General features: G+C 42.1%; 7 protein-coding genes across 14 annotated transcripts; 4 read left to right on the top strand and 3 right to left on the bottom strand.

Moving 5' to 3' along the window:
* Positions 1-7,598: 7,598 nt before the first annotated feature.
* TUBD1 (tubulin delta 1) lies at positions 7,599-12,901 on the bottom strand. Its single transcript, XM_062507114.1, has 9 exons — positions 12,730-12,901; positions 12,289-12,436; positions 11,893-12,109; positions 11,133-11,364; positions 10,302-10,466; positions 9,523-9,654; positions 8,837-9,020; positions 8,564-8,747; positions 7,599-7,705 (listed from the first exon to the last, which is right to left on the bottom strand). The coding sequence occupies exons 1-8, from the start codon at positions 12,899-12,901 to the stop codon at positions 8,645-8,647; spliced, it is 1,353 nt and encodes a 450-aa protein (XP_062363098.1). The 3' UTR covers positions 7,599-7,705; positions 8,564-8,644.
* A 1,129-nt stretch (positions 12,902-14,030) lies between these two features.
* On the top strand, positions 14,031-28,967 carry RPS6KB1 (ribosomal protein S6 kinase B1). 7 transcript variants are annotated; one of them, XM_062507228.1, is made up of 15 exons: positions 14,031-14,180; positions 17,342-17,391; positions 17,994-18,114; positions 18,450-18,518; positions 18,948-19,095; positions 19,724-19,781; positions 20,106-20,206; positions 21,076-21,166; positions 21,364-21,454; positions 21,786-21,893; positions 22,184-22,246; positions 22,971-23,048; positions 24,372-24,479; positions 25,017-25,129; positions 25,629-28,967. In XM_062507228.1, exons 1-15 carry the CDS (start codon positions 14,109-14,111, stop codon positions 25,864-25,866), a joined length of 1,509 nt encoding a protein of 502 aa, XP_062363212.1. In that variant the 5' UTR covers positions 14,031-14,108; the 3' UTR covers positions 25,867-28,967. The 7 variants fall into 7 exon arrangements, 5 of the variants coding, with proteins under 5 accessions (XP_062363212.1, XP_062363213.1, XP_062363215.1 ...); XM_062507230.1 differs by lacking the exon at positions 14,031-14,180 and adding an exon at positions 14,237-17,148; XM_062507229.1 differs by lacking the exon at positions 18,450-18,518.
* A 1,607-nt stretch (positions 28,968-30,574) lies between these two features.
* Positions 30,575-38,730, bottom strand: RNFT1 (ring finger protein, transmembrane 1). Its single transcript, XM_062507233.1, has 9 exons — positions 38,688-38,730; positions 36,628-37,028; positions 36,228-36,304; positions 35,554-35,654; positions 34,778-34,931; positions 32,977-33,135; positions 32,140-32,205; positions 31,714-31,815; positions 30,575-31,535 (listed from the first exon to the last, which is right to left on the bottom strand). The coding sequence occupies exons 1-9, from the start codon at positions 38,690-38,692 to the stop codon at positions 31,401-31,403; spliced, it is 1,200 nt and encodes a 399-aa protein (XP_062363217.1). The 5' UTR covers positions 38,693-38,730; the 3' UTR covers positions 30,575-31,400.
* Positions 38,731-64,565: 25,835 nt separating this feature from the next.
* On the top strand, positions 64,566-114,076 carry MED13 (mediator complex subunit 13). Its single transcript, XM_062507205.1, has 30 exons — positions 64,566-64,669; positions 66,553-66,787; positions 76,101-76,269; positions 88,408-88,553; positions 89,544-89,741; positions 90,607-90,801; positions 91,650-91,812; positions 92,126-92,236; positions 94,183-94,866; positions 97,373-97,589; positions 98,397-98,481; positions 98,801-98,922; positions 100,108-100,198; positions 100,373-100,587; positions 100,970-101,166; positions 102,343-103,259; positions 104,640-104,807; positions 105,877-106,100; positions 106,654-106,843; positions 107,323-107,788; positions 108,417-108,636; positions 109,199-109,390; positions 109,519-109,742; positions 110,191-110,333; positions 110,486-110,644; positions 110,732-110,917; positions 111,089-111,237; positions 111,458-111,631; positions 112,671-112,771; positions 113,357-114,076. Exons 1-30 carry the CDS (start codon positions 64,604-64,606, stop codon positions 113,487-113,489), a joined length of 6,540 nt encoding a protein of 2,179 aa, XP_062363189.1. The 5' UTR covers positions 64,566-64,603; the 3' UTR covers positions 113,490-114,076.
* A 4,181-nt stretch (positions 114,077-118,257) lies between these two features.
* Positions 118,258-133,066, top strand: INTS2 (integrator complex subunit 2). Its single transcript, XM_062507206.1, has 24 exons — positions 118,258-118,571; positions 119,212-119,350; positions 119,967-120,069; positions 120,239-120,352; positions 120,678-120,808; positions 120,895-121,068; positions 121,530-121,756; positions 122,263-122,388; positions 122,946-123,017; positions 123,119-123,233; positions 123,817-123,885; positions 124,040-124,174; positions 124,590-124,766; positions 124,992-125,100; positions 125,817-125,921; positions 126,386-126,550; positions 126,712-126,913; positions 127,416-127,541; positions 128,121-128,310; positions 129,235-129,492; positions 130,474-130,581; positions 131,158-131,263; positions 131,427-131,603; positions 131,812-133,066. The coding sequence occupies exons 1-24, from the start codon at positions 118,279-118,281 to the stop codon at positions 131,979-131,981; spliced, it is 3,591 nt and encodes a 1,196-aa protein (XP_062363190.1). The 5' UTR covers positions 118,258-118,278; the 3' UTR covers positions 131,982-133,066.
* A 556-nt stretch (positions 133,067-133,622) lies between these two features.
* Positions 133,623-225,619, top strand: BRIP1 (BRCA1 interacting helicase 1). 2 transcript variants are annotated; one of them, XM_062506950.1, is made up of 25 exons: positions 133,623-133,719; positions 134,765-134,892; positions 135,470-135,581; positions 135,965-136,159; positions 136,411-136,538; positions 137,034-137,168; positions 142,143-142,433; positions 142,876-143,097; positions 143,390-143,589; positions 146,437-146,569; positions 147,118-147,269; positions 147,353-147,524; positions 147,638-147,775; positions 148,130-148,291; positions 165,160-165,319; positions 165,666-165,787; positions 175,693-175,805; positions 177,228-177,310; positions 178,537-178,818; positions 179,527-180,315; positions 182,557-182,630; positions 183,111-183,189; positions 184,655-184,870; positions 185,499-185,656; positions 225,527-225,619. In XM_062506950.1, exons 2-25 carry the CDS (start codon positions 134,782-134,784, stop codon positions 225,617-225,619), a joined length of 4,320 nt encoding a protein of 1,439 aa, XP_062362934.1. In that variant the 5' UTR covers positions 133,623-133,719; positions 134,765-134,781. The 2 variants fall into 2 exon arrangements, with proteins under 2 accessions (XP_062362934.1, XP_062362935.1); XM_062506951.1 differs by lacking the exons at positions 182,557-182,630; positions 183,111-183,189; positions 184,655-184,870; positions 185,499-185,656; positions 225,527-225,619 and having other exon boundaries at positions 137,031-137,168; positions 178,537-178,845; positions 179,527-181,161.
* A 13,685-nt stretch (positions 225,620-239,304) lies between these two features.
* On the bottom strand, positions 239,305-269,209 carry TBX4 (T-box transcription factor 4). Its single transcript, XM_062507130.1, has 8 exons — positions 269,027-269,209; positions 268,195-268,289; positions 256,478-256,597; positions 254,678-254,825; positions 244,366-244,518; positions 241,731-241,819; positions 241,154-241,395; positions 239,305-239,927 (listed from the first exon to the last, which is right to left on the bottom strand). The coding sequence occupies exons 1-8, from the start codon at positions 269,180-269,182 to the stop codon at positions 239,305-239,307; spliced, it is 1,626 nt and encodes a 541-aa protein (XP_062363114.1). The 5' UTR covers positions 269,183-269,209.
* Between the last annotated feature and the right edge of the window lie 305 nt (positions 269,210-269,514).

Below are 269,514 nucleotides of genomic sequence, written 5' to 3'. Positions count from 1 at the left end.
GCCAGCGTCGTGCCATGCCATGGCTGTACCATCCTGTCGGATAGCTTATCAGACTGATGTTGACTGTTGGATCTCATGGCAACAACAGTCGGTAGGCTGTCTGACATTTTGGTATCTCTCATCTGAACGTTCCTCATCCATCCCCAGCTGTTTCCATTGAGCATCAGCAGCTCCTCAGTGTCTGTGCTTGGGCTGGGAATGAGCTCCGAGTGCCGGGTCCTGCAGAGCAAAGCCCTGGTAAAGCTTTCCCTGGGCGGGGCTGAGGTTTGTTCCAGTTCTCTTGGCTTCCCAGGGATCTTCAGGCAGTGCTGGGAATGGCTGGGGAGGATTTGCATGGAGTGCTCCAACATAAAATTCCAATATCTGGAAGCTGCAGCGCAGGAGTTTAAAGCACAGAGGCCATTCAGCTGCTCCTGGTGGTTTTTAAAAGGTGAACAGTATTTACTGAATCTTACCAGATTTTGGCCTGAATATGGCCTTTGTCACAATAATGTCACAAAGAACTTGTTCTGGTACAATTCCAAACCCCACAGCTGTGTTTGCAGCTTCACCTTTTCAATGTACAAACCCTCAGTGCTGCACTTTGTAAGAGATCACCTCGGAGTTCCATTTTCCCTCAGGACTCTGGATCAGTGACAGCCTTTGGCTGCTCTCCCCACTTCTAGTGGCAGCTTTTTGGTCTCCTAATCTGTCACCTGAGGGACACAGGTATTTATTAACCTCTCACACTTCTGGGAGGGGACACCATTGTTGCCATGCTGGGGTCCCTGTGTGCTCTCAGGTTGGAATCAGGACACTGCAACAAGAAGAGAAAAAAACCCCTTTTCCTAGAGCCTGAGCCAATAAACTGACCCTTTCTAAATGCTTTAGAGATCTCCTTAAAATTCTTCCTCTTGCCTGCTGGGAAACCACAAGGGAAACTGAGAACTTTCTCCCACTTTTGGTTCAATATGTTTACATATCTTTAGTGTGAAGTATATATTGTTCTTCAGCTTGTGTTTCCATGTGTCCATTCCAATAAGCGCTGCTGTTATTTTGAAGCTTTCTAACACTATTTAAAGAAGTAAGGGATCATTCTGCTTCTACCTGAGAGATAAAACTTGGCGAAAAGTAAAAAAAAACAATAGAAAAGTGGCACAAACCTGATGAGATTTGCAATGGATAGTTTTATGTTTGCTTAAATAAACAAAGAAATAACGTTTCCCAGTGTTTATTTCAGCTGGATTGTTTCCATTCTCTGCACTGAATCTCTTGGTAACACTGTGACATTTTCTGTCCCAAACATTCTCCAGTGTGAGCACAGAAGATAATTCAGCAGTTGCATTTTGTGCCTTCAGCATTTGACCTGAAAACATGGATTTTGCTCCCCTAACCCAAAGTTTCCTTTTACTGCACATATCTTCATTACACATTGGAAGCAGTCGGTCAGTTCAGCATGTTAGGGACAAATCCAAAGGCAGCTCTTGCAAGAGGAACAATCTTGGCACAAATCCCTATTTTTAGCTGCTGTTTTTTGCAGTTAGACACTAAAGTATATATTTTATTTTTCTTTCCGGGAATGACTGAAAATCACACAGAAATAACAGTCCTGTAAAGAACAGCTAGTGACTAATGTGACAGATTTTTTTTTTTTTTAAGTCTCATTATCTGTGAAACGAGGTCAGGTAGGGCTGCAGCTCCTCCCCTGGGCTCTCTCCCTTTTTTCCTGCCTGCCCTGAGCATTGTGCCTCCCCACACCTCTGAGGGAGGTGGCAGTGCCCCAGCAGGCAGGAACTGTTGGTGTCAGCAGAGCTCAGGTCACAGCGAGCCAGGTCAGGTCAGCCCATCCAGTTCCTCAGAACCATCACAAGAGGCAAAGCTGCTGCTCCCTGTCCCTCCATGCTGTGTTTCTGTTCAGAGTTCTTCCAGCTCTCTGTTCCTGCTAAAAGATTCTTGTCACTAACACTTGACAGTGGCTTAATGCTATTCCAGAAAGTCCTTCCCCTGCTGTGCTTTTTGGGCTTCATTATTGAATTTGTAAGAATCAGCCTCCCTCTTGCTGCAGGAACTGCTAAGTGCAAGCAAAACACTCTGGATTTTCCGTGATTATCGAGCAGAAAGAGAAATGTTAGTGAACAGAATTGATGGCAGGTGTAAAGGAAAGGGGTTGGGTGTGTTCTTTGGAGGTAAAGAAATCGGTTTTCTTTGAAGCACATGGTTAAAAAATACTTTGTAATCAGCAAAGGCTGGATGTAGTTCTAGAGAAGGTAATTGGAATGACTCTTCTGAGATTTAAAATTCTGCTCTTTTTTTGCTGTAAATTTGGTTGGGGTTTTGGAGTAGAAGGAAAATCAGTAAGAAAACGGAGTATTTCACCCAGGTCTCTCCAGACTGCAGCAGCTGGTGGAGTGTGGGAGTGGGAGGGAATCCTGACCCTGCTGGGCCGGTGAGGAATCAGTGCTGGGTCACTGTAACTCGGGAGAGGGGAGTGGAGCAATCCCTCCCTGGGGAACATCTCTGGTGCGTTCACACAGGAGGTAAATATTTACATACGCTCTTGCAAAGTCATTTTTAGAAGGATTATACTGAAAAACTGAACTAGTTGTGACTTTGTTAATTCAAGTGCCTAATTGGAGGGCATGAAATGCTGGCATGAATTTCTTTATTCACTTCACCTGTGAACATTGCTGCGGCAGTGCTGGCAGAGGGAGAGGCTGAACCACCCGGACCAGCTGTCACAAGAAGGAAAGGAGCTCAAACACAAATTCAGTGCTGTTATGTCACCTCCCAGCAAACAGGGAGAGCCCTGCAATCAGCGACCACTTGGAATGTGTTAAGAATTTAGGAATCAAAGTGGCATTTTGGTTAAAAAAAGGTGACTATTACCACGTTTGAATGACAAGCGAAGAGGCTGTTGAGACCACTCAGCCCGTTCAGTGCTGGTGGTGAAACAAAGGTACAAATGTGAACCTGTGGAATGAGCCCAGCTTGGGTTTAGTTTGCTTTAGCACCGCCCTTTGCTGTGATGAGGAGGTTTTATTAATTTATTATTATTTTTATTATTATCATCCCTGGACTGAGTCAAAGAGCAGCGACTCCATTGGCATCAAAGCAAAGGTCACCTCTAGAGCTCGGGGAGTGTGGCATGTGCCGTGTTCCAGGGCACTCGCTCCAGGTCTCGGCTCGGGTGTTGCCGGAGCTGCCCGGGGTTGCCCCAGCAGTGGCAATGAGGAAACTTGCGGCTCTTTCCTGCTGCGGCCGGGGGAGAGGAGGTGGCAGCTCGGGTATTGTTCCTGCTCTGATCAACGCCACAGCCGGCTCCTGCAAACGGCTCTTCTGGGGCTCCAGAATGGGCTGGTGACTCTGGTAATTGTGCTGTCACCTGTAAGAAATTCTTAAGAGAAAGTGCATTTCCTAAAGCTTGTTGTACCCACAGGAAATGACCTTGTGGTGCCTCCTGGCTTCTGTGGTGTCAGGGAAGAACCTGGCAGTTCTCTTGCAGGAGCTGCCGCCGATTTAAACATCAACACCTTGGTGCAAAGCTCATACTTGGAGGGATTGTGGCTCTCCTCAGAAAGGTTATTAGGATCTTTCCATCCTTGGAAGGAAAACACAAGTTTCTGTGCTCAGCATTTCTCTGTCTCAGAAGACACATGTTCAGATTTACTACATGGTGCAAATCTCACCGTGGTCACAAAACTCCCCGGGCTGGTTGGAGACCTCGCTGCTCTCGGTGCCTGGTTTGCCGCAGCTGTTTTCTGGAGAGCTCTTAACGTTTAGGATATTTTCATAACAAGACATTTCATTTCTCAGATTCCTGGATTTGTAGGTCCCTCCTCAGCCCAGCTGACCTCTTGTTACACAGGCAGTGCATTCCTGGGTGTTGTGTAAGGCTCGAGGTGGGGAGCAGCAAGGAAGAAACTTTCGAGATGCCTGAAGCCGGTATTTACTTGACTCACCACTAATGGGTGCCAAAAACATTTCCAAAGCAATATTTTACTACTGCAAGCGGTGATTTTAATTCAGTTGTCTCCTTTAACTTCTGTACAAAGTGTCTGTCCCACCTGTGTGTGTGGCAAAGCCCAGTGCAGCCCTGGAGCACCAGAGCCTCGTGGCTGCCCAGGAGGAGCCAGGTGTTTGTGGGGGAAATGAGGCAATCTCTGGCAACACATTCCAGTTGGGACTGAGAGATCCTTCCAATTCAGGGAAGAATGAAGAGGTTTAAGTGTTGTTCGGCAGAGCCTGAGAGCCCTTGGTGGAAACTGTCACTGCTGTCCCTCCCTCGGGCCTTGGAGCCCTCTCTCCCCTTGGTGTGGAGCAGTTTTTGGCCAAGTTCAAGCCTGTTCTCTGCAGTTTTGTTCAGCTTGAACAGGACCCCACGTGCTGAGGTTTCCTTCCTCATGTTGCTGAAGAGTGAGCTCTCCTTTCCCAGCACACATCAGGTCTGTGTCTGTTTTTTTAATGTGAAAATACTGGGTTTGAGGGGAAGCCTGACTAAATTTTTATAGAGGAAAATAATGTGAAACCTTGAGGTAGTAGCTGGTGGGGGGGAATGGAAGCTTTCTTCTTGGGAGCAGAGTATTTAATTGGATTTTTGGTCTTTCATTACCAAATTTATGGTTTTGACTTTCATCAGCTGCATTTGGTTTCTTCACCAAAATTCAGCCTATAAAGGAAAGATTCACAACTTCAAATCATTCCACAAACACAACTGCTGACTTGAGTGACTCCTAGTCAGCCAACGCAGGCTGGAGTTGCCCAAAGGGGGCTGGGGAGGAAACTTCCCAGTGTTCTCTTTGCCAGCAGCAGCAGGCACTTCTCCATGGAAAGATGGATCCTGGAGCTCAGGATTGTTCCAGGCCATCTGGAAAGCAGGAGCTGTGCATTAGTGTCCAGCTCTCCCCACCCTCACTGAGACTCCCTGAGATGCCCTTTCCAGCCAGTCCAGGCAGGATTTGATTCCACCTTGAGCCTGTGGCATTGAGGCCATTTCCCACTTGGCCCCGTGGGCTCTGTTCTCCTGACGTGCTCCTGTAAATGATCCATTACATCTTGGACACTGCTGGGCACAAGTTCAAATTCAGTCCTGCCATCTGCCCACAATTACACCATTCTCAGGCAACTGAAGTGTACTTTTGTGAGCCTTAAATAAACATGACATTGTCCATGTAACCAAATATGTACAATAATAATTTTTGCAGAATGCATCCATTGCAAATCCAACACGGGGCTCGTTTCTCCTCACATACAATCAGTGGAACAAAAGCTCAAGCAATATTTTCCTGTATTTTTTTTTGTTTGTTAACCAGTGTCTCATTTTAGTTTCTCCACTTAGTGCTTTTACTTTTAAAACAGGAATTTTTGGCCTAGAGAACACCCTCAAGTTTACTAATTTTTCTGTTTTATGGTGTAGTATTTAGGATTTTTAAGATTGGTTTTAAGACAAGGTTTCTAGCACCTAATCCACACAGATAAGTGTGACTCTCTTAGGAGCCACTGTTTGATATCTCTCAGGCTCGTATGAACATTAGGTTAAAATTTCTATTCCTTCCATGATCGTTATCATGGAGCACACCTACTCTAAAAATTACCTTTACTTCCTAACGAGCAGCTTCTCCGGGTCCGTTCCCACCTTTTCCCTGTGGCTGGCAGCAATCTTTCTTTCCTGGGAAGTTACGGGGGGTTGTGCTGCTGCAGGGCGGGGGCTGAGTCCAGCCCCAGCCGGGCAGGGGAAGCGGCCGGCTCCGCAGGGACAGGATTCCCACAGTGCGGGCTCAGAAGGGAGCATTGTGAGCCCCGGCTGGGCTGAAAGGGCCGGAAAGGCTCCGTGCTTCCAAGGCAGGATGATCGGCTCCACTTCCAGGCTGTTAAAAGCTGCCCGAGTGTCCGGGCTGTGCCTCTGGAGCGTGGGCAGAAGCTGGAGGAGCAGGAAGCTCCGGGGGAATTTGGAAAAGCTCTGTCTGGGCTGCCCTTGAGAAAAGGCAGCAGCTCAGTTCCTTTGGGAAGGCTTTTTTTTTTTTTTTTTTTTTTGTGCTATATCGGATCCATGAATCAATTTCCTGATTCCTCTTGTGCCGTTTTTAAAGTGGTGTCCAGCAAAAAGCAGATTTCTTTAAAGTACACTCGGTCCTATTTCCTTCTGGATGTTTGGGCTCGCATTTAGTAATATTTATCCATACTAAATTTATTAGCAAATGCAGAAAGAAGTGAATTAATTATTCACTCAAGGCCTTTTTGTACCTTGGTGTTTCTCAGTAGTGTTTCAACTGGTGTTTTGAATATAATTTTCTCTTTTCATGTATTAAACCCTGGTTGTTGTGGGAACCACAGATTTTTTTCTTACATATTTTCATCCTTCCTGTGCTGGTAGTGAGTCTAACCTTAAAAATACCACTATCTACTTATGCACAAATAAACGAATTGTATCTGTAATTATACTGCCAAGCACATTTCAGGTTATTAAAGGTTATTTTTGATTTTGGTGGGTTTGTTTTATTTTGCTTTGTTTGTGGCTTTTTTTTGGGGGGTAGGGTTTTTTTTTGGAGGGGCTTTTTTTTGTGGTCAAATAAATGTTCTCCTATTCATGAAATGTCTGCTATAGTTGGAGTTTTTGAATCAACTTCCAAGTGAGCTGCACCTGTCCCTTCCAACAAACAATAGTGAGATTTGGAGCATTGTTCCTGGGTTTATGGACATCCTGTGGGGACTTTGCCTACAACAAGCAAGGTCAAGGCCACTGATTCTGCTGTTCCTGTCTCTGAGCCACTGGCTTGTGCTGACCTTTGATCTACCTCTTTAATTGTAATTGTTAATGCAATAAAGGCCTTCTTCAAGGCTCTACTTACATAATTAATTTTATCAATTACATAGAGAATTACTCCCCCCCGTTTTACTGCAACTGGAGGTGATGACTATTTGAGAGTGGCTGTTAACTTCCTGTCACTTTGACCCTCTCTGCATCCTGGGGAAAAAATAAAGGAACCCCATCATAGATCAAAAAAATGAAGGCTCCGTTTGGGAAAGGGTGTGAGAATTTCAGGACTGAAAAACATTCACAGGAAGAAGCTTAGAGATGCCTGAAACAATTCCTGTCAGCCCCTGCTGCAGAACAGTAAGGAATTATAGCAGCTAAAATTCCTATTTTTGCTTTGGGGTTAGACATCTTACCTGTGTGCTGCATTTCCTGACGTGGCACAAATTCTGTCAGCAAACAAACAAAAAAGACCAAATAGCTGGAAGTGCCATAAATAAATAATAAATGTGGGTCTATAACATTCACAGGTGCACTGAGCACCTGCTGTGTTTGCTTCATGCTCAGAATTATGAATACAGAGAGATAACATGAGGTTATTGCTGCAGTAAAGTCAGTTGTTGCTACAGCACTACAATGACCCATTTCTCTCTTCCTTGTTTCTCAGGGACCTTACCTGTCCTTAGCCTTCTGAAAAACTCTTTTACCTGCTCTGTGAAATGAGGAGGGAAAGGATTCCTGGGACTTGGCCATTTCTTCATGGAGTTAGCTATTCTCGTTTCCAATACTGGAAATTCTTTTTGGGATTTGTTGAAAGCAGCAGGGAAAATTATTTCTGTGTTGCTGAACATCCTGTGCCTTTTGGAGGAGGGAGAAGCTCACCATGGTCTCCTTTCCTGACCCTTTGTTCTTGCAAACTCCAATTGCCTGTGCTGTTTGTCTTAACTTCTTGTGCAATCTTTCCTGCAGTGTCTTCTGTGAAAATAGCCAAATTAGACCACAGCTGAAAGTGGCAGAAACACAGCAGAAAATCCCTTCTGAGAAAATCCCCTCTGACCAGAGCAGGCCCCAGCTCTGAGCTGCCATCTTTGGAATGAAATGGCACTAAAACCTGAAGGTGCACTGTAAAATTTGTCCATTTGTCAAGGGAAAAGTCCTTGAGACTGATTTAATTCTCTTAATTCTTGGCCTGTGGGATTATTTCTGTGGGAGAACATTGTGACATGGGGGGGGGGGGGAATGGCAAAAATTCCCAAAGCTCTCCCTCCCATTGATGAAAAGCTAACAGAGGCAGAAGAGAGCTAAGTGTCACAAGGTAACCCTTAATTCTACTTAATTCTAACTATTTTATTTCATTTTAATTCAGTGGGTGCCTTCCCAAATCGTTCCATCCCTTCTCCTGCCAGGAAGGAGCTGCAGCTTCCCAGGGCACCACCTTGTGGTTGTGGTAAATTCGTGCAAAAAAGAGCCAAGTCCTTAAACTGACTTTGGAAATTATAAAAGGTACTGTATTTATTACATCAAATGATAAGTTCTTACATTTGCAGTCTACTAGCCATCCTCATCACAAATATGTTTAAATACTTAGCAAATTAATTAACTTATAACTTGGAGAAAAACAGGAGTTGGAGTTTTGCTCAGTGAAATGGTCAGAAAAGGATATAGCTACAGTATATAGCAAATGTATTGAAAAATAGGTGTTTATTACATATATTAAATATTAATAATATGAATATATAAATATATTCAGTTCTTGCTATTCAAACACATACACCCACACACACACTCTGCTCCTAAGACTGAAAAATAATTCCAGTACAATACTTTACATACTTCAGGAAGTTGATGGAAGGGTTTCCAGCTTGGTTCTTTCAGAAAAATCTCTATTTCAGACAATTTTAACAAAGAAATAAATCACAGATTGGTGTAACTGGAGATAACTTGTTCCAGGGTTGTGAAGCAGTCCAGGAAATCTTCCTCTTGGATTCCAAACTTTGTGTACTGGTGAAGGTAAGCTCTGTGTGTTGAAGAATGGGTCAGACATTAAAAATCAGTGAAGATATTGGCAATTATTAGTGAAGCACCAGCACAATTACTTTCACTTACTTGGAAGCAAACATATTCCAAGCTTTTCCTACGATGCTGTCAAGGGGTTTCAGCAGGAACTGGCTGTTGCTGACCAAAGAAGCAGACTTTTCATACTTGTTAAATGCTCTGGGTGTTTTCCATGCATTAAAAGCATCCTGAGGGTTCAGCCACGATGTGTATAATGAGGGCTCTTGGAAACTTCCTGCAGCAGAAACAGGACAGCCCTTTGGACAAAAGCCAGACTTGATCCCTGTGTGGCCTAATCAATACTGTCAGATCAGTTCAGGCCTGGCAAAATGTCTGCAGAGTGGGCAGCCTGTTGAAAATACAACTTTTAAACAGATTCCTTAGATTAGCTAGAAGTTAATCCACACTGGTGTGGATACTTCAGCTGCTAGCAATGCTCATCACTCCAGAAACAACTAAGTGTGTTTTCAGACATTATAGCCAAGAATTCCAGATATACAAACTTGAGTCTCTTCCTCCTTCCCTCAAGTGCTTCAGGAAACTCAGAAGTAAAATACAACAGCCCTAAGCAATTAAACAAATTGGCCTCGGACAGCAAAATGTTTCTAGAGGGAATATCAACCTTAGGAGTCAAATGTGTGGTCTTGGGATGTTTCCACTTGCACCAGATCTGGTTGCAAAGACAGCAGTGAGCTGTGAACCCAGCCTCCCTGAGGTGCTGTGCTCCTCTCTCTTACCCAGGTCTACACTCTGCACATCTTTTCCTCTCAGGATAACCAGGTTGGCAATGGATGTGTTGAAGTGCAGGGCTTTGTTTGTGGAGGGGATGGAGGAGCCTGGGTGTGGTGGTCGTACTTGCCAATCAATACCTTTGGGATTTGGGAAGAAGAGATAGAAAAGCAAGTTAATGTTTTGTGAAGATGCAGATGGGAACTACAGCGTGCCCCAAACGAGACCACGCTGGAGGCTGTAGCTGCTGCACAAGAGTGAAGCAGCAATCACACAACTCCCAGAGAAAACCACTGCTAATCCAGCAGCATTTGCCTGGCAGTCACTCTGCCAGAGAAAATGGATACCTGTTTCTATACTTAGCAAGCCTCCAGTCCATTCCTTGCATAACTGGGAGCTGTAACTGAATTCTCCATGCAAATTACATGGGAGAGCTGAGCCTAATTTTTATGGGTAGGTGTAAAAAAAGAAAAAGAAAAGCTCACATCCAAGGAATGTTGCAAATGAGTTATGTAAATTAAGTGCACAGCCACAGACTGTCAGTTTGGTTTGTGTATTTTCAATAGTTGCCATTAACTGAGATGTCTGGAAGCAGAGCAGGAGCAATCTGGGAGCTGCTGTGGCAGCTGAGGGAATGGTGAAAGGAGCAGCTGGTTCTGCGGGGGGAAATTCCTGCTGAGGGCAGCAGCTCCTTTCTGAACTGTGAGCTCCACAAAACATCCAGCTTTATTCCATGTGCACAAATGAATGTTTAAAGAGTGAGGGTGAGTGACTGGTGTTGATTTACCTTCCTCCATCTGAGCATTGGCGATGAGCATCTGCCTGAGGTGTTTGATGAGGCCAGGCCAGCTGAAGGTGCTGTAGGGCAGGGAGTTCTCAGGCATTTGGGGGATGTTCCGAAGGCCCAGCATCCTGAACTCGGGGTGTGGCACCAATGTCTCCATCAAATCTCCTGAAAGGAGACATCAACGGCTGCTCATGTTTGACAAAGATACTGCACAAGGCAGCTAAAATGGGAGAAGAGTGAGGAATGTTCAGAGATTTAGCAAATCCAAAGCCATGCACACTTGCTGTGTTCTATACAGGGTGTTAGTAGCTTTTATTTTACAGTTTAGATCAGAATCTCAAGGATTTTCTCTGCACTCCAGACAGATGTGGAAGTTTAATTTTACAAGCAATGTGGGCAACTTTCTCTAATTTTTTTCAAGGTAAAAATGTCAGTCTGCTGCACGTTGCTACCCCCTTGTCTGCTCACCTCTTCTACCTGAGCAAAACTCAAAACTCTGTCTCAGTTGATACAAACTTCTAACCCAAAGTGAAATGTGAAACTCAGCCCAAAATTACTGTCCTATGCAAATTTCCTCTGAAATGTAAACAGGTTGAGGGGTGTCTGTGATCACTCGAAAAAGGAGAAACAGGGTTCTTTTGGTAAAGAATGAAACCAGAATTCGGGGGGGATCTATTTTTCACTGCTACAACATCAGGATTGAACGTCTACATTGGTCTTTTCCTGTCTTAAAAACTGGGATGTACCCAAATACTTGAGCAAGGAGACTGAAGAACTTCAATTCCCAGCTGAAGTGACTGCAGCAAGGTGTGTGGATGTTGGGTTTGGTACCTAATGGGTTTCTGCTGTAGCCTGAGCCCTCTCCTGTGGTGTGAGTGGGCTGGAAAACGCTGCCCAGCTGGTGAGCAATGACTTGATTGACATCCCTGAAGGAAATCTGTTTGATATTCATCAGCTGGGCACAGATCTTGTGGATGACATCATTTTCATGGACAAGAAGGGCATCTGATGAGTGGTACAGATGTGACAGAGTCAAAACTGAGTTGTAATTTTGAACAATGACCTGGAAGCAAACAAAAAAACCACACACAAAGAAGAGTCAAACAACTTAATCTCTCTTTAGTTTATAATCCTCTGGCTCCTGCTGTTTCCTCAGTTATGATTTAGGAAGTGATTCATTTGTTTTTCCAGAGTGCAAAATGAGGTCAGGAGCTCAGAGCCCTTTCATGGAAAGAGGGCAAGACCTGTGAAAATCAGGCTATACACCTCTCTCTACACAAACCTGCTGGAACCAGAGCTGCCTGGGAACTGATCATAATGCTGAGATAAGAGCCTATCACGAATTTCTACTTAGATAACAGAGCTGCTTGTGAATCTGCATCACTTCAGCACTTAAATCACCGAAAAGATTTTTTTGGTGAAAATTCCTTAGCTGTGGTACTGAGTGACTTGAACTTTTTCAGTGTAAAATGAACCCATTTTCTAGTTTATATCTGTTGTGGGTATTTTGTTTTAAAAGCAACCAGTGATTATAAACTCGTAAATTCTATATAAACTATTACTATCCATTAAAAGGCAATATGACATTCACCTCCCCCGTGCCATAGGGCCAGACCACGTGGTTCAGTATGAATGAGGCTGGAAAAGCATCTCTCAAACACTGGGTCACAAATGCTCCCAGGCCTGATCCTGTGCCCCCAGCCATGCTCATGATTGTGAAGAATCCCCCGAGTCGGTCACACTTCTCTGCTTCTTTCTGCACCAGATTCATGATTGCTTCTTTGTGCCTGGGCCCATGAACAGAGTAACTGTGGGGTAACACAAAGCAGCAAGACTGGGCATCAAAATAAAAGCAGAAAGGTGAAGTTATTAATAAAGCAAATTTTACTTTAACTCCCACCGCTGCTGTATTACCACTCCTAGGGAGTCTGAGCAGCTCATCAGCCTCCAGAATTCCCTCAGGGGAGCTTGAGGCAGCTGTTCCTACCCGTTGGCCCAGTTGTTCCCAGATCCTTGCTTCTGGCAGAAGTGTGAGTGGCTGCTGTATTTCCAGTGGCCAGACCTGGCAGCCATGGATAAGGTCTGGCTGATCACTTTGGGCTCCATGTCAACAAGCACAGCCCGGGCAACAGGTACTGCACAGGAAGGAAAACAAAATTGGGGAAGACCTGCTAATTATTTGGTGAGATGGATGGATTTGGACAGGTAAAACATCCCAAAGTTATTCCTCCCACCCACTTCAGCCAAACAGTTAATGGGACAACACAGAGAGGACCTGGTCATGCCCTGATTTCTGCTGAAACATTTATTGTGCCAAAACCAAATCTGAACTCCAGAGAGCACAGATCTTTAATGAAATAAACCCTTTGATGTTTCTGTGTGCTGATATCAGACCCTGAGAGGGGAAAAACGCCTTTTAAGGTTGTACCTCCAGATTCCTGCTCGCAGAAGAACCTTTCCTTGCAGGAATCTTGGTAGGATTTGTTCTCCTTCTTGGAACACAGCCCATGGGTGCCACGGATGTCATTGCAGAGAGCACTGAACACCTCGTGCCCAATCTGGTTCCCACACTGCCCAAGCTGCAGTGTGACAATTGACATCCTTGTTCTCTTGGTATTTAAGCCTGAAAAAGAAAATTATTTGTTTTCTCACTTTTGCTTGGTAAAACAGATAGAAACAAGTAGTTATAACTCGAGTTGCAAGACTAGGATGCAAAATTGGAAATTTCAAGCCAGTTCAAAAACGGAGCTATTTTCCAGCTGTGAACTGAACTAGGCCTGATGCCAGAGCCTGCTGAGGTGACAAAAGGAGAATTCCCTGGAGAATTCCCCTTGTTTCCACCACATAGAGCAAAGTGTTTGATGCCATCCTGGTACATGTTTTGACATTCTTCCCCACTCAGCATTGACAGCAGCTCTGCTTTCTCACTTTTCTGTTCTTTCACAGAAACAAGGTCATTTTATTTTAAACTCTCTTGGTTATTCTGGGCTGCTGTTCCTCATTCCCATCGCATCCCGGCTGTGCCGCAGCACTCCTGTACCAGCCCGGCTGCGATCGCTGCCCGTGCCTGGAACGAGCTCTGCCACTCCCGGGCCCGATTCCAGCGCTGCCGCCGGCCCGCCTTGGGCCGAGCCGGGTGTCGCTAGGACACCGAGAAGCTCCTCACGCAAGAAATAAATAAATATGTGAATTACTGTCAGCAAAGGCTCACGTCCTAAGGGTATGATACCGACCCTCCCACGTCCGATTCTCTCTGCGGTGAGCCCCATTCGGGTCCCCGCGGCCACAGAACCCCCCCTCAGGGCCGCTCTCCCCCTCAGGGAACACCGCCATGTTCCCGGCGCTGCCTGCCCTCACTGCGGAGCCCCGTCCCCGAGCCTTTCTCCTCAGCAGCCCGTGCGGGGATGCCGATCTCGGTCCGGGTCCCGGTTCCGCCCCTCAGGGCTCACCTCATCCCCACCTTCCCCGCGCCGGCTCCGGCCGCGCCTTCGAACCGCGCGCCTCGCGCACGCGCAGAGCGCGCTCCGGGCAGCGGCCGTGGCGCTCCCGCCCGCGCGGCTTCACCGCGGCCTGTGCGCAGGCGCCGCGCCGGCACCGGGGGGCGGGCGCGCGGCCCGCTCACCGCGCAGGCTCGGCGGGGCCGGGACGCGCGCTGCGCGTGCGCGGCGGGCGCGGGTGGGGCGGGGGCGCAGGCGCGCTGCGGCCGCGCAGCCGGTAATGGCGGCCGCGGCGGCGCTGCGGGGCGCGGGCCCATGAGGCGTCGCAGGCCCCGGGCACCCGGCGGAGCCAGCGAGGGGCGGCGGCGCCATGGCGGGAGTGTTCGATATCGACCTGGACCAGCCCGAGGACGCGGGCTCAGACGAGGAGCTGGAGGAGGGGGTGAGAGCGGCGGCCGGGCCGGGGAGAGAGCGGGGGAGGCCGCGGGGCCTGAGGGAGGGGAGGGCGCGGGAGGCGCCGCGGGGCCGGGCGGGTCCGCGCTGAGGCGGCGGCGGGAGCGCGGCGAGTTCGCCGCTGTAGCCGGGCAGAGCCCGAGCCGCCCGCGCTGCCCCGCTGCGTCCGCACCCGGAGCGGGCTGGGGCTGGGGGCAGCGCCGGAGCTCTTCACCGCGGAACTTCGGCGTTGGGATCCCGGCACAAGCGCCGCAGCGCGGTGATTTTTTGGTTATTATTTACTGTCACACGGCCGAACGTCAGGGCAGAAATGCCGATCTTTCTGGAGCCGTGTAAAGTCGCTGCTCTCGCGCCAAAATTAAAAGAAGAGGTTTAAAACGCTGCGCTAGGCGGGTCAGCGGCTGTTTGCATCTCGTGATTTCGTGAGCAGCGCACTTGATAATGTGTAGTTTGCAGCTCGTGATGTTCGTCTAGATCTTGTCAAAGCTCTGTTTTTTTTTTTTTTTGTATCATCTCTGTTTGTTTTTCCAGATTTTCTGTTGCTTTTTGATATTGTTTTGAATATTAACTCTTCGCTGTTACTCAAACTGCCACTGTATTTATTTTCTGCTCTTTAAATGCTAATGACAGTCTTGGAGCCTTTGAGATCACGGAATCGTGGAATGATTTGGGTTGAAATGGATCTTAAAGATCATCTCAAGCCATGAGCAGGCAGGGTTACCTTCCACTGTCCCAGGTTGCTCCAAGCCCTGTCCTTGGACACTTCCAAGGGATGGGGCAACCGCAGCTTCTCTGGGCACCCCTTGCCACGGTCTCCCCACCCTCCCAGGGCAGAATTTCCCCCCAGTATCTAATCTATATATCTGTTCTTGTAAAAAGTCCCGTCCGTGTTTGGTGTAGATTCTCCTCCAGGTACTTCCCTTCAGGAGATAAGCAGATATTCTGTTACCCACACTCCGACACTCCATGTAACCTGTAGAGACATTATTTTACAGCTGAAGGCTTCTCAACCTGCAGGAAAAGCTTTGTCTGTCACCTCAATAATCAATACAACACTTGGCTTTGGAAAACCTCTCTTGCATCACGCTGTTAATGCTGCCAAGAACAGGTTCTGAGCAAGGTGGCGAGAAAGTTGAGTTTGTTCTCTTGTGTTCCTGTAATTCAGTCTCAGGGAACAATCAAACCATTGTGGATTTTAAACCCTTGCCATGACTGACGTTTTTATGGAGGTTGGTTGGTCTCAGGTGCCTTTTGGCAAACAGGTAAAGGAGGGTGAGAATGGGCTTGTGATTAAAACAACCCAACAGCAGGAATTGTAAGAGCAAGGAAGGAGGGGAACATCGGGAGTGTCTAAGGGGAACAACATTCCAGTGGAAGTTATCTCCACAGGGTGTATGTCCTGCAAGGATGCAGCCAGAGCAGTGGACATCAAGGAATAAGCAGGGGGGACACACTGGGCTGTGTTGTCAAATTTCTGGTATTGGTCCCTGGTATCTCCCAGAAGCTCTTGAGTCCAGGAGGAGCCGAGATGTCTCAGTTGTGGGTTTGAGTAGGCACAGCCATCCTGGAAAATCTGAAGCATTGTTTACAAGGAGTTTCTTCCAAAGCCATGTGATCGCTTGCACTAATTATTATGGTGAAAAAAGCTTCAGCCTTAATTTAGGTATATTTGTAATAAATTAAACAATGTATGGACTGAAGGGCTGGTGGCTTCCCAGTGCCTTTCTTGGTGTTGTGAAAAGAGTAGAAACCCTGAAAAAAAACCAGAATGGTATCTGAAGTGAATTTTGGTTAAATTAATACTGAGAATGCAAACCAAAGTTCACAGGAGCAAGAGCAGCACAAGTAAACTTTGCCAGAACCATTGGGTAACAGGAGGAGTTGCTCTGGGAACTGAGGGGTGTTTATTCTCTGGGTTGAATTTTTTAAAATTCATTTGTTGGCATCTAAGAGTTGGGGTCAAGGGCAGCTTTAGTGGCCTTTATTGTGAAACATGTCAATAAGCTGGATTTCTCTAATAAATGTCACCATGAGGACAGGAGCTGGCAGCTCTCTGAGCTGGAAACAAACCTGATCTTTTAGACTCCTTAATTGCCTGTGGTGTTAGTAGGTGGATCCAAAAGTTAAATTCCCCTTTCGATCACCAAAATAAACCAGCCTTTGTAAACTTTAACTTTGAAATGGTCTGGAAACTGTTGAAAGTTTGAGTTTTCTTTGGATAGTGTTTTCACTTGGGTAATATTTTAAAATGCACTCCTTGGCCTGGGCTGACTTTTGCAGATCTCAGTAGGTTTTCTTTTTCTTCTGCTTCTCTGAATTTCACGGGTCACTCAATATATTTATATTCAGCCTGTAAGTTCCAGGCTGTTTACCACCAACTCACAGTTGTTATTTTGTGTCCATATTCTTAAAAATAACAACGTGGCAGTAAAGTCTGAAGCCCACTAGCTTGCCCATGACTTTCTATTTGTCTTAATTCCAGCTGTCTGCTGCCTTTGCATTTCTTTTGCCACACACAGCCACAGTTAGAGGAAAGGGATCAGGTTAAAAATTCTTTGAGGAAAATATCTCTTCAGAATTAAACCACACTGCTTAATGGTGATTGGTTCTGATGCTGAAGTGCAGGAACTCCTTCACTCCTGATTACTGGTCACAAAATGTGTTTATCATCAGAGTAAAGCTGAATTCTTGCATCACAACTGGGATTTGACTAAACCAATATAAAATAATGAAACCTTCTCAGTAGATTGTTTTTTCGAGTGCAGAAGAGTCCCTGGTCATCTGTTCACATAATCTTTATTATTGGTCTAATTTGCATAGTACTCCAATAGGACTCGAAAATTTCTGTGTAAAAGGAATTTTAAAGAAAATTGCAGTACCTTAACATTTTTCAGGTTCTCTCGGGGGTGTGAAATTGTGCCTCTGATATTCAAGTGATTGAGTAACAATGCAGCCAGGTAAGTGGTTCCCTGTGTCACTGCTTGAGATCAAGCAAATCTTCATCTTCTGATAATTTTTTATTCCTGACCTATTTAATTATATAGAGGTTTAGTATTTTCAAACTTAGAAAGTTGTAAACCACATCAATGCACTTATTTTTAATGCTTACATTTTTCTAATTCATCTTTCTTCTACACTTTTCATCCCCAGGGTCAATTAAGTGAGAGCATGGACCATGGAGGAGTTGGGCAATATGACCTGTAAGTTGCTGCTAGAAAATATTCTGTATCATTCATGCTAACCACTTATAACTTCTAATTTTGTTACATTGTTAAGATAAATAGAAAATTTTGTCATTCTGATTCCATTTTGAGTCGTTTTTAGATGTTTCACTATTTCCTTACATTAAAATTTGTCAATTGTATCTTGGAATAAAATAATAATAATAATAAAAAGAATTCTGGTGAAAGCTGCTGTTTGTCTTTTGATCCTTGTTTCTCCTAACAAATCCCTTGCCTTTGAATAATATTTGTAATATGAATATAATCATATAAAGAAGTAATCTGAGTCAGTTTGAGATTTTCATCTTCTAAACTTAATTCTGATGTAATGCAGAGGTGTATTGTGCATTAAATTGAAGGGGTTTGAAGGAAATCTTGATACTGTAAATCCCCAAAATATGCAGGTAACCTTGTCAGTGGAAGTTGCAGCTTTGCAAATAATAAACAAAAATTCCTAATGCTGGGAGCTCTCCAGCTCTCGCAGGCTGTCACTATTAGGTCAGACACACACTTCCAGGGAGGCAATGTTTTCATTTGCTCAGTACCAGGTAGACTCACAGCCTTGTTCTGCTTTTCTGCAGTGGGATGGAACATTGTGAAAAATTTGAGATTTCAGAGACCAGTGTGAACAGAGGTCCTGAGAAGATCCGCCCGGAGTGCTTTGAGTTGCTGCGTGTGCTGGGCAAAGGCGGCTATGGCAAGGTCAGGAACCCTCCAGCACTGAATCCTGCACACCCTCCCTGCTCCCTTGCTTTGCTCTGATTTCCCCCTCTTTGAAAAGTCCATTCTGCCTGAGGTAGAGTGGGGTAGAACCAACCCCAGCTGCCAGGCTTGGCACCGAGGTCCCTGGCAGAGCCTCGCCCGCTGGAAGCAGCAGGGAATGTCCCAAACTCGTTCTGCGTTCAATCTCTGCCTCTTGCTTGTACTTTGTGGGTGATCTCCTCTCTGTGTCTCTCTCTCTTGCACAATTTGCTCTGTAGCTTGTGGCAGTTAATGCAGCTGAAATGTGTGATTGCCATTGTGTTGGTGTTCTTTAGGTGTTTCAAGTACGAAAAGTAACCGGAGCAAACACCGGGAAAATATTTGCCATGAAAGTTCTTAAAAAGGTAACCTGAATTTCACTGCTCTCTGAATCTAAAAAAAAAAAAAGTAAATCTATCCCTTCACTTACCTTTTAAATTCACCTAATGATTTAATATACCTTAAAATAAGTTCTAGGATATATGCAGTTTTTACTCAGATACAGTTGGAATTAAAATTGCACTTCAGATTTTTCTGTCTGGGTAGTTCTCAGCAGCTCATTTAAATAGCTCGGGAAGTCCTTTCCAACCTAAATTATTGTGTGATTCTGTGACATAAAGACATACATTTCTGCAAGAAACCTTTTATGTAGGTGTTGTGGTGAAATGTTTTTTTCTAATGCTGTTGTTAACTCATATGTAGCACTGTAGTTTAATAAACTCAGAATTGAGCTCAGTGTGAAAGCCTTGCCTTGTTTAGCATGTTCTGTGCTCACATATCCCTGTTTTTTGCAGGCAATGATTGTAAGGAATGCCAAGGATACAGCTCACACGAAAGCAGAGAGGAATATACTGGAGGAAGTGAAACATCCCTTCATTGTAGACTTAATTTATGCCTTTCAGACTGGTGGAAAACTCTACCTCATCCTTGAGTATCTCAGTGGTCAGTATATGACATTCTTTTACCTCCTTCTTGGGGTCTTACACAATCAAGAATTTGGGCTTCTTACCCTACAAGTAAAAGACCAATTAATGATGGCTTGTTGTCATAAACTGAAACAGGTTTGTATCAAAAAAAATCCATAGAAGAACATGAATAAACTTTCTAATTCCATACAAGAAGGAGGAATGAAACATCAAATAATTGTTTTTCATAACACTACAGGAGAGAAGGGGTTTTAAGACTTACCCTGCCTCTAGATTTGTCATTTTTGTGTGTTCTCTGCAATCCTACAGAGCTACCTGAGGGTTTAGTCCTTGCAGGTTCTTTTTGACATGAGAAAGTGTTATCTTTATTTCATGGTTAGGGAAACAGACACAGATTAGAAGCAATTTTTTCAAGCTGTAACAAAAAAGCAGGGACAGAAGTGCTCTTGGTTTTTAAATACTGATTTCTTCAGGTTGCTGAAATCCAGAGGGTAACAGAATAGTGGCTCAGTCATTTTTCTGTGAAACAGCCTTTTGTACAGCATGCAAAAATACCTGTTGCTTACAGTTTTCCTAGAAAATAGACTTTTGACTGACTTAAAATGATACTTTATTTGAGTACCATCTATTTTTTCTCATGACAGGAGGAGAACTATTTATGCAGTTAGAGAGAGAAGGGATATTTATGGAAGACACAGCTTGGTAAGTGAAGCTATTTTTGTAAATTAATAGTTTGGGTTTTTTTCCAAGTGCTTAAACTATATTTAACTACTCATTCATTTTAGAGTGTAGTTAAAGAGCAGTTCAGAGGGTCTGGGGAGGGTGTACATGTCCTGCATTCACCAGTTCTGAGCTGTCCTCACCAGTTTGTGCTGGTGCAACTCCAGTCTTACAACAGAGGAGGGTCCACTGCTGGCTGCTCAGTGAGGCTCTGTCCATAGGGCTCACAGTTTGGGGGTTGAAAACTGAAAGACTTGCTTAAGATGCTCTGCATGATTGAATATGTCTGGTTTTGTTCCCTTTCAGCTTCTACTTGGCAGAAATCTCAATGGCACTGGGGCACTTGCATCAAAAAGGAATCATCTACCGGGATCTGAAGCCAGAAAATATCATGCTTAATCATCAAGGTAGAACTCTAGTCATGAGTCAAGCCAGTCCTTTGAAAACAATTCTCCCAAAGGTCACAACACCTCAGTTTTAGGTGAATCTCCTTAGGGCAGTGGCAGGGTTGTTACCACTCCTGGGATAAGTGAAGAGCTGCCAGAGCTCACTGCACTCAGACACAGCTTCCTTGGTTTAATAGGCCACAGCAAGCTCAAGTTCCATGGACCCAGGCTTGCTTTGAGTGGTTGATTTCTGCACCTCTGGGTTTTATTTCTTTTGCTGGATCACTGTGAAGTAGAACCTGTGATATTTTAGTCAGTGGGGATGACTGAGGGTAGGAAAGGCAGTTTGGGTAGGATGCCAGATCATCTGTGGCTGAAATGACTTAGCCAGGAGCTGAGACTTCCCACTGAGAGCAGTTTCAGTTCCTGATTGCACTGTTCCAGTGACTGTGACACTGATCAGTCTGGCAATCTGTACCACCCAGAATTCTCATGTTTTCTTAAACAACTTATTTACTTAGTCTGAGTCTTCGTACTGAATTATTCAGAGTGCTTTACAGTTTGTTGAAGATCATTCTGTGAATTTTGAAGCAGGCAGTAAAATTCAGTAACCTACTTTTTTAGCTAATGATGCTGTACAGTCTTTATGTTTAAATACATTTGTCTGTATTTGAATAAGTTTTGGTAGTTTGTCAAGTGGCAGCACTTGGTTTTCTCTGTCAGTGTGATTACCTTGTTCTATTTTATGGCTGCAATACTTTGTCAGACCATATGTGGAAGTAATTCAGAGTAATTACATATCCGTGTTAGAAACTCCTAATTTTTCTCAATGTTACTTCTACAAATGGCAGAATTCTGACAAGTCTTAAATTTGATCTATTTAATTTCAGGTCATGTAAAACTGACTGACTTCGGGTTATGTAAAGAATCCATTCATGATGGAACAGTCACACACACATTCTGTGGAACAATTGAATACATGTGAGCTGCATGATGAAATACAAAAGTATTGCTATGCTCTGGGGGTAATGGCTGTGTTTTGCCTTTTTTAACTGGTGGTTCATGTGTTCAGTCACTTAGGACAACTTGATAAATGGGGTTTTGTTTGAAAACTAGCAGCCACAATTAATACTAAGCTCATTAAAACACTTTCATATTTTTGATTTTTCTGCTTATAGGGCCCCTGAAATCTTGATGAGGAGTGGGCATAACCGTGCTGTGGACTGGTGGAGTTTGGGGGCATTAATGTATGACATGCTGACTGGAGCAGTAGGTGCACAGTTATAATTGCATGTATTTCCCTTTGTAGCTTTTCTGCTTCCCTGTACCCTAACTCAACTGCATGTATAAAGAAATATATTGTACATATATATATATATATATATATATATACACACACACTGCAAATAAGAAAGAACCAAAATACAACTCTCAAGTTTGACTAGAGACATGAGTTGCTTTTATCCAAACAGTGCCTATTTGCAGTGCTTTATAAATTACTATTTTACCTGCTTTATAAATGACTGAAGTGAGTTCTCTATACACAAATTAAAGTTCTGAACAAGTCCTGTTTTTCCTCCTGTTTCAATCCTGTTTCCAGCCTCCTTTCACTGGGGAGAACAGAAAGAAAACAATTGACAAGATTCTCAAGTGTAAACTCAACTTGCCTCCCTACCTCACACAAGAAGCCAGAGATCTGCTTAAAAAGGTAGAATTTTAATGACTGTCAGTACTCCACATGTATGTAGAAAATAAAAATATAATGATACCACTGTGGCTGTTCAGTTCAAGCTTGGTTTATTACTGATGAAGTCACTTTTTTGCTGAGTGGTACAGAAAGTGATTTCCCTTGAAAATACAACTGTTTTCAACTGAATGCAGATTTTTCTGGTTGTTCTTTATTCATTCTACACCACTGAAGTGATGATTCATGGCAAAACTAGTCTGGTTATAACAGCATACCTAATTCTGCTTTTTTGTTTGTTATTTCTCATCAAGCTGCTAAAAAGAAATGCTGCCTCACGTCTGGGAGCTGGTCCTGGAGATGCTGGAGAAGTTCAGGTAACTTGAACTTAACTTGAGACTTCTTAAATTACCTCATTGAAAATAAAACAGCTACCTCAGGGAAGGAGAGTGTCTGTCTTGAGGGGTAATGAACACAAAGGCAGCTACATGTGAGAGCTCATCAAAACCTGAAGTCTTGAAAACTTAACAAAAGCAGCTGTCTACCTGTATGATACTTTGAGATTTGGAAAATAATTTCTATTCTTTAGCTCTGTCTTGCAGATCTTTTCTAGTCGTTGCACAGTGGTAATTGTGCAGCCCTGGAAGGGTGAGGATATTCTAGAAATCTGATCAAAAACTTGCCAACCTTGTATTAGTGCAGCTCCTTGAAGGGCAAAGTGTGGCATTCCAGCTTGACTTTGTTTTTGTGGTGATATTGATAAGTATTAGAGAGTCCTCCATATTTCACAGTTCTGATAATTTGTATTAATGCAGTGTTTTGTCATGGTCCAACTTCTGAAGTGGAGAATGCAGAGGTATTTTGCATTTAAACTGGCATTTCTAACACTTCCAAGGGTACTGTCTGACTTGGAGGTATGATCTCAATTCTCAGCTCTTCCAGCTACTCCGAGGTAGTGCTGCAGAATATTCTACACTAAACCAAATGTGGTTTTGGAAAGGAACGCCCCAGAGAAAGGGTGTGGACAGAAGATGTTAATGGTGAAACTCTGGGCTTTGTGCCCTGGAGGCAGGTGCTGACTGTGCTGTTGTGCCCCTGCAGGCTCACGCCTTCTTCAGACACATCAACTGGGATGAGCTGCTGGCACGCAAGGTGGAACCTCCTTTTAAACCCTTATTGGTATGTACTGGGAATACTGGGAGAGAGATATTCCTTGTGTGCCTCTAGCAAAGCTCTTAATAAAACTTAGAAACGTTCACTTTACAAACTGGAGTGCCACTGATTCCTGGTACTTGAGTTCTAGCAGCTCAGGGCACAGATTCACTCTCAATTAAAGCTGGCAGATCTGATCTAGCACCTGATCTGCTTCAGTCTGAATTCCTCCTGCTTCTGACCCATAGGTTAAACAGATCTGCAAGTGCAGTTCACTCTGAGATCAGCTTCTAAACCCTCTACAGTAAGTCAGTACTTAGTTTCAACTAGATAGAGTTGCTAAGCAAAAGTAAATGGAATCACTTAATTAAGCACTTTGTGTTTGCTTATTAATCTTTACAATGCATCTTGTGCATTATAAGCAGTAGTTAGTTACCTCAAACCAGTGATGTGATGAACAAGTTTTAGTATTTTTATTATTCTTCCCTCTGGGAACAATCAGTTCCAGCAGCTGTGGGTATTGCCACCTCTGTAATTCCCAGCTACTAAAATTCTCACTTAAAACTGGCTTAAGCATCACTAATGTCAAGCATTCTACAGCATGGGGACTCCAGACCTTTTTCCCCTCACCCTTTGGAATGAGATTCAGAAAGACACAAGACTGGTATTTCCAAATACTTATCTGAAAGTGGTTTTGGGTTTTTCTGTTAGTAGCAATTTTATGGAAGTTTCGTGTATAAACCAGATGGTTTTTCAGCTTGTGCTTCCATGGTTACATGGAGGCTTGCACAAATGAGTACCTGCTGCCTTTCCAGTGACACATGGGAATAAAGAAGGGATTTTGGAATTACTGTTGTTCTTTGAGCAAATGAAACAATATTTCTCATAATCACTCATTCCAAAGTTGTCCTCTGTCCCTCAGACTATAAATGCTTCTGTATCTGCAAAAATGGGACAAAACTATCTGGAGAGGCCTCCAAAAACTAAATAGTTGCAACTGTTCTATACTGGTTGTGGCAAGGGCTAAACTTGCAAGAAACTGGCATTGTATTTCTAAAAGTTTTTGTTTGTAATTTGAGAATTACTTTTTTTAAGGCATCTTTTTAATTTGTGTTCCTTTTTGATCCATAATTTTTGCCCCTCCTCCTTGCCTTTATTTCTCAGTGTCAGTGCCCATAGTGACCTCCCACTGGCAGCGACAGGATTCCGACACCACTCCAGGGTTTTCCTCCAGCAGAGCTCTGCCAAAAACCCATGGAATGAACTCCATCCAGAGGCTGCACTGCTCACCGCTGAGCCATTTGGTTGATATCTGTAATATAAACCCTTAATCATTTTGTTTTTGCAAAGCAATCTGAAGAGGATGTGAGCCAGTTTGATTCAAAGTTTACACGTCAGACACCTGTTGATAGCCCAGATGACTCAACTCTCAGTGAAAGTGCCAACCAGGTCTTTCTGGTGAGTGAGCCAGGGACAAGTGAGGAGTGCCTGTGGAAAGGGAGGTTTGCTGCTGAAAATGGGGGAATTTCAGCTAAATTCACTCTGTGGACTCCCTAACACCTTGAAGCAAACTCTCATAACTAAACCCAAATCCTGTAACAGGTTTGCAATGTTTAAAGGCTTTGAAAAAATACTTTGGTTATTGCTGACGTTTTCTTTATGCAGCAGCCAGCAAACAGTGCTGCCCTTGTGGAATGTCAGCATTCTGACTGGGAGTTGCACTGTGAACCCTGCACACAGCATGGCCAGTCTGTAGAGCAAAATGAATTAAATGGAGTGTGCCTGTGGGAATCTGTGATCTCAGGAGAAATAGCTGGGGTGTGGCAACTCCCTCAAGTCCCACTGTTTGCTTCAAGGAGTGAGTAAGGGTTCATCTGTCTACATTGACTCTTCTTTTTCTAATTTTCCTACAATAGTCACGTTTTCCTAAGTGCACAAGTGATCCTGAATGCAGACCTTGCCTGTGAGTTGCAGTGCCTCTTTCCTGTTTTGCAGGGTTTCACGTATGTGGCTCCATCTGTACTTGAAAGCGTAAAAGAGAAATTTTCTTTTGAACCAAAAATTCGATCACCTCGCAGATTCATAGGTAGCCCTAGGACACCAGTCAGGTACTTAATGTTTTTTTGTTTTTTTTTTTCTTTTTTTCTTTTTTGGAATTTTGACAAGAAGTTGAAGCACTAGAAATAAAAAGCAGCCTTGTTTCTGAGTAAGCCCAGTGCTTCCATTAGAAGTGATTCTATGTTCTGATGTTATTAAAGACAAATATGTGGTGTTGGGTAGCACATGAGGTTTTCTAATTTGTTTTCAGTGCTGATCCAGCCTCAGAGTGGTGACCTTGATACAGTTAAAATTGTTTCAGAACATCCTAAGCACTACAGAATTGTGTTAGTACAGAAAAACCCTTCTGCAATCACCTTGAAATGAGAGAATTTTACAAGAAACTGTGGTAGAAGCCAGACAGGGAAATTTCTCAAACTCCTGGAAGTGGAAGGAAGAATTAGAATTGCTTCTCCATAGGCACTGGAGTGCAGTTTCCTGCAGAGTAAGGGATGTACCTTGGTGCTGTGTATGTCTCCATCTCTGATTTTTGTATTTCTTGTTTTAAAGCCCTGTCAAGTTTTCCCCTGGGGAATTCTGGGCAAGAGGTGCTTCTGCCAGCGCATCCAACCCCCAGCCACCTGTGGAATACCCGATGGAGACCAGTGGAATAGAACAAATGGATGTGACAGTCTGTGGAGAGGCTTCAGCACCACTTCCAATCCGGCAACCAAACTCTGGGCCCTACAAAAAACAGGCTTTTCCCATGATTTCCAAACGACCGGAGCACTTGCGCATGAATCTATGACAACACCATTTCTGTAAGCCTTGGGAGGTGGAAAACCAAGAACGGACATGAGCCCCCTTGAAGTTGAAGTTGGAGGGCTTGTTTGGTTTACTTTTAAAAAGTGACAATATCAAAGAATCGGTCATTGCACGGAGAGACTTGGAAAGCAAAGAAAAATGGATTTTTTTTTTCCTGTCAATCAATGGTGCATAAAAAAAAAAGAAACAAAAAAACTTTAGCAAATGGTATTGCAGAACTCTAGGCACATCATCTTACTGATTCCAGTGACATCTTCTCACCTTATCAAGGATCTTTCAGCTTGAGAGCTCGAAACTGACAGTATTAAGGGGCAGGATGTTGCTTCAGAATCACTGGTGTAGTCTGAATGTGTCGAGGAGGGTTGGCCCTTTCACTAGGCAGAGTTTGGAATGCCTGCAGGCTTGCAGCTGAGGGGTAATTAGCATGCAAGCTTCTGTTAAAGCAGTTTCCTACAATGGGGTGGAATCAAAGAGGAAAGCTAAACTTAATTGGTGTTTCACATTCAAAACATAATGAGTTTTTTTATATATATATATATAAATATATTTTTCAGATAGATTTTTTGATTCAGCTCATTATGGAAAGTATCCCAAAATGAAAAAGGCAAACTTAATTGGTTGCTGTGAAGAAAGTTCAAGGCTCTAGTTCTGATTCTCCTCCTCATGAACCAACCAATCAATAAATGAATCACTCACTGACCAGCCTGGCAGTGTGGGGTGGGGGAGAACTGTTTCCCTGCTTCCCCAGCTAAAATCCCTGTTTGTTCCTGCAAAGACAAATGGATCTAATCAAACAGCAGTGCTGCTATGTTCTAGGCTTAACTGGAAGCCATGGGCTCACACACGTCCTGCTTATTTCATGCCTGTCCTCAGCAGACATTTCACTGGGAAACATCACTTTTGTACACGCTGGTCCTCAGCTGGGCAGCTCAGATTCTTACCCACAGAGAGAGCAACAGTGAGCAGAACACAAGGTCAGTAGAAATCTCTAGGAAGTACCACAGGCAACACAGACAAATCCTCCAGAGTATAAGGTAATAAATATTTTTGTAACCAGTGGGTAAGAATTTGAGGGGTTTTTTAATTATTATTATTAATAATGAAATTTTGCTTATGGTAGTTCCCTGCCATTATACATTTCTAAATTTATCAACATTTTTTTTCTATGCTGGGGCAATAAATTTGCTGATTGTATGAGAAAAGTGTTCAATGGCCTTTCAGTGAATGTCTTCCACAGTGGGTCAGAACTTTAGCAAAACTTTAATTTAGCAAACACGTTCTTAAGGACACTATTTATGTTTTTAAAACTGTCACGATCTGTACAACTGACTTACAGGTACAAAGAATAAAATAAAGGTAAAACTTTACCTTACTTTAAATACTTCCTGCCTTAAAGAGAAAGCATTTCCATGAACATAGCTGGTGAAAGGGTTAATATCTGCAGAGCTTTACCCTAGAGTTAGAGTGTGGATGGTGTGTGCGTGTGTGTGGAGATGATCATGCAGCTGCATACAACTCCTGTCACTTTTTGCCTGCCACACGTTGCATTATCTTTTAGTCAAACTGTGCAAAGTCTACTTCTGGTGTTTCACAACAGTAGGGATTTTTTTATTCTAGATTCTGCTTACTCTGTGGATACTGAATCTTTTTGAGCCATAGGATCCAAGCCATAAAACTCTCTGTGAGCATTGAATCCGATCCCAGTGCTCTTTGCTAAAATTAGCAAGGCACAGAAGGATTCAGCGATACCTTGATGCTAGCAAAGAACCAACACAAAAACATGGTTACGACTGAGAAAAATTTGGTGGTTTTTTTTTTTCTTTTACTTCCTGATAAGTCTTTTGTTGAAAAAAAAAATATATATATATTTCTTTTAAGTTTTAGTAGGAAAATCAAGTTACCTTACAGTGACAAACTGGAAGATTGCCATTGTTCAGTTGGTGACGTGACCACGGGTGATTTGGTGGAACCAAAATCCAGGTGCTCAGGAGTGTTTGCACTGGGCCCGTCTGCAAACACACAGCACCTGGACTTTGCTAACATTAACTGAGCATAAAGGAACTTGGTTAAAAATAATAACAACAAGAAGTTCTAGAGGCAGATCTCTCTTGGTCCTAGTTACAGCTAACAGTTGCTTTTTGCTTGGCTGGATAGACTTGTCCAGTGGAATTGGTTTAATGGCTGGCAAGAATGGCAAGAGTTGTTTGTCTGAGTTCACTATCAATTGCAAACCCAAGCCATGGGTTTTCCAAGGAAATTCCATGTACTGTCAATGTTTCAGCCCGCAGATTGTAAAATGAATTCCCTACCATAACTGTGAAACTTTCAGAGTGTGACTCAGACAGCAAGCACACACTATGCAATATGGTTTATCCTGTATTTATTTGTAAAAATATCAGACATAGATCCTCTATATATATATATATATATAAAATAGTGTCAAAATTACTAGTTGTGAACTAAGGGGAGTGGAGTTCTAGCTCCTGTCTGGCTATTTCAGATAAGTGCAGAATGCATTGAATATTGGAGAGCTTAACAAGTGCTTTCTTTTGTTCATTTAAAAATGTCTTAAATTTTTCATTAGAGTATAGAATCTTATTTTTTTTATTTTGTACAAGCTGCGCTTTTTTAATTATAATCACTGAAAAATTCACTATAATTTGATTTTATAGGATTTTTGTAGCATTACAAAAATATAGTAAAACTGAGGTTAATACCTGTTGTGGCTAACCATATAAAAGTATTAAATCTTAAACTTGAACAAAAGTCATATTTTTTTTTACTAGATGTTAAATAGGGAAATACTTTGTTCTGCAGGTCACTACCAGAAAAGGTTTCTAGGTCAGCTGTTTTACCAGCAGTTTTTCTTTTTCCCATTTGATGCAGAAACTATTCTGGTATAAGATATTCAGAATTCCATAATTTTTCTCTGTGGGAGTGATGCATACGTTTGACGCCATTCGTGTACTAAATTGTAATTTTGGGAATGCTGGAATAATTCCTACCAAGACTGTCTTAATTGTGCCATCTGACATTTGAATGTCATCCTGGTATTAGCTCATAATAAAAGATAAAAATCAACGACTCAATTGTTCTTTTGAATATCCTTTTTTTTTTTTTTTTGGCCCTGCTGTTTAAAAGCTGGACTCCTGGAGAACATTGAATATTTGAGTTCATTCTTAAGTGTACAGTTGAAGTTTATTCTGGGTCTGTTCTCTTTTCAGTATTGACTCCCAGCCTGCTCTCAGTGTTAATCAAAAAGTGCATCAAACATTGAGGAGGCTGTTCTGGTTTTAGGGCAGATGGTTGGGGTTTGGTTGGTTTATTTAAATTCTCTCTCTACAGCAGGCTCGTTGCTGTTTCATTTTCCCAGTTCAGAGGGAAATCCTTTATCTAAAGGATAAATAATTAAGAACATGGCAAATTGAATATTTTTCCTGCAGATCCTTGTGTGCAGGTCCCATAAATGAACTTCTCCAGTTGTTCTCTTCTGGACTAAATCCATCTGTAGCTGTCTGCAGGAACACCCTTGAGCTGCCTTAGCAGAAACAAAGGTAATCACAGTCCTGGCTTTCATCTCTCACTTTACTGCAACTAAATATCCTCAAGAGCTAAATAAGGTGGATGTGAATAGCAACTAAATGCAAATTTAAACATATGTTAATCCAAATGACCTATTTGATTTTATTTTAGGAAGGAGGTAGGCCCCAAGTATAACAGGAAATGTAAATCATTGTCTTTCCTGAGAGCTCTGATGGGAAATGGAGGAGGAATTTCCTCAGAACTTAAAGACCCAAGAGAGGTTCCTTCTGGTACTTTCTGGTTCTTGGGCTTTTAGAAAGTGGCTGGTGATTGTCATTTGTCACCTTGTGTGTCCCTGCAGACTCAGCTGCTGGTGTCTGTGTGTTCATGGATCAGGGAGGATGGCACTCCTGGATGTCAGGTACTCACTTTTTCCCTCTCTGTAACTAAGATGAGAATGACTCGTTTAATTTTTGAAGTGTAAATCTAAACCAGTTAACCAAAATCTCTTTTTTACTCTTTTTTTTTTTTTAATACAACATGTTTGTTAATATTACTGGGTTTGGATAGAAAAATCAACAGGAAGACAGAAAGAAGAGAAATTGTTCTCTGATCCCTGCTTTTGACCACCTCCACACTTACCCAGTTGTTACTACAGTGTTGTAGACAAAGACCAAAGGATCAGGCTGGATTTAAAGCACTAATGCTTTGTTGTGCTCCATAAAATCATCTTGGTGAGCTTTACAGGCCACATATAATGATATTTCTTACCTTGAATCTTCCATCTCAATAGATTTTTAGTCTGATACTGGATTCTGCCCTTGGAGCTGTACTTTTAGGGTATTCAAGTAAGTGTTTCACTTTTTAATTGTTATTCCTAAATTTACAAGTTCTCTAAATGTCTTCAGGCAAGGCAAGCTCAAGTTAATGGTAACTAAATGTAACTTTCCTGTAACAGAATCATTTGAGTGATGTTTTCAGTCTTACCTGAACAGCAAGGTGAAAGAAAGAAAACCAGTGAAGAACCTGAGGTTACACAGAAGTAAGTGCTACAAATAACATAAAACTAATGAGTAAATTGTAACATTTAAAGGGTTTTTGTTTTCTTCAACAAGAAAAATATACCTGGCAGTGAGCAGTTAATGTGCTTACATATGAGTTAATACCAAAACAATAGGAAATCTTTCTTTATTCAACATGCACCAACCAAATAGATTCAAATACATTTATTCTCTACGATTTTTATGCAAACTACAAATTGCAAATAGAGTATAAAATATTCTCCCCTCTAAGAAAATCTGGCTCCTGTTATGACAAAAATATAGTATTAAAGATTTCTTTTTAAAATACCAGCTTTATAAAATGCTAAGTAAAAACCTAGTATCAGTGGTTGGTTTAAAGCCAAAAGATTAAGCCAAGGACCCATTAGAAGCCTACAAGAACCTAAAAGGGAACTGTCTTATTCTTGTGCTTATCTACAGGTGCAGTGAGAAACAGTTGCTGTTCCAGGTGCATTAATAAGCTCATTTCTCTCATTTACTGGGCAAGCATTAAAGATCTTTAATGCCAAGAGTGACAAGCAGCTCTTAATTCTCACTGCAGTCCAGAGTATAAAATTTGCTCATAATCTTAATAAAATCAGTAGGTTGACCTTTTGGCTTGAGTCATGTTAGAAGGATAAATACAGTTTAGTACAGTCTGGAACCCTATTCAACTTTTAAAATAAAATGTTGAATTAAGAAGTAATGCAGCACATTTCAAGGATTTGACTGTTTCCTATGAGAATCACAAGAGAAGCAATGCTGGCTTTTCATTCTGAAAACTACAGTTTTCTCTACTTAAAAAAGGTCAAGTTGCCATTTTCTGCACTGTTTTAAATACATGGTGTCTGGAATTTGGAAACTCCTTCCTTGTGCCACCTACAGTTGAATCTGCAGTAAACTGAAAAACCTTAGTGTGAACAAACATACTGGAACCCAAGTTGTTTGACAAGCTTTAGAAAATCTGGAGATGCATAGATGTGGCTCCATCCTTCCACTTGTTAACATGGTCTGAAATAACAGTTCTGCAGAGTGGACAGGTTTTTTCTCTATTAAACCATAAAGAGATGCATTCTTCACAAAATGTGTGCTGGAATGAAAAGAATGACAACTTAGAGCTTCTAAGCTCTTCCATTTATATTTTTTGTACAGTCTGATTTCTAAAAATAATCATCAAACATACACTCATCTAATTTTATGTTGTGTTGTGTAACAGTAGCTTGAAATATTCTTTAATTAAAAAAAAAAATTGGGATTATGTGTATTACCTGACAGATCAGCAGAATAGGCTTCTGAAATTCAGCTTGGCAAATGGAACAAATATCATCAGATTCAGAGCACTGTCTCTTGCTGGCTGGCACCCCATAGTGCTGTAAAACAAAGGATTTGCAGCAAATATTAAAGCAGAAGCAGGACAAAAAAGATTATTTCACATCCTTTTATCTGAAGGGATGTGCAGACTTTTTTTTTTTTTTTTTTTTTTTTTGGTGGGTGATTTTGTTGTTGTTCAGGTGACAACACTATCACTCAGTCAAGAAACTCAGTGAAATGGGAGAATGAGAATACAGGGGTCAATTTAAAAATGTGCTTGTTCATTGCTAAACCAATAAAAAGGAATAGGAATGTGGAATTTCTTGAAGGATTTTCATGTAAATTAGGGTTATGGTTTTGTCAGAAGAGAATTCAGTACTCACTGGGCGTGTAAAAAATATCCGTAAGACCTGCCTGAAGTTTCTCCATTGTCCAAAAAAGCTCAAAAGCTGAAATGGGAAAGAAAACTTGAATTATGCTTAGTATTTTTTCACTGTGAACTAAAATGCTCCCAAGCTTTTGATTCCAACACTCACTGCTGCTTGCATGTTAGAAGCCACATAAGCACAGCAATAGTTCACACTTGACCCTATTTTATATGTTTGAAATGTAACCAGATGAAGAATTTAGGCTGAAGTTTTTTCCTAGTGGGGGGGGTCTGGTTTTTAAGAGTGTTGAGGTTCTGAAATGAAGCACTGGAGTACAAATATTTCAGCATTATTATTATACTTGCAATGGTCTTTAGTCCTGGAATTAAGGTACCAGAGCATGAAGAAGTGTTGGTCATGTTTAAAGCCAAAGTGGTTACATTTGGGGCTGATGAGCTCTTTGGAGAAGCAGAGAGCCAGCAGGAAAATGTTTAACTTGTTTAGCATTACACAGGATACTCCAGCAGAGAAAATTTAGTTTCCTGGAAAATGGTGACTCTTTTAACTGTTAATTTTATTTTTATCTTTGCAAGTTTTGTCTGATGTGATGGGACCTGTGGCAGCTGTGTCCTTTGCTTTTCAATCCCAGTCCACTGCTAGATAATGAGAATTTTGAGTCATGAGACAGTTTTCCTGGAAGGCTGCATCAGTAAAACTGAAGCAACTGGGCAGTGATTTCAGAAGGGAACTTCCAGAAATGTGTTGTGTCTGTGACTCTCCAGTGATCATTCCTGCAGAACAATCACTTGAAAACTTGATATAAAACTTGAGAAGAGTATAAAGCTTGCATACCTTGAGGATGAGGTAGAGAAGGCCCAGCAGAATGCCAAGGGTCCATCCCAGTGCAGTGTCCAGCTCCCCATGGGCCATGAGGTGACGGAACCAAACTGGTATGGGGACAAACATACGGTAATACTGGCAGAGTTCTTCTAACAGCATGTACCAGTAGCCCTAAGCAAGACATGCAAAGGAATAGCTCAAGATTTAAAACTCCAAGGATTTGCAAAATACACAGAAAAGATGCATTGTTATTCTTTGGGGTAGCTTCTTCTCGTAATGAAACACTTAAATGTGAAGCACAGGAAAAAAAAAAGATCAGAGGATGAGTTCACCACAAGTGTGCAAGTAACAGGAGCAGAATTGACTGTTGGAAAATCAAATTATAGGTTGAATTGGGATGGCTTGGCAGATGCCTACCTATTTAACAAGGCAGTCAGACTTAATTTCATAAGCATTAAAAAAAGTAAAAGTTACATGAAAAAGGAGAATAACACAGATTTGGTCACACAGATCAGCTTGTCATGAGCCACAGTCGTGTCCCGCACTCGGAGTTAAAAAGTGAGAATAAGGCACATTCTTTTAATAACATACAATTAATAATAACTTACAAACTCTTTTCCTGTAAATGGTTATGTGTCTGTCTAAAAAACTTGTTTATTATCCTCTGATAATCAACTTCTTTAAGGATGGGGTGATTTAAAAACTGGGGGGGCCGGAGAGAAGCAAAAGGGGAACTGGACTCAACAGGTAACCAGAGTTCAGTAACACCCAAAAAATTAATGAATAACGAAACACAAGTGTCCTGTACAGAACACTGTGTGTCTACATGTAAATTCATAAATAATTAGCTTAACTTTTAAGGAAATAAAATAAGTTTTTCTTAAAACTGTATTTATAACTCTCTCTCTAATGTACACTGGATGATGCCACAATTTGCCACTATTGACCAGATTCCTTCTTTAATTTGGCCATAGTTGGTATAATGGAATTTGTAATAACTGTTTTGCATGTTATATCACTAGCTGTAGAAAAAAAATAGAGATCTTGATTATAAGTCAGTATTTAAAGATGCCAGTTGTACCTCAGAACTACTTGTTCTGGTACATTATAAGAGATAAAAATGTCCCAAAACATCCTGTTCAAATGTTACCACATCAAATTGTACTTGCTAATTTATTTCTTCTGAACCAGCACTAATAATTGGAATTTTAAGATAAAATGTAATTGGTTTTGCCTGCCTCACCTCAGGAAGCAGATAAAAATAAATATACCACTAGTGAGTGTAAGCTTCTGAGAAAATTATTAAACTTCACTCATTTGAGAAATTAAGCTATGAATCAAATTCCTTGATCTGACACAAATATTCCTTAGGTTTATGACCAACAAAGAAAATTCTGGATTATTTTTGAAGGGACAGAAAAAAACAGCATGTGCAGATCTTAAAATCTTGACAGTTCTTGCTGAGCATGTGCAAAATTTGCTGTGCTCCAGCTGCTCCAGGCCAACTGCCCATTACACATTCCTACAGAGCAGAAAAGAAAAGGTTTGTTTCAACCCCCCACTTGGAGACAGAAATAAACCCATTTATCCAGTGATATAATACAAGCAATTGTTTCTGATGAAACTGAAAACCTTTTTCAGCACCAAGCAGAGAAGAACATGAAATCCACAGGGTTTTCTTGCCCAGGGTGTAGTGGTGGATTATATACAGACATTTAATTAAAAGATTTTTCTCTGGGTAGAATTTAATAATTAGTTACTTTTACCATAAGAGAATCTTCACAAGGATCAAAACTACAGCTTGTTTCCTTACCTTGGATTTAAAGGACATGATAAAAGAAGGCATCAGGAGAATAAAGCACTTCAAGCCCATGAAGAGGAATTTCAGAATAAAGTCTGTGACTCCCACAATCCAAAGCACTTCCCAAAAGTTCCTAAAATCCACAGTGGGGCTTAAGAAGATTAAGCTACAAAAAGAAGTATCAGAAGTTACTGGAGCACCCTATTTAGAGGAAACTGTAACCTGAAATTATCACAGCAGGTTTAATTAAAAAAGGAAACCTGGTTTACACCAAGGGAGAACATCTGCTAAGAAAATGAACTGCTCTTTGTAAATGGATCACTGAGGATCTCTGACACCTTTTCCATCTTGGAACCTTCTCTGCTCTATCTTCATCACAGCCCCCATCTTCCAGAGCTCAGTTTGCTGTCTCAGTTTGGCATTTAGCCTTTGATTTCCAGCCAAGGCTGCAGCTACAGAATGGTCGGGGGGGGGGGAAAATCAAATGGAGTCATGAACTCCACAGAGCCCCAGGATGCCACATTTGGTATTCCCAAGGGTCAGAGCTGGGAATCAAAGCCAGGAATGTTCTCTGTGGTACAGTAGTGCCATTAAATGGAGAATGGAGTCTAGAAAATACCAACATACTGTTTTTAAGGACAGCACCTGTTAAATTTGGCAGAAGGGGAGGAATGGAGATTAAAGTGAAAGAGAAACCAATGCCACAATTGAAGAAAAAACAGCAGATTAAGTGTCCCCAGTTAATGTCCGAGTCCTTTATGGTGAGGTGGAGCTGTTTCTCTCCTTACCTGTGATACAGGGACTGAGAGTGGAAGGTGTAATACAGGAGGAGAGATGATCCACTTAGGTAGAGTAGTAACCAAGTGCACTGCAACTTGGAGCACCGTTCCTGCAAGGGGATTGTAAAGACACTGCAGTCCTTGCCTCAGAATCACTGCTGAAAGCCATCCCAAACACCAGGTCTATTGCCCCTGAGCAGTTACCACCAGAGGACTTTATCTTAAGGGGTTTAGTCCCCATAAAATAGGAGAACTCAATGGAAAGGTAAAGCAGTGATTTTAGTATTTTCAACCTGCCAATTTCTAAGTGTACCAAGTTTTTTTTAAAGACAACTAAAACCCTGCCTACTCTGCAGAAAGAACAGGTTTCCCTTTGGGAGTGAACACAGAGCTGAAAATTTAAACTGTCAACTGCTATTTCATCCCATAAATATAGTTAAGAAGTTAATTCATAATTTACAAAAAAAGTGATTTCAATAGTCAAAGTCAAGAGGGGAATTTTTCAAACCTTGTTATCTGAGAAGCTCCCCTGTACAGAAGCATTAAGACTTTACTTCCATCTCGATACCTAATATTATTAAGTAAATAAAACACCAACTCTATTCACACTTCTTTCGAAAACTGATTAACTTGTTTAAGTCTTGATTAACTTAAATAATTTTGTTGCATAGGGTGATACTTACTCTGAGAAAAACCTGATTTACTATGCTTTTGTTTGCATATGCATAAGTTGTTAGCAGCCCAATTCCAAGAGAAATGCCTATTAGGAAAATAGGTTCAGTTATAAACATGAAAAGGAAAAAAAAAAAATCACTGAACTGGGTTAAAAAGCAGCCACTTCTAATATGTCTTTATAATTAGAATTAACAGCCCAGACTCTCAAGCCAGGATAATTAAGCACATTGTACATATGCCAGCAAAGGAAACAGAAGCCACTGAAATGTAGTTTAGTAAATCTCTCTTTCTGATAATAAAGCAAATAAAAATAAAGCTAAAAATAAATTGAATTACATTTCAGGCACGGTTATTAGAATACTTCTCGGTAGGGGGAGGGGAGGAGGGTGTGATTTTGTTGTACTGTACCCGTTAGGTGCTGCATGAGGAGTTTGACACACAGGATCAGGAGGTAGGGCAGGCTCTTGTGCAGCCACTGCAGGAGGTACCGCAGCTCCGACAGCGAGCTGCCTCCCTGCTCCTCCGGGTCCGGAGCGGCATCCTCGGGCCCTCCGGCCTCCCCATGGGCGTGCCCACGGCAGCGGCTCTGGGAGCCCGGCCTGGAGGCCCGGGAGGTCGCGTTTTCCCTGGATTCCCCCGAGCTGGAGCTCAGCTGGATGCGCACATCGCCGCTGCTGGGGTGGCAGGAGCTCTGTCCCGACAGCCTGGGCTCGGAGGAGTCATCGCCGCTGCCCTGGATGCTGTGCAGGGGGGCACGGTCAGCTTGCATGGCGTGGTTTGTTCCTGGAGTTTTTTCTGATTTGTGTCTCCTGGAGTGGGATATAAACAGGAACAGTTCGAGAAAGAGATAAAAAGTTCAGCAACATTAAAACCTAACAGGTTGTAGTGAGTGATTGCATGAAGGCAGGATTCTCTGAGATCCTGCCTGAGTTTGTTCACACCCCGTCTCCACAGCACAACCTCCTGTGTCCCATATTAAAATGATTTCCCTCCCTCCATATGCAGATTTCCCAGCCTTCAGTGACCTGGCTGCCTTAGGAACAGCTAAAAGTGCGAATCAGAACAGCAAAAGCTGCTGGACAGGAGACCAGACCAGGAGAGATCTTGTAAGTGCTGCATAATTTCACCAAAACAGCAACAGCAGTGGGCCAGAAAAGGAGCAAACACTGATGGGAAGGAAACAGGGAGTATATTTCCATGCATCCATTAATTGGTGAGCACTGGTTCAGACATGTCCAGTAAAAAAGCCAGTGCATGCTCAAAACTGAGAGCCATTATGAGATTAATGAGATTATCCTGTCTGGGGAAGGGAGCAGAACCAGGTTAGGCCATTTTCTAAGAAGCATTTAAAAGAGTGAAAAATGAAACGCAGCCAAATGAGGCCTGATTTATCTTTCCTTTGGCATCTTTTGGTTGTCTTCTGGGCAGTTTTTCACTTCGCACTGAGACTTTACTCGGATCAAATAGGGTTAAATCAACTTCTTTGGACTGGTGTGACATCAGAGTAATGATTTTGGAGAATGCCTGGAATTGACACAATACTTGTCACTATGGAGTAATATTGAAACACTGAGAATTTTAACATAATCCTACTGTTCAAACACAGATTCCCCTTTGAAATTATTTTTTTCACAGCTAGGTTCACTGGGGATACAAAAACAAAGCAAATTTGGTTTTCCATAGTGAGAAGTTCTGGATGCTTTTACACAAACCTCAAATTTTTTAGCCTTTATAAAGAAGGTAACATTAAAGACTAGAACCACTTTAACACATGAATATGAGAACTTAGTAATATTTACAAAAGCTGCTCCTACTACTACTACTACTACTGTTTTTTTTTTTTTTGTCGGCCAAAGATGACATCATACTTCAAAACAACCAAAATTCTCGTTCTGTATTTTTTTTTTTTTTTTTGCAGACGAATAAAACCGATGAAGTGGGGATGGAACTGACTTGCTTGAACAGCGTTACTGAGACGGGAAGGAGTAAGAAAGGCACCTCATTTGCACTGCAGTTGCTGTTTTGGGGCCGCGTTCTGCAAGAACTGACAGCTCGGTGTTTAAAGAGCCGGAGCTGAAGAATCGCAGCTTCCCCTGGCACTGCGCCGAGCAAACTTTCAAATCACCGAGTTATTAAATGGGATTTCAGAGGCTACTCCCACACGCACCCAGATTTTATTCTTCCCCCCCCCCCCCCCCCCTCAAATATTAGCCAAAATAATACTCTTGAGAAAGGCCCCTTCGAACATTGCCCGTCTCTCCCGGGGCCGCTGCTGCCCCCGAGACCCCCGGGAGGGTTTGAACGTCAGGAGGGTCCGTCCCGGGACCCCCTCGGTTGGGTTTGCACCGCCGGGAAACCCGCAACGAGAAGGAAAGGGTGACCCCGGAGCCGCGTCCCCGTGTCCCCATGGCTGCCCCGCGCTGTGAGGGGCGCTGAGGGCGGCCCCTTTCCCGCTCCCTCCCCGGTACCTCATGGGGCGCCCGGCGCCTCCCGCCCGCCGCCCGCCGCCATCGCCGGGGCCCAGGGGGTGGGAGAGGGAGCGGCGGGGGGAGGAAGAGGAGGAGCCGTGAGGGGAGGAGGAGGAGGAAGAGGAGCGAGAAGGAGGAAGGCTCTGAGCTGGGCGTTGCTCTGGCAACATCGCGGCCTTCGCCCCGCCATGGCCCGTGAGGGCCGGGGGGGGGGTGGCGGGCGTGCCTCCCCTCAGCCACAACCCCGCCAAAACCAGAGGGGAGATTCCCTGTTGCTTTTTATTGAAGGGCTCAATTAAAATTAATCTGAGAAGGCAATAATAAGGAAGGAAATGAAGGGATATATATTTAAAAATGTAGGTGTACTGCGGTATCGTTACTTGTCGGTGGCGATTAAGGGAGTCCTGCTGTCTGGAAATTGGCTTTGCCTCCCAGGAAACCTGAGGAAAGCGCTGCCCTAGTTAATGCTGCTGTAGCTCTTGGGAGAGGCTTGGAATGAAATAGATACAGGTTTTTCTTTTGAAATATGCTCTTGAATAAATTAGTTTGCGTCCAGAAATGGCATCTGTTTTTCCTGGCTCAGATATTTTTCTAGAAGTGTTTAGGTATGCAGCTCACATGGAAAGCGGGGCTAATATCTGAGCAGATTTGAAAATCGGTGCTGTGTTGTTTTGGGTTAGAACACAAATGCTGGTTTAATTCCAAAGTTTGAATACAGCAATGCTGTGGGGTCAGTAAGCCCTGGAGAGGAAAAGGATGGGCCCTTAGATGTAGGTCTTATGAAGTGAAAAAGTAAGTGTTTGGAAGAGTTAAGTGGCCTGATGTTCACTGACACCATCTAACAACAAACCTCTCTTATTTTCAAGGAAGTAGCTGAAAACACTGGCTGCATCTCTGTGTCTCTTGGAGGTAGGTTTTGAGGAGGCAATTTGGTCTAGTTTTATGATGTTTTTGGGAACTGTGCCTAGAATTTCCTGACTGGAAAGTTCAGGTCACTTATTCTCTGCGTTTTGCTTGGGCTGTTGTTGAGGGGTTGGAAGAAACCTGGGCTGGTTATTACAGATACACTTAAGTATTAAACATACCCACAGGTCTCCTGTTCCTATAAGCCCTCTGAACTCAGAAAATCTTTCTCATTTGTGTAATTTGTCTGTCTAATTAGCCCAATACTACTCAGTAGCAGCACCAATGCAGATTTCAGATCCCTCGCAGGAGGCACTCAAAGAATTTCATGGCCACGTCCCCATCATTTCAAGGATAACACAAACCTGTTGTGTTTAGTTTCTGCTGTGCCATATTGTTCATTCTCCCACTCTTTGCTCAGTCAGTCACTCGCATAGTGTTTGGATTATGAAGGACAATGTGAAAAAAAAAATCTTAATTTGCTTCTCAAATCAGGGAAAGCAATTATAAATCTTTTATTTTTAAATAGTGTTTTATGATTGGAAATTATGCATGCCTTCTGTACATTGCTTGGAAGGGTATAAATATAAAAGATTTGTTCAGCTGTTTCTTTTTTGTAATTATAAAACGCATTAAAGTACAAATGTAGATTTAAATCCACGTTGTTCTCAAACTGTTTCTCATTGCCACATGCACTGAAAATATGAAATTAATTCGTAGCAGTTTATTAATCAATGGTGTTTGCTCATGCAGGTCACTTGCTGATTTATCTCCAATTCACAGCTCATTAGAAGGTGTGTAACTCTTCAGAGATGTTGTTATTTAACAGGTATGTTTTCCTAGTGCCATTAATGACCCTCTGGATTTAGTAGCTCCTGACACAAGAGAGATTTGGGAGATTATTCACAGAAGATTGGAAGTCTTTTCCCATGGGCATTGGACACATTGTGTCATGGAATACCTGGTGATAAATTTACCAATCTGTATTTGCCTTCTACTCCCAGGATGCCAATCAATTTCATAGAGTGCCCAGGCACATTTTCAGGAGTTTATACACTCAGAACTATCCCAGACTTTCTCATCCCCCTAGGAACAGGGGGTACCTCCTTAATTAGTGCAACCAGCCCTTTCCATCAGTGTGTACCTGCTTTTCCTGGGGTTGTTCAGTGCATGACAACATTGGAACAAACTCTGATCCTTGTGGAATTCTGCCTGGGATGCCCTGGCTGCTCAGTATATACCAGTTACTCTGTCCTAGAAGTTGCTGAGAGCTTTTTTTATAGGCAGAAATATTAGAAGAATGTATTTTGTATCCTGATGGAGCTGTGCAGAAACCTCAGCAGTTTAAGGGGTTACAATCTTCACCTTTTGTATCACCTTTTTTTTTTTTTCATCAGAAAGAACTGATGCTTTAAAATGAGGTGTGCAGCATCATCTGTGGTGGAATTTAAAGGAGCTGATCTCAGATACAGGGAAAGCAATTTTAGTTAATGATATGATAAAAAAATGGGCTTTTGGGTAAGAGTCTGTAGAATAGCAGAATGTCCTGAATATTCAAAGGCTTTATTGGTTTGTCTTCATTTTACCCAAAATGCTGCTTGAGTATAGAAGACTTCTGCAAAATTAAGAGGGTTTAGTTTAAACTGTTTGAAGGATTTGAAAGTCCTGCCAAGAAACTCATATAACCTTTAGAATTCAAATGTTTCCTGAGCTTTGAGTGCTCCATCTTTTAAAAACTGTCTCCTGCATCTCTACAAACGCTGACTTCAGTCTGTATTTCGAGCTCAAGAAAACAGCTCCTGTGCTTCTGTATCTGAGACAGTGAAGAATAGACCCCAGTTCTGGGCTCTATTCATTCTCTAAACATCCCTGAGGTGGTGGCTGAGTTTCACTGCTGAACTCTGATCCTCTAAGCTTTGTCAAGGAGACTCGCAAGGAATTCGAAGCAGATATTTTTGTAGTGCAATGACATCACCCCGTTCCCTGAGGTTTCCAGAAATCTTACGAGCCCCTTGTACAGCAGCCTGTTCATTCCTGTGAAGTCATTCTGAACTGAGAGTAATTCCACTGCAGTACTGTCCTGTAATTGTTCCAGAGAGCTGAATTAGATCCCGGAGTCTTTAGGCAAAGATAAAGCCTTGAATGAGAATCAAGCGGAGCCACAAAGGGCAGCTGTAGTTTTTGCTCTCTGCACGGGAGGGTGCTCAGCCTCTGTCTTTATCTGCAGCAAGGAGCGATTCCCGTGGTCGTCAGAACCAAACTGAGAAGCTGTTTCCTGAGCTGGGCTTTTCTTGTAGTGGCACTGGGGCATCTGTTAAATCCAGTGACTCATAAATTATTCAGCTGCTCAAGAATTTCGGGAGGTGTGTGTTAATTGCTGCTGTTAGACCATTACCCAGGTATTTAGGTCAGAAGATGTAATAATCATGACGTTGGTATTCCCCGATGGGTGTCCTTAAAGGTGCCAGAATTTTCAATAGGACCTTTGAAGTTTCTCAGAATTAGGGTTTTTTTCCCATCTAATTTGCTTATCTGAACGTGTGAATCCCCACGTGAATCGTTCGATTGAACAGTGAATTCTCATGTGTGTAAACATGAGTGGATTTACCAGGAAGGAGTAGATGAGTTTGTTAATTTATATTCCATTTGTAGTACCTGCTAGTAGTTATAGCCTTAATTATTCTGTATTTTTCTTGTTAAATCGTAGCAGATCCTGAGTTGGAAGGGACCCACTGGGATCATCAAAGTCCCACTCCTGGCCCTGCACAGGACAGCCCTAGCAATCCCACCATGTGTGTGATATACAGCAATATGTTTTATGTTCCAAACCCAAATTAATCTTCTAACATAACTCATTAAATGGGATTTCACTTTCTGTTTACCTTTTTAGGGATCAATGAGGGGTCTTGGATGTTGTTGTCTGGCCAGGCTTTAGTAAAGTGAGTTTTCTGTCTGAAAACAATTTGTCAAACCTATGTGTTGTACAATATTCCAGCTCTCTGGATGCACATCCGATTTAGTCACTGAGGAAAGACAGTTTTGTTTTTAAAAAGCAGATGTCTGGAAAAGGAAATATCTCCTTTCAGACCTTTTGGAATAAATACAAACCCAGAAATGTAGTAGGCAAAATCTTGTTTGCTGTGGTGAAGGGGATTCATCCCCTTAACGTCAGCACATAAATATTTGCTTTATTTCAGTCAATATTTACCTCACAGGTCAATAAAACTTGTTTTGCACTTCACAGAGTTAATATTTACTTGCTGGTTTTAGCTTGGTGATGATATTTAAAATTCTCTTAAGGATATGGGGGGGCTTTTCTGCTTCTTTTCTAACAAAAGATTTTGTTTTAATAGAGGTGTGTTAGTTTATTAGGAAGTGTTATCCACGAGTCACACCATGTTTGTCATGTAATAAGATTATCAAGATTATGCCTATAACATTTTACAAGTATGGAAAGGACTTTTTTTTTTTTTTTTTTTTTTTTTGCTTGAAAGGGTCAAGTGGCTACAAGTCTTACCAAATTTAAAAGCAATTGCTTGTGTCTGTAAAATTAGGCTGTAAAACTTAGGACACAGACACTAATTCAGAAGGTTAAATTGAGTTAAAGTACTCCTTACTCTCAAAATTTTTTTTAAACAATCTCTAACTTAACAATTTTTTCAGTTAATTCAAAGCACAGTGGCCAGGCTTGTATGGTTTAGGAGGAAACGCAGAGATGAATTTTTAGATCCTTATACTTGACAAGACCACATTTGCAAACGCACAAGTTCATTTCCACGGAAGAACTCCTCCCCTCTGCATTTCATATTTATATCACAGCTGGCTGTGTGTTATTTCCAGAGGTTGAGGTTTATTAGAAGTTGATCCATGGCTTTCAACCTGCTGCAGCCTTTGTCTGCAGCCTGTGGGTGAGGGCCAGGCCCAGCTCCTGTGTGTGCTGCAAGGAGATAACGGGGTGCTTGTGAAGGCACGGCTGTTATCTCAGTGCCGTGTGCCCTGCTCCTGCCTGCTTGTACTTAACCCCCGTCCTCAGCTGCTTGTTTACATTTCTGTCACAAAACAAAACCAAACATCTCCAGTCCTGTCCCTCGGAATGGTGATTTTGGGATTGATGCGATTAGAGATCAGGGTGAAGTTTTTTTAATTGAAGTCTTCAGATGAATTAAAATCCCTGAACTAAATCACAGCACACCCATATCCTTCAAACTGTCAAACAAAACATCTGTTTATGATAATGATTATCTTAATTGAAGAGTTCTAGCTCATGCCATGCTTTTCTTCATTAATAGAAAGAATTAATGAAAGAATACTTAGAAAAGTACTTAACTATTTAACTAAGAACTACTTCTGCAGTGAAACACTGCTGAAGGAATGTTGGAATTCATCTCAGACTCCTATATAAACTTCCTCCCGGTGAACTTAACCAAATTAACCATTTTTCAGCCTCCAATGCTGAAGTAAAAATGTGCTTCCTTCAATCTGGCTTGCTTGCAGACAGAGTCTGACACACTGGATTTGGTACAGCTGCAGAATTAACATTCAAAACTCCCATGCTGCACGGTTTCCCCATGTGTTACATAAAAATGCTGTGCAGTTCCTCTCTCCAAGGCTCCTCCCTCAGGGTTTTAGCTGCCTGTTTGCTTCCCATTTGGTTACTATTTTAATTTATACACAATCCAATTTTACACACTTAGCCAAATCACTATTAATTGTGAGATAAATATGGTTAATTGATAATTCTGCCCAATATTGACTTAACATTCAAGGTGGAACAGCTTCAGAACATATTTTGAAGGTATGTTGTGTTTCAGGTGATGGGAGGAAATGTGAGTTTCTTTGAGCTGTAGAGCTGTGATGGTTTGGATGCTGTTGAGTTTCAACATCCACAGTTTGAGATCCATCTCTACCTTGTTTAATTCTTCAGGGTAGAGAATGGTTTAGATTCCATTCCCAAATTTTCAGGATTTTTTCATCCAGAGACTGAATTTCATTCAGGAATATTTTTGGGAAAGTAGCTCATTTGATTTAGGGAGTAGATGGATTTTAAAGTCCCGTGGTAGGTAAATGCCATCAGGAATACCTCCTCCTCCATAGCTTTTCATGGCAGAAGTAGTTTTGTTGGTTTTGTATTCTAAATAAATATTTCTTTATTTTACAAATTGCGTTTTTTAGTCCCACCAACTAAATTATTTTTACTTTTATCAGTTTTTCAGCCCAGACTTGGACATCACTCCTTCCCTCTTTATCCTAATGGTCCTTCCCCTGCAGGAAAATCTCAGCTTTGATTCCCATGGAGTCAGCAGTGAAGGATAGATTGGGAGCAGTGTGAAATTCTTGCTGGTGCTGCTGCATCTCCTGACAGGAGAGCAGAGCCACAGAGGAAACAGCATCAACATTCTTCATAAAGCAGAGAAAATAGGTGCAGGCAAATACTTTAAATTGAACTATAATGAAATTATTGTTTATGGCTCAGCTTCTCCCTTCCATCCAGAACCTGTCATTTAGGTGATAGGGCCAGCAGGTGCAAACATAATTGAATTCAAGGAAATAAATAAGGAGGGAGGCTGGGGATTGTTTGCTAAAAAGAAGACATCTAGTTTACTAATTAGGAGGATTTATAGGATGCTGTGCTTAAAAATAGATGATTATTGATAGTTGATCTTAATCATGAGTGTTACTTTGTAGTTTGAGTTTCTTTCAGCAACAACCAGGAACAACACCCCCTCTGCTCTGGACAATGTTGTTTGCAGCTGGAAACTTTCTGAAAGGCTGCACAGAAACAGTGTTGTCAATTTAGAGAGGAGATAGCAAAAAAAAAAAATTGTTACATCTGTCTTTGAATTAGTTACACAGAGGAAAGAAGTTGGAATTGTTTTTAATTATAAGAGCATAAAAAGTTATGGGACTGTAGGAAGCTAAAATGGAAAGAGCTTTTGATATTCTCATCTAAAGGTGTTTTAATGGAACTCAGAGGTAGATATTAAACTACATATTTGTCAGTGGATGCTGCTGAAGTGCAAGTTAAATATTATTACATTTAATTTATTTTAAATGCAGTAGTGCTGATAACACTGGCACTTAGGTCAATATCATTTCTCATTAAAGTTCTTTTAACTCTCACAGCTTTATCAGTTACCAGCGAGCTCATCATGGCAGCCAGGTATGAATTACACATTTCCCATGCCATTATCTAATTCATTTCTCCATCCTGCACTTCAATAATTTGAATCTGGAGTATATCAGGAAAACAGAGTTGTTTTCTTCTCTGTGGAGAACTCAAGCAGAACTATTCCTCACAAAGAGTAACAAACAGCCAGGCTGAATTACCATGGACGATGTTGCAGCTGAGGTTGTAAATATTATTTTGAGAGACTTACATTTCCTTCTGAAAGGAAAGAGCATTAAGGAATATTTTAAAATATAGAAAGGGAATAATAGGAAAAAAAACAAACAACAAAACCAGTAAGATAAATTTGACTCACCAGCCTTTTTGCCATTTCATGTCTAACATTAATTTTTGAGATATATCAGTTACATCAAGCTGAGGTCAGTTTAGTTTTATGTGCCTGGTAAAATGGAGTGGATTTACAAGGATCTGGCCCATTCTCTTCTGTCACCTCATATTTCTGTTTCTGTACATTCTTTTAAAAAAGTTTGGAGAAAGAGAAATGAAAGTTTCTAAGTAAATATTTTAACATTCAATTGCTCTATAGAGCTTCTGTATTGTATATTCCTCCAAGTAATTCATCGTGATAAAATGCAATGCTGAAGTAAAAGAGTTAATTAAAATTTAGATTGGAAATTGAAATACCAAATGAATCTAATCTGAGAGTTATGATTTCAGGTTTTCTTATGCCCAGCAACAAATAAATGAATATCCAAGGGGTGGGACAGCCATGGACTCAGGGTTGGGGCAAACACTGAGCAGGAGCCCTGGAATAAGAGGATCTTTAATACAGAAATCTGCACTTTGCTTTTGGCAGGGCTGTTCTGAGAAGGGGTTTGTAATGCCCCAGGAGACTGGATTTTTCTGGATTTGGGAGGAGCCAGTAGGTCTAGAGGTGTGTGGATGTATTTGCTATTCCTCAATTGCCTCAGGAAGTGCAGAACTTTGCTCCTACAACTTCCCTCTGGGTGTAGACTGATGTGTCTCATGGAGAATCCAGTTTAGTGTAAAAATTAGTTCAGTTTGCTTCTGATTTAATTGCAAAATCACTCAGACCCAGTGTGTTTTCTCTGTGAGTAATCCAAATTTAGATTTCACTGTTGGTGCTACCTGGTTTTTTTGTGTGTTTGTGTTCAGTGCAGCTGAAAGTTATTATGTAAAATGGGTAAATTGGAGTCTTTAAAGGAGCTGCCAACTTGCATTTGCCTGAGTTACTTCAGCAGTGGAGAGGAGAGGAAGAATTCCAGACACGTCATCCTGATTTCACAAGTCTGCAGAGATCTCCAGAGTGGACTTACCCATCTGTGTGAGGTAGTAAATAGCTCTGTGCTTTTGTTCCTCACAAGTGCCTGCATATGTGTGCTCCAGCCATGTAATCCATGTAATCCACGGATCCTCCTCTGTCTAGACAAACTGGCCATCCCCTTGCTGGGCACAGCAGAGTCCTCAAGCCTGGCAGAAATGGGCAGTTGCACTCAGAATCACCCTGAACCCCCTGGGTGCAGTGCAGGTGCAGGACTTCCTCTCTGACCTTCCCTCCAAACAGAAAAATTGGCATCTGAACGTTCCTCCTTCCCTCTTCAGGGACAATACTTAACTCATGATTCAAGTGTTCCTCCCTAAAACTGACGTTTTTCTGTGTTCACTCACCCTGAAGTGACAAAAGATAGCAAGGAGAGGAAAATGGAAAGGGAGGCTTTACTTGCCCTAACTTTGACTTCCAAAACAATGCTGGAGAAAGCCACCCCTTTGTCTGGCTTTCCAAAGCAAGGCACCAGCGTGGCCAGCTGGGGACAATCCCTGTCATGGATGTTGTTCACAGCTCCCTGTTCTGACAGTGTTTGAGCCTTGTTGTTCAGTTCTGTCCATGGCAGGGTGGGAGAGAATTTCCCCTGCTCCAGAGTCCCTGTGGCATCTCCTCAGCACACACAAATTCACCTTTCAGCTGGGTCCTACAAATCAAAGCTTCCTCATGGAGCAAAACCACATTCCCTTCATTGTTGTTGCACACTCTGTACCCGTGAAGGGTCCTTCTGGACTCAGTTCTAAACGGATAATTGTACTATTTAAATATTAAACATCAAAGGTTTTCTTTTTAATTGTTAAACCAATATTAAAGTGGGACAAAGCTGATTTACAGTTTATGGCAGTGAAATCCAGAGTCACTGGCATTGCAGCTGATGTCCTGTTCCAGCAATATTGGCACTGCCAGGAGGCAGAGAAATGGAGATTTTAATCAAAAAACTTTATTTGAGATCCACTTCAGTTAAATTGTAAGTTAATCTTGCCTTGTGAACTTCCAGGCTGTTAAAAAGGGCAAATAGCTGCAATGTCCTCTGAAACAATTCAAACCCTGTTTTTCATCAGGAGATGATTCCACTGCCCTGGAATTGAAAGTTGGGTGTCTTTTCCTCACAGATTGTTATTTAATCACTATATATTAGCTCTCATTGCCCTTTTGATATATTTAGGCTCATAAACTTCTCATTGACTAGATTGAATTTACCACGATGTTGTTACTTTTTATGAACAGAATGAATCAATAGCAGATCTGTTGGTTTGCACTCAGTTGTTTATTTTAAGGGATGTTTAAACTTTACTGAGAGAAAATGGAAGGGCTGATGCCCAGTCCTCCTCTTTAATACTCATTATTTGGTACCACTCTGAATACAGCCTGCCTCAACCAGCAAGTGCTGCACACATTCTCCAGAGACCCAGAGCCAATAATAATTCCTAACATTCTCTGAAATGTAAAATATTTTGCAGTATTCCCAATTTATGGCATTTAATACTTGCAAATTACTTTATGGTTATAATAGAAAGCTTCTGTTTCATTACAAGTGAATATTCCAGAATAAGACTTTCTTTTCCACTGAAAATAGTAACTCTGCCTTGAAAATATCTGTCTGATATCTCCATATATATATATATGTATGTATGTATATGAGGAAATAGTAATTTATTTTCGTGTACTCCTCATATGATCTGTACAAACCAGTTGACTTCATCTATGAATTTGAAGCACAGTATTAAGAAATATCACTGGGTTCATTTTATCATTGAATTTTAAGGATAGGGTGTCTTGTTTTTTTTTCTTCCCCCCCCCCGTTTGTTTAATAATAATATAAACCATTTATTAATCAAGTTCCACATAGAAAAGTGCAAAACTATGCCTAGTGGATCTAAAAACTTACATCAGTGTAATCAGGTGACAACAGCCCAGACTTTTTGCTTGCTGGAGGGATTTATTTGGATTCACTCTTGCCTCTGTGGGCTCCCTCTCTCGTTATTTATTCATCTTTATTATTGTATTAAGTGGTTAATTAAATCTGGTCAGGTTAACCTTTGTTGATGATTAGAAGTAGGCATCTCAGCCACTGGAAAGCAAATCATTTTGGGTGGAACATCTTGTTCTTGTTTGAATAATTATCTTTGTTTACATTCACACAGCGTTAATCACTTGAACCCGACATTTCTGAGGAAAGGGGGGGAGTGCCCAGAGTAGGTTTTCAAATGTACAGAAATTATAAAGGAGGTACATTTCCCTTCCTTCTCCTCCATGAGCAAAATAGGGAAACAGTTTGAAATAATAATCCAGAATTCAAAGTACTCACAAAGAGCTGTGATTTGTTGTTAAATAACTTTTAAAAGCCAAACCTCCAGGCTGACCAGCTGAACTGAGTTCTGTTTCCTCTGTGAGAGTTCTTCAGCAGTAGCATTCCAATATTTTCCTGGTGGAGTATTTGTCATTCTTTTCCAATTATTACTGGTATTATTTTATAACGCTGTCTTTGTTCTGTGGTCTGTTCTTTTTTGAGTGCTAGTGAAAGCCTCTTGTCATTTTCCTTGTCTTTCCTTTTGGTTTGATATTTTCTGCCAACTCCTCTGCCCTAAAGCCTTTTTTCCCCCTTTTTCTCCATGTAATGGTATCTTGCTTCCATCAAACCATTGCCTTTATTGCTCATGGAGGAATGAATTTATCCCAGACAAATTCTCCAGATGTTGTGGCTTCTGTCATCAAGGTGGGAAAGACCAGGAGAGATGGTAAAGTGACCTCCTGGCAGAATTTCTGATTCTTCTTTGGGAAGAGCTCAACAGCTCAGTCAAAAGATGTTCATTCTGGAGATTATTTCATTTTGATCACTGAATATTGTTTATCAAGTGTTGCTTCTCAGGAACAAAATTGTGGGGATCATAGGGGATCTGTAAGCTCAGCATGGTCCAGGAAGTGGGGTAGTAGGAAATTAGAGAAGAAATAGAGTAAAACCACAAAAGATTTCTTGGTACCACTAAAAACCCATCATGTAGCTGTGTGAATACTCTGCCTGAAAAATGAGATGTTAAAACAGCAAAAGCTGTAGAGAAGGGCAAAAAATGCAATCAAAGATCTGGCAGATGTGAGGAACATGAACTGTATTCCCACGTTCCTTGTACAAAAGGCCTCCAAGTCATTTAAGGATGGAACTTTCTTTCATGCAATTCCTTTTCTGATTAAAATGGTTTTCTATAAGTGATTTTATGATACATATAAATATTATGGTTATCAATCTTTACAGTTAAAAAAGGCTCTTTTCTTTGGCAGGAGGAAGGCCTTACATGCAAATTCAGATTCCTGATGCATTCCCACTAACTCTGCCCTTCTGTTCTGGCAGAATTAGGAAAAACTGTAGGTTTTGTATTTTCTTTTATTTGTTTCTTTATGTATCATGTGCTCTCTGACTCTCACTTATTTCTTATTTCGTTATCTTTCCTGTTCTTTTGCTTTTTTTTTTTTTGTGGCTACATTGTGGCTGCATTTTTTCTTTTATTTGTTTACATTGCCTTGAACTTTCTCCTAAATCCTTCTTTTCTTCTTAGCCAGAGTTTAATAAACACATTGAAGCATCATTTTTCTCTCCTTCCATTTCCACTTCCCTTCCTCTTCTACTTCCATATCTTTTCCCCTTTCCCTCTTAATATTATTATTTTCTCCTCAGAATTTGTTGATGTTTTTCTTTCCCATGAACTTTCCTGTTCTTTTTTTTGGTATTTTGTACTTCACCTCAGGGGAGACTCACCAAGGATTTGATCCTTTTTTCTTTCATAGTGCAAAACTGGAGAGAAACCACCTTAAAAATGTGTGGGGCAAACTCTGTCCTAACTGTCCTGTGGCATTGGATGACTGGGAGCAAATAAATTCCTGTTTAGCAAATTTAACTTCTCCTAAAAATTCAGGCTCCATCCTTCCAGCTGGAAACTGGATCATATAATGTGTTATTACAAGCTGTTAAAATTTGAGACCGAGGAGGGGGAATAGGCTGAAGTTATTCCATGGATTGTTCTGTTCTTTGTGGGAGGCTGTTAAAATAAAGCAACAGTATAAAAGATGAATTATATACAATTTAATGTAAAGCTGTTGGAAGCCATTAGAATATTTCTTGCTTGATGGTCTAACGTTTGTGTACTTTTACAAAGTTTTACATTTTTTGGTTCTTTCTGAACATTATGAAAATTGTACTGAGAGGAGTAAATTCATCTGCATAAAATTGACTGCAAAGAGCAATTAGTCCTTCATTAATATGCAAATTTGGTCCAGTGCAGATTCATCTATATATGAGGCTTAAATATGCAAGTCAGTCTTGCTGTGCGAGAAGCCCAGATGCTTTTATTTACTTTGAAATTGAGGGATTTGGTTAATGATGTTGTTGACAGGAAAACTTGAATAAATTTGATGATCACCATCTTTCATATTAGACGAGGCCCATGGAAAAAAAATTACCAAGTAAAATACCAATTTTATTTGGTAATTTCCTATTACCAATCTTGTAATAAAATGTAAGATAGAAAGTAATAGAGTTAGATTTCCTAATGTAGTTATCCTGGGACTTAAACTGTTCCCCAAAGATGGAGCCATTTTTCTTAAACTTTGTTTTTCCAGAGGGTAAAGACATCTCCATAAGCTGTATGAATAACACACTGCCTGGAGATTTAATATTGGAAAGTTGGTTCTGTGACTTGCTTCAGCTGGTGAGAGGATATAAGCCTGGGAATGAAAAAGCAGGAGCTTTGGAAATGGTTCTTTGTCATCTTCCATGAATTATCTGTGGGATCTTTGCAAGAATTAGTCTTGAGGCCTTTGCCCTGAACCTGTGGAACCACCCTGGAATCTGTCTGAACACACAGCCAATTCTATCTGGATCACCTAAGCTCCTTAATAAACGTTTTCCTAAGTGTCTTTCAACCTTTACAGCCCTTGGTAATTATACTTTCTTCCTGCTGGCACCCACCATAGCAGGGTTTATTCCTCATCAATAAATCCAAGCTGTGGTGTGTCTTGCCTCTCTCCTCCTCTTTTCCTGCCCCGCAGCTCCTTTGGCACGTTCAGGATTCCCCTGGTTTTGTTCAGCATCCATCACTCAGCCAGGTATGCAAACAGTTCCTTTGCCTTCTCAGTCTTGATTCACCTGCAAGATCCCACAACTTGTTCCTCCTCCTGTTTCTTCCTTTTTCTTTCTCTGCAATTAATTCAGGCCTAAATTTAGCTTTGGCTTAAGCAAAACTGGTCTTTGACTTCAATCATGTCCTGGACCAAACCTGGTCTTCTGTCTTGCCTGAGTGAAGCATTGGCACTTCCAAAATAACAGAGGAATGTGGTTTAAATGGACTGAGCTGTGTGGTAATTTATAAAGCTCTAGTTGTAACTACCTGAGGACAAGTTAATAGATGAGACCATTTGATTCCTCTGACTTTCTGGCACAGCTGTTGGGGATATAAATCCTCACAACAGTTGGTTTCCAAATCCTTAATGTGCTGCACTAAGCAAAAAGTTTCTACAACCATGTTGAGGAGAGGAAAAAATTCTATGAGACATCAAAATTGTTCATGTGGTCTTGCAGGTGAATCCAAAAGCAGGAAAATAAAGATGGAACTGAGTATTTGGGAGATCAGAGATCTGGTAGTCTTGTAAAGGCTCTGGTTATCCTACAAGGGAATCTGGTTTTTTTTTACCATCAGAGTGAGGCACTGACAGTGTCAGAAGGGAGTTTTTTTGCAGTACTTAATCATTTAGGAGGTGATACATTGATCTAAAGGTGAAACCTTAAAACCACACCATCTGCTGAGACTTAAATAGCCTTTGCCTTCGAGAACACAGAATTATTGGGCAGTTTCTCATATTTTTCAGCATCATCCACAGCAATCTTGGCTTTCTGATCTAGCTCCCAAAAGGGGGCAAATATTAATTTTGAAGTGTATAAACAACAGGCATCTCAACACAACCTGAGGTTGTCTCCTATCAACTATGTAATCTTTATATTCTAGATTAATAAACACTTCAGCTTTGGAGTTTGTTAGTCCAAAATATATTTATTGCCTCATAAATTCAAACCCCCTCCAGTTACCATCTAATTAAACTGCAGCGCTGTGCATGCTATCTTTGGGGATGTATTAATAATGGAATTATCTTGTGAAACAGTAATTACATACTTTGTGCATTCTTTGCCACACTCTTTCTTCAGTGTCTGTGTGATGAGTGGGGCACACAGTGCTCCATTGTTTGGAGCTCCTCCAAACTCTCTGTGTATCCAAAGATAAGCAGATTTTTTTTCCCCCCTCTTAGCAGAAGAGGGAGAAAAGTTGGTGCATTTTTTGTACTCAGGAAGGACCAATACCACCAGACTAGGAACAGTTATGAAACATGATTGTGCAAGTGATTGTAGCTCGTGTTTTCTCCTAACTCTTTGAGGAGATTACTCTCAGGAGTAAAACCTCCTTGCAGGATATGTTTTGTTCTTACTGCAGCTGCCAAAAGCTGAAGACAACCACTTTATTTGCAGGAGAATGTTCATTTATGGGACTTCACTGGTGACATAGGTTTGAAAACAGGAAAATAGGCTTAAAACCTTCCTCAGGAGAGAGATTTACTCCCAGTTTTCTCCAGTGGTAAGTGTACTTGCTGTATTCTAATTTATAAATGTATTGACTCTGTGCTTTGGCTTTATTAGGTTGTCCCCCATCTTCTACTCTGGATAACTTGTGTTGTCAAGAATTCTTTTGCTCATTTTTCCTCACGGAATTAGGTGTCTGAAGCCTGCCGGGTGTTCCCTTCCCTGCATGGAAAGAGGCACAGGAGGCAGCACCTTTGGCACAGAACTTCCCTGGAGGTTGAAGTGCCTTATCTCTAGTTCAAGTACATCTGTTGAGCAACAGTGGGAGCGTGTGATTCTTGTTGACACAGGCTCTGCTCTACCTGGCAGGAGGGGGGTTTATTCTCTCTTGTACTTCCAGCAGTTTGTGGGTTTAGGATCCATATGTTGTGGTTTTTTGCCTTTTATTTGTTCACTGCAATTGCTGGGGCTGTGCGGTGTGTGCAGGGACAGGAAAGGCACTTCCCACCAGTTTCCTCCCTGAATCTTTCAGATCTTTCCAGCACAAGTTTTGCCTTCTCCCTGGTTTTCTGCTCCACAAGTTCTGAAGTCTGATGCCAAATGAAATATAAATAGTGGTCACTCACTTCATACAAAGGGGTTTGATTGAACTTCCAGCTCCACTCCTATATTGTGATTGCAACTTAATGTTTTACTTGCATTTTGAAGTCATTCAGGGACCACGTTTTCAAGCCTTCCAGATTTGGACTTGTTTTGATATCACTGCAAAATCCTGCAAGAATTCTGCCAACAGCAAGGCCAATGTGTTTGAAAGCAGATGGCATTTCCAGTGCCTAAAGCCTGGTCAGGTGTGAGTATCTCAGGGGTAAGAGTGACTCAAACTTGTAGCTTTGATTTCAAATAAGACACTATTTGCTTTATCCAGTAATTTTCATCTGCCAGCACTCACAGTGATTTAAATCAGACTGTTTTCATGGATGAGTGTTATTCTTTGGAAATAAAGAATGCCTGACAAGCTTCTGTAGTTTCATGAATAGATTTTTGTAAACCACAAAATGAAATGTAATTATTGTATGAGATATGTTTTACAGAATCCCAAATGGCATTATCAGCCCAATGTCTAGGAATTCACCTTCTGAGACTGAGCTTCTTGTGCTTGGTGTCTTACTAAAAATGGTGTCTAGTAGCACTTGGCCACAGTGTAGAGTTCACCAGTTTCTGTTGTCATGAATAACAAACATCTGCAAAGAATAATTGTATTTATGACATATTCCAATATTATTATTATTACAGCTCAGGATTAATTACTAGTTTGTCAAAACCTGCTGATCTCAAAACTTTTGGTTGTCTAATATTTCTTGTGGCTGTTGATGAAAAGATGGTCTGTGTGTCCCCAGAATGGTTCCAGGTTGTGTCTTGACTGTTCTGTGACTCTTTTTTTTTTTGTCCCTGGTATCTAAACTATTCAAACTAGACACCTTTCTGATGTGTTTTTCCTGATGTGAACAAATTCACTGCAGAATATTTGCAGAGCAAAAGATGTTTGTTGCCAAGCAATTATATGAGATGGAATATACAGAAGGGTAATATTTGAGTCTGATTTTTTTGTTTTGTTTTGTTACAGGCATGAATCTGAAGATTAATTCTGGGAAATTAGGGAAGGAAAGGGACAGGGTTTTTATTCCTTAATTTTTTTCCTTGTCTTCTGTATTTTGCAGTGATTGCTTTGAGTCTGTAAGGTCATCATGGTTGAAGGTATGAAGATGAGGACATCAGAGCCTTTGTCCACCTCTGACAATTACTCTGGAGACAAGCACAGCTCAGAAGACAAATGTTACAAACTACCTGTAAGTTCTGGTTCACAAAACAGATGAGAATCCAGAGATACTTCTGAACTTGGAAATGAAAATTATTCTCAAGGTAATGGCTGAGCTCATTATCTGCTGTTCTAAATGTAAAGTAAGGGGTGCAATGCCCATATATTCTATCTATAACAGCTGACATGTTTTCTGCATTCCTGTGTTTGCCTAAGAAGTCATGGATAATCAATTTGATGTGCAAAATATACTGCATGGGTGAATTCTGATACATATCACTTGCCATGGCTGTGCTGTTATGAGAGGCAAAAACTTTCAGGAAGGAAAGAGCAAGGAAAATCTGCCTGATAATTTTCTCATCAGTTTTTCTCCAGGGACATATCTGTAGGTGGATTCTATAGACAGTGTTTGGGTTTTTTTCCTCCCCCTTGAGTGGCTGGTTCTGTGTATGTCAGTTATTTTCTCTTGCTTTATTAGAAATCAAAGCTACCTTATCACTTCAGGATGAATATATCTATATTTATATCTCTATATCTATCTCCTGTAATCCTAACTAGGAAAAACTAACCTGGAACATTTAATTTTCAGCCTTTGTTATTATTTAAATATAATTTTTAAAATATTTTTTTAATTCCCTACATGTATTACAAATAATTTCCCATCTGATTGGGAAGCAGAATAGGCAGGAACCAGCAGCAGACAGATGTTATTATAAAAGATGTTCTGTTTGTTGTAATGAGGCTTATGGTCTTAATAAATTCTTAAAATGTTTTTAACACAACCAAATTAAGTAAGTTTGAAATCTGGTTTTCAAGTTTTAACCCTATCAGATCACTTTTTGCCTTATTTTTGAGGACAACCCCCCCAAATTTTTCTTAGTTTTAAAGACTTTCTCACGAAATAGAGTATCTCCAGTTCCAGCAAAGAAGAAAGGGAAATTTGTATGGATAAAAAGCATGAATGACAATCCTGATCATGTGGAAAAAGTCAATCTGTGAGCTTAGACATAGTTTCACATTAGTCTCCTCCTTTCTTGGAAATCCATATTTTCACCAGAATATGCAGCAGCATTACATAGCCTGTCAAAATTTGCTCATAATATTTAATGTCCTTCTGCTGGAAAGAAACAGCTGGATATTTTGTGTCATGATGTGACCAATCCACCTCTGTTGTTGTCATTTTAATTGCTGGGGCTGTATTTTTAAGTCCTCCACAGAAGGTCTTTGTAGTGACAAGCAAACGGTTCACGCTTCGTAAGCAAACATAAAGAATGCTGCTGCTAATTGGAGAGGGACTAATGCAGTTATGATTCCATCAACATTTAAGTTACATTGGGAAAGGACACTTTTTTTTTTTTTTTTTTGATTGTGGTTGTGTTGCCACAGAAATTTTTTTTCCAGGGGAAGGTTTTGGAACAGAACAGATTAATCCTGGAATTACAGGAATGGGAGAGATGGAAGTGAAATTGTTCTAAGCTACATCTACAGTATAGAAATCAGCCTTTGATTACTCTTTCTTTGAAATTGTAGTTGCTGGCTTGTGAAATGGTTTGTCTGTGAAAATGGGAAGAATGGACAGCCTCAAAAAACTCCCTTTTTTGCTGCTCTGAAGAACTACAGCCAGTGTTTCATGTGGAAGAGGACTCCTCAAAAATCACCAGTTCCCAAAGGAAGGAGGTTCTTGTGCAGTAATTTAGGTCTTTTGGGTGTTTTCCCCTTGATATTCTGCCTGTTGTGCCTACAGACCACCCAATTTCTGAAAGTCTGCTGGGCTTTGGTTCTTTCCTGAATTACGCTTCCATGGAATATTTGGCTGTGGATTAACAGTTTTACAAGTTCTTTTCTAAATTCTTTCCCCTTCATGCTGATTTAATTTATTTTTTCTACTAACATCTCTCTTCTCAGGTGGAGCCTCATCTTGAGTAGCTTTGGGAGGGTCAAAGGTGCTTCCTTTTCCAATTCACTGCCTGGATTTTAGAAGATACCATATTTTAGCACCTAAACAAGGAAATCAGCTATTTCCATGGGAAGAATCACAGAAATGACAGGGCTTCCCCCCAAAACACTGCCTGTGTAATTGCTGAAGACATTCCAAGCCACTCTAACGAAGTGCTGTCTGCCAGTCATTATGTTCTCCTTGGAGGACCATCTGTTGCACTTCAGATATGTAAAGGTCCCTATCATTTATTGCTCCAAACAAATCCAGGCCTTTGTCTGATGTGTTGGAGCTCCTGAACTGATTCTGAAGGTGGTTTCAGTCACAAAGGACAGGATATTCCCTTTGGTTGTAGTCCTTCAGCTCCAATTTCAGAGCACAAATATACTGATTAAACCATTATCTGAATATTTTCAAATGAATTGTGAACAACAACAACAGAAAATATCTGAAAGATGTTTTCATTCAGCCAGGAGAACATTGGAAGATTTTTGCTTCTGGTGAACAAATCTTTCCATTGTAGTGGTATCCAGATTCGATATATGCTGAGATTAGAATGAAAATTACCTTATTTTGACAAAATTCTTTATTTAGCTTATTTTTATCTGAAACTAGTGATTCAAAGCAATAGTGGAAAATAGAGTCAGCAGCTTGAAATGCTCAAACCTTCCTTAGCACATGTCCTTTATAGGGATGTAATACTTGGTTGTACAGTCATTATTTATAGGTTAATTAGGATCCTTTCCATGAGTAAAGTGAGCAAGATCAGGCATTAAAATATGCTGGTTTTTGTTTTTCCTGCTGCAGATCTGAAAGAGCTGTACAGTCAGATTGGAGAACATGAACATTGTCTTTTCACAGCAGAAAAGTTCTGTTCAGAGATTTCCAGCTAGAGAAATCCATAACAATTTCTGTCTGATTAGGGAGTGGTCCTATCTTTTCCCCTTTCTTTTCTTTCCCTTCTCCTTCCTGCACAGCAGCTAATGTTCTGGTCAGAAGTAATAATATGTTAGATCTTGAATGTCAGTAGCCCCAGAGATCCTGACAAGACTATTCATGTGCATTCATACGTCTTAACCAAAGCTGACACTAAAGAGAGCAAGAATTCTCATATTCCTCTTTTTATTTCCGTGCATTAAACTCAAATCTTCTCTTGGAGACCTCTGCTAGAAATGACACATTCACCATTTGAAAAAGGCATTTCAGCAAGGTCCAAACAAAGCAGCTGGACATCAGTGTGGCTCAGGGCAGAGGCTCCTGGGAAAGCTCACAGTGCAAAGCTGAACTCTGGTTTACACCTTACAAATGTTGTGAGATAAATACCAATGGGTAATAACCATTCTAAATTTCAAATAAAAATTAAGTGATTTTTTTTAACTATAAGACATGTTCTTGTAGGGATATTCGGATTCTGGTAACTTGAGGTTGTTTTCTGAAACATACACTGAGTGAATATTCTGCTCTACTTTTTATTCTGCATGTATTTTACACACACTTGTAGGATGGTGTATAGCATGTTTAGGTAATTTTGCAGGGATCTGATTAAGTTGTTAGAACCAGGTAGGCAATTTTGCCAGCAATGATATTTTTAATCTTCTTTTTTAAAATGGTTTGGAAGTAGTTACTAAGGCAGACTAGGTGAGAGCTCTGGGCAGCTCGCCATTTTTAGGTAGTTTAATTTGTTAAAAATTATCTTTCTTCCCACCCAAATCCCCTTGAAACCATTTGGAGAGGAGAACTGTTGAACAGTTGCCAGTAATAAGTCCTGCTGAGACCTCTGTATCCTCCTGACAGAAATGTTGGTGCCAACTGGAGACTGACTGGCACGAGTTTGAACTCTACACTGCTTGATATATTTACTTCACATGCACCAATTACAATAATTACCACCTCTGTAGCTGAAGTTTAAGCACTCGGTCTGCACTCCATACCTCAGGATGTTGGCAGTATGTTCAATCCTATAATCTCAATTTTTTTGGAATAATTAAGTAGAAAATAAATACTTCAAAAAAATTAGGAGAGAGTCTGAATGGAAGTCAGAGGCTAAATAATAGAGTTGTTTGTCATGTTGCTATTGTTAAGCTGCATTTATTTCTGTTTAGTCTTTATTTCTAAAAGGCAGCATCTTCTTTTGCCTGCAGAGCTTCACCAGGAGATGCTGTAATCCACTGACTTATTTTCAGCAGTGGAGTATCTCTTGATGTGAATGAAAAAGCAACATGAACTCCTACTTTGTTTAGATGTTTTAAAAATATATTCCTTTCTAAATAAATGCTTTTGACTAGAAGGGGAAATCACCCATCCCTTGCTCCTTTTGGCTGGATGTTTCTATGTGAAATTGTAGGGATTTTAGTACCAGGACTGGCTTTAACTGCCCAGTTCCTGACAATTCCACTGCTTTAAATCTGATGCAATGGGGACTGTCTCTCCCCCACCCCTGTTGTCTTTCCAAGAGACTGGTTAATTTTTAAATTGGATCAGCAACATTAAAAAAAAAAAATTATAAAGGAAAAAAAAAAAACTGGTAAAGTTTCTATTACACAAAGATAAACCTTAGACTGAGCACAAACTGTCTTGCCTGTAGCTTTCCTAATATGATTGCACTGCACAGAGTAGATACTAAAATTTATATTAAAATTTCTTTCTGCGGGTTCCCTCTAGGGAGAGGAAGAGGGAAGGAAAGAGCTTCATGTGACAGATGCTAATTATGCAGCTTAATGCACTTCTGGAAGTTGCAGAGATGAGAACTCTATAAGAACCTATCTACAAAACAAAGCACATTTTCAACAGCATTTTTCCCTCAATTCTCTTTTAATCTGCCTCCTCTCTATTTTCCAGGAGGCTTTGTTTCCAAAGAGTACAAAGGGCAAGGAGTGTCTCAGGTGCAGAATTCACCAGCCACGGATGGGATTGCTCTCCATTGTGTCCTGCTGTTCTGAGGTGCTGTACATGCAATTGGGAAAGCTTCAGGGTTCCGAGTCAGGAAGAGTTTGAGTTCAAAATTCCCTAGTTGATATGTTGGTTTTCTTTCCTCTTTTGTGGATATTTTATCCGTTTCCTTATACTGTGTTTAGGTTTACTGGACAAATGATGTTCTGCATTTGTGCTGGGATCCTCTAGAAGGATTTCTTGTGATGAATGTGTCAGGACTGATGAACCAGATCCCAAAATGCATTCTATAGAGAAATGAGCTGAGACATGTGAGCTGAGTTCCTCAAAACTGGGAGGTGCATGCACACCAAACCCAGTGTTAGACACTAATCCTCCCTTCCAGACTCTGACTTGTGCTTTCTGAGGGAAAAGAAATGGGAAAAAATTGTGTTATCCTGAAATCAATTCAGACTTGCGAAAACCACAGTCCTGGATATCTAAATCTACCAAATCTCTTTTACCAAGTGATTATTTTTCCTTTTAGTGATAAATCCATACCAGCTCTTGTGTACTTAATGCCAGATCCTGTTCTCCCTGATTTCCTTCATATCCTTGGATTTCTCAGTGGGGAGGAGTGACTTGAGAACCTCTCCCGCCTGGACTTCGAGGGGCTCGGGCTGGTCCCGGGCACCCAGGAATGCTCCTGGCAGCCCTCGGCTGCAGCCAGTGCAGGGAAAACCATCTGCTTCCCTTGGAAAAGGGTTTGCTTCCCCCCGGAGCCCTCCCCCCGCACCCCGGCTCCGGCCCCAGCTGCCGTGTTTCGATGAGCACTGAGGGAATGAATCTCCTGCGTTTAAAAATACTCTGCTTCTATTTAGATGAAAAGAAGAATCTTGCTTGCCTACACTGGCATACAAAAATAGGCTCAGTGTGAGTAAATCTTCAAAGTTTCTCTTGGTGAATATATCTAGCCTCACTTCTTCTTTTTTTTTAACTTATATGATAAGTTTATTTATAGAGTGTCCTTCTTTCCTCCTACTCTATCAAGACATTTGCAGAAGGTTGTTGCTCGTCTTGTTCAGGAGTCCTGAAATAATTTGCAGGGCCTTTGAAACATCATCGTGTTGCATAGTTGCGATCAACGTGCTGCTGTTGCATGAACATATCATATTTTAATGTGAATGTCAGGTTAGCTGAGACATTCAGGGCTTTCTTTCACTTTAGGTGCTTTACACTGGTTTGTGTTTTCACTTGAACACTGCAGTAAAAATTCTGTATATAGTAATTTAAAATTTTCCCTTCTACATACAAGGCATTGCCTAGAAAATTAATGTGTAATATGAGAGGATTAGTAAGATGCATACACTTTCCAAACATCTCTTAAAAATAGCTTTCACTGTCACTGTAGCATCTTAATTCTGAATAATGTCACAGTCCTTCTGCAAATCTGTGTATGTAGTAACAGAGAAGCCACCTACTTCATCCTCTTGAACTGCACAATATGGATCTGGGCATGGAAAAAACTGGGTTTTGGAGTAGGGCTCTGCTTTGGCAGAGAGGCTGTGGGACTAGTGTGAGCATTAACGCCCGCATTAAATATTAAAGTCGGCTTTCACAATACTTGCCTATCTGTTCAGAAAGGCTCCGAGATCCTGAGCTTGGAATTTGCTCCGCGGTGCAAAGGGCCTGCAGAAACCTAGGGAATCCTCTGCCAAGAGGTGAAAGCTGTGGAAGGGGAGCCAAGGCGAGTGTTCCTGTGCTGGGGGACACTCTGTGCCCGGACTTTGGTCCCGGGCTGACCGGAGGTGCCCTGGGGTGGGCGCAGAATCCCAAGATATCCACAAGGACCATTGAGTCCAACGCTTATGGCCCACGTAGGGATGGATGGGAGCCCCGGCAAGGGCAAGGAAAGGGTGAGCCCGTGTGTAAATATCTAAACGGGGTGCCAAAAGATGCGCCAGGCTCTGCTCCACGCTGCCGACCACCAGAACACGGCACAACTTGCAGGAACTGATGGCAGGCAAGTTCTACCTGGACACGAGCAAGAACTTGTCCTGGCACATTACCTAGAGAGCTTACGGAGCCTCCCTCACGGCACTATCCCAGCCGTGATCCTGTGCCCCGGGCTGTCCCATCGCGGTCTTTCTCCCCTGCCCCATCCCGCCATCCCGGGGGCGGGACTCGAACCCGCGGCCCCGCCGCCGCGCGCGGCCGCTAGATGGCGCCCCCCCCCAACGAGCAAGGCGGGGGCTCCGCAGCGCCCCGGACGCCCCTGGCGGCCGCGCGCGCCGCCGCACCCGCCTTCCCCCAGCGGCGCCGGCGGCCATGGCGGTGCGCGCCCACGTGACGGCGCGGCGGCCAATAGGAGCGCGGCAGGGGGGCCCCGACCGCCGTCCCTGTGGCCGCCATTAAAGAAAAAGGGTCTCGGAATTACCCGGGAGCCGGATCCGCTCCCGCTCCGGCCATGGGGGACCCGCGCTGAGGCTCCCGCCGCCACAGGATGCCGCGGCCGGGCAGCCGCCGACAGAAGCACCGCTGAGGGGAGGCGACGCGCCGGCGGGGGCTTCGCGGCACCGACTCCGCCAGCGGCAGCAGCAGCGGCCGCCGCGTCCCTGTGTGTCGGCGGCGCCGGGAATTGCGGGGTTCCGACCCCTTCGGGCTGAGCAGAGCCCGCGGCTCGGCCGCCGCCTCCCCGCCCTGCCCAGGAGCCTCGGGGAGGGGGCTCTCCGCCCACCGCCCCCGCGGGGACCCGCACCTGAGGAGAGCGAGCGGTCTCGGGGCTCCCCCGCCCCCCCAGGACAGACCGCTCCGGCCGAAGACGATCGTTTTTTCTTATATCTCCCCCCCCCCTCTCCTTTTTTTTTTTTTTCTTGTTTTGCTTTTTTTGTTGTTTTTTTGGGGGGTGTTTTTTTTTTTTTTTATTTTATTTTTAAAAGCCCGGCCTCGCAGCTGAGCTGGTCCCTCGCCGCCCCCCCGAGCCCAGGGGTCTGGCGGGGGTCGCTTCCCCCTCCCCGCGGTGACTCGGCGGGGTCCGGGCTCCCCTGAAGAGACTTCGCGGGGTCCCCCGGCCCCCGAGGACAGCCGGGGGGCACCAGGCTCCCCGAAGACACTCTGCGATTTACCGCGTCCTCCTCCCCCGAAAAGGCTGGGGATCGGCCTCCCGGAGACTCCTCCATCCTTCCCCGAAGAGACTTCGAGGGTCACCCGCAATTTCCTCCTTCCACCCCTCTCCCCCTCCCTCCTTTCCCCACGGAAGGAATTTTTACCCAACGGAGGATATTTTGGTTTCGCCCTCGCTGCGAAGAGTATTTCGTTTTGGGGAGGGGAGGTTTCCACACGGGAATTTAATCCCCCGCTGGGCTGCTAAGGAGACTTTTTGCGGCCTTTCTCTCTCAAGGAATACCTTCCCCCCTCCCCTGCCCCCGCAGATGTTTTTTTGGGGTACAACCCCAGGAAATTTTTCTTGCTCTGCCTTTACGAATTCTTCAGACTGGCCTTGCTTCTGGCCCCTGAAGTTTGTTTTTATGATTTTAATTTTTAATTTATTTGGAATATTTTTGGAGCAGGGGAGAAGAATCTAACCCCCCCCACACCCTGTTGCCCTCGGACTCCGAAGAGACGAGCCTGGATTTTTCTCTCTCCCACGGCCAATCCTTCCCAGTCATTCCACAATTTACCCCTTTCTCATCTGATGACTAAAGGAACAGGAGGAAGAGGAGGGGGGGTTCTGGATTAATTGCCCCCGCTGGATTATTTATTTTTTCCTGCTTCTCTTGCTTGGCATCTGAGAAGAGAGGAAGGAGGGATGTCAACTGATTTTTACCCCTAGCCCCCTGGATTTATTACCCCATTTTTATTCTCTTGTTGGATCAATTACCCCTTCACCTTACCTCCTCTCCCTCCCCTTCTTATGCGAACGAGAAGACAAGAGGAACAGGGAGGATTTTGATCTTAATCTCCCGTCGTTGGATTACTTACCACCTCCCTCTTTCTGTTCTCCCCTTCCACGGCGGCTTTACACCCCCGATTGAGCTCCAGAAGACGAGAAAACGTTCTGAGTTCCTCTTTAATTTTTAATTTTTTTTAAAGAAATATATTTTTACCCCCCCCCCCCCCCATACCTCTCTGTCTCTCCTCGCGGGTTATTCCCCCTACCACTATTGCGTGTGCGTGTGTCTGTAAATCCCTTATTTAATTGTATTATTATTTGTGCGTGTGCAGAGCCCCCCTCCCCCTTTCCCTCTCGCTGTCTGTCTCTCCCTCTCCCTCTCTCTCTCTCTCTCTCTCTCTCTCTCTGTCTGTCTCTTTCTTTCTTGTCGGAGGCTGTGGGATAATGGCGTGTGGGTTGTGGCTGTGAGGATGAGTTCCTGCTTCGTGCCGAACGGGGCCAGCCTGGAGGATTGCCATTCCAACCTCTTCTGCCTGGTGAGTGTCGGCCCCCGGCGCACACACGCCCGGGGCCACCGAGGGAAGGGCTGGGAGCTCTGGGGGAGGGGGAAGGGGCAGTGGAAGCAAAGCAGCCATTTTTAGCAGAGCTTCTGCTGGATGAGCCCTCGGAGTAGGCCCTGCCTGGAGCAGCCAACTCTCCCATGCCCCTCTGGTTCCCCTCCATCGCTGTCTGTCTCGCCTCGCCCCTCCCTCCGCTTTCTTCCTGGGTAGTAGCCTCCCCGCAACTCGCCTTTTCCTTCCCTTTCCGTGCCTTCCAACTTTTCCTCCTTTCTCCCCTTATCCCTGCCTCTGAGCGTGGTATTTCTCGCGGGGGAAGGGAGCTGCTGCTGCTGCTTCCAGCCCCACATCTCGGGGAACTTTCTCTTTTCCCTCCCCACTCGTGACATCCCAGGCAAATCCGAGGCGAAATCTCCCTTCTTCCTTGCTTTTAAACGGGTGCCTTTCCCTGCTTGTTGTTATTCTGGAAGGCTGCTTTTGGTGATGCCCTCCTTGCCTTGTGTTTTGATGTGCACCATTTTGTAGTCTTTTTTTTTTTTTTTAACCCAAGTATCAAATCGTTCACATTGTTGAATTTTGGTAGCTCCAAAAGTAAATTCGATATAACTGGACTGTGATGCAATTTTTTGGTGTTTGTGCTTAGCTGTTTCATCAGCTTTTAATGCAAATGAGCTAATCTTAGCTGCCTGCCTGATATTTGTGATTCTAGAGATTGTTACAACAATCCTGTGCCAAGCTGTGGCACTCATATTTTTGGATGGAGGAGAATCTGGACGGCCTGACTGTGTCTGCAGCGTGCATCAGGCCTGCAGCTCCAGATTAACAGTGCAATTTTAAATCTGAAACTCTTTCTAAAGTAGCAACTGTTGCAGACAACCTTTCATCTAAATTGCTCTCCTGCTGAAGGTAGGGAGGCTGCCATGTTAGGTTTAAATGTTGCAGTAATCTTTTGTGTGTTGTCAGATTGGGAAGACAAAAAATAGTAACTTCTTAGCAAATGCCGGCCTGCCTTGCTCTGCCTTCCGAAAGAGAGCCCAAGGCAATGCCTCCCCTACCTGCCTTAAGGTGCCTGTGCTCGAGTGAAGTGCTAAAACTTGGTGTTGTGGTGTAGATAATCCAGGAATTGTCTGCTTCCCATTACACAGTGTAGTAAGTCTTTCCATGTGTAAAGTCAAATTATTTTTTGCCTAGGAAGGGGTTTAGTGGATCATTATCAACGTGGTTGCAGGTCTCACATATAATTGAATGATTAAATGAGGATTTAAATTCTTGAAGTGTGGTGTGAGGAATGAAAAGTATGATAACTCTTGGTAAAATCACTGAACACTGGGAGGCTTCCTGGGGGAGAGACAGAGAATTTTTTACAGTGGAGAAACTTGTGAAATTTTCCCAAGTGGTAGATGGCTGGAAGAATGTGTGATTTACTGTATCACCTATTTCCATGGAGTAATCTTGGATGGAAAAGGCAGTGTATGTATAAGTAAGCAAAAAGAGAGACGTTATTTGCTAAGGCAAGTGTTTAGGAGATTGGACAGTTGCAGTCTGTGAATAATAATAATAACACTACTCACTCGTCTTTCACTCCTTTACTTCAAATCAAATCTGATTTTTCTCTGTGTAACCAGAAAGCTGCAGTGAAAACGAGCAGCTCTTGCTTTACTGCAGTTATTTAATGAGCTATTAAACCAGGATGCCTGATTGCTCCCAGTTTATCTCCTAAGGCGCTCAAAACTTCCCAACGCGGTTCCCCTTGAATCCTGGGGGATCAATCCAATCCTCCCTTTCTCCCCGTGCCACCACCTTGCAGCAGGATGTGCTTGCCGGAGATGCCAACAACCCGAGTGTCCTTTTCTCTCCTCCAGGCTGATCTAACCGGGATTAAATGGAAGCGCTACGTGTGGCAGGGCCCAACATCTGCCCCCATTCTGTTCCCGGTCACGGAGGAGGATCCCATCCTGAGCAGCTTCAGCCGCTGCCTCAAGGCCGACGTGCTCAGCGTGTGGCGCCGCGACCAGAGGCCCGGGCGCAGGGAGCTCTGGATATTCTGGTGGGGGGATGACCCCAACTTTGCTGACCTGATCCATCACGATCTCTCAGGTAGGAGCTTGGTCACACCTTCCTTTGGTCGCTGAAAGGATCCTGGTGCTCAGGGCTGGCTTCTGACACCTGTAGCAGGTGGAGCGTTGTCTGGAGAAAAGATAAATTTGTTGCTGTAACCCTCACCGAAATTGTTACAGCAATGATCAGCCATCTGCTCTGTGTTCAGCTCACCTCAGGCTGCTGGATTTTCAAGAAATGAGGGTTTTGCTCCCCGCTTGTTCCCTTGAAAAAAAAAATCAAAACACAGGGCTATGAGTTTTGGCAGCTTCTTTATGAGAAAGCTGTGCTGAAAGCTGTGCCTGTGATTCACAAGTGATGTCTTAAACATGTTTTGATAAGATCCCTTTTGTTGGGCAATTAGAATTTTCAAATTCAAATAGTAAAGCTCATTTTATTATGTAATAAGGAGCGTAGAGATCTGGGCAGCTCTTGAACCATTTGGAGTTGTTTTGGTTGGAATTCACACCATCAGTGAGAAGCCCTCAGAAGGAAGCACCTGGAACTAACCAGTTGTTTCCATGCAAATATCTGTAAACCTTCATTTATGATTCCTCTCCCCCTCTTTTTCTGGTGCTCTGAAACTGCTTTCAAACCCAGCCTTTTGAAAGACTGACAATATTTGTATTTCTCAATAATGTTGTACTTCAAATTTGGCACCTTCCTTTGGAAATATTTGCTTGTTGAGCTCAATTCCCTACGTAGATGGTTTCCAGCTGCTTATCAGCAAGGTGACGAAGTTAGATATGGAAATTGGGTGAGTCTAAAGGTGAGACTAAACTAATTTGAGGGGGAAAAAAACCCCCCAACCAACACATCACTCTAATTTCCTTTCAAATAATGTACAGTATTCAGATTACTGAAGTGTAAAATGAGACCAAGGTTTGGTGACCTGGTAACCAGCAATTGTTAATGCTGCCTGTGTGTGTGTGGATAAGCTGGAGAACAAACAGGAGTTTAAAGTGCCACTGAGGAAGTTGACTTGAAACAATTTAATAGTGTGTGGAATTTTCATACAAAAATACTGTGATCTGAAAAACAATTGAGGCACTGAAATGATGTTTATTTCTTTGAATAGTTGACTTCAAAGATTGGGCTGTTGTTCCTATTCCTGTCTATCCTGGAACTACAAACTTTGCATTTTAAATGGCACTTGCACTGGAGTTTGCTTGATATTTTAGTGCATTTAAGGCTTCCTTACTATGACCTATAAATAACCTGTTTTGACCTGCAGGGAACATCCTTTGTGTGGCTGAGATGTAACTTAGACCCAGTGCTGGGTGTTTGTGGCCTGGGCCTGCCCTGAGCCAAGACCAACACTTGTGTGAATTTTGTGTGCTCCTGGCTGTGGGATGAAATGGAGACAAATACATTTTGAATGGGAAATCCAATGAAATTTAAGCTATTTGGAAAGTGCAATTTTGTGCCACCTAACCACTAAAATTATTTGTGTGAGCAACTTTCTTTGCATTCTGTTGAATGTCTGCTGGTGATTTAGCACAGGGGGACATTTGAAAGCAGCAGTGGTTTGTAGCTGGAGTTTTAGATCAGCACCTTGTTTGTGCTTGTCCAGAATTACCCTTTTGAACAGGTAGATAAGCAGGTATCATCCCAGGGACTTACCAACTCTTAACCTCTCTGAGGGTATAAGGGAGAGATAGGGGAGGATTAGCATCTCCCAGGCATGTCTTTGGGTATTTTCTTTGTCCAGGTCACCTGTGGGTGCCTGTGCTTCCCCAGAGCTGTTCTACACGTGTTCTGTGTGATGCTGGTACTCCTGAGGCTGTCACCTGTGTCTTTGTGGAGGTGTCTGACACCTTGGGCTCTGCAGACATGGTTTTGTGCTTTTTGGATGAAAAAAGAAATATTCTGTGAGTGTGTGTGTGAGGCTCTTGTGCCCAGGAGTTGGTACAGATCCTCCTCAGCTGGATCACAGAGGATGTGGCTGAGGGGTGCCCACACCTGCACTTTTTCTCTTTGCTGTCACACAAAATCTTAACGTGGATCTCATAGAAGAGAGAATTGTGGCTGAACCCAAACAATGTTATCTGACCTTTGTCGTAGCCTAATGGATTTTTTCATCGGTGGACAATTTCTCCTGGTAATTCACACTGCCTTGCTCTCCCAACGACTGCTTGTTACATTTTCAATGGGAATGATAAATGAGTTCTTAGCACAGGCTTGTTACCTGCAAAATTGATTGGAAATTGTTTTCTGCTGGAGGTTGAGGTGCTGCCTCATTTAGAAGTTTGCTGCTAGATATGTGAAGGATTGTCCTGGAGGATGGGGAGAGGGAGGAATCTGGGAGCAGTTTGTCCCTTAGTGCCTTTGGACAGATTTCTCCTGGGGCTCCTTGAGAGAGCCCTGGTTAGAAATCTGCCAGAGCCATGTTAAGAACTCTTGATTCTGGCTCCCTTTGGTCTGAAATTCTGTCTAGTAGGGAGAGGTTGGTATTTTGACAGTTTCTGACTTTTTTGGTGATGTGTAGTTTCAGTGAACAATGGGTGTTCAGTGACTGGAACACATCTTGGTTATCAGCCCTAGGGGATTTGAAATATGTCAGCTTTCCAGAACCCTTTTGTCCCCTTCCCAAGATGCCTTCAGCAGGGGATGTACAGCGTTGTGAATGTACATCTATGCATATCAGACTGAAGAAATAAATGCTGTCTCTGTGTTCAGCTGTACATTCTAGAAGTTCACTCTGTGCCCTGGAGTCACGTTTGAATCCTGCTCATGGCTGTGTCGGAGTTCTCATTCCAAGCCTTGGATAAGTGTCTTGTTGATGGTCAGGGATCGTTCTTGCCTGGAGGCATGTCAAAAGGAGACTTGTTCAGAGATGCTGATTGATCAGGAATATTGACTTCACTCAATCATTTATTTTTTTTCCCTTCCCTAGGAAGCTACTTACTGTACATACAGCCAAAAAAACAGATGTCTATTTCTAACCCAACGTAGCTAGAGGCAGACAGAAGTTAGTGAAATGTTATTTTAGCCTCTAACAACCTCAAAGGTTATGTTTTTGTTCTGACAGTGAGGCTTGATTATAGTAATTCTTGCAACTCAAACCCTAAAGTAGGACATCTCTTCCAATTTCAGCAGGCAATGGTCTCTCACGGCTCTGATCAGCAGTTATTTTATTAGAAAGGTTCTTTCTTATTTTCGTGTGGCTGCTTCTACACTTGGATTATTTATTTTGAAATTGGCAGTAGATGATTTTAAACCTGAGAACAGTCAGGTATGAATTATGTACAAGACATAGTTCCAAGGAAATGGTTACAATTTGATTAATGCTGGGATGGGGGAATGCTGCTATATGGCTTTGACCTTCAAATTGCATCTTTTAAATGGTGAGCTGCAAGATGCATCTTTTTCATTCTGGTGTCTATTAAATTTGGTTAATTTACTTTAAAAATTAAAGAGTTGTCTGTCATATATCAAGATAATCAGTTTTTGTTTGCTGAGCAATCTTGCTCATGCTTCTGTGAGGGAGAAATATATAAAAATAAAGCTGGTTGGAGGAGGGCTTGGAAGAATCCTGATGTTTGTCTGTGTGGTAAAAACAGTCGTGGCAGCAAAGACTAATATGTGTTGTGTAGCTGTTAATGCATGTGCATTACAGATCAAATCCCTGTCCCCAAAAAATCAGTGAGATTGTGCTGATGTCAGCACTGAGTGTCTCATTACTCCAGGACAATGGAAACCAGAGGATGAGCCAGTTATCATTCCAAGGGGCTGAAAACCCTGCCAGATGCAAGGAGTTGGCAAAGGCAGCTTGGAAAAGAGTTCAGCCAGTGATGCTTTTTTAAAATAACAATTACTCCCTAAGATCATTTAACTGCTACAAAAAAACAAAAAACCCACAACTAAAAACCAAGCAGAACAACAACAAAAAAAGGAAAGGATGCTTTTAAAACCACTTTGCACCTGATGTGAGCACGGTGAGCTGCAGCCCCTTGTCTGGGAAGGATCTGTGTGTTCTGTGTCAGGCAGGAGAGGCATTCCAAGTGTTCCTGCTGCATTGATGCTTCAGCATTTCTTTAGTCCTCCATGTTAGAGATGTAGCCACTTAAGCAAAACTGCTGATAAGCATTATGCAAAAAATTACTGAAGCAGTTTTATCAAACTTCTGTGACTTGCTGTGAGCTCAAAGGTGACAAAGATTTAACTTTCCCCCCCTCTTTTTTCCTTGACCAACGTGCAGGTGAAATATCTGTGGAGTCAGGTGAAAAATGCTTTGTCACAGCCAGTGAGGATTTGGCATGGTGTCATGTTGGTTGTGTGTACAACGTCACATGCATAGTGACCTGGATAAATCACAACAATGAAATATTTTACTCACACTGTTGCATCTACCTGCGTATGGAATTACTTAGTGTGGTGGAGGATATTGGATCATTTAGCTGGGAAGTTTTTCAGCTTTTCTTGTGGCTTTGTAGCCAAACTCACACCAAACAAATGGTGAAGGGGAGCAGTCACCTTGTTATGTTGATAAACTGCCATGGCTGCACTCTTACAGAAGGGTTCTGCTTTGAAATTGTCAGGATTTTGCTGGGTAGAGAACATAAAACCTCTGTGTGTGATACTGGGAAAAGCCAAGCAGCACAAGAACTGACCTGGAATGGTGCTGAATGTTTTCACTGTGGTATTTTGGAGCCAGAGTCTTGGATTGAGATTCTTATAACAGATACCACTCCAGTAGGAACAAATTTCAGCTGTCTTACTCGGATTCTTAAACTGATGTTTTCAAATTGTATTGTTTTCCTTTTTTCCTGCAAAATCTGTTGCTTCTCACTTGTTTCATAAGGGATGTAGTCCCTCAAAGAAAGTATTTCAGTAGCTTTGCTGGGTAATTCTCACTTTGAGCAGTCCAAAGAATTGAATTTTGAATTAAATTTTAATTAAAAAATCTGGGTTTTTAAATAGAAAACTTGGAGTAAAAGTGTTTCTGTCATATTACAATATTGTATACAGCAGCAATTTCACATTACTTTGTTTATTTGCTTCCCTTGGAATCTGAGGTTTATATAGGAAGTTTCATTGTCTGAATCAGGTTTGTGCCAGTGTTTTTGTAACTGGCACAGTCACATAATGGCCAAAAGGGAGCCTGTGAGGTAAGAAATGCTTCCAGAAGACAAGTCTCAATCCTGATATGAAAGAATGGATTTTCCCCTGTGTAATTGAAGTAATTGGGGGGAATTGTAGTCCAAAGTGGAGGCTTTGTTTCTTTGCACAGTTTATTTTAGAGGTTCATTGAGCATTAGGGAGATATTTTTAATGGTGTGATAAACACTCAGCCTGTGCAAGAACTGGTGTTTACTGGTGTCCTGTGTGTTAAAGGAAGGAGGGAAATCCACGTTCTTAAGTCTTGTTAAAAGTGATATTTTAAGGCTATATACTTATCTGTTGCAATATGGATTTGTCTGTATATATAATATGTATTACTTCTTAGAAGTCCTTGATTAATAAATTTGGCTAAAGATCTGGGAATGACAATAGGCTTAAAAAAAGCTTGACATCAATTAATTATAAGGTTTAAAGATACTCCCTTTTCAGAATTCACTAAAAATTGCTGGAGTTTTATACTCTGAGGGTGCTCCAAATTTTCTCTTTACTTCTCCATGAGCCCCACACAGACAGAAGGGCATAATCAGTTAAAATGAACTTTTACTGGTTCAGGTGAACTGTAGGAAAAATGGAAAGAAGAACATAAAATTTCTGAAGAAAAGTGGCCTCCAAGAAAATTGGTAATATTGAGAAGGTGCTGACTGAAAAAAAATTATTTATATGTAGTATGCAAATTGCTTTTTGCTGCCCACTGTTCCCATGAATTTTTCATTTCCTGATAGTTTATATTTTCATTTGAGGAAAACTCTGTGTAATAGGTGATGTAAAGAGAGAGGGAGCAGTGAGATATGGATATAAATTGTTTAATGGATTGACGTAAAAATGAGTGTGCTGGGGAAGAGTTGAGTGCTTTAGACAGCTGAGAGAACTCATCAAAAATAAAGTACTTGTAACCTTCAGGTTGCCAGAGCACTTTTGTGGATAACACTTGTCCAAAGTGGAATTGTGGCTTAGCACCTTTTGAAAATGAGTCAGCAACTTCTGTTGGTTTGTTAGCATTATCAGATGGAACATTTGAATTTATTGTTTAAGAAAGATTACAGGATAGAAGTGCCTCTTTCCTCTCCCCTTCTTTTAATGAATGGTTTGCTGTGTACAATTTTCTATTAAGTGGGAGGGGTTTTCTCATGTCGAGAAACAACAATTTGAATTAAGAAGAAAAATAGTTGGCAGATGTGAGCAGATGTCATGTTTGCTTCTCTCCACCACTAAAAATGGGAGGATGGGAATCACTAAATAGACTTCAGAAAGTCAGAGAACACTTACTGCTGGCTTTTTGAATGAATTTGTGTAATGCTCTGAAATGAAGGTTTCTTGAACTGACAGCTTCTTTTACCTTCCCTTCCTGTGGCAAGGTGCACTTCACTCAGAGCTGGTGGTCTGGTGAGCAAAAATTGGAGTTTTAATTGTGATTTCCATCTCAGACCTTACACTTTCTGCACGTAACACGCTCAGCCAAGAGCTCTCTGGTTCTGCAGTAATCTGGGGGAGCTTTCAGGAATTACATGCTGTGGCAAGTTCTTGCCTGGAAACTTGCTCGTGACGTGGTGGTCAGCACAGCTGATCCTGAATGAGGCTTCATCCATCCTGAATGGAGCTCCTGACTGCAGAGAATGGAAACTTCTCCTTTGTGTCCGCAGCGTGACCATCAAAACACAAGATTTGTGCTACTTCAGTACCCCTGCAGTTCCAGCATCTTCCATGGCATTGCTACACTAATACACCAGAACAAAACCAGGCATAGAAACTGGAATTAGCTCCTTCCATTCTGCCCTCTAGAAGGTCCTGGATGCAGGGGATGTGCTTGGAATGATTCCCTGAACTGACAAGAGCCGTGTACAAACCGAAGTGTGTAACCTTTGAAATGGTGAGGAGTTTATTGTGCAGCTAAAGTCCAATATGAGCGAGCTCTGGAGTTAATGTTTGCTCTGCTGAGCTGCTTTTTGGTCCCGCTCTGGAGCAGAGCTGCTTCTGCCCCTGGGCATCCACCAGAGCTGCAGCTGGGGAGCAACCTCTGTGCTTGGCACGGGCACTTCACACCCTTTGACTTTGGACCTTTGTTGCTTTTTTGTTACAAGAGGGGTGTATGATGTTTCTTTAGTGAGTTACTGTGTTATCTTGTAGCTCCACAGTTTTTTTAAAAACAAGTTTTTGCTCAACTCCAGCGCTGGAGTGGGGTGGTGGGGTGGGGAACTTGTGGTGAGGTCTCTGCTTTGGGAAATGCTGCTCCTTGTTTTTCCTTGTCTTTCCCAGAAAGTTGTTTCATGGAATGATTCATCTGTAATGATGCACACCTCCTCTTTTATAAATGATGGGGCAGGTCTGTTTACTCTTTTTCTGTCCCTCAGAGTTGCTGGGAGTAACTTTTTTTTTTTACTCACAATACTGACCTTGTGTGGAAATGTACTTTTCCCTGTGTGGAATATAGCAAAATACAAGCATGGTCACCATGTTCTGGTTCCAATAGTATTGAAATTCCCTTTGCTGTCATCTCTTTCTTAAATATTGTTTATTGTAATACTCTGTAAGGTTTTTTTTTCCTAACTAAAACTCTTAGGCGTCCGGTTTTCTAGATGCTCTCTAATTTAAGGATATCAAGACTTTAGTTAATAATGTTGCAACCTTTTAAGCTTGTAAGTGGCTTCCAGAGAAAGGTGAAGGGGCTTATTTCCAAGGGGGATTTAAAATGCAAGGACTTGGCTGTGTTGCTGAGGTTTTCTGACCGTGGAGCACAGCAGTGGAACCAAAATGCTCTGTGAGGGAGAGGGGAGCAGGCAGGGCACTTCTGTCAGAGCTGTGGTGCTGAAGCAGAGCTGGACTCCAGCCCCTGAGGTGTGCAGGGACAGTGGATGTGACAGATGAACAACCTCTTCTCACGTGGGGCTCCATGTGGAGTTTGGAGCAACGACCTCCACAGGTCCCCTCCGACCTAAATTATTCCATGACTATCCAGAGACTGGAGTAAAAATATGTCTCCTTATCTGTGTCAGACAAACTTCTGGTCTCTGCTGCTACCTGGAGTATGAAAGCAATGGCATTTGAAGAGTAACTCTGCTAGGTTAGTCCAAGGAGACCAGGAGCAGATCCTGAGGGAGAGATGTAAACCACAAAATGAGAGGAATTTGAGCCATAAAGGCAAGATCTGATTGCCAGTGATTTAAGGACAGTATCTCAAGCTTTGTTATATTATTATCCTCTTTATTAATGTTGCTGGGGATGGATGATATCAGATATATCCTGGGAAACACCCCAGGAACTTTCAGATATCCCTTGCCTGGAGCTGGGTAAGGGAATTGTGTGTCAGTGCAGCTCTTTAGACCAGTGCTTGTGCTTTGAGGACCTCTAGACCCTGTTCAAGCACTGAGCAGGAGCCAGAGTGGTGGAAGAAGTTGCAGTTTCTTGTCATCAATCTCACTTTTCCATTTGGCAAATCAGCTTGGCCTGTGCAAGTTGGATTCCATGCCTATGTTTGATTTGTGGGGCACAGAAGATGTCAGTGTTTGACTTCAGAATCCCATCGGTAGGAACTGGGCATTGTCTTTGCTGATGTTTCCCTGATGTGTGTACATCAGAAAGCAGGGCTAGGCTGCTTAAATATCTTCATTTTTAATGTTGAATTATAAAGAAAAATGACAGTTTTGAGTCTTCTGGGGAGAATCAAGTTGCTCATACCAGTATTCTGGGGTTTGAGTATTTTTCATCATCTCTAGCAAATTGTTGATCATTGAGAGTTAGTTGATTGCTGACTTTTGCTCCTGGCTTTCTTCTTCAGTCAATGCTGCTCAAAGACACCAGGGTACATTAAAAATCTGGCTGTGGTAAATTTACTTTTAAGCCTAATTGTCACCTAACTCTGCAGGATGAGGAATCCAGACTCCCCAAAACACCTCACAGACAGATCACACAGGCTGAAATACCCAACGTGCTGGTGCTACTTGTTTCCTTTTGTGTACAAATAACTGTTCCATCTTCTGTCCTTGTGGGGGATGAGATATTTTTACAGCTGATCACTTTTAGCAGTTCTGTCATCAAGTAAGTAGAGTTATCTGAACATTGCAGGCTGCTTTTGGTCACACGTTATGCTGTGAATATCTCTTAAAAGCTTGTGGGAGAGAGAAGGGTATTGTGATACGTCTGAAAATCCAGGATGGAATTCAAAGCTGGTTTCTGTTTGCCCTGTGCCTTGCAGAAGAGGAAGATGGGGTTTGGGAGAACGGGCTCTCCTACGAGTGCCGCACTCTGCTGTTCAAAGCTGTTCACAACCTGCTGGAGAGGTGCCTGATGAACAGGAACTTCGTGCGCATCGGCAAGTGGTTCGTGAAGCCTTACGAGAAGGATGAGAAACCCATCAACAAAAGGTAGGAGGCTTTATTTTGCTTTCTTGAAGAAGTTGGAGGCTTCGTTCTTTGTGCCTGAAGAAAGGTTTAATTAAGAGACTCCTGTGTATGATTTATTCTGGAGCCTGGGTCTCTGCTCTTTCTTATTTTGCTGCTTTTTTTTTGGAGTTTTTCTAAACTTTCTTGTGATGGAAAGAAGCAATGCTAAATGTGGTAGACAATCTCTTCTGGTCCCTATGTCCAGACCAGGGATAATGGGTGTTGGGAAAGAAGGTACAGTCCTCCAGAAAGGAAGAAAAAGATACCTGAATGAAGAGACACCTGTCCTGGAGCTGCAGGTGACTGGAAGTCATTCTGCTTACAAACACCCAGGAGGACTCATTGCAGAGAGCTCTTTGCAGGTCCCACCTGAGCTTTGGATGAATTGCATCCCATGGGAGATGCTGAGAATTTGGAATGTCAGCTCCTGGTCAGAAAAAGGATGGTGTCTGGGAATGCTGGTGTTAAAAGAATCCATGTGGCCTCCATGCTGGGGGGGAGGAGGGAGAGGAGAGAATTTTTGATCTAAATTGGAAGGACTTCTTCTCATGGTTCTAACGTGGTTTGACACGGTCTATGTTGCCTAGCAATAAATAATGAAATGAATAAAAACTAGGTTAGCTGGAACAAGTTTAATCGCTGTTCCCAAATCAGCTTTTAAAATCCAAAGTAATTTAAGGCTTAGATGATGGGGTTTTTAGTGTGGCTTTTTTGTGTGTGTGTGTATATGTGTGTGTGTGTCTATGTATGTGTTAATTCTTGCATGCAGGAAATTTTGAGATCAGTGGCTTTGCTTTTTGGGTGTGGAGCTGGCCATTGTTGGCATCTTCTGTAATAAATTTAAACTTGAAAGAAATTTAGAAGCTGTTTTGGAGCAAAAGAAGCAGAAGCACATGTTTGTGTGTGTTTCTATTAGTAGTTGTGAACTGCTGCTTTTAATTTTTGTGTAAACTTGTCCTTTAGTTCCAGGCATTTCTTTCTCCACCCTGGTCAGGGCAAATGTTTCCTCTCTGGGGTGTCCTTGTCCATCCTTTTTTTTTTTTTTTTTTTTTTTTTCTGCTATAAATCAAGAGTAAAGATTTTACTTTTAACTATTTTGGCCAATATCATGTTGGCACAGTCTGGGCTTTCCTCCTTTGAGGAACTGGTTGACCAAACTGCCATTTTAAACTAGCATTAGTTATGTCCTGGGTTCTCTTAGAGTAAATCTCTGAAGCTCTCTAGAGCAGCTGGAAAAGCTGATGAAAACTTTTAAAATAAAATAGCAGTGTTTGTTTAATTTGGAGGCTCTGATTCTTTTTTGGAGAAGGTCAGAATGTCAGCATGCTTGATGAAAATAACTGAAGGAGTTGTGTGCTTACTCCCACAATTTCATCATATGTAGCCCAGAACTACTGAAAAAAATATGTAAAAAGCTTTAACAGAGCTGTGTAAGATATTTTATTGTTGAGAAATTTCAGTATTTCCTACCAGCTAGCTTGATAGCATGAGATGCTGTGAGCACTGGCTTTCATGGAATGAAGTGGGGAATGGTGAACAGATGTGTGTTCTCGTGGCAAATTTGGCTCATCCCTCCTAGGAATATCTAGAATTGGGATAATCTCTGCTCTAAGGAAGGTGGGGCTCTTCAGAGGGGTCAGTTCAGGCTTGTGGGAGAAAACCAAACGCTGCCATGGATGCTTTGTGATGCCACCTCTGTAGCTCCAAAATCTGGAGCAGTCTTGTAGTAAAAGGAACATTTTTCTCATGGCAAAAGTTAAGTGAGACACTGCAGCAAACCCCACAGAAAGGGACTTGCAGCCAACCTGGACAAAGCACTGAATGTTGCACCTGGGCTGCTGATACATTTCCTATCAGACAGCTGCTCTAAAACTAACAAAAACTAAACCTTAATACAACTTCTGCTTATTTTTCATTCCTTAGGATCCATTTAATCAACCAAACCTATACAAAGTTTATAATTTTTTTGGTAGATGTGGCTGACTTAATTAAAAACCAAACTAAACCCCCAACAGTGTTTGTGAGTATTGATGCACGGATCTTAAGAATCAGCTTTGAACCTGTATTTTTGTCTTTCATCCCATATTACTCTGCTGTCCTTGGGACTGTTCTTTGCATTAAGGCTCAGAAGCCCTGGGAAGGAATTCCTGTGCCTGTGTAATTTGAGGTGATTCGGTATCCTGGGGATGTGGAGTTTGCTACCAGTATGCTTTGGATCATCATTTATCTCACCCTGCACTTTGAGGCTTGGCCAGCCACTCTAGAGACTTGTTCCCAGTGTTTTACAGCTGCAGATTTCAATCAGGTTGGTTGTTCTTGCTGGAAATCTTTAGTTTCAAGGAATTTGGCTGGAAATGGAGCAGTCGGTGCCCTTGGTGTGGAGGTGACTCCTTCCCCTGGGCTTTCTGGGGCTGTGGCTGGGTGAGCTGCAGGACCTCAGTCCCTCTCTGTCTGTCCCTTTGAAGGATGTGCAAATAGAGCTGTTTCTTTCATTTGAAGCTGATCCCATCTGGATTTTTCCCAGTTCTGTTTGCAAGCCTGTGCTTCCAGAAGGGGAGATTTTCTGTGCTCTGCTCTCCCAACAATAGCTGGCGGTGTGGCGCAGCAGCCAGGAGGGAGGCTGTGATTTCTAGTAGGTGTTGGGCTGTGATAACAGCTCCTCCAGCAGCCCTGCCTTCCTGTCTGTTGCTGTGGTTTTTTTTTTTTTTTCCTTCCTTGTATAAGGTTACATTAAAATAAAAAGTCTGTCATTGTACATTTAAATTTTAAAAGGAGGGTCCTGGATGTTCAGAATTAACGCCGGTGTGGTGCGTGAGCAGGTGACCAGAGAAGTCACAATGAGATAGTTTTGAGTGTTCACTCTTTAATGATGTGACTCCTAAACAAATAAACTTATTAAACTAACCTCTATTATATGAGATCTCTTAAAATTTTTGCTGTGGGAGCAGTAACCCCTGAGCTGTTTGCGTTGTGCAGTCACGTGCTGTGAGGTAAAAACCCTGACCTGCTCTTCCCTGCCTGCCTCCCTGCTGCTCCCCAGTTCAAACCAGCACTGAGCAAAGGGAGTCACTCCTGGATGGGCTGAAATCTGATCCCTAAGAACACCTCACCATTATTACCCTGCCTCGGGAAACTCTCCCAGGTTTTCAAGTCTGCTGGTTCCACTCCTGTTTATGCATAGGGCAGGGATGGAGCAGCTCCCTGAAGGGGAGGTGTGTGTGCTGAGGTCTTGTTGCCCATTTTTAAATTTCTGTTTTCCAGATGAATTAAAAAAAAAACACAGAGAAGATCTTACTGAAGGTCTTTGCTGCAGCCAACCAAAAAAAACACGTTGTCTCTGTATTTGTCACAACCTGTTTTGGTCACTTGGAAACTACAGAAACTCAATAATGTGGTTTAAATGACTCCACATTAAATTAAAATTTGTCAAATTGAAATGTGAATATCTTTTCTCCTTTCCAACCAGTTGTTTTGTTGCTACTTTGAGGGATATGGTTGTGTATGTTTTATTCCAAAATCCCCTCATAAATGTGAGATGGAGACTGTGATCTGCTTCATCCCACTGTGCTGGTTGGATTGCTTCAATAACTGCCTTGGGATGAGACTGTTCCTCTTACTCATTACTGGGGTACACCTGGAATAAATATGATTAGGAAACCTGTCAGATTAAATACTATTTTAGATACTATTGAAATAGATCAAATATGACACTCCTAATGAAGCACAAGTACCAAGTGTTTACATCAGGGGCTTCTCTTTGGAGTTTTTGGTCATAATTACAACTTGCTAAACTTTAGCACAATTGAAATAGCAGTAAGCAAACAATTGAGTAATCCTGAATTAGTGGGTGGATCTGATAGACAACTGAAAGTCTAGAATGCTAAAAGCTGCTATATTACTTGAATGGTTGGCTTTTATTTTTTTCCTTGTAATTGGGAAATAATGCAGCCAATTGCAGTGGGTGGCAAAGCAGAACTTGTGTCTGACAAGTTCACTTAAAAATGGTGAAAAAACACCACACACCCAAAACAAAAAACACAAAACCCACCCCACAAGCCACTTGGAAATTCATAAGTGATAAGGTTATCATAACTTGCTGCACAGGTTTCAGGGTAATTCTGTTTACCACAAGTTTGGGTTCAGGATTTTAGAATGCCAGGCCACCATTCTCCTATTTCTTTTTTCCCATGGAAATAGAAAATAATAAGTATATAACTTCATGGGAAGTGACTGCTGAAAAATATTCTAGATACCAATTTGGCTTTATTTTAAACCTTTGTACACGTAGTTATCTTGTTTGGAAGGTGTGCTTATCATAGTTCTGGAGAGGGATTTTTTTTTTTTTTTTCTCTACCTCATCTTGCCATGAGGAAGAGGTGGAACTGTGGGTGTGATTCCCGAGTTTGGTGCAAGCCTGGTGGCAGCCCTGCAGTCTGGAATTGAGATGGTCATGGCTGCAGTGTGAGTTTGGGGGGTATTTTTTTAAATTTGGGCGCTGGGAATGGTCCTGCTGTGGCAGCAGAAATATCTGTGTTGGCATTGAACAGCGTGGATGGGATCAGCTCCTGCCTGTCTGGTCTCCACTGCCCTTAAGACAGAAGGAATGCTGCTCTTGGTCTGTTTTAACCCACATTTCTGCCTCAGCCCCCTGTTTGCCTCTTTTTTCCCAGTTCTCATGGCCATCTTTCCACAAGAACAGAGAATTTTATTTCTTGATCCCCTGGAATGCTGTTGGGAATTATTATTACTATTATTAAGGAACAGAACAAAATTTATGAGTGCTCAAAAACTCCTTCATACTTGAGAGAGTTAACTACCAAAACAAGGTTCACTCACAGGTTTTGGGTTTATTTCTGTCTATGTAGTCTGAAACGAAGTGGCTCTTCCCTGGTAGTGCTGGAATATTTTCTGTTAAGGCTGCTCAACTCTTTGCAGTGTAAATTTCCTCCCTATGTTAATCTTTAAATCAAACAATGTCAACATTTTTTTACAGCAGCTCTAATGAGGCTGTTCTGGCATCATGTCCCGGCAGGAGAGCAGGTGATGTTTTTCCTTTTGCTGTAGACAGCTGGAATTGAGAGCTGCTGTAAGTAGGACAGTGCAGGATAAACAGCAGGAGCTGAGAGCATTGATCACATGATTGTCTCTTTGGAATATTGGGTTGCTACAGAGACTACAAGCAGACAAATTTAGCACTTTACATCACAAAGCAGTTTTCTCTTATTTAGCTTAAATTGCACTGGTAGTTGGTTCATCAGGAAAAAAATGAAAAAATGATGTGGCTCTTGGTTTTTTAGCTTTCAAGCTAAATCTGCTCTTTTTGTTCACTGAAGAATAAAATAATACATAAGCCATACAGATACTTCAGATTTTGTTAAATGACAATTTTATAATGGATTTCCATTTTGAACTTTGAAAAAATCTGGCATAACAAGATGTTTGTAAATGTTTCAGGATGGGAAAGAGCAATACAGGAAAGCTGTTCCCCTGGCTTTGGAACACAGGGATGTTTAGAGCTGTTATCCTTTTCCAAAATATGTTCTGGATCTTTATAGCATAAGTATATTTCCCTGTGAAAACTCAAGTTCAGCTAAGTGGGATTTGCAGCCTCAAATTAAAGGATGCTAAAATACAAGATGACAGGTTTATCAGTCTCATTTAAGTTCTGAAATACAGGAACGTGAGCAAACTCTTTGTAGTATTATTTATAATTGTATCTGGAAAAATATATACCTTTTGTGGGTATATATAAACTTCTTGCTGCCTTCTGAAAAAAAACCAGTTTGCTTCCTTTTACAATACCATGCTGGAGTTTTAGTGTGTATAAAAACCAAATTGGTTTTATTGGGATGAGGCTAAGCCCATTAATAATGAAGTTAATTTGAAATGTGGCAGTCTAAGGCAACCGTGGCTTATTCTGGAATACAGATTGCTTGCTACATTTATGTTTGTTTTAGTGCATATAACTCAGTTATGGAATAAATAAATATTTTTAACTCTCAGGTCTAAGTCAAATCAAAACATCCTCAGCCACGAAGAATGCTTTGGAGAGCCTTTTGACAGGAATCATTAAAGATGTGCTTTGAACTGGAAGGGTTTTTTTCTACTTTGCTATTAGCTATGTTTTTCTGCTTTGTGTTATCATCAAAATCAGCTTTCTGCTGCATTTCCCTGCCTGGCCATGGGGAGTTACTCAGGGATGCTTGGAAGAACATCTCTGCTCCCTGGCTTTGTCCAGAGTGAGAGAAGCAGCTGGAATTCCAGCTCTGGATCCTTCATTCATGATACAGAACGTGCAGCTCCCTAGAAAATGGAGCTGTGCATTTGCTGAATTTTTTTGTACTGGCTATAGTGTTTTACTTATTCCCTATTTTGCTGATCACAGCACAAGCACACTGGATTTCCTGTTCCTCTGTAGTCAGAATTGAGGAGTTTGGCAGTTCAGGATTGTGGAGGGTGAGTGGGAATTGGGGATGCCACGTTTGAAATAGGATGGGCTTTTGGAGCAGCAGAGGTGGGGAAGAAACTTCTCAGTAGCTGTGGTGTTCCAGCTGCACCTGGAAGTATGAGTAGTCCCAAATAATTGTTCTGTTGTATCCCAGCTTGGTTAAAAGGAAAAGAAAATAAAAAGCAGGCAGGAAGGGAAGAGACTTAGGGCTTCATGGAGGGGGTATGTGTCACCTTAAACCTTTTTTCCTTATACATTTTTATTTCCCAAACAACCTATTTAATTGTAAGACTGTGTTCTCCATCCCAGGAATTTACTGTAGAAGGGAACTGTCACATTTTCAAAAGGAGAGTTTTTTATGGTTTGAATTTATTTAAGATGCACCCAGAATTCCTCTGTGGTGAAGGACAGCTCTGGGGAGAAGCTTCACTTTGGTGGCTGAGCTTTGGGAACTCTCAGTTACTGTCAGCCACTCGTGGTATTGATCCTTGGGGAAGATGCCACACACTGGCCAAGATGTACCGATTTTTGGCAATCATTTTGTAACAGACAGAAATAATGGTACAAGTTAACTATTAATTAATTAATTAGAGCCTTACCTAGCTGATGTGTTTGTGCTCCTAAACCAGGTGTGTTCTGCCCTGCTGGAAGGGACATGGTGGGACCAGGAGTGGGACAAGGATCAGTCCTGGGACAGAAGCTGCACTCTGCAGTGTGTGTTTCTCTGTGCAGGGACTGGCAGGGTGCAGTTTATAAGAATTCAGTAAATATTTTGGTTGGGATAGCAGTGCTTTGGCAGCCTAAGGTGCTCCCACTTCAACTCAGAAGTAATTCACAAAGACAGGCAAGGAAAACAGGAGATAGTAATTACATAAAACAAACATTTTCAGCTGAAACATTTGGATTTTTTTTTTATTTATTTACTATTAAAATGTGCTTTTAGTTGGAGCCTTCCTTGTGCTGTCATGAGGAGGTGATCTGAGTGTGGATTTGTGGGGTACTAATGCAGCCAATGTTTGGGAAGCACTTTGAAGATCTAAAGCTCTACACAAGTCCTAATGTGGAGACAAAACAAGACCTAATTACCTTTTTATCAAGAAGATATTTTCAGATTTGCTAATGGAAACCTCCTGTAGATGTGGATTTTAGTGTGGTTTCTCTTCCTACCATTCAGTTCTTCTTAAAAAGGTAGAAGTAGAAATTGTATTGGATTTATCCACAGCAGCTTCTGTTTTTTTTTTTTTTTCCTCCCATAAAATGATAATCCTTTGTCTCTGAAACACAAACATCTTTGTTTTGTGTGATTAGAGTGAAGAGGGAGCATGGGGGATTCAATGTGGTTTTACAAAAATGTATTCAATAGAATGTAGATGAGGACTGAAGGTTGCTTCAAATAGCATTATTCCCAAGGAGTCTCTTTCTTATTTTATTTTTTATTTGTTTTTAAAGTTGCTTTCAGGATTGCACCACAATCTAATGGAATTCTGATGTGTTGAGATCAAAAGTCATAAAGAATCCTTGTTCTGATGGCACTTCATATCTCAGAAATCAGTTGGAAACTGGATTATTGATACCTAAATGCTGCGATTGGGACTTTAATGAAATTAATTAGAAATATTAATGGAGGAACTTGATGTTCAGGGTCAGACAAGACAAATAGGTTTTTTTTTTGAATTAGGATTTTGTTTTCTGATTTTTCTAAATAAAAGTATATGTAACAATAAATGATGGCAGTAGTAAAAGTACTAAAAAATGGGGTTATCAATGTTGACTTAAACATCTTTTTTTTTTTTTTTCTATATCTGACCTTAAGGATGTCACTGATTCTCTCTTCATGCAGAGCAAAATTTCCAAGTGTTGAGGTGTAGGGATTTTTTTTATATATTTCAGTGGTGAGATGCTCTGCACAAATTACCAGTGATCTTCTGAGCTACCTAAAATAGTCTGCAAATAAAAATAGGATGAACTCTCTGTTAGCAGGCAGGAAACCACCAGCCTGATTCTGTTACTGTGTCCTTGACTGAATTGTAAAAATAATTTGCTTATTTACCCCAATGTGATATGTGTTAGATTTTTTGCTTGATTAGGATTTTTGGCTAAGTTGAGTTATTGAGAAGATTAGAGGAGGACTTAGAGAACTGGTAGGAAAAAAAAAAAATATATATATATCCACGTTTTTTTTTAAAATTAGATTATGGTAAAATTTGGAATATTCCCCCTAAGATGAGGTGCACTGGCAGCCGGGCTGTAGAAACTTAAAGAATTGGAGGATGTTCAAACGTATTAATTTAAACAAAAGAATAATTAAAAGGCTGCATGTTTTTAGAGTTTCTTGGTAAATCCATAAAATAATTTGTGTAGGAGCATCCAGTACTGCAGAGTTCTGGTTCTTCATGTTCCTTCCTCCTTTTCTCCACTCCCTCCAAAGAGCTTCCCTGTGGTTTTGATTTTTTGTTTGTTTGTTTGTTTTAATTAGGATTCTTTATTTCTAGTTCTTGTGATCATTTCCACATGCATTGCTATTTCTTAAATTCTGTAACCTAAAATAATTTAAATGTAAGGAAGCAGTTTCTGAGCACGACTGCCTCAGAAGAAACAAACTGTATTTGAGTCCATGGAGTGAGAATTTTGCCTTTCAGGTTGAGCTTTGTTTTAAAGTAAATTCGTGCTTCCAGGGGATGCTTTGTGGGATCTCCCTCCCTTATCCCGAATTTCCAGACTCCCTTTTTTTACTGTGTTATTTCTCCTGTGAAACTTATTATCCTACTGGCCAGAAAGTGACTGCTGCACCTCTAAAAGAAAATCCCCTGGTGCTGTGCATCGTTCTGCTGCTTAACACCTACATTTATAACCAGGATTAGTGGAAATTGGGTGAATTTGGGGTTTTCCAGGGTGAATTGTAGCAGTGGATCCTCTCTCCATGCCATGGAGGCAGAGCTGGGAACAATGGCAGTGGCAGCACTGGGTGCTCACTCACTGGATTATTTTGTTGGAAATCTCTCCCCTGCTGAGTTGGGGGAGAAAAGAGATTTGATTTTTTTTTTTTTTTTGGTTGGTTGTATTTTTGGATTTGGCTTTTGCATGGTGACCTTGAGTTTTCCTTGCTCCTCCTCAGGACTGGTTCTGCAGTGTGATGAATTGAAATGCTTCTGTTATCATGCTGATGCCTCCCTTTGTCTTGGTTTATCTGAATTCCATCAGATTATGCTGTGATTGTTTGCCCTTTATCTGGCTAACAATGGGGTGTTTACAAGAGGTGAAGCTTAATTGCATTTAAAGTGAATATAGGGAATATGTGCTTTTATTTTAAAATTTTGTCTTGCTGATCCTGAGCTTCTGAATTGTGTCACTGGGAACCAAGGCACTGGCACCTTCTTCACCCTCACCCAATGTGGTTTGGAAAATAAAATTCAGTTTGAAAATCAGTCTTCCACCATTTGCATAAGGATTAAAGTTTAATCAGATTTCCATACTGGAATTTAGTGGTGTGTCCTGGCCATGTGACTTTTGCTACTCTTGAAGTCATCAACGTGCTCAGCTCCATCCTCGCTGTGTTTTGGGAATGTGACTTTCCTGGGATTCCTGAGCAGTGGGGTTTCAGCTGTTGTGAAGCATTTTATGATCCATCAAGATCTTGCCTTTTTGCCCCTAAAACACAATTAAACCTGAGCAGCAGATGAGCAGAGCTGGAGAACTGTTCTCCCTCAGAGCAGCTCCTCAGTGGGGTCACTGCTCCTCCATGGGCTCTCTGAGGTTCTCTCATCCTTTCTCAATGGTTTCGGTCCTCAATTTTAAATCTGCTGCGTTTTTGTCACTACTGCACCCTTTTCCTCCCTGACCCAAGCTTGGGGGTGAGAATGAACCAGCCCCTATCCATTCCCATGGATTGGATGGACTGTGCCAGTTCCACAAACCTCCCTTTCCCCGGCTGTTCCCCATCCCACCATCTCCCTCTGGGGAAGAACCATCTTGGCAGTGACACTAAAAATGTTCCCAGGAGCTGCAGCTGTGGAATTGTGTTTGAATGGAGTTCTGCTGGTGCCTGTTGGTTCTCCCTGCCCTGGAGCTGTTTGTGTCTTTCCCAGGAATGCCAAACTGGTTTTGAGGCTCAGGAACAGGAATGTCCCAGAGCCTTCATGCCATCCTGGGCACTGCCTGGTGGGATCAGGCTGTATTTTTGGGACGCAGTGATGTTGCATTCATTTTTAGGCTGCAGTAGTTCATGGAGTGTTTTTTTCCATGGGATCATGCAAAAATCCACTCCACTATCTGCAGTTTTGACTGACTAAAATCAGCATTTCCTGTGACTTGATCCCTTTTTTTCCCTGAGACTGAGCAGGATTTTGCTGCTCCCTCCTTACAAAGGAAGATTTATTTTCTCAGCAGTGCTTTATGAAGTTCTTCTCAGGTTCTCCTTGACCTTGGTCCTTCTCTGGCCGTGATGTTGGACCTAATTTAACATCCAAATGAGCAGCATCTTCTGCTTTTAAACATCTGCTCTTTTCTTGCTGGAGTGCATCAGTCTGGCAGACATTTGGGATAACTTATAGCCACTATAACTGAAGAATGTTGTGCCTGTACAGCTTCTTTAAAAGGGGGGGAAAAAGAGTTTTTCAGGTGGGTAAGAGGATCTGCCACGTCTGCCAGGGATCTGCTTGGTTTTGCCTTCCTTTCTTCCTGCCCTTTCATTAAAATTGGTGAAATATATTTCACATAAACCATGGAGTTGATGTGGATGCAACATGAAATGTTTTACTGGGTGTCCTTGCAGGGGTCAGCTGTATTTGTTCTAACAACAACAGGGAGCAGGGCCCCAAAATTTAGAAAATCTCTTCAGAGTGATCTTGTGGAATAAAACTTTTCATGTAGTTGCTCGCTAATAACTGTGCACTGGGAAACAGCATTTAAATCAGAGTTGTAGGGAGGAGAAATGTTCACTGTTGGGGAGTTTTTACTGTTCAAACCTGTTGGGTTTTTTTTCCCTAAAACTCTGGGCCGTGAGAGACACTGTCCGTGAAGCATCTGCTATTAAACATTGACACTTGCTTTAATGACTTTAATTAAGAATATCTTGAGCCTCCGTTTTTTTAATTGATTGTATCTTCCCTTTTGTGTGTAGGTATGGGATTTCATTTTTAGTTACTTGATTGGTTTCAAGAACATGAAGATAAGATTCAATTCAAATAAGAAAACAAAACTACTTCTCAAAGCTATTGCCATTTTTCTTGCTCTTAAATAAGTGACTTGTTGGCTGATACTAAATTCTGCTTAGTGGAGCTGTGACGGGACAACCTAGATATGACCTCATTAAAAATGAAATATGTTCAGAAGTATTTCTAGAGATTTTAAATAAATGCATAAGGTATAAAAATATTAGATTACAGGCTTTTGTCTTGTAAAAAATTATGTTTTAAATTTCCTCAAGACAGCAAAATATCAAGTGTCAGACTGCAGAAGTTGAAAACTTAGTGCCTGTTGTTTTCTAACTGATTTTTCTTTGGGTTTGTAAAGGGAACATATATTTAGCATTTTCTTGCAGTTTACGTAGAAGGGTATTTTGGTTACTTCCATTAATGAATATATAGTGAGGAAATGCCTTCAAACTACAGAAAAAGAGACCAGCTCACTGAAATGCTGTACTTCAGACTTACTTTCTGCTGTTACCTTTGCAGTGAGCACTTGTCCTGCTCGTTCACCTTCTTCCTGCACGGGGACAGCAACGTGTGCACCAGCGTGGAGATCAGCCAGCACCAGCCCGTGTACCTGCTCAGTGAGGAGCACCTCACCCTGGCCCAGCAGTCCAACAGCCCCTTCCAAGGTGGGAGTGCTGCCTGTGACACCTGCATTCACCCTCTGGGTGCTCCCTCGGGGCTTGGGGCAGGCTGGCAGTGGGGCAGAGGTGTCCTGCTGTCTGTCCCCAGCTGTGCCCTGCCCTCACACAGTCAGCTGCTGTGTCCTGGCCCTTCTGCAGGTGGAGCATATTCATCTCTTGGCATGTAATTGAATAATTTGTCCTCATGGCACCGTGGCCAAGTACTGTCCTGTTGGTGACTTAAATATTTTACTGTTTCAGCCTTAAAACCCCCACATACCTTCACCAGCCCTCTATCAGAAATCCATTTCTGGCTCAGTGAATTTAACCTATTCACACCCTCTCCCCTTTTCACTTGGCTCTTCCTTGCCTGTAAATCCCTGTGGTTCCCCCAGCAGATGCAGGTTGTGCTCTGGAAGACAGAGGAGTGCTGGGGCCCGAGTCTGGTCAGTGGGGCTGTGTGATCCCTCCCTGCAGAAATCCCCTCTCCTGCATGGCCACACACCTTCAGAAATGCTCAGTGTCCAAACTTGCTTTTTGTTTTTTGAATGCAACTTAACAGCAGCTGTGCTTCCCTACTCTGGACAAGACTAAACATGAAACAGATGATTCCCTGTGAATTCCCTGTTTTTGTAAGCAGCTGAATGAAAGGATGAGGAAACACCTAAACTCTGCCAGGATTTGGAAGTGTTTCTTTATCCCACCTGTATCTGAGATTCCTTGCAAGCCGAGATGAAAACTTGCCTGTTGCTTGTTTGAATGGATTAATTTGTAGTTGCTATTGTGGTTCCTCAATTCTTACAGTACCTATAAATTTAACAATGTGAACCTATTGCCAAAAACTCAGGTAGTGTAAGTCATGATTAGGCTGCATTGTGACTTACCAATGGGAAGTTGTTTATTTGGTGTGGCTGAAATAAGAGTGTTGCTATTGCAGAAGGGAAGAGGGAATTAGGGATAGAGATCATCTTCAGTGGATTTTTATTTCTGTTTTAGTTATCCTGAGTCCCTTTGGATTGAATGGAACACTTACAGGGCAGTCCTTCAAGCTTTCTGATTCATCCACAAAAAAGCTGATTGGGGAGTGGAAGCAATTCTACCCCGTCACATCTAACTTGAAGGAGGGATCTGAGGAAAAACAAGAAGAAATGGATTGGGAGGATGATTCTCTAGCTGCTGTTGAAGTCCTCGTTGGTGAGCCTGATTACCTTTAATTACTGAAATAAACTGTCTGATTAAACAAAATTTTGAGTGCAGAAGTAACCCCATTTGATTCCTTTGCAACAATGGTGGTTGGGTTTTGTTTTCCTGTTTCATGCTCAGGACTATCTGTGATGAGTTGCTGCTCAAAGTGGATTTTGCAGACCCATTAGTAGGAGGTCTTTTACTTATGTGACCTGAGAGGCAAGATTTAAAAAAACCCAAAGTAATTAAGAGAGTAAAAAAAAAAACCCTGGATGATCACTGTTGACATCTGAGCTGCATAAAAAACAGGTTGTGCTGTTTCAGAGTCCGTGCAAATTCAAACAGAGCAGGCTTGCCTTTTAGGGATGTCTTCAAAACCACAGTCCTGGAGAACCTGATGTACTCAGTACCTGATGTACTGCCTTTATCTGCTGTTTTCCCCAAAATCCCAGCCCCTGGATGCAGTGGTTTGTTCTGCTGTGGCCTGGTGAAATGAAACCTTTGATTTGCCAGCAAATGCCATCCCTTCTCTGTGAGGAGCTCGTAGTGCAGTGATGGCTGGAGACCCTTGTGCTGCTGGGGATGTTGGCAGTGTTAAATGATGCTAAAAAAGGTTTTTGCAGCCTTTATAAAACAAAATGACAGAAGCAGGTAGCAGCATGAGGACGTCTGCCTATACAAAACCCTTTTTATTCATTCACCCAAATCCTCTGTATAAAGCAGATCAAGTAATGATGGGGGTGACAACAGAGGGTTTTTGTCCAAGGAGATGCTTCAATGGGTGGCACAGGGTCTGTCAGCTTAGGAGTGCCTGCTGGAATGTTCCATGGATGACTTTGAGTGTAACTAACTGGGCAATGCCCTCTCTTGGCAGCTGGTGTGAGGATGGTGTACCCGGCGTGCTTCGTGCTGGTCCCTCAGACAGACATCCCTGCTCCCAGCTCTGTGGGGGCTCCCCACTGCTCCACTGCCTGCCTGGGGGTCCACCAAGTGCCTGCTTCCACCAGGGACCCTGCCATGTCCTCTGTCACCCTGACTCCACCCACGTCCCCGGAGGAAGTTCAGACAGGTGGGAAGGAATTGGCTTCTGCACGAGGGAATCGTTTCCGTGGCTTCTCCTGCAAACGCAGCAGTGCTTGCAGGGGGTTCAGGTGCTCTGTGTGCAGCTGGCTTGGTAGGAAAAATCACATTTCTGTAGTCCTGAGTTTGTTGTAGTACAACTGATGTCACAAGCTGTGGGCAAAGTGAACTCAAATTCTTCTGTAAGCTGCTGAAATGAGAGCTGCTGTTGTACTTGCTGTTGTTACCAGTATTTTAGATTGCTCTGGGGAAGTTTTTGGGGTTTTCCCCCCACTCTGTAAGCCTGTCTGTGTTCTGACACAGCTCCATAATCCACGTTGTGCCCTTGGTCATTAGTGAAAGGTGATGTTTTCTCCCAGTCCAGCAAGATTTGCTGTACTTAAGTTTCCAGTAAGGCTGTGTGCCCTCTGCCCTGGGTGTGAGCTGTGGTTATGGGGAGCTGATTTAGGTCACAGCAGATGAGACTCAGCAATACTTTCAGGTGACTTACATAAGTTTTATTGTCCAGAAGAGGTTCTGTTTCTTTTTTCCTTCCATGCTCTTCTGTTACCCAAGCTTGACCCTTTTTCAATCAGAATGTTGGCTTTGCTCAAGTTTTCTGTTTCAGGTCACTTTCATCAAAGATAAAGATCATCCAGCCCCCTTAAAACATAAACATATATGGTGCTTTTAAAAATCTCCAATAATAATCTGCTGCTATTCCTAAATTTTCAGTGTGTTTTTATTTCCTAACACTGAGTCAAGAAGATACTTTTCTTCCTATGATGATTGAATTGGAGTGATAGACACTTCATTGTCTCACTGCCTCAGTCTCTTTCCTCTGCTGCTGCTTTTCAGTTGATGCTCAATCTGCCCAGAAATGGGTGAAGTTTTCCTCTGTTTCGGATGGATTTATCTCAGACAGCACCAGCCATCACGGTGGCAAAATCCCCAGAAAACTGGCCAACCAAGTGGTGGACAGAGTCTGGCAAGAGTGTAACATGAACAGAGCACAGAACAAGTATGTACTCATCCTCTGAAGCCAAAAATACCAATATTTTGTGTGTTCTTTGTAGCAATTAGTTCTGTTAAAGGTGCTGTGACTGCTGCTGGAATGTGCTTTACTCTTCTAATAAACCATTTCTAAAGAAATTCATTTTTTCCCCTAACTGTTTAGGAATGACTTACTTAGTTCTCAGTTTAATATGTCAGGAAAAGGCTATTTATCCTTTCTTTGCTGAATCCCTTGTCTCCAAACTGCTCTTGAGCTTTGCCAGAAGATAAGAGAAGAACATATGTTGCTCCCAAATAACTCTCCTGGTATTGAATCCTAGGAGGAAGTATTCTGCTACATCAAATGGCTTGTGTGAGGAGGAGACAGCTGACAAGGTGGCATCCTGGGATTTTGTTGAAGCCACGCAGAGGACAAATTGCAATTGTTCAAGGTACAGCACTTGGCAGAGGCACAGCCCAGTGATGTTTGCTGGGGCTGAAGTGCTCAGGAGAGCTCCTGATCACTCCTGCAGGAGTAATTAAGCAGTAGCTGCTTGGAGGAAAGCTGGAACAAAATTTGTATCTCCTCTTCTAAATGTCATTGGAGGTCTTGAAATTCTGCCCAAGAAGTTAATGCAGAGAGGTTGGAGTCGAGTGAACTGGCTGCCAGTGCAGGCACAATTCCTGATCCTGGGCTGGGACTCCATGTGGATATGGGCAGCAACCATCTCATGGGCAGCTTTCTCAGGGAATGGGAAGGGAATGCTATTTATTTAGGATTTAAGCACGTCTTCTAGAGGGCTGTGCTGTTAGCCTTGGAGGGAGAAAGCTGTTAATCATGAGCTTGGTGAGTAGGAATAAAACCCCCAGACCTGCTGTCTGGGAAGGGTGGCATTCCATGGGTGGCTGTGTGGAAAACTGCTCCTCTGGGAGTGGATGCCTGTGTGTGTTTTTTTATATTAGCTGGGATCAAAACAAAGGGCAAAAAGTCTGAGATTAAATAAATAAATAATATATATAACACAGCCTTTTTTGAGGCTGCAATGCCACAGACTGTTAATACGGGTATTTAAAATAAATGGAAACATTAATTTTCATTGAATTCTCAATTTCTGTACTTATAGCGGAATATTAATCTTTAGGTGACTGAAGTGTTGCAAGAGGTTTAAACACTTTCTCTGATTTAAATGTTACTCTGATTGCCTTGCAGTGAATATTGGTATCTTAGGAAAAAAATTACTGTCTGGAGGACGTAGCATTTTGAGAGAAATGCATTTTTTTAACTCCCTGATGGAAATGGTTGGTTAAAGTTCTGTGGAAATACTTGTGTCCTGAGAAAGGATGGGATGTGGAGGAGGATTAAATGTTCTTTTCAAGGAGAATTTAGCTATGATAGCACTAGTTAAGAGCAAACCAATCAATTAACTATGTGAGGTGTGTATTAGAAATATGTAATTGCCTAAGGAGAAATTGCAAAGACCTAAACCTCCTTATTATTCCATGTGTTTTGAATTCTAAGTGGAGAGACATGTGGATGTGTGTGAGAGTTTAAAGTAAAAATAGATTTTGATGCCTCTTACCTTTTATCCCTGCCTAATCCTGTTTTTTCAATACGAGTGCTTCTTAACTTTGCTAATGGAAGAGTGGCAAAGAACTGCCAGGCTCTGAGGATGTACGTGCAGTTCAATGGTTTAATCATAAACATTTCATTCTACACTTCAGTATTTCATGTGCCTCGTTCTGTCAGATGATCCTGAAAGTTGGCATCTTGAACTTGCAGATGAAATGTTGAAGCTGAAGTGCATTTACACTGAACAGACCCAACTGTATTAATGCAGTTGAGACACTGCATTTTTCTTTTTCCCACTCTTGGCTAAATTTGTAAGTTAGCAGCTACAAAAGCCTTGTAATAGCTTGGAAATAGCTTTTGTAGGAGTGAGCTTGGCTTCTTGGTTCTTGGTGTTAATTTTCCAGTCCTTAAGCCAGTGAGGCTTGGGCAGCTCTCTTGGCTGGTATCAGTGTTTGAATTCCAGAAGCCATTCACTAATTCTTACGTTGTTCTACTGATTCATCAGTGCTGGCACTAGTTAAAAGCGATGAGGTATTCATGTGACAATCTATTTCTGCTAAGGCAGTTATAAAATACTGTCTTAATTCTGAGGATTATTTGTGTGTTTGGCTCAGAGGACAGATGGAACAATTTTAAAAATTGTGCTGCTCAAGTCTCAAATTCTGGTCAGAAAGAAGAGGCAGCTTCACTTAGGAACAGTTTTGGTTTCAGACGTCTCTCAAGGGCTGTTTAATGGTCTAGAAGCAGGTTCTTATCTAGTGAAAAGGAACACCACAGACATATTTGAAAGATTAATGTGGAGTCTTTTTCCCTGCATTAATTCTACAGGCACAAAAATCTCAAACCAAGAAATTCAGGTCAACAGGGGCAGGCCCCACCTGTGGGCCCCCAGCAGCCGGCGGCTCCGAAGCACAAGACAAATGAGAAGCAAGACAAAGGGGATAAGCCACAGAAACGCCCTTTGACTCCTTTTCATCATCGTGTATCTATCAGTGATGATGTTGCCATGGAGGCAGATTCAGCGAGTCAGAGGCTTGTGATGACTGCACCAGACAGCCAAGTGAGGTTTGCCAATATCCGAACTAACGACGGAGCCAAGCCCCCTCAGCTGCACGGGGCCGAGTTGGCAAACTCGCCTCAGCCGCCGCCGCTCAGCCCCCACCCCTGTGACAGCACCGACGAGGGGGTGCCCAAAGCCCCCTCCACGCCCCAGAGTCAGCATTTCTACCAGATGCCAACACCAGACCCCTTGGTCCCCACAAAAGCGATGGAGGACAGGCTCGATGGCCTGTCCCAGCCTTTCCCAGCCGCGTTCCCCGAGGTCATAGAGCCCACCGTGTACGTCGGCACCGCCGTCAATTTGGAGGAGGATGAAGCCGACGCCACTTGGAAGTATTATAAAGTTCCAAAGAAAAAGGATGTGGAGTTCTTACCGCCCCAGCTTCCAAATGATAAGTTGAGAGATGATCCAGTAATACCTGCTGGACAGGAAAATGTAACATCAGTTACAGAGTAAGTGGTGCTTGATCCTGGAGTAACAGCACGAGAAGTGAGGGAACAGGGAGGCAGGATAAGGAGCAGTGATGCTGAGAGTGTGAGCACAGCTCTGGGTACGAGGAGTTAATCCTTGTGAAAAGCACAGTCAGACCTGTAGCAAGACTTTCCATCTTTTTCTCATTTTAGCTCTGATTTAACTGACAGCAATGATATTGATTTTTATACCATAAAATTACTCTGCAGCCAAATTATGCCTGTTTGGGACTTAAGTCTCTTCATCCTCCCTACCCCCCCCCCCAAAAAATAGAAGTAATTTTTTTACTTTAGTATTTGCTTTCTTCATGATTTGAAGGAAATAGGGATGGTCTCAGCTGCAGAGATCTTGTTAAAGTTTCTTCTCTGATTTCTGCTCTTATCTTCCCTTAGAAGAGCTGATGTTACAAGCCTCAGCTTGTAAAACATTCTGCTCTGCTACTTGTTTCCATTGGGATAAAGGAATTGGTCACTTTGGATACTGGTTTAAGTTTGAATAAATTCTGGAGCTTAGGGCCACTGGAGGAAATAAAACTCTGGTGGTTTTAGTGTTAAAACTTAGATCTGAGCACTGCTTTACTTCAGAACAAGCCAAGATGAATTTGCTTTACCAGTCAGAGCGAAAACAAATCCCCCAAGACAGATCACCAGCACCAAATCCCCAAACCATGAGAACAAAACCCTGAACCAGAGCCCCTTGGCCCTGTGGGCTGTGTCCCTGTGCTGGTGGAGTGAGGGAGCAGGAATTGTTCCTGTCATCCCTGTTTCACAACACTTCCCTGTGAGGACACGCCGGAAAAGGACGGCCCTGGGAAGCAGCAGGTGCTGACAGGGCTGTTAACAGCAGGCAGAGCTTAAAGGATTGGGAAGTGCATGCAGAGGTGACAAACTTGGGCTCAGGGCTGTGATCGAGGAATTAAAGACTGCACCCAGAGCTGCCTCTATCCCTGCACTTCTGAGGATTACTTTTGGTCCAAATTTTCTTATTCCTGTTCAGGTGTGATCCAGTACCAAATTATTGAGGGCTCTGGGTTTTATTTTAGGAGCTGGGTTGCTGAATTTGGGGTGGAGGAGAAGCTACTCACGAGACAGAAGCTTGGAGTTGGTTTTTGTCCCGTTGCTGGCAGTGGGAAGCCACTCGTGGCAGCACTGGATGGAAGTGTAGGAAAGCTGGGGGAAGGAGTAAATGTGGTGTAGCTGGTGGTCTGTGCTCACACGCAGTTTTAGACATTCTTTGTGGGCACTGTTTAAGAGACTCTTTCAAGATATGGGTTTATAGGATTTTTTTAGTGCCTTTTTTTCTTTTGCCTTGAATTCACTTCAGCCAAGTAGATAAGGAAAGAAGTTTGCTTTTTTTTTTTTTTCATCAAGACATGGTCTTTCCTAGTTTGATTTGACAACTTACAAAAAATTTCAGGATATGTGGCTGTGAACTTCTCTTCCTCTGTGCTGGTCGAAAATACAACAGAGATGTTTAATTCCCCATTCCTAGAAAGTAGCTTTCATCTATTTTTTGCCTTTTTTTTTTTCTTTTTCCCCTTTCCTGATGGCAATTTTTGCAGGATTTAGAAAACTGGTTTATTGAGCATGGAAGAGCAACATGGATGGATTTCCCATTGTTGTTGGCTGTGAGGTGTTTTTTGGGACAGTTTGTTTCCAGGAAGTGTCTTTGACAAAGTCAAATTGATTCTAGAGATGAGAAGAATGTGCAGGAACTTCTCATCTTGTTTAAGGGAGCACCTTCCTCACCTGGTGCCTTTTGTATGTTGGGATACAAAAAATAAAGCTGGTTCAGGGGCACATCTACAGCTCATAATCACAACAGTTTTTTCCTTACCAATATCTTTCTTTTCTTGGTGCAATGTAACGTTTGTGAAAACAAGACTCCTGAGAGAAAACCTTAATTTCTGTGTACTTACCAGCTCCAGTTTTGGCTCAGAGTGTTAACAAAAGAAAAATGCTGATAAAAGCAAATGTGGTTTGATTTTTCTCATTAGTAAATTAGTTACTGGTGTGCTGCAAGCTTCATTTGTATTGATCTATGTGATATAAATGCCTCCTGAACACAGTGGCATTTGTGTGCTTTACTTGTGATTATTGCTTGGGATTTTTTTTTTTGGGAATGCTGTGAGTAATTCTTTAGCCGGGTGAGTTTCTTTTAGTGGATGTGGAGAGTTGAATCCATTTGTGCTTTATAATAAATGACAGCCGTGACCTGGGATAAATTACTAATCTTTATGAGAATTGACAGTGCTTGAGGAAAGAGGGGCAGGATGAATCACAGGGCTGGATCTGATGTGTGGAAGGAGGTGATATTAAATGAGTAATGATTTAATCTTCATCCCCAAAAGTTTTCTGAGGCTGGGGTGTGAAGGAAGGAAGTGGGAAGATGAGGTTGTTCTTGTAAAGGCTGTGTGGTAGCAGAAATAATTCCCTGTAATAAGTGCTACATAAATGATTTTGTGATTTTTATTTTTCTTCTGTTCAGATTAATGGTGCAATGTAGGAAACCTTTGAAGGTTTCAGATGAACTGGTGCAACAGTATCAGAGTAAAAACCAATATTTAACAGCTGTAGCAACAGAAGCTGACCAGGAACCTGAAATCGATCCCTATGCCTTTGTGGATGGAGATGTGGAATTCCTATTTCCTGACAGCAAAAAGGACAGGCAGAACATTGAGAGAGAAGTGGGGAAGAAACACAAGGTGAGTAAAGGAGTGAAGCTACAAATCAGTGATGAGATTAAAACAGATTGCCTTAGGTACTGGATAGAATTTAAATCCTTCTTCATGTATTTAGAAGCAAATTAAAAAACAAATTATATTCTAGCAGAAATGATCAATGAAATTAAGCAGCGTGTCTCTAACAGCACCTAAATTTTTTTTGGCACACTGGTGGTGCCACTGCATCAGGGTTTATGAGGAAAAAGCTGCTGGATTAATCTGGCTCAGTGGTCTCCCTGTGGAAATAGGTGCTGGCAGGTGCCTGGGGAGAGAGGAAGAACAAGGCCAGTGCTTTGTTCATGAGTGGAAAGGTCTGGGGGTAGGTGAGGTGAGCCCTGACTTGTTCCCTGGCCACTGAATTGCAATTTTTATTCTTTTTTTTGTGCTTTAGTGCAGGTTTGTGAGACTTGTTCTTAAAGCAAAAGGGCACCTACAGAAAAAGAGAAAATATAACTGTGCTGGGGGCTTGTCTATGAAACAAATTTGCTTATTAGAATTAGTTATGTGTGGTTGCATTCCATTCAGGAACTGGTGCATTTAAAGTGTAGCATCTGATAGCAAGGGTTTTTCCTTCAGGTGTTGTAGCAAGGATCCACACCTTGCTTTGTAAGTTTATCCCCAGGACAAACCCTGTGCTGGCAGCCCAAGCTCTGCTCCCCCTGAGCCAGCAGCAGCCCCCAGCCTGTCCCTGCTGAGCTCACAGGGTAATGAGAACCTGATCCTTCTCCAGGGACATCAGATACTTCCCACCCATTACTTCAAACAAACTTTTCTCTCCTGTTTGAATAGGCTGAGGATGGGACATCCAGTGTTACAGTTCTATCCCATGAAGGAGAGGATGCAATGTCTCTGTTTAGTCCTTCTGTCAAGCAAGGTAATAGAGGTTTTTCCTCTCTGCTTTAATTGTGTTATATTAATGGTGTCTTGAATAGTCAGTAGGTTCTACTAGGCTACTAAGTTTTGTGTTTTATGGTTTGTATTTCCCTTCAGTCTGCTTGGAACATTTCTTTGTTGCACCTTGCAGACAAATGTTGGCTATAAAATCCAAATGCTCTGAAATGGAAGGGCCCTCAGCTCTGTGTAAGATGGCTGAGTGGAACATCTCACCCCCTTGGTTTGCTTTCCCCCTAGCTGTGCAAAGAGCTCTTTAATGAAGTCTTTAATGAAGATTTTGTGATGTTGGTCTCTCACAGATGCCCAGCGCTTGGCTGCCCACGCCCGCACTGCCTCGACCAGCCTGTTCCACGAGACAGACCTGGTGGTGTCCTACACTGACCTGGACAATCTCTTCAATTCTGATGAAGATGAACTCACAGTAAGTGATGTGCAAGAAGTCCTGGCAAGTGACAGCCAAAAAAACCAGCAAGGAACAACTCTTGTCTTTCTGTGGTTTGGGGATTTTTTTTTTTTTGATTTTTTTTTTTTCTTCTGGTGTTTGTAGGAGAGGTTGCAAAACATTGACACAAACAAGAGCTGTGGCCCCTCAGTGGCAAACGGGCTGTTCTGGTTGACTCATGCAGGCAGATTTTTGATGCAAACAACCTTTTGATCTTACTTCCTTACAATCCCCACAGTGTGTGCTGCCTGAACATACCTTTAGTTTGAGCTGTACAGATTCAGCAGGTCCTAGTGTGTTCTTTTCCTCTGGTCTGGGCTCTGGTTAACTGCTTCATCAAGGTAATACTGAAACAAAACAGCAACTTCTGAAACAGAAAAAGCATTTAAACACTGGACATTCTGCCAAATAAGCTGCTTCTGTGCAGCAGCTGTTATCTTGGAACAGTTTCTCTTGCAGTTTCTGATGGCTCTGAATCCATTATCTTTCTAGTTCCTATTTCAATACTGTTTGACATCAGTTGTCTTTTCTGAACTGTGCTTTGCTCCATGTTTAATCCCAAATCCCCTTACCCAGACAAAATGCCCATCAACTTTAATGGGGAGCTGGAGCTGAGTAAGGGCTGAAGGATCTTAACAGCCATCAAAGATCATCAGTATGTAAAGGAAGTGTTTGCTCTTAAACGTGAGCACTTACATTCTGTAGACATCTGAACTGCTTAAAGATGATAAAATATCTCTTAATCTTTTACTTTTGACAGTTTTTCTTTCCTGTATTTCTTGTTGCAGGATTTGTATTTGTCTTTTCTGTTCTGTGGTAACACCTGTGATGTTAATGTGGCTCTTGGGAGTGTGATGGTTTGTTCTGGTAGACTGTGGGCAGCCCTAACTTAGCTTCTTTTACTGCCTGCTAACAGGCTGAAGGTTATTTTGTAACTGTTCTTTTCCTTCAATAACTTCAATTGTGACCTATTGGGAGAGGTTCTCTGGGTTCCAAATGTTAAGAACAAGTGTAAGCCTGACCTTAGGCTTCTGAGCTATTTTAATTTTTCTAAATATTATGCAATGTCTCAGCTTTGTATGTGCAGGTGAGATTTCCTGTTAGAAGGAAACATGAACATGTGTTTATATCTGAAGTGATTTTATGACAATACTTCTTTCTTAGCCTGGATCTAAACGAACAGTGAACGGGACTGATGACAAATCCAACTGCAAAGAGGCAAAAACAGGAAATCTAGACCCTCTGTCATGCATAAGTAAGATTTCTTTGTGTTTTCTTTCTGTCTAAAGAGAATACTAGCTCTAAACATTTGACTCTAATGTGGTAATTTGGAAATATACCTTTCTTTTTGTCTTTGCGAAATTCTGAGACTCAGGAAAGACTTCAGAAAGTTTTCATGCTCTAAAGTCTGCTTCTGATCTGAAATTAGGCACTGCAGATCTCCATAAAATGTATCCAACTCCCCCTTCATTGGAACAACATATTATGGGGTTTTCTCCAATGAACATGAACAATAAGGAATATGGCAGCATGGACACTACACTTGGAGGAACGGTGCTGGAGGGGAATAGCTCTGCTGTGGGAGCTCAGTTCAGAATCGAAGTAGATGAGGGTTTCTGCAGCCCCAAACCTGCTGAAATCAAGGTAGGTAGTGCTGACAGCTCTGATCAGTCCTTGTGATGATTATTGATCAGTCTATTACTTAAATCTGAATAGGAACTGGGGAAGATTAAGTACAATTTGTAACTTGTCCTGCATTATTTTGAGGGAGGTTATACACTTTCTAGTAATACCTGAGTAGCCATCAGTGAGCTGCAGAAATGCCTTTCAGTCACTGCAGTTCACTGACGTTTGTTTTGGTGTATTGTGAGCATTGTGTGTACACATCTCAGCTTTCTCTTGCAGCTGTGTCAAGATTTTGGGTTAAAGAGCTGCTGCTTGAACTCAGTCCAGTTTTTTGGAGAAACATTTGATTGCTGCAGTGGTCTAATTTCCACACTAATGCTTTCCCATGTCTGCCCTCCAGGATTATTCTTATGTTTATAAACCTGAGAACTGTCAAGCTTTAGTGGGATGTTCCATGTTTGCACCACTGAAGACTCTTCCCAGCCAGTGTCTTCCTCCCATCAAGCTGCCTGAGGAATGCATTTACCGCCAGAGCTGGACTGTGGGAAAGCTGGATCTGCTTCCTCCAGGCCCTGCCATGCCTTTCATCAAAGATGGGTACGACCCTGGGGGCTTCAGCTTTGTGAGGTTCTCACTTTGCCACCCCTAAATATTTATTTTGTCAGTCAGTAATGGGAATATTTGTATATGCTCTGTGTTTATACAACTGACAAGAACCTTTAAAAACATCTTTCTGGCTAAACCTACTGCAGGAGACTCTTCTCAAAGAGCTTCTTAACTGTACATACATTTTATTTGTTGTCTCCTTTAAAGGTTTCTTGGGGAAGCTTAATGGTGCAAGTCCAGGTTTAATAAGTAATGAAGATGGTAACAATCAAGATAAATGTAAACTTGGGACTTTGTTTTTGCAGTGGTGTAGTCAGTGCTGGAAGGGCTTCGTAGGTGGTGCTGCTGTTTCTTAAATTATTTTCTTAAGTAGCAGTAAACTCAGCTGTGCTGGGAGTAGGAAAGCATTTCCTGTGCTGTGTGACTGGGCCAGGTCACAGCAGAACTGCAGGGGACATTTCTGTACCCTGCATTTGGTAGGGATGGTCTTGCTGCCAGCTCTTCTTGAGGAAAAGATTTCTTTCTTTTTCTCCTCTGCATTAGTAGCTGGTAGAAACAGATTAGGCAGCAAGGTGGTGTTATGTATTTCTTGATAAGATTATATGGATATTAAATCTTGGATTAAATACTGATGTTGCTTCTGTTACTCATTAGCAATATGTTTCCAGGTCTCATTAGCCTTACGAGTCTTTGGAGATACTCAGGTGCTTAGGAAAGAAAATGTTAAACCTTTCCAGGTGATGCTTTCCTCGTGGATTCAGCTGAATCTGCTGTCGGTAGACCTGGTCTATTTTCTTAGTGTGTGTCAACACAACATGTAAATAAAACATGAATGAAAAAGGTGTCCTTTAGGCTCCATACAACCACAGAATTTATAATTTATTCTGACCACACTTGTTTCCTGGGAGCTTTGTGCAAAGGAAAAGACGAAAGGAGCCAGGGAGAGGTTCTTTAACGGTGCAGTCAGTGGGAGTCCTGCAAAGTCATTTAGAACAAATGCTCTTGAAGTTCCTTAGGGAGTGAAAATCTTGCTGTGGATTATGAAAGACTAGCTTAAAAAAAGCAAATATTAATTAGGAAGGTCCTTCTTTAGAAATCTGAGTCTTAAACTTCAAACCCAGCATGCTGTGTACTTAAAGCCTTTCCTTCTCTTGTGGCTGCCGTCAGTGATGGGAGCACCATGGACCAGGAGTACGGCCCTGCCTACACCCCCCAGACCCACACTCCGTTTGGGATGCCCCCGAGCAGTGCCCCTCCCAGCAACAGCGGGGCTGGAATCCTCCCTTCTCCTTCCACCCCTCGCTTCCCAACTCCCAGAACACCAAGGACTCCCCGCACGCCCCGTGGAGCCGGCGGGCCTGCGAGCGCCCAGGGCTCCGTGAAATACGAGAACTCAGACCTGTACTCCCCAGCTTCCACGCCCTCCACGTGTCGGCCGCTGAACTCGGTGGAGCCTGCGACGGTGCCTTCTATCCCCGAGGCACACAGCCTGTATGTGAATCTCATCCTCTCCGAGTCCGTCATGAACCTCTTCAAAGACTGCAACTTCGACAGCTGCTGCATTTGTGTTTGCAATATGAACATCAAAGGTGCTGATGTTGGAGTTTACATTCCTGATCCAACACAAGAGGCCCAGTATAGGTGTACCTGTGGTTTCAGTGCTGTTATGAATAGAAAATTTGGCAACAGTTCGGGGCTGTTTCTCGAAGACGAGCTGGATATTCTGGGGCGAAACACAGAGTGCGGCAAAGAAGCAGAAAAACGCTTTGAAGCTCTCAGAGCTACTTCCATTGAACACGGCAGTGGAGGGCTGAAAGAACCCGAGAAACTGCCTGATGACTTGATACTGTTGCTGCAGGATCAGTGCACCAACCTGTTCTCACCCTTTGGAGCAGCAGACCAAGACTCCATGGCCAAAGTTGGTGCTGTCAGCAACCTGGTACGTGTAGAAGAAAGGGATTGTTGCAATGACTGCTACTTAGCCTTGGAACATGGACGGCAGTTCATGGACAATATGTCAGGAGGGAAAGTTGATGAAGCACTTGTGAAAACTACTTGCTTGCACCACTGGTCAAAAAGAAATGGTAAATATTGAAAACGGCTTATTTTCTATTCGTCAACCTTTTTGGGTTTTTGTTTTTGAAGGGTCTTTTTTTTGTGGTTTTCCTTTGTGGATTTTGAATGCTGTTTTTGCCACCTGTGTGCTCGTACAGACTTCTGGTTGATGGTGTTCAGAGTAACCAGCCCTTCTATGTCCTGTGCTGATCACCAAGCAGAGTAAGGCCTTGGCTGCCTTCAGTTGTAAATTCTCAATATATGTCTGAAGTGTAGCATGAGACCACTGGCAGTGTCCACAGCACTTCACCAGGTTTATCCTTTAAAGAGCTTTTGGTGAGTGGCTCTACAGAGGCTCTGGAATGATTGATGCCTGTAGGAAGCGCAGGGGTTTCGAGTGCTGACCGTATTGTCAAGGCCACTGTGGCAGAATTAAACAACAGCTCTGATTCAGCTGGCTTCCCCCCTTCTTTAAGGAGGAGTGGGGGGCAGTAGGTTAATGGCACATGTGGCAAAAAAAGCATTATTGTAGCCTTCACTGTATGTTGGCTCTGCCAGAAATCCTTGGATTTGTCCTTTGAGGGCCTGACTAATGATGCAGTGTCTCCTGGAATACCCTTCATTGGGTGCATTTGCTTACTGTTCTCTAATAGAATTTTCACGTGTCAACTCTCAACAGGGCTGGGTGAAAGATATAGTTATGAATCACAGGTAGTTGTAAGTGAAGATGAGGAGGAATCCTGGGAGAGCGCAGCCAGGTTCCTGTGCCTCACTGGGGGATTAATTTGGAAAGCCCAGACTGAAAATAAATTGATACTTTCAGGCACACAGGAGAAGACTCCGTGTTACTGTGACTCTGGTATTTGGGACACAAAGATATAAAGATACTTTAAAACAGAAGACTTGGAAATTGTAGCCGTCCCAAATTTTGTGTCAGCTTTTCATTCTAAAGCCCTGTACCTGAAACGGCCCAGTGGTGGCTCTGGATGGAATGGGCTGAGTCTGCTCGAGGCTTCCCTGACTTTTCTGAAATGAGCACTGGGTGGCAGCCTGCCAATCTGCCTTTGTTGGGAGGGACAATCTGGGAGTTTCAGGCTTCTACAATTTGTCTGGGGGTTTCTTGGGCTGTTTATGTTTTAGGGTGTTTTCCCTTAGTTTAACTCATAAGATGGGATCCTTTCAATGAGAAAAATTCTAGAGGAAAAAACAAAATTAAGAAAAAAAATCCATCCGCTTATTTTGTCGGGGGAAGAGGGAGAACTGTAAATCCGTGTATGCTCAGCTTTATATACCCCAGCCTTTGGGTGGCCTGCAGGTGATTTTTTTTCTATAGAAGAGCATTTCCAGTGGAGGTGGTTTGGGGCTGTGGCTGTTGTGCAGCTGCCCTGAGCACGTTTGTGTCCCCGCAGTGGTGGATGTGAGCATGCAGTGTTCCCAGGACATCCTGCGCATGCTGCTCTCGCTCCAGCCCGTGCTGCAGGACGCCATCCAGAAGAAGCGGACGGTCCGGTCCTGGGGCGTGCAGGGACCCCTCACGTGGCAGCAGTTCCACAAAATGGCTGGGAGAGGCTCCTACGGTAACAGCTCCATGGAATTCTGCTCCATGGCATCTCCTTCCTCTGCTCCATCCACGCAAACTCGGTGCTTGGTGCTGCTCAGCCCCTTGGAATTCCGAACGGCACTTGACCTTTCTTTAAACTAACGAGAGTTTATTAGACAGAGCAGAATTCTTCTCTTTAGGAAAACAGAAAATATTTATATTCCTTAAAATAGGAAATGAATTAAAGATGTGCATTTAAAATTTACAACTTCAGTTGCGCTGTTTGTATACACCTGACACTTCACCCAGTGAGGGACTGAAATTGTAAAGATGGGTTTAGTGTTAAAAACAGAGTGACTGCTTGGGTTTTCATACTCAAAATTTCTCCATTCACCGTATTTTAATTACTCTAAAGACAGGGAGTTAAAAATACTGATTTTGAAATGCTTGAGACAGAGTGCTTTATTGCTCAGTACTGTCAGAACTGTGTTCAAGATCTAATTACTCTTGTCTCTGATAAATGTTTGGAGTGGCCAACACGTGATGCATTTACAGAGAGAAGGTGAATTTTGTGCACTGACGATTTGATGACTTCATTAGCATATTAGATTGATTTACCACTGTGTTACAAGAGTGACCTTTCACCAGCAGATCTTTTGTAGCTATATTTAGAACTTGGAAATTATACATTTAGAGTACATGTAAATACATGTTCTTATGTTTGGTTCCTTCTCTGGCCCTTTACCCATCTGCTTAGAATATTTACATTTTTTTCCCTGTCTTTGGTCCTTGATTGCTTTGGCTCTGTGGGAAAAGGTTTCCCCGGACAGTGCAGATCTGTTCCTGATTGCCTGTGTACTGATAGAAATATAAAACACTGTGGAACTTCTTCCTGAGGCCCTGAGATATTTAAAATAAAACAATCAGCTGATGGATATTTTGCAGAGGGTTGGATCCTACACTTTGGATCTGTAAAATGAGAACTATTCCATTGACAGCCAGTGGTCCTTCCTGTGAGATGCTGGGAATACCAAAGGCTGTTTTATTCATGTTTCCTTGAAGTTAAAATTAAGCTTTCTGCTTAAAAACATGCCTTGCTTTTCCAGGAACTGACGAGTCCCCAGAACCACTGCCAATCCCAACATTTTTGTTGGGATACGATTACGATTTCCTGGTGCTGTCTCCATTTGCATTGCCCTACTGGGAGAGGCTGATGCTGGAACCTTACGGATCCCAGCGAGACGTTGCTTACGTTGTGGTGTGCCCGGAGAACGAGGCTCTGCTCAACGGAGCCAAAAGCTTCTTTAGGGATCTGACTGCAATATACGAGGTACAGGATTTGTGGCAGTTTGCAGTGAAATGCATTTGGGAAATGCTGTTTCTAATACGTGCTCCTAAGGACTTATCAAGCTTGTCGGAGCTGATAGCGACGCCTGCTCAGAATGCTATCTGGGAAAGCTGCTCCGAGGGATTTTAGGAATGGGTGCTTGGAAGATAAGGGCTCTTCGTGCTGCTCCCCGTTCCTTTCAGTGCTCACCGTTCCCATCTGATAAGCGCCACCGGGTGGCAAAGATCTGCATTGCCACGTTAATTGTGTTACCTCCATTTAATTAATTAATTAATTAATGACATGCTTGTATTGCTTGGGTTAAATGAAGATTACAGTAGATTATTATCAACTCGGTTTTCCTGTATTTAGGGAAACGCTGAAAATAACCCATAAAGTCACTATTCAACATTTCCCGCTGGTGCAACTCCACAGCTAAAATGTTACTTTGAAGTATTTTAAATAAATGGAGAGTTCTCTGCCTTTCTATGATATATCCTTTGTGTGATATTTAACAGCTTTTCAAGCTTTTTTTTTTTTTTAACCTTCTTTGCAGTCCTGCAGGCTTGGTCAGCACAGACCTATCTGTAAGTTACTGCCTGATGGGATCATGAGGGTTGGACCTACAGCCTCCAAGAAGCTCTCAGAGAAGTTGGTCACGGAGTGGTTCTCACAGACAGCCAATGCCAACAACGATGCGTTCTCCAAACTCAAACTCTACGCTCAAGTGTGCAGATATGAGCTGGGTATGGCCTTTATTTAATGCTCCTTGTTTCACACAATTGCCACTTACTCCTTTGCAATAGAGAAGAAGGAATAATGGCTTATTGTCCAATTGGTTGGGGCAGTTTTCTGGTTTTGAACTGTATTTGAATATGTGCTAAAATGGCCTCTTACCATGCAGCAGTGCCTTTAGACAATGGCAGCGTGGCTGCCCGACAGGCACTTTGGTTGTCTTCTTGTATCGGTGACTTAGATTCTGATACAGTGATTTCCTGCTATTCAAGACATCTGGAAAAAAGTTATGTTAAAAACAGATTTCTTGATATTTCTGAAAGGGTGTTATGAAAATAGAATTTGAAAATTTAGCACAGGTATTTTAATTTGAGAGGTAACGCTCAAGGTTTGCTCTGTTCTGTTGCAACTGTAGACTTCCATAGGTGACATAAGCATCAAAACAGCTGCAATATCAAATTTATCCTTTTTTTTTCCCCCCTGCTTTTAGGTCCTTATCTTGCTTCTCAGCCTTTGGACAATTCTCTACTTTCCCAAACAAACCTGGTCCCTCCCTCCAGCCAGGCAGCCTCTACTCTGCCCCCAGTGCCAGCCCCTGCTGCCAATCCCAACACTCCGGCGTCGGCTCCCGCAGCTCCCACCAGCAGCACCATCACAGTGACCTCCAGCAGTGCCATGTCCTCTGCAGCCACTACAGCCAACTCCACCCTGACCACCACTGCCCCATCCTCCTCCTCTGCCAGCCTGGGCAGTGGCATTCCAACGAGCAAGCCTTCCTCATTCCCACCTTTCAGCAATATGAACAATACCACTCCTGCCTCCCTGCCTGCCCAGGCTGCATCGGTCCCAAATGGGCAAACTGGGGGGCAGCAGCAACAGCCAACACTGCAAACAGCAGGGATGTCTGGAGACACGGCTGCAGCACCTGCACAGCCCCACCCAGAGGTTTCTGAAAGGTAGGGACCTGCAGTCACACCTTCAGCTGAAAAATCAGCTCAACTGATGTGAAATTATGAGTGCACTTTCACTCCTTCAATAAAAATCCTGTATTTATTTCCACCAAGCTGCTGTTAAGGGAGAACGAGAGTTCAGTTGTGGTGGAGCTGAACCTCTTGGTTCCAGTTGTAGCTGCAGTTCTAATTGCATCTCAGTGTCTGCTCTGGTACAAAAATAAACTTCCTTTTTTTTCTTCTCTCTCTAAAGAGAGAAAATTCACCAAACTACTCACTTCAATATTTTAAAGGGCTGGGGAAGGAGGGGGAGATAGATAATTGGCACCATCTTCGAGTTCTATTTTCTGTAATCAAAGTTAGAGTGGTGGAGACAGCTCTTACTGTAGATATTCTTGTTCCCCAGTTCAGCAATGGTTGAGCTGCTGTAATAAAAAAAGGCTAAAGGAAAGAAAAGGGATTCAGAGGTACTGATAAGCTCATACAAAAATGACATAAAAAGACTGTTTCTTACACCACATTTGACTCAAAGATCTTTCAGATTAATAATTGACAATTTGCTCTAGTTTTGAAGTAAAACCAAATCTTTATAAAATTCAGCTGTTTGTAACTGGTTTCAAAATTTCATTTCCAGCACTATGGATCGTGATAAAGTTGGAGTCCCCACAGATGGAGATTCACATGCTATCACCTATCCACCTGCAATTGTAGTTTACATAATTGATCCTTTCACTTATGAAAAAAAGGATGAGAACAGTAGCTCATCCAGTTTGTGGACACTTGGACTTCTGCGCTGCTTTCTGGAGATGGTTCAGGTTCTTCCTCCCAACATCAAGAACATCATTTCTGTGCAGGTGAGCCAACAGAAACAAACAGAGTATCCTTGGCTTTGGCTGTGTTTTGGGGGCAGTAACGCCCTCAAGGTGGAAGTTTCATTTCCTTCACAAACATTCCCTACAGTTCTCCAGCTGTTCAATCATTAGGTTATAGCTTTTAGAGCAGTTTGGGTGCTATTAACCAAAGCTGAATTCTGCTGTACTTTCCAAACTCATCAGTTTTATCTCAGAGGAAATGCAGTGCCCACTCCAATGATGAGTGAAGGATGGGAAAGCTGCTTGTCCTGTACTGGATTCTGCAGCCTGATCCTGCTGGGCTGTAACCAGAGCTCCTTCCAGCAGCAGCTGCAGGACCAGTTAACATAGGGCAGCTTTTTAGGGGAATCATTATGATTCTCTTCTAAACAAATTATCTTTTCCTCTGACGAAAATTTCAATGAGAATTATTTCTTGAAGCCCCATAGGGCTTTAGAAGAAGTTGAAGGCATTTGACTGTGAAGTAAAATTCAAAAAATTGTGCCAGAATTTACCGATAAAACAATGATTTATTTTTTTTCTCCTCTCCTCTCCTCTGTTCTAGATTGTCCCATGTCAGTACCTGCTCCAGCCTGTGAAACACGAGGACCGGCAGATTTACACTCAGCATTTAAAATCTTTGGCATTTTCAGCTTTCACTCAGTGTCGGAGACCTCTCCCAACTTCCACCAACGTGAAAACCTTAACTGGCTTTGGCCCAGGTTTAGCCATGGAAACTGCTCTTAGGAGCCCTGATGTGAGTATTGTTAATGAGATTGTGGAATTGTTCAGATCAGAAGGAGTCCCTGCTTCTCAACCAATAATCTTTTATGTTAGGAATAATTTCTTCCCCAAACTTCAATGTCTGTTCTGTCATTTTTCCAGAGACCTGAGTGCATTCGACTCTACACCCCTCCTTTTATACTGGCTCCAGTAAAGGACAAGCAAACGGAGCTGGGAGAAACCTTTGGAGAAGCTGGCCAGAAATATAATGTGCTTTTTGTGGGCTACTGTTTGTCTCATGATCAGAGGTGGCTGCTTGCATCCTGTACAGACCTCTATGGAGAGCAGTTAGAAACTTGTATAATTAATATTGATGTACCAAACAGGTAAGAACCAAACTTTAATTCATTTTTAGCAAGTATATTTTCTCTCATTCCTCTGGAAGAATTACATTGGGTTTGGTGCTGTAAGAATAACATTTGTAGACTTGCTGTGTTGCAGAAGTGGCCAAAGCAGATGAATATTTTCCCTATTACGTGCACATTGTTTTGAGTTAAATTTCCAGAAGAGCATAGTTTGGTTTCATGTGATTCTTGAGTGTTGCTGTGTGTGTGTTCATACCTCCCCATCTCACTTAGTGGCTGCTAATGTCAGTTTGAGAATGTGATTAATTTAAAAAACCCAAACCCCCTGAAGCTGCAGCTGATGGACTGCAATACCAATGGTCTTGGGTCCTGTGAATGTTCGGATTAATGCAAAAAGGTTTGAAATGTGGTACTGAAAACTTATTGCAGGTGGGTTTTAGCTTTTTTTCCCCTTCTTTGTTACTTCTAGAGCTCGCAGGAAAAAGGGTTCTGCCCGCAGACTGGGTCTCCAGAAACTCTGGGAATGGTGCTTGGGACTTGTGCAGATGAGCTCTTTGCCATGGAGAGTTGTCATAGGCCGCTTAGGAAGGATAGGACATGGGGAATTAAAAGGTAACAACAGGGGGGTTTTTTGTTGTTTTGTTTGTTTGGTTTTTTTTTTTAGAGTCTAAAGCTTGATTTGAAGCTTTAATTTTTCAGTAATATCAAATGTGTCCATCCCTGTTTCTGGAAGAAAACCTCACTAATGAGATTTCCTTCCTCAGACTGGAGCTGTTTGCTGAGCCGCCGGAATCTGCAGTCCCTGAGCAAGAGGCTGAAGGACATGTGCAGGATGTGTGGCATCTCTGCTGCAGACTCCCCCAGCATTCTCAGTGCTTGCTTGGTGGCCATGGAACCCCAGGGATCCTTCATTATTATGCCAGGTATTTGGGAAATTCTCTCCTTTTGGCACGAGAGCTAACAATTCAGGCTCTGCAAAGCCAAGGAGATGTTTGATTTCTCTCTCACAGATTCCGTGTCCACCGGCTCCGTGTTCGGGCGCAGCACCACTCTGAACATGCAAACATCTCAGCTGAACACGCCCCAGGACACGTCCTGCACTCACATCCTGGTGTTCCCCACCTCTGCATCCGTGCAAGTGGCATCATCCACTTACACCACTGAGAACCTGGATCTGGCCTTTAACACAAACAATGGTTTGTACTTTGGATTTCTTCTTGCCTTCTAAAAACCCCTTGTCACTCCCTCTATCGTAAGAATAAACTTCCTTCTTAGAACCATTCCATTTCTATGGAAAATCACTTTATTTCTGAATGTATTGTCAGATCCTGCTCATAGTGAATTCACTGGTCTTGTTCTTTTTCAAGATGGAGCAGATGGAATGGGAATCTTTGACTTGTTAGACACTGGAGATGATCTTGATCCTGATATTATAAATATTCTTCCTGCATCTCCTGGTGGATCCCCTGTGCATTCTCCAGGGTCCCACTACCCCCATGGAGGTGATATGGGCAAGGTAACTATTGGAGTAAATACAGTTTATCTGCGTGTGTGTTTTGCCTGTGTTTTTTCCATCTGTTAATTTCCTTTTGTGGAATGAAAGGTTTTTAGATCACCTGGATATTGGATTGTCATGTCACGCATGGATATTTCAAAATGCTTGCTTCAGAAGCTGCAGATAATTTCTATTAAATTTGTGTTCTCCTAATCTGAAACCACTGTCTGCTGTGTTCCAGGGTCAAGGCACAGATCGATTGCTTTCCACAGAATCTCATGATGAAGTAACAAATATACTGCAGCAGCCACTGGCCCTCGGTTACTTTGTGTCAACTGCCAAAGCAGGTCCATTGCCTGACTGGTTTTGGTCAGCGTGTCCTCAAGCACAAAATCAGTGTCCCTTGTTTCTTAAGGTACTGTCCTGGCAGAGACTGGTGCAGCCTGAGGGATTTGGGGGTGAAAACTCTTCTGGTTAAACTAGTGCATGTCTCTGGGGATAGCTCTCCTTTGCTTCAGGAGAGGCCAGGTGTGCAGTTTTTGAGATTTGGCTGTTTGGAAGGTTCTGCCTTGCTTATGGGATCTTCCCGGTAGTCTGGACTCTTTCTGGCTTTATGCTCCAGGATTCTGTAAGAACAGATTGGGTTCCTGGACAGAGCTCTGGCTAAGGCTGGACTCCTGTGGGGACTGATGGTAGAGAGGGAGGTACCTAAGTACAGTGTAATAACTCAGTTGCACAGGATAAAATAAGGAATCAATGAATCTCCTTCTGTATTGCACAAAGCATAAAAGCTGTTTCTTCCACGTTGGCTTTGCCAAGTTACAGCCATTGTATCATCTGTCTGGCTGTTGTCTGAGGCCCTTATCTCCTTATGGCACAGTCAAGACACACTGGCACATTTAAGGCCATACACTGGTATACAGAGAAACTTTCTGTATTAACAAATCAGCATCTCTAATACTGTGCTTTGTTTTCTAATGATCCAGATATATCTTCTGCAGCCTTGTTTGTGTCTGGATTAGCAGTTCCTCTTGGCCTAAGATCAGCTGTGGCTTTGGTATAGGATATTATTTTGAAGAGAGGATTTATTATTTACACTAAGCAGCTCTATATATTAAATAGAAATAGACCAGGCCTATAGAAAGCAACTGAACTTCCAAGTGTTACTAGATAATCTTGGGCCATTTGAGTTGCTTTTTAAATAATCACTTAATGTAGAAAAGGGATTTTAAAACAAACCCTAATAAATATTTCCTTACTAGCACTGTGCTTTTAGCAGAGATCTGTGGGAGAGAATATAAATATTCTGATAATTCCTGAACTTGCTGATGGCCTAAGGATAAGATTTGTTTTGTCAGACAGAGAAGGTGACCGCAAGCTACAACAATATGGGGGAAGGAAATATGGTGTAGTTGATCAGGCAGTAACTTTTGGCTTCCTTCTTCCTTCCTCAGGCCTCTTTGCACCTCCACGTGCCTTCAGTGCAATCAGATGAGCTACTCCACAGTAAACACTCCCATCCACTTGATTCTAATCAAACTTCTGATGTGCTCAGGTATTTATCATTGGTCACTTGCAAAAATATTACACATTTAATTTTTAATGCTGCTGCAGTGAAGCTGCATGTTTGTTTTTCCTGCTGTTAGGTTTTTTCTTTTGTGCAGCTGATATCCTTAGTGCAGATAAATTGCTATGCTTTAAGTGATTGTCACAGAGCAGTGGAATTTAAACCAGACATCTCTAAGCCCTTCTTTAACTTCAACTTTAATCAGTCTTTGAAAATGCTTGAAAAACAATGAATTGCTCAAACTAGAAGAGAGTTTGAGGTCTAGCAGAAAAGACAGAAATAGTTAAGCCAGAATATTGTACAGCAATCTTGTGGAAAAAAATCTGAAGTGCTGAAGGACAGGAGCCCAGACCTGTGTAAACATGGGACACTAATGAATTAAGAATAGACAATTACAATGACAGTTTTCCACCAAAAGCAAGCTCAGCTCTGAACAGCTGTAATAATTTGGAAGGCATGTTATTTCTGAATGTTGGCAAAGCTATTTTATGTTTTTGATGCCAAGGAAACTGGATTACAGCAAATCCTGGTGAGAAAATGTGTTGGCCTGACGGAAGGCTGTTTGTTTTTCAGGTTTGTTCTGGAACAGTACAATGCACTCTCCTGGCTAACCTGTGATCCTGCAACCCAGGACAGACGGTCATGTCTCCCAATTCATTTTGTGGTGCTGAATCAGTTGTATAACTTTATCATGAATATGCTGTGATCTTCATCTGAATTTTGCAAGACAAAAATGAGGAAAAGGGATATTTCACTGCAGGACTAAGTTATAATTCTTCTCAGTGCAAGTTGTTTGTGATGGGGTATGAATCTTGTTACTTCCAGCAAATATTGTTTTGACTTGTGAGAGGGGCACCCAATGCCCTGCTGTCTTTGAGTCGCTGACTATGGGGGACGCTTCAGAATGATGATCAGAAAGTGTATTATAACATTTTTAGTAGCAAAATTAACCATTTTTCCCCAGCCACAGTATTTGTGAAGAGTAATGAGCCATAGTACCCAGTCATGGTTAATGAACTTTAAAAGCATGGAGATGAGAAGAAACATGAGGAACAATTACGTTTCAACCTATGGCTTCAGAACATCAAGATGTTCTTGTATTGGATTATAGTACTTAGTATTCAAAAATGCCTGCATCTCTTATTTATTGTAAGTTTTTAAATGTATAAATTGTCTTATATTTCTTAACCTCTTTTATAAAAATTTTCCTAGAAGGTTTATACTGCCTTCTTGCTTTAAAGCAATTGGTCTAAAATATATGTAATCGTCTTAATTAAAAGTTGCAGTAGGTTGCTTTTAGAGTATTATTTTTTTGTAAGGGGTGGGTGGGGACAGTAAATTTGTATTGTCTTGATGTACAGTTTAATGGGGATAGAGGGGTTAATGTCCATACCATTGTGTGTGGGGGATTTACAGCTAAGCTGTAGTTGCAGAGTACATGTACAGTAATGAAGTTCACTGTGTTTATATAAATTGAAAAGGTACCGGGTCTTACAGCATTTTATATCACACCTTTCCAGAGTAACAATGGCAATATATAAGTGATATTGTAGGTGGTTTAACTTGTAGTGAGAATAACATGAATAAACTCTTCAATTGAAGTTTGTGTTATGGTTCAGGGCTGTGGCTAGATTCTCAGATCCACTTCCAGGATGCAAGTTTTAATATCACAAGAATATCTCTTGTGCATTGTTGCTCCCTGGATATTCTTGGCACTGTGCTCACTGCATTGTTTGCTTCCACTTTTGTGATAAAATGTGAACCTGAGGCGAATGCACAGAAAATTATGACCTTATCCAAAGTCTCCTGCCAGGCTGAAATTTAGCCCAGCTCTAGCCATTTTACAAATGCAAAAATAGTCAATCTTGACTTTAAGATTGGTGTGTGTTTAACTAAAATGTGGTGTATATAGATTCTCAGTGAATTCTGGTATTCAGATTTTATTCCACTAGTAAAAAAAAAAAAAAAAACAGCACGAAACCCTGAACATTTTCCTTTTCCATGTGTTTTTGGCACTGTGGTGAAGGTCCCAAGTATCAGTGTATGGCCTTCCCCATATCCCATTTTCAGGCTCTGGCTGGGGCATGTGCCAAGGAGGCTTTGCCCTCCCCAAGGAAGGGACTGACAAACCACAAGGCTTTCCTAAATGTCTCCCTCTATCTACAGTCACCGTTTTTTCTCAGTAGTTTCCTTCCTTTTTCCTAGCACATGCCAAATATCTGGTGCTGCTCTAAAATAGCCCCTACGGGTGCTGAAGAGCAGCTGCAGATGCTTTCTCTGGGTTCCTTATCTGACTGCCAGATGAAAAACTGAACTCCTGCAGCGCTCCGGGAGCCTGTCACGATAACCCAAGTCCTGGGTCCTAATATTGTCTGTCTCACTGGTTTAAACCTGTAAAGGAGCAAGTTTTAAGATCCATTTGTGAACCTGCTGTTAACCCTCTACAAGGAAGAATTTGCTTGCATTTACCAAACTTACTGTGTTCATGAAAATCTCGTTTCGTAAATGCAAAAGACCTGCCTGAGGTGATTTTTTTTCGTATGAAGTCTCACTGAATCGTGTACATACAATATTAGCAACTTTTTTTTTGGTTTTGTATAAAGAAGTTGTACAATTGGTGATGAGAATTTTCAGTCGTTTCTTCAGAACAACATGAGTGCAATCAGAAGCTAGCATATTTTGATAAATAGAGTTAAAAACTGGGTCTGTCCATGACTTTATCTCGGTAATGCACCGCAGATTAAACGGCACATTATTGTCTTACAGAAGGTTTTTCTCATTTGGTTGGCATTTTTGAAGAGGAAAAGTGCTCCTAAAACTGGAATTTTCAAAGTGTATTTTTTTTTTGTTTTCTTTTGTTTTGGTTTTTTTTTTTTTTTTTGAGCTTTGTTGCTAAATGGTAATTTCTAATCCTGGCTCAGTTAATCAAGTTCCAAGGGCTGGGTTTTGGTGTGGCTTTGCTTTGTGTTCAATCTGACTTGTATTCCTAAAGGTAAGTGAATCAGCTGCCTGAACATTGGTGTAACTGCATTCTGTTACCTGGACCAGCCTTCCCCGTGAAACTCCTACTGTGAAAGCTGCCACTTTCCCACTTCTCCCCCCATCAAATGCAATTAAAGTAAAATATAATATTACAACCACTATAAAAGATTAGAAGGGCCATTTCTGGAGTGATAGTCACAGCCAGCCATATACACATCAAACCTGCCAGCACCAAGGAGCCAACTACTATATTGGGCATACTTTTTTTGTTAGTTACTTTCATTTAACTATTTTAAGTGCACATAATAGCTGGTTTATAAATAAAATTGTCACAATCCAATAACTCAAGGTTGTTTAGCAAGTACAAGGTTAAATAGTTGAACATTTCAGCTACAGCTTTTCAAAATGGCCTTGCAAGAAAATGTTGTTGCTTGTCAGTGCTTTAAGCAGCTGTGGAGGTTTATCTCTTCCAATGAAAGATGAAGCTGAGATCCTGCCATTCCAATTAAAAATACCTATTGTAACCCAGATATTACTGCATTTAAGCCTTTTAGTAACCTTTGACTCACTATTATTTGAGTTAGGTTTCTGAAACCCCTGTGGCTAAGACCAGCAAGGCCACCAGCTGTACTTGTAACAACCCTCACATTTTAAAAGTAGCTGTAACATTTAGATCTTTCTAACATTCTCTGAAATAATTAAAGATAAATGGATTTATATTTAAATCCTCAGCTATGTTCTTACTTAGCTGTCAGTTATGGTGCAGATTATTGTATTTCTATATTTACCTCTGATGGTAATTTTGACTTTGTGTGTTGCTATGAAGACTTGCCGATGTCTTTAATCAAGCACTATTTGTTAATACTGTAATATGAAAATATTCTGTTGCATTACTTTAAAGCTTTCAAGAATAAGAGTAAAAGTTTTTTAAAAAAAATGCTATTGCACCATATAATTTGCTGCACAACAGTATGGCACCGCATATCAGTCTGTTGGGATAAAAATGCTGCATCAACCTTGTTTTCATCTGGGTTTCTTTGGAGAAGTCATTCACAGGGTGACATTGTACAATGTTATTGTCTCACAACCTCCAGCGAGGAAGAGTTTCTTTTTTTTGGTTTTGTTGTTTTTGGCTTTTTTTTTTTTTTTTTTTTTTTTTTTTTTTTTTAGTAAAGGGCCTAGGACTATGCTTCGTACATAAGGGGTTTTTTTTTAATTACTATTTGTGGGTGTACTTTTCATTTTCAGTGGAGTAAAGTTTAATTTACAGTAAAACTGGATTTGGGACCTACCACAATCCTCAGGGTCACTTTTTCAGGATGTTACTCATCAAGCTTTAGGTTTTTCTGAGTCAACTGGACGTGAGGACCTTGCTGAGCGCTGGCTTGGGATGCCACAGCCTGTGGCCTGGTGACTGGACGTGGCACGGCTGGACACAGCACGGAGCTGCTCCAACACCCCTCGGGCACGGCTGGACACAGCACGGAGCTGCTCCGACACCCCTCGGGCACGGCTGGACACAGCACGGAGCTGATCCGACACCCCTCGGGCACGGCTGGACACAGCACGGAGCTGATCCGACACCCCTGGGGCACGGCTGGACACAGCACGGAGCTGATCCGACACCCCTCGGGCACGGCTGGACACAGCACGGAGCTGATCCAACACCCCTGGGGCACGGCTGGACACAGCACGGAGCTGATCCGACACCCCTGGGGCACGGCTGGACACAGCACGGAGCTGATCCAACACCCCTGGGGCACGGCTGGACACAGCACGGAGCTGATCCAACACCCCTCGGGCACGGCTGGACACAGCACGGAGCTGATCCGACACCCCTCGGGCACGGCTGGACACAGCACGGAGCTGCTCCGACACCCCTCGGGCACGGCTGGACACAGCACGGAGCTGATCCAACACCCCTGGGGCACGGCTGGACACAGCACGGAGCTGCTCCGACGCTCCTCGGGCACGGCTGGACACACCCGGCAGCCATTCCCACATCCCAGCTGGGCACACCAGGGAGCTGCTCCAAATCCTCTCTGGTGCTGCTGGCCAGGCCCAGGAGCTGCTCCCAAACCCCTGGGGCATGGCTGGATGTGCCGGGGAGCCTCACACAGCCGCCGCCATGTGCCCTCGGCCGAGCCGCCCTCGTATTTATCGTGACAAAACCCCGAAACAAAAAAAAGAGATTTAAGGAACAAACACTATTTCTGCCGAATGCCATAAACACTGAGTTGTACAAATTGCGAGCGAGGAAATGAAGAAGAAAAAAAAAGTTTATACTTTTTAAAAAAACAAAAAAATTCAAACGGAATAAATTATTCATGAAGCCTTGTTCGTGACGTGGGTTTATTGATGGGGCGGGCAGGGCGGTGCCGCTCAGCTCTTCTCGCCTCTCCCTTTCTCCCCTCAGCCTTTCCCGCCCTCCCGCCGTGACGTCACTTCCCGTTTCCCCCGGTAGTGGCGGCGGCGGGTGGGCGCGGGGCCGTGAGGGAGCCGCTGCTGCCGCCATGTCCGAGTGCTCGGCGCTGCAGTTCGTCAGTCCCTACGCCTTCGAGGCGATGCAGAAGGTGGATGTGGTGCGCCTGGCTGCGCTGAGCGACCCCGAGCTGCGGCTGCTGCTGCCCTGCCTCGTGCGCATGGCGCTGTGCGCGCCCGCCGACCAGAGCCAGAGCTGGGCGCAGGACAAGAAGCTGATCCTGCGGCTGCTCTCGGGGGTCGAGGCGGTCAACTCCATCGTGGCGCTGCTGTCCGTGGATTTCCACGCGCTGGAGCAGGACGCCAGCAAGGAGCAGCAGCTCCGGTAACGCAGAGAGCAGAGATCTGTGGGGGAAGCGCCGTGTGGCTTTTCCAGCTGTTCCAGCTGCAGCTGTTTAAGCGCCGGACGGCCCCGGCCGTTCGTGTCCCTTGATCATCTCCTAGGAAAGCCCTGGGGTTTAGCTGTGTGTCCTGGGGATCTGCTCCCTCAGCAGAGGGTGTGGGATGTGCTGGGGTTTAGCTGTGTGTCCTGGGGATCTGCTCCCTCAGCAGAGGGTGTGGGATGTGCTGGGGTTTAGCTGTGTGTCCTGGGGATCCGCTCCCTCAGCAGAGGGTGTGGGATGTGCTGGGGTTTAGCTGTGTGTCCTGGGGATCTGCTCCCTCAGCAGAGGGTGTGGGATGCTCAGCGGGAGCTGTCCCGGCAGGGAAGGGCTGGGATGGATCTGGGATGAAGGGACAGCTCAGGTGGATGTGCTTTCCTGACTGTTTGTGCTGCTGGGGAATAGAAGCATTTTGAAGTTTTGATAATGTAATGAATTAATTTTCTTGCACTGCAATTACAGCAGTCTTTGCAGATCTGTGGCACGGTAGAGCAGACCCCTGCAGAACTGCTGCCTTCCTTTAACCGGAAGCATTTCTGTCTTTGCAGAAACGTTTAATACTTGTTGTTTTGAATTGTGTGCCAGGCACAAGCTGGGAGGTGGCAGTGGAGAAAGCATCTTGGTGTCTCAGCTGCAGCACGGGCTGACACTGGAGTTTGAGCACAGTGACTCTCCTCGGCGGCTCCGGCTGGTGCTGAGCGAGTTGCTGGCCATTATGAACAAGGTGAACTTCCCCAGAGGTGGATATTTGTGAGTTTTAGGTTGCCCTCTGGACTGGCTGGTTGTTTCTGGTGCTGCTGGTGGTGTGAGCTCTCCAGTCCTTTGCTGCTTTATCAAGATTCACAATCTCAGTCAGATTGAACAGTGGCTTGTGCTTAATCTCTTTGTGACTTCCTAAAGAAAGTCTTTGCTGATGTTTTAGAAACTTCATAATATCTTGTACTCAAACATAATGTGATTTGGTGATCTGTCAGTGCAGAAATTATTTGGAAACGAAGTGATGACTTTTCTCCATCTCATTCTTTGTTCCTATTGCAGTGTGATAGTAGCCATCATATTTCTCTTTCCCTGCTTCCTTCCTCACCAAACATTTTATTTTCCTGGTATAAACTTAGAATGTCAGTGGGCTATTTTTCTTCAGAAAAGAAGCAATGACACCATCTGTTTTGAAGTATTTCCAGTAGTAAATATTTATTATTCTACAAACTTCTCCTGCTTGTTCTGTGTTGATAGCTTTATGTTTTTGGCAGTTTTTAATCCATTAAACCTACTGAATTAAATCAGATTTAGATAAATTGCTCGATAAAACCTATTCACTGATGATAAATGTTGTCTTGCAGGTGTCAGAATCAAATGGTGAGTTTTTCCTCAAATCTTCTGAGCTCTTTGAGAGTCCTGTTTACCTGGAGGAGGCAGCAGATGTTCTCTGCATTTTGCAAGCAGGTGTGTGGTGTTTCTGTATTTATGGGCTTTTTTGACCTATCCCAAACATAACAAAACTTTGGGAGCTGTTGTGACAGATGTAAGTTAATCTAAGCTGTGCAGCTCTTGGAAACAGGGTTTTTGTTTCCCAGTGAAACATTGTGACTTTTAACACCCTCCTTCCATGCAGAGCTGCCATCACTGTTGCCAATAGTGGATGTGGCCGAAGCTCTGCTGCACGTTAAGAATGGAGCCTGGTTCCTTTGCCTTCTGGTGGCCAATGTCCCTGACAGCTTCAATGAGGGTGAGTTCTCCTTCAGCTTTTGAAATAATTTCTAGTAGTGTGTTTAATTCTGGGCTAAACCACGAGTTGTGCAGGTTTGAACTGCTGGGTGCTGCCACCTGAACCTGTTGATTGCTATTTTTTGCAGCCTGATTGCAAGGCTGGGCTCGCTGTGTGTGTCACAGCTTTTCGTCTGAAGGTCACTGTCACAAAGGCTGATTGGGCAGGGAATGGCTGAGGGCTGAGAACCTCCCCTATCCCTGCTAAGAGTTCTTGTCCCTTCCAGTGAGCTGTGATGAGGTGTTCATTTGCATAAATTGCCTCAGAGCAGCTGTTGGCTCTTTAGTGTGCAGAGGTTTGATTAAGAACGGCGAGCGGCAGGATGAGGAGAGCGTCGGAGGCCGGCGCAGAACTGAAGCTCTTCGGCACCTGTGCAAGATGAACCCTTCCCAAGCCCTGAGGGTCAGGGGCATGGTGGTGAGTCTGTCATGAGAACAATCATAAAGAACCCTCCCGAAGCTTCAAACCCAACAAAGATGTCTGAGCCTGAGTGTTTTATCCAGGTGGAGGAATGTCACCTGCCGGGTCTTGGTGTGGCTTTGACCTTGGATCACACCAAGAACGAAGCCTCAGATGATGGAGTGAGTGACCTGGTGTGTTTTGTGAGTGGCTTGTTGCTTGGAACAAATGCAAAGGTTCGGACTTGGTTTGGAACTTTCATCCGAAATGGCCAACAGGTAGGAAAATCTTTGAGTATTCTGCTTTTAAAGAAATATCCTTGTAGCTTGCTGTAACTCTTCTGGACGTGTGCTGCAGATTTGTGTGAATGCACATACATGCTGTTGCACATTTTGGAGGAACCTTTACAAGGCAACCTCCTCTTATGGGGCTCTCGGGTCTATAAATAATGTCCCTGAAGGCAGCAGCTATTTGGTTGTTCCCTTGAGAGGTTTGTAGGCATAGAAACAAGTGAATTACACGTCTGTGATACTTACCTGATAAATACGTTCACCCTCAGTGTTCACAGTGGGAAGATGCATCTTGACTTGCTTAGGTGACTTTAGTTAAAGCTTGAAACTGAAAACTGCTTTTTTAAAAAATAACCTTCTTCCTTTGAGTATGAAAACTCTTCTATAGAAAATACATTGTTGGATGGGCTGAATTTGACATTGTTCCCATCTTTTAACCTCTAACACAGAGAAAAAAAGATAACATCAGCTCTGTGCTGTGGCAGATGAGGAGGCAGCTGCTGCTGGAGCTCATGGGGATCCTGCCCACGGTGCGCAGCACCCACATCGTGGAGGAGGCTGAGGCCGACACGGAGCCCAACGTGTCGGTGTACTCGGGGCTCAAGGAGGAGCACGTGGTGAAGGCCAGCGCCCTGCTGCGGCTCTACTGCGCTCTCATGGGCATCGCCGGCCTCAAGTAAGGAGCCCTCTCATCCTCTGGCCTTTTCTTCCTGGCTGCCCATTTCAGCTGAGGCTGAGGGCTTTGGGCGCTTCTGGGAATACTCACCAATTTCAGTCCTCTGTTGGTACAAAATCACTTCTGCAGACTTGGTAGGGGGACTCTAAACCCACGTGGTTGGAGCAGTGTATAGAGTTATCAGCTGTTTTCTCTTCTAGCAACATACATTTTATGGATTTTGAATTTCTATTCCTTTGCTCTCACTTTTTGGAAAGTGCTAATGTAGCATCTTTATGCATTGTCAGTTTTAATTTAAGTAGTTTGTACTATAGCCAAGATTATATCCTGGAGAAGTTTTTTCACTGTTGTCTCTTTACAGAGATTTTTATGCCTTTAAGTTCAGAGCAAATTACCACCTTGATAGATCAAATAACAGGGAAAATTCAATCTTTAACCATTGTGAGAGACTGGAAATGACTCCCCTGTTAAATCCTGAGCTTTGTTTTGTTGTGTGTCCTGCTCAGGCCCACGGATGAGGAAGCTGAGCAGCTCCTGCAGCTGATGACGAGCCGCCCTCCCGCGACCCCGGCCGGTGTCCGCTTCGTGTCGCTGTCCTTCTGCATGCTCCTGGCCTTCTCCACTCTGGTCAGGTACTCTCAATACAGGAGGAGCTTTGGAAGATCTGACTGTTTTAGCATCATTAAGGCAATGCCCTTCCCAGAGCTGCACGTTTTTTTTTTTTTTCCCTAATTCTTTATAAAATCTCTGTGTGTTGATGGGAGGGATTTGTCTCTCTCTGTGTTGAGTGATGGATATTCCACTCTTGCTTTATAGCAAGTCAGAGAGGTGAGCATTAGCATGAGCTTAGTGTGAGTGGTTTTTTGAAGACTGAAGTAGGCCTGACTAATTCACTTTTCCATGGAACAAGTTCATAGCTAAATTCCTTAGAGAGAAGCAGTGCAGATAATTCAGGGGTGTAGCTTTCTGTTGGGTGCATTCCAAAAAGGAAGTTACCTGACAGTTGGAGTGACCTTTGTGCCAAATATCACTGCTTATCAGCAGTTGGATGCTAAAGTGAAGCAAAGAGTAAAAGTGGCAAAAAGTCTCCTGGTGTAAGATTCCCCAAATACTGGCTTTTTTGCAAGAGACATTAAAACTAACGCTGGTTTTCTGGGAAAAGCATCTATTCAGGATTTTCTTTGTGCAGCACCCCAGAACAGGAGCAGCTCATGGTGATGTGGCTCAGTTGGATGATAAAGGAAGAAGCCTACTTTGAAAGGTGAGAGCAGGCTGGATTTCTTTTAGTGGTTCCAGTAATCTCACATTTGTTTATGCCCTATTTACTTATGTCCTGTGTTTCTTCCTCTTTGTTATCATCAGCATTTCTGGTGTGTCTGCTTCCTTTGGAGAGATGCTTCTCTTGGTAGCCATGTATTTCCATAGCAACCAGCTCAGTGCCATCATTGATTTGGTCTGTTCCACCTTGGGAATGAAGGTAAATCCTGAACTGTTTCTAGCCTGTACATTTGTCTGTTAAAATATAACCTGAAAAATTAGTAATAATTCCTCTGGAAGAACATTAAAATGTGCATAGCTCTTGATACAGAGGAATGTGATGATAAAAGTACCTTCAAAAAGTGGTGCCTTGTTGAAATAATTCTTTCCTATAAATGAACTTTTTTAGAAGACTAGCTGAAGTAGTTTCCAAATTGAGCTGCAAAGCTTATGTTTTAAATAGTGAAAAGAAATATTTCTATACGTAAAAATTCATTTTGGTGAATTGCCAAAGGAGATTTGCCAACAGTTCACTCTTGTGAAACAGTGCTTCACCAGATGTAAAAGCTGGGTAGGGAGTTTTTAGGACAAGGAAGACATGGGGTGATGAACTTTGACATTTAACTTTTGACATTGGAGAATAGTTCTGTTTGACATTTGATATAGATGTGAATTGGCTGGGATACCTGGAGAACAGACAAGTTTTAAAATGCTAAAAGTTAACAGTTTATAAAACAAATTTGCAGTCCTTAGTTACAGGAAAGATAGAACTTGCAATTCTAAGTACTTTCTTTGAATTTCAGATTGTTATTAAGCCCAGCTCGCTCAGCAGAATGAAGACAATCTTCACACAGGAGATTTTCACTGAACAGGTATTTTCAACCCAGGGATTTTTCCCCCCCCTCCTTTCCTTTCCCTTTGGGGTATTCCCCAAAAATGAGGAGATGCCAGTCAGGGCTGTGTGACTTGGACACCTTGTGCCTTGTGCTCAGTGGTGTTTTTCTGTTTGTTGTCCCTTCCTTTCAGGTGGTCACAGCCCACGCTGTCCGTGTGCCTGTGACAGGCAACCTCAGTGCCAACATCACTGGCTTTTTGCCCATTCACTGCATTTACCAGCTCTTAAAGAGTCGTTCCTTCACCAAGCACAAAGTATCCATTAAGGTACCACCTTTGTTTTACTTCTGTTCATAATTCTGAATGCTGATGAGGTTTTACAGGCTGGTTGACTTAGAGGAGCAGAATTCTTGATTTATCTTGTACCTTCCTACCATGTAATTTAAGAATGAACTGTGTTTTAAGTTAGGGTGCCCATTTCTAGCTCTGCAACCCAGAGACCACAGCTTAATGAAGTTAAAAAAAATAAATCTCTCTCCTCCATCTGTGCTTAATCGTAGTCAGAATGATTTTCCAGCCAGGACAAGTTCTATTTGTGAATCAGGGTCGAGCATACAGAGTTTATGACCAGTTGAGAGCTGATGTGACACTTCCAAAGTCAGCGCCTCATTTATTGAAAGAGGTTGTAGTTGCAGACAAAGCAGACTGGCAGCTGCTCGTGTCATGGGATGTTCTCTTGCAGGACTGGATCTATCGGCAGCTCTGTGAGACCAGCACCCCACTGCACCCCCAGCTGCTTCCCCTTATTGATGTCTACATTAACTCCATCCTCACTCCTGCATCCAAATCCAACCCAGAGGCCACCAACCAGCCTGTCACAGAACAGGAGATCCTCAATGTTTTCCAAGGACTCTCTGGGGTAATCATCTTGTTTGGGTCTTTCTTGTACTTCAGGATTTTGTATTTGTGTTAAGTTGCTTCACACGTTTCGTTTTCACTAAGCTCCCTCCTGCTACAGTGACAGTCGTCTGTTTTGAAGTGAATCTTGTTACTCAGATATTCATCATATTTGTGGGTGAATGCAAATTTTTCTTCCCAAGAATCAGGAATGCAACCTGACCTTTGTGTGTGGTTTTATGTGCAGGGAGAAAATACTCGTCCCACGCAGCGCTTCAGCATCACCACACAACTGCTGGTCCTCTACTACGTCCTGTCCTATGAAGAGGCACTGCTGGCCAACACAAAGATTCTAGGTAAATGTGAGAGCATCAGGTGGGAACAGATTAACTGAAGATTGGGTGCAAAGAGGAGAAAAGTTCATGCTTCTGTCAGATTTAAGCACAGCATAAAACTTCTAGAAGTTTGGATTAAATAAAATATTGCTGTAGAGATTCAGGATGTAAAGTTCCTGCTAAAACTCTCTACTGGTGTAATTTGTTTTGCAGATTGAAAGAGGTCTAAGCTGAGTTTTAAGAAATGTTATGAGCATCTAATGAATACAACGACAATTAACCAAGACTTCAGAATTATTTGAGGTCTTAATTTATTCTTGTGTCATCAGACATGCACACACTTAATTCTTTGAGTTGTCAATTTTATAGTTGGTAATACTTAATGATCCCATTTTTTACTTTTGATCTGGAGACTTTGAATCAGTACTAAAAGACTGTTGTGTATTTTATTGATGGAATTAAGTTTCAGTGAAAATTCATTGTTTATATCTGGTGTGTGTTTTTACCAGCACTTTTTAAGGCACAAAACTTCCAATAGTATTCAATCTTTTTTCTTCATGTTATTCAAGGAAGCCTGAAATGCTATAAAATCAATTACAGTTATTTGATATTTTCTCGATTTTGCCAGGATAATATAGAGACAAGTGCTTTACATTTTCTTTATCGATCCAGTTGGAGAAATATTTTGTTTTTAGCTGTAACTGCTACATGTGGTTTCTTGTCCTGTTCCCTTGTAGCTGCAATGCAGAGAAAACCCAAGTCCTACTCCTCAGCATTGATGGATCAGATTCCAATCAAGTACCTCATCCGGCAGGCACAGGGGCTGCAGCAGGAGCTGGGAGGTAAAAACGTGTCTGGAGGTCTAAAGCATGTGAAAAGAGAGGCTGAGTGCTCTCAGCTCAGTGGCTGTTGCTTTTTTCATGGCTTGCTTTCCTTTTTCTTGCTTTTAAAATCTGTCATGAGTAGCTACTGAGGTTACAGAGATGTTTGAAGAGTCACAGTGAAAGTGTGAGGAAAGCAGTTCCTTCTAGACTAGGCCTTACCTCCCTAGGGCAGGTTTTAGGGTAGGAGTTACCTGAGAATGTCAATATTCCAGGCTGAGTTTAGGAGTTACTTTCCCAAGGGTAACTTTTGCTCTCTGTTGGAGAACGAGGCTGTGGACGTGCACCTCACTGAGCTGCTGGGCAGCACTTCAGCTCAGGGGTTGAAATAAAAGGCACAGAAGTGTTCAGGTGACAGATGCAGCTGCTCAGATCTGAGCTGTGGATGTCCCTGATGGATGTCCCTGTCCTTGGATGTCCCCAAGGGTTGCACTCTGCCCTGCTGAGGCTCCTGGCCACCAACTACCCTCACCTGTGCATTGTGGATGACTGGATCTGCGAGGAGCAGATCACCGGCACCGACGCCCTGCTCAGGAGGATGCTCCTCACCAACATGGCCAAGAACCACTCCCCCAAACAGCTCCAAGAAGGTAAAGAACTTCATTCCAAGTAAATTCTTCCCTAATATAATAGATTTGGAAATGTGTGATCATACTGCGTTTGCATAACCAAAATGCTTCAACTCTTCAAATGTCAGAAGTCCAGTTTTACCAAGATCCTGTTGTTTCTGTTTGTTGTTTCTGTTTTACAGCCTTTTCCATGCTGCCTGGAAATCACACCCAGCTGATGCAGATCCTGGAACATTTGACCCTTCTCTCAGCTGGAGAGTTGATCCCCTATGCAGAAGTGTTGACCTCAAACATGAATCTCTTGCTGGAAGCTGGAGTCCCACGGGGGATCCTGCAGGCTGTCAATAAACTCTGGATGGTTCTGAACACTGTCATGCCCAGAAGGTATCAAGGCTCAAAATACTGTTTGGTTTCTTGGTGCACATAGGTGGGAGGCCACTTTTTCTTTAAAAAATAATAACATAATGCCATTATCTGGGAGATTGGAGGCTGTGACTGAATAGAATGTGTTGGAGCTGCATTTTCTTTCAGTTTGTTGACATTTTGAAGCTTTGCATTTAAAAGGAAGGTGGTTTTTATTCTCAGGGGAAAGGAAGTTTTCATTTTAAAATACAGGTGTCCATTGTTTGTGATGAATTACTGATGGAATGGAAACTCACTTTGATAAGAAAATGCCTTTTTTTAGGAAGTGGATGCTGTACTGCAGTGAAAACTGCTCAAAGTCCAGGGAGTGTAAGTTAACTGCACCTTGGTTGACTTCAAGGGCTGCAAATGGGGTTTGTGCTAATTGATAGGCCTAGAAAAATATGTCTGAGTGACCAAATGCTTAGGGAACCCCTTATACAAATCTTCTATTTAAAAAATCCTAAAAATATTCTTATTTTAGGTTGTGGGTGATGACTGTTAATGCCCTGCAGCCTTCAGCAAAAATAGTGCGACAGCAGAAATACACCCAGAATGATCTGATGATTGATCCCCTGATTGTACTGAGGTGTGATCAGAGAGTTCACAGGTGAGTGTCTGTGCTGCTGCACAGTGAGTGCTTGACATAAAGGTGTCCAACAGAAAGCTTCTAAAAGCTTTCAGCACTCCAAAACATCTTTTCAGACTAATCACAGAAACTTGGCAGTTGCATCTGTGTTGTTTTAAGTTTGGCCTGAGGACTGTGGAGCTGGACCTGCTGTTCCAGCATTTCATCCTGTCCAACTTTGCTTTGAAAACTTCGGGATTTGCACATGGCTCATCCATTTTGGATTTGGGTGTGTGAATTTGTGGTAAACAGAATTTGCAGCATGTAGGAAATGGCTGCTGCCACGTGGTGGTGGGTGAGGTTTAGCTCTAACATCCTTCCAGCTCTTGTGCCTCTAGGTTATTCCATCCTTTTGGGCAAGTTTCTGCCAGTGGGTACTGCTGATGGATGTGACAGAGGCAGGTTTGCTTCATTTCCCAGGGGAATCTTTGCAGTACTTGGACATTGGTTCCTCCAGATGTCAGTGATGCCAGAGGAGAAGCTGTGGTGCTACAGCCTTTGGGAGTGCTTTTAGTTTGCTCATGTTACTGAAATGCCTTTGTTTTACTGTTCCCATCTCAGGAGTCCTCCTCTGATGGATATCATTTTGCACATGTTGAATGGATATCTTCTTGCTTCCAAAGCTTACCTTAATGCTCACCTGAAGGAAACAGCAGAGCAGGACATTAGGCCATCCCAAAACAATGCAGTGGGTCCAGAGGCCCCAGAAGTTACAAGGGAAGAGTTAAAAAATGCTTTGCTTGCTGCTCAGGTAAGAGGGAAGAAATGGCTATTCCATGGTGTGAGGAAAAACAGTGATGAAAGAGAAATGCAGAAACAGGAAATTAAAAAATTAGGTATTTTAATTTTTTTTTTTACCAGCTTCTGTTACCGTGGAAAACTGCCTCTGTATTCAGATAGTTAAATATTTTCTTTTTTCTAGTTGAAGCTTTGTGCTGATGTACTACTTTGGTAGTGCTTGTTCTGTCAGAACAGAAAGGTTCTGCACACCAGCCCTTTTGCCTTGATGCTTGTGTGATCCAGAGGCTGTTTATGTGGTTGGATTTGGAGCAGTAAAACATCAATAAATGTGACAGACCCGTGCCTGATCATCTGAAAGGTGTTTCAGAGAAGCAGCCAGCACTGGAAAGTGGGAGGCTGAAGGATGGTTCACTTCCTTAGCTTATGAAAATTCTTGAGTAATCCTGTTCCCCAGACATCTCTTCATCCTTCTCTCTGGAAAAATGTCACATAGGGAGTTCCCATTATAATATGATTTTTGAGTTAATAGGAAGTTTTAAATTTAAATGAGCAGGGTGATGAATACTGTGAATTACATGGCCCTGTGCATATTTTGTCTGCTCTGGATGCTTTAAGGGACCACTGGATATTTATTTTGAAGCAATATGAGATTGCACTGAATTTATTCTTCATTTGTGATTATGATATTTTGTTTGATTTAGCCTTTTTTTTTTCTTTGCATCTTGATTGAGATAGAGTGTTGAAGTTTTTTAAATGTTCTACAGGATTTGTGATCCTTAAGCTGAGTCATTTCCATTCTGTACTTAAAAAAATCTATAGGTAGAAATCCTAATCACATGACAACCTTCAATTTTTTAAATTGTCCTTATTTTGTATTTGATATGTTTTAGTTCACTGGGGGTTTTTAAACATCTCCTGTGGCTTTTCTCCCCAGGACAGTGCTGCTGTGCAGATCCTTCTGGAGATCTGCTTGCCTACAGAAGAAGAGAAGGGTCAGAGCAGCAGTGCTCATGATCTCCTGAGGGATGTGCAGGGCTCCCCGAGCCCGCAGGGTGCTGAGGCAGAGGAGGAGGAGGAGGAGGAGGAGCAGAGTTTGCTGTGCAACCTGCGGGAGGTGCAGTGCCTCGTCTGCTGCCTGCTGCACCAGATGTACATTGCTGACCCCAACATCGTCAAACTCGTGCATTTCCAGGTCTGCTCTGTGCTGCTTGAGCTCTCTGCTGGTTTGCCCGGGGAGGAGAGAGCCAAGGGGAGTGGTCAGGGGCTGCTGGATGTTCCTCAGAAGTGATAAGAGCCCACTTTTCTCCTTCCTGTCTCCCCCTTCTCCCTATTTCAGTGCTTGGCCCCTTGGTTGTAGTGAGAAGGCAGCAGCCAACCTCTGCCTGTTCCTCATCATTAAACCCCTCCTTTGTGCCTCTGCCCTTTTCAGTTTGCCCATCCAGAACAAGGGAAACTGCCCTGATCATCTTGTAATTACTTGTTCCACATCTTCTGTGGGTTACTTTTTTCTGGTCGTGTTTTTAAATTAATATTGCCATTATTCAAAATTAATTTGTCTTCAGATGTAAACATCTCCTTATCTTTCCTTGTTGTTAGGGCACAGTTTATCTCTTTAGAGTGGAAGGACAGAGGTTGGTCCTGCAAAAGCAGCTCTGCACATTAAAAAAAAAAGAAAAGAGGGGAAAGATCGGCAATTTAAAAAATATAAATGTGTTTTTAATGAATATCAAATTGCTCCTTGCCAGATGGCAGGCTCTTTACAAGGAGGTAATTTGCCTTGACCTGGAACTGATTAAGTGATAAAAAAGTCATTATGGGGCAGTTGTGAAATGAGCAAATTGGGGCTGATGGAGAAATTTGGAGCACAGGAAAGACACAGAAGGAAAAGGTCACTGCAGTCTGCTTTCCTTTTGGGAGTGGAGAGAGAGCTTCCATGCAAATAATCATTGAATATTGAGGATAAAGAGCTGATTCAGACCCTGGGTTTATATCCAGCCTGCCTCTTGTTGCCTTGGCATTACAGACCTGCTGCAAACTCTAAACAAAGGGAGTTAAAAATATATTCATTTTGAAACAAAGCATTAACACAGGTGTAATTTAAAATCTTATTTGAAGCAGAATTTTTAAAATGCACCTGTGACACATTGACACATCTGTTTTCTTAATCCCACAGGGTTATCCATGTGAGCTTCTGGCACTGACAGTGGCTGGGATCCCATCCATGCACATCTGTCTGGATTTCATTCCTGAGCTCATTGCCCAGCCTGAACTGGAAAAACAGGTACAGTGCACTCACCTGGCTGGAGAAACCCTGTGGGTATTAACCCTGATGAAATAATTCTGAGGGGATAGAATAAAACAGGCACTGACAACGTCCTGTTCTAACTTGCCTGGGATTTTCAGGTAATATTTGTAGCACTTTAACCTTAAATTAAAGGCCTGGCTTTGAAGGCAACTGGAATTTGTTGGGCTAAAGATTCCCTGTTTCTGTATCGAACCAACTTTGTAGTTGCTTTTATTTAATCCTTTCTAATATTAAGTTACTGCTGATCAACTAAGGTTAAAACTAGAATATATCAGACCTAAATATCTTCTGCAAGGGTTTTGTTGCACATTGTGTACTGCTTTATTGCTCATCATCAATGTTGGAGCAATAGTGTCTGGGTGAGGTTTTGAGACAATATATGTGGATTATTTTTTTTAATACTAGCAGAAAAATAATCATAATAACTATTGTTAAGGCTTCATTTCCTTCATGGTAAAACAGAGTATTTCCTTACTGTTAAAAGTGTGGTGAAGAGCTTTGGATAGAAGTTGTAAAACATCTTGTAACTTCACTGCTTTTCTGTTTTGGCAGATCTTTGCCATCCAGTTGCTCTCCTACCTGTGTATCCAGTATGCCCTGCCCAAATCCCTCAGTGTGGCTCGTCTGGCCATCAATGTGATGGGGACCCTGCTCACAGGTACCACCCCAGCACCCCCCAAACCCCCTGCTCTGGGAGCCAGGATGATGTTTCTAGGCTGAAGGCAGTTTTGTCTGTTTAATTGCTCTTGTAAAAGTAACAGCAGTTTAGTTGGATTTTATAATCGTTTATTTTTACTTCTCCATTTCCTCCTCCTTGGCAGTTCTGACCCAGTCCAAGCGTTACACGTTTTTCATGCCCACCCTGCCTTGCCTGGTGTCCTTCTGCCAAGCCTTTCCTCCCCTGTACGAGGACATCATGTCCCTGCTGATCCAAATTGGACAAGTTTGTGCCTCTGATGTTGCTACACAGACACGAGACTTCGACCCCATCATCACCCGTAAGTCAAGAGCCTTAAAAAGCTCCCCAGAGGGGTCAGACACAGGGAAATGAGACACAAATGTCCTGGAATGCCTGGAAATAACCTGTGGGTGAAGCATGGAATGGTGCTGGCTCAGCTTTGCAATCTCAAACATCCATATTTGTGTCGTTGCTGGAAAATAAGAAGTCTCAGTGCTTACTTGGGTGTACTTTGCTTCATTTTCCAGGTCTCCAGCAGCTGAAGGAGAAGCCACACGATTTCTCAGGACTCTGTAAAGATTCCTCCAGCAAAAGCTGTTCAAGGGACACTGCAAGCCTGGACCCTGATGTTCGGCTGTGCCAGTGTGTGGAAAACACCATCATTGAAATAATTAACATGACTGTCAGTGGAATTTAGAAAAAACTCCAGGGAAGTTGGCCTGTAGCTTTTCCCTCTCTTTATGGTGCCTAAATTTGGAAAAAGCTGTGAAAGTGGACTAAAGAACTGGACCAGAAGTCCACATTTTTCATTCATCCAATTCAGACATGGCTGAGAAGAAGATTCCTTCAACAGGATTTTGTTGCTTCCAGTGACAACTTCTGATGGGATCAGTAAAAAACTTCCAGGGAAGCAGTGATTTTCAGGCTTGCTCACCTCCTGAAGTGACACAGCAACACCCCTGGAAAGGTTTTATAACACTGAAAAATGAATATTTATTTTTTTGGGCAAACAGCAAAATGATGGGTGAGAAAAATTGGAGCTTGAAGTGCTTTTCTTGAGATAAATGAGCTGCTGCTCCAGAGCAAGTTGGAATAAAGTACTTCAAGGAATACTTGAAAAAATGGTGTTAAAAACTGGCACCATAGCACAGAGTTCTAAGACAATTAGAAAATTTGTGTGTCAAACCATTAGTCAAAGCTTTATTTCATGAGATCAGGAACTTATTTTAAAGATCAACCAGCCTTCACTGAGAGTTTGAAATTGGTCTAAAAGTTTATTAAAAAAAAAGTAATGATCATAAAAATGAGCTGTATAAATGGGATTTTTAAAGAGTAACAGCTCTGATGGTTTTGTGTGTTTGAACTTAAAAAAGAGATAAAAAAAGCTTGAAGAAATGAGTGCAGAGGTATGTTGAGCTGTCCTCAGAATAAGATTAAAAAAAGAAATGGATGCTGAGGGTGACTATGCAGAGGAATAAGGAGAGGATGGACACATTTCAGCCATGCCAAAGCAATTCCAAGGCCAAATCCTTTCTGCTCCATCATGGAGTTGGTTCTTTTGTGTACAAGGACGGAATTCCCACGTGGAAATGTGGGAAAGCCCCGTGGGTTTGTGTTGTGGGATTCCTGCTGTAACACCCCCTGTCACCATCTGCCTACCGAGTGTATTTTTGTCATCTTTATGTAAATTATGTAAATAATCTGACTATGTATTTTTTTCTCCTCGGTTCCAAGTGTAATTTTATATGCTGTAGTGGTATTTAAATTAAAAAAAAAAAAACACAACAAAACAACAACAACAGTGTGACTGAAGTTCAAAGGATGTTACCTGTTTTGCTTTTAAGTTTTCCAGGTTTATCCCAAATTTCACCTGAGGGAAACAGCTGGGGGCACAGCCACCTACCAAGAACAGGAGTTGTGTGTGGCAGTAGTGAAAAGACACCGACTTTTCAAAAACTATTCATTTTTCCTCTGCACTCTGCTTAAAACAAGGATGATGATGATAATAAATAAAACAATAATGGTAATGATACCCAATATTAATATGCAATACTCCTAAAATATTACAAAACATAATGACTATAAACCCAAGGAACTATAATAATATATTATTCATCATAGTAATTAGAAAGGTCAATGACAGCTCTTCGAGTATTTCACCGGAAGCGCGGTTGCCTAGCAACGCATACAACCCGGAAGCCAAGGACGCGCTTTGTGATTGGCTCTCGGCGCGCAGCGCTGATAGCCGTGAGTGTCCCAGTGTGCGTTTTGCTGATTGGCTGCGCGCGGCCCTTTCCTGTCAGCTGATTGGCTGGGGCGGAGGCGGGAAGGACGGAGGGCGCTGAGGGGCCGCGGCTGCGGGGCCGTGAGGGACGCGGGGAAGCGGCTGCCGGCGCCTCCGCCTCGGCGAGCACACAGAGGAAGCGAACGTCCAGGTGCTGCTCTGTGGGCCGGGCTGGGGCGGCCTCACCGCTTCCTGAGCTCCGCCTGCCCTCGGGAGGCAAAGCAGCTCTGCCCGCGTCGAGATGTCGCTGGGGGGAGCGCCCGGTGCGCTGCTGGTGGATGTGGTCCCACCATGAAGGGTCTCTGCGGTGTCCCGGCCCCTCCGTCTTCTTCCTCCTCCTCCGAGGCAAACGTCGTTCGGAGCTGTGCTCGTTTATACGAGTCCTCCTCCCGGAATGGGTTGGGGAAAAGCCTTGGAGTGAGGTGGCCTTTCCTTTTGGAAGGAGGGGTTGGGTGTACGCTCATGTCAGGGATCTCCTTTTGCTGGAATTACTTTCTCCTGTTGGGAAGCTTCATGGTGAAGCTGAATCGTGCCGTGCATTGGGGCCTTTTTAATGTATATGTTTAATTATTAAAAGTCGCATGAGGACACAAGTCAGTGAGTTAATTTACACCAGGGAATCTGCCAGTTTGAAGTTGCTGTCTTATTTTCTCAGCGTTGAAAAACTCTGAGGAAATAAACCTCCTGTGTTGTTCAAAAATACTGTCTCTTAAAGCTATTTATGCCTCTTCAATATTTTTAGTTCCATAATTTCACCTTTCTAACACAGGGAAATTGTCTGGCTTTTATTATCCAGAGATATTCAAGGTAATAATCACAGACTAGTAAAGTGAGTGATACTCCTTTTCCCCTGACTAGTTACTGTATTATTTGTGGAAGAAATACGTTTTTAAACATCTAATTTTTAAAGTCACTGTCCAATTTTATTTTTCATTGTTATAAAATGTACAAGCTGCTGTATGTTTGTAGTTTATGGTGTCTTGCAGTTCAAGCTGAGGGACCTGTACAGTTAAAAAACTGGCTGGTGTTAGTTGTTTAATATTCTGAAATGATGATGTATGGGATAAATTCCTGTATTGCATTTCTGTTAATATCCTGAGCTGTTACCAGGTTAACAGCTTCTTGTTTTCATTTGGTGCTGCATTTGTTTCAGGCTTTGTTAGCATTGAGGTACTAATTCTGTATTTTAATTGCAGTTTTAACCCTGAAGCAAATGGGAGAAAAACTGGCAATGTCTTCTGTTGGGGCAGAATATACAATTGGGGGGGTGAAGATCCTCTTCCCCTGCAAGGCTTACCCCTCCCAGCTTGCTATGATGAATGCTGTGAGTAGAACTTGCCAGGCTAAGAGCTTGAGTTTTCCAATATTTGGAATTCCAAAATCTCCGTCAGCATTTAGAAAGCTGACACATTAAATTCAGGTCTTGCAGTATCTTGAGAATTTCAGTTGTAACCACTCAGTGCTCTCTGTCCTGTGCCGTATCTGGTCCATGATTGGTGAAGTACATTTTGGATTTGGGAGCATTTATGTCAAAAACCAAATTCTGTGTGGTGTAAGCATGTGGTTATTTATCTAGGTGTGCTGTAATAACAGTTATATGCAAATGTTCAAGATTTTAAGGAGGGGGAATGATTTAGTAAAACACATTGCTTAAACAGAGTAATTATACATAGTAATATTTCAGTAAGTTTTCTCTTTTTTTTAGAGAGCTTTTCAAAATGAATTATTGCATTTATATTTAAACATTTTTGAAAAGTTTTGACCAGCAACAGGACAAGAAGGCACAGCCTTAAAATGTGCCAGGGAAAATTTAAGCTGGACATAAGGATGTTATTGCTAAGATTAGCTAAAGAGATCTGCTTTGTCTTCTGTTAATTCTGTTTCTTTTTTTCTCCTTAAAGATTGTTAAAGGCTTGAATAACAGGCAGCACTGTTTGCTGGAGAGCCCCACAGGAAGTGGCAAAAGCTTGGCATTACTTTGTTCTGCATTATCATGGCAGCAGGCTTTGCATGGTGAGTGTCTTAGCATCTGCATGATTTTTATTACAAAATATAAAATAATTAATTGTTTTTATCAGCCTTTAATCATTTGGTTTTAGGTCTGGGTCCACCACTGGACACCTTGCCTTAATGGCAGCAGTAATGCTAAGCTGGGTTCAGATCTCATAGGGGAGTGTGGCTGTCAGAACTTTGGAAGAAATTCCTGGTGGGTTGTGTTTGTGTGGACTGGATGGGAAGAGGGAGGTGTTTTCCTTTCTGTGCACTGCACTTCAGAGGCTGACCACAGCTTGTCCAGCTCAGACTGGTACCTGAACTTTCATCTTCACTGTTGTGCACCTCTGGCTCTCGTGTGGAGTCTGGAGTGGCTTTTGATGACAAATGACTTTGTTCCCCAGAGAAATCAGTGCCAGCCTCCTCGTGTGACAAGGAGGACAGGAAGGCAGGGCCATCCCCACCGTGTCACTGCAAGTGTCACTCCCAGCCTCAGAGCAACCAGGCTGCCCCCAGTGGGACTCAGAGTGCTCCTTGTTCTGCCAATTATCCTGACATAGGAACTTCCAGAAAACCTGGGAGCCCACTGACAAACACAGGTAACTTCATCCATAGGCAGCTAAAATTCTGCTCCTTTCAAGCCAGGGATGGGTTTTTTTTAAGCATCAGAATAGCAGACATAGTTTTGCTCTGCATGAAATCTGTACAGTGGTTAATGTGTCTAAGAATGTCTAACACTGTTTCCTACACCATATATATTTATGGTAATTCTAGCAGTTACTATCTGAAATGTTTCCCTTATTTAATGCATCCCTAGTAATGGACATCCATTTTATTTTGTTCATTACAGAATGTAAGGGAAATGAAACACTAGCTTCAAAACTGTCTGCCAAGATAAAGTTATCTCTTCGTGACAGTGAGAACGATGACTTTCAAGTAGACAGGAAAAGGATTCGTCCTTTAGAAACAGAGCAGCAGGTGAGCAGAGTGAAATAGTCTGGGCATATCTCAACCAAACTCTCAAATTCCAGTTAATGTTACAGAGGAAGGTGTAGGTAATAACTGAGTCATATCACAGTCCTAGTTTAGAGTGCCAGGGTTTTATTCATTTTTATTGTTACTTGTTACAAAGGAGTCCATTGTTGCACTAAATTGTTCATTATACCCCGTCCTAAAATCTTTCACATTTAAATAATAAGAGCCCCAAAATATCTGTATTCCCACTTGATGGTCTTATAATTTCTATAAGTTTTGTAACAGTGGGAAAGCAAAGCAGAAAAGCTCAGTAATAACTACAGATTCTTTTATAATTAAAACTTTATCACTTTCCTTAATGACTTTTGTGTGGCTTAGATCTGGTTAACCTATTGATGCCCTGTTACTAAAACAGACACAGCTGAAATAAAACCAGGACTGCCAGTTTGAGCACATCCCTCTGCCCAGTGCATTTTTACACTGTTTTTTCCCCAGCAGGTTAGAAAACGTCACTGCTTTGCAAAAGGAGTGCAGTTGGTTGATGCTTTAGAAGTTTATCATCAGAGAAAAAATGGAGAGCTGATTGTTCACTCTGAAAAAAGCATGAAAACTGCTACTTTTTCTCCCCAAACAGTGAGTAATTCAGCAAGATCTTTTATATCAGGAGTGTTAGTTCAAGAACAATTTCAAACAATATTTTATGTGAAAGGGTTATGCATGAAATGCAGCTTAATGGAGTTTGAGCAAACATTGCAGCTAATGCAAAGGTTCCTCAGTGTTTTAATTTAATTTCCACTTTCTGTAACAGAAGTATCACAGAAGTTAGGATACAGATTTGCACCTGTTTCTGCAGCTTTGTTGGGCATTTTCTACTGTTTGAAAATAGATTTTTACATAAATGTTTGTTGGAGCAAAAGCAGTAGAAGAAGTGAGAGGCATTAGAGAGCTGAGTGTGAGAGGCCGAGTTATGTTAGTGGGGTAGTAACCACAAAAGAAATCAAAAGCTATGGGATTACTGTAAGATACTGGGAGCTAAATATTTTCTTAACAAAAGTGAATCTGTGTTGTAGGCCATTTGATGGGAGGTAGTTTTTATTAGTTTTGGAAGGCTCTGTAGATTCTGGAGTAAGATTTTAAATACTTTGTGCCACAGAGCTTCAATTGGTAGTTTGAAATCCAAGCACCACCAGAGTGTGCTGTTGATTTTCAAATAAAGAGACCTTCTCCCTTCTTGGCTATAAAATTTCTTTATGTACTTTGGTGTGGGAACCTGAAAAATTTGATTTAAAACTTCTAGAAATATCTTGTCTGGAAGAAAATTGAAAATTAAACAGTTTTCTACATCTTTAGGAAGAAGTAACCTAAGAAGAAAGAAAGAAAGAAAGAAAGGGGGTTATTTCTGTTTAAGTTTCTTTTTAAGAATGAAGGAATAAGGTATTATTTTGCTGTGATGAACTTTTCCTTTAGCAGTCTGGTATCAAAGAAATTGCAGAAAATGAAGCCTTATTTCTCATTAGTAGTTCTGAACCTTAACTGCATTTAGTTTGCAACAGGAAGAGCATCACAGCACAGGTTGTAAGGTGTAAAAATGCTTTTCCAGGGTGGCTTAGGAAGTGAAGTGAACAGAGCTTCTGTTCAACACTCACCCCAATGGACTGTGTATTTAGGGTGATAGAAGAATGTGATACCAGCTTTGTCTTGTTCACTGAGGCAACCCTGCCTTTGAATGAGCTGTGTTTTACAGTGCTCAGTCCTCTGCTGAAAGCAGATGTAGTTTCTTATCAAGCTCTGGTTATACTCCAAGAGGAGAGAATGGGTTGGTTGCTGTAAGAGCATGAGAGGTGCTGCCCAGCACTGCTGCATCCCAGCACCTGCAGATGTGTGGCTGAGCATCCAAGCCTGTTCTCACTGCAGAGCCTGGGAATCCATCTCTGGCCCTCTGCTATTAACTGCTGCAAGGGAGGGCAGTTCCAGTGTGAGTTTAAAGGGGTAATTATACCCTCAGGGTACTCTCTTGATTACTTCTGTCAAAGCATATGGCCTGAGAAACTGGGGCAGCTGGGTTAAGGAATCCCCATTTCTACCAGGGAAAGAAAGTAAACAGTAAATGGAGACTAGTGTAACAAACACTTGGGGTATCAGAAAACAACTGTGAAAAGAATCTGTCTTAATGTGCTAGCCCATTGCAGTTTAACATATTGCTTACAACCTGCACAATGGGGTTTGAGTGACTTCTGTTACACATTCCAGGGGACTGGCAGCCTGTTACAATCAGGGTCTGGACTCCAGAATGGGCTAATTTACCACGATGAGATGAAGAAAGTTGTGGATTTGTATTACATGCTCTCACCTGACACTGTATCTGATCCTTTTTCTGCTGATTGACGTTTTGAATGAGCTCTTTGAAGCAAGTTCCAGCTTAATTAAAACGTTTGCTTGGTTAGCAGTGATCTGTGAAAGCCTGTGATAAATATTGAACCGGGTTCACCTGCTGGTGACTGGGGGAGGATAAACAGCTGCTTTGTGTGCTTTAAACAAGAGGCTGCAGCAGCAGCAGAATACTGGCCTTTGAGAACTTCCAAAGGAGCAGTTGAAAAGCTCTGGTAATGTCACTGCTGATATCTCCCTAGATTGTGCTTGTGTGATATTTCACACAAGAGACATTCACTGCTGCAGCATTCAGGTGCCTTTGTAACTGGGAAATGGAGATGGAGATATGAAGAACTCCTCTTACCTCTTTGTGTTTCAAAGATCACAGCCCCAGTGTTTGTTTAGCTCTATTTTACACACGGAACAGGGTGGTGGACTTGATTATTCCTTTTTTAATCAGACTTCCACGTTTTTGCCATATAAATATTGATGTGATAGGCTGTTTTATCTAGCCCTGACAGAAGTACAAACAAGCTGCATTAGCCTAAGGTCCATATAGGCTGATATCTGATCTCTAATGGCATCTGTTCCTGAGTGTTTCTGATTAAATACTGCAGAAAGTACAGGAGGATCTTTTTTTACTCTCTTCCAAATGAAAATCCCTCTTTCAGATTCCAACAGCTGAAAACAGGTTTAGTTCTGAAGCCAGAGGGTATTATGAAATATGATTCTCTTGTCTTAATATGAATTATTTCTAATTAGCCTCCTCCCCTAGCTCCTTCATAGATAAATTGAAACATTTTCTAATTTTGTAAGATCTTAATAAATATCTCTGTGGTTATGGGTGTAAAAATTTATGCTTTGAGGCAGCACTGCCAAGGAAACCCCTTGTTTATGGAGACCTTTCTTTCTGCTGTAGGAATGGGAGAGGAACAGCACATTAGGTGTTGCTATATGATATCCATAGTTGGTTCTTCTTAGAGAAATACAGAATTAAAATAGTTCGCCTTTAATAAAATTTAAAGATGCATTTTAAGGATTCAAGTAATAAAATTTAAAGATGCATTTTAAGGATTCAAGTACCAATCAACTCACTTGAGTAATGTGGAAAGGATATGAAGAACTCAACTTTTAAACTGTGTTTTAACCAATTTTCTGAAGTTTTTTCTTCATTACAAAAGACCTTCTAAAAAGGTTTTATTTATGAATGTATTTGGGGCTAATGGTGTCTGTGGCTTTCAGAAATGCTGTGACTACTGCAGGCAGTTTTATTTCTTAACTACTTCCTATAAAATCAGCCTGAGTTTACAACTTTCTCAATATTGTGGGTTTGAGTGTTTTTTGAACATAAAACTTTTTCCAAAGTTAAAGGTAACATTTTAGTACTGAAATAATGGCTAAAGTGCTTCTTAATGCCAGTATTATACCAATTCCAAACCTCTTAAACCAAACTTTTAAGCCCACCTGTAAAATACTGTAATTTATAAGCCTCACACATAAGAACGTTTTATTTCTCTTTTTATGAAAAGAAGAATATCTGGTATTTTAAGCCCATCATAGGGGAACTTTCTGTTCATGTTTTTATGTATTAATTCAAGTTGCATTTTCCTGTTGTTCTAAGAACTTTTGCAAGAAGCTGCCTGATGGGCCCTAATATTTTTCTATTATTTTTTATTTAGCTTAGCATAGCAGTGAAATATTAGAGGCAAAGTCTCCTCTTGGTGTCCTGTGTATTGTTTTTCCCTCTGAAAACACAACCTTGAATTCAGATTAAAAGACAGACCTGTTCTTAAAGGGTCTACACAGTCACTGCTTCAATTAAATTAATTTTTAGCTTGGTGTGGTTTTCATTATTTCCAGGAGCAAAGCAGAATCTAACTGATAGAAATACCAAGGTAACATTTGCATTGGAGCTTTCTGTGTGAGCCCAGAGCTGGGCATTGCACATATGTAACATATCCCATATGTCAGCTGTTTCCTGCTTGCCTGGTGACAAGAGCCCCATTCATAACTCCTCTTTTTATCCTTCCAGTGAATAAGTAATTATTCAATATAGAAGGCAGGATATTTGGAACTGGCTATTTAATGTGGCAGCACAGGGTAATGAAATCTGCTGTTGCTGGCAACCTGAGAGGGGAATGTAACAATTCCAGCATGGGTGTAACTTTATCTGCTTTGAGGCCTGTTTATTTGGCACATCAGTGAACCTTTTATCCCAGTGAGTGGCAGCTCCAGAGGGTTACATTTACATGCTTTCTATCATGTATTGTAATATTTAATGGCAGACAAGGCTGAGTGGGGCTGAAGGTAACACGAACTTGCTTTTCCTTGGAGTGGAAGCTGAAGACAGCTTGATCCCCAGAATTGTGGTGTGACACACAGCATGACTTAGCATTTGTTTGTAGTGGATAATCTCACTGATGCAGTTAAAGGGAGGGAGGAGTGCTGCAGTGAGCAGCTACCTGTTGTTACCTGCACTACCACCTGGAGCCCAAATACAAACTCTTTGGCACTGGAAGAATTCTTTATTTTTCATGAGAAGTGTGTTTGGACGTGGTTACACTCGAGTTCCTTGTTTCCTGTATGTCTCTTCAAATTCATTATGATAATCATATGTCAGTTGTTCCAGTATTTAATGTTCTGAACTGCTTCTTAGGAAGAAAAAAAAGGACTTTTAACAAATATTTTACAGGATTAGGTTCTGTTTAGAATTATTCCCTGTGTTTCTTTTATTCTCCTGGTGCCTTTGGCAGAATGGCACAGCAAACATGTTTCTAATGGAGAGTGTGTGGTGTAGTCCATTTTATCTGCACACAGAGTTCATGAACTGTCTGCAGTTCTGCTTGCTTTAAGGAAAAAAAAAATATTTTGAGTGTCTGTTGCAAGTTTTCTTTGTTGAAGGTTTTGGACTCTTGCTCTGTAACAGAAGTGTCCTGAGCTGAAGCTTCAGTGTGAGAAGCTTTATTTGCATTATTAATGTATGTAAATGTTCCACTGGATTAATAACTTTTTCTGATTGGGTTATGATAAAATTGTGATTGCTGGAAGGTTTTCTTTTTAGGGATTTCCAGGCACAAAGATGTGGTGCTTTAACAGTTCAGAACTTTTTGCAGCTTGCTGGGCAGCCCTGGTGGCTGAACCAGCTATCCCAGAGAGCACTCTGCAGACCATGAGCAGATTTAGCACATTCATCTCGCAGTGGGATTTTGTGAATCATTTTTCTGTCTTGGCTTGCAGCCTCCTGGCCCTTGCACTGAGTGTTCCTGTTCTTTTGGGAAAGAGCCTGATAAAGATCCCAGTCACACAAAGAAGAAAGAAAATGGAGATCAGTTGTGTGTTCCCAAAATTTTTTTTGGGACACGAACACACAAGCAGATAACCCAGATCAGCAGGGAGCTGAAGAGGACAGCATATTCCTGTGTCCCCATGACAATCCTTTCCAGCAGGGATTATACCTGTATTCATCCAGTGGTGTCCAACAGTAGTAACAGGAATGAAATGTGTGTGGAATTGCTGGAAGGAAAACATGTGAGTAATTTTGTTTGACAAAATGAGCATTCATTAAACAAAGTCAGATTTAACTGCTGGAATGAGTAACATTTTTTACTTGTTTGTATTATCTTGTTTAAATGCCACCTGGTGACATTAAAATTACATATTAATTGTTAGAAAATGTTAATACACAGTAGCAGTACTGCAGAAACTTATGATGACAAGATTTATGACTGCCAGGTTAACCCTGTAATAAGACTTAAATTATCTCTGGGTTTATAAATGAAGAAGAAAGAAGTGTCCTTTATTGATGTACATTTTAGAAACATGGATTTACCTGACAGGAGGTGTTACTGCCCAGCGTAAAAAGCAGCTGTTAGAAACGTTTCCAAGAAATAGCCAAATGCATGGAACATTGGAATATTTATTGATTAATTTTTTTTGTACCCACTAAGTCTCTGCTGTTCTTTGCTTTCAGGGCAAGTCCTGCTCTTATTACCACGGTGTTCACAAGCTCAGTGAGCACCATGCCCTGCAGCCTGCACCCAGAGTGTACCAGGCTTGGGACATTGAAGACTTGGTGAGCCTGGGCAGGAAGCTTCGTGCCTGTCCCTACTTTGCAGCCAGAGAGCTCATGGTGGGGGCAGACATCGTGTTCTGTCCTTACAATTATCTCCTGGACCCGCAGATCCGGGACAGTGTAAGTGTATTGGTGACCAGTGGCAAGAACTGAAGTTAACAAGAAATTACCCACTGGATATTATGTTTCTGTGGTCAGCTGAGTTCCCATTCATGTGCAAAATAATATCTACAAAATAACTCCTGGGGTTTTATCCCCCTTGGGTGTTTACTAGATTATAGAAAATTGATTCAGACCCTGAAATGCTTCATTTACACTGTGATGCAGAATATGCTGTTTTTAATAGCATCTCCTTAGTTGTTTGTTTCCCATGTCTTTCACTGTTTTACTAGACAATAATTTTCTTTTTTAGATGGACATTAAGCTAAAAGACCAAGTAGTGATTTTGGATGAAGCCCACAACATTGAGGACTGTGCTCGGGAGTCCGTGAGCTACGGGGTCACCGAGGGCCAGCTCCGAGCTGCCCGAGAGGAGCTCGAGCTCATGGTCACCAACAGCATCAGGCAGGAGCACCATGAGCCCCTCCGAGCTGTGTGCTGCTCCTTGATCAAGTAAGGCAACTTCTTCACTGCTTTGTATCAATTAATACTTGAAAAGATTGCCTTTAGATTCCCTTTGATGGTGTAAGTTACTCTGTCACATCAGATAAAATGCAGCAGTGGTACACTTAAAACTATGCAGTTGTTTGATTTATGTTCGTTTGGGGAATCCACAGGGTTAGATCTACTAAAAAAAACCTGCTGGTCTCACATGGAAGCATTGAAGTTCTCTTTTGAAAAAGTCTTGTGCTTTTAATGATGTGCTGCTCTTTATGGGGCTTTTTTGGACTCCTGTTTTATAAAGCTCAGTAGGAACATTTTCATAAGATGATTTTTTGTATTTCACACATTTCTGTTTCCTTGACAAATAATAATAGCATTATTTTGTCAAAGCATTAATTAGTTCACATTTATAGAATGCTTTCGGAGCCTTGGACAGGAAGTAATTGGAACGGGTTGGAATCTGTTCTTGGAATAAGATTGGAATCCACCAAACTCTTCATAGTTGAGAGTGAGTTTGTTAATCATACCCTTTGTTTTGTCTGGGAAACAACTTCCTGGAAGGGGAAGAGCTGAACATAAGTTGAAAATCATGAGAGGGGGATATAGCAAAAGCAAATGGACAGAAGCCCAGGAGGAAACGAGAGGTCCAGGGCAAAGTCTTTTGGGTGAAGTAGAAGCATCAAAGTCAGCAGAAAAAAAGTCAATGATGCTCCAAGTGGCTTTGCATTTAACTGAGTTCTGCTTTAGTGTGTGCAGTATCTGCATTTGCTGCCATAGACTGTGCAGCACAGCACAGGAGGAGTTCACTCTCCCATCCTCACTCTCTTCTCAGAGTTAAAGTTTGTGTCCCACAGAGGCAAGGGATTTTTTTCTGCTTGGCAGAAGCCAATTCTCCTACCTTGGATATTTCAAATGTTAAACTTTAGTAAAAGATAAGAACAGCATGGCTGAAGATTTGATTGCCTCAAGCTTTTTAACCTTATCAGGAAAACTAAGGTTGATTGTCTTGGCAAATCTGCCAGCAGCATGAAAAGCAGTTGCTGGAAAGTAGAAGACTGGGTGTAAATAGCCTGTAATAGGTAAAATGCCCCTGCACGGTGACATGGCTTTGTCCAATGCATGGGGAGCTAGAAAAAAATCTTATTTCACTTCCAAAGATCCTGGGCCCTCATTCCAGAAAGCACTTAAGGATGGGCTTAGTGCCACAGAGGTGCTGCAGGGACCTTTGTGGGGAATTTGCAGATAGACCAGTGGAGGTGTGCTGGCAGGCTCTGCTGCTGAGATGCACATCTAGCAGCACTGAGCACTTTGTTCAATGGAATATGCTGTGTCAACACTGGAATTTTCTGGTAGTGAGGGAAGCAGCAGATACTCTTCCTGGAATTGAAGGCATGTATGCAAGCATCCATTCATTCATTTCCTGGAAATACTGCACACAGCAATTTTCACTTCAAAACCAGAGATACCATTCTGGGAATCTAGCTAATTTTATTTATGCTTCCTGCTTAGTTCTAAAGATAATTTAATAGGCTTTGCAAGTAAATACTTTATTGTTAGATGGCTTTTTTTTTTTTTTGAGTATTTAGGGGTTTTTGGTGCTATTTGGCCTTTGTGTGAAGTTTGTATTTGCATTTATAATTTCAGAAGTATGTGATGGTGTTTGAAGTTCTAACAGGGAAAGATTTTACATTTCCTGAAGTGCTTTATCCATTGTAAAGCTGTTTAATTCCTGTCACAGGGGCCTTGTCCTGATTTCAATTCCAGGTCTTTTTGATGTTACATTTGAGGAACTGGGGCCAAATTCTGCCTGTGTTAGTGATCACCATTCCTTAATGAGATAAAACAAATTATAGCCCAAGAAGTGATTTTTTTTTTTGTGGCAGCATTGGTGGGGTTTTGTTCATATTTAACCTGGCAGAAGGGAAATTATATTTTAATTGTTCCATGGATCAGATTATTTGTGGTGACAGGGCAGGAAATCTAGAACTGAAGCAGTCCCAGAGCCTTGCTCTTGAGTTGCTAATGATGAAGTGGTTTTGCAGGTAAATAGTTTGAGCTGTTGCAGCACTGACAGCTGTCTTTTTGATGCCTCCTGCCTTTTGATGGAGCAGACAGCTCCAGCCTTTTCTGGGAGGGAGAGAGGGAGGGAGAGAGGGAGCTGCCTGCTTTTCTAGCCAGAGACAAGGTCTTGTGCTACTGCAGGGATGAAGGAGGCCGTGCTCACTCAGAAAATTCCAGCTCTGCCACAAATGAGATGATCTCCATGTTTAGCTCGTGCTTTTAGCAGTCAATCACATTTTGCATTGTGTTACAGTTATAATTCTGCTTCAAATTGCAGCAGTTGCCAATACCTGTGGGAAGGTTTAAGTGGGGCACTTTTTATTGCCTCACTTTCCCTTCCATGTGATAATATGAGAAGTGTTCATTTCATGCCTCAGGATTTGTTCTTAATTGGGAAGTGAGCAGTTGACAGGGATGCTAAACCAACCTGCAGCAACTGGAGTAGTGATGAGTGGCTTTAGATATGCAGCAGAAGTCTTGCTTGAATTAACTTGACATCTCATACGAGGAAATTACATTTTAATTCCTTTTCTTTATTATCTCCTCTATGAAGTGTAAACATGTAGGGAGAAATTTTCTCATTTCAATGAGCTGCGTCCAAAGCAGTTCTGTAGGAGTTCAACAGTGAAAAACAGGCATAAAGGAAAAGCAGGATCTTTCTCCTTACATGTAGTAAAACATTTATCATCATCTTAGAAGTCTGGTGCAATTTTTGAGGTTTGCTTTGCACGTGCAAAGTGTCTCTAAATCTCCAAAATCAATGCTGAAATGATTTCTGCTTTTTCTGTCTTTCAGCTGGTTGCAGGAGAGCTCTGGGCAGCTGGTGGAGAGAGCCTATGAAACTGCCTGTAAGGTGTGGAGTGGCCAAGAAATGCTCAGCTTTTTGCACAAAATGGGAATTACTGGCATTACTTTTCCCATTTTACAGGTAATGATGTTTGCTGTATAAATGAGCACCACCATGAATATTATTGGTGGTGTTAAACATCCTGAAATGCACAGAAGTTAAATGCACACAGATCTTTTAATCTTCTGCAATATTGAAAACTTGTCTGAAAATGATTCGTGATGCAAACCAGGAGTAATCCACTTGAGCTACTGGAATTTTGGAGAATCAATGTTTTGAAGGATACAATTGCTCACATAAAATTATTTGTTTTGAACCATTGGGCCAGTGATACTTTTGCCTGTTCTATCCAGCTGCATTTTTATTGTTGAAATGTTGAGTTTTGGAAAGTTTTTACCCTATTTTCAAGTTTACCCCTCCTTGCTGTGTAAGCCAGATATGTTAAAAGCATTGTTAAAAACAGAAAAGATTGTTCCCTTTCCCTTGGCCCTTCTTTGCCCCTTTCCCTCTGACTTTATAGGTATTTTAAATGACCTTTTCAAGCACTGAGCTGACAGTCTTGTATCTCTGTTAACTTTGGTTTGAGAAGTCGCTTAGAATGTTGTTAATATGGAATTTGCCTCTTGCAGAAAAATCTTGCTGCTGTCCTGGAAAAAGAAGAAAAAGTATCTATGCATGGGAGAGAAGAACTTATTGAGGTGCCAGTTGTGAGCCCTGCAACACAGATCGTGCTCAAAGGCCTGTTCATGGTCCTGTCCTGTCTCTTCAAAGAGAACAGCAGGTCAGGTCTAACATTTATGAGCTGAATGCTCACAGTTTAATTGTTTAATTGGAGTTTTTACTCATATTTCTCTCTCTGTATAGGTTTGCAGATGATTACAGAGTTGCTCTACAACAAACTTACACCTGGATGACTGAAAACCAACGTGATGATGCAGATACAAGTCCCTTCTTCATGAGGCCCAAGCACAAAAAGAGTTCCAGGCAGAAAACCCTTGTCCACATGCTGAATTTTTGGTGCTTGAACCCTGCTGTGGTGAGCTGAGTGTGAAGAAAGCCTAAAATAGTCTGAGAGGTAACAGATACACATCAGATCTGAAAGGGATTGCGTTGATGTTCTAAATTCCTGCTTTTCTTTCTCTCACCTAGGCTTTTTCGGACTTAAATGAAGTTAGAACAATTGTTCTGACATCAGGCACGCTCTCTCCCATGGATTCCTTTTCCTCAGAGCTTGGTGTGAAGTTTTCCATTCAGCTGGAGGCGAATCACGTTATCCGCAATTCCCAGGTAAACGGGCATGGCTGTTCCCTCTCCTGAGCCCTAATGCTGCCCATGCTACAAAAACCAAATACAAGTCATAGCAAGCCCTCTCTGTCACTTAAACAAAGGGCCAGACTGTTGCTTGGCTCAATGCAATAGGACATTTTCTAATGAATCAAGAGGCACTCTTTAGACAAGTTTCCCTGGAAAAGTAGCTCGTGCCATATTGGTAACAACCACCCCATATCAATTACTTCAAGTACTGAAATAAATATAAGAAATACCTCAATATTTCTTTCACAATTAAAATATCCTTATTGAACTTGATGTGACTTGTTCAGCCTGGTTTAGAATTAACTTTGTGCACGTGGAACACCCCAGGTTTGGGTGGGCACGGTGGGAGCTGGCCCCAACGGGCGCAAGTTGTGCGCGACGTTCCAGCACACCGAGACCTTCGAGTTCCAGGACGAGGTGGGAGCACTGCTGCTTTCAGTCTGTCACACAGTTGGCCAAGGAATTCTGTGCTTTTTGCCATCCTATAAGGTAAGGAAATCTCAATTGCTGTTCTTCCCCTCGGATAGCACGCCTTTAAAATGCATTGTGATCTGCTTTATACATCAACATACAGAAATGTTTATCAAATAAATGTGTTGTAATAACACAGTGGGGTTATATTGTTATTTCTTGGTGTTCAGGGTTGTTTTCATGAGCAAACATGTTTGGGTTTTTCTCAACAGATGTACTTATTAACACAGACAATCATTTCAATTCGCGTTACCATAAAACCAGCCAGAGCCATAATTTTACCTTATGTTGTTTCCTTGAAGGTTTGGAAATTGTTTATTAAGAAAAAAATTAAAAATCACATCATGAAATGATACTTTCTGTATAACTCAGCAGCAAGCATGCCTTTGCATGTTCTTTCTGTGCTATCAGAATGCAGAATTCATCCAGTTAATTTCTCCTTCCCTTGTTTCTTGTTCCATTTCACTGCATTGGAGATTGGAGTGTATTTTTCTTTAGTCAGGGGAATTGCTCACTGACATTGGCTGAAAGGAATCAAATTTCTGCATTTCAAGCTATGTAATATCTAATTTCACTGACAACAGTTATCTAATTATGGTTAATCTGGATCTCCCAGTAGTTCTGCTTTCTTCTCTATTTGTAGTTAGTGTTGTTTATGGTCAGGAGCAGGAATATAAACCTGCAAGATAATTCTGTAACTCGTGCTCATTTTTCTTGTAGTGCTTGCAAGAGTGTGATTTTTTTTTGAATTTTAAGTGGTTATTTATGATTTTTAAAAATAATCTTAACAGACAAAACACAAAGACCCCTCAAAAAAAAAAAAAAAACCTCAAAAAAATCCCTACTGAACGATAAAAAACCCCAACATGATGGAAATAGAATTTCAGACCTTTCCCCTCATCCCTAAAGGTTCCTAAACAGAGAACATTTTACAAAATGAAATAAAAACTATTTATTCTTTTTTTACAAACCCTTCATCTTTTATTATTGAACTGTCAGGCTGCAAAGGAAGGGTTGTTTCTTGCCTGGGTATCTTTAGTGCAATTCCTGATAGCAACCATTAGGTGACCACATCAGACCAGGTAATGTCAGCCCCTGAAAAAACACATTACTGACCATAAATTTATTTAACCTCACAAAACTCTGCACTTCCATGCAAAGGAAATGATCTGACAAGAAATCCCCAATTTATATAAGAATTTACCTGGAGCATCTTTCAGTTTGCAGCATTATTTTTCCAAGTGTGTCACGTTGGAGAGTTGAGTTGATCTTCCATATCTAGACCTGACAAATATTTATGAAAGTTTTTATGAGAATAGTAATGTGAATTACGAGTACAGGGAGACTTTGTAATGACATTTAATAAAGGAGGAAAACAATTGCTGGCCAGTTCTGGAAGCTTCCCCCTCCCTGCCCTTCTGCCTCACTGAAAGGTCACCCCGCACACGCTGAGTGTTCTGTTCTTTGTAGCAACACTCCCTGAGCCCAGCAAAGTATTGATAAATAGAAATTGCAGACAATTGAAGGATGATATTTTAAAATCACATTGCCAATATTTTTCTATGGATGCCCTTTTTCTTCCTACTACTTTTATTCGGGATTGGGTTGCCTTTAAGTCTGAGATTAATATGTTGGAAATACAGAATAATATAAGCACATTAATACAGGGATACAAGGTATTGTTCTTTCATCATCATACAGGGTATTTGCGTTTCAAAAGTGATTTTCACAGGAAATTGCTGCCTCTCTTTAAAAAGATGCAGCCTTCAAAGGAATTTTTTAAGACTGTCAAGATCTGATTAATACACATGGTCATGGACCTCACTGTTATGAGTTAAGCAGATTTTTTGATGGCTCAATCTGTTTTATGAATTGAAGTTTCAACTTTGGAATAAGTGACAAATAAGGTTTGTTTTTTTTTTTCCCCTTTCTGGAAGGCAGAGGACAATGCTTTGAATTTTAAGTACTTTCTATCCAGGTAATTTGATGGAGCTGGAATTTAGTTGGGTATGTACATTGGGTTTCAGTTTGGAATTACTACCTACAATATGAAGGGGGAAAAGAGCAATAGAAGTTTCCCTTTATCTTAATTGGGTATTTGAGTAAATACATTTTTAATTGAAGAGTGACTGTTTAAAATATTTGTATGGCAAATACATGGAGTTAATTAATGCAGTGGAGGAAAACATTTGGATGGGCAAACAACCCATCAGCTGTACCTCCCCACATTTGATAGGTGTCTCATGAACAGCTGTGATGGTTCATGTGGGATAATTCACAAACAACGTGGACGTTTTTAGTGTCATTGTTGGAGTTGTGGCACACTGACTTTTTAAAAAATCACCTTAATCTTAACATTCACTAAATTCCAAACCTCCGTCATTTTTAAGGCTCCTAAAACTGGTGATATTATGCAGCAAAAATGCATTTATGTGAAAATCAGTAGCAACTCCAGCAAAGAACACTCTATAAAAGAGAATATCAGAAGGTGAAAAGATTGCTCAGAAATCTAAGATGCTTTTAAACAAGATTAAGATAAGGCCCATTAGGGCTCATGTTGCCAACCTGTCTGCATTAAGATATATCTTGCCTGGTGCCTGCATCTTGGATGATTCATTCAATATGTGTCATATCAAAGTCAGGCTATCCAGCAAGGAGAAAAATGCTAATGCTTATAAATTTTAGTGATAATCCATCATGATGAATTAACTGACCTTTCTTAGTAGCTTTTTTTTTTTAACAAAAAAAAGCTCTGGACAATGATGTTAATGTTGGTTTGGTTTGTTGTGTTCTCTACTGTTGGTTAATTTGGATCTGCTAATGGAGGAAGCAAAATTTTTACTGTTGTAGTTGAAAAGAGTTTGAATGAGTGTTTTCAACAGGAAAATTTAGGAACTGATGAGAACGCTCTGCTTGAAAAGCTGAGCTCGTTGCAGGGAGGTTGAACTGGATCCCCTTTAAAGGTTCCTTGCAACCCAAACTATTCCATGATCACAATTAGCATAAATTAGCATATAAATGATTAATGCTGCATTGTACTGGTTGTTTTCCTTGTGAGAGTTTTGGGGTCAGGTTGTAGTGCTGACACACATCAACTTTGGCCACTTGAAAAGACAAATGCTAAATTTCACTGTTGAGTTTTTATTTGTCTCATAACTTTAGGAGCTGCTGGTTCAGAGTTCAAGCTCTGTCAGTCTCATCCCATTTTCCTGCTCTCTGGACTGCTGATGTTTTCTGGAGTGGGAACAGCCAGGATTGGGTGACAACAAATCCCTTTGGGCTGGAGCTCTTCTCTTGGTTGCTTGGCTCCCTGTCCCTGTGTCAGGTATCCACCAAACCTGCACAGGAGTCTCAGGCAGGTGTTGTTTGCCCTTGTGCTGACAAACCACTCTTGGCACCCTCCCACAGCTCCAGGCAGGCAGGAATTAACAATATTAATTAACTCTGAGCAGTGTGGAGCTGCTTTCAGCAGACTGAGAATCTTCAGGTTCAGGGGAGTTATTTGGAACCAGCAGGAGGGACCTGAGTTTAACCTGTGGCTTTGTCCACGTGGGTTTAAACCCTGGCCTGATGGAAATGTGGCCCCCTCAGATATGACAGGCTGAGGGAGGGATATCATTTCATGATTAATTCTCAATGTCTGGCTCTTCCTGATTTCAGACAGAGCCTCTTCTTTTTGAGATACATGAGATTGGTAGAAATTCTTGTTTTCAAGAAGTGTTTCAGTAACAGACAGTGAATAGAACTCTGAAAAAGACAATATTTTCATTTCTAAAACTTTCCTGAAACATAGGTTTGTAAATAAATTATAAGAAACCCATTTTTTCTGCCATCAATAAAACAAAGCAATGCTGCTTTCAGACAACTTTTACTTATTTAATAAATTACTTCAATAAATTTCCAAAGGATGGTAGTCTGTTCAGCCCAGCCTATTAAAAGCATTAAGATTTGAGCACTGGCTGTTAAAATGAGTAAATGGCAATATCACAAAGTTAAACAAATGCCAAAAAACATTTTCCAGAGTGCTGGGATTGTAACAATACCATTAATGAGGGCAAAGAGGTTTTAATGCAATTTGCACATTCTAAAGTTTCAAAAAGAGGTTTTGAGTTAGTGCATTATTAATGTTCTGAACATCTGGAACTATGTAAGAGCCACAGACATTGAGCAAGTGCAGGATTTCCCCACTAGGTCTGATGCTGACTGATTTCCTCCCCAGCCAAAAGCTTGTTTTTAGAAGTTTGAGACAGTAAAATGACAATATCCAGATAAGAGAGAAACATTCCCCAGTGTCTTTTTGCTTGTGTTATGTACAGAGGAAAAATTGGAAACCATTAGGCTTGTGCAATTAAAAGGTGAATTTGAAATGAAATAGGAAAATAGTTCTTTGCACCACAGATGGGGCTCTGAGGAATTAAGTTCCATAAAAATGCTGAACTTTTTCTGTTGGGTGTATTTCTGTATTATATGCTTCATCAAGAGTAATATTCTCCTGGATGGTTCCTGTTGACAGCTGTAGGAGGGTTTTGAAGAAGAAATTTACTCCTGTGTGTAAATATTTGCAGGGTGTAGGGATCTGTTCTGTCACTTATGACAGAAATTTCTTCTTTAAAGTTACATCAGCATTAATTTTCTGCATCATTTTAGTGTTACAGAATATAATTGACACAGTTACAAAAATGTAACACAGCTAAAATGCTACAGGAAATGAGAACGTTGCAGTGTGTCATCCAATTTTAGATGTTTTGGCTGCAGCTAGTGCCCAACATCCCTGGGATGGAAAGGAAGATACCTTGCAACAGGTTTGGCATTTCAGGAGTGAGTTACAAAATAATTGTAAATTAATAATGATGCTCACTTTCTGCTCCCGAGGGAGAGGTTTTCTCTTCCTCCAGGAGCCTCCTTTGTTTGCAGTGGTGCTGTAACAGTGGCTGGGAGCCCCCAAAGCTGGAGAGGGCTTGAGGGACACAATCCTGGCACCCTTGTGCCTCAAACTTTGCCTAAAAGCAGAGCAGGAGGAGGGAGCAGTAACTAAGCAAACCCTGAGGGGCACCTGGGGCTGTCCTGGCACTCTGGACTGAGCAGTGCCCTGCAAGTGCCAGGAGCTGTTTTGGTGCTGCCCCTGACACCTCTGTGACCCTCTGGGGTTTTATTTCTCTTTGGAAGGAAAGGCTCCTTGCCAGGTTTCAAGCTGGTCCTTTGTCCTTCCTCTGTTGGAAATCTTAGGGAAGTGTTTTCTGTCTGCTGGGCCATGATTTAGGGAAAATGTGCTCTACAAAAGCTGAATTCTAATGGCTCCCAAATTATTCATTTCAACATTGCACCTAGTAAACATAGATGGAATTTCATTTTACTTGTCTATTATTATTTCGTAATTTCTTTTTTTCCTTTTTTTTTTCTCTTCCTCTGCACTGGTAGTTTTCTTTTTGAACTTTATCTTAATGTTTTATGGGGTTTTTTTTCCCCATTAATCATGTACAGTATCTACATTCAGTTTAATTCTCTATTTTCCATCATTTCAATATCAGTCATATAAACTGTCTAGCTATTGAGGCTCTCACAGTCATCCAAAAATACAATTATCTGAGGTGCCTTCTGAGAGCTCCAAGAGCTCCTGTAAATCTTCCTGTGATTCCTGAAGTCTGCAGTTTGCTTTTCCCATTGACTTGGGTGTAGAAATGTCTGTAAAAATCCCTGTGTGAGAGGGAAGATTTTAACCATTCCCTCACAACACTTTGCTCTGCTTTGGGCACTGTTGTGAAATTGCTTCAAATAGGAAAAAAAAAATCAGTAGCAGAAGGAATGATAAACATACAGAAATAACTGGAATGAGAGTTTTTGTACAAGAAGGTACATAATATTTATCTTTAATGTCATCAGTTCAATCCAACTCTGCCAAACTAAATTTGCAGGTGGAGCTGGCAATTCACACCTTGGCAGGATCATTTCTTGTGCAATTACAGCAAACTCACAGCCAGAATAGTTCTGGATTCTGCAAAGGAATAACTGAAGTGTTGGGTACTTGAAGTTCCCCTAAACTTTAATGATTTATTAGAAGGTTTTAATTTAGAATTTTTTGACCTTGAATTTTCTGAGTTTTGTTATTTTTGGTGGGGTTTTATTCCCTATTGCTTGGTTACCAACAGCAGGCCAAGATAAAAATTGGTCTCTGGGGATGATAATTGACAATCTGGATAAATGCACGGTGTGTTTTCCTTCTTAAAAATAGTGTTATAGGCTCATGGAGGTACATGCCAATTGTGGAGTGATTTTCCTGATTTCTGGGAAATGAGAGACAATCCAAAAGTTAGAGATGCTTTGAGACCTTAGAGGAGATGGTCCAGGAGCCTGTGGCTGAACAAGCAGGTTCTTCCCCCTTTCCCTGTGGCTGTTCTTGTGTGGATCTCCTGAGCTAAGGAAAAGTTTTTATCCTTTTTATTCCTTTTTTTCCTAGTTGGTTTCCAGGTGGCTCTGTGAACTGTGGTGGCTCATCAGGAGGTCAGAGAAGTGTCAGAGACAGCTCAAGGGAAGAGATGATATTGCACATTCCAAGTTCATGCTTTTTTTGTTTTCACTGTCAGGAATGAAACATTTTCATGTTTCTGTTTTTTTGGGTTTTTTTTAATATATGTTCCAGTGGTTGGCTGTAATTGGAGAATCTACAGAGATCCTCCTTTAGAAATCCTGTGTTTTTTTTTTCCACTGTGCCTGAAGTTCTGAAGCTGTTGGTGTGAGTTTGCAGCATCTGGCTCTGCCTGTGAATTACCAAAGAACTGGAGAGGCACTCAGGTGAATATTCTGGGTGACTGGAAATGTGGGTGAGGTGATATGAAAGGAATGGCCTGTTGTGACTCCTGGTGCTGTGCAGAGCCTCTGCAGCAGTGGGGTTGGAGCTGTTTGCTGTCCCTGCCCTGAGACCCTTTCCCACTCTGCTCCTTCTTGTGCTGGAATGTCCTCAGCCCAGGAGAAATTCCCACCTGTGCTTTGGCTCCCACATTCTCATTTTGAATTCCAGCCTGCAGAGAATGAACAAACACACTGCTCATGACTTGCTGAACTGCTGTGGTGACCAGCAAGGGCTGTGCAATAATTCAGGTGCCCTGTGGCACTTGCTTTTTACACAGAGCAGCTCCTTGCTGCTGGTGCTTCTCGTCGGATAAAGCCCAATCCAGAGCGACAGTCGTGGCAGATTATTGGATATTATGTCTAAAAAAATTACCTGCCATGCTGGCAGATGGGTGTTTGGCCTGTGAATTTCACACCCTGAGAGTTGGGCTGTTTAATATTTTATTACACTGTTAATTTAAATACCCTGAGCAGACAGCATCAGGAAAAGAAAGGAAAAATCTCTTCTTGTTTCTCACTTCTGAGCTCTGACTTGTCAAAGTGCTGCAAGCTGAATTGTTGTAGCTCGTTAACACATGCTCCAATTTCCCTTGTAATTAACACTTGCTGCTTGCATACTTTTCCTCCCATTTAAGTAGGAACTGCATTGAAAATGAGTTTTCAGAGTCAAGAAGTTTGCACTCTGTGAATGATGGAGTAAACAGTAAATAACAAAGTGTCTTTTTCCTCGGGAGCTTTTCATAAAATTCCCAGTTGTGAATGGGAAATAATATCCATAAGCAACATTATTCTTAAGAAGGTGTATCCTGCCCAGGTTATTTGAACATTCTTGTTGTTCTGAGCCTTTGGAACCTGCAGAGTTCTTGGTCCCTTTGCCATGGCTGTGAAAGATTCAGTGCCTGATGTGGGAGAGATGTGACTTCTTCATGTGTGAAAAACATCAGACATGAGAGAAAATAACTGGAAGGGATTTATTTAGGGAGCATGTTCTGCATCAGCAGTGCAACAGCTCATGCAAGAATCTGAATATTAAATGTATTAAGAGGAATACTTGGGGTATTTTAAATTCAGAGAAATTCTAAATCATTAGGGGGTCTGGGATCTATCAATTTATGTCTTAGAAAGTTAGAAAAATCTTGGCTTAGTTTTACCTCCTGATAAGGTAAGCAAGCTCCTGTGTGAGAACTTTTAATTAATGAGTGATGTATTCTAAAGAGTAATAATTGCATATTGATTCATTTTTCAGCTCAGTAACGAACTCATTTTTAGCAAAAATATTTCAAAACTAATAATTTACAATGTGCTGCAGCAAAAACTTTGTTTGCATCTTTTACTTCCTATTTTTGATCGTGAGGTGAGATATTACTTTCCTAAGAATCAGAAAAGTGTGTTATTCCTTTCTAATTTTTATTTTTTTTTTAGGGGGACAGAAGGGAAGGAGGGAGAAGGGATCGAGCTGGGTACTTGGAAGAAATACTTAGCTGATTGATTGATTGATTGATTGATTGAGAGTTGTCTCATGTAGGTGGTGGAGGGACACGAAGCTTTTCCTGATGGGACACTGGGCTCAGAGCTGTCCCCTGCCAGGCTGGGGCAGTTCCCAGGGCCTGGCCCTGTCCTGGGGTGAGGCTGCTCCTCCCTTTGGCTCAGATCTCCCGGGGCTTCATTGCTCACGTGCCACCAAGACAACCTTGGATTACTTTTTTCTCTTTATTCTGAAAAAACAAAGAGGTCAGAGATGACTGAGCTTGACTTCTAGCTGGGGAGGAACAGCAGTGGAGATGTTGACTTCATCCATGACCAGTTCATCATTTTCCATTTTATTCCAGACCAGGATTTAAACCATCCTTTTGAAAGTTGTTTTTTTTTTTTTTTTTCTGGAGAGCTTTCTTTGCATGAAGGATTTTCCCTCCCTGGCATGGGAAGGTGTAATGATAGCCTAGGGTGGATGTACAAGCAGTGCCTGAAACACAGAACTTGTTGTCTTGGTTAATTTTAAAACCACAAAAGAAACCCTGCTTTGTACCAGGTTGTTCCTAAACAGCTGCCACAGAGCTCAAGGACTGAACGAAGACTCTCCAGCTTGTTTGGGGTGGGGGGGGGCAAACATTCTGCTTTTTTTGGGAGACTTCTATTAAAAATCTTCTTTACCTGCAGAAGCAACGTATTAACCGTGTTATTCTGAAGTCTTAGGCGTGCAAAACATTTCATTTTTCATTACTGCTGTCGCCGTTCACGTTTTCCATTATTTAAGGGGGTTATTGAAAAATTGATGGTATGTTGGGAGCAGAGAGACATCCTGTGGCTGCAGTGTTGATTTATGGCACATGGAACACACTTCAGTGCTTCAGTTTCCTGCTGCTGAGCAGCACTTTGTCATTGTCCCCGAAGAAAAACGCTGCCAGTGAAATCCCCCGTGCTGCCCCCAAGCTGAGTGATGCATGCTTTGCCTTTGAAAATGATGATGAATTATTCACCTTTTATTGTGCTGGAGTGTGCACATGGTGATCAGAATCTTGTTCATAATACAGAGTTTTTCACCATGATCAGGGTTTGGCTGAATTGTGGAGTTGTGTTGCACAGTTGCATTATCTATTTAATTTTTTCCCTTTTTTTTAGAAATTTTTTCTTTCCCCTGCAGTGTCTGTGTGGATGAGCACAGGTTTTTCCCCACATTTCCCACCATATGTGGGGATCTCAACACCATCCTTGGTCCTAAATACTTGGATTTATTTGGTGTTTGTTTAAAATTATCCTTGAGAAAATAAATACAGTACTTCTCAATTTAAAAAGACACCTTTTCCATGGAAATTCTTTGAAATCACACCTTCATGGTTTTAGTTTTATCCTTCAAACTCATTTTCTGCTCTCTGAAGAAACAGATTAAGTGAAAAATCTCCTGGAGTTGCACAGTGCTGTAGATTTCCAATCCAGGACAGCTTTTTCCCAGGAGAAGTGGGGAGGACAAACTCCATGAGCATTGTTAGGACAATTCAGAGTCTGTGATCTTCCTTCAGAATTCTGGGAGAAATGTCAAATATCAGAATAAATGTGTGACATGGCTCCAGCTTCATGCACAGCGCCTTAGATTAATAATTTTGTTTTTAAAAATAATTTTCTATTTTGCTCTTCTGGAACATTTCATTCCAGAGGCTGTGTGAGTCTTTGGGAAAGGAAATCAGGCAGGAATTCACCTGGAATTTGCACTGTGGGAGCCAGGCAGGTTCAGAACCCTTCTCTGCATTGCTGGGTGATGCCCCCTGATAGAATAAATAGTTGGGAAATGTGCAGGACAAAGCAGGTGGAGCCTTTGCTTGATAAGAGTAGCATCCTTGTGGGGCCTCTCTCCATTAATCCTGCATTAAATAAATTTTTGTTTTGGTCCATGAAGACAAGATTACCCTGTTCATGTGCATTTATATGGATGTTTAGTTTTTCTCTCCAGTGGAGTGGGAATTTAAAGCTCTATTTTTGCAATATTTCAAAAATGAAATATTTTGGCACAGATATATTCACTTGAAATGAAAACCTGTTATAATTGGAAGCTAAGAAAATGAAATTTGAAGTTTAAAATACTTTTTTTTTTAAATGAAAAAACATGTTTCTATTTTGCATTGGCTCAATCATTCAAATGAATGAATTTTAAGTACCTTGTCCTGTGTTAGAACCCTCCCATAAACATGAGGAGGGGCTGTGAATCAGTCTCTTGCTTAACCTTTCATGAAAATCTAATTGAGTGCAAACAACTGCTTTAAATAATTCAATGGCCTCAGTTATTCTTGGCTGGTGGAGTCCCAGCCCAGAGCAGTGCAAATGTCTGGGTGTCGAGCAAAACTGAGGCTTTTCTCTATTTTTTTTTTTTTGGGGGGGTGGGGGGTGGAAAATATGATTAAAATGACCTTTTGAATAAGTGTATGGGGTGATTAAGAGGAAAAGGTGAAATATAAATTATGTCTGCCAGTTAGGTAAATGACTTGTGGCCCAGAGATGAATATTGTTTTAGTCCTTCTCAAAGTGGGGAATATTTTTTGATGATTTTGATAAATGTGGTTGGGTTTTTTTGCTTGCTTTCCATCCCTTTTGCTCTCGTTGAGGGACATTGGGCTTTTTTAATAGTTCTAGGGTGCTGTTCCAAACTGATCTCAAAGATTGGGGTGTAATGCACATTAAGAGTTTCTTGGTTAGTTAGCCCAAATATTTTCCCTCCTATTTTTGGAAGGAAACTCAATTTTCCTTTCACACCAATCATTCCAGGCAGTTTGTTCTTGTCCCTTCAATCTTTTATTCCCATTTCATTCCTCTGTTTCCTTTCTGTTCATTTTAACCCTTTGTTTTGGGGTTGGTTTATTTGTTTTTTAACTAAAGGTGAAAATGGAGTAAGTTAGTGATGCTATGACCCCACACTGATGAACTCTTTGTAAAGTTTTCTTTTTTCCCCCCAAAGTGAAGAGTTCCAATTTTCCTGGAGCTCAGTTGCCTGTAGGATGCTGGGTCATTTGGTACCAAGTTTTGGCAAAGTTTTTTTAGTTCAAGCGCCATCAAATAACTTCTGCTAATTCTCTACTTTTCCAAACCATCTTAATCACTGAAGAAATTAAATTAATAGGAACCTTTTAATACCAAAAAAAAAGTGGGTGAAGTCTGGCCAGATCCACTGTCCAGGTTTCCTTTGAAATAACAGGAATTTAAGGGCACTATTTTAAAGCAGTGCCTTGATTTAATGACTGAATATGTTTTAAGATTATCACTAATCTAGGGATAGTTCCATCCTTTCATAATGGAAATAGAAAATTCATCCAGGTGGTTCTCCTGGGATCAGAGGGATTGGAACAGAAAATTCCAGCTGTAGGTAAGCAGCTGACTCAGCAAATCTCCTCCTGGAAGCTTTAGAAAGGGAATGCAATACCTGTGGAATTATTGCCATGATCAAAACATCTGTGCCTTGGGATCAGCAGAGCATTGCTGCAGTGGAAAATGGGATGTCCTCCAGCCTAACTGCTTCAAGTTGCAGAAGGACCTGTCAGAGTGTACGGGGTTTTTTATTTATTATTTTATTATAGTCACTGAAAGGAAGAGAGGAGGCAGCTGATGCAGGTGGAGGCTGGGTTGTTCTGTGATACAAAATAACCTGTACTTGTTTTTATTGCAGGCAGACCAAATGGTGGGAAACACTGTAGTAAAACAAGGGAAGTGCATTTCTTCTCAAGAGTCTCTGAAATTAAGGGATTACAGATTAAAACAAAAAAAAAAGGTCTCTTTGTTTGGTTGTGCTACCTGTTATTTTTCTGGCAAGATGCAAACAGTGCAGAGCAATGGTTAGAGCAGACTCTCCGTGTTGGTGGGGGAATGAGAGCCCTGTTTGGTGCCAGGGGGCTCCCTTGAAGTGCCAGTGTCCCTCCCTTTCCTTGCCAGTCCCTCCTTTCATTCCCAGCTGCAGCAGATCCCTGTCGTTCTACCAGAACCAGGTTCCTGGAGGGAGCCCAGCCTGGTGCAGCTCCTGGAGCCTCTGTTCCTGGAGCCTCTGTTCCTGGAGCCTCTGTTCCTGGAGCCTCTGTTCCTGGAGCCTCTGTTCCTGGAGCCTCTGTTCCTGGAGCCTCTGTTCCTGGAGCCTCTGTTCCTGGAGCCTCTGTTCCTGGAGCCTCTGTTCCTGGAGCCTCTGTTCCTGGAGCCTCTGTTCCTGGAGCCTCTGTTCCTGGAGCCTCTGTTCCTGGTGCCTCTGTTCCTGGAGCCCCAGCTCCTGGAGTCTCTGTTCCTGGAGCCCCAGCTCCTGGTGCCTCTGCTCCTGGTGCCTCTGTTCCTGGTGCCTCTGTTCCTGGTGCCTCTGTTCCTGGTGCCTCTGTTCCTGGTGCCTCTGCTCCTGGTGCCTCTGTTCCTGGAGCCTCTGTTCCTGGAGCCCCAGCTCCTGGTGCCTCTGCTCCTGGTGCCTCTGTTCCTGGTGCCTCTGTTCCTGGAGCCCCAGCTCCTGGTGCCACCTCTGGAGTTCTGTGCTTCCTGCCTGCCTGTGGAACTTCTGTTTGACCCTTCAAACACGTTTCCAGCCCACTGGAGACACACTTTGATTTGAAGCAGTGCTTATTCACAAAGAAAATCCTGGGAGCAAACACGGGGAAGAGGCTTTTAGATCAGTGCTGCTCCCTGGGGGAGCTCAGACTTTTTGCACTAACGGTGGTGCCAATACTGGGATTTTTATTAAGAAAAAGGCTCTTCCCTTTCTCCCCTCCAACTACCTGAATATTTGAATAATAAAAGTGCAACTTCATATAGTTACAGAGAACTGAGATTTAAGAAAGCAAAATTTGAAGAAGTGGGATTATTTTAGAGTATAATGGCAGATTTTTAAGAAGGGTTGCAAAATGTCTGTGTAAGTTCTGTTCACCTTGAAATACCTTTTGTGCAATTATTGTATGAATGTGTGGGAAACAAGACAGCTTGTAGTTTTGCAGGTTCATAAGGACACAATGCAATTGCAATGATAATTATTTTTATTTTTTAAGAGTTGTTAAACTACCCAGTAAAATCAGAGCTATTTTACTCTGCTGTCAGGTGCTTCTTAGGTAATTTTCCTTTTTGTCCTTTACTGCTCTGGAGCATCTGTGGATATTTTTAGGTGTTTTGTTGCCTCCCCAAGCTCTTTGGATTATTTCTGTGATACCTTTTTTTTTTTTTTTTCTCTGCTGAAACGGTGTGATCCATTCATACATGAATCAGTACTAAAATATTTAAGGCATATTTTGTATAAAGAAATTAGCAGGACAAGAGCTAAAATAAGCCAGAATTTTTTCTGTTAGACCTTCCCTGTCAGGAGGTGATAGATCCTGCAGGAAAAGCACATCCCCAGCAACCTGAAGTTAACTCCCCAAGTTTGATCCAATGGTGGAAATTACAATCAACTTGTCATAGGATAAAATACATTTAACAATTCTCTGGGTTTGCTTTATGACCTGGGAGCCCCCTAGTGTGATTTTTGGCACTGTATAAAGCAAAGCAGCAAATGGAAAAGGGCAAAGCTTCTCCTTTGTGGGCACACACAGGAGGGTTTGGCCTTGGAGTGCAGCATAATGGGAGGAGATGGTAAGAAAACAGCTCCCCCCATCTCCAAACTTCCAGAAAACTTCAAAAACTGCTTCAGAAGGGAATGCTGGCTGAGATGGATGGCAGAGCTAAATACTGAGCTCCAGGTTTTTATGGATCATAGCTTACAGGTGTCTTTAAATTGCAGAAAGGACTAAAAGGGAAAAGCTATCTCAGTAAACAGCCCTCAGTGCATGGGAAGATGACAGATTCTTTCTAACAAGATTTTCTGCTCTCATGGAGGAAGACCATTTGTTAATAAAGCATTTGAGAATCCATTTTTAAGGGATTTAATAAAATATACACAGGCTGCCTTCCAGTTCAGGAACTATTATTCCCTTGGGGAGGAGGAGTGACTGACTGGGGGCATTAATGGTTCCTTCCTGTGATTCCTGGCATTAGATCTTGCTCCCATTTGCACTTTTCCAACCCAAAGTGAAATAATTTTTTATGAGAAACCCATACTTGGTTCCTGGCTCTTCTGAGGCATGTGTGTGTTCTATATTTTATTTATTTGTATTCAGTCAGCTCTGTAATTCTTGTTGTTTTAGTGTCTGTCCATGTCATGGGTCCTGTGTTTTTGTGGATACAAGGAAAGTTTCCATATCTAGCAAACTCCATTAATGGAAGAGGTAATAGCTGTTGTGTGAATTAAATGAATGTGCTCCATTCTTGCCAAAAATTTCATAAATAATTGCCATGTTTCCATCAAAATCATAGATTTTCTGTTGTGATGGTTGCTGTCAATGAAACGAGAAACCTGAAGCTTGTTCCAAGAGAGACTTGACTGGAGGGGCTGGGGAACCCACAAAGAGAAAAGATGTTTTCTTAAGAATTTGGATAAAGGTTTTCTCCAGCCATCTTTGCAGTTCTGAATATAAATTTTACTTCTTTCAAATACAAGAGAAATACAGTGGGATTGAGGGATTAAGGTATTTTTGTGAGGAATCTTGCCTTTCTGGCAAGAACATTTCCTAGGGGTGTGTTGGTGAGAAATACCACAGGATGGAATGAGAGAACAGGAGAAAGTCAGGGGTGAGTGACCCTTAGAAGTCAAAGCCTGGATGGTTTTATGAATGTAAACGTGAAATTCAGCTCTACCCAAGTATCTGCTGTGTTCTCCCCCTTGGCATTCCTGGCAGTGCCAGGAGCCAGCTCAGCAGGGGTTGCTGAGTGGGGCCCAGCTCCACAGGAGGAGGAGGAATGAAATCTGGGCAGTTAATGATGTTCCAGTCCCTGGCACATCCCAAATGGATGTACTTAGAGCTGTAATGTGTTTGATTCTTTGCTTTCCCAGAATTATCTCCACATCACATCCAAGAACTGAGGCCACAGTGGCAGGCTGGGATGGCAAGATGGACACTCATTGCTCAGTCACAGGATTACAGCCTCTATAGAAAAAGAGATTACAGACAGGATGCTGCCAGGAAATGACAGAGCTGGGAGGGAAGGGGACAGACAGGAGGACAGACACATTTAGCAGAGTTGATTTATTCTGCTGCTACAGCTGTGTGTTCCTGCTACTCATAATTTACTCTCTCTGTGTTTGCTTGCTAATGGTGCCACATCAGTAGTAAAGCAAGAGTAATTCCCTGAGCAGAGGCTGGCACAGAACAGGGAAAATTCCAGATAACAGCATTTGTCCCCTCTTGTGAGGAACCCATCCAAATTCTTCATAGCAGAGAATGAGTTCAGATCTTGAATGCTGAGGACATGAAAAATGCAAAGGGCCTTGTAATCAGTTTCCTGTAAATTTTCAAATGTGACAACAATTAGCTGTCATTAGTTCTGCTTCACAGTAGCACTTAAACTGCGGATCTGGACACAGGACAGATTATTTTGGTAACAATCACCCATTCAGGATCCTGGGGTCTTGGCTGGAGTGCACTGGAAACAAGTGGGGCTGCAGTGAAGGGATGCTGTGGCTTTTGGAGGAATGAAGCAGGGCAAGTGCAGGCTCCAGATGGAGCAGTTTGTGTAGCCTGGAGCAAAATATGGAAAAGTCTTCAGGAGGGGAGTGGAGGGAAGTGCAGCCACAGTAAGAGCACAGCCCTTCCTGCAGAATCTGTTGAGTTTAAATCTCATGTATGAACCTCAGTAACTGCATGGAGTAACACCCTAAAGATCACTGAGCAGCAGAAGGGTGAAATAAAGGATTTAATTCTGTCCATTGACCCAGGGCTCCTTGGTTCACTCTGGAATGTGTTGCTTGCCTTCCCCTTGTCTCGAGGGCAGCTCTGTGCAGCTCAAGGAGGGACTTTTTAACTCCCTGACTTGAAAAAATTCAATGTAGGAGTTGATGCTTTTGCTAAATGACCCCCAGCCAGCTGACTTCAGGTTCTGTGCTAATTTTAAACTTTTGATTTTCTGTAATGCAACGTTTTCATTGAAAGTGGGACAAATTTATTTTCTTGAGAGATTTGAATGTGTTCTGATTTGGAGTGAAATGTGCACAGTTCAGGTTTTGTAATTTTAAAATTTTAGGTGTAACAAAGCTGATGGGCTCTTCAAGAAGCAGAGGAGGCTGAATATATTCTATATCTATATTTCCTTTCCCAGCTTCTCTATGTAGATTTTCAAGTATTGAAATGTTCTGGAAATTTAAGATATAAAGGCTTGTTTCAAATTAATCTGGAATTTGTTTCTGGTGTTAGTAATCCAATAACCAGGTAACTTCCATTTCTCTCTGGATGACATTCCTCTACTTTGAGGAATACCACAAGGTGCTCTTTAGTCATAGATTTAGAGAGTTTTGCTTTGACACCTCAAAAATCTGCATTATTTCTAATTAATGAAATAAATTCCCCCTGTTTCCCAAGTGCTGCACAGCTGAGGTTGTGTGCATGGTAGGAGAACTTGCATTTACAAATAAAAAACCTGAAAAATGTAACTTCAGTAAATGAAATGGCTTTGTGTGCTTTATTTACACAGTTCAAGTGGTTGACATGGATTTTTCTGTTGGTTTTCAGATGCTGGACAAGTTAAAGGATCGTTGGATGCACACTGGCTTGTGGAGAAACCTGGAGGATGTTAAAACAGTCATTGCAGAGCCCCAGGGAGGGGCCAAGAGTGACTTTGATGAGCTGCTGAAAATCTACTATGATGCAATCAAATGTAAAGGAGAAAAAGGTACATTTTTTAGCCATTCAAAATAGTTGATACAGATTCTTCAAGTAAAATTCAAGGTTTAACAAGTAGCATTTTGTTGCAGATACACATTGTTCTTGCATAATTACCCCTGTATTGTGTAGTGTAAAATTATTTTGCTATTTGATGGTTGAAATCAGAATATTATTGGTCAAAGTGGAGTTAATCTCATCCCTCTAACAAGTCTTTTATTTTTATGGCCACTCACCCTTTCCAGACAGTGTCTTACACTATATTATAATTCTAGCTCTTTGAAACATTTTGGTGAAAGTTTCTCCTGATCCTCAGCTTCCCCCTGGAATAATCAGTGTATTATCCTGTATTGCAGATGGAGCTCTCCTGATAGCTGTGTGCAGAGGGAAGGTCAGTGAGGGGCTGGATTTCTGTGATGAGAATGCCAGGGCAGTTGTGACCATTGGAATCCCCTTTCCAAACGTGAAGGACCTTCAGGTAGGGCATCACTTCAGAGTTGTACTTGATTTTGATGTCATCTTTAAAACACTAAATATGCACAAAATACCTCTTCTCTATGTTGAACTTGGAACTTCTCTCCATCCTATTTGAATTCTCTGAGTTACCTTGCACAGGTAAGAGGTGGGGCAGCTTTAAATACTGCTTTAAATAGGGCAAGTTATTGCAGAAAACAGGTGGAAAATAAAGATTGTGTAATTATTATTTTCCAGTAGAACTGTGTGTGTCCCACTGCTTGCACTATCTCACCTTTCTAATCCCATTGCCTTCTTTAGTGTGATTAGGTGTCCCACTTCAGCACAGAGTGGAACTGGAAACCTTCTCCAAGCTTGTGCTGCTTTATTAGCTTGCAGTTTTGAAGCATGAATTTATGACACAACATAAACTCTTCCTGGAGACTGAGGACAGCATTGGTTGGAATATTCAACCTCCATGTAACTTTAGGCAAACACTTGTAAGCTCCTTGTAAAAATAGCATTTTGAAATGGCTCCAGTGAAATAAATCTGAAACTATTTGTGTTTTTCAGGAGGTGGTGAAAGCAGCATCCTGTTGCACTGCTGTGTAATTGCCCACCTCAACACTTCCTTCCTTTTGACTTGAGCAGTGCTTGTCTGACAGATAATGTTCCATTAGAGCAGGCACTTCAGAGCTGGAAGGAAAAGAAAGCCAATAAATACAGAAAAGTATTTTTCTAGGCTTTCTGCTTACTGAAAAGAAGGTTTATTATTGGTTAGTTTGTAATAACATTTCTTTCTAGTGGTCTGTGCCACTGAGGTGCTGCCACTGCTCCCAGTCACTGTCACTGCTCTGTCCTGTGTGTTCCTCTGAGAGCTTTTGGGACTACTCAGGGAAGCCAAGAAACAAAGTGAAGGATCACAGAATAAATAAATACCAGGAGCAGCTGGATTCTGGTTCTCACTAATGCCAAATCAAACAAGAAAATCATAGCTTTGCACTTGAAAGGCCAAACAGCTCAGCTTTGGTTTGAGAGATGTGTTCTGAGCTTAAGTGAACAAGCAAAGGCTTCTTTGTTGTCTGCAGCATGTGCCTAATTCCAGCCTTGCTGGGAAAAACCCACATCCTACAAGGACCAGGGAGGCTGTGTTAGGGCAGTTCTTCCAATGTTTGCAGAGTTCCTTGGAGCACTCATTCAGCCACAACATTTTTTGTCCTTCTAAAATATAATGTGCTCTACTGTAGTGTAAAAATTCACATTTAAAGAGTGCTCAGCCTCTTCTCTGGAGTTAGAAATGCTGGTTTGTAGGGGCATGTGCTGACAAGGTAGTTTGGAAATCCTTTGTCTGTTGTATGGCTGGAACTTTACAATTAATGCCAAATGATTTCCTGAAAATCATTAAGTTTGGGTTTTAAATGATAAAAAATGAGGTTGAAAAGAATGTGTTGTGAGTGAATTATCTTCACAATGGATTATGTTTTGATTTTTACCTTGAGTTCAACCAAATGTTTCAAATAACAGAATCACAGGGGCACTACAGCACATTTCTGAAGACTACATTTTAAAAATCAGTGTTCTGTTGAACTATATTTCTTAATTAGACTGAAGAAAACCCCTGAATTTTTCAGTAGGGCTAGAAACTGTAGCTGCCAAATTGCAAGCAGCTCAAGGTCTGAGTGTGTCTATTTAGAGATGGGAATGCCCAAAGCTCTGTAGTGATCAATTCTGGATGAGAGAAGGGCAGGCACCAGTCTCTCAGCATGAGATTTGCAGAGCTGCTGCATGGCAGAGCTCCTTGCAGCATGCTGGAGGAAATGGGTTTTATTTTAAATGTCTTTATATTGAACGGGGTTTTGTTCTGCTCAAGGCTTTAGGGTTGTCAGATCCCCAAAAATTATGGATTAATACTGATTTGCTTTTTTTTTTACCAGCTGAGTTACAAGAAGGATAAAGTGAAGGAGGGTCACTCTGAAGAAGGTTATTAGTACCTTTGTAGAAATACAAAAGACATTTGGAAGATTAAGCATCTTTTTCAGCTCAGGAAAGAGATTGGAATTCCCAAATGAAGCAGTTGAAGTTTAGAGAATAGTTACAACATTTGCTGTGCTGATGCAGTTGGTTGGTGTTTCTCTGGATTTTGTAGGTGAAACACAAAACTGGGTCAAGCATGGAACTTCTGGGGAGGACTTTGAGTTTTCAGCAGACATAAAAGTCAAACCACAGTGACACAGGTCAGGCTGGACTTAGGAAATTGTGCATCTGTGGCTCTCCCACAGCAATAGGTGCTCAGTAGAGCTACCAGAGGAGGAAACTGATAAGATGATTAATAATGACATTCCTTTAAAAATAGGAAATGCAAGTGATGAACAATTCCCTTGGAATAGCCATGAATTATATGCTTCTGAGATTGATGTAAATCACTAAAAAGTGCTGGGCTCTACATGAAAAAACACTTGAATGTCTGCTTTTTGGGTTAATAAAAGTCCTCTTAAGCCTCAATTCCATAACCCCTTACTCGTGCACAGAGCTCTTACTTGTGTGAGTGATCCCTTTAATACTCCCAGGACTGAGCACAGGCAGCAGGGTTTGTGCAATTGGACCTTTGGAGAGCAATATTTTATGTTGGCAGTTTGATGTTGGCTCATCTCCACTAATATGACTTGTCTGTGATCAACCTGCTTTCTAAATATGTTTTATGATTTGTAACTTGATTGAGTAGCAGTGAGCTGTAATATTAGAGAACATAAATAATGTGGCAGGCAGAGGTGGATAATCCCACATATGTGTTATCTGATGCTAACATACTCTTAATTAACTTCTCTTAGATATTTTGAGATGTAGCATTTTGGATCCAGACATCAATCTTGGGCAAGAAATTCATTGTCAAGTGTGATGAATAATATCCAATTTTAATTTTCCATATGTTTGTGCTAAATATATGCCACATATCCTGGTATTAAATGGCAAACATTTGAATTCCTTAAGTAGCTGTGTGCTTTTATAAGTTCCAGTATTTTCTGTGGAGGCTTTAAAGAGAATAGTTTAGTTTCACTTCAGCATCTTTAGGCATATTGTATCTTAGATTCACTGAAAGAGGAGAGTCTAAAATATTTTCTTTCAGGGTTAGGGAGGAAGAAATTATTCAGGCTCAGAAGTAGGAGCTGATTATAAACAAAACTGATTGAAGAAAGAGGCCAGCCCCCTAATTCTGTGTTATTGCAAAGGGTTTCATATTGCTGAAGAATCAGGTTGCTAAAACAAAATAATGTAACAGAAAATGTTCAAGGATTGCTCAAAGCTCTGGTGCTCTCAATGGTAGAGTTTGGCTTGAGTAAAGCAGGAAAATTTATTTCAGAGCCAAAAATTACTTCTTTGGCTGTGACCAGGATTTCCTCTGCCTACCTCTGGGACCTGAAAATAGAGGTAGGAAAATCTGATTTTGGAGCCAAGTGTGACTTGTTTAGTTCAAGTCATAATTTACTGTTCTTACCTTGGGGAGCTGAAAATAAAGAGCTCGCTCTGAAATGTTGATAATGGGCAGCTCTGAAGTGCAGGCACTGAGCTCCCCTGCCCAGAGAGCATTTCTGCACTTCCACCTCTCCAGATGCTTTTGATCCTGCTACAGAAGAGTGAATTAATCAGAGAACAGCCAGCAGAACTGGACCAAAATACAGCAGAAAATGCACAAAGTCAAACTCTTTCACATCAGCAGATGCAAGGCAAATAAACTCAATAATGCTGGGAGTTCTGAGCAGTGGCATTGCTCGAGTTTGCCCTTAATGGGAATTATTTCCCATGGCTGCCATGGGGGGAATATTTCCTTTATTGTTTCCACTATCATGACTTGTTACACAAGAAAAATTATCACTGCAATTACAATTTTCTGGGCTTTTTGTAACTTAATGATACAAAAATTTTGCAGCTCTTTGTTGAAGTTTCTTCTCCTCCTATCTCAACAAATTGAGATCTTTCTATCATTTCAGAATAGTGATGTGTTTTTGTATTGAGTTTCTGGTCCTTGTGGAAGTTTTTAAGCCTTTATGTTTTGTGTCCCTTGAAGGGAGAATGAATCTTGTGCTACAAACGTGATTGCTGGAAAAAATTAATTTCTTATTTACCATATTCCAGGAAAAGCAAGATTTCTAAGAATATTATTATTTTAACATTTGATTTAATTTAAATTATTATGCTTAACCAGAGTTGGGAAACATCCCATGCGCTGTATAAATTTCATCTTGCCTTTGCATCACTTAAAAAAAAAAAAATATTTTCACTTATTAATAAAGAAATATGGGCAAAACCAGTAGAGAAAAATGACATTTTATGGGGAGGTTATTGTTGTGTTATATTTAGTAGAAAATTCCCTGTGAAGTTAAGGATTTTTTTAGGGATAGAAGACCTTTATTTTCTTCTTTATTCCAGTACTGTGAGAAAAAATTCCAGATAGGAAGTGGAGAGCAGAAAACCTTTTCATGGGTGCTGTGGTAGCACTGAGATACCTCAGAAGCCTTTTTCTTCCCACTTTTCCACAAATAACAATGATTATAGACAGCCCAAGCCATCCACAGCCTTCTTGCATCCAACAGAAATCGTGTTCATTAAGAAAACAAAATGATTTGAGAGCTGAATTTGTGGGAGCAGTGTAAGATCCTGTGGCAGGTGCCACCAGAGGATTTCATTTCTGTCCTGCTGCTGCCAGCCCAGTGCCAATATATTGCCCAGATCACAAAACCATCCCTGAAAATATCCCCAAGAGAAATAATCCAGCAAATCAAAACTTCCCTTTGCGTTGAACAGTTCGCTTTTCCCATCGAGAAAAAAAGAAATTTCCAAGTGATTTTCTTGTGTTCCTCTTGTCCTTAGCAAGTAGTGGTGACCTTTAAGTTTGTGCTTTGCTGTCAGAGTGTGTTGGAGCTCTGAGAGTGAAGCTCTCACCGTGGGGATCAGTGACACTCACACCAGAGCCCCAGCACAGTGTTGGACCTCAAGGGAACCTCCTGGATTTCTTTCACTTCTGCTTCACTGGAAATGGATGGAATTTCCTCTTCAGAGCAGGGCTTTGGTTGCATTAGGTTTTAATCAAGTCACTTGTTTGCAGTCCCTGCAAGCTTTGATGAGTAGATGGGTCTGGGGTGAATGTGCCACAGGCTTTGTCAAAAGGAAAACTCCCAGATCTGGGGGTGCCACAGGGCAGAGCTGCCAATACTGAAAGTGTTCAGTGCTTGCAGCATTCCATGAGCTCCCCATCTGTCTCAGACTGGGATTCAGAGTGAGAATACTGGGAAGGATTTGGCCATGGGGAGTTCAGGATGACAGGAATTGAGCTCTGTACAAAGCAGGGGGTGCTGCTTGGCTGCCCTGGAGGTGCCACTGGCCACTCCAGTGCCTTTGGCTTATTTTTCTTTCCCTTATCTCAGATTTCAACTTTTGGGTTGTGGGGAAACAAGCCAGCAGTGTTTTTCCCTATGTGGTTTATTTTTGTGCCATTTTTCTATCTCAGTAACTCTCTAGTTCTGGTTGTAGCTCCATTCACATTGCACTGTTCATTCCCAATATCTCTCCATGTCCCCTGTGAGGCAGATCAAGTCTGAGATCTGGATTGTTCCTTTTTTTATTCAGTGTTATCCAAGGAAGGCAGTTTTCATAAGAGCACATAGAAATTTTCAGGCAGAAAAGTCACCTGAGCAATTTCTGCGTAACAGCATCCTGATGATAAGTGAGAAGTACAAGTATTGATCATGTCTCATTTGCAGTTTTTGGGGGGCTGTTGCTGTTTTATAAGGAAATGCAGTACTTATATGTGAAAATAAAAGTGTTATATTTGTGTCTAGTGACTTTATTTAGTTACATGAACTCATTAGAATGCCCTTAATAAATTATTGTAATCAACAGAATCTAATTTGGTAAAATTCAGCTAATAAGCATTTTCTTATTCCATGTTATTTATGTATTAACACTGCGTGTGGAAGGCTTGGAGCATTTAAAGATAAAAATCCTGCCATAATATCTTTTTCCTGTGGGCTAATAAATGGAAATGTTGTGTTTAGACATGGCTTTGAGTGGGTCTGTGAGGGGTGAGGATGTTTGAAACTTGTTCTGTGACTCACCCAGGTCTTTACATGTGAATTATTTGTCTTGAAGCTCCCAGCCTTTGTTCTTGCTTTTGAAGTGAGTGAAATGCTGCACTCTTCAATGATGACTCTCTTTAAGAATTTTCAGATGCAAAAGAAAAGAAATGGGTTTCCATGTCTCAACTTTCCTGCACTCACAAACTTTTATGGTTCCTTGGCATTGGTCAGGAGGAAAGTAGATGGCAAGCCTGTTCCTGAAAAATTCTAATTATTGCTATTTCAGGTGGAAGAGAGACTCTAAGTGGACACATGAGATTTTTAGGATGGGAGATTTGCTTAAAAAACATTTTAATGTCTTTTTTGGGATGGAAGCAGGGGGTGACCACCTGGTATTTTTCCTGCTTGTTTGTGTTTAAGATGTGGGGAATTAGTAGATGTTAAACATGAATATGTCTTCAAAAATTGTTTTTGGATGAGGCAAGCAGTGGTCTTTGTTTTCATTGCTATTTTTCCTCTCATAAAACCAGAGAAACAAGCTAGTGGAATGGCAGAAAACATTTCTATCCATTTTCTGGTTTTTCTTTCCATGGAGGAGAATGCTGATCCAGGTGTGGATGTGCCACCTCCACCTGTCCATGCAGTGACACAGGCCCAGCTTCATTGGCCTTTTCCAGTTGTTTTCTCTTCTTTAACTTGCCACAGCAAATAGGAGGCAGTTGGAGATGTTTGTGAGGTGATGTCCTATCAAAGAATAGACCTGACTTGTTAAACAAAAAGAAATTCTAAACTGTTACTTATATTTGTTCTTAAAAAGCAAAGTTTGCATTCGGTTCAGTGAAGTAATGCATTAAAAAATACCCCTCAAAACTTTGCCAGATGAAGTAAAAGCAAACACAGTTCATTTTGCTGGTTTAAATTGCACAAAATAAACAAGTGTGCTTAGCCCATTCAACATTCGTGTCGTGGTACTGGCATTGATAAATCAGTTTACAGTATTCTGATTGATTTTTTTCTTTAGAAATAATTAGTCCATAGTAGATTGGTATTTGTAAACCTTGCTGTTAAATGCTGTTTGTTCATTCTGAATAAACCTGGTTCAGCCTGGTGTGTTGCTGAAAGGCTGCAGGTTCTGTGTGTGAATGTGCAGGGTATTTTGGGGGTCTAAACCAAGCTGTAGTTTTTGAGTTCCTCTTCTCAGCTTTTTGCCATGAACTAACTCATATAATCCATGGTCAACACAGTATAAATCAATTTATATCCTGAATAAGTCTAAGTTTCTTCACGTGAAGGAATATCACCACAGGTGATATTATTATTATTTTAAAATCTGATGTAACAAATGTCCTTTAATGTTGTTATCATTACAAAACCAAAAACCCCTATTGCTAATTCTGTTTGAAAAATACACTTGAGCCGTAGCACAAACTGCCTCCAAGTATCTTTCCAAACCTTTAAAAAAAAAAAAAATTGTTCATGGCATTTATCTTTTTTCGCTGCTGTTTCCCAGTTAATATTGCAGAGTGAAAGCTGTCGAGCTAATTAAGCATTAAAAGCAGGAGAGCTTTGCAGGTGGAACTTGGGGAGATGTGAGGGAGCGTGGCTGTGCCCGTGACCTCCCAGACAGATCAAAGCCTAATCTGGGTGACAGCTACAGGATGGCAGAGCTTGCCAGGGGCCTTGTGCAGCTCTTTGTCTGCAAATCCTGCCCCAGAGCTGGGAGGATGTTTTTAAGGATGAACAGGTAAAAGTAAAAGGCTGTCTTTTGACATTTTAACTAATCCCTTCTAGCCTGTGCTTTCCTGCACATTGTGGATATTTGCTAGCAGGAGGCACTGGCTTTTTCACATATGTAACATGTCAGCTTGAATCTGGCATGGAATTGATGGGGGGGAATGCAGCAGTTCCACAATGAAATAGATTCTGATTGCATTAAAATGACAGGCCCTGGCCTTTTACCTGCAGCAGCTTTCCCCTGCAAACTGAACTCACGGCAATGCAGGTTGGCATCTTCTCTGCTGGGGCAGGGGCAAAATAGAATGATTGTTTTCTGGTAACACTTGTAAAATTAATATAAGGAAGTTTTAGAGGGATGTTACACGCTTAGAGCAAGGGATTTGGGTTAAAAAAACCCCTAAACTCCTGGGGGTTTATATTAAAAAAATGGGGTTTATATAATTTGAGCAATGAAGTGTCACTGGTGGTGTGCATACAAGCAATGAACTTGGTAACCCTGGCATTATTAGAAGAATGTGGAAGTAATGTATTTTATTTAGATGATCTGACTGGCTTGCATTTGACTGCTACTTCAGTGGGTTTATGCACATATTTAAAAATCATGTCATTTTTCAGCATAAGGCACAGGACCAGTTATTGCAACACTGTTTGCACAGTCTGCTGGCAAAGTAAGGGGCTGCTAAACCTCCATTTGTTCCAAATGGACAGAATCTTACTGATAACAAAATTCTTCAAAAAAATCAATTGTTATAAAACTGACCAGGACTAGAAGACAAGTGCAAAACACACACAGGGATGAATTGTCAATGGTTATGTTTTAAAGGCTTCAGTGAACTTTTCCAGCTTCATTCCCCATTTCCAAAGGTGAGCAGTACCCTTTTCTTTCTCCAGGTAGTATTTCAGTTTGTAGAAATGCACAGATAAAGCCAAATTCCTATTTAAGGAATGGTTTAATGTTCATAAACCATTCAGAAGAAATCATCTTCTGTTTGGAAGATTACAAAGGAAACCTCACATGCCAGTCAGTAAATTCTGAGTGACTGGAACAAATATTAAATCTGTGAAATCAAACTGAATTTACTTTCTGGCTGTAAAGATTGAATTTGTAAATTTGACAGGCAATTTAAAGGGCATAACTACATAAAATAAAATTTCTTATCCAAATGTAACTTGAAAGTTACCTGTCAGAAGAGGTTAGAAGTCTGCTGTTTTCTCTCCTGAAGCGTGTCCTTTCACTTGTCAGTTTAGAAAGGTTAATACTGTACAAAAGAGCAACAGAAAGACCCTTTTTGGTGTAGTTTTATGCTTGTTTTTTTTTTTTAAATCACTTCCCCTCGCTGAATAACAATAATAAATCCTTTTGATATAAATGATGTTCTAATGCAAATTGTTCCACTTCAGATCAGGCACTGTGTGTGGTTATCCATGTGATTGGGAAGGGGAGGCAGGGAATTTCTTGGGCAGTTGATTCCAGATTTTGAAGCATCAGGGATGTGTTTTTGAAAAGGGGAAGATGTTTTTCCCTGCCTGATCTCTCTGTGCTCTCCAGTGAGGCATTTCCAGACCTCAGGAGGTGATGCCAAGCTGGGAATTTTGCTTGGTGTCGCTGACTCTTGGTCCTTGGGAGAGGCCCCTCTGTCTCTAAAGCTCTGCAGCTTCAGTAGAGGAAGAAAAGTTGGATTTGCTTGACCCTCCCTTGGGAAAAGCAGGATCTGGTGCCAGCTCTGGATGAGGAGTGGGTTTTGTAGTGAAGGCAAGGATGGAGAGCTGCACTGGGACATTTCCTTATGGAAGAGCCAATAAATCTGGGGTTCGGAGTCCATCTACCTGTCCCTGGGTTGGGGTTTTTTCACCTGTCTGAACAGTTTATCTTTCTGTCACTGCCCAGAGATTTGGATGAGTATGTGATGCTCATGTCAATACATTTAAATGATTGGAACAGATCACAGCTAAGGGCAATTTTAGAAGCCAGGATTGGTTAGTGTACAATATATAGAGGTGAAACACTGAAGCACAGTTTATATATTCTCTTATTTAATCGATGTTTGCTTGTTTTCCCCTTTTAGAATATCTCCTTTTCAACTGCATTAATAAACCAAATCTTTTATGGTTTCTTTTTTAGGTTGAATTAAAGAGGAAGTACAATGACCAGCACAAAAGTACAAGAGGCCTTTTATCAGGGAGTCAGTGGTATGAAATTCAAGCTTACAGAGCTCTCAACCAAGCCCTGGGAAGGTGAGATAAACATAACTAAAACTATATAAATTTGTAGAGCTTTGTTTTTTAGGGAGATCTTTTAGGATTTATTCCCCACTTTTAGCACAAAGGTGTAAGTGAGACCAAACCTCTCATATTGCAAATTTTGTCTCTTGAGCTGCTGTGTGCTGACAACTCTGTTTTTCAGCCAGTTGTGCACTTGGGCATTGTTATAATTCAGAGATTTTGTTTTACATTCAGAACTCACTTTGATTTAGTTGAAGTGTATTGCTCATAGTCCAGGTAGACAGGGAAAAAAAAAAAAGCACAATCAGAGACAAATAGTTCTTGAGCTTTAAAGCAAATGAAGATTCTTAGGACTTTTCCAATGCACTAATTGTTGACACTCTCAGTGGGCTCAGAACAGTTGTTTGATATTTAGCCTACAAGTATTTTTGAAAGGGAGAAATAGCAGTGGGGTTTTTCAGACCTTTGCAAAAGGTCAATTCAATTATTGTGCTCACTGATCTCTTCCCAGATTTAGAAGAAGTGGTATAGCTTCCCTTTCCTAGATGGAAAAATTCCCCCAAATGTTATTAACAGGGTGGAATTAATTCATCCTCCTTCAACAAAATTTATCATATAAATAAAGATTAGAACTGTCATCCATATCTATCATAGGTTCTGTGCATCTGTCATGGATACAGAGCCACAGAAACATCAGCTGGAAAACTCTTCTTCTTCAAATTAGTTCTAATTCAAATGTGATTAAATAAATGAAGGCTTAGAGAGAAAATTAAGAGAAATTGTAACCTTAGGAAATTTCATTGTGGATTCTTGTTGTCACAGGCCTGATTTCTTAAATTCCTCTTTGGAATCTAAGAGCATTGATTAAAATAGGTTAAGAAAACTCTCAGTTGTGGAATACCAATAGTGAAATAATAACTGTGAAATCAGCTTGAACTTAAATCAAGTTTTAGTGACAATTACTTGTTGTTTAATTGATCATTTGGATGTCTAAAGTTAAATGGAGAAAATAGGCTTCCATTCCATTCTTCCATTCATACAAATTCCTTATAAAACCATAAGCCAAAGCCCTTATAACCTGAGGTGTGGGGAAGGATTTTGATAAAACCACATTCCAGCAAGCTGGCAGGAAACTATAGTATTTACACTGCCCAGTTAAGAGTGGAAAATGAATGATGTGGTTTGATTAGCTGTTGAATATTTGTGTGTTTTATTTTTAATTTAGCTGTTTTCATGTAAATTCAACAGCTGAAGGAAAATGAAGCTCCTGTGACATCCGTAACAATTTCTGGTGCATACAGTAGAAGAGCTCTTCTTGTATAATTTTGCATATTCCAACTGACTCAGAGCAGTCCTTTTTCCTAATTCCCACAGATTTTTGCTGTGTGCCCTCTAATTATAGAATCACTCTTTCTTTTTCCCCCTCACTTTTAGGTGTATAAGGCACAGGAATGACTGGGGGGCTCTTATTTTAGTTGACGACCGCTTCAGGAATAACCCAAATAAATACATAACTGGTAAGGGGGAAAAATCTTCTGGGGAAGCTTCCTAATGTTGAAAAATACTGAAAACTCTGAATTACAGAAATGTGGTTGTACAAATACAGGTGAGTAGGAAGGGTCAGAACTGCTGAATATTCGATATAAAACAAGGGTCTTCTGTTTGTAGTTTTATACTGGGTAGAAATAAATGCAGATGAAATAAAGCAGATCCTGCACACAAGCTTTAAAATATAAAAATGAGAAAGTAAACTCTTTAGGAATGTGTTTTTACCTTTGTTCCTGCCCTTTTGGCTGGGCAGAGCTGAGCTCAGCAGCCCATGCTGGGCTTAGTCAGCAGGTGGAGCTCAGCTGCTGCAGTTGAATCCAGCTCCTCCTCTGATGTGCTTGTACAAAAATCCATCAAAATTACTCAAGTAAACAAAAGAAATTCATATAGGAGCAGAAATAATCTGTGTGTTCAAGGCTTGGTAAGATTTCTTTCTCTAAAATGTCAAACTTCACCGGAGAGTGAAGTTCTCTGTTGTTGTTGTAGGTCTGGTTTTTTTTTTATTTTGTTTTTTTTTTTTAACTGATATTGAAAGAATATTTAAATGGGTTCAAAAACACTTTCTAAAATCAGTCAGGTTTTACTTGTGTCAGTAAAAAAGAAGCAGTCAGTTTTTACTTGACCCCTGTGTGCTCCAATATAATCTAAAAAGCTGTAAGATATTTAAGAATTTTAAATATTATTTTGATAGGAGCAGGTTATAATAAAACTTGTAGTTGTAGAACAGTTGTGATTCTTTCTGAGTTACTGTTACTTACTCTGACACAAAGTTGTAAAAGCTTCATTATATTCAAATTGTTATCAGACCCTGTTAATATGATAATAAATAACTGTACTCTGTGTAAGTTGCTTTTAAATAATTCATGGTAACAAGCAGAATGAAGACCCAGGCATCAAAGAAATGTAATGGTGTTCGTACAAGGCAGCAGTTTGAACCTAAAAAGAAGGCTAATGATAAAGGGAAAAGCTCTTGATAGAAAAAGAAGGATATTTTTAGTTTGCTTATCAGAATACTGCCATTGAATAAATCAAATTCCCAGGCCTGTAAAGGAGGAACTGTTGTAGCTTCACGAGCAAATTCTTGAAACCTTTGCGACTATACCTACCCAGAAATACTTGCCCTCTTGGGGTGCTGTTTATTGATGTGAAGTACCTAATACAGATGCTGTTCTTTTGGAATGTTGTTTCCTCTCAGGATTATCCAAGTGGATCCGGCAGCAGATCCAGCACCACGGGAATTTCAGCAGCGCGCTGCAATCCCTGCACGCCTTCACCCTCAGGAACCAGAGGGGTGGGGATCCTTCCCCAGAGCCCAGCACTGAATCCCCTGCACATTCCAGGGACCTCTCCCAAGGCTCTCAACAGGAGAGCCTGTCCCCAGATGTTCCTGCTAAAAGTCAGGAGCAGAATTCGGGCTCTGAAGTTCCCGTTCCTGCAGCCATCAGCTCGCTTCATCCCACAGCATGGGATCAGCCAAGTGACAGCATGGCAACAGAGAACCAAAGTATGTCCATTCCCACTGGCAATTCCAAATGTGGGGTTGCATCTTTTCTGGAAGAAACAAATGTGTTTGAAAATTACAGAAGTGCTATAGTGGAAAATGATAATTATTCACAAATGTGGAGGAGCTGTGCTCAACAGACTGAAATTAATTCTCGTTCCATCTGGTTGTCTTAAAAGAATAATCTTTGATACAGGACTAGCAAAATGTTTTCATTTTAATTTCTTTTTCCATTAAACACTATGAAGATAATTTAAAATATATTTGAAATACATCAAGATTAGCATTACTGCAATTGATCCCTGGTTCAAGCTACATGTGTTGTTTAGACATTGCTGTGAGACACCATCCATGTGATCTCCTCAAGTTCCAGCTTCACAAGTAAAATCCATGCCTAAATTTTAGGGGAGGTGCTGATTTCATTTCAATCAAGAAAGAGGTGAATAAGTTAAGAGCACAGTAATACAAGATTACAAATTTCAAATCCAGTCATACTCTATGTGCCTGATAATCTGTTCATTTAATTAAGATAATTCATGTGCAGATATAGTTGTAACATCTGGGCTATTGTTTTTAATGAATGTTATAAAATCACTGTAAACCCTCTAAAACAGTGGTAATTCTGATGTGCTAAACGTGCTGTAAATCAGATACAATTCATTTGTGTTTTGCAATTTGTCACAGGTGACCAGCAAGTTGATGTAGAGAGCCATTCTCACCATGTAAACCAGAGAAGGCAATGTATGGAGTGCACCCCCAAAATGCCAGCAATTAAAACAGAGACATTAAAAATGAATGCTTGGACCAGTGCTGATATTGTGGAAAAGAATTGCTGCTCTGAGCCACTGACTTCAACCCCTGTAGCCAAGAGCTGCAGGGCCACGGCAAGCAGCAGCCAGGAGCATGTGACTGGACCTGGTGACCTCACTGACCATTTAAATCCATGCCAATCACTGTTAATTGCAGAACAGAAACCAAATGGACCGGAATCACATTTGGAAACAAGTCGTTTTTCAGTTAAAAATGCTGAGGCTCCAGTTGCTGAAGGACATCCTGGTAAACTGCAGCTTCCAGCTGAGCCCTGCAGGGAGTTCCCCTCAGCAGCAGGGAGAGCTGAGCCCTCACCGTTAAATGTGGATGAGGATGAGGATGAAAGCATTTACTTCACCCCAGAACTCTATGATGATGCAGAGCCAGAGGAGCAGAGAACTGAACCCCCACTTCCAGCCTGTTGTGCCACTGGGGATTGGGTGCAACGTGGGAACTCCACAGCCCCTGCTGATCTTTTTGCCACCGACACCTCAGAAACACAGAACGTGGCTGAAAAAGCTGAGGCTGGCAGAAATCCCCATGGAATTATGGCAAATGCAAGGAGCAGGGACGGTGCACTTGGTGCTGCAGCAGGAGCAGAGCAGGGAGGAGCTCAGGAGACCCCAAAAAGGAAAATCAGCCTTTCCAGATCCCGAAATAAAGGTGTGGCCTCCTTCCTGCTGGGCAACAGTGGCACCTGGTGACACCTGGTGTGGGAACCGTGGTGAGCAGCCCTCAAAACACCACAGGGCAGCTACAGCTTCCCTGTCCTCATGGAACTGGAGCTTCCCTCAGGCTCCATTTCTCATTATGGCTTTGGGGTTTTCACTGGGAGGGTTTTGCAATGGGCAGTTTTCTAGAGATGGAAGGAAGATTCTTCATCTTGACTTTGTGGCTAAAGGACATCATGTCTGGAAATTCTGAATAGAAACCCAAGTAGGATCTGACTTGGAATTATTGGTTTGTCCATTACAGATTTGATTAGTCCACCATTAAATATAGTCAAATAATGGGGTTTTTCTTCAGAAATCAAAACACCCATATAACCAAATTATGGTTTTCTGCATTTGTTAGATTGGGTTTTTTAAGTAAAACATCTAGACCGGTATCTTTGCAGATCAAGTCATAGATTGAGCCTAAATACCAAACCAGGTGTATTCTTCAGTACTTTGACTCCTTCCAATTTCTTAGGTCAAAATGTCCAGCAGGAGCTGTGCACATTTTGATATTTGATGAAGATGAGAAGCTTCTTCAGAGAAAAAAAATGAGGTTTCTTTAAATTTTCCTTTTGTGAGAGGATCTAATTTCTGTTGTTTGGATTCTGTGTTTATTCATGTCAAAACCTGTTCTCATTTGTATGTCCTACAAGCACTTTTTACATGTAGCATATAGAATGTAAATTGTACACAAAGCTCTTTGAATCTTGCCCAGTCTATTTTTTTAAAGAATTTTAATGTTTCTTTCGTTTACTGCAATGAAAACAGCCAGGATTTTTCTGTAATAAAACATACTCACTTTTCAAGAAAAGATTGTTCATTGCCATCCTACATTCATGTGAAAATGCAGGATTTTTACAATCTAAAGAATGGTTTATAGGAATTGATACTTTTTGTTTGAGAGCAGAAATGAAATTATTAACTGGTCATTTTCCATAGAAGTTCATCTAAATAACATTTTGAATCCATCTTTACAGAGCTGTGAACATGCTCATATCAATAGGATTTAAATTGTGCCCTTTCTTTACACAAGAAATTCATCTTTATGAAACTGGACACTGTTTTCAAGAATGAAAAGAAGAATTTCTTTAACTGGCAGCATTTGGCATAAAGCGTTTGGTTCCATTTTTGCAATATTAATGATCAAGTTTCCTTGGTTTAGGTTTCCTGAATTTCACTTTGGATTATCAACATTTAAAATTTAGTTGATGTGGCAGAAATTCCAGTACTGAAAAACTCTGACACATCTAAAGAGAAATATTCTTTATTTCTATTTAAACTATGCTGAAGTTCCTGTTGGTACCTGGTCTCTAGAGCTGTCCTGGCAAGTGCTTTGCAGCCACATTCCCCAAAATTTAGGATCAAAATTCCCCAAAATTTAGGATCAATCTTGGCTTCATCCTCAGGAGTCTCAGCCCTCAGTTTTCCTGAAGCAAATCCTCTGCACCAAAGCACTTTGTGCATTTTTGTGTGTCTGAACAGATAACAGAAATCACTTAAGCTTTGTGACTTGTCTGCTCCTCCAGTGGCCAACAGCCTCTTATTTGTCTTTCAGGAGATTTGTCTGTCTTTAAATCCATAACATTCCAAAAAAAAAAAAAAAAAACAAGGAGAAAATCCATCTCTTTTTCCTTATCTGGAGCAGATTGTTCCTTTCTTGAGCTTGTGCCTCTTCCTTTGATCAGAAATCCTTTAAGGCAAGGCCTGCTCTGTGTCAAATCACACCCATTTAAACTTTATATCAAATTAACCATGATTTCTAAGATACCTGTTGAAACATCAGCACTTGATACTGTGACTCCTTGAAAAAATTTCTGTCCTCTAAAAACTCAACAGGTGGATAAACCCCTTTTGGGTTCTGCTGGGTTTGGAAGGTAAGGGGTGGACTGTTTCTTTTGGTGTAAATTAATTCTTAATTTGTCTTTATATTTAATAACTGTGTTATTTGGTATGTTAGAGGTAAGAATATTCTTTATAGGTAATATATTTATGGGAGTTCTCAGAATTAAATGCTGCCCATTCTGCAGATAGAAGGGAAGTCAATATACTGAATTTCTTAGAATGATTTATTTGGATTTATCACATCTATCAAGGCAAAAACAATGAAAATGCTTTTCCTGCTTTGATATTATAGCTCAGTGTATTCTCTGTTGCCTAAAATAATAACAACATCTTGAATTTATTCAAGGATTCAAAGTTCAGAGGAGATGCAGCAGAAGGAAAGCTGCCCCTAGGCAAAGTGACTCCTCCCGAGAGAGAAAGGTACCACATCCATGGGTTAAATACCTGTTCTGAGTGGCTGCTGAGTGCTGAGGTGCAAGGGAATTAAAAATCATTTCATCTATCATTTTTCTAGTGAAATAATACAGTGAAATAGTTTCTTCCTGATCTGCATGCTCAATAGATTCCTTTGTTGCTTGTGGGAAACAAAAAGGCACCAACCATCCCTGGCTCCTTTGCAAAATTCCCAACAAATTGATAGCCTGCAGTGTTATAGGCTATAAAATCCCTCATATTTTATATGACAGTGCTTCTGTTTAAGTAAGGTTAAACATTTTTATCATGGTGTATATTGAATTATTAACTAATATAAATGATAAACATTGACACAGACTCCTTTGAGTATTTTAAGTACTGTATTTCTCTGAAGCAGTTTTGATGGATTTAATTTTATTTCTATTTATCTGCATCATTACTATATGCAAACCAGTATTTACATGCATTTGTGCATTGCCTTGTTAGAAGGAAACACACAGCCAGCCTTGCAGGAAAGGACTTTATTGTGTTGTCTGTGGAGCTGAAATCCTGCCCAAAGCACAGGGTAAGATCAGTTGTTTCATTGGCAAGGATGGCATTTCTGATCCAGCCTTTTACTTTCCCAGATCTGGATGCTGGAGGGATATTTTAGAATAATTGGTTCATTTCTCCACTGGATTTGGTATCTGGATAAATGAGTTATGAGACCTGCAGAAAGCCTTTGAGAGAAGGGAATTGTGACAAGAACAATTATTTAAAATCAGTTATTTTTTCTGGCAGTTTTCTGGATTCAGTGGTCCTGCCACACTGATCTGTCTTGAGCTTAAATCTGATATTTGAGGCTTCACTGAAGGCAATTTCTGCCATTATGGGAGGAATTCTTTGGAGCACAGTGGCCCATTCACTGGGGTTTGTTCCTCCCCAGGATTAGGTGTTAATTTGCTACCAGCTGCTGTGAGAAGTTTGGTAATACCTCGGCACAGTAACTCAATGAATCCTGGGCATGTTTGCATGGAACTGTCAAAAATCTGACTGAAAATCCAGATAATTACACTGCTGTTCATCAATATGTAACCTACCTCGTATTAATTTGGTTTTAGTCTGTTGTGACACATTGTACCAAGTGGGGATGAGCTGCTTTTGGAAATTCTTTGTGTTTATATGAGACACTTTAATTTGGGAATGTCTAATAGCTGATAAAGGTAACAACTCTCTTTTTTTAAAAATGCTTCATCTTCAGGTCACTGGGCCATATGTGATAATGACCTAATTACAAGATATTCTCATCAGTTACATACAGAAACAATTAGAGATGCTTCATGCTTAAACAGTCTGGATCTGATGAAACCAAGAAAGGACAAATCTCCTCAGGAAACCAAACCTGTGCCTCAGGGAGAATGGGAGATATTCCATATTCTGCCCCTAATAAAACCAAACCAGTTAGAAAAGTCCACACTGGGCAGGCCCAGCTCATGGGGGCACTTCTTGCCTCCCTGTTTTCCTAAAAGAACCTCAAAGATTTGGGTAATCTCATCAGGAACCTTCCATTCACTCCCTGAATTTATCAGTATCATCATATCCCTGGTGCAGAAGCTGTGAAATGGAGCCACAGTGCCCAGGAGAGAAGCATTCTGAGGCACAGGAATGTCTGCACTTCCCAGGGTGGCTGTTGTCAGCAAGAAGTTTTATGTTGTTTAAACTGAATCTCACATGCCAGTTGATTGAGGAAAGTGAAAAAATCTGAAAATGAAAAATAAATGGCTTTATTCAAAGTGGTTGATTTGGGAGTAATAACAAGGGGAAAATTATCTGTTGAAAAGTAAATTTTGGACACATTAAAAATTTTAAATAAGGCCTTCTTCCAAGGGCCATTTACAGCAATAGAAGTCTTTTCAGTGCCTGCAGTGAGTATTGGATCGGGGCCTAAATTCCCATCTTGTAAATGTGGAAAGTTTGCAGCATGGTTGAACAGTACTGTATTGAAAACCATGTGTGTATGTAAGTCTTACACCCCACTTTTTAAATTATAGGAATTTTGAGAAAAGCTTGCTACAGTAATAGTGAGCTGCAAATAATCTGGAAACTCTTCAGAAATGCCAATATAAGAAGTAAAGAATCCATTAATAATTGTAAGTGTAAACTAGAGGCCATTTCAGAAGATGATAATGTGATGATGGTCATCTCAGATGCTGCAAGTCTTGCTCACCTTAAAGAGACTTTGAAGATTTATCAGATGCCAGTGGAAGGTAAATTCTTACTGATAAATACCAGCTAACATTTGTCAAACCCTTTTGCTTTAAATGAATTTAAATACCATTTACAACATTGGCACCCTTCCCCTGGGCTTCCCCTTTTGGGAAACTCATGGTGAGATTTTCCTTCCTCAAAGCTCTGTGAGTTGTGCAGGTTTAACAAACATTGAAGATGAGCTCCAGTGTTCCCTGCACTCCCAAATTTGTTGGGTCTTTTCAGAATATCCTAATGAAGAATAAAAGACAAGGATAATGAGAACAGAATCCTTTCCATTCCTTACAAGTTAAAATGGAATTGGCCACATGTACCCTGTGGTTAAAGCACTTCTGTGTTTGACAGGAAATCATTCCAGGTGCCAGCCCATGGAATGTGCAACCCTTTGGTTCTTCAGGTGACTGAGACCAAAAATGAAGTATTTTATTTCATATGTGGGCAATTCTCTTGCCCGTCCTGTGGTGTTAGGATGGCACAGTTAATGAGATGTGATTTTTGCCACAAGGACTGGTTTTTGGGAGGGATTACTCAACATATGTGAAATGCACCTGATAAAAATGACTTTTATCTCTTTTAAAAAATCTCTCTTGATTCCTACGGAAACCACTTTTTCTTTCTTTTTGAAAGACCTGAATGGCAGTTTATCTTTAAATGCTATTTGGAATGAGAAGGAATCTTCTCTGACAAGTTACTTGCAGTGCAGGAGCTGTGTCCTTCAGTCCATTTCTCCAAGTCCTTTGATAGGAGCTGAGGTTACTCATTTCAGTAATGAAGTGCAGTCATGGGTAAGTCAGATCAGTTTATTTTGTATAATAAAATGGTCATGGAGTGATTTGTACAGGAAATACTAAAATGCTATTTTTTGTAAAAGGTAGAATTAATATTTATCTAGATAATTTCATATGATTTATCTGATTTTTACCGTAGATTTGAAATGATAATTAAGAAGTAAGTTCAGGTCAATGAATATATTTGTCTATACCTGATTTGTAATATCTGTAATATTACATCTCAAAAGGGCTAGGAAAATAGCAGCCATCCATGTCTTTCATGAAAAGAAAACCAGAACAAAACATATTTACACAAGTGCTGTAGACTTGAATTTTCAGACATGTAGTTTTATGTTAGTTTTGGCACTAAAAGAAAAGAAGTCAGTCAGCCCCTGAAGGATGAACATGGACACGGTTTAATGGAGTCAACAGGAAGAAATTCATTTATAGGTATTGCATTTCAATGCGAGCAGATGGAATTCTCAATAGGACCCTTTGAAATTTCCATGAGAAAACTCTGTGGTTTTGTCTCAGAAGTGGAGGGTGGGGCTCCATCCTGAGTGATCTGTGCAGGTAAGCCCAGGACATCTCTGCCTTCCCTGCAGCTTCCTTCCTTTATTCCATGGATATAAATACAGTTTAATGAGAGTATTTTGAGACTGAATCTTTGCCAAAAGCCGAATATGATCCTCATGTTTTGGCCTCTGTGTGTCATTAGCAGCTGTCCAAACTGAAATGCAGAATATGACAGTGTGGTGATGGGCAAGGTTTGTGAAGCATTATTTGCCAGGAATTTTGGGGTTTCAAACACCACCATGACAATTTCATGGCATTTCTAGCATTCATTTTGTATCATACACAATGAAATGTTACACTGAGGGAATTTCTCCTGGCAGAATATGAAATAAAGGGATCCTCAAAGGCAGAACGAGTTGATTTTTTTGTTTTATCTTCTGTACTGTCTTTTTGTGGCTCTTCCATCAAGTGTAAATATGGGATCAGCTGGGTTTGGCTTCAAAATGTAAAACAAACCAGTGTTTTCTTCTCAGCCCACCTGTAGATTGAACTTCTGGGGTTTTTTTTTAGCTAAAAATACTCAGTTAATTCCTGCAGATTTTCTGAATTAGTCTCTTCCTTTCCCATTCTTCCCTGTTCCTCTTTCTCTACCCACAAGAAAAAACCCTCAGAACCTTGCAAGAGGCTGAACCCCCCAGCTCTGGCTTTGGGGAGTCACTGTGAGAGCTCGTGGCTTTGGGAGAGACACATCTAATCTCTTAATGCATGGCTTTGTTTCAGGAGAGGCTTGGGGGGAAAAAAAAATATCCCATCATCTTCTACAGGGCTGGGAAACCTTTGTCCATCTCTGCTTTGGATCTGACCATGGCTTTGGGGTAGATTAATGTGCCAGGTGACTTGAATGTGGGATTTGAGGGGGTGAGGAAGGAAACCACTATCTTTTTGTTTGTTTGTTTGTTTGTTTAATTTTGTATGTGGAAATAATGATATTTATTTACAAAGGTAGGATGGACTGGGAATGAAAGATGCTAGAGGTAAATACAGCTTTAATTTTATCACCTCTCTGCTTTAAATCCACTGGCTGTTGTTATCTTGTAATTGGGAATATATTCATGTAAATGAAGGCACACAGAATGACTCCAAGGAGTTGAAAATGATGATTTATGATGTGCTATCATTTACCAGAGCAAACACAGATGCATTAAAGTGAAGAAGCTGTGATTCAGTCAGTCTTAGCTCCCAGTTCTATACCCTTGAATCCAAGCTCCTGCTGTTGCTGAGCAATATATTTGTGGAGATAAAATCAACATTATAGTTTCTCCTGCTGCCCACCCTGTGGTAAATCATGTTCATTGTCATGAGGTATCGTGTGTCATCTTAAATTGCTTCGTGTCATGTGCTGACTATAAATCAAGTACAGTTGGTTCTGGAAAGCAAGGAATTATTCATTTAATAGAAATCACATTGCTCCAGCAAAGCAAGCTTAAAATAGGATCCCTGGATTTAAGAGCTGTTATTTACTCCTAGATTTGGTCACCCTTTAAAGAGGCAACGTGGTGTTTTTATGACTTAAATTTAAGGTGGGATTAACAAATTGCCTCTTGTGCATTTTTAAATCTCCTTTTTTATCAATTATTTCTATTGAAAGTTAGATTTTTAAATTTACTGCTACATTTCTACGAATTCAATCACGTCATGTGTTCCCCATTGACCTAGAAACCTGCATTAACATGAAATCAGTGGCATATAAATTATTAGTACGGTTGTTTTGTATTGCTTAAAACACCCTAAGTAATTGTATATTGCTTTCTGGGAATAGAGTTGTGTTTGTGAAATGGAATAGGAGGCAGTACTTTGGAATTAAAGAGAATATTTTGCTAGCACAAACGTAGGGGTGCTTTAAGACGTAGCTCAGCTAATGTACTAAATCACCCCTCGTATGTTCAAAGGCGAACGAAACCCACAATTAAAATTTTAAACTTATTAAGGAGTTGTTGCTATCACCGATTAGACAGTCAGCTGTTGAGACAGTAGCTTTTATATAACAGGATATTGTTTTGTTCAGCACGTTACCACATTTGGCAAACTTTTATCTTAATGCGCCTACGGGGAATTCCAGTCTGACCTCAATCTGAGTAAAGCCTCGGAGGGGCCGGAGCGGAGCTGGCGGGAGGTGCCAGGGCCCTGCTCCCAGACTGTATATTTGTTATCACATGTTAATCAGATTCATCATTCTGTTTAATAAAGATTTCAGCTGCCACGCGAATGCATAATCGGCTATGTCTGAGTGCCCGTCTTTTGTCTCGAGCAGATTGCTCAAACTGTATTAAGCATCATTAGACAAAAATGACGACCTTATTAATTTGTCCTTTCTGTGTTTTCCAGCAGATTGGGCCTCATTATTATGCAAACACAGTACACAGAGCGGCACCAGAAGTAGCTCATTAATGTTTCTTTCCCCTTAGTACGTAACAGATTATTATTGTGAAGTGTGCATGAAATAATTGCTAATTATGTGCCTGAAATTGTACAGTGATTGTCTGTCTCGGGGTTTTCACCAGGTTTAAGGGCGCTGTGGAAGGCCAGCAGAAGCTACAGGTTAACAGTGCTGAAGTGAGTAGACGGGAAGGGAATCACAAAACATGCATTTTATCACACATTTTCCTGCCTGGAAGGAGTAATTAGGACAGCTCTGGATTGCTTTGTAGTTACCTCTCACTCTGCTGCTTATTGTAAAAGAAATGACTCCCAGCTGGCAAATAATTTAATAGATCTGTCTGCCCGTGAATAGATGCAGGGGAGTTTGAACGTGGGCTTTTGGTAAAAATCCAGTAGATTGTGCAGAGGTAAAGCTTGAGTTAGTGTGGATCCCTCATTTCCACACCACTGAAATCTGGATTTCCAAACGCTGCTCTTTCCACCGCACATTTTCCCAGGCTCTCCATTTACTGTAATTCTCCTTAAAATTTGTAAGCATTACAGAAATGACATGTCAGGATTTGGCATGGGTCTGCAGTTTGACAACTTTGTGCTAAGTGTGTAATTGGTTTAAGATGGGAGTGCCTCTCCCTGATCCATGGCACAGCTCCTGTAATCTGGCTGCCACCGTAGCTGATAAGACTTGGCCACAACCAAAGTTTTTGCAGCCCTCGAAATGAAATCCTGATCCATTAAGGGTTTGTATGGATTTAGCTTTATAATCTGGTTTAGAAATTGTGAGTGGTTAGATCTTGGATCCAGGCTTTGTTGTTGAAAAGATGCCGTGAAAACCATGACATCAGCTTGGGTTTTCCTAACGTGGCTTTTGTTGATAATCTAAACTAAATGAAAGAGTGGCCATTTCTGAAGCAAATTTTTTGTGACTGGCAATTATTTATTGTATATGAGCACTGAAACAGATATCTTGGAAGGTTAGGAGGAGAATAACATTCATCTGACATTGCTTACATTAAGTAATTTTAGTGTCTGGCTGCATTTGGTTGATGTTACATAGTTGCTTGTGTCAGCTGATACCACCAGTTAAATGTGGTGGTGGCTTCATACAATTTAAGTTAAAATAAATGGAGCATTTGAGCTGTAAGATATTCTTTAAATGTTTCACATACATCATTACTGAGGATTTCTGAGGCACAGACCTATATTACACTACCAAAAAATCAAAATGGAATTGTTCTGTGGAAACCAAATTCTCTTTACTGCACTGTTCATTGTTGGGCACATGGATGTTGACTTGATAAATCCCTTGACAGTCAAAAATTGAAAATAATTGCAGAAATAATTATTTACTTGCATTATTTGAAATGAATATATTGCTATGAACAGGCTCAGCTGTGCTATCAGAGGTATGCAGCCATGGGCATCGTTTTCTTGCTGAATTTTCAGAGGTGGTATTGCACACTGGTGTTTGTCTATAGTGGAACAGCAGTGCATGGAAGCTCCTCTCTAAAGCAGCACTCACAGGAATTGCAGCCAACTGTCAAATCAGGCTGCAAAGGACTTGTGTCCACAGTGGTGGACACTGAAATTGTCACAATTCCTTTGGACAATTTTTCTTTTCCTTCACAATTGGTATTTTCCTGTTCTTTTTCTGCTCTGCATTTTGTCTTTGCATGCTACTTTAACTGATGTGTCTAGTTACCAATTTGAATTAATTAATTTAAATAGAACTCTTCTTTTTCCAGTGTGTGATTGTATTCCATATGAAAGGCTATGACCCACACATCAACTCTTGAGCAGTTGCCTGTTGAGAATTTCCAAGAAGTAATGTTCTGATGGCCAGGGAATATTGGAACTCACCTGATTTTATGTCAGTGGATTTAATATTTTCCATGAGTCTGGCTTTCTCCTTCTGATGGTGTGCATCCAGAGATGACCTTGGGAAAGGTTTTTCATGTTGCTTCTTTCTGCTGGTGCCAGAATCATTTGTCTCCCAGGAATTATCTGTCTGAATTGCTTTCCTTGTGCTTGACACAGAATATGCTTCTTTTCACTCAGCCAAAATGTGTTTGTTCCTCCTGTCTCTTCAGTAGATCCTCACTGGGATCAGTGCTGTTTTCAGCTCTCTGGGAATATTGTTTGCTGAAGCCTTATTAGAGAAGAAAAAAAATTATTTATAACTCTGAGAAGAAGCTGAACAGTGTTTCAGTAAATGTCTCTATTTGTGTTTGCAAAATCTGTTTTGTTTGCCATGTATTTATCCTCACATCCATGCTTACACTGTTCTCTGGTAAGGCTGAGAGCTCTTAGGTGTCAGGGACTGAATATTTTATTCTTTAATTCCTCGAGGGCTATATTTAAGTGAAACTGAATCCTATTGAGTGAGAAATAAATGCCAACCTCTGAATCCTGTCCTGCCAGTGCTCTCCTCCCTGCTCATGCCTGCCAGAAAAGCCTGACATCTAACTAAGCAGAAATATTTGAATTCCACTGTACTGAAATTTACTTTAAAATACATAATTTCTTTGAATATTTAAAAAGAGGGAGATTTGAAAATACCTGCTATTAGCTGGTCCAGTGTATATTAATAATAAAGTGCTGAGACAGTCACAGCACTGTGATTTATTGTCTGCCTGCTGCTGATAATCAAGTGATCTTTCATCAGGCAAGGCCAGGACTCACTGAAGCTGTGAGTGGCAAAATGCAGTCATTTTACTTGCTTCCTGGTGCAAAAATAAAGTTTGGCTTAAATAAACTCAGGTATGAAGCTGAGATGAAGCCTGAGCTGGAAAGGTTCTGTTCTTTCCCTTCTTCTGTCTCCCTCCTTGCTTCAGGCTGTGCCTCTGCTCCACAGTGGCAGCTCCTGGAGAAACTGCCTTACAAAATGCATCTCTGCAATGGTTTGGATTAAGAATATTGCCATTTCTGTGGGATTATTTTTATACTGCCTTATATCAGGAATCTGTCTCATGGTACAATCCCACAAATGTTTTTTATCACTAAAATCAGATCTGGGATGTGAAGATGCAGAAGATGAGCGCACTGATAGCTGATGCTTCAAAGCTATGGAAAATGTCCAGTAGCAGCTGCTGAAATTCCAGATTCAACATTCCAATTGTTTTATATCCCAATGAGCAGCCATTGTTGCAGGCCAGTATTTTATAGTGATTATGGCAGGCCCAGGGTGCAGCTGCCACTGACCCCTCCAGCAGCAGTAACAAAACCCCTCTTTGTTATCACTCTGGGAAATGTCTTGGCCATTGTGGGGTTGAATTCAAACCAGCATTGCAGTCATGCACAGGGAAATTAAAAGCTCCACAATTCACTGTCAGGAGTCTAAATGTCTCTATTAATGATCGTGTTCAGGTCTTTTTTTAAAATTGTACTTTGGTGTCTTGTTACGTAATTAAAATCGAGGTGAAGTTAAAGTATCTAAACTCATCATAAATTTAATATACTGAACTCTCCCTTCCTATAAGTTTCTGTGCTATTATAAAATGTAAATCTCCAATCAAAGTAAGAACATTTATAATTTAACTTTTATTCTCAAAGTGAGTGTGCTTTCAAGTAGTTGGACACCAGCTTTGCTAAATGATAGCCATTTTTCACACTTTGGGAGCCAAGTGGCTGTAGCAGAATAAAAGAATTCGATTTGTTGCAGATGTTTTCTAACTCTGATACCTCTGGGTTCTGTGAGCCTTTCCTGCTTGCTGGGAAATTAGAATAAAATTGATTTCTATAACGTGAATATGGTATTCTAGATTTACATAATTAAACTCCACACAGCCTGTGGTATGCAGGGATACTCCCTGTAGTAGTTCTGTCTGGCTTGCTCACTGTAGGAATTCTACTTTGGGAGCTGTTCTACTTCTTAAATTGCAACCATACAGCAATAATATAAGGTAGGGGGGTGAAAAGACAGACAATTACCACCATTCTTCCATATGTAATTTGTATATGGTATTGGTTATTTTTATTGTTGAAGTTCATAGTTTCTTCCTCTTGATGGAATACAAACATTTGGCCAAATTCTTTCCCAGAAGTAAGTGAAGCCAAACATAAATTTGGTTCTTTCTCCTCTCTGAATGGCTTGAAATAATAATAATAAAAAAGAGTTGGCTAAGATTTGAAATTTTCCTGGTGTTTATAGAGAGATATGTGGCTGTACAAAGATTTAGCCTTGTCTTTCTTCAGGAGAGGAACAAGGCTATCAGATAAAGCAATACCTCAGCACATTTGAATTCACATAAATCCTACATGACTCCAAGCAGATTGGAGCTCTCTGTCCTAGAGTTTCTCAATTTGGAGGTGAAAAAAAACCTCTGTAAGTTTAGCCTGTGTTCATTAGGTGCTCTGAAGTGGTGAGGTAAAAGTTTAAATAGTCTGCATTATTACAGAGTAGGGGACTGTGTCACTTCTGCCATCTACATGCTTCTGTGGTTACTTTAAAAGCATAATAATTTTTAAAAATTGATGTTTCCCTTCTAACTGATACAGAATATTCCATTTATATGCAAGACCTCTTGTAATTTTTTTTTTGTTAATACAGTGTAGGGAATGGTGGCTTTATCTTAAGATAAAAGTAAAGAACTGTTCTTGGGCAGTTTTGACATCGACGTTTTCTATTTTATAAACCTCAGCTGCAGTTCACACTTGTGGAAACTCTAAGTGTCCCTCTTATTTTTAACAGCAGCCCAGGGTATGGTTGAAAGAGGCATTATTTCCATTTTGGCTTTTGTTTGAGCAGCTTCCAAAACATCATTCTACTTTTTTTTTTTTTTTTTTTTCCTGGAAAATTTGCCAAGTCTAGCTCAGATTAAGTTTCTCTGTTAGATTTGTTCTTTTGAGCATCTGGATCAGAAATCGTATCCCATACTCTGTAGTAATGAAACATTTGGAAATCATCTGAGAAATCACAGTAAGCCACGAAAGTCCTGTGCATTCTTTCTGAAAGGGAGAAATATGTAGTTTGCAGAGTGGTTTGGGGTGGGGTTTTTTGGGTAAATGTTATTTTGTTTGAACCACCCCACCAAGAGCTTACACCTCATTGCCCTGGGGCACAAGCAGGTGTTGTTATCTCTTAAATTATTGCCATCTCTTTTATCAGTGCACAATACTGAGATGCAGATAGATTCCATGCCAAATTTGAACAGTCTCTGATATTTATGGGTGGAAAAATAAATAAATAAAGGTTGTTTTTTATTGTAACTCATAAAGCCACAAGCTAGGGAATGATTTGGTTTGGGTTTTTCTGATGCATTGTGCTAGTTATGCTTTTCAAAAGATGAATCCACGGTGGATGTGTAAGTTCATCAAGGCAGCTAAACCTCGTTTTACTGGTTTCAAATGAATCATTAGAATTTATAGTAATAGAGAAAATGATTTTCTCATGTCATAAATGGGAGAGCCATTGTATAAAGTCTGCTCATGCTATACTTGGAGTAGAACTTTTATTGAAGAGCAGAGTTTGTTGAAGAGAAACAGATCTGGACTCCAGGGGTAAAGAACTGGCACATCCTCTTCATTAGCTGGAAGGCCACAGAGTTGGAGCAGTGTTTGTCCATTGAATAGAGCCCCTCAGAAAGGATGGGGAAAGGAAGACGAGGCACTGGGGGAATTTGGAAGGGAATATGTGTGTTTTGCATTACTTTTTAGGCAAATATATTTATTCACTGCAAAGAATTAGTGCTGTAGCCAAAACACTCCTTGCATTCCCCCGCAGTCTGCTGTCCACATGATCCACTGGGATTAAGAACCAGGCTTTGTTTTGGGTGGTTTGGGAAGTGCAGATGTCTGACTGTTAATGAGTAGTTCTTGAACTTTTTAAAATTTATTTCCCAACTATTTTGTTGCTTTGAAAGTCATGCAAAGCAACGAGAGAGCTGCCATGAATAGAAGCAGAATGTTGCCTTTCTCACAGTCAGATTTCAACTATCAGCTGATAAAACAGACCCCAAATATAAACCACTTGTTGCTTTGGGTTTTGTTATGAATGTCACCTTCAGGGAGTGAGTCAGAGCCAATTTTCTCTTCGAGGGAGTGGAATTTTTACTTCTGTTGCCTTCTAAACCCGTGTTATCTAGTGCACTTCATTATGTGGTGTCTCTTGTAAAATTTCTTCCCTCACAATTTGTATCGCAGCCATTATTTTAGAACTATTTAGCCTGGCTGGAAAGACACTGGAGAGTTATCAAAGGGGACAAGTCAGAGACACTTATCAATAATCCAGATTCATCCTTCACCTCCAGGTTTATTCAGCTTCATTCAGGGAAATCACGTTTGTTTGACATTGGCTGCCATAAACCTTTAGCCTGCTGCTGTGTGGGATAACCTTGCAAAAGAATTGATAGGAATATTTAATCTGTATGTGTGTGAATAATTAGTTTGCTCTGAGGGTTGTGTCTCAGGCTCATGGATCCATCCCTTCCCTGGCAATGGAAGTGTTTTGTGCACCAAGGAGTTCTTTCCCTGCCTTCCAAATACTGGCCTGGCTTGGCTTGGGCTTGGTTTTAAGGGCTGATTTCTGGCACCTTTCTGTGTCACCCCAGACCTTTCTTTTTTTTACCTTTTTCCTTAAATTTTGGGCCTGTTTGCTCCACCGTGGATGTCCTTGTGTTGATGAAGGAGAAAGTAGCCTGGGTGGTGGGACAGGATGTGGGGAGCAGGAAAAAGCAGATGGCTGCTCTGCTAATGGGGCTTCTGCATTTGATCTCACAGGGAGAGGGACCTCGTCATTGTCAGAATTTCTCAAAGCTCATTGATTTTTCATTCTAGCAGGATTTGTTTGCTTTTGAACCACTGCTGTGCTTTTATCATTAGATGCTGAACCTTTCACTGGGCTGCACATTTCACTAGTTTTTTGATACTTGCTCTTTTAGGATTCCAGCACAGAACTTTTTCCTTCCCCCTTTGCTTTGGGAACATTCCTTAGATTCTAAACAAACTGGGCCCAGTCATTCTTTTTTATTGTTTGAAATAATCTAGATGCAATATGATCTATATTCCAATATTAGCTTAGCACTCCAAAATATTAAAATTTTACCAGAACACTTTTGCTTTCTAATTCTGTGTTTTATTATATACCAGGGATTCCCCCCCCCCCAAAAAAAAATTCTTAAAAAAAAAGCGTTTTCCTAGTTTAAACAAAACAAAACCCACAAAAGATACTTTGGATGAAAGGTCAGCTGTGTTCTACAGCATTATTCAAGGTTTTCATCCCCTTCTGAAGGAAACTGGGGTGAAATGCCTGGAGATCAAGGTTGCAAAACTGCACAAAGTTTTCTGAAGCTGTGCTTAAGCAGGAACAGCTGCACTCCTGCATTGCCTCTTTTTTAATTAGTTGAACCCACTTCCTTCACTCTTAACTTCCTTATGGGCTGGATCTGGAAAATATGAAGATAAGGATTTAATAGAGATCCATGTTTACTTCAGCATTTGAGTTTATAGCCCAAAATAATGTAACTGATTTTTCTCTTCCCCTCTATTTATCATCTTATTATTAATATTTTTAGAATAAGCTGAACCCTGATCCTTCATACCTTTGTTTTCTGCAGTTCCAGTGGTGCCAGCTGGCTTTGGGCATCAGCCAAGCTATTTTTTAGAGCTCTTCCTCTACTTTATAGCTGATATTTCACTGTCTTAACTCAGCCCTGCTCCCCTCACGGGAGGGTTCTGAACCAGTTCTCTGATTGCAGTTGATTGCTACTCATTAAAGATGCTCTTTTCTTTTTGGCAGGAGCTGGGAATGTCAGCCTTTAGAGCTCATTTGTCATCACTGAGCTGGAGGCTGACTCTCCCTTCATGACTCTGTGTTTAGTGACAGGAATCTCAGCTGTGCTGGGTTTAAATTGTCACAACTTAATCTGCAGCAGAGCCCTCTGAAGGTGCTTTGGAAAGGAGCTGGAAGCAGGGATGTTCTGACTGCACAAGAACACAAATACCAATTGATTTGGTGCTTTGTGGCATGCTACAGAGAAAACCTGAAATGTAGCATTTAAAAGACTGTTCCTCTGTGCACTCCATATTAAACCATAAGTACCATACTAGACCTAAAAATTCAAAGCATAACCCAATTCTACCTCTGCTCTATGGCTTTTGTATCTACTCATGAGTTTCTTTAAAATTATTTAGTATTCTCTATGCCATACTTTGAGAATTCTAAAAGTTTCTGGTGGTTGAGGTTTTTAAGATTCCCTTAAATCAACTTTTGTCCCCTGGTGAAGATCAGTGTGTGACAAAAGGTCCTGATCACATCCCATGGCAGGGACAGTTATGGGAACCTCTGGAGAAATGGTTGAAATGCTCTTTAGGAGCTGCTTCCTAAAGTCCAGGAGTGTGTGTAGGCATCAGGGAGAATCGTGGTGAAAAACCCATGGGGATGCCCGTGCAGGTTTTTGGGATTTTAGGATAAAAACTTTCTAATTAGCAAAGGGTAACTGAGGTAGAAAAGGGTTTGAATGAGTAACAGGTTTGCAAACAAATGGAAAAATTGCTGCTTATCTTGTCCCAAATTAGATTAAAAGGCCTCTGCTAGAACTGAGTGATAAGAATTTATGAGAATCTCTGGTTCCATACTAATATTTTTTTAGGTATAAAAGAGGAAATATGCCTGATGATATTAATTTGCTGTTAACTAATATAGTACAACATTAGTAAGTGGCAGTTAATCTATCAAACTCATGCCATGACATCTTACTTGTTGGTTTAATATGTTATAAGCATGAAATGTGTTTTTCAGGTATGTTTTACATTTGCACCAGGTAATGGAAAGTACAATATATTATGTGCTTGTGCCCCAGAGGAAACTTTTAAACAAAAATAATTGAATGCAATAAATCAGCCCCTGCTCTGCCCTCTGCTTTGCATCTCTGAGGCCACACTTCTAGGAAGCCTTGTTGGGAGTGACAGGATAACAGAATTGCTGCAGGGCCCACTGCCCACCAGAAATTTGCTTTGTCTTGCAAGACTGAAGAATAAAAGGAGAGAGAAAATGAAACCATTTCTTCAATAAACAACTTCTTTCTTTTCAAAGATTTAGGGTCTTATTACAGATTGCTGTTACCATTGGTAGTAAGCCTATGGTTTTTCAAGTAATTAGGAACATCCACAAGCTAATAAATCTGCCCTGAAATTTTCATTTGCTTGTGGACATTGTATGAGTTTGTATTTAACTGTGTCTCTGCATGGATGATTTATCAGGTGTTTATTCTCCAGAGTTTTCCTCGTAGGCACTGCTGAGATGATTTGATGCACAGTAGGTTTCATAACTGAGATTATTATTCCTGTTTGGTGTAGGGTTTATTTACTCCCTTATCAGACACTAATCTGAAAGATTTCCTTGTCTTGTGAATGTGCAACTTGGTTTAGTTGATGCTTATCAAGTAGGAAAATCTCCTAAGTCACTGCTAATAGCATCTGGTGCAGCACCCTGTAGTGAATAAAAACTTAAATATAGTAAATATTGCCCTCTTTTTCTGTACATTCGATATCCCATTTGATAATTCCATGGCTGTCTGGGCTGGGTTTCTCAAAAGGAGTTTTGCTGCTTTAAAAGTGGAGATGTGAATGCCTCTAAGGATATCTCAGTGGCAGAGTTTTAGAAAGGAGGAATGGTGTGGATTATAAATAATGCAGCAAAAATAAATGTAGCCAGGGCTTGCAGCCCTGGTTCATCAGCTCCTTTCCCCACCCAGGTGTTTGTTTAGCAGGAAGAGATGATGAGAAGGGAACTTCACTCCAAGCTGGTTGGACAAGTCCAGTGTGGTTCCAATGCCAGCAGCAGCCAGGCTTTGTTTTCAACTGGTGCTTTAAATCAGAACTCTGCACAATTGTTGGTCTCAGCACAAGGAATGCTCCACTGGGCTCTGTATAAATATTAATAATACTCCAAGTGGGGCTGTCACTTCCTCTATCCTTTTATCTTTAAGAACTGCAGCTCTAGAAACGTTTTTATTCTGATAATAATATGGAGTGAAAAATCAAAATTATTTCTCAAAGTATCACTGCTGATTTAAACCTGGTTTGGAATCTTCTCCTTTGTAGAGATCTGTTAAAAAAAAAAAAAATCTCAGCTTAAGACCTACTTAGCTTAGAATTCAAAATATTACCAGCAGACTAAAGCATGGTAGCTGAAACCAATTGCAAACAGATGGGATTTTCTTATTCTGATTTGCCATATGTTGCCAGGGGAAAAAAATTGAAAAATCCAGACAAAACATAACTCATCTAAAGGAAATGACCTTGATAGTTCTTGACTATTATATGGAATTTTTTTTTTTAGAGCTAACACATAGAATAGTTTGAATATTCTGTAAGGATGGCAAAATATTGTAAAATAAAGGATATGGTGATTTTTGAGGTGCTTCAGAGGGAACATATAGCTTTGGGGGGAAAAAAAAGCCACAAAAAGCTGACCAAAACCTCTGCCATAGACACAGGTGTAAACAGAAAGTACAGAACTGGTGCAAGTCTAAGATGAATCATTCCAAACCATTCTCCTGGGCATTCCTTCATGGAAATGAATAATAACTGGAAGTGTCTGAGCAATGTAAATCACACTTGCCCTTGGAAAACCTCTAAAAATACAAATGTGCTCAATTTCTAATAGACTGGGAAGTTTATGGCTATATGCAGCTTTATGTGACTAACTTCAAGAATAGTTCATATTCACTTACTCGTTGGACCTTAAATTCCCATATACACAGCAATTACTTGTAATTGTTAAAGAACTAAAAATTGCTGCTGCTATATAGAAATATGTATTGAACACTTGTAAAAGCACATGGACTTAAAGTGCTTGTATTGTCTGTTGGATCTTTTATCTGTAGGGTGTCTAAATCCATTAGGACTTGTCTGTAAATAAGATTTATGTATTTTTATGATGTATTTATAAATGTGTACAAATCATACAGGTGCACAGCATTGCCATATTTCATATTCTGCATTATTTCTCTGTCATCTTTCGAGTTGGTCCTACAGAATGTTTTTAATTGCATTACACATTAGAAACTTGCCATAGGACAAACTCCATACCTTGGCAAATCCATTTAGCCTCAATTTTAAACACCCTTCCCAACATTTGAGAACTGATTGCACCTCGGGGAGCACCTCCATGGGCTTTGGGTGGATTAATACCAGAACATGCAAAGTAAGTTGACAGTAAAACTTTCACTGGTGTTTGGCTGAGCTCATGTAAATATGACACTGATGAAGTGTGGCCAAATCCCTGGTTAAAAACTTCAACTCCTTTCCTATAGAAGTTTAAGATTATTATGGAGGGGTATTATGCATGCAGAAAGTAATTGAGTATTTCTCCCAGTGGAGGTTTATATGTGGTATTCAGGGGGTTCTGCTTAGTTTAAATTCTATTAAAAATACGTTATAGTAACATTGAATGCATTGTTGAAAGTATCAATGAGCTTCATAGTTCAGTTTGTCATTTTGTTCTTAACATGCCCAATTTTGCCCCCTTGATATAACTGTTAGTTGTCTAAAAATACATCTGAAAGTGTTCATTATGATTAGGACAATTTCAGGAAGGTTTCTAAGGCAGTTTAAAGCAGTTTCTGCAAATGTAATTGAAATAATCTTCTCATTTTCCAAATCAAACCCTTCTGTTTTGGGGAAAACTTTGTAAATATTGTATTTTCATCACTCTCTTTAAAAAGATAAAATAAGAGAAGTCACTTCCCAAGTTATCTCATTTGAAAATCCAGTTTATAGATATAAAAAATGTTTTAATATGTAAAAGTTACAATAATTTAAGGCAAACTTCAGCAAGTAGAACAAGTGAGTCCAGGAAATACCATTTTGTCTGGAATTAGGTTTTAAAAACTTATGTTTTTCTAGTGTGTACCGGTCTCTACCTGCATGGTAAATGTAGGGGGTGTATTTAGATACTTTAAAAATGAGAATAAGACCAAAACCTGGTGTTACCTTTAAAAAGCAAAAACCCTGTGATCTATAAAACTTGAGGCATGTTTAGAATTTGCTGTACTTGTGGTGTGGACAGCCTTTGCAGTCTGCTGCATGAGCAGGACAATGGAGTGCTTTGGAAGCAAAGTTTTGTTTGCACAATGCACAGAAACCAAAGCTCAGGAAAGAATCAGGCACAGAAATCACTGAAGGATGGCACCAGAGAGATGTTCTGGTTTGGGATGAGCTCAGATACAGCGAGACCATCTTTGTCAACTGCTTGTCCCCTTAAAAACCTTCACTGGGAGAGATTCCAGAGGCTCCCTGGGCAGCCCAGTTTGGGTTGTGCTGCTCTTGCAGCTGGAGGGGTTTCCATGGGAGCCTCAAAGTCTGTGCAGGTCCAGCCCATTTGTCCTGGTGTAGCCAGCAGAGGAGAGGAGCAGTTCTTCAGTGAGGGATCATCCAGCTGGTGTTGAAAGGTTTGGGAGGAGACAGCTCTGCTGACAATGCAGAGTTAAATTTACTGCAAACCTTCAGCAGAGGAAAGCAGCTGCTGAAAGACAAGGGAGGGCAGCTCTTTATTGTTCTTAACTCTCTTCTCTGGAGCTGTCATAGTGAGAAATAATATATTCAGAATAAGAATTGCATGGATGTCAAATTCTGAACAGCCATGAGCTTCTGTGTCCAGACCCACTGCAATAAAATGCCTTGTCTGGCTGGAGGTGCTTTCTGCTTACAGCCAGACCTGTGTGGAGGCCTGGGAGAGAAAAAAAAACAAACCTGAAAAGGACATTTTTATCACTGCTGCCTCAGTTCCGAAAGAATCATTAGGAAGTTGATTATATTTGATTACTTTGTTTGAAAATAATAACAAAAAAAAGGGTTTCTAGTGAGAAAAAAAAAAAAAGAGCTCAGCAGTGAATGAGAAATGTTTGATGTACATGAAAGACTCTGGTACTTTTCCTTCATTGTTGAATTGAATTGTGAGACTCCTTGGAGCAGGTTGTAACATGTGCCTTGTGAGTAAATGGATGCCAAAAGCAATTAGAAATACTCATGGAAGAAAGCTCTGCAACATGAATTGATTTAATTATTCCAAGAGTTGAAAAAAAGTTGTTAATAAAGAATAAACATCCCACTAGCTCTGGCAATCCATAAACTGGAATCTGGGCTATGAATCATTATAACTGTCCTGTTTTTTTTTTCTTCCTGGTCACTTCTGGCCATTCTCAGAAGAATAGTCTTGTGGATTCAGGTGGATGTTAAGCCTAGCCTAAAACAGATTTATTCAAGTTGGCAGAGACCTTGGGAGATTCCCTAGTCCTCAAAGCTGGACTCAATTCAGACCGGCTTGCTTGGGAATTTGTCCAAGGTCAAAACCCTGGGAGGAAAGGTGGAGATTTCCCTGCCTCTCTTGGCCTGTTGCACTGCTCAGTTATTCCCTCAGAGAGGACTTTTTGGTTGGTTCTTTTCCTTCAGTGCACTGAGAATTCCTCCTGTTGAATTTTTGATTCTTTTCCTTCAGTGCAGTGAGAATTCCTCCTGTTGAATTTTTGGTTCTTTTCCTTCAGTGCAGTGAGAATTCCTCCTGTTGAGTTCCTGAGCACAGTCCTTGTCCCACCCAGCCCATCCATGAGGAGCTGCTTCCATCTGCTCAGGAGCCCTGGGGGTACCAGGGATCTTCTGCTGTGCCCCCCTTTGAACTGGTGCAATTTGCAATTTGCAATTTGGAATTTTGAACTTGCCCTTTTCCAGGCTCAACGAGCCCATCCCCAGCTCCTCCTCCTGGACTCCCTCCTCCACCACCTCCCGTCCTGGTGCCCCTCTGCTGAACTGGCTCCAGTTTAACCAGTTTAGTACTGGGCACCTCCATTTTGTCACTCCGTCACCTCAAATTTGATTTGTTTGAATCAAATAATGCTGAAACCTGATGGAGCCAAGGCGTGGGATTAAACTGCTGATTTTAGCTGATTAACCTGATTTTCTGGGTACCTGAATCTTTAAATTTCTGTCACCTTAAAGCACTGTAAAGAGTCTGTCCAATATTCATGCAGGTCTGCCTATATTTTTAAATTATTATTATTATTAATATTCAGTGAAAAGGGCTTTCAGAATTTGGTCCCTTTCAATGAAAAATTTCCATCCACTTTCTAATCTCTCAAATTCAACTTTGAGGTAAACGTTCTAAATAGAGAAAAGAAAATAAACCCATCAGAGTTAGGCAGTAAAGAAATAAATATCCTATAGGCTGTAAAGGGGTGTTAGTATTCCAGTGCAGTCTTTAATTTTTTTTTTCCTTTTACTCTACCAGCTCTTCCAATTAAATTAAGTACTTTTTATGTGTGGTATCAGCATAGACTGGATATTAATTTGTCTCTTGAGTTTGAGTAAAGAACATAGTTAATATACTAACTTTATAGTAAAGTCTTGCTATAAAATATTTATCTCTGGAATGAATATGATTATTGTAGGGACACGGTGCTTAGATGTTCATTGAAATGGAACAAATATATATTTCAGTAATCCTGCAGTGGTTTGTTTAAATAAATTAAATCAGTAGAGGTGTAGGTGGTAGCATTAGTAAGGTATGAGACTTTCTGGACATCAAATAAGTGACACAAAAACAATACTCTCTTTATAATGGAAGGGAATTTTTTATAGTTTGTGTAGTGTCCCAAATTCATTGTAATTTTTATTATTCTGATCTTTTTCAAATTTCCATCAAACATTAAAAACATTTGACCTTTGAAGAGAGGTTTTTTTTTTCCCCAACTTTGATTTTGTTCACACTGTGCATTATAAAACACTCCTGTTATTTAACCTGTGTTTAGCTACAGAACTACCAAAAGAAAACGTACTGGGTTATCAAAATTATGAAAGTGCCACAGGGTTACTTTAGTTTTAATAAAATTCCTTTCCTCCTTCTTGCAGGTCTAACCACGATGGGGAGGGGGCTTAGCTTTTCCTTTCCAGGTACTTGTTTAAACAATGGTGGAGTTCTCTGATGATTCAAAGCTCATAAATAACACAGATGGAGCTGGCGTGGGCTGGTAGCAAGGAAATATTCTTTTTTAAGTGGCCAAAATGCTTCAGAACCAGCCTTTGCAGGGCTGCAGCTCCCTCCAAATTCTTGAGTCTTTCTCTTAGGAAAAATGGGCTTTTTGCTTTCTTTTGTTCTGTGGACTGGGAACATTCATGATGTACCAGCACAATGAAAATAATGGTGTGGGGCATGATTAAGAGGGTGGGGGCCAACCTTCAGTGCCTTTCCAGCCCCCTGTGTGTGTGTATTTCCAACACAATCATTAGCCATGTTTCATCAGCTCTGTTCCTTATTGTACTTAACCTGGGGTCACTGTAATATTTCTTAGTTTTAATGCTTCCAGATTTATGAAAGGGTTGCTGATAAATTCTTTTAATCCAATATGGCTTATTGATTCATGTATTTGAAAGATCTTTAATATCCTCTTTGTACCTTTGATTCCTTAAGTGTTGCAAAAAGGCAGAAATTGGTAATTGTTGATAACAAGATCTCTGGGCCTCAGAACTGTGTCTCATTCATTTAAAGAGGATTAGGGGAGGCAGGAGCTCACAGAGCAGGAGCCAGGACAGAACAAAACCACAAATAGAATTATGGAGAGAACACACAATAGGTGGTTTAAGCATGTCTGTTGTAACAACAGGACTTGGGTAATCACGTGTCCCACCCTGGGAGAGGGCAGCTCACTTGTAAAAGAACCCCTGGCTTCAAATGCAGTGATCAAACGCCTCCTGAATTACAGATGTTTACTTTCATCAGTTTATTTGATTAGGGGCACAATGGAGGGATGGCGTGCTAAAGGGAAAAAGCGTTTTGTGCAGGAAGGAAAAACTTGCTGCTACTGGAGAGCCTCTTAATTCCTATCCAAACTAAAACTGTGCATCTCTCCTGCATGAACTGAGTCAGCACTGAATTGCATTAGAGCCACTAAAAGGATGAAGGAATTAGAAAAGTACAAAAGCAAAACTTGTCCAGGCACAGAGCATTTCAGCTTAAAAATGATGAACCAATTAGTTCATGAAGTGACCATCCAGGAAGTGCCAGTAGCTGCTCCAGGCATGGTAGTTAGAGCAGAGAGAGCTCAGGATCCTTTTTCCTTGCTCTTTTTCTTATTTCTTTTTGATGTTTCCTTGAGTTCCAACGTTCTTTCCCTGTTTTTTCATCAAAAAACCATTCAGCTTGGCAATGTTCTGCTGAATAATTCATTTAGATCCATCCCCAGTGGGGCTTGGGCAACCTGAGAGCTCTGCACCTCCTGATGAAGGGCCCAGGGAGTGATGTGAGTGTGCTTTGCACTTCTCAGCTGGGGTTGAGAGTCACATCAAACTCTCCAGGTATTCACCTGATCTGGAAAAACTGGCACTGGCAGCTCTTTTGTGACCTGTTCAGCAGGTCACTCATTAGAAAGGCTCCATGTGAGGAAGTACAGAGAAATGACCAAGAGAAAGGAGGAGTTGCACAGTCACTGTGCATCCCTGGGCTCTTTTTTTTGTGTGTACCAGGATAAGAACACTCAGGTCCACTCTGCCAGAGTGTGGGCACAACTCAGAACATGAACCTCACGTGTGGAGGGGAAAACTTTATTGAAAACTTTATTGCTCTTGCAGGGTACCTGGGTAAATTCCTGCTCAGCCATGGCCAAGAAGGGTCAGGACAGTTTTATCCTCTTTGGGTGCACAGAATTGCATTACAGGGTGGTATAATGCCCAGCTATGATCGTTACCAGACGTTTGCATTTTTTTGCTATCAGGAATTTGCAGTAAACCCAGCGTGAGTTCATGTGAGTGCTGTGGCGTTCAGCCAGAGTGGTTTCCCAGGGAACACTGTGCCAGACATTTCAAGCAATAAGGGTATCTGCCTGATAAGTTATTTTTCTCTCTGGAATCTAAGGTTCAGATCCTTCTGTCAGCCTGTATGTTCTCCAATTGCATTCCTGATTTGGCTAATGATCTTGCAATGCTTCAGACAGAAAGTGGAAGTGAGCACATGAAGTGCCAAAAGAAACTCTGAAAGAAGTCTCAATGTAGCACGGCAATAATTCATGGCTGATGACATTACCAGAAGTGATGAGTTTCACACATTGAGAGGAGATGTATTATTTCATCAAATGGAAAGCTGCAGAATCAATAGGAACAGCTATGGGAAAGAATGCCAGGACCAGCCATGGCATCCTCCTGGAATTTAATAAGTAAATGTTGCCTGATGGTTTTGTTGTTAGAGCATTGTGTTGTCAAACCCATCACAGCTCCCCAGGATCCGTTGTGATTCCTACATTTGGGAATATAGAACATGGATCTGGTCTCACTGGTGCCAGAGCTGTGCTGAGATACTGATACCAGCTGACTTTGATCACTGTGAACACGGGCCAGGGGGCTTCCCATGGCTGACATGGGAATGAGAGCAGAGATCCAGGAGGGAATGAGAGCAGAGATCCAGAGGGAATGAGAGCAGAGATCCAGGAGGGAATGAGAGCAGAGATCCAGGAGGGAATGAGAGCAGAGATCCAGAGGGAATGAGAGCAGAGATCCAGAGGGAATGAGAGCAGAGATCCAGGAGGGAATGAGAGCAGAGATCCAGAGGGAATGAGAGCAGAGATCCAGAGGGAATGAGAGCAGAGATCCAGGAGGGAATGAGAGCAGAGATCCAGGATGGAATGAGAGCAGAGATCCAGGAGGGAATGAGAGCAGAGATCCAGGAGGGAATGAGAGCAGAGATCCAGGATGGAATGAGAGCAGAGATCCAGAGGGAATGAGAGCAGAGATCCAGGATGGAATGAGAGCAGAGATCCAGGAGGGAATGAGAGCAGAGATCCAGGATGGAATGAGAGCAGAGATCCAGAGGGAATGAGAGCAGAGATCCAGGATGGAATGAGAGCAGAGATCCAGAGGGAATGAGAGCAGAGATCCAGGAGGGAATGAGAGCAGAGATCCAGAGGGAATGAGAGCAGAGATCCAGGATGGAATGAGAGCAGAGATCCAGAGGGAATGAGAGCAGAGATCCAGGAGGGAATGAGAGCAGAGATCCAGAGGGAATGACCTGTTTCATTTTTCTTTGGCTGTTCATTCCTTGGATCTGCGTTGCTTTAGGCAATGCCTTTATATATTTTATTTTAAAAATAGATTAATATGGGTGCGCACACACACACAGATATACACACAGCAATTGCTTTAGGGAATATCTTTATATCTTTTATTTTAAAATAGATGAATGTGGGTGCACACAAACACTTGTAGATACACGAATGCATTAAGACATGGATATGTGTATGTAAGTGACTTCCATTCTATAAAAATTCCATAAGATTTTAAGCCATTCAGAACTGACCATTCAAAGCTGGAGATCTGTTACAGAAAGTTTCTGGTTTAATCTCCAGCTTTAAGAGTCTTTCTTGGCAATAGCTTTGTTTATTTTAAAAATCACTGAGAAATTAGGAGCATTTTACACAATGCTGAAAGATGGGTGGGAGGTTGTTAATTTAATTTCTGTGGCTGTATAAAGTCTTAGTTGTCACTTCAGATCCAGGGCTGGGTGACTTCTGGATGTTAATAAATATTTAGAAATCACACACCCAGAGAAAGGGATCAGGATGTGGTTGGAGGCTGTAACAGATCTTTGCTGCTGCCTCACTGCTGGAGGAATGACCTGTAATCTCAGGAAACTATTTATATAGATTGTGGTGACAAGGAAAGCACAAGGAGTTGTGACAAGTATGTTTGTGATGGCTCCAGGAGTATTTGGAGTGTCTTATTAATGAAAGGTTAAACAGATCCAAAGCTTGTGGAAATGATAAGAATAACAAGTAGTGAATACATTGATTTTTGAACATTTACAGCTTTAAAACACAGCATGTTTGCTTGGGGTTTACTTCTTTACCCTTTTATTGTTAATAGCTTGCTCTGAGGAAGCAGAATTTGATTTTTGTGTTGCCTTTTTTGTCAGACCCACATAGAAGAGCAATACATTCTTATATTTTCTTTTATTTGGTCCTGATTTCCATATGGAAAGACCAAAAGGAGGCATTACAGCGTGTGAAAAAAAAAAATAAAGACCAGTTTGAAATTCTTTCTGCAAATATTGAATATACCATGCTTAATAGATATATATTGATACTCTTCCATGCTTTAACACATTTATTCTCCTGAATTGCTCAAGTGGGTGTATCAGCCTTTTGCATTTCTCACCAGTTTTCTCTTCACTCATACAAGATAATAAAATTTTCCAGATTTGGGGATAATAACCCTGGATATATAATATTAATTGTTGAAAATAATATATATTAACTTCAGCCACACTTGGATTGCTGCTGAGGGAAAGAGGCCTCTTGGTTCAGCTGCAGGTGGCAGCAGAACACTGGTGTTATTTCCACCCAGCCCCACAATCCAAATGAACTTCTCACCAATTAATAACATAAAAGCTGATTGTGCTGTTGGGAAAAAAAAGAATTTTTTTTCCTTTTCAAACTGTAAATGTATATTTTAAAATTTATTTTTAAATAGGAATGATTTTTCTCTTCGGTTTTACAGACTATTCTGCTCTGCCATTCTGAGATTTTCACTCTGTTGCCTGCAGAAATATAGTTATTGACTTAATTCTAAATCGCTATTATTCTATGTATAAAGCCAGAACAGGGAATATTAAGCATTAATAAGATTAGCACTGTGGCTTTAAATAAAAGCAAGTGATTTGCCAGCTATGTTTGGACAGAATCCTGTAAAATTTTGTACAATAGTAAAATGTTTCTAAGTGGCACCAAAATACAAAATATAAGCTGCTTGTAAGTGAATATTTTATGTTGTTTACCTTCCTCTCTCTGAAGATTGTGGGAGTAATTGATTGTATTATCAAATAATGTGTTATCAGAGATAGGAGATGAAAAAAAAAATCAATCTGTGACAAACATAGCTTCTGCATTTATTATTTGACAGTAGTTTTACCTTTTTTTTCATTGGAGTTCTTACTGAGAGCAATAATACTGTGTCTGTCTTTTATCAGAATTCCTTTTCCCCTTAAAAATCTGAAATATTACAGAAATAGTTATTTAAAAAGTGCATTACTTATTGATGTGTGCTGTGGGTGGACTGACAATGCTGTGATGAGCTCAAACCTTTTCATGGCATAGAAGATCTTCTTAAATCTGGAGTTACTGCCAGTGCAAAGGTTTGGAAAGCACCACTGAAGACAATGGAGCTGGAAGTCAGAAAATAGGATTTGTTTGCTCTCTCTCCCCTTTCTCATGTTCTTCCTGGTCACCATTCACAGCACTGGGAAGTTCAAAGCACACTTTGAATTTATTCTTCAGAACAAATAAGCAATTCACAGCTTCCCTGGGCTGTTTGAGGTGTTCGTTTTGCCCTGCCTGAGTCACACATCAGCCTGGGCTAGGACTGTCAGTGGCATTCAGAGAAATAAAAGCAGGACTTTAGAGCACCCTGAGCACTGCAGGGGCTTTTCTGGGAAATAAAAGCAGGACTTTAGAGCACCCTGAGCACTGCAGGGGCTTTTCTGGGAAATAAAAGCAGGACTTTAGAGCACCCTGAGCACTGCAGGGGCTTTTCTGGGGCTGCTTTCCTCCAGAATTGATTCCATCAATGTGCTGTAGCAATGACGCAATAGTGAAGAGCTGCCAGTTCTGGGGCACACCCAGTGCCACAGGAGATGCTTTCATTTGATCTTTTAGTTAAATTAATCTTCTCACAGCTTCTCTGAATAGCAAGTTGCAAAGAACTCCTTTGGATCAGACAAAAGCCCAGAGCAGCTCCACAGTCAAATGCTGAATAAACCTTTTCAAATCACCTCTGCAGAGTTGTCGTAGCAAGAAACTGCAACCCCAAACTCTCATTCCCCAGGTAAACATGAACTGAAGAATGTTTCAGCAGGTGTGCTTGCACTGCTGCTCAGACTGAAAAATCCTCAGCTCTGCACAATGCTTGGCCCTTTGAACAGCCCATGGAACAGTTCCTTTCCCAGATTTCTGCTGGAATTTGTTCTTAGGAGGAAGGCAACATGGGCACTAACCTTGTACTCTTTCATCTTTGCTTTTATTTTCATTTCCACATGAGGAACTTGTGGCTATTCCAGAGAGTTTTACAAATAAATACGTTGGATGTGCATTCACCTCTATTCTAAACCATTTTAAAATCTCCTTTCTGAGACTCTGATTTTTTTTTTTCCCCAGCCATTTCCTTATTCTGGATGAGGGGAGCAGAGGTTTCAGTTCTGCACAGTGGTGTCAGCCTGAGCAGAGTTGCTGTACACCGAGGTGATTATTGTTGGGCCATCAAACTGGTAATAAAATTCCTGCTCAGCATACAGAACTTTAAGACAGAAGAATATTTTTGCAAGGAAATAGTCCTCTTTGACTCTAATTAGGAGTAGTTTTTAGGATCAACCCCACATTTGCTTTCAGAGATATAATTTGCATATTCCCTAGGCTGTTTTACTTCAAAGCTTTTATATATTTATCAGATCTTTAAAATCCATTTCTTTAAATACATATTTTGCTCAATATTAGCCTTGATGTATTAAATTCAGCTCTTCAGTTCTGGTCCTTTGAGCTGGCTCCATGTTCAGTTTTGTCTTTTTGCTCTGCACAGGGGTTAATTATGAAATGAAAAATTTACTTTAACAAAACAGCTTCTACTGGTTTATTGGAGAGTTGAGTTTTATTAATTTGGATCAGTTGGTGCTGTTTTAACTGGCAGAGCTGTATTGTAAATTCCAGCCTATTTGGGAATGCTGAGTAGAGCCTGAGCTCAGAGGGGATGGAGCTTGGAGTGGGTGTGATGGAGGGTCTCTGACAAGACAAAAGACAAACACTATCCTGCAAAAGCTTGCTACAAATTAATTTCTATTTTAATTGAATTGCATTAGTCCCATTCCCCTTCTCACCTCCTGGTTTGCTCACTGTGAAATTAGTTATTAAATCTTTGCTTTAAATCCTAAACAAAATGTAGTCTTGTCTTTATAAATGTTGTATGGCTTTTCTAAGGTCAGTCCTATCCTTTTGTTCTCCAGCCCCTTTGGATTCACTTCCCAAAGGATGGGGATTTGGCTTCACCATAATAAGAACCACCCCAGTTTATCTTTGAATTTCTGTAAATGTTTGTCCTAATGTATTGAGATGACTGGTTTTTCTCACAGTAACGATTTCTGGTTTATTTGATTTTATAACATTTTTGAGAGTAGGACAGAGAAACATTTTGTTTAGATCTCCACCACAGAGGCTACAAACTTCACCTTTCAGATCAGTGTTTTCAGTGCAAAACCTGACCATTTTTTCCCTAATAGAAGCTCAGACAAGTCTATAAAGCTTTTATAAGTTAATGAATGTTTCACACCAGCTGCTGATTGCCTGAGTCAGGCAGTGAGGGAGACTCAGCCTCTTCTTGGGATTGAAGTTCCCTGCAATCAGATTGAGACTTTCCAGACTTGAGAGTGGTCACATTTTTCATAGCTTAACTGTAAATCATCTTTCACTTAGAAGATTTAGAGACAGACTGAGGAGTTAAATCTTGGAGTTTGCCTTCCTAACTAGTGGAAGGCATTAGATGAGCCTCATTATGGTGTTTCCTAAAGGATTAGAGAAAACAGTTTGGTAACGTTCAAAGTAGGACAAATACCATTACAAGTGTAACAACTTTATCCTTCTAATGATTTACATGGACAATTAGGTGAGATTGCAGGACACTTGGAAATTGTTTGGAGTGACAGAGTGGAGAATCAAAACCTTTCAGCTATGAAATTATTAGGAATAAGTGATACTAGAAATAATTAGTTGGAAAAGTAGTTGTGATTGGGAACTGAAATATGTTTGTTGTGATATCAGTTAATGACCAAAAAGTGAAATTTTTGGTGTCAGCACTGTGTGGGTGCTCCTGTCACTGAGCCTGCTCACATCCTTTATAGAAAATAGAAAATGCCCTGCACTTCAGAATTTAGGCTGCTTAAATATTTGCTGTGTGAAGTATATTTTTAATTAAAGATCTTTGCTGTATACAACTGCAGACTTTGTATTTCAATATGAAAGTAAGAATTAAATGGCTGTTACATTGTGATGAAATTTAGAATAACATTAGTTTCTGTCAGCTGCCAGTAACAAGTTACTAGCAATGCTAAATGTATATTTTTTTTCTGGATTGAATGCAATTCAATTGAGATTTTGATTCCTATTTTTTTTCAAACACTAGTGTTAAAGCTGTTTTCCTTAGGTACCTTTATTGCTTCTTCAGTTTGGAGGTTTTGTCCTTTAAATGGTGAAGAACTCCCCACTGAAAATGCTGTTTATTTGTATGTACTTTGAATACGTCTGTTTTTAAGATCCCATTTGTATTTATAGTAGTATTTAAATAAATTTAATTTAATTTATTTGTTAAAGAAATGTGAAGTAAATATCACAGATATTTTACCACAGAGAAATTGGTGACAGAGTTGTGCATTTTATATTAACCTTAAAGCACATCCAGGAGTAAATTTTCTTTTTTTCCTTCTCAGATTTTCCCTTTTGAAAGTCAAGAGAGCTTTGTGAAAATGAATTGTTCTTTTCTTTTCTTTGTCATATAAAACAAACTGAAAGGGGGGGATAACAGAACACTGCTCACTGACCTCCTTTGAACACAAGGCTGTGTAAATTAAATCCTTAAGTGAGAAATACCCCACTCTGGCAGATTACACTAGAATTGCTTTATTCTTGCACTTATTATGATGATTTTTCGTGCAGACTCAAAGCCAAAGCAATGCCCACATACCCCTGGTGTTTTCTCAGTACAGAAAAGGGTTATTAGTGGGTGGGTATTTTCCTGGAAAGAACTTTCTGATTCTTTTAGATAGCAATTTAACCTAAAGGACAAGTCTTGTTATCTAACTTGTGACTCAACCTGGATATCTTGTTTAAAACAAAAACTCTGCTTTTGTGTCCTGTATAGTGAGGTTTGGCTGTAACCCACTCCAACCTCAGCAGTGTAAAGAAAAGTCTCCGAGAATATGACTTAATGTTCCAAGTTACAAGTTCTGCTAGAAAACAACAACTAAAAGATAATTCTCCAATGCATGCTTATGGACTTCCCCCTCTGGAAAATGGTGGTGTAATTTATTTGAAAGCTGCTTGTGTTTTATTTTTGATAGTATGGAGAAGCTCTTAGCATTATGAGCTTTGTCTGATTAAGTGCACAAAATGACAAACAAGGTTGTCCTGTGCTCATCTTCTTCCTTCTTTAGGCAGATAATCACCTTTAGAGGGCTGGATCCTATTCAGCTACTCTGTCAGTCAGCAATACCAAGACCCTCGTAAGCCGCATTTATCAAACTAAACACTTGATCTCTATCGGCACATCAGCTGCTGCCAGGGCCTAAGACACAAGATGAAAGTTGCAATTAGGATTTAGGAGGACATTTTATTATCTGAGATTTGAAATAGGTTTTGTTAGTTAATCCAAACATCTTTCCAGATATGTTGACAGAGCCCTTCTGTACATGTACTTACTTCAGCTTAAGTGGGAACTGCAGTGGATGTTGCCAAGATTTAATACCTCTAAAAGGAGAATACTTGTCAAGGGTAGGACACCAAGGGAGGGGACAGAGCAGTGCCTTGGGCAGCCTCCCTTCACGTGGCATTCAGCAGTGCTGGGGCAGCGTTCTGCTGGCCAGCTTTTCCTGAAAAATCAAATCTATTCCTTAATAAAGGAAAATTAGTATCTTAGCCAAGATTAGACTATACCCCAGCTGCTTTTATGAGTCTGTTGATTGTGTATGAACTCTGTGTGCCCAGGGTTCAATGTGTTACAGACAGGGAAATCTCTCCAAAGCTTAAAGAGCAGAATAAAATCCTTACCTTTCTCATGCTCCCTAAAAGGCCTCGTTGCTTTAATAGCAAGGCATACTTTTTCTTACTGACATTTGTAGCCATAACTTTTGCATTTGTCTTGTACGTAAGAGGGACTTGTGTCTTTGACATTCAATCAGTGGGGGATGGATCCCAATGGATTTGTGCCATTTGAGTTGCTCTGGGGTTCATCCCATTGTCTCCAGCTCTTGTGTATTTTGATTTCTCCCAGAGGATGGAGATTGTTCCTGTGCAGAAGGAACCCTGAGAAGGTTTTCTCTCCAGCTGGATTCTCCAGGCTGCAGCTGCTGTGTCTGGTATGACCACGCTGGATCTGCTGGATCTTCAATGCTTTGGTGTCCCCAGTGTCACCTGTACATTTCTTTTCACTCCACTCTATTTGAAATTGGACAAGGAAAATATCCACAAATCCCCAAATTTCACCACCACTGTACACGTTTAAGCAGGTGAATTGAAATATTCCTATGGAAATTCTCACAGAGTCTCTAACTTTATAATCATAGATGGCTGAGCCACTCTTTTACAGAAATACTGAGTTTATTAAGCTAAATGAACTAGTTTTGAGAATTTCACAGGGATTGTACAGCCAGAGGAATTGCTGAAGACAAGGCAAGGCTGTTCCCCATGGCTGCTGAGCAGGGCTGATGTTGGGAGCTGTGTGTGGCTGTACAGTCCCTGGACAGCAGAGGTCCTCCAGACCCAGCTGTTCATCCCCAAGTGGGAATTTAGCAGCAATTACTTCGTTTAGTCACTCTAGAAAATAATTTTGCTCAATGATTTTGTCATGGAGATAAACAAAACAGGCATCTTGTTTGCCTTGATATTATTATTATTATTATTATTATTATTATTAAATATTTTCTGTTTTTATTTCCGCTGCAGTGTTGCAGTAATGTTTCATCCTCTGTGGAGTCTTTTGAAGACACATCCAGCAGTATTTTAGCCAAGTATTTCTTGTGCCTCATCTGTCATTTAGCAGCAGTGCTGCTGTCTGGGAGCACAACTCTTTAATTATTATCAGAAAACACAAAAACATCTGAAATGTTATGGTTTGAATATAGCTGATATCCAGAAATTATCAGGTCACTTTCCAGTACAATTGTAATGAATTTTTACCTCAGCTTTGAGGTCCTAATTTTGATTATTTGAATGTTTACAGCAAGTAAAGAGTTCATAAGGCCTCTTGAATTTATGGGCTTGGGCAAAACTTAAATATTTATGCACTTATAGAGGTAACTGTATTATCAGCCTCTCATTTGTAGATTTATAGAAATCTTACCAAAATATGGAAATTATAAATATTGAAAGTGTTTTTTTTCTGCTCTGTACTCTACTGCCTGAGCACCTTAACAAGCTCTGTCTGAAAACCATTCCAACTTTGTTGCTGGTAACTTCCCTGTAACCTGGGCAACTAAGCTTTGAGGAGAAAACAAGAATATAAGTAAAAGTAACTGCAGTTTATTTTAAAATATTTTCCATTATTAACACATTTTTAATAGCAGGAGACGCCCAGATTTTGGCTTCATTATTAAACATGCTGGAGAATGGGGTTTGTGCTAGAGCAGCTGCCAGCTTTGTGTCTCCACTCACAATTATTTCCAAACTCTTACCCTGCTACTGCTATTAACTGGGTTGGTCATTCACAGGTTTTTAGAAGGAAATAAAAAAAAAAAAAAAGATGAAGAAGAAGAAAAAAGGGCATTTTACCATTTTACTTCAATTTGGTTCACTACTGTCTTTAACCTGTCGTGTTTTCTGGACAATCTCACGACGGTGCCTTTTTGTAAAAGCCCTCTAAATGATGGATTAAGATCTGTCTTGGATTTTACATGGATTAAGCTTTAAATTAACATAAAAGAATAACAATGTGAATCAATTTGATCAAAGAAAAAGTGTCACTAATTATTTAAACAGGACACTTAGTCCCGAGGTTTAAAGGCAAAGGAGCGGATTTCCCTTGCATGTGGATCAAATCAGAAGTATCCCATAATTGACTCTTTACAAGACCTTTCTGCAGAGTAATGGACTAGATATTAAAGCCTTAAGTATTTAAAGTGAGTTTCCGTCCTTCTCTAAATGGAGCTGCAGCACTAAGAGCAATTTTACAAGTCTGACACATTAGTGCATCCCTGGGAAATGCAGCCGGTCCGGCCCCGCGTTCCCAGAGCCCTTCCGTGGTGTGAAGTGGGGAGCCTTGAACCTGTGAGGAGCAGTGAGCATCCTCACAACAAATTCCAGATGGCAAGGAGCAGAGGTAGTGCATAGGGCTGTTTTTATAAGTGTTTAATTGGCTTTATCTTTGCCACCTATTTCTAATTTTGTTGGTGTCTCTTGGGAAAATTCATTCTCGTGTGATCTCCGAGCCGTTCTCCTTTCTGGCCTCTGGAGATGTCCTTCTGCATTTCTGGCTGTTCAAAATGGATGAGATGGATGATGCCACAAATAAAACACTGGTTTGTACCTGATGGAATTCTCTATTTTCTCATAGCAGTTTTATTTTGGAGGAGATGCAGTGAAGCCATTCCCAAAGCAGACACTTCTCTCTCCTTGGCCAGTCCTTATTTCAGAGCTTAGCCTTTCAAACTGAGCTCTTCTAACTAAGGGAAGTAAAGGTAGAACAATTTATCCAACCTTATAAAAACAATCACAAATAAGACAGGAAAACATGAAAATGTTGTAGGTACTCCCATTATTTACGGAGTTGAACCAATCCTTTTTTTTTCTTTTTTTTTCTGATTATTACTAAATATAAAATGGCATGTGTTATATTAGGGTATATTTCTGTCAATATAAATTTTTATTTGTATTGATCCTTGTTTAAATTGTTGCTGTGCTTTGTGTTAGAGTCCATGAACGTCCTCCAGCTCTTTATTTTCCATTAATCCATGCTGCAAGTGGTTTCTCTCACCCTGTACTCCAGGTTTCACCTTTTCAGACAGCCCCATGTATGTGGTAAAATAACATTACACTGATAGAAAAAATCAGTTCCTTTTTGTATGGGAATAATTCATATATAAATATTCCTTTGCTGTGTGGTTTATACTGTATAGGCTTACAGGATAATGTTACTGGGAAAGCAAAGGAATCCTTAATATGATACAGAATTTACTTTTAGCCAATTTCTGGCTTTTACTGTCAGGTAAAAAACCAAATCACCCTGAAATCAACAGGAGATAGTCAGGGAAGGAGCCTTGGGAAGGCAAAAATTTTGTCCCATATAGACACAGTTTAAAATTCCAAAAGATGCGAAAAATCCAAATATCTGAGCTTCAATTTGTAACATCTGGGTCTTCAAACCAGACATAAACAATATTGAATGAATTATATTTTTTCTGTTTCATCAAAATAGCATTGTAAATACTGAAGCCACAAATTATGCTTTAAAATGAGACTGGACATTGACTGTGATTACCCTGAAAGTTGAAGTATTTCATACACAAAGATCAAAGAAATGCTGCTTTAACTCTTGCAGAGGAGAAATCATTTATAAAAGTTAGTCTGAAACTCAGGTTATGGATTGAACTGTTCCTTCTTGTGGAGGTGAAGAAAGAGAGCCAAGTTTTGAAGTATTTATTTTCACAATTATTCCTGGGCTTGTCCTCTGCTCCGAGCAAAGGACCTCCCGTGTTTTGGGCAAGCCAAGTGCTTGCTGTGGGAATGTTGGGGTTCCTTCCCTCAGCTGCAGACAGGGAATAAAGGGCTCCACAAAGCCTCATTTTCTGGTTTTGGCAGGGTGACCTCATCCCCCAAGCTGGGCTGGGGTTTGGGGCCAGGGCTGGTCGTGCAGAGCCACGTCAGGATCCAGCGTGCCCAGCCCTGGGCACAGCCACCTCCCCGAGTGCACCCAGGGCTAAGGAACACATGCAGCTTTGTCTCGGGGATTTTAGGGTTTCTCAGCTCCCTCCAGACTCTGTGGGACACATTCTGGATCTTTCCCCTGTGCAATGCCCAGGTAAATGGGGTTTGCACAAAGCAGAATTCCCAAATTCCCAGCAGCTCCCTGCCTGCTGCACCCCCTGCTCGGGGTTGTGTTTGTACTCATGGCTGCATCCTTTATTTTCCCCTGGTGATTTCACAATGGAACAAAATGGAGTTCCTATGGCACAGAGTTTTTTCCATTGACCTTCCAACTTTCCATATCCTGCTCCCATGCCATAGAGGGAATATTGGAGCTCTTCTGCTGCTTGGACTGTAGGGGTCTGAGTTGTTAAACCTTTTACAGGATGTTGTGTATCTGTCTTGAAATCTAAAGTATTTCAATCTAATAATTAAAATTATTTATGAAAATTCTCCTGATTTAAATCATGCCAGAAGGTGATGCTGAGACCCTCAAGGGTCCTGAGCATTGTTGTACCAAAAATGAGTTTGTAGGTTTCTGTTGCTTCCAAAGAAAGTAAACCCAAGAAAACCCATAACTTTTAACTTGGTCTTAAAATCTTACCAGTCTAATTTTTCAGTCATGAGATTTCTGCCTGAAGTACTTTTCTTGGGCTATCTTTGTTTTACACCAAAACAAATATTTTGAGAATTCCAGTTTCCATTGATTTTCTTCCCCAGAAAAGCAGCTAGGAGCTAATAAAAGGAGAGGAGCTGGTCCAAGGAAAGCACTGTGGCTGTTGGAGATCTGCAGAGCTGGGCTGGGGAGCAACAAGAGCTGCTGTCAATCCCCTTCCTTTTCCTCCTTTGCAAGGCACAGCTGGGCTTGCACCCACGCTAGGGCTCCTTTCCAATAGCATCCAAATGGAGATTAAACTAACTAATATTCATTTATATTTAAAAATTAACCTAAGAAATCACCAAGGAATATATAAAACTAATCATAAAGCGAAGCCTGATCTCAGAAAAATCAAATTAAACTCTCCAGCTCTTGTCCTAGATACATTGATGCTGTTCTCAGCTCACCAGAGCATCAGAGCTGATTTTATAGGTTAAATATAAGTGTTAATTTCCCATTTGGAGCACTCAAAAGGAAATAACCAAAGTACAAAAGGCATCACTTGCTCAGAAGACACAGGGTGAGGGCAGGATCCTCTGTTTCTGTTGATGACAGAAGTTTGTGTTAATGTAACCTACATCACCAGAATATTAAAAACACTCTCATTCACCTTTTATCATAAAACAGCCACTGGAATAATTAACCTAAAGGTGTGTAGATACACACACATTAGAGATCCATCAGGTGAGAGGGCTTTGTGCCACATTTTAAACCAACATGGGCTGGAAAATGCAATGAAAAGGAGAGGTTATGGTGCCTTCCAGTGCTCTCCTGATCCAAGGAGGAGCTGGGGCACTCCAGGGCCACATTCCAGCTGCATTTCCAAAGGCAAACACCAGAGCCCAGACCCAGGGAGATGTTCCTGCTCTGCCAGGCTGGCTTTAGCAGGGTTTAGCTCACCCCGTTTTGTGCCCAGCCTGCAAAGAAAAAACTTGTCCAAGCATTGACTTTCTTCAGAATTTGCCCTGTGAAATCCTCTAATTGAATTATTGAGGTGTCTCGTGGTATCTTTGTTAAGATTCCTTTGTGTGCTGCCTCTCCACCTCCATCCCATTCTTGCCCTGTGTCCCATGGTTTGCTCTGGTGCTGGAGTGGTGTTTCAGTCCTGCCTTCAACCATCACAGCAGCGTTTGGTTTTTCCAGGGAGTTCTGTGGAGAACCATGGAGCCTTTCCCATCTGAGCCCAGCAAGCTGCTTGTGATTTGACACAAAAATGGCTTTTTTTAGCTTTGATTTAATTTCTAGGTATGCTATAAATGCCTTTAGAATCTACCAAGCTAAGCCAGTGTACATTTGTGAGTAATATCCTCAAGATGCAAGTAAAAATTGCTGATGTCTTTAAGCTCTTGGAGTCTCCTAAAGACTGTAAGCAGTTGGTGTGCCCCAGGCTCTGCTTTCTTGGATCCAGTACACTCTCCAGAACATTAATTTAACTGTGTTAAACTTCCTAGGGGTGTTAATTGAAAATGCTGGAAATAAAGGTATGAATTCTGCTTCAGACTCACTGAATGTTTTAATTCATCTCCAGACAGATTATTTTTAAGTAATGTGTGATTTGGTTTTCATTTTCTCTTTGTTTTATTTAAAAGGGCTTCTGCATTGTTCTTTGCTGCTGTGGTTAATCTGTGCATTAGGAGGGGCAGAAGTTAATTTATAGCATAGAAGACATTCATGCTGCTTGGGGAGTTGAATCTATCACCCTGTGTTTATTTGTCAGTTGTTTAGGTTTCCTTCACTTTGCCTCACAGTCTTTTCTCTGCAACTGCTGTGTGCAGTATGAAATAAGTTCAAGCTGTGTATATAAGTGTGTGTACACAGGTCTCTGCTTCCATTCTGGCAAGCAAACATTGACTCCTTCCTTTCTGGGTTTTCCTGAAGAACGTGCCTGCAAATCAAGATGTTTGGGATGGCAAAAACATCCAGAGCCCCCCAAATTATATTTGGAAATCTCAGCTTTAGTAGGTGCCATACAGACAGGTCAGATCCAGAGCCAGCACACACCAGTGTATTGAAAATTGTCAGTTGAAGAGACTGAATTCTCCCTCCTGCTTTCCCTTTATATATTTGTATGTTGTAAATGATTTCTTGATGGGAGACTGTAATGTAGGTGACCACTTAGAACATTCCTGTGAGAATAAAACTGTCCCTTGTCTTTTCTCAAATTAAACTGCCTTAGGTATAGTGTTCATTTCTGTGATATTTCAGCCTTATGACATTCATTTTACTCCTTTCTTACTGCTGCCAATATTTTCTATTATTATCACTTTCACAGCCTATCAGTGATCTTTCTGCCTATATAAACTGATAGATTATCCTAAATATTGCTCAAGGTTGCTCCTTTCTCCAGAACTGCTCCATAGCTCTGATATCAACAAATATCCAGGGATGATTTTTGGTTTTGATTGACAGACTCTGTCTCCCTGTGGGAAGTGCCATTCAGAAGGAGCAGTGGGACACAAAACCTCCCATCTTCCAGCTGCTGAAAGCTGCTCTGCTGGAGCCAAGGCTGAGCTCCAGCACACTGCAGAGCTCTGGGAAGCCCAGTTGTTGCTCTTCCCTGTAATCAGCCAGAAAAGGGGTTTGAAAAGCTCCAGGACAAATGGCTGAGCAGGGCTGGACCCATGTGCCCCCAAACCGTGTGGCTGGAGCAGGATGAGATAAAGGAGGAATCCTCCCTTCAGGATGGATTGTTCAGGCACTGCAGCTGACAGGTGAGTACTGCAGCTGTCAAATGCTTACTTGCCACAAGCAGTACATTTCTGCTCTTAATATTAAAAGTGTGTCAGAATTTCCATTATGAACCACTTATTTTGTGGGTTTATAGCTTTGCCATAAAAATACACCTTGGGTTGAGCCCTGGCACACAGCCATTTGGCTTCTTCTAACACAATATTAATTCAGAACATCCAGACAGTGTTTTTAAACACCAGTATCTGAGAAGTTGTTGCTTCTTTTTTGGTCTCTTTTTTTTTTTTTTTCTCAAGTCCCTTGTTTTCTGCAGGACTCACTCAGAAATCAAAGGTGGCCAGATGTAACTGCAACAAGAATCTGCAACATCTGGAAGCCCTTTTTGGAAGGACTGAGACCTGTGATAAGAAAGAAAATTCTAGGGACATTTAGAGAATTCCCAGGCCAGGTGGGAAGGCTGGATCCAGACCCCCAAGGCTGAAGTGACAAGGTCTGACTTCCATCACCCAGAGAGCTTCCCAGAAAACAGCAGAAAGAAGGAAAGATGAAGATATAAATTAAAATATTCATTTTGGAACCAAATCAAAAAATCTGAGGTCACATTTGAAGCCCACGGTGCAACAGATGATTGTCAGCCAGTGATCTCTGTGAGATGAGAAATTAGGATGAAAACCAAACTTGTAATTTAAAATTTAACAATAATTCTGATGGGATATTTCAGATCAATTTACAAACTAACAGACCCTGTCCATCTGAGCTCTGGGCTTCAGGGGGAGCATGACTGGTCCTTTCAAATCCCAGCCCTGATGAATGACTGGAAAGGTGGGCAGAAATTGGAGCTCCTGGCAGCCAAATCCTGTAACTCAAGTCCTGTTTGGAAAATGAATGATGAAAAGGGGCAGTCCTAATCTGATCCCTGGCCTTACTGTACAATTAGGAAAAGTGATAATCTTCTTTTGTAAAACAAGGAAAATTGGCAGCTGTGAAAAAAATAAAGGAAGTAGTTCAGTTTAATATTAGACTTATGAAAAAAATTGGCCATAAAAACTGTTCTGAGGCTGGCCAGGACAGAGCCTCAGAAATGTCTGGGGAATGTTCTTCAATCAGTTCAGGGAATGTGAGGACATGAAGCTGAAAGTGCTGAGCTCCAGAGGAATGAGGATAAAGCTTAAAGCTTTTCTCTAGATTTGGTCAGTTTACTTTCTGAATGTATATTGGGATCTGGGAAACAAATGGAATAAAGTCCCTTTTCTCAGACTGGAGTTATTGGACAAGGTGGGCTGGAAAAGAATAAATTGGGCTCAAGCAGGGAGAGTGACTGCTGGCAGACATAGGGCTTTCCAAAGGTGGGGAAATTGATTTAGAAAAGTCATCCTCTGAACAAGAAATGTAACTAAAATGATGGATAGGCTATGGAAGGATTTGGAGATCATTATGGCTGGTAATAGAGTAATACAAGCTGGAAGTATTGTCTTACCAATGAAATCCCTGGAATTTTTCTTTAATTATGTGGCTCAGATGAAGCATAGACTTTGCAGATAACTGATTTGGAGCAAGGAGATTTTCCCAGTGCAGGCAACTACTACAGCAGCTGCTTGTGGCAGTATCAAAGTCAAGTGGTGGAAATCATATTTTAAGGGCCAAGCATTTGCAGAAACTTTTGCTGCTGGATCTGAAGGAAAGGATGGTTTTTCTCTTGCACTAAACAATTTAAATTCTGAATACTTTTAAATGCAGAGCTGCAGCAAGATTTCAAGTGATTTTCCTGCAGCTGTGATGCTCTACTGGATGTACTTACTCTGGCTTTGCTCCAGCTTTCACAATTAATTGAAGCTTTGAAAATGCAACAGCTTGGAGGTCAATACAAGTTCTAAAGGTCCAGGAAATACCTCCAGGATCCACAGAGCCTCCAAGACTCTAGTGAATTTTGAGGTGCCATCACTGCTGGTGCTTGTGTGAACAGGGCTAAAGTCACCACAGCTGTGCCACAATCCCAGTTCCAGGGCACTGTTTAGATTCCCAGAAGTTTTTTCCAGTTAAAAATCAGTTCTCTGAATCCAATAAATACACAGGCAGCACTCAGTGGTGTACCACAGATGGATTCTGAGGGAAACCAACCCATTCCCAGCACCTCGCTGTCAGAAAGTGCTACTGGGCATCAAGGGAGTGAACTGGGATGGATAAATGAACTTCCAACGATTTTTGGACCTCACTCACAGTTCTGATTAAAGTCAAATGGTGGCTGGAGTGGATCCTGCAGAGCCAAGTTAGAAGAAAAAGGGGAGGGAACAGCTTCCAGAGCAGGACAAGGCCTACTGCAAGTTTAAAAAGATGACTTTTGGCCCAACACCTGCTGCCTTTTGAGGATGGGAAGGAGCTGTGCTCCAGCCTGCCTGGATCAGATTAGCTCTAGATGGTATCTTGGTACCAAGTACAACACTGAGGTGTGAACTGATGTATTTACAAATGCTCTGTAACACACTGGAAGTCCTCAGCTGACATCGACTCCAAAGGCAAGGGAATGGTTGGAAGCAGAAGTGATTAATTGTGATTAATTTCCCAGCCAGGGAAAGGTTTCACAGACAAAAGGACACAGGAGGCAGGACTGTCCTGGGCAGCTCAGCCAGTGCCACTCAGGTGAAGGTTATTTTAAGGATTTTTTAAGGATTACTGCTACTATTTCAGGCAGATTTTTTGTGGCTTTGTTAATATTGTAAAACCGCTGCGTGACTTTGATGAAAAGGAAACCATTTCAGTGGCTGGCACAGTGTGATTTAACATTTTCAAAGATGTTTTTTAACAAAACCTCTTGTAACTGCTCCCATTTTCACCTCCCCATGTTCCAAACACCTTCCAGGCTGGACACAGATGCTGACACTCCTGGCCCAGGGGCAGCACTGACAGAGGGAATCAAAGCACTGGAGGGGATGGCAGCTTATTACAACAAAATGTTCTGTTCTCAGGAGAAAAAATCCTATTCTGCTCGAAGAACATCTGACAGTGGTTAAATGCAGAGAAAGTTTCACTGTGGTTCCCTTTAGAGAGGGTTGGCCAAACCCTGGCAGGCTGCAGGGACTCTGCAGGATGTGGAAGGCAGGAACTGAGATTCAGGCTCAGGCACAGCTTCATCCAGAGAGCAACTTTGGAGGTTCACCCCAACATTGTCCCATCCCAGAACATCAGGAAAAGGTCACCTTGGAGCTCCTGACAAAGTTTGATGCCCAGTTGTCCTGCTGGAAATCTTCCCTGTGGGACAGGGAGTTGGAGCAGTGGGCGAAGACATCAACTCCTGGTCTGGGATTCCTGCTGTGGACTTTGTTAAACACCACGGCTGTGTTGAGGAAACACTACTCCTCTGTTAGTCTCTCCTGACATAAATATACAGCAGTAAATTAAAATGTATTCATTTGTTAGTGCTCAGCAAGATTATTCTGCTGTTAAATTCTCCATCTCTACTGTTGGATGAAGCAAAGGAAAGCTGTACTTTAGTGAGGGGTGTTACAATACCATGTGGCTGGAACATGTGTTTTTATCCCTATTCATTTATAAAATATCATTATGATTCCTTGGGTCAGTGCATGTGAACTGATCAATTTCTTGCTACGTTAAACCAAGTGCTGTGAAAATTTGAGGGGATTTTGCTACAGCAGAGATTAAGCTTTTAAATTTTTGTATTGAAGCCATGCTTTCCAAAATGTTCTATTTTTCTGTACCTAAACCACCCTGGAGGTGCTCTGTTACATTTCAGGTGTGTCACTGACACGTGCAGCAACAGATAGCAGAGTTACAGAACTGAGGGGAAATGGGTTTAACCACATTTATGTTAAACACTGATTTCTCATGTTCTACACACCACTGGTGGCAGAAAACTGCAAGGACAAAAGCTTGGAAATCAGATACTTATAAATAATCAGATTTTAACACTTTTGTTTCAATTGAAAGCTGTTGGAAGCTTTTTTTTTCCCAACAGTAAGGAAGAGTGAAACACTGGAAAATGAGTCCTGTAAAGATTTTCATCAGTTTATAAACCCTTGTTGAACGAGCTCCCATGTAAATCCATGGTCCTGCTGGGTTCCTCTGGGTTATCCAGGAATGCTGACCTGCATCACAGGGGCACCTTTCATGAAACCTGAGGCAGGGATATTTTTTCATGTATGAACTGTTGATGTGGTTTTTATGCAGTGTAAGTGCCAGGTATGCTTTAAAAACAGGATGGGAAGGAGAGCCCTGGATGTGGGAGAGCCTTGTGCAGAAAGCAGCACATTATCATTAAATGGAGTCAGGAGTGAGATGTGCCTGATATTGGGGTCTCTGAATCACTGACCCCACATATATGTGTGTGTATATATTTATATTTGTACTTGAGAGGTGCTTGCACTCTGCAGTGACACAAGGTCTGAGCACCTACACAGAATCCAGGCAGTTTTTGGTTTAAAGTTTGACCTGCTGGGGGCTGCCTGGAAGAAGGTTTGAGCTTGCTGGATGTTTCTGATTTGTGTGATTTGGTCTCTGTTCTGATTTCTGCTTTATCTGGGAGCTGTGCTGGCACCTGGAGCTCACCCATGTGTGTCATGGACCCTGCTCTGTGTCTCACTCAGTGCCCAGCTCACAGCATTTCTTCAGGATCCCTTTCAAACTTTACAGAGCTGGGCCTTGCAGGGCTAATGGTCCATTCCAGGGAAGTGCTGAGCTCCTCAATTCAAAACATCTTGCAGAATGAGGCCAAAGTCTCTGAGGTAGGAAGAGGTGTGAGGAGAGCTTTATTAGTATGGCACATATTTAACCCAAAGGAAAACCCACAAATTTTACTCATTTTAAGTGTATTTCACACTTTTCCACTATTTGAAATAACCACATTTGTAAAAACTTCTTTTAATGAATAGAGCTCTTTATGTACAAAGGCAAACCCTTTTTTTTCCCCCGAAGTACAGTCCTTTAAAAATACTATTTCTTTTGTAGGTCTGGCTGCTTCCCTCATCTGTTCATTATTGCTTGCTGCTACAGAACCCTCCAGAACTGAAACCAGGCAATTTAGATTCTATTTTATCTTAAAAGAGTTTTGCTGATCCATACCACGTATTCATCAGGACTAATACAACAGATAAGTAAAGGACTTTAATTATTTAATGCCAACCCAAACCAAACTGGTGTTCAGCACAGTATTATTGTGTGAGGGATGGGAAGGAGCTACCTGGGTACAAATTCTGGCCCCACTGAGCTCTGTGGGGGTTCTGCCATTTCACTGCAACAAAGCAAAGGCTTCACCATATGTTTAAAAGAAATATTTCCCTGGGATTTTCTGAATGCTGATAAATGTGTTTTTATCTTCCCTTTCACATTTGAATGTTTGTTTACCTTACATGGCCTTCAAAGTAATATAATATAAGAACTACTCATCAATTCCATTTTATTCCAAGTTTGAATTGCCTCATTTTTTAATTTCTTGTGCATTTAGAGACCCCACATGGGCTGAAACATGGTAGGGGAGCATTGGCATAATTTGTATTGCTGTGATTTCAACTGAATTAAAAAAAACCTAGAAATGAAAACATTTCCATTTGTTTATGTAACTAAAAAAGCCCTATAAAATTGGGCCAGGGCTAGCAAGAATATCCTTTCATGAACACAAACCCTTTTTGCAAAGAGACCACAAACAGAGGGACATGCACACACCCACATCCACGTCCTATCTCCCCTATCAATGACAAATTAGAGCAGGTAAAAATCCTCCCACTATTTGTTTTAGGAAATATCCACCACTTTTACAGGGAATTTGGAAAAATATTTCTCTGGAAGGTGAAATCCTGGAGCACAAAGCACAGCCATGGGCACCGCGAGCGAACAGACGGGCTGCTGTAAAACTACCTTTTAATAAGGCATTAAAATGCCATCGACTTGGACACATAAAAAAAAAAAAAAAAAGAGCTATGAAAACAAATGCCTTTCAAATAATTAGGATCTTATGCCTGAGAGCAGTGTTGATCTCCATGCAGAGATTTTCCTGCTGAAATCAGACCAGGCTAAGGCTGATCGTCTGAGGGAGGAATTAGCAGCGCATAAATCGGCCGTGCTCGTGCTGCTCCTGCCATGCACAGCCAGCCCCTAAAGCATCCTCCAGCCCTTCCAGCTCCTCCTTTCTGCCCCCAAAGTCTCCTTTCTGTCCCTCAATTCTCATTTCTGTCCCCTAAAGTCTCCTTTCTTTCCCTTAAAGTCTCCTTTCTGTCCCTCAATTCTCATTTCTGCCCCCAAAGTCTCCTTTCTGTCCCTCAATTCTCATTTCTGTCCCCCAAAGTCTCCTTTCTGTCCCTCAATTCTCATTTCTGCCCCCAAAGTCTCCTTTCTGTCCCTCAATTCTCATTTCTGTCCCCTAAAGTCTCCTTTCTTTCCCTTAAAGTCTCCTTTCTGTCCCTCAATTCTCATTTCTGCCCCCAAAGTCTCCTTTCTGTCCCTCAATTCTCATTTCTGTCCCCCAAAGTCTCCTTTCTGTCCCTCAATTCTCATTTCTGTCCCCCAAAGTCTCCTTTCTTTCCCTTAAAATCTCCTTTCTGTCCCTCAATTCTCATTTCTGTCCCCCAAAGTCTCCTTCCTTTCCCTTAAATTCTCCTTTCTGTCCCTAAAGGCTCCTTTCTGTCCCCAAAGTCTCCTTTCTGTCCCTCAATTCTCATTTCTGTCCCCCAAAGTCTCCTTCCTTTCCCTTAAATTCTCCTTTCTGTCCCTAAAGCCTCCTTTCTGTCCCCAAAGTCTCCTTTCTGTCCCTCAATTCTCATTTCTGTCCCCTAAAGTCTCCTTTCTTTCCCTTAAAGTCTCCTTTCTGCCCCCAAAAGCTTCTTTCTGTCCCTAAATTCTCATTTCTGTCCCCTAAAGTCTCCTTTCTTTCAAGTCTCCTTTCTGCCCCCAAAGGCTCCTTTCTGCCCCTATATTCTCCTTTCAGCTCTTAAAGTCTCCTTTCTTCCCCTAAATTCTCATTTCTGTCCCTAAATTCTCCTTTCTGCCCCCCAAGTCTCCTTTCTGTCCCTAAATTCTCCTTTCTGCCCCCAAAGTCTCCTTTCTGCCCCTAAATTCTCTCTTCTGTCCCTAATTTGTCATTTCTGTCCCTAAACTAGCTTGGAATACACTTGGGTTAGGATGCCAGAATATTTTTTAATTGAATCTCAGGTTTTTATCATGAGCATGTGAAATGTTGAATTTGATGATTTTTAGGGTGAGTCTGACTGGCTGATACAGCCAGAAATAGGTGCAAACCCCATTTCTGGTCTTAAAAATCTGCTGTGGGCTTCTTTTCACTTCAAGTGATGTGTTACATTCATTTAAAGGTTTAGCAATAGTTTGTAGTGGTTGCTGGTGTGTAAAATGCATCAAACTGTTGTATTAATTTATCCTTTAATGCAATAAAAGAATTCTTCCAGAAGAATTTTATCCATATTATTTCCATACTGTAACGTATGGAAATACAAAAAGAATTATAATAAATGATCATTCATGTCTGTGTGTTCAAGTCACAACTGTTGTGATGGTTGTTATTAGCACAGCTCAGAAAAGCTGCACTATTAAAAAATGTATTTGGAAGGATGTGCATCTGTGATTACATAATTAACAGCATAAAATAAATTAATATGGCTGTTGCCTAAGAGTTGGGCATCAGATTCTCAGCTTTAAGTTGGAGTTTAATACTTTTTTTTTTTTTTACTGAAATAGCCTTAAATGAATATTGGTTTTCTTACATAATAAAATTACTGTTTTGATCTCCATTTTACAGACCACAAACATCAATAATTCAGAGAAATTAATGTGTGTCCCTTCTGTATTTAACCTTGTTTCCTGTTTTGTCATTAGGTAACAGTTCCCCCTAAGGCTCATGTTTTTAAACTTCCAATCCAGCTTGTGCCTTTCTTCCAGATCTGTAATTGCAGATATTTTTCAATTCTGTATTTTCCATACCCAGACCTGTGCCCTGTGTGTAACATTCCCAATCATCAGAACAGATCTTGCCACTGTGATTTCACCCATTAATCAGTTTTCTCTGACTTTCTGCTCATCTGGCTTTTCAAAGTGTGAAAACCTGCACTGCAGAGGAATTTTATGGATTGCAACCCTAATTTTTGGAGTAACATTCTGAAGAACTAGTCAGGTTAGAAAGCTTTGGGCAGAATTTTCAGGTTGCTGTTGAGACTGTGTTGCATTTTGGCTGGAAGTACATCCCAATTAGTGACCCTTGCATTGAGCAGTAGCAACAGAGAAGGGATTTGGTTGTTTTTTTTCAAGTCAGTTGTAAATGATTAGTCCAAAAGAGCAGCATAAAACTGTGAGTCCCCTGCAGGAGTCGGCTGGAGGAAATTAAAGGATCAACAACAGAAGGGAAGCACTGAGGTAGGATTGTTCCAGGCTGCAGCCACAGGCTTTCACATGCACTCAGGAAATTGGCTCCATCAAAAGTGAGGATGCAGGAGTGAGGATGAGGAGGATCATGCAGGTGATGGTTCTAAATCATGGCTCCAGATCCCAGAGCTTTCCAAGGGAGAGGTTTCCTCCCCTCCCCACAAAAAGCAGCATTTTCCAGGTAAAAATGGAATCTTTTCTTTATGAATCAATAAAAGCTCGGCAGAAATGTGAGCTATAAATCTGATATAACTCAATAAATAACAAAGATTCGGTTTCCCCACAATAATAGCAGTTGGATGGGGAATTTTACTGTGCTGTGCCCTGTGTTTGTGTGTGAGAGCTGTGAAACCAATGACTCAGGAGTGCTTGGCAGCCAGGTAAAGCTTTTCCTGTAAAGTCTAAAGTAAATTCATTCTGCAGAAATTTGCATCTTCTGGGCCTGGGATGAAGCTGAAACCTTTGCTGGTGGAGCAGGAAAGGATCACAGGAGGGGAAATGCATAAATCTCCATCTGGAGCCAAGTGTGCTGGGAAGGAGATGGGGGAGCAGGAGTGCCAGAGCAGGCTGAGAGAGAGAAATTCCGAGGGAAAAGTGGAAGAAAGGAAGAGGAATGTCCCAGGAATTAAGCTCTTCTAATGCTCAATACTTTCATCAGAAGCAAACCACTGGAAAGCTGTAACCCAAATAAGGAAATTAGAGCAAAAATTAACAATATTCAACTATTCAGATGTCAAAAGAACCAGAGGAGTTATTGGTGTTAGAGGTTATTGCCAGAGGGGAAAACTCAGCATGTCCTGGGTAATTAAGCTTCATTGGAGAGCATGGATCCCTTCTCCAGGTAAGAAAGTCTTTTATAGCATGGCATCTTTGCTATTGTAATTAAACACCATGGGCTATTCTGCATATGATGTCTTAAACACTTTAGTCCTTTATCAGGGGATTTTACTGGCCAGGCATGTGTGTTCGTATGGCAAAAAAAAAAAAAACCAGCTGCTATAAAAAAAAGAAACCCAAACATTTCTTTTTATTACTCGACTTGCTGTATTTTTATATATATTGAGCCAAATTCATCCCTTGTGGAGCTCAGTTGAAGCCAATAAGAGCAGATTTGGCCCATGTCTGTATGAGAAAGGTGGTGACAATTAAAATATATTGTTTAATAATGAGAGCTATGGTAGTGAAGTGTCTTTGTGTCTATGAAATTATACACCACGACACCCAGCCAGTGTGGAGCTGGGACTAGCAAAACATATAAGGCTGGTTTCTGATGGAAAGGCAAAAGTACTCTGACTTTTATGATTATGATTAAATATCACAAAGGTATTTGAACGAGACTAATTTAGGTAACATCTCCAGAAGTCTCGTTTATAGTGCAGTATTTTACCATTTGAAAATATTTCTTGACTGTTTTTATGTGTGGCTCTCAAGGACAGCACGACTGGCTGTTATTAGGAGTAAGTAAAAGAACAGTTTTTATTTCACTTAGATTTGAGGGACTTTCAGCAATATTACAAAAAGGAATGTACCCTATTAAATGAAAAGTGAGGACAGCCTTTACTATCACTTTACACTGGCGATTCCCAGTTGTTCCCTGCTCAGGGCATGGTACCAGCACATGAAAGGCATTGTTGATAGCCTGAAGAGCTGAAGGTGTTGCCAGTTTAACAACAAACACCCAAAGCAGAGGAGCCCTCAGCGTGCAGAGGAGTTGTGGTTACGTGGGTCCTACCCAGCAACTCCTCTGTGTATCCCTGTTGTTAAGTTCGGGTGAATTTACAAGCTGGAGTTTGCTGTGCTCTCTGCTGCAGTTTGGGCAGTGGTTATCCATAGCCAGGAACCAAATCCCTCATTCCAGGCTCCATCTCTGCTGCCAGGGAGGCTGGCTCAGCTTTGCTTTGCTCTGCCTTGTAAATATCCCAAATTTTGGCTTGAACACTTTTCTGTTGGGTCTTCACCTTGCCAAGAGGGGAGGTGGGAGGCTGAGAGGGATAAGCAGGAGATTTCCTTTGGGGAAAAAACTTTTCCCCTCGGGCTTCTCTGTCCTGAGCCTTGGCTGCTGCCTGTGGCTCCTGGCTCTGGGAGCTGGGGTGAGAAAGGTCAGAGGAATAAGAGATTTTGTTGAATCAAGAACTAAAGTGGCTCGTGATGGCCCTGCCCAGGAGCATGAGGAAGGTGGAAACACCTCAATACCCAGCTGATGGACCAGCAGAAAAGGCACCTCTTAAACAAAACTAAAGATATAAAATATCAGGTCTAATGCCACTGGTCTTCTAAAGAGTCTCTGACCCCCAAAAATGAGAGTGGGGAGGGAAACGCTGAAGAACAAAAATTATTTTTGCTGTGCTTATTACTCATTCTGAATCTCTTTTATGGAAATCTGGCCTTTGGCATCAGACTGAAATAATATTTTATTAGAAGAAAGCATGATTCATTGAAATGGTGCAGTGCAGTATCTAAGGAAAGGAAAACTGGGAAGGACACAAGAGTTCAGCTGTGGAAAACCAATTCAAGGAACCATTGCCCCAGCAAGCATCTCAACCCACGGTACAAAACAACAGAATGGAGAAAAGCATTTCCAAGCAAATGTGTGAATGTGGTGGTGGAGCCAAGTAAGGAATTATTTCTGTGTTAGACTGTCAGGAAGGGTCACACGGTACCTGTGGAAGGAGAATATCCTGTCCTTTGGAAATTAATTGGATTTTTTTATTAACATCAATGTGATGATCAGTACTGGCCCATGTACCTGAAAAATTGAAACTTAACCAAAGGAATAATAAGAGATCCCAGGAGGAAGGAGATGTTTAGTCTGTCTTAGATAGAATAAAAATCAATTTTCTTCTTTTTTGCACATTTTCAGAGATCTGTTTTTTGAGCTGTGAGAAGCTGTGTTGTCCACAGTTCTTTCTGTATGAGGAGAAGAAAAGCAGCAAAGTGAACAGAACAACCTCAACCTCCCCATAACTCATCCAACACTGCAACTCCTTTGCCTGTTGTTTTTGCTCCTTGGCAAGAAAAGAGAATTTATATTTAATTTTTTTTTTATTCCCCCTCCCCCCCCCCCCCGTTCTCTCCTTTAAGTTTTCCAGCTCATGGTTTTCCTGTATTTAATTCCTGGTCCCTGACCTCCTGCTTCCCCTTCTTTTGCTGTTAATAGGATGAAAACTGATTTTGGGACAATCTAATTAGCTACTTCCCAGAGGTGAGGGGATGTTATTTCTGTGTTATGCATAAAACAAGTCATTCACTCAGGGCTGGGTCATTGCTGGGGGAGGGAGCATTTGTGAATCCTGAATTTCATGGAGCCTGCAATGGAAGCTGTTTTCTCCCAGCTGGGAGGAATACAGGTTTAGCTCCACAGCTGCTGATTTTCAGTTGTAGTTGGTCCAAATGAGAAATTAGTAGAGACTTCTTTGCATGTTGAAGCCAGAATTTGGCAGGGGGAGTGGGAGCTGTGTGTGCAGCAGGCACTGAACACGGTGAGCTCACAGCACTGCTCACCCACTTCTTACTCCCCTAAATTCTGAGTTTTGGGGTATTTCAGTTTCCACATGCTGGATTTAATTCTCTGCTGCTCCCAGGTTTCTGTATCACTGCAGGGAGGATGGTCAGTGCATCCACAGGGATATCAGCATTCCACCCTCAGTGCCTCGTGCTGGATGTCCTGTATGGCTGAAAGGACAATGCTTGAACCAAGCAAACCCCTCCAGCCCCCTGCACTGAGCCCTCCCAGGCCTGCAGGGCTTGGGCAGTGCTTAGCCAGAGTTAAAATCCCTTCCTCCTTACCTGTTACTGGGGAAAGGGACAGGGGCTACAGGCATGTGCTCAGTTCTGATGCTGGGTGTAAATCCAGTCCTGCACTGTGATCCTGGACAGAAATCCCAGTGGAAGCTTTTCCTGCCCCTAAGCTGTCTCCTTGCCTTCAGAATGATAAATGGTGGGAAGGGAAGGGTGAGGGGGAGTGGGGGATCTCTCCAAGCTTTGAACTGGCTGTGTCATCAGAAAGATGAGAAGGAAGAACAGACTCATTTCAAGCAGAATTTTTATTCTGATAGAATCCTTTTACTCTTCATCACCTTCAGTGTTCTCATGAGTAAGGCTTAGACCAGGTCCTCCCCCAAAGATGTGTGATCAGGTGAGGCACTGTGGCTACTTTGATTTTTTACTGTAAATGGAAAAGATTCCCTGTCCCCAGTGCCACCCCTGCCCTGCTCAGGAGCTGTCCCCTCTGCCTCCAGCCCTGCACACCGACTGGTTCACATTACCCTGATGCACCAGGCAAGTTCATCACCTTTGCAGGATGTCCCGTGATTGATTCCTCATGGCCAGGGCAATCTGCTCCAAAGTTTCAGGCTAAAATGAGCTCTTGGATTTAGAGGGGATAATCAATGGTTTGGGTATTGTTCTGTTTTCAGCTATCCTTTAGTGTATTAGATTCACAGCTGATATTAAGTACAATATTAGATTCAGACTTTTGTTACTCTCTCAGTAGCTGCTCAGATACCCTGGGCATGAGTAAAGTGCAATTTTCAGTGTGGCTGTGTCATCCATCACACTCAAATACTCTGTGGCTCATTCCTGAGCTGCACTGCACAGCCAAGGCTGCAGGCTGGGCTTGGTGAGGGGAAGATTAAAGGGCTGGTCCTGCTACACTGAAGTCCATAGAAGTTTTCCTATTGACTTCAACAGAAACAGGACTGAACCATAGGATTTTGGCATGAAAACACAAAAATATTGCTTTGCATCTCTGCTGAGCTTCAGCAGGCATTGCTGCCTGCCTGACGTAAGGAATTGTTCTCTGTACATGTTGTTCTCCAGTAAATGTTCAAGGATTTGTCCATCCCTGCTGGCAGGGGTTGAGCATTAGTACACAAATCTGGCCCAGTGTCCTGTTATCAATGTGAACCTCCCAACTAGAAGATATATTTGTCAAATTTTGTCTTTCAGGCTTGTTAAAACCTTTGCTGCCCAAGTAGACAGTGCTGACAATACCACCTAATTTTTCTTATTGAAAAGTCAACTTTCAAACAGTTTGTAAATACAACCCTGCTGAAAATGTTCCTCAAAACTGCAGCAATGTATGGTTCAATGCCAAAAATTGGTGTTTGCTGAGAACTAAGGAGAATGACAACAACAACAAAAAACAGATTAAAAAGGTTGGCATTTGCCAAATATTCCTTCAAACATCTTCCCCATCAGTATTTTTCAGTGGAACAAGAGCCTTGTGACCTGTTGTAGATATTCCTCCTCCTCTTTTCATTCCAGTGGGGTTTGCTTTCTTTTTATGAAATGAGTTTCTAATTAATAAAGCCTGCAATTATCCTGATTTTAATTGAATTAGTGTTACTAGCTCTTTGCACTAATTAATCACCTTTTTATTTCCTTCTCTCAGGACCTGGTTCCAAAGGTGGGCTGGGGCTCAGGAGAGCAATTTCCATGCTGGAGGCATCTTGCTGCTGTAAATCCACTGGCACATCTGAACTGGAAATCCCAAAAGTGCTCAGACAGGAACATTTGCTTGCCATGACCAGGAAAAAGGAAAGGGAACTTCCTGGCAGGAATGGGGGCTTGGAGGCCACAAACACCCAGCAAGGTGGCACAAAGCCCCAAGGGCATCACCTTCCCCCAGTCACTTCCCAGTGAGGCTGAGCAGCCCTGCCAGGTTTAAATTTAATTCTGGTTTAAGTAGGACACAAGCTGGGCAAGGAGGGGCTGTGAACCCTGTGATGAAACCACCACCTAAACCCCTAAATGTGTTCTAGAGGCATTTCTCTCATGGCTGTGCTTGCACATTAAATAAGGTTCGTGTTGGACAAGGCTTTGTGCTTTGCTTGTACCACTCCCAAGATTTTATGCCCTTTATTTTTTAATCTTGATCCTGTTCTTTGCAGGGAGCAAATCAGTTCAAAACATGATGTTTTCTACCAGCAAGTCACAGGATCATGATTTCTCTTCTAGTCTGCTATCACAGGAATAAAACCCCTCCAATCACACTGAATTTAGGCTGCCTCTTGTCACAGTCAAGTGCATGGCACCTCCTTGGAGCAGGTCCTTAAATTAAAATATTGCAGATTTTTTTGCTGTTTAAGCACTACTGCAGAGACCAAGGAGAGAGGAGGGATTTTTTTCCCCTCTGGCTGGAATTTTTCACTATAACCATCCTCAGGGGAGTTCTCATCTTCAAAAGAAACATTCTTTCTATACAAGCTGCAAAAAGAATTATTTAATGACATCATAAATTAATACAGAGAGGCACAAATTTTCCAAAATGTGGAGAGAGAGAAAAATAAATCCATGTTTGCCAAAAACACCCCAGCTCTTCCAGACGTAGGCCCCTCTTGAGCCTGTGAGCTGCCAATGATGCCAAATTGAATGGTGGGGCTTTTGGCAGCACTGAAGTTTAGCTTGTTTAAATTTTGGCAAATATTCCTATTACTCACATTCTCAGCAAGCTGATACAAATATTTGTTCTATTTAGAGGGAAGTCCAAGATCAGTCTGGCACCAAGTGCTGCTGGGCTGGGTGGAACTGAGCCTGCCCCAAGATTAAATTTGGACATCTACCTTCAAGAAAAACAGAATTTAAAAAATTCCCTGGGCCTTTTAGTACAGATTAGAGCACATCAATGGAAAACAGTCCTCGTGTGTATTCAGGTTTTTCTCACTTGCTAATTTTTGCTTTAATCTGATTTGAACTGGGCCTGGTTTCCCTGAGCTTGGATTGCCATTCCCAGCTGCAGCTCCGGGGCTGGAAAAGCCTCCACACACATGAACCTCCACATTCTTGAGAATTAAAAGCTGTTTAAACTGTAGTAAATCAAACTGGCACACAGTGAGCACACTTGATCTTTTTTAAAGCTGTGCAGGTTGTTGGGATTTTTTTTTTTTTAGTGATGTCCCCAGTTTAGTGTTTCTGATTTGAAAAACAAACAGAGCACATCCTCCAGGACACTCAGGATTTCTGTGCTCTGTTTCATCCCTGGGAATAATCCTGCTCAACCAGGACCAGCACCTGCCAAGCCTTTCCAGGTGGGAAAAGCAGGAGAAATCAAACAGAACCTGGGTGCCTCACCTAGGGGGCTGGGATTGGGACTGGACACATACCCAGGTAAGAAATCTTACAGTGAAAACATAAAGCAAACTAAAAAACAACAGCATGTTTCCATCCCATAAATTAATACAACTAGTTTGTTTTTTTGGTTTTTTTCCTGTGATCATCATGCGTGGGATTTGTAATGTGAATAATTCAATGATGTCTGAATGTTTTTGTCAAAGTCACACGGGAGGGGGATCCCACTAATGCAACTTTTTAGCCATTTGGAAATGGGAAATCTGCTCTAAGTGGCTGCACTGGATTCCTGTGAGTGGAAAAAGATTGTCACTGGAGAATGATTCATCCCATTTAATCTCAATGTCTGATCTCTCTCCAGTGACTATAAAAGGAACCCAGATGACCAGATTAGCATATATCCAAATTTTGCACATTTTTATGCTAACTCAGCCTTTCCCAATCAGGTCCTGTACTCATAAATACCCTGTGCTATTTTTGCAAGGAAAAGCTCATTATTTGGCACAGGGATTCCCAGAACACTCAGCTCCAGTGGCTGCTTTGGGACAGAGCCTGGGCCCTGCCCTTTGCAGAGGCTGCCAGGTAAAACTGGCATTATTTACATGATCAAGATTTCTCCTCACTCCCTGCATTGACTGAAAGGTTCTGGGACAATTCTTACAGGAATTACTTTCTAAACTGCCTTAAATCAATAAATATTGCATGGATGAGCAGAAGGTACATGAAAAATGGTTTAAAAAGCAGCAGTGATTATTCACTGAAATGGCATTGTTATTGTGTTGGTCACCTTTGTAAAACAGGCAGAAGATCAGGCAGATTTTCCTTTGCAGCCTGGGCTGCTGACCCCACTCATTTTTGGGTTACATTTGTCCGGTTCAGTGTTGATTCAGTGTCACAGTGAGAAATGAACTGAGCATTGCAAATTCTGGGCAGTGACACCCCCAGACCTCTCCCCCCTCCCTGCCACCTTGAATTCTTTACCACTGAGCTGCACCCAGGCACAGGAACGTGGCTTTGCTGCTCTGGGGATCAGTGGCTGCTTTTAACTCAGTGCTCAGATCAGCTCATGTGACCCCTAAAGCAAAGAAACACCAGCAAAATCCCAAATAAACCCATGGGCACCTAAAACCTGATGGTGGAGCTTTGAGATGGTGAAAAAAGGGTCAGGTGTGCACCTTGGGAAGTGTGAGGTTGGTGTAGTCAGGCAGCAGGAGACAGAAGAGAGATCTTAATTCACCATGGAACATTTTTATACTGATTATTGAAATGCACCCAGAGACAGCTTGTAGCAGTAAAATGACTTTATGTTCTGATATGTAAAATAAAATGTCCATGCTATGTAACAAACATTTAAAAATTCCATACCACCTGTATCTAATGTGGTTTCTAATAAAGATTTATCTGTAGTATATATGGGTTTTTTGTCTAACCAATTCTTAGTTTTTACATCAAAGGTGTGTAATAAAACAAAAATTTTAAATAGATGTCTTTCAAAAAAAAAAAAAAAAACAAAAAAAAAAAACCAAAAAAAACCCCTTTGCAACATTCATTTTTATTAAGTATTTCATTCATCAAAAGCAAAGCTGAATTGGACACGTGGCCTGCATTTGTGATATATATAATTTTATATATATATATATATAAAATATATATGTATATAAATAGCTATTCAGCATGCAAAAATTGTAGTGATTTCCAAAATCTGGTTACAAAATCCTCACCAGTCACACACGAACTCTGCTGAGTGGGTGCAGGGGACTGTCCTGGCTGAAATGTCACCTCGGGGCTGCGTCACAGCCCCCCCTCATCCATCGGGCTCCTCCTTGGGAGGGATTCACCAAAACCCAGAAGCACCTCCCCACTTCCAAACCTGCATTTCAGATTTTTGCCTTTGCCCGTTTTGGAAGCAATAGGAGGAAATAAAAAACCCCCACTGTGCAATGACTAAAGCTTGAATATTGTGCTCTCCAGAAGAACCAAACTCCAGCGTCCCCTCTGTGTCACCATCCCCTGGTGGCACTGCCTGGGGCTCAGCAGGATGGACTCTGCAGTGGGGCAGGAGCTTCGTGGGTGAGGGCAATGGGAGTTTTGTCCCAGAAGGAATTCTCTCTGCTTCCCCACGAGTGTCAGCCTCCTTACAGAACCACCGAGGTTGGAAAAGAGCTCCGGGATCATCAAATCCACCCTGTGACCGATCCCCCCACGGCGATTCCAAGGAGCGCTGCAGAGGGCAAAGAGGAACCAGCCCTGGACACTTCCACGGTCAACAAAAGGAGCAATGAATACACTGGTTACAGATTGTACCTGTTCTACAAATATTTGTACACTGTAAAGCCTGACAGGTCATGGGAGCTCTTCCCTCCCCACCCCAACATTAGGAAAATATTCCTCTAGGCCTCCTTTAGGCTGAAAACAATTCTGTCTGAGTTAGCTGCAAAAGAAAAGAACATAGAACAAAAGGCACGTTTCAGCTGAATACGAAAGAATTCAAGGACCAGCAAATACAGAAATTGGTTCTGGAAAGTATTAGCGACTTTCAAGCTTAAACTTCATAAATATATTGCAATAAGCAAATGTGATTCAATCAAGGGATGGGAGTCTGAAGACGCTGGGTCTGCTCCTAACACTGCGATTAATTTGCTGTTTGGCCTCGGACTTTTCACTTCTTCACTTCCCACAGCCACGCCCGATGTTGGTGTGGGTGCAAGAAGAGACATTTGTGCATCGGTGCCTTCTCCTCTGTGCCCGCGGCGCGGAGCCCGCGCAGCCGGGGCGGCACCGCAGCGGAACCCGCGCTCCGCCGCTCCCTCCCTTCCAGGGGAACTGGGAATCTCTAGGGACCAAAAGGGCTAAAGAAGCGCTGCCACGGCAGTCCTTGAGCTATGCAAGCCGTCAAATGGCTTTTTGCTTGGAGGTTTGGGAGCTTGTGGCTTCACGAGCCAAGGACCGTAAAAGTGAAGCTCGTATTTTTTTCCCAAATAGCCAAAATTTGCTCTCGGATGTTTAACATTACAAGCAAAGGAACATGACTGGCTACGTCACTCGTTAGTCATGAAGGTGGTTTCTACTGGATGAAGACACGGGAATGAATTTATTTGGGAGTCACTAAGAGCCTGATGAATCCAGCCCGCTGAGACAGGAGATGGAATTCTCTGTGTGCCTGAAGATACGAGCTCCTCACCCACACAAATCCCTCTGGAAATGCACATGTGTCTCACCGAAGTGCAAGTTACCCACAGGTATCAACACTGACTGCACTGTCCTGGAGCAGGAAGGCGGCTGCGGCCGCGGGGTCACCCGTCAGTCCAGTTCTCCACAGTCCCCATCCCTGAATGATACTGCAGCGACGATTCCCTGGACAGCGAGAAGCTCTGCGAGTACAGGAACTCGTTGGCCGCGTTCAGGTGCGGAGAGGGGGCTTTCCTCTCGCACACGGCCGGGTGCACCCTTTCCCTGGGGAAGGACGAGGCGGGGCCGCGCTCCCGGCCCGGGCCCTGGCCCAGCTGGTTGTAGACGCTGAAGGGGCCGTTCCCCGGCGGCTGCGAGCCCTGGGCTGCCATGGCCGGGAGCCGCGGCATCATGGGGGCGGCGGTGAAGTGAGCGGGGAAGGGCTGGTAGGGGACAGTCTCCATGGTCTGGACGCTGTAGCTGGTGTAAGGTGCGACTGAAGTCCACATGTTGCAGCTCAGCGGGGGCGGCGGGGGGGGCAGGTCATCGACGGCCGAGACGGCGGCGATGTCGGCGCCGGAGCCAGAGTACATGCAAGCCTCCCGAGGGGCCACCTCGCCGCAGTAGGACGGGCTCAGCATCTGCTGCTCGTAGGGCGGCGGAGAGCGGAAATAGTGATCGTCCCCCACCGAGGACGAGGCGTCCAGGTAGGAGCGTTTGCAGGGCAGGTCCAGGTGCCGAGCGCTTTCTGCAAGAAAAATTCACGTTCAGGAGCGGCTCTGCTGGCACTGGGGAGTTCCCTTGGGGGCCGCGATTATTTCGCTAAACCGGAGCCCTTTCTCAGCTTAGTCCAGTTAAACCATCTTGGTTTGGGAAAACAGTGTACGACATCAAAAAGACATTGTGCTGCGAATGTCAGGCTAATCCCCCCCGGCCTCAAAGCACTCTGGTGACATTTGTCAGTTTAAGTGAGGGACTCTTCTCACATCAGGGATTACTCCACGTTCATCCAGATAAGGAGGGCCCTGGCACTCCTGCACGGTTCCTCCTGACAAATTCAAGAAGTCTCTTAAAGGGTCTTATCACAGCCTGCCTTCCTGTCATTGCAAAAATGACTCTACATTTCCCAGATATTCACGTCAAAAGCTGCAGAAATATTTCCAGATAAAGGAGCCCTTTCCCAGTCAGCAGCCCTTCCTCATCTCTGCACAGCCCCTCTGCTCCTGTGAGCACCATGGCCCTGTTCCCCAGCAGCTTTTGTTACTTATTAGGAATATTCTCTGGATGAATTAGTGAATTCATCTGCACATTAAACATCTGCTAAAATTACACATTTGCCTTGCAGCCCTCATTACTGGTGCTGTTAGATTCTTCGTTTAACCATGATCAGAGGATTCTCCCATCTTCAATAAATTAGCAGGCAGTGAGACATGCAAATAGAAGAATTTTTTTCTTCTGTGCAAAATTTTTCCATTTAACTTGAAACATGCCATGATCTCATCTGATGCTGGACTAAAAGGAAGAGAATGCAGTCACAGCTCACTTAAATTTGAGAATTAGTGGATGAGAGGAAAGGGCTGCTCATACCAAGCTCTTGCAGTCCCACTAGTCTGCAGACATTGAAGGAATTACTCATGGTTTTGCCTTGGAAAGTGTAGAATTTTGGTAATGCTAATGGCCTCCTGCAAACAATTTTGAATTCAGCTGATCCTAACAATGGATAATTTTCCACTGAAGCTCTGTGCCATTTGAATTACACATTCTAATTAATTATTTCAGCTCTGTCTCAGTCAGAATTTACCTTCTATGGGACAAACCCACTAAAAACTGCCTCAGACAGCAGCTCTTGCCTCCAGGCCCTCCAAAACACTCCAATCACAGCAGTGTTTTTGAAGATCAAGGCCCAAGACAAACTGAACTCATGCTCTCAGGTTTATTTTCTGTAATATTTTTCTAGCTGTGAGCTCGAGTTACCTCTTCTTTTTAGACAATGGTAGAAGAGCCCTGAATCTCTCTGTGCTGTGAAGGTGTTGAGTGGCAGATCTTGAGTATCGGAAGCTGCAAACTGCATGTGAGCACCATTCTCATACTGATAATGCTGAAGGGTCTGGTGATTCCCATGGAGTGGGTTAACATCTGGCTTTGCTGACAGCTGGCCATGACTGGACACCAACCTCTGCCTCATGATGCTTTTGGAAATTACTGGATATTCTTTGCTAGAAGAGGTGAGAAAAATAAAGACTGGTTAGGCAGCGATCAGCATCATCAGAATTTCATCAACAGAATGAGGAAATATTGGTTTGGCTCCCCCAGACCTCTCCAGCCAATGATTTCACCACCCTTTGCTTCAGACAATGAACTCATCGCACTCCTCTGGGCGTGGGCAAGAACTGCCAGCACAGAGCGTGTCAGAGTCACAGGAAGGGCTTTGGAGGGATATCTGTGGCATTCAGGCACAAGCAAACACGATGCCCGTGGCTGTGGCACCTTTGAGCTGCTCCTCCAAAGAGCTGCAGCCCGTGAGGAGCAGGGGGAGGAGGGAGGGAGGTACCTTTGGAGCCGTGCCACGCGCAGGTCGCTGTCGTCGCTGCCTCGGAAGCCCTTGGCAAAGGGGTTGTTTTCAATTTTCAGCTGGGTTATCTTTAAAAGAACAAAACCAAGAATAAAGTGTTTGAAAGCAAATCAGACCAAAAGTGCAGCAGCAGCAACAGGGCTGAGCTGGTGGGTCTCGAGGGGTCCAGTCCTGATGACCCCTGTGAAATGCAGAGTCTGGGTGTTACTCTAGGCCCTGTGCTCTTTTTCTGGACTAATTTATTTGTCTGATTTAAAAGGTTTCCTATGGTTCTATGTTAGAGAGCCCTGCTTGTCATGGTGTGGCTCCCCCTAATTCCCATAACAATTGAATACACCTTTATGGCCACCATTCAGTCATTTTAACTCTGAAAATCATCCCAACTCAAACAGTGCATTATCCCTGCACAGCCCCTCTCCCTGCTCTGAGCCCCCTGCATCCCATTTTCATGCTGAGGAGAGCAGCCAGTTCTGCTTCGGGATGGTTTTGCATGAGCGTTGCTGTTACTGACAACTTCACTTTTAGCAATGTTGAAAAATATCCCTTACCAAAAAAACTCCTGAGAACACAGCTGGCCGCTATCAGTGCTGGAGGGGAAGGTGGTGACATGTGAATTTAAGCAGCCTCCAGGGCTCCAGCTCTTCCAGGGAAGCTCAAGCAGCTGATGAACCACAAGAAGCGTAGGACCCTTCCAAACCCACAGCCTGACAGCAGGTTTGTACATCTTAATTTCATTTTGTTATTTAGCGATCGTGGTTTTCCTCTGACGTGAGCAGGATCAGGGCTTCAGTCCCTCCTTGTCACCTTCCCCTGGCCTCATCCAGCCCAGGAGGGGATCTGGGGTGAACACACACCTTCCTCACTGACCTGTGCTCAGGGGTAACCTCTGTCCTCAACTTCCTCATTTTTTTTCTTTAGGAATACGATTATTTACAACCACACTTCTTGCTAGCAGGAGATTTCTGAGCTAATCATACTTCAGCAGTTTGCTTCTTCTAAAAGAAACCCAGACCAGGTTTTTAATTGTTGATGCTTAAGAGAATAAATAAAACCATTCAGGTATTCCTCTGAGGTTGAGATTTTCTCGAGACCACACTGAGGTCATGGTGAAACCTTCTGCCTGCTGTCACCTGCTGCAGGTCCCTGTGTCCCCTGCTCAGGGCAGTGTCCATCCCCCCAGCCTGCAGACCCCAGGGCAGGAGCTGGGCAGCTCCACAGAGGCTCCTCACAGGATCTTCACTAAAGAATTTGGGCTTATCTGGGACATTTTCCCTAAATCTGTCAGGTCCACCCCGTGTGTGCCCCCCAGCCACAAACCACCCCCAGCAAAGCTGGAGAGCAGTGACAGTGCAAGTGTGGAGTTTATGGAGCACTTTGGGAACTTCAGGGATGAAAGGCACCATTGATAGCAGACATTTTAAATATGTATTAAATATAAGCTCGTTTGAGTCTTTTTGGTTAACCATGTTTGGGCAATTGGTCATTTTACATCAACAGCTTTTCTACCTTCAGTGTCCTAAAGGGCACTTTTCCCCCTCCCTGCCTGACCATACCACATCCATGTTTCTGCTCTGAGTCTCTTAACTGGCTCACTAATTGCAACATTTTTGCAAGGACCCTATGCTTCAAGCATCAAAGGCCACACAGGCATCCTGCTTGGGAGGAAAAGCTCTGGTCAGGTTATTGGGGAGGAAGAATTTCACACTTGTTCCTGTTCCTGCAGGATTTTCCTGTGAATGTGTAGGAAAGGAACTGGTACAGTTACACATGGCAGATTCCACACTGGGGGTGACAGGAAGATCTGACAGTGCTACCTCACTCTGCACCTTTAGTTATGAATCTTGATGCACTTTTAAAATTCCAATTAAATTATTAATTATTCCTCATACAGCAATTGGACTTTACCATTAGGCAAATGCCTAAGAGTGGGAGCTTGTGCAAAGGCAGAGCAGTAGCAGGATAGAATCTGAACCTTTGCATCCCCTTCTGTCATCGTGCCCTGTCCCTGCCCTGGTGAGGTGACCCAGGGAGGTGACAGTTCACTGTCCCACTGCTGTCAGTCCTGCTGGGATCCAACCCTCAGGCAGAACTCTGCCCACTGCACAGGTAACAGCACCCTCAAAACACAACGCAGCCCCTACAGCACACAGGTGCCCCTGACACCCACCCAGAGCACAGAACTGAGCCCTTTGTATTTCACACCCCCAAAACCTCCCCCCCAGACCCCCAACCCCCTCCTGCCTCCACGTGCAAACCACAGAGGCAGCTCTGAGCTCTGTTTTTATGGTTACATTCCTCATCTGTCTCACTAAACACACATTCTATAATTGCTGTCCACTGCAGATTTATGAGCAAGCTTTACTGGTCATTTTTAGATGTACTTTGCTGTTTGAATGACATCTCAGCTCTATGAGCACAGCGAGTCAAGGGAGCCCAGGCTTTGCCAAAATATTGTTACCAGCAACATCCCTGCTCCTCCAGAGCTGCATCCTGCCTCATCCCTCGTGCTTAAAGCCAGGATGGAAAATTGTCTTTTAAACCAGCAGAACAGGAAGATGCTCTCACAAAGTTCCTGGCCAGAAATAAAGCATTTGTAGCCCCAAAAGCTGCCTACCTTGTGGTTCTGGTAGGAGGTGACAGAAATGAAGGAGGTCTCTGGGAAGACGTGGGTGCAGAAAGCTGTGTTCTTGGAGCCGAAGGCGTTGTTCTCGTCTGCCTTCACGATGTGCAGCCGGGGCTGGTACTTGTGCATTGAATTAAGGATGATCTGAAAAACAATGGATGCTGAAGTGAGAAATCCATTCTAAAATAGAAAAGAGAAAAGCCATGGCTGTTGGACACTTTGTAGCGAGATCCAAAGCCCGGCAGAGCTGAGCTTTGGCTTCAAAAAGGAAAATTTACGTTCTAGAAATGCACATGAACCAAGGCACAAAAGGTATCTGCAGCTCTGGCAAGCAGAGCTGAACTTAAAGCTTTCCTGGTAAACCCTCATTTTCCTATTGCTATTGGATAGAATCAGTCTGGATGGAAAAAATGTCATAACTTTTTTTTTTTCCCAGCTCACGCCAAAGCTGTACAATATATAATTCACCAGCAGCCTGCTCTGTACAGATTCCTAATAAATACTTTACTGAGCTGAAAAATACACAGTTTAGCAGAGGGAAAAAAGAAAAAACAAACAACACAGAAACCACAGAGGAAAAAAGCTAGAAAACTATTTTTCTTTTATCTGCTGGTAAAAAAAATATAAATAACTAAAACTACAAAGCAGCAGATTGGTTTTTCCTGCTGTTTGTGGAGTGGCTGGGTGTGGGTGGCTGGTCCGAGCACCTCTCCCCTCCTTGAGTCTTGGCCAGTGAAAGGGAGGACCAGCATCAGCCAAGGGATTTCTTATGGAGGGTGCCGGGGGGTTGGGGAAGGGCTGAGGTTCAGCAGGGATCACAGCCTGTCTCCAGCAAAAGGCTTTTTTTGGTGGAGCTTTTTGGGCTGCGAGGGGCTGCCCAGGCTCATCCCATCCCGGCCCTGAGATTCCACAAAGCAGGGATGTGCCCAGACACTGCAGAAGAAAATGGCTTCAAGAAATGGAATTTCTTTTAAGAAGTGGGATGGTTTTAAGAAAAGCCTTTATTCCTTTTACTGGGCAAAGAAGAAATACTGCTGCCTTGTTTTCTCAGCATAATCCTTTCCAATCTCCTCCTTCCGCTCCCAAATGGGCTCATTGAGCCTGGCTGCTCCTGGGGGAGAGGGATTCCAGCCAGGCTGGGGTGCCCAAAGCCCAGGGCAGGGACAGAGACAGGAAAAGGGCCAAGGAGAGGACGCTGTGATGGATGAAAAAGGGATGGAGGCATGGATGGATGTGCACACTGCAGCACAGCAGCAGCAGTTCACACTAATTATGGTTTTAGCCAGTTTTGAATGAGAATTGCCATGAAGCTCTGTGGGTTTTGCTCTTCTCCATGACTGCCATGTCCAGGAGAGCTCAGAGCAGCAGCTCCAGGTGCTCCAGCTGGGATGGGAGGCAGTGCATGGAGCTCGTGCTCTCCAAACCCCCTCAATCTGCTGCAGGACCCCTGCCCACAGTAGCTGCTGCATTATGCACCACTTAAATGCAATTTTTACTGTTGACGTTTTCCAGACAACCCTCCCTGCTCCCCAAGAGAGAGAATGAGGAATTTTTGGCATTTTATCAGCTTTGCATCAAGCCTCTGAACCACTTTGTGGCTGTTGATGTGCAGGGTGTAGATCTGAGAGGGTCGGCTCAGGTTTTGGGCTGGAGCCTTTACTCTGCTTTCATGTATCAGCCACTCATAAAACATAGTAACACTCGAGGGATGGGACTTTCATAAAAGAAGGGACTTTTCAATTTTCAGTAATTAAAGAGTTGAGCCATGCAGATAAATAATGGCTGTCTGGAGCAAAATCTGGGGTTTGCTGCGCTCTCCTCACTGTCTGTCCCACACTGCCCAGCATGGGTGACTTTTCCCCAGAGCCAGAGCAACTCAGCTTCAGGATGAAGAAAACTTTAAACTGAGATTTCCAAAGGGAAAATTAGGAGCCCAGGTTTTGATACACCCTGCATGAATAGTCTGAGTTCCCCCTCCAAAGCAGGGTCCACTGGGTTATAATGACCCCTTTAAAAAAGAGAAATGTATTTTTAATAACATCTTCAAAGTCAAGGAGTCCGAACAATTTCCAAAATGAACAAATGAACTTCTTGAAGCCTGATAGAAGAACTCAGGAAAGGATTTCTGACAGATGCTCAGTGTTTCAGTTGTGGCTGCAGATCTGCCTGAAGGTTCATAATTTAAAAACCCTTTAATGGCCTAATTTTGCCACTGCATTTACAAGTTTGGGCATTTCTGTCCCTTGCACAAAAAGTGAATATTTACCCACCTGTCCCAGTGTAATTCCTGTTGGAATTTGAGTGGCTTCCCACCAGCTGCACAGGTGATTTCCCACATCTTTTGGGGGGTCACCAACCACTCACTGCATAAAACCATCTTTTACTTAAGAACAAGAACTCCTGCACAGGAGCTGTGTCTGCACACATATCTTCCTTACTTGTGCTTGGTGTAATCCCTGTGCATTCAAAATCCTTACAAACCACCCCAAAACCAATCTTTAGGCACAAAACACCGAGTCTGTGCAAAATGAAATGCCAACAATTCAGGCTAAATAGTTTTCAAGGCTGCTTTGGAAAGCTAAAAATACACAAAACAAATGTAAATTCCACTCCAGTGACGAACATCAGTGGAAAGATTAACTTCAAGAATTGTGTCAAAAATGAGAAGTATTTTAATTGATGGGACAGAGACCTGAGAAGTGATGTAGGAGCCCTCAGCCTCAAAGGTGATGCTAAAACAATAACTTTGTATTTTCCTGCACTTTTTCACGGGGAGATCAATTCAGTGTCAGACACTGTCACATACATTTTTAAATTGTTTTTGTATAAAAAGTAGGTAATTTGGAATAGGTTGGCAGGGACCCAGTGGTGGGGACCCTCCTGGGCTGCACCAGGTGAGACCTAAAGAGCTCCTGGATATTTTGGGAAATGTTTTGCACCTCTTGGTTGCTCCCCCTGCCCTTGGAGCTGCCTTGGTGATGGCAGAGGAGCCAGAGCATCCCCAGGATGGTGTCACTGCTACCCCCTCAATGTCACACATGCTGAGCAGATGGTGACACAGCCCAACCCAAAAGTCCAGTGTGAGCTCACACAAACATCCTTTTAATTTTTATTTTTATTTTCACCCCCTTGTCTCCCTCCTTTGTGCTGCTCATACACTTGCAGCTGGAACTTCAGCTGTTACAGATCTCCTTCATTTCTTTGGCATTCCCCAGTCAGCAAGAAATGTTTAAAAAAATTGTGTCATTTGCTCCTTTCAGTTAATTTGACTTAGGAAAACAAACTCCTCTAACTTCCAATCTCTCACACTGCTGAGTAATGTCAGCTCCAGGGCCTGAGTTTGCAGGATGGGGCCCAAAGGCCACGAGCTGAGCTGAGGAAATGGTGCCACATTCCTTGTCACAAGGCAAACTCGCCTTGAAATCAGCAGTAAAATGTATTTACTTTCATATGAAATTTGGGGAGTTGATTTAAGAGCTCCCTGTTTCACCAAGGTATCAGATGTCAGACGATGCAGTGGTTGCTATGGCAATTCCCCTTTTTATATTGAATAGTAAATGGCTACGAAAAAGCCACATAATTTTATGGTTGCTCCCGGGGGATCACATAACTAATATAAAATCTTGCATTTTAATATATTTTCTGCTTCTTTCTTTCTTCCCTCTATTCTTTCAAAGTGAAAAAGCCTTTGAGCTGAGGCTGGCCCTGGTCCCACACTGGGACTTGGAGCTGGAGTGCGACAGCCCAGAACAAAAACCTGACAATCCAGTTTTTTGCATGGAAAAAACGGTGTTTTAATCAAGGGGGCTCTGCAGAACCATCTCAATTAATACTTAGAGCATTTGGTGGTATAAGCCATCCCAGTCTGAAGGTTTTTTTAGGAGTGAATGGTTTGGAGATGCTCCATCAGCACTGGAGCTGACCCAGCTGTTCTGCCCTGGATGTGTCCAGGGGATTTGGGATCACAGTTCCCTCTTCTCCCTGCACCCATCCTGGGACTCCCAGGCACACCTCACCCCAAAGCCAACATTTACAGTGGCAAAGACCCCTAAGATCACCCAGTTCAACCAAATAAAACAGTTTATTTCCACACCCTCTCCAGCAGTTAAACCACGAGCTCTAAAATCCCCTGAATCTCATCTTATGGGTTTTCCATTCCCAGGAAAGGATTCCCCTCACTCTGTCCCAAGGCAGGGACAGGCTTAGCTCTTCCCAGTCCCAGTCCCAGTCCCAGTCCCCAGTGCAGCCAGGCTGCTCCTGCAGGGCTGCAGAGGAGCCTCCCAAATCCACACGTTTGTCCTGGCAATCAGCACAAAGGCAAATAAAAGAAAGGCTGGAAAATCCTGGGAAAAGGTTCAACATGAGCTCAGACAAATAATTCCTTACGAGATGGCCAAAGCTGGGATTTCTGGGTTTTTTCTCCCTCGGTTCTTTTTCATCTCCCATCAGCTGGAATTCATCGGGCACAGCTTGGGGCTGGTCCCACCTGCACTGTGGCACGGGAGGGATTTTGGGCAGAGCCCAGGTGTGACATCCTGGGACACCCCAGGGTGTGTGTGACCCCCACGCTGTCCCCTGCCCTCCTGGCTCTGAGCAGTGACCTGCTCCCCTGCCCTTCTCCAGGCTGCCTCCAGACCATTTCAGGATTTGATTCCAGTGAAACTCTACCAAAATCCGCTGCATTTGACTTACGTGAACCAGCAATGTAACAACAAAAAGATTTGACAGAGAGAAGTAAATTTTCTTTTCAACCACCAACCCCACTGGCCACTTCTCCAGTATTTAAATGGAAACCCAGGATCCATCCCCCCTGTGGAACACACACGCCATTCCCAGGGGCACACAGCTCAGCTACTTTTTTTTTTTTTTTTCAACAAACAATGTAAAAGTTCACTTTGTAATTTATTTGGGCACCACTATTGCTCTGATTTCCTAAAATGAATGGGTACCAAAAAAAATAGAAAAGAAAAATAAAATAATCTTTTCATGGATATTATTTCAGCAGAAGGCTTAGTGATGCTCTGAAAAAATTGCCTGCAAATTTAGGGCTGACAAAAGGGTTTTTTCCAAGGCTTAAACAGACTGGTAAAAAAGGTGGTTTAGTATTGGGAGAGATTTCAAAAATATATATGTGTGTGTGCGTGTGTGTGTTCTTTTCAATATAAATATAAATATAAATATAAATATAAATATAAATATAAATATAAATATAAATATAAATATAAATATAAAGTAATTAAGGAAAACCTATTTTGTGTATTCCTTATACATATAAGAAATACTATACATTATTTTAAATATATATATATATATAAACCACATATTTTTATATATAAATATATAAATACAGGAAATTTTTAGCTGAAAATCGCTTTGAGCAGGACAAGAGGGGTGAGGCTGTGTTCTTTTCCCCCAGGCAGGATTTCCCCCGAGAGCTGCTGTGGCCCCACCTCTCCTTCCCTCCCTCCCTCCCTCTGGTGATCCCAGTGCCCGGGGTGGCGAGGCTGCTTCCAAGGCAGCGCATAAACCTCCCACCAGCACCCGAGAGGAAACTGCTTGGCCACAAGTCATAAAGCAAACAAATAAAAAAAAAAATTATGAATCAAAATTAGGGTTTTGCAAGATTAGTAGGACGTGGAGCTAATTAAAAGTGCCTGAGTGCGTCTGACGGGCACAGGCAGAAAAAGGCTGATTTAATTAATAGAAAAATGAAAAGGAAACCCCAGGACTAGGGGAAAAATTAAGGCTTTCAGTGATAATCAAATAAAACCAAGTGTGCAAATATTAAATCTGAAAAGAAATAACAAACTCATCAGCATTAATGAGTAAAACCAGTAAACAGCGGATTTGGGTCAAGAAAAACAGGAATATCACTTCAAATGCTGTCATGAGTGACAGGCCATCTATATCCTGTAGCTTTAAACCTCACTTGGTTACATCCCAGAAACTAAAATAAAAGCTTTATTTTAAATGCAGATAAAATCATTATGGCAATTAATAGGCACCACCAGCAGCCCAGGAGTGAGGTAGTACAGAGCTTGTAACACAACCAAGCTCAGCAATGCTGTGTTGGGGGGGATTAAATGAAATACCTACTTTTATTTGTCACAACCTCCACTTCTAATCTCCGTTTATTACTTTGTTTATTTTTTTGTTTCCTAGCAGGAATACTTTTATATATTCCAGAATCTATTTAGATATTCTTTATATTCCTTTTTTTTTTTTTTTTCGGATTTCCAATCGATCTGGTCCCAGTCAGAACCTCTCAAGAGTACTGATGTGATGCTCTTGCCCTTTCCAAGCTGGCCTGGCTGCAGGACCTGGCAGAGAGGTTTCATTTCAGTGGAGTCACTGAGAACTGCAGCACAAAAACAGCACAAACCCCTCCTGGGATGCTCTTGCTCCTCTCCCATTTTCCAACCAGTGACTGGAGTGGCTCTGAGTGCTCACAGCCTGCCTAAAACCAGGGAAGAGAGGCCTGGGGTAAGGCTGGAATGTTTTCTCCCAGCTGCCACCCTTAACTCCTCTGGGTACTGCAAGCCCCACTCCTCAGTCCTCAGGAGAAGGATCCTGGGCTTCTGAGCTGCCAGCACGTGTCTGGAGCCACCACTCGTGGTCAGTGCCCAAAAGGGTTCCCCATGTCCTCCCCACAGTGCCCTAAAGGGCCCCTCGTGTGTCCCTACAGCCCCAGTGCAGCTCTGAGCCACCCCCTCCTGGCCCTTCAGCAGCCTCACACCCCCCTGAGCATCCCTCACCTGCCAGGGCCAGGAGCTGACCCACAGCTCCATGAGGACAGTCTCATGGGCACCTTCCACCCCTGTGGACAAAGTGGAATTCCATTCCTGGGGATTTGTCACTCTGAAGACACACACTTGCTATTTTCCTATATTACCCTGAATCACCTTTCTAAAGAAATAGAGGTGTTACATTCCCCTTTCCAGCAGAGAGGGGACTTTTGTTCATCCTCTGCAGCTGAGATCAGCACATAAAAAAACCTGGAGTGATGGAGTCATTCCCATTTTTCACCTGGAAAAGACTGCTAGGTATTTCCCAGACAGCATACACTGGGAATGGGTAAGGGATGTGCCACCTTTGCTGGCACTTACAAGATTATTTTCACCTCTGCAAATGCCCTGTTACTCCCATGGCACAAAGCACCAGCCCTGCCAGAATCCCTCATGCTCATAATCACCCACCAGCCCCACATAAATCAGAGGCTCTATCAGGTTGATTATCTCTGCATGTAATGCTTTGAAAATACATAAATTCAGATTTCACTCTAAGAATAGGTGGCTTACAGTGCTTTCTTTGGGATCAGATAGACCTCACTGTAGCTAAACATTACAGTGGCTGCTGATTTCTTAATCCATTTTCAACATGAACGTTCCTCAGTTGTTAAGCCTGGTGTGAAAGAAGCCTTTCATGGATGAAAAATCCCCCCGGAGCAAAATATACAGCCCACGTTTTCAGGCTGTGCTGTGTGAGCTGGGCACAGCCTTACCTGCCACAAAACCTGCTCAGCCACAGGGGTTTGAGGCAGATTACAGAGCTCTGAATTAGTTATGATATAAAACCTGCTCAGTTTTACGTGTCTGCATTGACAAATGCCTCCCGTGCCTCTGACTGTAACTAATAATTTACCACCACAGATAATGGGCCAGGGCAAGCAGCAGGAGTGAGGTTTGTGAGGCTGGAGAGAAAGGGCTGAGTGTCAGACAGTGAGGCTTTCCCACATCCCCAGCATGGTAAATCATCTCCAGTCTAATTCCATGGATTTCAGCAAAGGCTTTGACTCCACAGTTTATTAATTAAGATGTTTCTCTTACTTATTTTAAGACTCCAGTGTGCCTCTACCTCTTATAATCTCCATGGGGCTGCTCGTCCCTGATATAAAGCAGCTATTACAGTGCACAGAGTCAGGGATGGAATGATAAATGGATTAATGTATTGATGAAATAGTGTGGAATTTCTGCAGCCTGTCTCTCAAGTGAGATCCCGAGAGCTGGCTCAGAGGAGCTGCACCCTGGGTAGGGATGGGGACACTGCAGTGGCCAAGGGTGCCAGGGTGGGTGACCCAGCACAGCTCTGGCTGGGCAGCTGCCCACACACCCAAAAATGCCCCAGCCAAGGCTGCAGAAATCCTCACTCCACGTGGTTTTGAGGTTTGGAGGAAATCGAAGACAAAAGGAAACGCAGGCAGGCTCTGCTGGCACACAGGAAGGCAAACAAACCCTGTGGCTTTTCTGACTTGTTTTTCTTAGGGAGCTTTAAGAAAGAGTTTGCAGTCACTGGGAACACATTCCTAGAAATGAGAAGCTGTTATTACTCCTAACGTAATGCCTTCGTGGGACAGGCCCTGCAACAGCAGAACTGTTCTGAGCCTGAGCTGATGGGAGCCTTCCCCCTGTCCTGGTGCAGAGTCCAGCTCTCCTCTGTGTGCACCACAAAAGGTGGAGCTCCACATCTCTAAAACAGATTATTAATTTGGAAGCCTAACGAGAAGCTGGCTGGGGACAGGTTCAATCCCATTTAACTAGTCAGGTTGTCAGTGCCTGAAGTGAGCACCAGGCACTTTAAAATCGATTATTTCAGGTATTTTCACATTAATGTGAGAGAGAAAGTGCTGGGCTGTGCTACATGGCCCAAGGACACTGAGCAGGGCTCAGTGAGCATGGTGGATATTACCCTAAAACCCAAACTGGAGTCCCCACTGTCTCACTAGGTAAACCTCGTGGGAACACAAGCAGGCTGTTCATTGGAAAGGAGGAGGGGGTTTAAATCCTCCCTGTTAAAATGCAGCGCTAAAATCTCAGTTTAAAAATGACAAAGTCAGGAAAAGCAAACGTTGAAAGTTGCAAAACCAACACGGCACATCCTGTTTGTTTTACAGCCACATCTCACATCCTGCATGTTTTATGGTTTACATTTTACAGCATAAACAGTTGCATACTAAGCTGCAGAATTAACCAAGAGAAAAACACGGGGTGAAAAAATGCCACGTGCAAAGCCAGGGGGTCAGGATGGCTGTGGCAGCGAAACGGTGGCAGAGGTGGCTTTGTGTCCCTTTTACTGAGTGAGCCCTGGTGCAGTTGTTTCATTTCATTTCCCTGGTGCTTCCCCCCTTCAGGGGGAGCAGAGATGGGCTGTGATTAATAACAGCAGCATTACACGGTGCCGGGGAGCCTTTGAAGCTCACACATGTCTCAGTGGGGTCAGTAGGGTGGGGAGGGGGTCAGGGCGCAGCACGGGGCTGGGTTATCACCAAGTCCCTCCCAGGGCCCGGCTTTTGGAGGCTCAAAATCCACAAAAAATTACTAGCACTGGCAAAAAATATCTGGATTTTTAGCTGCTTTTTAAGTTGGTGGGGTCCTCCTGCCTCTGGAGTCAACCCCCTAAAGCTCCAGCTGATTTAGCCGTGCCAGAATTGCACTTTCTGGACAGCTTTGGGAGGCATCAGACGTTGACTCCAAGTGAAAAGCTGCTCTTTAGGCTCAATGCACAATCATTTTAAGCAAGACAGATACGCCCCTTCCCACTCTGCACCCTTCTCACAGCCTCCCTTGCCCTCCAAACTGCTGCTGCTTGAAACATCATCAGGTTAAAACAAACACTGGATGACACAAATCAGATTCTCTTACCTGTGGTAGAAGGAGGAGTTGATGTCACTAAACCTAGAAGGATTTTAAACTCTCTCTCCCCTTCCTCCCTCCAAGGATTATTTTTAAAGAGTTTTTTTATGTGACTTTCAGCTCAAATTGTGCAAACCAGACAGGTCTGTGTTTTTATATGCAGTATCTGAGCACTCACTCTCCTGGCAGGCTGCAAGGGCCCTTGGTCTGAATTATTAAATGCACTGGGGAAGATAACTGTGTGCTCCCCACCTCTGCATTCCCAATACACATGAATCAAGATTTTCCAAATAAAATACTTCATATTTTTCAGGGCTGCCAAAGCCAGCTTAGAAAATCAGAAGTTCATGCAACCTGCTTCTGTGAGCTGCACATGCCACATGGCAGGCTGAAAATCTCACAGCGCTGCCTGGAAAGTTCCTGGGAATGAAAGAAAAACTCAGTGGCATCCAACAGGACACAACTGAGCCAGTCATGGCTGAGTTCCTAAGAGCAAGGGAAGCACACAGACCCCCTCCCTTTGCATTAAACACCCCCCTCCCCAAGCACAAAATAATGTTCCTTATTATTAAATTAACTATCATTAACTGTAGCATCCCACACAGCATCGCAGACGCAAACTCAGCATTATGGGCCCACCTTCACCCAAGCCCCTTACAGAATGTCTCTCTTACGTGTCCAAAGGGATCCAGGTGGTTGTTGGTGAGTTTGAGCTTCTGGAAGGACACCAGCTGCCTCATCCAGTGGGCTCCCGTGGCCGGGGAGTCGGGGTGCACGTACAGCCGGCCCGGCATGGCCGGCTCGGCCTTCCCGGCCACCATCCTGAGAACAGAGGGGACAGATGGCATCACCCTGCCACAGCCTGGACATGGAAGAGCTTTTTGTCCTTTGAGTCATCCCAGCAACGCTCCTGCCAGCCCTGGGGGGATGCACAGGGACATGGGAGCTTAGGGAGGCTCCTGCTGCTCATGGCGGTTTTTGGGATCCTTTCTTCCAGCATCACAGGCTGGCAGAGTCACCCCATCCCTGCTCCCACATGGGGCAGTGTCTCCACATGGGCATCGTGGAGACATTTTTCAAAGAGGAAAACTTGTCTGGGTTTTTGGAAGTCTTCAAAGACCCTTCTGCAAAGGGAGATGGCCCTGCACAGGAGAAAGTACCTGTGGGCAGGAGTAAAGCTGGTGTGGCTGCACCCTTCACAGGCAGGCAGGGCTCCCACAGCCTGTCCCAGTGGGAAGGGGCTGTTTCCCACTCTGGAGCTGCTCCCAGCACCCTTCTGCAGCTCCCCTTGCCCCATGCCACCACCAGTTCTCACGGACAGAAGGCCCAGCCATGAGACATCATTTAATGGCAACACCCTCATTACTTCACATTGTTCTCCTCTTATAAAACCCCAATAAAAGCAATATTACCGAAAACAACAGAAACTTTCCAGCAGCAATAAAAGGAAAAGGGGAAACAGCTCTAGGGTTGGCAAAAAATAAATTAAACAGAGTTAACAACTATCCATCATCTCGTGTTTAATGTCTGAAACACACAAAGTGGCCACCATGGTGCAGAGACCCTCAGTCCACTCCTCTTACCCAGAGGCATTCTGGGACAAAAGCACATGGAAATGGGATTTTTTTTTTTTTTTTAACTGAAGCAGCCCTAATGTGCAAGTAAATAATTACTGCTTTCTGGGATGTCACCGGGCTCATTCCCTGTGAAATTTTCCATTGCTTTTCACCAGGCAGCAGCCAGTGGAAGGGTTTGGGGAAACCACAGCGAATAGCGGCAGTGAGGGAGGCTGCCGGGCATCTTAGGGGGAAAAAATCAAAAGAGAAAACAACACGTTTCCTTTGTCAGAGAGCAAAAATCCCAGCTGCCTCCCGGGTTAAGTAACTTTGCTGGGAAAGGCACAGGGAAGGAAAGAATAACAGAAGAGAATCAGGGCTCTGAGCAAACCACCCCACATTTTGCTTTATAGCTGCTCTCCTAAAAGCAAAGTATTACTATAGAAGGAAGGAATTTAAAAACTTCTCTTGAGTCACATAGAGACCTAATTTTGGAGGCCAAAATGGACCATTAGATCATCCTGTCCAAGGATGATCCTCTGGTACAAGGCAGGCTGTGGCTTTACCTTCCTAGACTGTACATGGCCAAATAACGTGTGCTTGGCCTAAAGCATCTTCTCCAAGAAAATTCCCCAGCCTAGAACACTTTGGAGATGGACAAGTCACCACCCCCAGCAGCACTTTTTTTCCAGCAGTAAACCACCCAGCCTGTTAACAATATTTCATTTTATATTTGTCTAGTTTAAACTTCCAGCCCTGGCTCTTGTGTCCATCATTGCTCCACCAAAGAGAGCTCTGGGATGTTGGTATCCCTCCCATGGGAAGGTGTTTCTGCTGGTTTCTAAATTTGCACAACAAATGGTTGATCTAACTGCAATTTTCTTATGGAATACCAGGCAAACAGAAGAATTGTCTTACCATTTGTTGTCACAGAATTTGTACCGGTGGTCGTCAGCCGGGACGATGTCGATCAACAAAATGTACTTGGTCTTTGGGTTCATTCCAGTCACCTTGACCTTGTAACTGGGAAACATCCTCCTTAGGGAAAGCAGAGGGTTAGCATGTTAGTGAGGGATGGAAGCACTGGAACTGATGGAAACTTGGAGCAGCAGCCCAAAAAGCAGATCCACCATCAGAGGGATTCCTGTGAGGACATTATTGGTTTTTGTACCTGAATACTCTTTCCAGAGCGTGTGCCAGTGCAAAAGTGGGCACAAATTTGGGTAAGGGTATAGGGAGAGGGGCTATGGGCCAATGCCAGGTAAAGGAGGGTGCAGAGAGAGAGACAGGGGGTCAACATGTCCCTGTTTGTAGGAGGCTTGGAAAAGGAGCCCTCACTTCTACAGGAGGCTTTACCTGGCTTATGGCAGCATCAAAATCGCAGATTTCTTGCTGCTGTGGAAGTGTTTGAAAGGTCAGGAGACCTGCCTACATTTCAGAGGAAACTGAGCACAGGCTTTGTTATTCACACCATCCCAATATCCACCAGGTCCCGCCACTACCCCTGTGTTCCCTCCAACAAACTGAGAACTGAGAAACAGCAAAGCCTGGGGGAGACAAAGGGTTAAACCCTATGGTGGTGCAGACAGAATCCTCTGGCCTTCCTGGATTTCCCAAATTCACAGCACACCCATTAAACCTTGCTGGAGCCTGGAGCATGGCCAAACTTCCCACCAAAATGTGCCAGTCCCACCGGCTTCAGCAACCAAACTGGAACCTCCCATAAACCAGTCCATCACTAGAGAACATTTACATGTCTTACAGACCTAAGGGGTCTTTGTGATGTTAAATAACACCTTTTTTCTAAACCTTCGTGGCTGTGAAAACAGCAGATTCCATCCCAGTCTGGCCTTGCAATCCAAAGGAGAGGGCCCTAATGGATACTGACCCAGCCATGGGCTTCCCAATCCCTTGAGGCTGCGTCAGCAGCCAGGATTTGCAGGATTAGGCACTTCACATCCTCAGAGTAACTATTTTCTTGGCTCCATCTTCCCCACCTCCTCCTCATCCAGTAAAAACACCCAAGTCAATAGAGCAAACATGCTCACCACAGCCCTCCAGCCAGGACACAAAGTTCTCCTTCCCGTCGGCACAAGGGGATGGAGGATGAGAATTGCCACATCCCGACTTGTTCTGATTACATGAATTAAGATGGGCCCAAATCCTGATGTCATTTCTCCATCAGACATCCAGGCCACTTTGTCCCCCACTTTATCCCTCTTTTCCTGAGCTGATCCAGGTCTGCAGCACCATTTTGTCACTGCTTGGGGAGAAAGCAACAAAATGGGCCCTGTTCAGAATCATTTCAATTGACTCTTTTAACCGCCCTGCATAAATTCCAGATGTTTACCATGTAATTAGCCTGGACTAAAAAGGGGTGGTTTACCAATGTCCTTCTTTGATTTTCATTCATAAACTCTGCACTCCTCTTAACCTTGTCCTCCTACAGGTAAGCACCTGGGTAAATACAGTAGGACATTTCAATTTGTGAATACACAGCCCAATTCACACATTGAAAAAAATTGTATAAGGAATCCAATTCGAATGCCAAGTTTGTTTTTTTTTTTTAAATTAGCCCTTAAAATGGCATTTAAAAATGAAACAAAAAAAAGAAAAAAAAAAGGTGAAAATTATTAAAAACCAAAAATGAGATGGACATCATTTGACAGTTTATCATACCTGCACTGGGGATTTTTATAACATTGAGCTTCTGAATTTATTTTTCCCTAAATAATTTCTTTTACTGTACAACATCCAAGCTGCTAAAGTAGCTGAACTGATATATTGTAAATGTTAAGTGCTTTTTTAATGGCATTTAAAATTAAGCTTCAGCATATGGAGTTCATATAGCATGGACATGCCTGAGTTTATAATGTTCTTTAGTATAGCCCTCTAAAATAAATACAAAGAGCCAAAGTACTACTATAATATATACAGCTGAAATTCTTTAAGGATAACAAATGGGGACTCACATCTGATTGAAGGTGTTGCTTAACTTGCAAACCACTCACTATCTTGCTGTGGTAGCATTGTACTCAGCAGTCCACAGACCCAGCTACAACCAAGTTTGCCAACTCTCTGCATTCTTTTCCAGGAAAACACTGGGTAAATTTTAGTAATTTGGCTGTGCATGGACATTTCATCATTATTATTAGCTGCTGCATTTTGGCCTTAAAGAAAAAATATGCGACTAATGTGCTGTCCAGGGACTTGTCAGTTTAATTTTCTTAATGAAAACATATTTCTCAACCCCTTGGCAGAGGCTCATTTACTAAATATCTCTTTGCAATATGATACAAACATGGGTTGTGCGTTTCTGGTGGGAAGGCATGACAAACCCGAGAGCTGAGTCCAAGGAAATGCAGTCATAGAGATTGAATTAAAAAGAAAAAAAACAAAAAAAGTAATAAAGCAAGAGACAGCACCTGATATCATGTCTTGGCCCTTATTAAATGTCCCGTTTGAAAGAAAGCAGCAGAAAACCACGGTGGAGCCGCACCAGCCCTGCTTGGGAGAGACGCTGTGCCTACAGTGGTTCTATAGAGCTCCCTGCCAGCCCTGGGGAGGGGCCAAAAACCTGCCTGCTTCCCCAGATTTACTGCAGGTCAATGGAGCTACTCACAGGCACGAGGAGCTGCAGCTGAGCAAAGCTTTGCACAAGCAGCCCCTCCGGCAGCGCTGCGCAGGCTGGAGCTCCGGGCGGATGGGCGGCTCCGCCGAGGATGCTCCGCTCCGGCCAGCTCCTGGACAATAGGTTGCTTCATCATCCATTGCTCGGGGACCAGCAGAGGCACAAAAATCACCCAGTGCTGCAATAAAAGTTGCCAACGTCTTGCCAAGCTCTGGGAAAGCTCAGCCTGGCTTTGGTGGGAGGTCTGAAGCAAGATCCGGGCAGATCCCTGTTTTATCCACCCTGCTTCCCGCACGGCTCCAACACGGGGGAGAGCATTGCTGAGCAGGAACTGGGGGCAAAAACTCGGAATCTGGGGCTTCCTGGGGAGCGTGTGCAGGCAGGTGACATCTGATCCTCAGGGCACCTCGTGTGCCAAGGGCAGCTGCAGCCCTGCCTGGGCAAGCTCAGTGAGGTTCAGTGATGGGCACAAGTGCAGCACAGCAACACCCAACCCTCCTGTGAAGTCTGAGCCACCAATACTCAGGAGATGAATTACAGCAATTCCTGGCCTCATCATCTTTTGTTCAGGCCCAAAAACTGTTTGGACACAGCGTCCATGGGCTGCAGCAAATGCCCTGAATGTGCCAATGACAGTGCCACCCCTGGGATAGGGATGTGCAGCACTGGACCAATTTCCGTCCAATTTATACTCCTTTTTTTGAAAGCCACACCAGGTGTGTGCCCAGCCCAGCAGCACACCTTAGGTGAAGGCAGCAGGGCCACTCAGGGAGCAGGGCCCACCAGCCACCAGCTGCCCCACAGCTCCCCTGCCCACCCAGGGACCAGCCACGAGCCCTGGGTGCACCCGTGTGATGCACAAGGGACTCAGCACCAGCAGCCAACAACAAACAACCTCTCCTGCAAGACACCTAAACTGACAGGACTCCAGTTTTAGGCACATTCAAATGCATGTCTCCCTCCCTCCAGCTCCAGCCAGAGCAGAAGGGACCATCCAGGCTCCTCAGCCCTATCCTGAGGGTTTCATGTGCCCCTCAAAGTTCTCTGCTGGGTTTAGAGGCCCTGACAGGCACATTCCTGTCCCACCCCTGCACTGGCAGGGACAAAGTGTTGCTGTGCCATGGCAGCAGCTCTCACTGCTCCTCACAGGGCAAAACTTAAATCAGTTTTTGTGTTCACAAAAGAAAGGCACCCTCAAAGAAAGAGATCATGGGGGAAAGGCTATAGTGCCTCCTATGTGAGCAGGACACCCCATACAGCATTAAAATCCCATTAAAAACCTGGGTGATGCCTTGGGGAGGGCAGAGGGGCTGTGCCTGGCTCTGGGGACCATGGGTAGTGGGAGCAGGGTTGGCATCACCAGAGCTTGGCACCAAACTGCCACAGTGCCAGCTAAACCCTTCCCTACAGATGAAATGTAGCAAAACCAGTAAAAGCCAGGAAAATAAACAAGCAGCACAATTCCACAGGCCTCCCAAGCTTCAAAGATGATGTGCTAGTGAATTATTTGTTCTGATAATGAAGCAGTCACTGCTTAGCTAAGTTTATGCTAGGCACATTTTATCTCTACATGATATTCACAAATTGTTTTAAAATGAACTGTTAGAATAAGCATCTCTTGTTTATTTATTTATACTATTACTATCCAATCCCCTTAACCGTGGAGCAGTTGCTGACATGGAGCCAAAGCTTCTATTATGTTCAAACAAAGTTTAATTGATGTGTAATTGGCTGGTTGGATTTGGAAGTGAGTGATAAGAGGAAAGCTTTGCTTTGCTTTGGGGCAGCAGTTCCCAGCCTTTCAGGCTCTCCAGGCTTGGCCTCTTTGTGGGCATCTCACGTGTGTTTTAATTCCCAGATGATCAGGTCTGGTTGATCCTGCAGAGATCGGTGGCTACAAAGCTCCCATGTCCAGCAAAATCTTATTTTTGGGCAAGGGATGGCAAATATAAGAGACGTAGAGAGAATCAGAGCTGATTGAAGTGTGCCATGCTGCACATCAGCAACAAACCCTCACTATCCTCCTGCTCACCAGGATTTAATCTGACCTTCACTTGGATGCCAACATCATTCCTGACATGAATTAGCTGGGAAGGGATGTCTCTGACCAGCACAGGGTAAGCAGGAAATTCAAACAGCATTTCCATAGAGAAAACTGCATGGAACCAGGACACCTGAGCAACTCCAGCCATGCCCTCACCAAAGGCTGTCAGTGCTCTCTGAAGCCCTTGGATTTATACGGATTGGTGCTCGCTGCATGTCCCTGAGGTGTGGATGTTCCTTCAGATTCTACTGATGCACTACTGAGTGCTTCCTTCTGTCCTTTCAAGAGTGCAAAAACATCCCCAAGCACTTCAGAAGCTCAGCAGCTGAAATCCTAATTTTTAAGACAATAAGACAAAGATTTCCAAAGACAGACGGAGATCGTACAATCCTTGTTTTTGGGATGGTCAAGTAAAGCAGTGAGTGGATTTTTGGAAGCTCCCATGCTGTGCTGCCTGGGAAGGCACTGCCTGTGGCAGATCAGGTTGTGAAAGGATCAGAAAACAGCTGCTCACTCAACATTTTGGCTAACAAGCCATGTCATGGCTAAGCAAACCACCTCCTCAGAACCTGTGGGCGTGTTGAGATGCCTCCAGGGATGGTTTCAGAGCACCAAGGCAGGTGACACCTGCATCCTTGCTAACAACTAATGTGGCCCCAAATTCTTCTAGAGAATTGGTCATGGCTGTTTGAGGATGCTTCTCCCTGTCTTCATTGTTAGAAGGGAAAAGAATGGTGTGCAGAGGCTTCAAGAACTATGTCTCCATTCTGATGACCTTTTTTTGTTTTTTTCCGATTTCCCTTCTTTTGACAAGTATTTCTTCCACTGACTTAACGCATCTTTAAAAATAATATTCTCCAGGGCAGATTAAAACAAATTTGGGGATGTCAGCTGTTTCTTTTAGCCTTTTAAATGGCATTTCCTTTTTGATAGATTCTTGCTTTCAGAAAATACTTTAAAGAGATCAAAGAGTTTTTCAACAGGGTCCCATTTTCCCAGTGTATCCTAACCCTCAGTCCCTTATTTCTCTTATCACCCACGCCACTCCGTTATGACGCTCTGTATACAAAGTAAGAGCAGTTAACTTTGAAGTGCTGGATTAGCCCATGCCAGATCCTTGCCTCAGAATAACAAACAATACAGGTTCAACAGGAGTTCTCATCAGTAGTTCATTTTTCAGCCCCAAATTCACTGTCACTAACACAAGCAACATTGAACTCTCAGTCTATGGGCAGATAGGAGAGATTTATCTGGTGGCAGGACCATGACCTAGTGATGAGAAGGTCAGACAGTTAAGGGATTTTTATATTTTGGAATGGCGAGGTTGTATTTTTTCCTTCTGGCTAGCACATTTAGTTTTTAAATAAAACATTGTTTCTCACATACTTGAGAACTTGGTTAGCTGGATGGCTGCTTTCATGGTCTAGAAACATTTCCTTTCTTTGCCCCATGGTGACTTGAGGCACGGGCAGGCTCCTGGCCATGGGCTGCTTCTCTGGGCTTTCATTTTGCCGCAGCTGAAGTTGAGCAGGGAAGGTCCCAAGGTGAAGGAGGATGGGAGATACGGTGCCAGCAGCACAAGAAGCACAGCACAGAGATGCCTCAGAGAGAACCTGGGCAAGAGCATGGTCACCAACAGCATTTCAGGGCAGGTTTGCTCCCTCTCCAGCCCAGCTCCCTCAGTGGGCTGAGGGAGGAGCCGAGGCACTGGTGGAGCCCCAGCCCCGGTGTCCAGGAACCTTTGGGCAGCAGCAGAGCCCCAGCAATGGCTGGGACCTTTCTCGGCTGATCTGGGCATGACCAAAGCCTCCCCTCACCCTGCCACAGCACAAGGACAAACAGGGAAAGCTTTGGGAGCACCCTTAACTCTGAGCATCCCATGTCTTTAAAAAGTACAGATGGCTGCTCGAAGAGAGAAGTGTATTAAAAACCAAACTCCCATCCCTGCCCTCCTCAGTGTGCACAAGCTCTGTCTCCCTTGCCAAAGCTGTCGACAACTTTAGCAGCACAGCCAAGAGCCATTGGAGTTCACTCCTGCTTTTAGAGAAAAAGGCCTGAACAGGATAATTCCAGGACCCCAAATTTAGGAGCAAGCAGATCAAACATTCCTCAAATATCTATTTTATTTCTATGTTTTAAATTGACGGCTCACATTCCTTCGTTGATCTCAGATATTAAGGTTTGCTTTTGGATCAAAAACCATCAGCAGAAATTCTTGTAACTGCTTCCAAAGATTCTGGACAAATATTTCCCTTTAATTGTAATGAGAACTGGGCATCCATATGCCCTACAGAGCCATGGAAAATTTAACTTTTAAAGGATTATTCACACAGGAAAGCTGCACCAGCTTAGCCAAAGCATTTATACTTCTTCAGACCTTGATGTCCTAAAAACTAGTTTTATTTTGGTTTACTAAAGTTTATTAGGAACAGATTTTTTTTTAACCAAAATAAGCCACTTTTAAAATGAAACTTGAACATCTAAAGGGAATTTGGGTCTTTTCTGCACATGCAAGATGCTTTATTGATTCTATTTTTTTCCTCTGCAGCAGTTTCCTCTATATGTTTCTTAAAACCTGCTACCATAGAGACCAAAGCTGGCTTTGTACCTGTGCACATCCTGCACTTCAGCCAAAATTCAAATTCAGTATCTTGAGCCTCCTGTTATGTCTCAGGGACAGTTCTGCTACCACAGAGAAATTACACATTATTTTCTCTTCGGGAACTGTTCACAAAAATGTGACCAGACATCCTGTGAACTGGCATTTTTTACTGATTAAACAAAAGCTTTATCAAATTTTTTGTCTTTAGCAATACCTGGCTAGAAATTGCAATGCTGCAAAGATTGGCACTTTGGGAAAAAAAACTGGGGAACAGCTAAATAAATAACCTAACAGAAAGAAGAAATCCTGAGCCAGGAAGGCTGTAGAAGCAAAGATTAACTTCCAGCAGAAATAAAATCCGAAAGATGAGATTTCACAAAGAATGGCTTGCCACGAGCAACAGAAAAAAAAAATCTGCAATTGTTCAGTTAAATAATAGCACATAAAAGCAAGAGGATGAAATCGGAAAGCCAGATTTGTAATGAAGTCCCTCATTTGCTTTCTGCTTTCCCCACCCCTCGTACAATTTCACAAGTGTGGAATTCCTAAAATCCCACAGGAAAGGTGTGCACCCTGCTACGACAGAGTGATGCCCCCTCATCAGGGTGGCCAGAGGGGAGCAATCCAGATGTGCAGCTGCATCTGCATCCTCTAACACACCCCGTGCCTTCATTAGCGTCTAGATTGATTTGATTAATTTGATTTAATAGGATCTTACCGACTGGAACTTTTTGGTGGTGGAGTTTTTTAGGATATTTTTGGTTAAATATTTTTTTGGGGGGTGAAGGATTTTTTTTTTTTTTTTTGTTGGTTTGGTTGGTTTTGGAGGGGTTTTTGTTTCAACACACACACGTATATATACACATACACACACTGGAGGGTTTGTGGACAATTATTTCCAAAACCAGGCACTCATAGCTCGCTGTGGGCGCTGGATTCGTTCCCCCCATCCCTGGAAATCCCCAGCGGGATGGGAACCGGGATGCTGGAGGGGGGAACCGGCACCGGGAGCGGCCGCCCCGCCGGGGCACCGCGGAGAGGAGCTGCTCGAACAACGGGATCCCCTCTGCCTCCCGAAAAACCTGTCCTGCAAAACGCCCCTCGAGATGGGCAGTGCCTGAAGGGATCACCCGTGGCCGCTTTTCCTCTCGTTCCCCTCCGGTTCCGTGGGTACCCAGCGCTTCGGGCAGCGCCGGGGACCGGGCAATCTCTGCAGCGCAGACATTCAGCCTTTTAAAACCATCACCAGATAATCCTCCGGAGGAGAAATCCCTAATTAGAGCAAACCTCAAAGAGGAGGAAGGAGAGGAAGGCTCTGAGTGATGGAGCCGGCGCCCATCCTGCGGGCGCTGCCACGGGCGCTCTGAGGGATCCGAGCGCTTTTCTCCAAAGTTCAGGGAACTTTGTTAACATAAACTTATTTTTTGATGATCCTTTTAATATAAAATAATCTCTTTTTTTCTCCCCCTCCCACAATGAAGCAGTCCGACATTAAAAAGATAACGAGTGCATTTTAAAGATGTTTCCACTTTATAAATCATACTTTCTTGGCAACAACATGATTTCTATTTCAATGCTGAGCTTGCTGTGCTCTCCTAATATCTCCTACAGATCAGTCCTAAGAGGGAGTAATAATCCCCTAAAGTAATTCTCAGCCCTAAATTCTCGATAATTTATAGTTGGCTCGTTCTGTGGAGCTCTACAAAGAACGAAACAAATGACTCCCCCTTTCCCCCCCCAACCAAGTTATCAATATTTGCCTTGTTTATACAAAAAAATCTATTTTACACCATTGCCATGGAATTAACGCTTCCGCTGAGCTTTACATTTCCTCTCCATTGAGTGAACTTGTCATTAAAGTCACTCTTTTTTTTTGTTGCTGTTGTTGTTTGAAATTTCAAAATCAGGCTTCCATTTCTTTTCGTTTGTGCCCCTTGAGGTCAGACAGACCTACATTTAAGTGATTTCAACTAACGGCATTCAGGGGCATCTCTGTGCCTGCTGGGAGGGGGATTAGAGTCCTGATTAGTGCCTGCAATTAGTCGCTTTCCCTCTTTCCACACCCCCCCCTTCCAATGCTAAATGCAAGTGCACACAAATCTCCATTAGCCATCTTTTTTTAATTGGCTCAAGAGGAGGTTTATTATTGCGACTCTCTATTTAAATAGCTCGGGCAAAATAAAATCTGCATGAAGTAATAATTTTCATTTTGTCCTTTGCATGGGGATTAGCAGCAGATTGCAGCTCGTGGGCTGCCCTGCCCTCAGCACGGCCACGCGTGGCACCGCTCTGAACCGACACTCGAAGCACCACGGCATTTAAATTGTTCGATTTTTCGCCCGTTCTCATGTTAATTATTTTGTGTGTTTTTGCTGTCGGTGCTGCGGCAGGGCCCAGACTGGGCCGAGAGGACCGAGCCGGGTCCCGGCACCGGCGGCGCGGGGGCTGCGGTCCCGCTGCGGGGGATCCGGGGCTGCTAAAAACACCGATAAAAGCCTTCGTCCTGTATTTTTACACCGTTTGGAGCTGAATTCAGTGGAGGGGGGGGGGGAAGTTCTTTTGTTCCGTGTTATTAATCAGCATTTCGGCCATTTCTTTCATTTTCTTTTTTTTTTTTTTTAATTCAAAACTCTTTCTAAAAAAATAAAAATGCTTTTAGCTCGATGGCGCTGCACTGAATTTCGCAAATGGAGAATTTGGCTCGGGTGGCTTAAAAACCACAAATTTTTGTACATGTTTTGGTCTAACCCCCCTCCCACCTCCTGAAAGGTGCACTGCCAGCTCCACCGGACAAGGAATGTGGGACTGAGCCCTGTCCATATGGAGCTGTTTAAACAAACTTCGTTAGGACTTACAGACAGATAACATGCACGGTTGGGATGCTTAGGGTCTAGAATTTGGTACAGATATTACACATCTCCCCACAGACACACTCAGATACTATAAATTATGGGTAAAATATCTGAGGTCTTGATCCCCTCATCTGAGCTAACTTAGGGAGCAGACCCCTCCAAATGAACCTGGCTCTTCCCAGCAGCAGAGCTGCAGAACAAGCCCTGAGATTTTATACACCAAAATAACGTGTGAAAAGTTACCTGAACCATCACTCCATAAACAGCCACATAGCAAATAAATGGAAGATTCCTGGGACATACAACACCTCTCCAGGGTGAATAATGGGAGTATCTTGCTTATTGGAATCCAACTTCCTACACCGAGCAGCGTTACCCAGAGCAGGACGGAGGAAAGCAGAGGAAAAGCGTTCATCAATCCCAAAAATCCAGTGCCGAGGGCTGGGTTCTGAGTCTCACAGTGTGAGCAGCAAACAGGGGAGAAAAGTCACACACACTCTCCATGAGCATCCCCGGCTGCTCTGCTCGAAAGGTCAGAGACCACAGAGAAATAAAAATCAAAATTATTTGTGGTTTGTTTTCCTCTGTTTTCTGCCCGTTATTTGAGTGTCTGGCTGCACAGCTCGCTAGCACGGTGTAAAACAAGCAATCGCAGAACCACTCAGCTGGGCTGGACTGAAATGTTAATACCTCAAATTTTCTTTCCCAGCAGCAGCGAGGTGAGTCTGCTGCCGCAGAAGCCAAGGGCAGATACTTTGGTGCCCACAGTGACACCCCGCTAATTTTCTCGGGAATTATCTGATTCCCCGAGCCACTGATGGTCTGAGGTTTAATTCTGATTCTTAATTTTCTGACATTAATTCTGCCATCTCCCACCAGAGCTGCCCGGGCAGGACAGGAGCCCTGAGCAGATGCAGGGCTGAGTTCTCTGGGCAACTGAAGCCTCTGTGAAGCTCTGGTCTCCCTTCATGGGTATGCACACTGAGGGGGCTCTGATTTGATAAAAATAAATGTTTGTTTCCGAGGGAAAACAGTTTGTTTTGTTGTTTTTTTTTTTAAATCCAGAAGTGGCACCGGTTTCTCTTTCAGTTTTGAGATTAAAAGAACATTCATACTGCTAAAACTTCGGTACAGAGTATCCCAGCATAGGTCTTCGTGCAGGGCACAGAAAAAGGAAGGAGGTTTGCTTTGTCGGCAAAAAAATTAAAATCACTATTATGCTAATTTCCTATTTTAAAAATAATTTTTAAAAAAATCATTGCCAGAGAGAATCGGAACTAAATGCTCCCAACGACTCCACAACATTTTCTTGCATCTACATTCTGGCTGCCACACTCAAACACGTGTACAATTTACACTGAAAAAATGATCTTACCGAAATCTGCAATCACAATAATAATTTTTAAATGCCACTCACTGTGGCAACTCTGCAAAGCCCAGTCTTGACAAACAGGACATTTCATAGAGATCAGAAGCAATACATTTTTGCAGGGAATTTTCACTAACCTGCCTGCTTTGGTTATTATCATTTCCGTGCCAGCTTCATGAAATTTCTTCCATAGCTCCTTCTCATGGAGATAGACTTTGATATTTTCTATTGTCTGAAAAAAAAACAAAAAACAAACAAACAAGTTAAAATAATGAGAATAGCAAGAAACGATGGAGCAAACCTGTGAGAAGGGATGGGAATGGCCTTGGAAGGGCTGGGGTTGGGGACACTCAGGGCCCGCACTGCAGCCGAGACTCCGGGCAAAGCTACCAGCCTGTGCGGGAGGAGGATGGAGTCTCAAAAATTCCGTTGTCCTTTGCCAAAAATAAGAGAAACAAACTGAGGCCGGTTTTAAATGCAGATTTTCACAACCAGGCAGGACACAACGGCTAAATGGAATTTTTTTTTCTTTATTTTTTTTTTTCCTATGGGAAAAGAAAGTCTGTTGTGGTAGACTCGCCCTAAGCCTCCCAAAAACCGGGACCAGGAGCAGCCGCGGGGACAACGGATCCGCATCCCGGGCGGAGCTTTGTGCTTTCCGCGGGATGCTGGGGACATCGCAGAGGCACGGGACGAAGGCACAGAAGCCGCGTTTTATTTAGGGATGGAAAACCCTCAATGAATTCCCCGTCGGGCCGCAGCCCCGGGAAGAGCGGCAGCTTTCAGCGCTCAAATTCGCCCTTTACCGACCTACGCACCAAAGCGGGAAAATAAAATGATAACAATAAAAAATAAAAGCAAAGAAAAGTGAAGGGAAATGAGCTTTCCTCGCAATCCCTCCCCGTGTCGTCGCCGGGGGAGATGCGCGGTGGCGGGGCCGGGCTGGTGGCGGGGCCGGACGGAGCGTACCTGCTCGGGGTCGGGGAGCTGCGGGCTGCTGAGCGGCGTGGTGCTCCCCCCGGCTACGCCGAGGACGGGGGAGCCGGCGGAGGTGTCCGCATGGCCGGGCGCGGGGGCTGTTGGAAACCCTTCCTCGGTTTCAGACAGGCTTTTCTCCTGGAGCATTTCCTTAGGGGAGAGAGGCGCAACGTTAGCTCGTTAGAGGGACCACGTCCATCCCCGGGCACGGCCACCTGCGAGGTCAGGCCCTCCCGGCCCGGCCCGTGGTCGTTCCTCGGGCGGCGGGACTCGGCGACACTGGGATGTGACACCGCCGGCCCCGGGGGAAGCTGTGCCCGACAGAACCGGGCCGGGCCCTCCCAGCCCCGGCGGGGGAGCAGCCCACGCGTGGCAGCGCTCCCCACTGAGGCCAGGGCAGCTCATGTCTGGTGTGGTCGCAGCCCCCCAGCCCCGATTCTTTCTCCCCTCCGGTACCCGTCCGAGCCCGGCCCGGTCGG

Source organism: Cinclus cinclus, chromosome 22, assembly GCF_963662255.1.
Source record: "Cinclus cinclus chromosome 22, bCinCin1.1, whole genome shotgun sequence".
Taxonomy (NCBI): domain Eukaryota; kingdom Metazoa; phylum Chordata; class Aves; order Passeriformes; family Cinclidae; genus Cinclus; species Cinclus cinclus.
Note: the sequence above shows the minus strand (reverse complement) of the source record. Positions and strands in the feature narration are given on the sequence as shown.

Bases quoted from the DNA above. Each gene is read 5' to 3' on its own strand.
- TUBD1 (XM_062507114.1), bottom strand. From the start codon at position 12,901: ATGTCAATTGTCACACTGCAGCTTGGGCAGTGTGGGAACCAGATTGGG. The intron at 10,467-11,132 runs GTACCAAACCCA...GTCTCCTTTCAG, and splicing joins CTACAGCAGAAACCCATTAG to GAGATTTGATGGAGACATTG. The intron at 9,021-9,522 runs GTAAGAGAGAGG...TTTCTGCTGCAG, and splicing joins TGTGCAGAGTGTAGACCTGG to GAAGTTTCCAAGAGCCCTCA.
- RPS6KB1 (XM_062507228.1), top strand. From the start codon at position 14,109: ATGGCGGGAGTGTTCGATATCGACCTGGACCAGCCCGAGGACGCGGGC. The intron at 18,519-18,947 runs GTAACCTGAATT...TGTTTTTTGCAG, and splicing joins CCATGAAAGTTCTTAAAAAG to GCAATGATTGTAAGGAATGC. The intron at 19,782-20,105 runs GTAAGTGAAGCT...GTTCCCTTTCAG, and splicing joins TTTATGGAAGACACAGCTTG to CTTCTACTTGGCAGAAATCT.
- RNFT1 (XM_062507233.1), bottom strand. The intron at 36,305-36,627 runs GTACAGTACAAC...TTTTCCTAATAG, and splicing joins CCTCATGCAGCACCTAACGG to GCATTTCTCTTGGAATTGGG. The intron at 31,816-32,139 runs GTGAGTACTGAA...TTTGTTTTACAG, and splicing joins GGATATTTTTTACACGCCCA to CACTATGGGGTGCCAGCCAG.
- MED13 (XM_062507205.1), top strand. From the start codon at position 64,604: ATGAGTTCCTGCTTCGTGCCGAACGGGGCCAGCCTGGAGGATTGCCAT. The intron at 108,637-109,198 runs GTGAGCCAACAG...CCTCTGTTCTAG, and splicing joins AGAACATCATTTCTGTGCAG to ATTGTCCCATGTCAGTACCT. The intron at 111,238-111,457 runs GTAACTATTGGA...GCTGTGTTCCAG, and splicing joins ATGGAGGTGATATGGGCAAG to GGTCAAGGCACAGATCGATT.
- INTS2 (XM_062507206.1), top strand. From the start codon at position 118,279: ATGTCCGAGTGCTCGGCGCTGCAGTTCGTCAGTCCCTACGCCTTCGAG. The intron at 124,175-124,589 runs GTACCACCTTTG...GTTCTCTTGCAG, and splicing joins AGCACAAAGTATCCATTAAG to GACTGGATCTATCGGCAGCT. The intron at 126,914-127,415 runs GTATCAAGGCTC...TTCTTATTTTAG, and splicing joins AACACTGTCATGCCCAGAAG to GTTGTGGGTGATGACTGTTA.
- BRIP1 (XM_062506950.1), top strand. From the start codon at position 134,782: ATGGGAGAAAAACTGGCAATGTCTTCTGTTGGGGCAGAATATACAATT. The intron at 148,292-165,159 runs GTAAGGAAATCT...GTTGGTTTTCAG, and splicing joins GCTTTTTGCCATCCTATAAG to ATGCTGGACAAGTTAAAGGA. The intron at 165,320-165,665 runs GTACATTTTTTA...CCTGTATTGCAG, and splicing joins CAAATGTAAAGGAGAAAAAG to ATGGAGCTCTCCTGATAGCT.
- TBX4 (XM_062507130.1), bottom strand. From the start codon at position 269,182: ATGCTCCAGGAGAAAAGCCTGTCTGAAACCGAGGAAGGGTTTCCAACA. The intron at 241,820-244,365 runs GTAGGCAGCTTT...GTTCTTTTAAAG, and splicing joins CCTCCTACCAGAACCACAAG to ATAACCCAGCTGAAAATTGA. The intron at 239,928-241,153 runs GTAACTCGAGCT...TTTTTCTTGCAG, and splicing joins CCATTGTCTAAAAAGAAGAG to AAAGCGCTCGGCACCTGGAC.